The sequence below is a fragment of the Coloeus monedula genome (assembly GCF_965178545.1).
Source record: "Coloeus monedula genome assembly, chromosome: 1".
In the NCBI taxonomy this organism is placed as follows: Eukaryota; Metazoa; Chordata; class Aves; order Passeriformes; family Corvidae; genus Coloeus; species Coloeus monedula.
The window spans coordinates 47,222,337-47,510,694 of record NC_138781.1 but is presented as its reverse complement, the minus strand read 5'-3'; the positions used below and the strand labels follow the sequence as shown (position 1 = coordinate 47,510,694).

At 40.5% G+C, this 288,358-nt stretch overlaps 2 protein-coding genes across 2 annotated transcripts; both read right to left on the bottom strand.

Annotated features, from left to right (window-relative positions):
* Positions 1-2,126: 2,126 nt before the first annotated feature.
* NPSR1 (neuropeptide S receptor 1) lies at positions 2,127-58,125 on the bottom strand (the record flags this gene model as incomplete). The annotated part of the gene is made up of 9 exons (XM_082289200.1): positions 2,127-2,220; positions 2,345-2,525; positions 4,643-4,732; positions 5,413-5,489; positions 13,982-14,183; positions 18,767-18,860; positions 19,185-19,288; positions 45,243-45,375; positions 57,979-58,125. 9 exons carry the CDS (start codon positions 58,123-58,125, stop codon positions 2,127-2,129), a joined length of 1,122 nt encoding a protein of 373 aa, XP_082145326.1.
* An 83,595-nt stretch (positions 58,126-141,720) lies between these two features.
* On the bottom strand, positions 141,721-287,909 carry BMPER (BMP binding endothelial regulator; the record flags this gene model as incomplete). Its single annotated transcript, XM_082286003.1, has 15 exons — positions 287,776-287,909; positions 286,872-286,957; positions 263,632-263,731; positions 252,105-252,187; positions 250,530-250,620; positions 249,299-249,381; positions 212,866-212,965; positions 209,464-209,573; positions 208,697-208,837; positions 206,358-206,462; positions 201,173-201,218; positions 192,374-192,703; positions 185,049-185,385; positions 148,013-148,143; positions 141,721-141,902 (listed from the first exon to the last, which is right to left on the bottom strand). The coding sequence occupies exons 1-15, from the start codon at positions 287,888-287,890 to the stop codon at positions 141,721-141,723; spliced, it is 2,040 nt and encodes a 679-aa protein (XP_082142129.1). The 5' UTR covers positions 287,891-287,909.
* Positions 287,910-288,358: the final 449 nt, after the last annotated feature.

Below are 288,358 nucleotides of genomic sequence, written 5' to 3'. Positions count from 1 at the left end.
ACCACTTGGAAGGGATGCAGACAAAAGCAGTGTGAGGCCATTTAAACTGAAAGATTCTGATATGAGGAAAGGCATCACAATCATGTCCACAGGAAAAATGATAAGAACAACTTGTAAATGGTACATAGTACAATAACAGATGAAACATAAAGCTGTTTCCTTGAAAATAAATGGATGATGACTTTATTTCAGTCCAGAGTCCTACATTAACTCATGCATATGCTTAATTTAGATGGATGGGATAATTCATGTGGTGACCCCAGTGAATATTATGTAAATTTTAGTGGGATTGAGTCATATTACATTTGCAAATCAAAGTGCTGCTCAGAAATGTTCTCTGATTTCCGGGTATTAAGTCTACAAACTCCATTAAATTTTCAAAAGTAGGTAGCCAGTGTGCATGTATCAGATGAGAAAGTTAAAATACACAATCTGTGAAGCTTAAACCAAGGAGTCCAATTTTAGGAAAGTTATTACATGCCCATGGGAAAAAATAGTCTAGTTCTTACATACAGTCTATCCAAGGTCGCTGCTACACAGGCTTCTGCAGATTCATAGTTTTAATTAGTCAGTAGCAAAATTTAGACATGGAGTCTAAATAACAGAACTTCATGGTAATAAAAAGAGATACCTTATTTATTTTCCTGAGAGCATAAAGCCCCATGATTTTATATATCTCCTACTTAGGAAAAAGTATTTTTGTGATTTAGGCAATTATAAATAACTTTTATTCAGTTCTTGCTTTACAGGGAACAAACTCATTGCAAAAGATCATAATAATAAAAGCCCCTTTTTAAACTGAGTCTGCTTAAGTAAGAATAATTTTTTCACCAAGAGGAAACAAACTCACTTGCCCTGCAGCTGGTTAGAGTGCATTTTTAATACAAACACTTCAAGCTCCCTTGTCGTAAAACGAATATTGAAGTTAATGTCACCCCCCCACCTGCATGAGAAATTTTTCCTTACATTTGGGAATAATGTGGCAGGAGGATGCCCAGAGAGCTGGGGAAAGGGGAAGCCCAGCTGCCTGGGCACTCTGCAGCAAAGCTCTACTGGACCTTCGGTGCTCTGTGAAACCTACAATGAAACCTACAAGACTGGACTATCAACAGATTTTTTTTTCTAAATGTAATTTGAGCTCTATGGTTTAATTTCAGTCTTTTTCCAACTCTGAGTTTGTGCAAAGATGTATATGGTTCCCTGCATGATTTAAGTGACAGGGATGATTTACAGGGGGCACAGGATAGGGAAATGCTGCCTTGTGGGTGGTGAGATAGATCTGCACTGGCTCAGGGCCATGCATGGCAGCTCCCCATAGGATCCTGAAGAGATTGCTCAGGGCCTTTGCACAGCAGCATGGAAGAATCTGCACATGGGATGCACCATGGGGTCTGGGAGGGGCTGGTGAACCATTCACTAGTAGCCCAGAAATAAATGGCTGTGTCAAGTGTGAGTCCTGCTGGGACACTGGGGTGCCACTGATGTGCAAAGGCAGAACAGCAGGGAACTATCACACTGGAAAATGAGGAAGAGCTACAGGGACAATGCAGCTGGTGTGAGCTGAGAAGGTGGGCTAGGTGATATGGCAGGCAGTATCCCAGCCCTTCATTCTCCTCTTCTCTGGCTACATCTCTGTAAGTGGCTCTGTATGAAACCCAGATATAATTACATAGAGTGACAATGGTGTCTTCTCATTGGAAAAGTGCCTGTGTTTGCATTTTAACTGGGGTCCTTGCTCTGTAATTACTTGTAAACACTCTATCAGTTATATGAGCCAGATGGTACAGTAGATGGCTTTTAGTGACTCCTGAAAAATAGAAAAGACTCTTACTAGACACCATTTACAATTATTTTTGCTGTTTGGAGCACATAGATTACAGCTTGCTTTAAACAGAGGGTCAAGAGGAAGCCTCGCAACAGAGGCATGCAAACCCCCATGCTGAGCTTGGCACTGGCAGTGTGCAATTGATGAAGCTGCAGTGCCCATCCAAAATATATGTGCTATAGGGTGCACAAGAGCACAAGGTGCAGGCTCTTGCCATTCAGTGCCCATCCACTTCACTTGTTGGGGACCTCTGTTTTCCTCTGTCCAGGTGCCACTGTGGCTTTGCAGAGCATTGTCTGTGCTAGATGTATTCTGGTTTGGACAGGACCTGCATCTCCTGCCTTCCATCACTCCTGTCCTGGAAAGTCCCCCCCCGCCTTTGAGCTCTTCTTTCCCTACAAAAAAAATAAAGAATGGTCAGAATTAAAGGAGTCAAAAATAGTTAATCAGTTTAGGGACTGTGTTTATGTGTTCCCTCCCTTCTTAGGGGTAGTCAGAGTGACAGTAAAGGAGCAATACTTGAAAGGGGGGCAGAGGCTGTTGCTGAAGAAGCAGTAGATGAGGGGGTTGATGGCACTGTTCAAGGCTGGCAGGTTCTGAATAATCACAGATGCGTAGAAGCGCTCTTTGGTCTCAGGGAGTATGTTGAAGTTGTCCAGGATATCAAAAAGAAAGTAAGGGCTCCAACACAGAACAAATGCTGCAGAAGAGACAGAGAGAGGAAGAGCTTGACATTGGAGAGTTTAGAAATTTAGGGAGGTAATTACACACTCTTGGAGAGACTGTCATAACACATAAATATCTGTTCATACAAAAAAAAACCCCTCTCCCCATTCAAGATCTTATTTAAGAGAATAGTTATTAGATTGTGCTTTTATTTGTCTTTATTTTTATTTTAATGCCTATAAAATATATTACGTGTGTTTCTCTAAGTGTTTAGAGTGCTCCCTCTAGACATATTGAGACACTTCTGAACACTACACAACACATAAAGGGTAAATAGGTAGCCAGTTAAAGCATCATCAGTTATAGTGAAGTGCTCTTTTAATGGTCCCTGGAGTGAGCAGCCAATCTAAATGTACACACAGCCAAAATGCCGTTCCGTGACAGCGCTGCCTGTCACAGCCACCTATTAAAATAAGGTTTTCAGACACCCAGGAGCAAGGAATGACACTCTTTCACACTGCATTACTGCAAACCAACATGACATTTGGCATGCTAGCTGAAGGTGCTGTGTACATGGAGTGCGCAGGAAGATTCTCCTAATTTCCTGTACTGCCATTTGAGAGATGAATTTGGGGAAGCGAAAAGATGACTGTACTGCTCATAGCCTCTGCTTTTGTTCAGAGGTGATAGGGAAAAAAGGCCACAGATCTAGCTTTATTTGCAGGCATAGGGAATTAATCCATCCCTCACAAATTTCTATGCCGTCTCTTCTCACAAAGGCTTTTGATTCAGGATTTACATAGAAATGTTGAGACAGGCAGTTCACTCAACTAAGCTATAAATACCTGGGTTGCAAACATATAGGTAATTGTGAAATGAGACACATGATCGCATCCTGACTCAGGTGAGACAGCAGAATGACCTCGCGCCTGCTTTCTTGTCACTTTAATCAGAATTTCTTTGCTGGCAGTTAGCTGAGTGCTCACTGAAAATGCAAGGAAGAGTTAAGCTCCCCTCCTGTTTTCTAAAACAACCAAACAGGAGGTGTCTATGCACAGATATATGCAAAATAGCAATACACAGTGTCAGTGTAGATCATGGCACTGACTACGCAGAACTTTAGGTGGCTTTAAAAAAATCCATAGATGTTAGGTGTCAATCTGTTTGTACATCAAGAGATGCTGGGTGCCTAACATCATCAAGGTCTGCTGAAATACTGAGCATCCATGCCCACTCTCAGCATCTGATGGCCTTGTAATAGTAGCTGTGTCTGGCAAAAGCATTCTCTGACTGCCATGCAGAAAATTTCAGACATGGAGAAGCTGCTCTTGGGCTTATGAGCTGTATGAATCACACTGGCCTCTCTCACATGTGCAGATGCTAGCACTAGACAGTGAGCTAAGCTACTCAAGTGGCTGTTCTCACAATATTCTCCAATCTGAATTTTGCATAGTGTTGGAAAGAGGAGCAATCTCTTTTTCAGTGTCAAGGGATGACTGTCAGCCCTTGGGAGTAAACAGCTTCGGTTCCTTTCCTGCATGTCTCTGGCAGCTAATCACAGGCCCTGTGTGATGCTGCCCTTATTTACTGAGATAGAATATCAGCCTCCTAATTGCATCACAATAATGTCATTTCCCTGGGAGACAAAGAACACCTGCACTAAGTCATCTGCTGCCCAGTTGGGAAAGGAGAGCTCATTCTTTTCATCTTAACAGGCAACACACCTGTGACATCAAATGCAATTGCTGCACATCTGACCTCTTCTCTCCCTTGCACCACCCCAGCAGCTCACATGCCGTACAGTGTCTCTAAGCCTAAAAGACAACTCAGTTGCCAAATCTTTCAGCAGTCTGGATGGGAAAGAGATGACTCCTTCCCTTTTTCCTTTTAGACATTGACTCTTTAATGTCTTTATGCACACAAGGGGCTGTGCACCCAATTTCATTTAAGGCTTATGTCAGATGCCTAAAATAGGAGTGTATCAGCTAGAAGAGAGAGGAAGGACAAGATCAGAAGGCAAGCTAGGTGTCTAAGTAAAGCTCCTTCTCCAAGCCATCTACTTTGTCTGCTGATGATAGAGATTGCTGAGGAAAAGCAGCTTCCTAATGCCAGCATCCTCCCTAGCTACCAGCTGTGGGGCTTTTCACTTACCAAGGATAATTACAATGCTGTATTTGATCGCTTTCACTTTCGCCCTGGATATGAACCCACGCCTGGTGTAGCCAGTGGAGGTTTTGCCACCTGGGAAAAGAACAGTTCAGCTAGTGAAAGAATAGGACTGGTGTGTGGATGTGTCAGTGTACCTTGACAGGCAGGACGGGAATACACAGCCCCATCTTCCCCTGGTGTCAGTCAGGATCTCAGTATTTCCTGAAATTTGGACACTTGCAAGTCTGCTCAAGTTGAACAATCAAAACCTGCGCCACCCAAAATAAAAAGGGGAAATGTAAGCAGAGTAGGTCTTCCTGAAGCATTGAGGCATGTATAGCCCTGGGATGGAACACTCAGATAATTTCAGAGCTTTCTGTGGCCAGGAGTTTCTGATCTTGAGCAAAATTCAAACTTGCAAGGACATGTGAAAACACAGAAAAAGTGTTGCTTAGTATATGCTAGAAAAAAAACTATTCTGGAAGTGGACAAAGTTCTAGGAACAGGAATTCTAACCTCTAGAATAAGTAGTTTTTACTTTTTGTTCGTTTTCTCACAGATGTTTCCTATTGTGTCTCTAAAGAGAATTTAGTGTCAAAGGAAAGAAGGTAAATAATGTAGAAATGAGTTATGAATCAACATATACAGAAACCCCATTCCCAGTGCAGTGGTGGGGGCCCTATGTGACACTGCATGTCCAAGCACCCCCAGATTTGTGAGAATCAGCTGGAATTGAATCGTGAGGCTGGAGTCATGGGTGTGCTGAGACTCACCAGGACAGCTGGATATGATGACAGCCTGAGCTTTGCTCTTCACCCAGATGGTTCGAATCACAATTGAGTAGATGACGCTGCAGAAGGGGAAGAGTTGCTGGTATTAGGCACAATAAATGTAACAGACATCCTGGTCATTTGTGCTCTAAGAGCACACTCATCTATGTGTAAGGAGTTCACAGAGATGATGGGACTGCATAGGAATAATAATAGTAAATGACAATAATAATAGTAATAATAAATATGATATGACTCTCCCACAGTATTTTTCAGAAGCAGATCTGAAGACTTTTCACCATGGAAGTCCTTATGGTTGTCTGGCTTTGTAGATGTCAAATCTGAGGCTCAGAGGAATGCAGTGGTTTGGCCAAAAATCTCGCAGGCAAGAGCTCATTGGTGATTTTGAGCTAGCCAAAGCCAAATCCATCTGAGTGTCAGCCCCGGAACACCAGCTCTGATGAGGGAAGCAAGGGAGGGACCTGGTTTTGCAGTATATGCACTTCTATTTTGCTGCTACATTGTGGGTATGAAGCTTGTGAATAAAATTTCACCCTGGGGAATTTGATGAGGGCAGGATCCATGAGAAATGCAAATAAATTCAGCAGTGCTCAGTTTTGGGTCTCAGGGTCCTGTGGTGGCAATCAAGAGGACAGAAGTGTCAGATAAATGGGAAGAATTAGATGATTCAAAACCAGTTCCACCACAATTTTCCTATTTAGGGAGGTTTATATACTTTCAGTAGGAAAGATAAAAACTGCCCTAGTACACAATGACCTTGAATAGTTATTATCTTTCCCTATGCAGTAACCAGTCTGGTCTTCTATTAATTTAATATAGAATAGGTAAAAATAATTCCTTCAGGCTGAAGAGCTATTGGAACCCATGTTCTTCTTGATGATGTTAATTGCCATAAACCTTAGTGGTCCTTATGTGAAAAAGGTGCAATGAAGGACATAATTTCAGGGTGTTTTATAGAGGCAAAAATGTATCTTACTGTTATGTGGCTTATTTTTGTTATCAGAAGAGGCATTATTCTTATTAGAACTTTCAGACTGATATACGAGTCTTTCCTACAGCACCCTCAACTGTTGACATGCTTGCAAAGGCAGTATTTGTGCTCAAAAAGCTGTGGAGGTTTGGAGGTTTCCTTTCTGTGGAAGTTTGAGCCATCTGGTTTCCAGGCTTAGTAGGTGAGAGCTGTAAATTCAACGTGCAGCCAGGGCTGCGCAGCAGAGCTGTTGCATCCTTGCCCGGTGAGGGGTTCGCATGCATCTGCCGTGGACTACAACTTGCTCTCCTTAATCCCTTCAAAAGTCCAGCTTGGCTCCCAGCTGATTTAAGCGTTTTCCTTTTATTTCCTGGCTTTTCAAGAGCCTGTTTATTTAACAGCTCATACACTTGAGAGTTTCTCTGTATCTTTACAGACAATGGTGGAAAATTTACGTATCATTTCACCTTTGATTATTCCAATGAATCAGAATGTATTATAATGATAATTGTTGTCATCTCAAAAAAAATTCCAGCCAGCTCTTAAAAGCCCTATTTCTATTTTCTTCCTATTCTGCCAGCTCTAGCCTGACCTCTTTATTTGCAATTGAAACAGTGTCCTCTCTGATGCAGATTTTCCTTTGTCCACCAGGACATATTCAGAGTTCCTTAAGCATCAGGATAAAGGAGTCTAACTCTGTAGTCAAAATATTCAGACTCCTTACTTTCAGCCAAATGCCATAAGGATTGAATTATGAAGCCAGGCTTCTCACTTGCTTTCCCTTTGACCCCAGAATTCCTGCCCTCTTGGCTGCAGAGTCTGGTAGGGGCATGTCTTTTGCCAGATACAGTTACAGCATCTGTCTTCTTTGTTGGCATTTCACATATGAGATTACATGCTGATTCATTTGAAACCTTAATTTTTAGAACTCCAGAGGAAAATTGAATTCTTGTTTTCATCCAGCATCTTATAAAGTACCGCCAACATAGTGGATCTGTGTGGGTGTTTTTGCCTCTGTTCACCTTTCGTTTCTGTGTAGCTGAAGCCACTGGAGCCTTCCTTATCAGGAGTGGACCGGAGGTGGTGTAAAGCTGCTCAGGGTGGGTGTCAGGAAAGACGAGTCACTTGTCATGCTTGGTAAACTTCTGAGCAAATCTTGTGCCAGCCACAGTTATTCATTTATGATTTGATCTCTCTGGGACTCCAGTTCATAGTAGTGCCTAAGCTGGTTTTTTTTCCCCCAGCAATGGTGGCATGCAGCAAAGAAACTGGAATTTCCAGAAACGTGTCTCCTAAAGCATGGGATCATAAGAGGCAGCTGCATGTGTGTTTCAAAGCCACAAAAGTAAAAAGAGGGCGCTTATGGAAGAGAAGTATTTTTCTTACAAGGGAAAATAAGCCTTTTTACAGAATATATTTGTAGCTCCTTTCCTTCTTGGGAAAGGCGGCTGGAGGAGGATGAAGAGGTTGGTCAAATCTCAAAGAAATTCTCACTAGAAAAGTAAAGTGGCAGATGAGAAAAGAGTAGCAGAGAACAGATGACAAACCAGTATTCAGAGGAGTGTTTGGCAATACTCTGCACCATTCCAACCATATCCTAATCTCTGTTCCCTTCCTCTGGATGTTGAACTGCTCAGCCTTCACTGTATTATATAATTATATGTAATTATATAATGCCGAGGTGTAAAAGCACGTGGTACACATTGCCACAAACCTCTTTTTCCAACCCATGTAATATGCCTGCATGCTGTTTGCCCTTGTCTCCACTGAAAGCACTGGGAGATGGGATGTGCAGTTCTTTAGGTCCAGATGCTGTCAGGCTTCTTTGTGTCTGTAAGTGAGGTGGAAATGTCAAAGCTGGATGAAAAACTCATCCAAGCCATTCTGAAAAGTAGCTGCTCAGGCTTTGAAGACTGCAGGATAGAAAGGACATGCTTTTGATCTGAAAATGTGATGATTTTTCTAACCCTGATAAAATGCATGTCTCGAGATATGGAAAACACAAAAATATGGCTCACATTATGGATGTATCTCAGAAATTAAACTCTTTGCATCTCCAAAAACATTTAGCTTGATCCAAATTCTAAAGAATTAAGAGGCATGTTCATCATAACCTGATGTTAGTTAATGGTGTTGTTTAATATGCCTCATTGGTAATTACAGCACTTTTTATCCATGTAAATACATAACTCATGGTTAGTCATACAAATGCAACTGCAAATAATCCCACCCCATCTTTAATTTTAATTCATAGATCACTTTTTTTTTTTTTTAATAAACTTTGTTCTGGTAAATCTATGTATTGATATTAACAATCATAAGCATTATTGATCTGCCCACTCTTTATATACCGATTTTTTTTTTAATTAAATAATTGCACTATGACAGCATCCCATGCAGCCTCAGTATTTTCTAGTAAAAGGAGTAACAAAAGTGCACTTAAGCTCCCCATTCTATTTATCATCCTATTGTTCCTTATAAATTATCTGTGCAAAGTGATGCATCTGCTTTGTTTTATGGTAGCTAATTTACAGCACTATTTGTCTAAAGAGAAAAGTAACCTCATCTGAACAAACTATTGCAGGCACATGTAATGGGTAAGTGAAGAGATGGGCAGATATTAGAACATATGTGGAAAATCTAAGGTTTTTATTTAGAAATGGAAATCGCAGGCAAAAATGAACGGGCTCACTGAATCTAGTTCAAAAAATGACCTTTAGTATTTTTATTCATGGTATTTCCAGTCCCTTTATTTGATTTAATTCAGAGAAATACCTTTTATTTAATCTATTTTTTATTTCATTGCAATGCCTTGGGTTTAATTCCATATTTTTCCTTTTAGCTGATTCTGTTTTTTTTCTCGTCTAATTATTTTTCAGCTGCTCCAAAGCAAATGTTCTCTTTGGAGTTTAGATTTTAAACAGCAGATGGATATCTTTTCCCTCTGTGTTTCAAGAGGAGCTTTAGCATTTTTTTTTTTAAAACATGAGTTTACAATTATATTAGGTAAATGTCTATGTATTATATTTATAATGTTAAAATAAAAAATATATATTTAGCAATCATGAATAACAGCTAAAAGACTCTGAATTTCTGGATACTCAAGTGCCAGAAAATAATTATGTTTTGGCACAGAGCAGCAATGCAGAATAGAAACCCAGTAGGTCTTCTGTCTCCCCATCACAGGTTCTGAGGGGCCCAGGTGCAAATATTTACAGGAGAGCAGTGTGTAATCTTGATTTGACCCATATTTAACCTCTGTTCAGCAGTGCCCCAGAGGTTTTCAACCATCACAGATACCATTTGAGCTTTGCTTGGGGTATTTCGGCATAGGAGAAAAGGCTTTGGTTATTGCTGATGACACTTGTCCCAGAAGAGGAGAGAACTAATTACTGCAGGTTCCCTAATTACTTTTTATGAGTTTTCTGGGGTTTAGTCAGTTTATATCAGCTGCAGAAGAAGTGGTAGAATAATGTAAATAAGAGGGAACAGGTCCAATTTTTAAGCACTGTAAAGAAATACTTGACTCAGAATCTGTGGCCCTTCCTGTACTACACTGAGACAGTGGGGACAAGGGAAGTTTTACTATGAAAAGAACAAATATTCTCCACTTTTTTCAGCTCTCAAAGATATCCACACACTTGGATTAAAAATACAAATCATAGCTTTACTTTTTCTTTTCATTATTCGGTTCTTGTTCATTGGTATTATAATCAGATAAAAAAACTTGCTGAAAAACCACAAGCTCTTTGATAACTGATTGCTGATTCTCTAGTTGTGAAGAAGTGGTAGGAATAGGCCTCAGAAGTATTAAAATCTTTCAGGTTTTTGCAGTTTTCTTAATAAATTACCTTTCTATATATACATTTTCTTAAAAAGCGGGGTGGGGAGGTAGAGAATGGTGTTTTCTTCTGGTTCATGTTTTGGCTTGGAATCTATAGAGTTTGCTCACACCACATCTGGGGGTTTAGCTTGTCAGTGGAAGGGTTTTCCAGAGTGAGCATAAGGTTATCAGCTAAATAATTCATTCCATGGGCTGCAGTGTTATGAATAACACAACTCCTGCAAGTTGGTTGAAGGCTGTCAGGAACATGTGAAATCAGCTCCACTGAGAGAGCTGAGGGATGGATGAGAGAAGCTTAAAAGATGATGGTGTCTGGACTGTAACAAGTGAAAACAGCTCAGCCAAAGCAGCATATCTAGTGTGGAATTAAGTCCTGCACCTGAAAAGTAAGATTTTATCCTTTGTACGCACTTCAGATGAGCAGCACCAGAAAAAGTGCTGTCATCAGTGAACTGCTTTGCTCTAGAGGTTAGGTTTTCAGCAGATTCAGGCAGCAGAACTAATTAAGAATTAACTCCGCCAGCCAGTGTCCCACATTGCGTCAGACACCTGCCAGGCAGCTAAATCAGAGTGCTTCAGCAGAGAAAATAAAGTAGCTGCGCAAACAATATGAATTCTTGCAGAAAAGGTTTTATTTTTTTCCCTGTGTGCATCTTGCCTTGCTTCCTCACTAAGTGTGGCATATGCCTTGGCTTCTGCTTATATGTATTCACGGCTTCTTCTACTGATCCTTGGCTTTTCAGTTGCACATTTATGGATCTTCTCTCCATTGTTATGCTGTGGCATTTTTTGAATAACATCTTTGGCTAAAGGTCATTAAATTAAAAAAAAAAAAATCACAAAATGCCTTCCTACATTTATTAAATATTGCCTTTCATTTTTATAAATAATCTCTTGACAGAGTAACCCACAACTGGGATGTACGTGATCTCTCTCACCATCATGAAATAGCATCTCGCTTGTCATCAAACCTCCTGGGCATCTGAAAGTATTGGGTGGAACAAAACTTTTACAGAGAAACTGAGACCCTGGAGATGTTAACAGCCATTCCTGCTGTTCTTGAGCCACAAACTGCTTACCAGAGTATTTGTACGCTGCAGCCACATCAGGTGGATTAGCTTTAAACTCCTGGACTGCCAATAACTTTTAAAGAAACAGATGTCACACCTTCAGGCTGTGTTGACAGATGTTTTACAGATACATCAGCTGGGAAGCTGCAACCTTCACTTTTATGCTTGAGACTTAAAAAAGGTGTTCTAAAAAATAGCCATTTCCTTCCAAATTGCATGGCATTTTTTCATAATGTCTCTGCTGACCTTGCCCTGATGCTAATCCTCTTTTTCTGTGGTTTTAGACAATCCTCCCTGTTCTGAAGAAAATAGTATCACTGACAACTAGAAATAAATCAGCACAAATCCTTCCCTGCACCGCTCCCTTTCCTTCTTTCCAGTGCCAGACACCACTTTGGACCTGTCAAAAATCTGACTTCTTCTGGCAAGGACACAGGAGCATTTGTATTAATAAACAGTGAAACCAGGAAAGTTTCTGGGTAGGTGACAGACACTGTGCTGCTCCTGGCTCCAAAGCCAGTTCCTGTCCTGCCATAAACTTCTTGTGTAAAAGTTGCTTAAGGTTAAAGCCACAAAAATTTTAGGATGTTTTATTCGTGTCTCAGATGTCAGGGCAATCACATGAAATGCCAGTTTCACTGCCTTTCTCTTTCCCCTCATGTCTTCATCACCTTCTTGCTTCTGGGGATCTACTGTGAAGCAAATCACAGAGCTGATCTGGTTTGAATATCTTTCTTTGGCAGGGAGGAGGGGAGCATAATGTCAACAGCTCTGAAATATTTATTGCTATGTAGCTTCCCTTTTCTTGCCAGACAAGTATAGATGGTGTGTAAAAGGAGTGGCTGGTCTGTAATAGAAACCATGCAAATCTGTATGTTTGAGTGTGAAAGAGACGTCTCACACACCTATGGAATGACTGTAACTGGGCAGTCTGTGGGGTTTTATTTCCTAGAACACTTATGATGCTGGCTAGAATTTCCCAACTGCTACCTATTTGAGAAAGCTCATAAAAGAGCCCCTTTCACAGTAACAGCCAGCCTCAAAGTTTTCTAGTGCCATTTTTTTTCACCGTTAAATTGCTTTTTGTCCGTGCAGTGTATGTTTATTGCTTTTGCTGCTACTGCTGGGCTGCAGATCTACCCACATTTTTATTTACGTATTACCAAGAATATTTTTTTTTGTATATAGAAAACTAGGCTGGCTTTCAGAGACAGAGAAATGATCCTACCTAGGAAGAGCCATTGGACAACTTGGGAGTAGTTTTCCCTCTCTTGCCATTGTGCCATCGTGTCCTTTCTTTAAGAAGAACATTCTTGATTTTTTTTTTTTTTTGTCTATGCAATCTAGCACAAAAATGGAAGGTTTAGCAAACTGACATGTTGCGAGCAAAGTGTAAAAATCATCCCTTTTCTCAGGGAGCAACACTGGTCCATTTTGAGTCCATATCAAAAAGTCATCTAGATGAGTTCAAGAACCACATGATTTTGATTCTATCAGAGATTAACTTGTTACCATTAGAAGATGCAGAACTTGATCTCTGTGATAAAACAGTAATAAATTTCCAGGCATTTATTTAGGTTATGTAGTCAGTCCTGTCATCATCTAGAAAAGATCAGCCTCTGCACACCCCACTCTCACCCAGGGTACTAATAAGCAGGAAGCTAAGTGAGACTCCTGGCTCATAACTTGTTGGAAAAGCAGATGGACCAAGAGATAAATCCAAGGGACACTGCAAACTTAGTTCCCCTCTCAGAGTCCAAGCAGCCCGTCACCAAATTATGGGGGGAAAAAGAAGTCCCAGCAAGTCTTTCTTGCTGCTAACAAGAAGAGATGGACACAAAGAAATACAATTGTAACCTTGCTAGTGAAAGAGAAAAAAAGGGAAAGAAAAATAAAGGCTTGAAGAAATGTTATTGCCACTGGCAGCACTTTGAGGCAGTTAAGGAGCCTCACTCCCCTTCCACATCTGATTTTGACTGCTCTTTTGCATTGGTGGCTCCTCGTGGCTAGTTAACTTCTGTTTAATGGAGCTAATGGCAGTGCCCTAGAGGGAGGTGATAAACTTTACTGATCACGAAGCACAGTCTGCAGTATTGGTTGACCTCAGTTTAATACAGATTCTGCAGATTGCCTTTGGGATTAGGGGCAAATCAGGCTCAAATATCTGCAGCTGAGGTTTCCTGTTACAAAACAGGAAGAATTACATTTATTCATATTTTAGGAGTGGTTGGCAGCTTCCATGCTTGGAGATTTCTTTCCAGTCCTGGTGAAGGAACACTTGTCGAGTACTGTGAAGCTTGAGAGCACTTCAAGTTAATTTTAGTTTAATTAGTGCTAAGTGTAGTTTCCTGTTCTTCTATTAAAATTATCTTTTGTAATAATGGATAAATATTCATACTGGGTTTATAAAAATATCTTTCAAGCCTGAAGCTGTGGAGATAAGTGGACACACTTAGAGATTCAGTGAAAGTGTTTCTGGCAGTTAATACCACATGGAGAACACCCAGGGCAAGTACAACGACCCGTGTATTATGTGATAAAAACCAAAGCAGCTATGCAGCAGGTATGGAAATGAAATTGTAATGAATGAGTAGAAATTAAAGCATTAAGCTGACTGCACACTTGACAGCTTTCACCACACACTTGCTGACTGGGGTTCAGGCTTACCTGATAATGATCAGAGGAATGAAATACACCAGGAAAGCCACCACGGTCATGTAGGGGATCCAGTAGGAGTCATCAGGCCAGAGAGCCCAGCACTGCACTTCCCCATTGGAGAGCTGCCGTTTCCCAAAAATAATCAGAGTTGGTATGGAAAACAGGAACGAGAGGCTCCAAGCCACTCCAATAAGCACTTTCGCCTGTCTTTCTGTGTACGAGAGTCAAACAGACAGTGTCAGTGGGGTTGTTGGTGCGAGTGAACCCTTGCAGCACTACTGACAGAAAGGCAAGGAGGAGGAAGAAATTCTGTGAAGAAAGGGAATTTTAGGCTGCGGCTGGCTGATGCTGGAAAGACTTCAAAGGAGAATAGGGATTTCATCGTTTTTTCATGATAAATTGCCACGCCATTATGGGCTTGTATTTTGCAAGTTTTATTTAAGGATGTTTAGGCCCTGTTGAATCTGAAACACTACGAGAAAGGTCAGGGTCAGCAAGTCAGAAACATGAAATGCAAATGGTACCTCTATGCCACCAAGAAAACATCATGAATGGATGTAAAGGTCTGCAGGCCTGCCCTACTTCATGCCTAGTGATGAACCTTGAAGGGAGAAAGATTGCTGAACATTTCCTATGAGGAAAAAGAAAATGCCTCAATTCAGGATCAGAACAAGACTGCATAACCATCTGCTTTTAACTCCAGCTGCAACTTTACTGTCCCAAAGAAATGTGGACCTGAAGAGCCTGGGCATCCCCTGCACTTCTCTTTATCATGATGGGGACCAAACCCAGCTCCTGTTGATAACCCCAAGTCACGCCAAGAGTGGACTGCTAACCATGAGACCAGGCAGATGATGGTGCTCAAGTGCCCAGCCCTGTTTTGTCTGCTGCAAAATACAGGAACTGGGAGATCCTGCTGGACTTCATGGTGAAGAACAGGAGCTGAAGGATCCCAAAACCTCAATCAGGTTTGGGTTACTGCATCCTCTTGATTTCTGGCCACTGCCAAGTGGGGAAAAACAAGTGGGAAACCAAGTGATGCCTAGTGGCACCCATGGGATTTTGTAAATATCAGTGGGTTGGAGCAAAAAGTCCCAAGGCTTTAATATTCAAAAACCTCCACCTTCTTGCTAAAATCCAGTTAGCCCGAGCTGAAAAGTGTGGGGAAAAAGGGCTGATCTGCAGAGTACCTATGATTCTCGGGGACAGTTGTTCCTCCTCAGCCAGACTGTGAGAAGAACAGATGGGAACAGATTTTTTTTGATCTGGGAAGCTTTAGTGTTCAAATACTTTATTGTCCTAAAAAATACCCGAGGTTGTGTGTGAAATAGAAAATCACTTTAAATTATGCATATCAAGAAGTATGTCTTTCCTCCTTGAAGCTCAAAGAGCAATACAAAAGCATGTGGGTGAAACATTCAAAAAGTAATTTTATGCTTTATAAAACATCAGTTGCAAATATTCAGTTATCCTGCTCATTTTTAAATGCTACCCACGTTCAGCAAAGTATGGTCTTGCTAATCTAGGGCTTAAGGGAACTCTGATGACATCTGCGTAAGTGAGAGGGTTAGATTAAGGCTATAAATATTGTACAGGCAAAAGAGAACTGTGAAGTTTCCCAAAGCATAACAGAATAAACTTAGCAAAAGGGATATTAAGAATAAATTTTGAAAAATATTTCCTGACAGAAAGGATGTTTCAAATGTGAACTGACTACTTAAACTACAATCATGCAAGCCTCAGTGGGGCCCACCTGTGTTTTTCTAACTGAAAAAGATCAGAGCTGGAAAAGAAACCATATTTTTTTGTGTTGTGTAGCATGACCTTAATTTGAACAGAACTGGGCAATTTGGGTTGGGCAAGAGTGGTATTGTATCTTTGTGTTTCATACACAAATGAACACTCATTTCCTGCAATGTTCATTTATTCTTATTTTTAAATGTCCCTTGCATTTGGTAGAATATGGCCTTGCTAGTTTAAAGGGCTTTACAGAGCTGATAGGTAAGTAGATTTTTTTTTTATCATAATAATGTTAATCTTCTGCCTCACCAGCAGGGCTTTCTTTTGTGCTGCATTTTTAATAGTTGCTCTAATATGCTCTAAATGCCAGCAAATCACATAACTAGAGCTATATCTGTTATAAATGAAATCAAATAATAACTTTTGAAATACAATATTCTATTCAACCAGTCTGAGCATTTTGGTTTAGAGTTTTCCATGCTGGGGTGGCCACAACCAACTCGCAGGGTTGGGATGGGAATCTCAGTTGTGAGCTCTGGCTCTGACTCTCCTAAAAGATGTTTCCATGTGACTGTCCCCTCTGCTCTGCTCCCACCATCCACACATTCTGACAATGGGTTTGAGCACATCTCTCAACTCCCAGCAACTGGGACAGGGAGTCACCTCATGGGAGGATTTTTGCTTCCTGCCATCCAGAATGTCAATGCTATGCAATCCTTTGATAAATTGAGTGCCACTTTAAAATTAGGTTTTAAATCCAGAGAGAGCAGAGATGTTCCAGAATCTCAGTGATAGCACTGTTTTCAGCCCAAAGCTATGCAAGGATCAGTTTACATATTTTTGGGTTTTGCCTTTTACTTAAGCATTTCTTCTTTCACCTATTGTTTAGTTTACGTGTTGTTGGCACATACCTTTTCAACATGATGAAGTATTTACAAAATATTTTCTGCTATAACTCTTCAGTTTCTTTTCTTTTTTGCTCTTAATTTTACAATTTATTCTTAATACCCTCTTGGTTGTAGAATTAGGTGTCTTATAGTAAAAGCTTTAGGATTAGAAGGCATATTTCCTTCCCATCCTGCAATTTCTGTGGTCATTTATGTACTTGCAAAGTATAAAATATTCAGATGTTGAAGTTTGCTTTCTTAAAAACCATGCAAAGAACAGCTCATTGCAAATGCTTTTTAACAGGACTTGGGACTAGTAACTAAATCACAATTTTAAAAATTGTTTGACATTTTCAAAGTGAAATATTTGATTTTTTTTCCTAAAATTATATTTCAAGGCTACACAGAAACATAATTTTTTAAATCAGTAAGAAGAAAGAACTCTTTTGTTTCGTGATTGAAGGATTTCGGGGGGATGAGGGTTTCATTTTGAAAGAAATTTGCCACAGGTTGAGTCAGAACTGTTCATGAAGTTCCTCTGTGTCATCACCAATGACAAAGATTTGTAAATCTCTTTGTTCTCTATCTGAAGAATAGCTAAGAGGGCATTTCAAAAGCATCCCACATGGCACCTCTGCAAGAAATAGCTGGGTGCAAAAGGTGATTATTTTATGTATGTTCCAGAAAGTTGCTATGATAAATATACCTCTCTAGAGCCTTCTTTTGGATTTGCAGCTGCCTTCTTTTTTCCTTTGAACATGGTCTTTGCTTGTGCAACAGTGTCAGGTGGCAAGAGGCAGGTGAGTTTTGTCAGTTTTGTCATTTCTCTCTGTTTGTGACCTTTTACCCCCGACTAGAGATGCACCCAGCTGATGGCTCTGCTACCCTTGACTGGGGGTAATGTCTGCTCTTATCCAGTCTTAAAAAAAACCCCAAAAAACTTTATGGTATAGGTATAGGAGATGGGATAAAAAAAAAAAAAAAGCTTTTATGAAGATTTGAAATGATTTGTCGTGGGTTTGTTTCAACTCCAAAGTGCTTTTCAAAGATTAATCATCAAATTCTTTACTATGCCCAGGTGGTGATTTAACAAGTGCTGCTTTTCGCGTACCATGCATAAGGAAGAAATGCCAGCAGGTTTGTCCCACAGCTCATCCTGCTCAGCCAGCAGGTTTATGAGCCCCTGCCCCACCTGGTTTATGAGCCCTCCTGCAGGAGCTGTAGAGCAATGCCACCCCTCCTGAAGCCCACTGAAAAAACCTTGATATCCATCTCCCTGTTCTGAAAGAGTTGATCTGCACACTGGGGAATATAAATCTAAATTTCACACAAGTATTTGAAGCTTCCAGACCTTAACATCTGCCAAAGCTGCACCACTGTCTCAGCTGTGATTGACTCACAGGTTTTTAAGGCCAGAAGGACCATTAATCTGATCCCCTGAATAGAGCCGTCTGGCAAAAGCCGTCATTACTCCAAAACAAGAATGATATTTGCATCTGATTAAAGCACATCCTCCAGACCTCATGCTTCTTCTAACTGTTCTTCTTCCTCCCCACCTGCTATTTCTGTTTCTTCACTCAGTGCAACATACTTAACACCCCACTTTGGTTCTGTAGTAAAGAACTAATTTTCTTTAAACTGTACTGCTAAGAGGCCAGGATATACCTGAATGCTGTAAAAAAACCTGAAACTAAACAAACAGAAGAAATTATAAGAAACAATAGGTATCCAAACTTATATGCTATATATTTTGAAGATATATCAAACTATTGTATGAATTAGACTACCCCACCCTCCATCCAAGTTATTTTTTAATGTGAAGAAATAGACGGTACAGATATTTCAGCTCCTACAGTCAGTATAGTGATACAAGGCTTTTCCCCCTAATAACCTTCTGAAAATGCTGGAAGATAATGAAAACCACTATACTTTTAAAAATGTCATTTCATTCTTTGCTAACACAATACTTATAAAAACTGCTGAGGGCTAAGTGGAGTTTAATAAATCTTGAAACCACAGCTCCCTCATCATTTGGAAAACTGTAACAGAGTTCAAATGTAGCCAGAGCAGGAATGAATAATTCATAGCAACAAGGTTAGGAATTTTGGAAACTAAAAAATTATACAGTAGTATCTACAGCAATAACAAGGTACTGAAATTCTCCTACCTCCTTGGAAGAACTTCATGGGGTAAACTATGGCATGATAGCGGTCTATGCTCAGTGACACGAGGACGTAAGTCGAGGCATAGAGAAGGACCACCTGGGGCAGAAAGTATAATGAGAGAGCAGTTGAGATGCATCCATTGCAGAAGGTGATGTCAGCGAGAACTCTGAACTAGGAGCATTTCAAAACTTATGGGAAAAAAAAAAAAGGAAAACCAACCCCCCCCTTGTATATTCACCCAGCTATTTTTCCTTTTTCCTACCCACAAAATTTAAGAGATTTAATATGCTTTAACTAACATGTTTCACCTTTAAATGAACATTTCCAGCATTTAGCTCTTTTGCTGCTAGAAACAAATTCTATACAGCATTTTTGTCAGAGTTTGCTGCTGTGGGGACACAAAGCACGAGGTTTTTATACCTGGAAGTAGCGAACAACCCTGCAAACGATATCAGGGGCCATAAAATCTCCAGTGTAGCGCCAAATGATATCAGTCATTATGTTGATGAGTCCTGTGAATGAATCTACAAGAAATTAAATGAAGAAGCATTAAAAGAAGCAAATACATGATTTCAGGTGAACCACAGAGGCAGGTATGATCATTGGGATGTATCAACTTCCCAGTCCTGAGGGCAGTCAAGCCACGACCAGTCAGCCCAGTATGCCAGAGGAGCTGGGAAAGCCTCAGAAAACATTCCAAAGTTATTGTCTAAGTGTGTCAGCTTGATTCCAGCTGTTACAAATAGCTACTTAACGTCCTTTATTCTTTGTCTTTCAATTAAAAAAGTCTCCTTTGAAAGCACCTGGAGTGGCAAGCAAATGCTGCTAAAGTTAGTGGAAATTTTGTCAGGAGTTAATTTGCAAACTTAATTAATTAATGAGTAACCCTGCCTTGTCAGCTTAAAGTTAACCTACTTATGTCTGTACTTTTATATTTGCCAAATTAAATACACCTCAGGCTATCTTTTCTTTTTTCTTCTTTTTTCTCCCATAAGAAAATCTAAAGAGATATTCCAGCCTTTGTTCTGCTTCTCATTGAACAAATGAGGGCTCACAGAGATGCACATTCTACAAATGAATCACAAGAACTGGTACTCCTGTTTTACACATATGGGTGATACTAAGTTTTGTCTTTAAAACCATTTTTCATTTGGACAAGCTAAATGTTTTCAGAGCAGTCCATGGAAGGAAATGTGTACCAATCCAGTGTCCTGCCACTTCATGTAACATGTCACGTTGCTCTTCTTGCACAGGTTACCACAAAGGGAGAAAACAGGTTAGGATAACTTCTTGTGCAATTTTTCAGGACAAAACCAAGCAATATGAAGAAACAGCTTCAATCTGTGTTAAAAAAAAAAAAAAAATAAAGTGGTGAGGTACAGTGTTTCATTTTGATACCACCATTTTACAATTCAAAACCCATATCTAATGTTTAGTGTGATGAAGATGTTCTAACCCTCAAATCAGAAGATTTTGATTTGAAATGTCTGCCTTTGGAAAGAGGATATTTCAACAATTTCAAAAAAATGTTTTGAGAAATAAACAGTTTGGAACAGTATTTCCAAGCAAACAGGCACATGTTTTGCAAAATAGTTTTCTTCTAAGCCCTTTGAAATTACAGAAATTCCAGATACTTCCAGCTGGAAATTGAGATCTCAGCTTAATGCTTCAGAAAAAGCAACCTGTTTTTCTTCACTGGAAAATCAGGGTTATTTTTTCCTGTATCAGTAATCCTTTATTTCCTCATTTTCTTCTTTCATTTATCTTCTCTTCTTCAAGGCTCAGTTCAAAATTAAATCTGTGTAACTACTTTGCCTCCCTCCTTTTGACTACTGTTCAATTAATATTGGTTTGATCTTTATTCTCTCAGTGTTTCCCAGCCCCATTTTCTCTCTCTTCTCTCTTCCCCTGCCTCCAGAGAGAGGCTGGATCAGAGAAAACCTCCAGAAGGAAGTTTGCGGTTTGAAACATTATGTTAAATGTTGTTCATTGATTAGGGTGATGGGGTAAGGAATGATTGTTCCTGTGATGAGTATAGTGGCTTTAAGACTTTACTGAAAAGACTGTAGGTATATAATCAAGGTGGTCTTTGGAAAAACCACAGAGTTTAAGTGTTTCAAAAAGTGAAATGCATCCCCCAGCAGTGGTTCCAACCTATCCCTTCCCCTTTCCTTACTCCTGAATTATTGATTCATATTCTCTCTCTCTACAGTAATGAAATATACATTGGTTCAAAGTATTACACATCAATAGAGCTTCACCTCAGGGTATCCTCTGTCTTTTGATGGTCTGAGCAACTGCCAAGCAAGTGCTAAATCAGGGTTCAGCTTTCCTCGGGAGGGGCAGGGTGCAGAGGCTGCCCTCCCTCTTGCTAATCTCAGTGCTCTGAAGAAGAAAGGGAGGGAGAAGGGACAGCACCTCAGCTATCTCCTTATTTCCCTCTTCTCACGGCCATTTTCCTGTCCCTTTTCAATGCATTAGGAGAGTGCTTTAGAGGTGCATCCTGCAGCTGTGGTGGGAGATGAGACAGTGTCCTGGTGGTTTCCTTCAGGTAAGCAATCTGGCAGCCCCAGACAACACACTTTCAGCTTATGCCCTCGTCAGCTTTTTTGTTTGCATGAGGAGTGTGATTTTTAACCTGTGGGTGGCCCCTACTTCACTGGCTCATGTGATGGAGATCCACAGGGGAATGAGCCTTCATTCAGCTGATGCTCAGCCCAAAAGTACTCTCCAGGGTTTCCCTCCTTGCATCCCACCGCATGCAGCTGCCCGCCAGTGTTCAGGCTCAGGAACCATGGCAATGTTTATGCAGCAGAAGCAGATCCATCTCCACAAATACTGAATGTGGAGATCAGCTCTGTCTTTTTCCCACTGTGTGTCATTACCTACAAATATATCCATAGCCTTAAGTACTTCAGGAGCTTTAAAGAACACTCAGAATTGTCTTTCCCTTGAGAGCCATTGAGTGAGGTTTTTCAGGTGACTGCAGAGGCTTTTAAATGAGGCTTAAACTTCACAGCTTTTTTTGTGCTGGTAGCCTCAGCTCCTCTCCCCCAGCAGTATGTTTTAAGAGCTCGCTGCACTGAGTTTCAGAATTGCTGTGGAAGGCTCAGCACAAGCGTCCAAGCACGTGCCCCTGAACACAACACACATGCACACCAAAGCCAATGCACCCAGCTGTGTGTGGGGGCTAAATTTAGCCAGATTTCTCAATGCCCTTTAATTATATAAACATTCTCCCACTCAATGTCCCCATGCCCTCCTCAGGTCTTTTTGATCCTAAAAGTACTAGACTAACTTTTCTCAGAGGATCCTTCAGTCCTCTGCTGCCTACTGCAGAAGGTATTTCTTATCCCATCTCTGCAAAGAACCAGGCTTTCTTAGTATGACCCAACCACACACCTCTAGAGGATTTGTCCTGCAGACTTTATATAGGGCCACCAAGTAAATAATGTGCTTTGTGCCAGTGATCAGACAGCAAGAAGGGAAAAATGCAGCAAACCTGAAAATTATGACAAAGAATTGCTATATACTCCCCAGAGCCACAAGTACCAAATGCAAACTTTTATTAGTGATTTAGATACTGAATGTGCTGCTCATTATTCTCTTATGGTCATCACACCCTCAATAACTAGACTTCATGTTCTTCACACCTGTACAACATTTTATCTTACAAGCCCCTTTTTACACAAAGCCCCAACATGCCAGCACTATAAACTTGGTACAGAGATCATGAATTGCCAGCAGACATTTTGCCACTGATAAATGAATCCTCCTCACCCTTGTATCATCTCAGACGCAATTACATCCACGACCACAGCATCCTGAAATCCTCATTTGCCATGTAATTTGAAGTGCTGTTAGAGAGGTCGGCGCATGGAAGTCAGCTGGTTTCAGCAATGAAACCAATGAAATGATCTCAGCAGATCACACATTCCCTGCTTTTGGCAAGCTTGCACCTCAAACTGTGTCACTGGATTGCATCATTGCACACTATGTGGGAAATATCAGGTAGAGAAAGCTAACATAGCCAATACACTGCTCTAAATGCAGTGTCCTCATTACTTCGAGTATCCTCACCACTCCTTACAAAGCTGGTGGTGGCTTGCACGTTAGATACTTGTGTTCCTTCACTGATGAGGGTCCCTGGGCCAAATGGCACCAAGATAATTTCTGAAAACTGTCCTAAACAACCTTCACTCATAGCTGTGTGCAAGCTTGTCATTGACACTGCCTTCTTTACAGTCTTCTAGATTTTTTTACTAAGCAGTGGTGTGTTTACTGTGGTTCTATGTCAGCATTGCGAGGCAACAGTGGGGTTATAGGCTCGTTTAATTACTCAGAAAAATAGGCAGAAATTCAATTAATGAAATATATTCTCTTTTGATACAAAATAAAGATGTCAGCAAGTGATAATTTGTGACTTTTAAGACAAATGTATATTCAAAGAAGGATACAGATGAAGCAATTCCTTGTTGGAGAGAGCACATGGCACCAGTGTGATAGGAATGGAAGAAGTGTGCCCTTGAAGGGAAGTGGATTTTCCCAAAAAAAAATGTAAAGGAAAAATTCCATGAGATTTCAATAATAAGAAAAAGTAGAGGGAGGTAGGGAATAAAGATGACTTCGCCTGGGCAAAGGGAGGGAAGAACGGTGTCGTGGGGTTTATGCGACTAGATGGGTCTGCAAACCTTTGTCTGCCTCCTCCCTGTTGCCACCATGGCCACAACCAGTCCTCAAAGGCAGAACTAGTCTCTGTCTTTACAAACCTGTCAGCATTTCAAAATGCAGCCTTTTTAGACAGCATTTATCAAAAAGGCCAAGAAAATGCCTGAGAAGGAGAAGCACCCTGTTGTTCCCAGAGGAGATTGAAACATGCTGAATATAGGGCTACAGCATCTGTTGTTGGGAAATATGTCAGGTACTGAAACAACCTGTGAAAATCCTGGGCCCTAAAGGCCAACATAACCCAGGTTTCCATCATGCCCAGCAAAATGTCTTTGGATATTTTTATGGCCATGGCTGAGTGCCTCTACACTTTTGAGCCCAGGAACTACTTGGTTCAGGAGGTGATTGCAGTAGCTTGGGTGGTGGGGACTGCCTCATATGACTGATCTCAGAAACGTAAAAGAGAAGTCACTGTCCTTGGAGGGACAAATCTAAATATCAGCTTGCAGTTGCTGTGAGTGAAACAAATTTTTGTGTCAAAAAGCCCTCCACAGAGAAAAAAGTCTATTATAGAAAGCAAATGGAGGTAATTAGTGATCTGGTATGGGAATAGACAGGTTACAACTGTCTCAGATAATATGTTCATAGAAATTCATTGACTTGATGGTATTGCCAAAGGAACGTACCTCATGCAGATTTCAGGGTATTCCTTTCGCTACAACTGAGGAGGTTCAGACAAAAATCTGCAGTAGCAAGTCTGCAAGAAAATATCTCTATCATTTGATTATTAGTACTGACACCACTCTTGCCTCAAGACACTTACCCTGAGGATGAAAGTCTTTTCTGTCAGAAGTGGAGAGCAGATTGCTGGTAAGCTGTGATGGGTTAAAAAGCTCCACACGACAGCTGCAGTTTAATTTTCCTCTGATGAGAACAGTTCTATTAAGTTGGATGTGGTGATCCATGACTTCTTGGTGAAGCTGTGCCTCTTACTAAAATATCCTCTCTCTTTTCATGTCACTTACAGAGTGATTCCATTTTAACAAGGTATATTTTGTTCTGCTTTGTAGATGGCACCAAGATGCATGAGGCAACACAACATTTTGCAAGGCAAGACAAGGGGTGCAAGCTCCTGGTCAGGGCTGAGCATTTCATATGGCGCTTATTTTTTGGACCTCATGATGTGCATTCCCATCACCTACCACTCCCCAAGGAGCATATGCTCTGGTAGAATCAGAAGCAGCAGTTCACTAACACCTGCCTTCAACAGAGTGATAGACCCTTAAAAACAAAAATGGCATCATTGCTCTATGACAAAAATAAGTTCCTGTCCATGATTTTTGAACTGATGAGGCAGCTACTGCTCTCTGCCCTTGGTGCTCTGTATCACACTTGATGTGCTGTCAGCTAATCAGTGTTGTGAACTTGCCTTGCAAGTTAACAAAACCCATATCTGATATTTTTACAGGCCTGAGAATGCAAGCAATTTAAATTAGGTGTTCTTAGGGGTCCTGAAGGTTGCCTTGAGTACAGGCACAGGGCAGAGAGAGCAGGAGAAGCTGCCCTACCTCCTGCAGACACCCCTGCAGCTTGTTTTCTCCCACTCTTCCCATAGTCTGTGCTTTCCACTGAAAATTTCACAGGTGGCTTTGCAAGTATTCACTGCACTAGAAGTAATTTTGTAACCTCATTACCTAAAAAATATACCCAGCCCTCTGCTCTCATTGAGGAGCTGATAGTGAAATAGGCTGCGTCCCTGCTCTGTGCATCTGTAGGAGAAGATGCTTGTAAGATACTTGGAGGATGCATTTTCAAATTATTACATTTCAGCTCTTTAAATGCTGAGGCACAAGAGCCTGGTATGTGGCCTCTCCATGTAGTCTTGGTGCAGTGAGGGGCTGCACATGGAGCAGCGTGGGTACAAGGGGCCTGGGTGCAAGAGTCACCCTCATGCTTTGACTACGTACTCCTACTCTTCACAATCCCCCCAGGTGCATTTGTCTGAGTTTATGGTTGTTTGCAGCCCCTTGCTTCAGCATTGTAAGCATCCGGGTACCATGCTGGAGATGGGGCCAATAGGGAGGATGGCTGGCAACCCCAGGAGCTGCCATGAACCTGCCAACCCTGAATTCAACTATTTTAGAAGTGTCGATGTGAAGCAGGTATGATTGCTCTTACACAGCGCAAGGATCCCAGCTCTCTGCAAAGGGACAGAAAGTGTGAGTCAAAATTTGGAGTGCATTAAGTTTTTGTGGGCAATCAGCAAGCACTTTGTTCCATTGTGGTGCCTGCATTGGAGCACACATGAGGCAGCAGTTTTACCACAGGTACCAGCAATGTGTACTGTGCTGCTATTGGGCATTTTCTCCTTCAAACCTGGCAGCCTGGAACAGAACACCAAATGTAATGGATGAAGCAAAACACACTTGAAAATTGTCAAGAGAAAACCTGTTCAACTGACCTGTTAAAGCTATGTGGATTTTTTTTTTTTTTTTTGTGGCAGAAGTGGTGCTTTCTTTCTCTTTCTGGCTCATAGGAAGTGACAAGAAATTTTGTTGAACTGTGTGAGCATCTAATTTATTTGTTGCATTTCTTATATTTCTGCTCTGAGATCCACTTTCTCATGAGATGAGGCAGGCCCTGTTAGGCTAGATGTAAAGGATGGATGCAGTGAGGCCCCAGCCTCACTCCATAGCTCATCCAGGTTGAAAGATGAAGGGCTGAGAAAAGCATATACTGCACCATACCAACCTCTTAAGAAACAGCACTTACAAGATAGCTGGAGATCAGATCTCTAGGAATTAAAACTCAGCATGCCCTGCCATTGTGAAAGGCACTAAGGTTTTGTCTAATCTGCCTTTATTAATATATCTCTTCCTACCATCACTTCCTACCGTACCATTGCTCTGGGGGTACAGCTGGAGGGGGCTGGACTGATCCAGCAGTTCTGCCAGGAAGGAGCATGACACCCACCAAAACAGGGTGGGATAGCAGGAACAGCAGCAGCACATCAAATACAGAGCAGGAGTGGGCAAAAAAGAGGGCTTGGTCACCACACCAGCAGTGGTCTTATTATTCAGAAAAACTGGTTCCTCCTACAAAGTTGAAGAAATGACTAGAGAATTGTTTTCTTGTAAAATTTATGATTTAGTCAAGAAAGTAAAGGTAAGTAATTTTCACTTAAATGCCCCCTTCTTCAGACCTCTGCAGATACTCTGGTTTGAGATTGGCAGTTGCCCTTCAGGGGAATATGCGGGGGCAGATGAAGTTGATGATAATTCTGAGCCCTAGGACAAAGTTTCCTCTTTCCATCTTGTGTTACTTGCACATAGATGAGACCACTGTCTACTAGATGAAATATTATTTTGTTGCATGCAGTTGCTCAGTGCTTCATTCTGTGCAAAGAGAGAATTTTTTTTAACAGACGGTATAAAATCAGCTGAATGCAGTTTCACACTGGGGTTTGAATAGTGGACAAAGAGTTTCAGCAGCTGCTTGTGCAATAAGTAACAGCAAAACTACAAAAACCATGGTGAAGGTTCTATTGAGTCCTGTGGCTGTAGGTTTTGAAGTAGCAATCAAGCTTCTCTAAGTATATGAAGATGTGACTTAACCATGCCTGAATATGGAAGTCAAATTTAAACAAGAACAAGTGTTTCATCACTGTTATTTACCTGTTGGGAAATTATATTTCAAATGCAGCTCAGTAATTTAAACCTCCCTCTCTCCTTTGGGCAAAGTAGAACAGGTAGAAAGAACAAAAGCAGTGGGGGAAAAAACCCTGCATAGGGGAGTCTCAGTGTAAATGGAGAAGACACACTCCTGTGGATGAATTCTTACTTAAACACATTCTTACTTAAACCTATGTCAAAAGACATAGGAATCACATTGTTTGTAACTCATTGCTGCTCTATATATTTCAAGTGGTGCCTGTACTTTTAAGGTTTTCCAGAAAAAGAATTACCTTCTAAGACACCAAGTACCAAATAAGTCCATCTTAATTCTTTCCTTCCTCAACATTTTGCATATAGATTCTTCAGCTATTTCTTCTGAATCCTCTATACTGATCCTTTTGCCAACTTTTTGCCTCAAGTATTTGAAGGACTGCATGTTCATATCTTGGTCACAACAGCAACTGCATGATTATTCTCATCTACAAAATGTGGCCTATCCTAGGAGTATTTTCGGTTGGTGTATTTCAGGCACCCAGGTCACCGTAGTCATTGATTACCCACACTTCTTACAATGCTACCTTAGTTGGCTCAGATACCATTGATGCAGATACTTTGGTCTAAGTAGGAATGGTAAGGATAAAGCCTTCTTTCTTCCCTCATGGCAAACTGTAAATCAGGTTCTCATGGTGCTCAAGCAGTGATATTGCATGCAGAAGCTCAATTTTTGTTGAAGGTTAGGCTTGCCATTGCAGAATAGCAGAATAATGTTAATTCCATTTTTCTATCTGCTTTGTCTGCCCTGGTGTTTGTTTATAGCATGAACAAAAGCACACTGGTAAGTTTCATTGGCAAATTCCCATATAAAATCATCATGTGGAAAAGGTAGATCAGGCAAACGCACACTGAGCTGTTTTCCATTAAATGTGCTGCAGTGCCAGAACAGGATGAAAATTCATTGCATGTGGTCTGTATCTCAGTCCTATAATTGAGCTGAACATGGCCAAAATGGACTTCTAAGCATTTGTTCCTAATGGAGCAACTAAGTCTCTGTAGTGCCACATGATATCTTTGACCTGAATTCCATAAAGCCTGTTAATCATTTGTAAACATTTGGTAACCAGCTAGGCAATGGAGTTAAAGGAAGCGACTCTCCAGAGAAAACCTGTAAAACACATGAACGTGAGTTGGACATGTTGGCAGGTGATGAAGTACCACATGAAAATGTTGGATATGTCGTCCTACAGCCCTTAGCAAAGATGGGTAAAAGGAAATGTGTCAGTGTTATTGTTAGTGACACAAAGACAATCTAAGTAAATAAATATCACTGCTTTAATATGCAAGAGGGGAATAGAAAACCCCCTATCTTCTTAATGTAGCTTTAGTGCATGCAAAGGTTATTTCCAGAACAAATTTCTGTTCAATTGCAACTAGAAGTGCTGCAGTACAGATGATGGACTAAAAGGTGTTAATGATGTATTTGCACATCTAATGTCAAAAGTTTAAAGTCATGTCTTTTAATGGGAGCTAATGAGATCCTAAGTGATGATTCCAAGTAAAGCACAGTCATTATGGCCACGTTGTTGGCAGCGTTGCACCTATGCAATCCTGTTTCTCAGCATTTTACTGCCAGCATGTGAAGAAGCCACACACCTACCTTCAATTAACAATAGAAGTCAAACTCTCATGTAGACTAACTATAAAATGAATGTCCTCTCTGTCAGATGACAATCCCATCTGGATATCCATCCAGGAATCGAAAAGGAATCCATAAAATTTAGAGATAATATTTTTCAAGTAATTCAGAAAGAAATCCATTTCCCCCCTTAATGCTGAAATGTTGGACCCAAAGGATTATACCATTTATCTGCCAAGCACCTTTTATTAAAAACAAAACCAAATCCAAACATAGTACAACTGTCATTAGGATTTGAATGTCTGAAAAAGGCTGAAGGTAGGAAAACCATAATCAGTCCTTCAGGGCCATAGAACAATTCTGTAGCTGTCAAAACAAGAATTAAGGCTTCCTATAAACTGACATAAATTGGCACAGCAAAAGCTGACTGCTGCTGATGTAGAAAATGCACGGTTTAGTCCCTTGACTGTCAAGTGTATCTACAAAACATATTCAGGGCTACCACCGGGCCACAGGAAAGGCTATCAAAATAACCTTCCTAAGGTTATCAAAATAACCTTCCTAAACCATCCTAATGTCTGCTTTTGCTCTGGAGCCCCATAGAACACCCCGAGTTCACCTCTTGCCCTTCATGTTTCCCTGTGCGTCACTACACATGAGAAGAATAAAACCCCACTTGTTCTTGCACTCTGCCTTGCTCAAAAAATGTGAGGTTTTGAAGAAAGAAATTTATGAAAAGATGCACTAAACAGGACCATTGTTTTTCCAGCCAGACTTAGAGATGCTGCTGCTCTGTTTTCCCAAACAGTGTTGCTAGTATGGATAAAGGCTGTGCCTATGTCCCCCATGCACCACGTTTGGACTATGGCACTGCATGGAGCTGGTGCATCAGATGTTGTCAGTGTGGCCAAGTCAGACCTCTCTGACAGTATTGGATGTAGACACTCTTCCCAAAGGGTTCAACCTGAGACTAACATAAGGGCATGAAAACCCTCCAAGACCTACACAGAGCTTTGCTATAATGGAGTCAAAGTTTCCCACCAGTGTCAAAAGTATTTGGATTTCATCTAAGTTTTAGTTTAAGGGCTAAGCCAGCCAGGCAGCAACTGTGTCAAGGTTGCAGTTGCAACCCAAAATTGAAACCCCAGCATGCTAAAATCATAAAAGACATTAGTTTATTCAAAATGTCTGGCTTCTTTTCCTGACCAAAAATGCATGAACATCTTTGAGATTAATACCAGATATCTGAATTTTCCCTGCAGGTAATTCACTGAGATTGATTGACTATAAAGAGTGTAAACAACAACTCTAATTTGAAAGCTAAAATCAATTGGCTTGTGCCTTTTCCACATCCTCTCAGTCAACGTCCCAGCAAAGTACTTCTGAAATTAGAATGTCTTCCCAAATAATGAATAAATATGAAGTTTTGTGTTTATTTACAATTCACACTGAAAATGTGACTGTGGGAAAAAATTAATGAAGATCCCAGTATGTTTATCTACTTCTGAAGCAATGAATTGTCAAGAAGGGATGTGAGTATTTTTACAAACGTCTTAGAATCATAAAATTATTTAGGTAGGGAACAATCTTTGTGAGGAATAAATAGCATAATCCGCAGGCTTCATAAATTCAGCAATATGAAGAATTTATAACCACTATCATTTCAAGAATATTTTCTGCAAGGCACAAGAAACATATTGTGGAAATATTGTTAGCTTACAACAATGCTAACATACCAAAGCACTCATTTGAAAATGTATTTGGTATACTAATGAGTGGGTGTTTAAGGATTTGGAAATACAGTTGAAAATGCAAAACTCTATCTTGCAGGAGTCCATTCACTTATGACATTTCAGAATCAAATTAGTCTTGAGCAAGAGCAAAATATTTTGTTTGTGATATTATCTGCACACTAAGACATCCAATAGAAGAACTCAAAACCATTCCCTTTTACAGATCCTTTCAAATTCTCATTGACATTATAAACCATGTAAGTGGAGCACAGAGTTATTTAAAAGCATACCTCCAAGGGGCATGGTTTTGGAAGCATGGCTTTGTTTTTCCGACAATCTTGTTGAATCGATTTTTTCCAGTCTATTTGTATTAGCTGGATAGAGCATTCACAGAAATGCAATTGTGTATTGTAATTTGACTTTGATCACAGTAATTTTCTTTCTTGTGTTTCCCAAGCAGTCTTCTAGAAAATACAGCAGTAATGGTATGCAGCAATGGATATTGAACTGCTTGCAAGCCACTCAGGCAGCTCATAAAAACATTATTAAAAGGCAAATGCCCTTTGTGCTCATAACTTCTAAACTACACAAGCTGAAGTGCCTTAATATTTCTAATGCATTGTAATATATTGAGATGTGCTCTCTTGGAGTTGGTGTCATGGCTTTCCAGCTGACAGCTTGTGCTCTCCTGCCAGTCACTGTGGTCTGGTTTGACTCTGAGTCTCCCTCCAGCTCAAGGAGTTAGGAGTCTGAGTGTGGGTTGCTGGGAAGCTCAATGACTGGCAGGTGGCACATACATTCTTTCTGGAGTAAACTCTGATCTCCTACAGAAGGAACCTTTTCAGAACATTCTGAAGCATTCCCCTTCTACTAATGGGTGTTCTCCCAAACCATGGAGTCTCTGAAGATGTCCAGTCCTGCAAAGGTGCTTTGGCTCACCTGTTAATGTGAATCTTCCCCCAAAGTGAGTTCTGGGAGACCTGAGAAGGCCACAGAGGGCAAGAGCATTTTCTGTGCCCATGTGCTGTGTATGCCTTACCAGGTAGAATAATAAAGGAGCCATTTGAAAGATATCCCTGATGTTCACTGAGAAAGTGGCATAGTGCTTTAGTTTCTGGTTGCATTAAAATGCAATCTTCCCATCTCCTAAGGTCATCCCTTGCCTGGCAACATCCATCAATGTTATGTTCAGACATATGAGTTTTCTCCTTTATCTGAAGAGTTGGAAGCACACCTGAGGATGTGCTTTCTCTCAAAATCAGACCCTGTGAAGGTGACCTGGAGCTTTCCCCAGAAAGAGAAGAGCAACAAGACTTGCTGTAGGGTTCAACAGCTGAATAAGTATTGCCAAACCTTGTAGTGTCCTGGGGAATTTTTTCACCAACTTTATTTTCTGTAAATTTTGCTGTAATTATCTTCATCTTTTTTTCTCTCTTGCCTATTTCTTGTGCAAACTAAGCATTAATTTTATGCTGTCTATAGCTTTTGTGGCCTTAAGAAATATTTCCGCAAATTGCACTTATAAAGGATGCAGGATATGTTGGAATATCTAAGACCTTCACACAGACAATAGGCACCACTCTAGTCAGTATCAAGTTGTCAACATAGGATTTACTTTTTCAGTTGGCCTCAAGATCTTTATCCCAAATAACAATTTCTCTATTAGCATACCATTTCCCCTAAAATGGAAATTACTTTCACTTCTGGTGTATTTTAGTGTATTAGGGACTCCACTTTAATAATGAGTGAATTGTACTGCCTTCATTTCCTCCTCTCCACTGCTCCCCTACCCATCCTCCACTTCCAGCTCTAAAAGTAGATATTTGATAATTGGATAACTGGTCTAGTTCCTCCCAATAAGAGCATTTAAAAGTTACTTTCAGTGATGGAGTTCATGCCTCCACCATAACTGAAAGAAGTTAGTAGGCAGAGGGCTGAAATTCAGTTTAAGTATACAAGTTGTTTCATGCTCCATGCCTTTGGCCATGGTATGCACTTACAGTAAGGTATATTCAGGGTGCAAAACATTATTTTAATGCCATTACTGACAGAAAATCCATGTTTGAAGTAATATACAAACACTTTTCCCTGCCCCAGACAAGTGCAAAACAATTCCATGCTGATTTCCATCAACTATCCATTTTCTCCAAGACCTCAGAAGATGGCCAACACTGAACCTTGTCTCACCCATTCTACAACCAGGTCCCAGTAAGCTGAGGTGCTACATGCCCACAGTACTCAAAAACTTTTGGTTTAACAAGCATTTGGTAGACGTGTAAGTGCCTTTGAGAAATACCTGAGGTGCTCTATTTGGAACACACCTAGCTGGTTTATTTACTGCATAGAAGGCAAACTGGGAATTTGGGAGGCACTTGATGAATACCACATTGTGGTATCCCATTGAACTTGGCAAGCTGTAAGTACCAGCATACCCATGCAGCGAGACTTAGAGGCAGTCTTCACTTAGAGCCAGGTTGCAAAGGCACAGGATACATTACTGATTTGTTTGTCTAAGAGCTTCACTGCTTGCAAGAGAAGATTTTACAGCATATTATGAGAGGACACTTCAGAGAAACTAGGTTGATGTGCAACTGATGTGGTTGTCACTTATTAATATTAGATTAGACACCTTGGCAAAGCAAAGATTTCAGGTGGGTCGTTTTATCACGGTGCTGTCTTTTGTGCATTAAAATTTTATTAGAGTTCCTGTCTTAGAGCAGTGAGATTTGCCACTAATAACTCTGTGACACAAAGAAATTTATCTGATATTTGAGTATCACAACACTGTAAAACCTCATCAGAGCAGACCAGAAGAGATTGGAAATGCATGGATTCCATGAGTGGATTGGTGCTGTAGTAGAGTCATCATGGGTCTCATGGACCCAGTACAGTGAGGATTACTTCAAATGGAGTGTGCCATCTAACAAGCTCAGTATTTAAAATATGTCAAGCTTGCTGTGTGCCTGCATGTGCTTCTGACAGGGATGAACAGGAATCCAAATTTAAATTGATTCTCTGAATGAAACATTGAAGAAGTGTTCATGGTATCCTCCTTTTAGAAAGATGGACAAAACACTGAAAGACCCTTACTTTACCAGGGTTATGTACAAAGCTGTCCTCAGGAGTGGTGACTCTGGATTCCATGCTAAGGATGAGGGGAAAAGCCACTCTGTTTTTCAGCCCTTTTACTGGGAAGGCTACTGACTTCCATGAGCAAACAGCTGTGACCTTGCAGTTCTTGAGAAAAGGATTTAAATAACAGAGAATGTCCCCTTGGTTTCTAAAAGCATGTTTCATTAAAACAGAGAAGACTGAGCAGCAAATGACATTTCTTGTATTTCAGCTGACCTATCAGATATCACTGGAGAGACAGTTTCCTAATGAGCACTGAAATTACCATATTTAATATAATCTAAAATTTTTCTCTGGATTTACTAGTAATATAGCAGTAACTCCAGCACTCCCATAACACATTAGAAAACCAGTGATTGATTATACAGTCCCTATCTCTGTAGCATGGGAAAGCCATTTTCTAAGAGGCCTCTCCATCCTTTTCATATGTGGCATCAGCTCCTGGTTTTCTCCCTGCCTATGGGAGCTGGAAACAAAAATATATAGAAATCAGTTCTTCCATTGAAGACTAGAAAATATGCATCAAAAAACCAATACAATCTCAAAATGTATACAGGGTTTGTTTTTTTTTTTTTTATGAGATAAATAAATGTCTCTCTTTTGTCATGCATCTTCAAGTTCCCACAATTTCAAAGTAAACTGTTTCTTCATGCAGAAAACCCCTTATTCCCCTCTTCTAGTGTGCAGGCTTCTGGCATATTTGAATAACATTTTGTCTATTGTTCTCTTTTGCTAGTTTACAATGAAAGTAAAAATGTCTTGAAAGAAAAAATTCCTTTTTGTTTGTTATCAGTAACCTCTAAGAAGCTGGCATAGTCGATCACTTCTGCTTTTCAGTGCTGTTATCCCTATTCCTTAAGAAGTAGCAGAAAAGTCTGACTTGTAAATGAAATGTTTGGAGATTTTTCCAGATGTAATTTCCATCCTATTTTGACTGATCATGTTCTTGTTTAGTAGGTCTTCACTCTTCCTTTCTTGCTACTGCCTGCTAACATAATAGGAGTGGAGAAATATGTGACTTACCTTCAAGCTTCTTTTGGATTTTTGGGGGTTGTGTGTGTGTGTGTATTTCATGCATGCAGAAACAGAATCAGATCCACATTGTAATTCAGTAATTTCAGATGCTTCTTTCCACCAACACAGTGGGCACAGCACTTATACCTACTTAAAAATCTTGAAGTTCTTTTCTAACCTAATCAGCTCTATGATCCTAAAGATTCTCCTTTAAGGCTAATCATGCAGCTGTAGTGCTAATGCACAGGTTTGGAGTAATATTTGTCACTTAAACTACACTTTTATTCCAGATCCCATTTAGATCTCTGCAACTACCTGAAAGGATATTGTAGAAACTTGGGGGGCAGTCTATTCTCCCAAGTATCAAGCAATAGAATGAGAGAAAATGGCCTCAGGTTGTGCCAGGGGAAGTTTAGTTTGGATATTAGGAAATATTTCTTCACAGAAAAGGTGGTCAAGCATTGGAACACACTGTCCAGGGAAGGGGTTAATCACCATACCTAGAAGGATTTAAAAGACACGTAGATGTGATATGCAGGGACATGATTTAATGATGGAGCTGGCAGCATTAGGCTGGACTTGATGACCTTTTCCAATCTAAATGATTCTGTGATTCTATGAACAAATTGTCTTTTGGGCAGTGCCTGTAAAATCTTGGACAAATTCCAGATGGCAATTAAGAAACAAATCTGAGCACAAAAGAAATAATCCTGCACTTTCCATCAGGTAACATTGCTATGCCTTGCTATGCTTAAAAATAAACAAATTGAAAGGTTCTGAGAAACACCTTCTCTGTAAAACTTTGGGGATGGGATTTGAGTCAGAGCCTTCTGAGGTCTGATTGAAATGGAGGAAGATTAGGTTCTTAGTTGTCAAAAAAAAATAGTAATCCTGACGTATTTGGTGATGTACGAACACTGGAGGGATTTATATAGTCAACTTTAGAGAACTAAATTAGGAATTGAATCCTTCTGTACAAGTCAGTGAAACTTAAGCCCAAGTATAGAGCTGCTTGGAGTGTTTTGCTCTATTGGCTATAAATTGAGCATAGGGAGGGTGACTTTGTATCTTACATACCTACAACAAGGCGCCTAAAATAGATGTCATGAATAATACCTAAAATGCATATCAGTGTGCAAGAACGCAGACATGAAATTTAATCCAATTACCTCTATAATTGGACAGTTATGTCCCATTTTTCTTCCCAGGACTGATGTCAAGATGTGCACTTTCTTTAGACTTCTGTACACATGGCGAGAAGCTAACAGGGCATTTGTCCTCCACCTTCCCTGCTATTACACACAATTGCAGAATATTCTAAGTTGGAAGGGACCCTCAAGGATCGTCGAGTCCAAGTCTTAAGTGAATGGTTCTCCATTCAAAGTGACTGTGGAGATCAAACCCACAACCTTGGCATTATTAGCACCAAACTCTCACCAACTGAGCTAATCTCAGTATTAATGATGCTGTATAAAGCAAATGGTGTAATGTTCCAAGTAACAGTAACTTCCTCAGGTGAAGAAGGTCACAGATTAAAATTGCTTTGGCTCAAAGACCTGCAAATGTAAATTGCCACCTAAGTACTCAACCACTCAGCTGTAAGAGAGCAAAGGTGTCTGAAGATACTTGCCTAATCTGCATTTCACTTGGCTGACTAGAAAAGTTACCAGCATTAGAATTTTTTTGTTCTCTTTGCTGTTTCTTCCAAATACCACATGGGTGCTCTAGCATATGAGCCCAGACCATACTGCATTTTTGTCTTACAGCCCTCAAAGTGCTGTAGTTGCCCATAGAAATCTTGATAATCTCCATACAGCCCTACTGGTATCAGCAGAGCTGTGATGGTGCAGTAATTTAGCTGCACAGTGCAAGTCTCAGCACAGGGTTAGAGAAATTATATTGCAGGTGAAAGGAGGAGTAAAAAGATACTGGCAAAAAAACAGCTGAAAGGAAATGCTTTCATTTTAATCACACAGATGTCTAGTCAGGAAAAACATTTGTATGCAAAGATCTGAAGGAATGACAGCTCCTTTTAAAAGAATAGAAGTAGTAAATGTGGACCTCCTATGTGGAAATCTGTGGGTGGGTAAGTGGAATCAAGTTCAGGCTGTGTGTGTCTATTGAAATGAGAAAACGATGCCTTTGATAAAGACAGGGCATATAAGGTCTGTTCATCACTTTTAATGCTTTCAGAAATTACTTATTAGCCAGGAAAACCAAACAGAACAGCGGATTCCATCTTAGTTTAAAATTGCATGATCTGGGGTGAATTTGGGGAGATAGGATTGTCACTAAGATGTCACTTTAATACTTCTTATTTCCTTTCCGAGGATGTCCAGGGGCCCAAACCTGAGGGATGGCATTCAAAAACACTCCTGGATGACTTAGGAACAGAAGTCTGGTGCCTGCTTGTGATTTTAAACATACATATACACTGCAAAGGAATAATCATTGCACACTATTGCATATTTATAGGCATGTTGTAGTTAGTTTTTCCTCTGCTTTGGAAGCAAGAGGATTTATGAACTAAAACCTATTAAGTCCCTAAAGGCTATATAAGGAAATACTCAAATTCTCTGGACAAGAATCAACACATCTAGTGAAAATACTTTGTAACTCCACAAAATACAAACTAAAAAAAAGATATATCTGGCTTCAGAGTGTTAGAGTGATTGAGATGCAGATAAAATGAGGGCATATCATCTTTGTTACTAAATTCTCAGGGTCCCAGGTGGTCCACTGGAATGTGGAAAAAACCACATGACCATATCCTACACTGAAAATGGTACTGAAACTACTGACAAGCAGAGAGAGTGTGTCTGCTGTTTTGCAGTTGCAGAGTGAGATATAGCTTATATCCTTAAGCACACTGAAAATCCCACTCTGAGTCTCTGTGTATGATGAACACACAAACTGGCCCCTTCCAGAACAATTTAGTAGAGCATTTAGGTACTGTACTTTGAGGAAAGAAGAGACCTTTTTCGTGAATTCTCCTTCCCTGTATGAACCTCAGCTCTATACTTGGGCTTATGCTGCAGAGTGGTTTTGCTACCTGAAAGGGATCTGAAGACCACTGTTCACAGAAAACAGACTGAAAAACACTGTTTTAAGGATGTCTACCTAATGGGTTGTGATTGTATTAATTACAAATCATGAATCATGGACATCTTGTTCCTGCATTTGTAAGATTAAACTAGGCTATATAAATAAAAACCACTGCAGGGGTTTTAAGGGAGTGATCATTCTTGCTTCCAGTAGAAAATTTGGAGAGCTCATTACCTTTGTATTGCCACTAATGTGAGGGACATTGCATTCTATCCTTTTAGTTACTGCACATCGGCTGACTCTTTTTTTTTTTTTTTTGTGCTAATGCTGCTGTTTCCTACTGCAGTGAGCTACAATGGATAGAGTCTTAGCAAACACAAATACTGTGTCCAGTTCTGGACTTTCCAGTGAGCTCTTGAGAAAGTATTCAAGTATCTAAAACTACACGAGCATTAAGAAAAATACAGCATAACAAGTTTCCTTTCGTGGGCTGGTTAAAAACACTTAGTATTTGGTTTGGAATTGGATTCTAAAGCAGAAGCTGTTGTCAGCAAACCTGCAGCTCATTTCTGCATTTTCCAAATGTCCCATATCTACAATAGCTCCCAGCCAGCTTTTTGGGGTACCTCATTCTGGCCTAAAACTCTCTGGTTACTGCAGCAAGATTTGCTCCATTGCCATTTCTTTGTTTTAACTCATGTACTTCCTTGACTCCAATCCTTTTGGGCACATACAAGAAAGGCAAAGGCCATCCAACTGCCTTAGACCCTACGATTACTGCCAAGTCTCCAAGGCTACCTTTTTTCTTATAGTCCCAGTCTTGTGGTATCATAACTTTACCTTCTCAAGGAGGTAAATTTTGCACCAAAAAAAATTTCTTTTTCTTTAGACCTCACAGGAAGTAGTGTAACTTCATGGATGTTTGTGCACTAGTCCCAGATTCAACGTTCCTACACCATTAGACTGGACTGGAACAAAGTATTTTCAGGACACCACGTTTTCTATGTCAGACCTCTTGCTTCATGATTTCACCTCTAAAACATGAAATGTACTCTGTTTTCCTTTGGCTGTCTGACCAAACACTGTGAAATAGAGATCCTGATACCCCTAAAGAGAACATGTCTCCTTCACACAAATCTTCTTTCTGTCTCTCAGTTTTGATGATGAAGTTCACTTCTGGTTTCCTTTCCTAACTTCTGAGGATATTCCACTTTTTACCCCGTCTACTTCAGGACTGGTTTGGGAGAAAATACATTTTAAGAGCGATGCATGTATTGGATATTTTCTTTGGGAAAAGAGAAAATATGTTTTGACTAACTGTTTATGCAGAGAGAAATGAATACATACAGACATGCAGAAATACTCATGGCTTTTTACATAGGAAATCTTAGAGTATAGTAGAAGATGATTCATAATATCAAGCTGGAATTGTACAGCACCAGTGTCCAAGTTGCATATTACAAACTAGGGAACTATGACTCATCTTCAAATCTGAGTAAAAGTTCAAAGGAGAATTTGAGTTTCTCCAAGATATTATTAAATTGCCAGGAATGGCAATGGACAGCAAATCTTTTTTGCCTCGTGCTGTCACAGGGTATTGCAGGCTGTGACCACGTTTATCTTTTCCTGTATTATGTCTCAGTTTGTGGGGGCACACTAATACATACCTAATTTAAAGTAAGTCCCGTGTTGCTTTCCTCTTACTGAATTAGTCTTCTTGGCAGAATGAGGATGGAAAATTGATTGCTTCTTTTCCAGGCAAATAATGCAGCCATGCAACAAATTTTCTTATTCACATATTTTCATGGGATGCATTGAATAAGGAATACAAATATTGCTCTGTTTACTCCCAGAGACCATTTATGCTCTTGGTAAATTGAATCACATTTATTCTGTGAATGCAAAATGGAACTTGCACTAAATGCTATGGTTTCCATAGCATACAGAGGAAGGGTGGATATAACCTATTTCTTTCTCTATTTTTCAAGCTGTTTGTACACTGGGGTGATTTGCAGAGTTCATAGACTTCCAGCTAGGTGTGTGGGAACCAAGCTGCTTGCAAAAGTGGGGAATTTGGATGCCATTGGGTACTATGTAAAATGTCAGTGTCTGTGCCTGAGGGAATATTAACAAATTACACTCTTTCTTCCCAGTCTTGACAAACCCTTGTCAGCAGTGACGGGAGCATGCAGTGCAGAACACAGATAATCCATTAGCAGAGACAGTTTCCTTACATTAATTACACTTTCAAGAGGTTTTAGGACATAATGAATATAAGAAATGCACAGGTCCTTCTTTAAATTTTACCTGTGAATTCTGCAGTACAATTGTAACTTCCTCCAAGTCTTCTTTTCTGCAGGTAGGATGATGAAACCTCTCACCTTTCCTCAGCCTTCATATTTTTCCCACAAATTAGCAGACAATTAGTGTGGAAAGAGGAAGAAGACATTTCTGGGAATTCGTTCACTTTTCTGCATTAGGTTTCTGTGTCTTAGGTGGACAATCATGTAAATCATATTGTCAGGTTCCAGCCAAGACCCAGCTGGCAAGATAGGCAAGTTTTCCAGTCTAACTGGGAACTCTGTAGACTTTTTGGCTGCCAACAGTCTACCTCCATTAAGGTGACTTGCTGATTTAGCTGCTAATTGGCTCTGTGCAATTAACTTCCAATGCTCATAATCACTGTGATGTCTAAGGTACTTTTAAAACTGATAAATTTCTATGTATGATTTCTCTGAAGTTCAGAAATATTCCAAGTACCATTTTCCAGATGAAAAGCTGGAACAGAGACCATTATCTGTTAATAATGTTCTACATGTTAATTTGGGTAATGGTGTTATTATATTAAGCTTTTCTACAGATCATGGAGTAACAAGTCATTTTCATTCTGTCAAGTCACATAGAACAATGAAGAAAATTTTTGAAGGAGAGGCACAGTCCATTAAAGTAGTCAGTGCCCTACAGGTTTTGGGGCAGGGGAAAAAAAAGAAGAAGAAAAAGAAGGACAAAATCTGTTAATGTCTAACTCCTGTAGCTGCACAGTTAGATGCACTCATTTAGTGCATTTAACCAGAAAATTAGTTGGTAGTCTCTCCCTTCAGTAATCCAAAGTTATTCTAGAAGTCAGTGATTGAGCCCAGTTGGTTTTAGTGTCACAGTCATGCTCTCTCCAGGTAGAAGCAACACAGAAACAAACACTTTCCTTTAGCAGGGTCCATTTCCACCCATGTGCTTGCATTGCCCTCTTGTAGCAGGTTCTCAGTGTACTGGCTTTTTACCAAACACTGAACAAAATGAGTGCAGCTGATAAGAATCAAGGCCTTCAGCTTTCTGGGTGCAACTGAAGAAGGTGGCAATGATACAAATATCTTTATATCACTTTTTAAATTACCTCCTTTTCTTTTTATTGTCTTTCTCAAGTTATCCCTTAGGATTTGGTATTTATACCATAATATGGACTGTAGCTACATATGTTTACAGAACATCTTTTGTTTTCCTGTTTATATGTAAGCTACCATAGAAGTTAGGTGATGCTCCTTCTATTTTCTTGCTTCATTACAGCCACAGCAATACCTACAAGAGCAAGTATTTCCAAACAAGACTGTCAGACTATAGCTTCAAATTTGGCATGGAGTAAAGTGCCTCCGTGTATTTCTACCCCTAAAAATGAACAAAATGTAACACTGTTCCTAAATTACTGATCTCTGCTAAATGGTGGAAGAAAAAGAGAAACACACTGAGCTAAAGGTCATGACATTTCAAGTTCCAACTTTCCAGATGTTAATGTTGGAGAAAAAGATCTAAATAAACTACCTACTTCTGGTCAATAAAAGGAACATAAATACGTTCCTCTGTCAGTAGTAGTTAAAGTTGAATGGAAAATAATGAGAAGCAAAACTCTTTCAGGAGATTTTTTTAATATCTTGCTTGATTGGTTTTGGAATTGGTCAAATAATAAGTGTTCTACTGAGTTAACTCTTTGGCACATAAATTACATTCCTTATCCACTACTACTCAAATAATTGAGTTTGATATATCCTCATGTCCACTGCTTTTACATTTTGAGAGTAAACTTAAGAAGGCCTTCATTTGGTAGAGCTGAGTAAACTGACCTATACAGATATAAATGCGTGGAAAAACAATCTTTTCTGAAAACAATATTTCCCTTCAATATTTCCAGCTTAATACGGTGCCTGTGAACTCATCCTACTCTTTGATCTTGAAGCACTTGGTGATTTCAGTTGGAGGCAAACATCTTAAAGACACTAAGACTCTGAAGGTATGTGAAGTGGCATCAGGTAGGGGAAGATGTGAGAGGTTTCCTGCCAGGAGAGATAGCTATGCCATGAGCATAACTTGTGCTAAACTCAGAAGAAATCTGTTTGGGGAAAAGTGTTTAGAGCTACCCTCCTCACAGGGTACTCTTCAGAGCTTGCTCTTTCTGAGAAACTAAATTACCTTTGAGATAGAAATCTGTAGGAAACCTAGCTTTAGTTTTAGTCTGCACAGACGAACTTGTTTCTAAGAAAAACATTTTTACAGAAGAGGAGTATGCCCAAAGGCAAACTGAAAACTGAACACAAGGCAAATATGGCAATATTCCTCTTCATTAAATTAGCTGATGCTGAGTGATTAGTACTATTGTTCAGCTCAGCTGTTAACTCTTAGCTGATTTCCTAGTGCTTAATTCCCAGATAATTTCAAAGAGATTTATGCATGAACTGAGAGTTAGACATAGACTTAAATGCAGTACTGAAACAAGCATTGTATAAGTGTATATTGTGAATATTGTGAATCCAGGCTTCAGCAACATCCTTAAGCATTCTGAAGTTGAAGGGATTACTCACATTCCTACGGATTCCTGCAACCTTGAGCACCACGTTGAATTATGATGTAGTAAGGGATCAGTAAGTGTCTTCTCTAGATTTGCCGAGTGGATTGTACCACTGAATTCTGTCAGTGTTGAAAGAAGCCTCAATCAGCTAGTTACTTCTCATCTGCATCTGGCTTGGCAACCAGTCAAGAAGAACAACAGTGCTAATTTCCTATTCATGTATTATCCACAATTTTGCTTTGAACACTTTGTTTATTCTAACAGGCAGGCTGTATTTTAATTTCATTTTGTTACAACATTAGTGGGAAAATGTGAGAATTGAGTGCACTACTCAACTATTGAGTCACAGATCAATAGACAAAAAGTTTTTAAATGGCTTTGAAATGCCTGCATTGATAAAGCTATATCCATTATTCTTCTTTCTGCTACTGGGGCTGAAATAATAAATATTTTAAGAACCTCAAAATAGATGGAAGTAGTAATATTGACTAAGCAGAAACTGTTTTGCCAGGAGATTAGGCTTTAGTTGGTAGGATTTAAATATGCTTGGCATGTCAAAGCAATGTGACAAGTCAGTGTTTTCATAATGTTCTGCGTCTACCTCATAACTTGTTGTGAAAGGATGATGGCTGTTGCCAGCTTGCTTTGTTCTTAATAATATTTCTAAAGATAAGAAGATGAAATGACTCCATTTCAGGAATTAAGTCATTTCCTTGTGCCAAAATACTGACAGGCAGTCTTGGTGCAGGAAGATAAATTAGAGTTCTGACTCCTGCATCGCAAAAAAGAAATCGACATGGCTTGAAAGGAACCTTGCTGTTTAAGCTGGAGTTACTTCTTTTAACCTTGCAGATGTGAATGTCAAGTGAGCTTTCTATGTGAATTTTTATAATAAATGGAACAGACTGTTGAACTCAGGCAATTTTAAAAGTCAGGGATAATTTTAGGGAAGGGGAAGTCAGAAAAATCAGCAAGTGGAGCACATGGACCTCAGTCAAATTATAACGTCAGCTGTATTGCACTATTTGCTGCCCACATCTAATGGTATATTTGCCTTGTGTTTGCCACTGCCACTGATTATCTCAGCTCCCTCAAAAACTGCACTTGCAACACCTTCCTCTCCCTTCATGCAGGCAGTATTTAAACCCCTAGTGAATAGTTCTCCATGCACCTCCATTCTAATACAAAAAGTCCTCTTTCCTACAGGTTCAAAATGGCAAAATTCCCACTAAGACCCTTTTCCAGCACCGCAACAGCAGTAGCCTCCCCAGTACACCTGTCAGTAAGCAGAAAATGGATGGTGTCCATCTGGGGCTTCCTCTGCTCCTCTGCTCTTTGCCTGTACTTCTGCTTGGTTGCCTGAGTACATTCCATTCATCTGGGATTGGGAACTCTTTGAGCAGAGACTGTTTATTTTCAAACTCCTGTGAACACTGTAATGTTTGATCTGTGATTGATGCTTCCAAGCTGGGGGTGAGGCTGTATTGACCTGCCTTACCTGATGGTCAATACCACTGGCACATGAAGGAAGTGTCATAAAGGTCACAACTGAGATAAGAAGTAAAGCCATTTACTACAGATGACTCAGGCAAATAGAAAAACCTTCTGTCAGAAGAGGAGTCACTGCAAACCTTTACCTCCTCACCTTGCAAGAATTCTCATATCACCAGTAGTTACAGGCCTGCCTCTTTGCATCAATTTTTACAGCCTGGTCTATCTGCTTCAGCTGAGAGTAGTTCTTAAAACTGGACATGCTCCTGAGCAGATGTGGTTGAGACCATGAGCAGGAGTTCATTTATTTGCAAAAATGCATGTTGAAAATTTGGCAGTGGAGTAATTTGTTTTTCCAGTTTAAACACAGGTACAACAGACACCAACGGAGGATGCAGTATTGGTGGGAAATCATACATTAAACGTCTCTTTAGTGAAAAATGCTGTAATTCTTACCATAGCTTAGGAAAAAAAAAAAAAATAGAAGGAATATATATATCCTATATACACAAACAGTGTCTTGTAAGCAGTGTTTTGTGTATACACAGATGTCTTGTAAGCAGGGATTAGTAGCAGGACACTGTTATAGAAACAGCACATATTTTCCCTTGGGAAACTTAAACCCTCACAAATGTAGTCCATTCAAGACCACAGAGAAACAATGTGCTGCTTATGCTCATTTTCTTTTCCTCTTGCTGAGGTTGACATTTTACAAACCAGGCTTCTGTACATTTTACATTCTGTTTAAAAACTACAAAGTCCTTGGATCAGCATCCTTTCTTCCATAAAAAAAAATACCTAAATGCATTTCTCTCCCCCTTTATATTGTTATATTTCCCTTACTTTGTTAAACCTGACAACATGAAGTTATTTTCACTCTCCACTGCAGGAGCATAATTGATGGAGTAGTTTTAGTAGAAAAACACAAGAGATTAATCTTAAACTAGTTTAATTTAAGCAGTTCTATGACAACAGCTGGAGACAGGTTCTGGGAAATGCGGATGCAAACTCAGACTGGAAGATAAGATTTAGTGGCATCAATGAGTTGCAGCTGCTGCATACTACTACATCTAGCAACATCTTTTTAGATCAAAGTCAGACTGAGCCCTAAGATAAACAGCCATCCATTTGCTTTATGACAAGCTGCAACTGGTGACAACTGAATTCTTCACCACTCAACTCACATTTTCTTATTGGTCATTTTAATAGTGATTCCTGTGTAGGTCAGGTGCCCCTTCCCCTCCCATACACTACCTGTGATTGCCAGCTGAGTAACAAAGTAGGTCATTCGAGATTTCCGCTTCCTCCTCCAGGTAGAGAAGAGCACAGTGGCGTTTCCAGCAATTGTGACAATAAAGAGAATCCAAAGAGTCACCAGCTGCTCTGTCTGCATTAGAGAGAAGGGAAAAAGCATATAGATGGGTGGGTGGGTACTGACTTGGGTTAAGACAGTCACTTATCCTCAGACAAATGAGATGAGAATGGAAAATAGGAGTGAAATTTGAATTTTGCCAATTGATATCTACTACTTAGTCTAAAAGACATTCTTGTTTTTTCAGAAAATACTTAACATGCATCACTGGTAGTGATGTTCATCCCGGTTTGGTTTGCAGTGGCTGTATACTACTCCTCTCTTCACAAAACCACTAGCAGTGTCTGTATTCCACAGTTAGTGCTAAAATGAGAGTCAGCTCTCAGCTTTCTTGTGCTGCTCCAGCAAGCTGTGAAATAACCAGCTGCCTCACTTCATAAGGAATGTTGATAGATGGGCTCCTTTGGAGAAATGGGGGAAATAAATACTTCTCTCTTTCCCAACTTCAGTGAGTCCGGGTCGTTCACGAGCCTTGTGAAATTCAGACATCCCCTCCATGATCTAGATGTGCACCAAGACGGAAAAGGAAGCATGACCCACTAAGGAAAAGTGTAACTGTGTAGCGACTGAAACGTGATGACAAAACGTCCCCTAGTGGTGTGTATACAAAGAAAGCAAAGTAAGAAAGCTATTCGTGCTCTCAAAGCATCAGGATGCTCTGGCTGCAAGATCAACAGGGTGTGTGTCCACGTTTGCTTGTTTGGTGAGTGCACACCCAATCTTTACATCCTCGCAACTGGGGTGAGTTTTATGTTACGTCAGTGCAGTCATTTGGGATCTTCCAGTTCCAGACAGCAAACCCATAACATGGGATTTAGAGAAAAATGGAGGGGGCAGGCGAGGGATGCAGGTGAGGAGGGGTGCCAGGTGCTGGCCCTACAGATGTGACCCCAAGGACCTGTCCTGGGCAGGTTGGGGGAAGGATGCTGTAAGTGAGACCCCACTTACCTGACTGGGTTAGTAGAAGCAGCCTTCTGGTAGAGCAGAAGAGGATACCCATTAAAAGCATTTGGAAGCCACTGTGGGTGAGCAGAAAACAGAGTTCCTTCTGCTCGCAAATAAAATAGCTCACTGTGAGCGTGGGGAGGGAAGGTGGAATGAAAGTAAGGGAGCAGGGACACGGAGCTTTCTGCTTTGTAACTAGCCTCAGTGCCTCCTCACCTCTTAGCCCCCTCCTGGCCAGGAGTCATGGTCCCTCCTCGTCCCTCCCATCGTCCCCCTGGGCAGCCGCTCCTGGGAACCAGCATCTGCTTTCCTCCAGGTAGGGAGCCACACTACCTTGTGGATTATGTCGTCATGCAGGGCAAGCAAGACCTGATGAGGAGCAATTTGAGGTTGTACTCTGTGCCTGAGCCCAGTGATCATTTTAAGCAAACAATGAAGGCTGTGTTGAAAGGATTTCACTTTTCACAGCATGATGATTTTCACCAGCATAATCTACCATTCATGTCATCTCACCTAACTTCAAAGTTCCAAAGAGACAGAACTATTCTAAATTGTCATAGTATTGTCTAGGTAATAGCAGTGTCTCAGAGATGAGTCACCACTCACCTCACCTACTTTGGGATGGGCTGTCTCCACTGATTATAGAGTGACCTAGATGAGACAACTTGTGTGAGCTAGATACTTTTAGATTAAAAAATAAAATCCACCTTTTTGGGGTATCTGCAAATCTCTTGAATTTCTTGGAAACAAATTTCCTTCAAAATGTGTGACAGAGATAGGCGAAGCTATTTTTATGGGGGTGCTGTTCTTAGTACAGGAATTGGAAGGAAATATCTTTTTGGAAGACAATAAAATCATAAAAGGTAAGATTTCACATAATTTTTTTCCTTGAAATCAGTGATTTCTCCTCAGGGTTTGTTTTGTTTTTTCCATTTCAGAAAACCTGAAGAAAACAAGGGACTAGACTTGTTCCCATTTTCTTTGGTGTAAAATCAGAAGAGCATTTTCTTGAAAGGAATTCAATATTCATGTGTTATACTGATATGGATAGGAACAGAACAAGGATCTGACATTCAAACCTTCTTATGATTCCCACAAAAGAAATAGCTATAGAGTAACAGAGATCTTGTTAGAAAGATGTTTCCCCACCACGGGAGCACAGCACAAATGTTTAAATCCCTTCTACCAATTTAAAAGCAATGCTTTTTAAGCAATTTTAGACTCCAGAAATTAAACCAGACTGCAAAGATAACTTAAAAGATGCAAACGCTGAAAATAGAGGTAAGTCTGAAAGGCTGTAGACAAAGAAATAAAGCCAAAATTTCTATTAATCTATTTGTGGGAGCTGCCATTCAGACAAAAGGGAAAAATATCTCATTCCTGGGGATTAAGGAGCCATAAAAATAGACAACTTAAATCACTGCAGCCTCTCTCAGTCTATGTTAACTTGCAAAATGAAAAATTCCATGGTTATTAATGGGATGCCCACTGTGATAAAGGCCTTTGCAGAGGCTAGGATTAGAATTCAAAATTATCTTCATGAATTGGAAACACGTACTGGGAAAAAAGCAAGATACTGTCCAACAAAGTAGAAGTGCACGACTACAGTGTAGTGAGTGTAATCACACTTGGTTGGACCAGCCTTCAAAATGTCAACCCTCACACACAGCGCACATGCAAAGTGCCCCAGAACATCATGACATCACCCTACCATGACAGCAACAGCCACCACCACTTTGGCATCAACACCACGCTCATGTGCCTCTGCTCTAATCCTTCCACTGGGCCATTCCCACTCCTGGGCACAGTGCTTCAAGAGGGACACACAGCAATGAGTTGACATAAAGGATATAGTCAGGCAAAATGACTGAATGAATCAAGTTGCTAAATCCAGGAAAAGCCATCTGCAGGAAAAGATGAACATAGCCTTGAGGACACAAAAAGACTGATGTAGAAAAGGAAAGGACTAATCTTTTCTTTAGATCCACTGCAGACCGGACAAAAATCAAAACTACAGCACAGAATTCAGGATGAAAATTTAAGAAGAAAAAAAAAGACTTAGAAAGATATCATAGAGAGATTGATTGAGCCAGTAAAACTTCCATCTGTGAAGGTCTTAAAAATAGTTATTAGATTAGAGAGATAGCTGATGTATCCTTGAATTTCACTTCAGCTGAATTTTCTCTAGTTTTATTTATCATATTCAGGTTGCTTAGACATAGAAGTGTTTAATTTCATGTCTTGTTCATTCATCAAACAAAAGTAATTTCTTAGTAACAGTCCTGGACAAGGTAATCTACAGACAACATTTTTCAATAGCATGTTGTGCAACCATCAGAAGCATTCTGATAGAAAGCAAGATAATAATATCTCCCAAACCTCTGTGGACAAGGGTTTCTTTTGCAATGGGCATTGATAACTACACTACACGAGAATACCATGAGAGACTAGTGTCATACAGCAGTTATTTCAGGTTAGAGATGTTGTTGACATTATTAAGGTCACCAACAGATGAAAGTCAAGAGGATTTCCTTGACTTGACCAGAGCCATTGCACATGCTGCTGTCCCACAAGGCTGCTGTGTTTGGAGCATGGAGGTGCTTGACATCCAGAGTGCATATTTGTGCTTTGCTAAGTTGCTCTATGATTAAAACCAGGTTAAGTCAATGAAGAAAATGCCTCTTCATGGGTGAAAGGTAAGCCTGATAACTTGTCTGAAGTGTGTGCATTTTCCTTTGGCTATAAAAGAGGCTTGTCATTTTGTTTCTCTGATAAAATTTCTGAATCCAGAGGCTGGGGTAAGTCTAGCAAGAGGTGTACTCTGCTTTTTATTTGAGGCAAAGATCACCCTTGCAAACCCCTTTAATCAAGACCATAGTTAAATCATTTTGGAGATGTTGGGTGGCATTTTGGTACCACAATGCCATCCCTCCTTCCAGTTCTTCGCAATCGACTTCCTTGCTTTGTAATCTCTCAGGATTTGTATCCCTTCTGGTGGGGAGCACCAGCTGTGACTGGAACGGTGATATACCTGATAGCCCATTCCAGTGGAGGTGCTGCTCCTTATGTCTTGAGGTGCAAAAGTCTTTGATATTAGAGAAGTTGCCTAATAGAAGAAGAGGTTCAACTATCAATGGACAAAACTTATTTGTACTTGAACAGGGACCCAATCCTAAAACAGTTTAGCTCTAGCTGCTGAGGCTGCTTGGGAAACAACCTGGAAAAAGTAGGTTTCCAGGTAAGAAATGAACAAATAGAAAAAGAGAGGGAGAAATACTCCATGCATGGAATGGCTGACTGGCCTCTTAATATGAGGACAGCACGTCTGTGGTAAATTCATGGCCCTGCTGACCTGGTGTCTTCCTGCACAATGTTATTGGTCTCGGGTGAAGAAGAGGCATTGATCCCTCATATCACAAGCCAGTAGCAGCTTAAGTCTCTGAACAGGTTTTTCTTGATGGCTGATAAACTCTGGGAATATACAAATGATCTTGCCTTTGGTATGTTTTAAAAATTATGGGGTTAGCATAGCAGCAATTGAGATTGTAAGAGAGCTACAATCATGGAGCAAGCCAAAAATTTTGTAAGAGTGTTCTTAACACACAAGAAGAATATATAAGTCCCTTTGTTAAACTGGGTAACTATCATACTCATGGTCAGGTTCACCACCAGTAGATTGCATTTCACTTTCTTGAAGAAGGGAAAAACAAATAGAAAAATCTTTTCTCGCTCTCTAAAATAATCACATTAATTGCAGACCATGTAGAAAAATGGAGTAGTCTAGATTAGCTTTTTTTTTTTTGATGCTGCTGTAGAAGATCTGGAGTTTTGAACATTGACAACTGAAAATGTTCAGGACAGATTTGCTATTTTAACATCCCCCATTTAGGATGGGAACTTAAAACCCTTAGAAAAAAAAAACCTCAAACAACAACCAAAAAAAAACCCAAACCAACCAAACAAACAAACAAAAAAAACACCAACAAAAATCCAACACCACGAACAAAAACCCAAAATCCACCCAAACCAGGAAGATTAATTTTCCAGAGGCAGACAGGTGCTATGCAGTTTGACTGATTTCCATCAGGGATTTTTAATCAGCTTATCTCTAAGGCAAATTGCACTTTGGAGTGCAACACTGAAAGGAATCATAGAAATACACTCATTAACCCAATTACGGAGTTTTAAAGGCACTGGCTAAACCTCTGATTTAATTCATAGAATTTTTAAATAAATGAACAAAAAATAATGAAACACCTCTTTTCCATACTGCCAGATTCCTCCACAGCAGAAACCCTAGAGGAGCTGTCTGGGGCCTAAGAGCTACCTACAATTATCTAGCAGGAGGGTGCAGAGAAGATGGAGCCAGAATCTTCTCAGATGTGCACTAAGAAAGGGCAAGAGTCCACAAACAAAGGTTTCAACATGGGACAACTTGATAAGACATTAGGAAAAAAGTGTTCTTCATGAGGGTGGTCAAGCACTGGGATGGAAACTCAGAGAGGCTGTGGGATTTCCATCCCCGGAGATATTTGAATAGACACTGCCCTGAGAAATCTGGCGCAGTTTGAATTTGCTTTCAAGTGGTTGGTTCAGGTGACCTCGAGAAGTTCTTCTCTACTTGAACTATTATGCACACACACAAGTATGCATAAGACCTATTTTTTTAAGGAATATTCTTAAAACTGAAAGGTACGCACACACACATAATCAGATTAATAGTTTGCACACATTGCATATTATTTATTTTATCACAGAAGCATGAACAGCTCAGATCTTTCTGGGAATCTTTACGTAAATTAAAATTTACTCTGCAAGTAAAGAGTATGGGTGTAAAGGCTACTGGCATAGAAATGGCACAAACATACAAGTCTTAGGGAAAAGGACTTTAAAAGCATAAGATGGCATTTTTCTTTAAGAAGGCATTTTTCTTACACTTATTTGGAGTCCTGAGATGAAGAATTTCTGTCAAGTGTGACCAGCTTAAATTGTGGGCTTTCAGAAATGAAGTGTGATGCCGCTGAAAGGGTCATGACTATGGTTATGCTTACCACCTACAAAATAGAGGTTCTTTAATACACAAAAAGAGAACAAACTTGACTAAACTGCCAAGGAAACATCCATATTTCTTCTTGTGTTGAAACTTTCTATGGAAGTTGGGTTGTGAAAAAACCCCACAACCTAACAGCAATCTGCTTGAAGAAAAGCTGCAGGTGCATTGCATATACTTTAGTTGTAGACAGTAATTCTGACTTTCAAGAAGGAAAAAAACTAAGGGGCACCAAATATCTTACAAGAACAGGCACAACAAACAGAATACTTGGGCTAGAATCAAGCTTCACACAGCAAATGCTAATCACCTGAATGTGAAGATTCAGATGAGTAATTCAAGTCATCTCTTAATGCTCAAGGGAAGAAAAGCTGAAAAAAAAGGCTGAAATATTCTTGATTCATTTCCTGGTAGGCCTTGTCTCAATAGGAAAGAAACATGCTCAAAACACTGTGAAGGTCACTGAAATCTTCTGCCTTAGCTGTCACAAGCAGGGGGAACCTGTACTGTCCACCCCTGTAATACAAATATGTTTCAAAAGAAGGTTCTCCATCCAGCAAGGCAAAACTGAGAAGATGTTTCTACACAGAGTTCACACAAGATGTTCCTGAAAATTTTGGGAAGATAATTTGATTGACACCTAAAAACCCAGGGAAAACTCATGTGAAGGTAAGAAAGGTAAAAAAGAAAGTTCAAAGCTAAGTTTTGTATTTTGTCTTTGAAAGTGCTTCCATTATGATTGAATTTGAGAAAAACACCTTTGGGCAGGCAACAAGACCTCTAGGAGTTCTTTTTTTTTTTTTTTTTTTTAATTAGCATGGCCTGGGATGGAGCCTGATTCAAAGTGCATAAACACTAGTTCAGCCCCAGGTTTGACTCTGGGACTGCTGCTTTCTCATTTAAACACTACTGGTTGTGCTTGATAGCCCTCCTATCCCCTGTGCAGAGGCTGCCTCACTGAGCTGCTTTCTAATTGACTACCTGGGTTATGCTCCCAGCACAAGGTTATGGGACATTCTGGCAATGCTGGGATGCATTGCCACAAGAAACCTTCACAACATATCAAAGGTGCTGGCAACAGTCACTTCCCAAGGAGTCCTTATCGTTGGAAAAAACACAGAGCTGGAAGGAACACGAGTTGATTTTTTCTGTTCTGTCGAACTTGAGAGGCAGTTTTTCATGAGTTTGTGTCGATTTGGTATTCCACTCATAGTGTGGAATGTTCATGCATTATGTAGAGGAAAGATCTATAACATTTTCTTCCTTGTAGACTTATGGAAACAGACAAGCTGAGAAAGTCTATTCACTAAATCAGGACACTTTCTCATGGAAAGGGTTAATTTTGTTATTAAGATTACTTTCTCATCTTTTTGAAATCTAGCAAAGCTGTATATATATATTATTATTATCATTATTATTTTGTGAATGTCTGCTTTTTAAAAAAACCTATTTCTTAGCTCTGACATCACCACTATGGATGAGCAGGGTTCCTTCAGTGCACACAATCTAATGCATGCTAATTGCAGTGATCTTTCCAACCTCAACAGCTGAACAAGCCCCCACCCTGCCCCAAAATTCTCCATAGGTGTGACGGTGACAGTCAGTAACAAATGTGACTAATTCAATTCTATTACCAAATAGTTCTTATTTGCCATTCTGCTGTGATTTGGTACAAGACAGATAATAAATGCGGGCAGTACTCTTCAGTTACTGCAGGATGTTTTACTCTAGGAAACTTTCACAGAATTAGACAGAAATTCCTGATTTAAATGTCATCAGGAAACATAAATTTTTAATGGTGTATCTATCTGTTTATTTCGTAGAGTATTTTCAAAGTCTAAAGATATTAGGTCACTCAAAGGTCCATCCATAATTGTACGATTTTGACAGCTCTATTTAAAACTGTAAAGTGCTGTTTTTCTTAATCACTTAAAATGATTTTAAGTATGCCTAATCTATAAAATTAAAATATCTCAAAAAATGTAAAAAAATTATACTTTCTAGGCATATTTATATAGGAGAGGCAGACAGGTGCAAACCTTGTGCCTGTGTGGAGCACAGGGACAGTAGTAAGAGGGTTGCTAGTGTAGAACAGCCCAAATCTGTTGGCTCAGAGCTGCTCCCAGTTGGGCTGTCATACTGCCAGATCACTTCTGTGTTGCATTTAAGCTGCTGGATGAGGCCAGCCTGGCCAACAGCACTGCAGTAGCAGTTTCCCCAGGAGATCATTCTCAGCACAGCATCTCAGGAATAGCAACAGTCATTACAGCATATTGCAGAGGCTGTGTTCAGGAGTCCCTGACACCTTATTTGTGTAAACTTAATCCTCCTCCTCTCCCCCCACTGAAAGATTGCAAAGTTACCTCTGAATTATTTGATATGTCTATTTTCTAAAATGTGTGATTGCGTTTGCAGAGATTACTCCAGAAATTTGACAGCACCCATTATTATTTTCCTATTATGTATTCAATGATTGGATGCTCTGTGATATTTGCTTGAAAATCAGAATGAGCAATAGCATAAGCAAATGCTTTTCAGGAGATAAAGCAACTCCTACATTTGGATGAAAGGATAGGGACATCAGACTGTGACTTCAGCAGTCTCTGAGAACACCTGGAGTCAAATCCATGCAACAGGATACTCCTACAAAACCTCTCGACATGTTGGTCTCCTCAGCTCTTTGCTGGAGGTGGTAAACCCCAACCTTTGTAAAGAGAATTAGCTCCATGGATAAGGAGCCCAAGTTTTTAAAGTTGTGCTTAATTGAGCTAGGCTGTGCTGTCCTGTTTAATATCTGAACTATAGGGGCTAAAACACACAGATACAGGGAATGCTACGATGTGGGGGGAGGACAGTCAAAGACACATACACACGTTTAAAATAATTTGTGATGGTTTTGACAGGCACGCAGTTCCTAGTGAGAGCTGTAACATTTCAGTGTCACTGCTGTGCTAATGCTGCATGGCACAGGGGCCAGGGCTTATGGGGCCAGAGGCAGGGTCCTGCCAACATTTGGACAAGTGGTTGGGGTTCCCAACTGGCAGGGGAGATATTGGTGTTCCCAGCAACTTTGGGTGTAAACAACAAAACCTTTGTGTCCTGCTCAACAGGTGAGGACTCAACTCTACACAGCAGGAAACAAAAAGTACCTCTGCTCTGCTGGGAGGTAGGAAATTATGGTGGGAACGCAGTCCCCCTGAGAAAGGAACAGCAACTGGAGTTTTGAGCACTCCAACCTTTATTTTCCTGAATAAAACTAGGGCATCTCCTTTCTCAGCAGTGCTCTTAAAATAAAGATGATCCCTACCCAATCTTTCTGAGGACAAGCACATGCTCCTGCCATTGTGGAAGCTTCTGGGCTGTTGAGTGCCTGAGGAAATGCTTCCTCCAGCCCTGACAGAGCCCCCCAAACCTTACTGAAAAGAGGCCAAACCTATTCTGAGATTCCAGCTCTTCTCCAGGCAAGTTTCTGGTTTGTACCTTGTCAGGTTTGCAGAGTTAAGAAGGTTCTAAAGTGGAGGAAGGCCACAGGTGTTCAGATGACTTCTGCTCTTTCTGGACTACTGTATTTGGCAGGTGCAGTTGATGCTCACTTAGAGCCCTTTTACACATGGATTAAGCACATATGGAGGAGATTGTTAAGGGATGTAAGGAACTCTCCTTTGGCCTGGGAAGTTGGAGCTGTAATTAATACCAATTTGCACATCTGTTCTGAATTAGGTGCTGAAATAGCCAGCAGAATTCCTTGTAGTTTAAGACAGTAACCTACCTGGATACCTCATAGAAAGGCACCCAAGAAGAAAGATTGTCTGGGTTTTCAGAGACAATTTGCCATAACACAGCAGCAAGACCTAAATATCTGTGGGAATGAGGCCGTGCCTTTGCCATGGGAAGCACCAGCTCCTCTTGCGTGCTGAATGGCGCATGGATACAATGGATACACCCAGTCCTGCCCCAAAAGTTGCCATTCTGTATGCCAAGAGTCACTTTAGTTAGCTCACACGGCCCCAAATCAGACTTCATTAGCAAAGCTTTGGTAAGCAGCTGGCACTTCTGTAGTAATGACTACCAGAAGAGAATCTGCATTCCTCTAAGTGGAGGAAATGCTCCATTTTTGAGCTAAAATAAATCAACCAAACACTCTCCCCTCCCTCCCCAAAAAAATCAACAAAAACCTGAACTGGCAAAAAACTTTCTAATCTGAAACTGTGCAGGGTTTAGTTGTTAAGCAGAGGAACAGACAGAAGCTCAAATTTTTCTGAAAGAGAAGCACTCACAACTCAGCCTGTAACAGGACTTTCTGGCACTGAAATGCTCTACAGCATGTTATTTTACTTTTGTCACATTGCCACCACAGTATAACACAGACACTACCTGCAGTGGGTACTGGCTGTCCTTCTGCAGTTTGGGAGGGAAAGAAGACACCAGTGCATGCTCATGTAGTTTGAGCAGCATGTGAGACACCCTACACAGCTGTCAATAGGTAAAATCATTAAAAAGCCATTAACACAGATGTCACTCCCTAGTCTTCGTTTATCAGTTTAGATCATGTTTTCCTAAGACTGCCTTGATAAGATAGGTTACAGCTGCATTTTCCAAGCAGAAATAGCTTGTGTGCTCTGTCTGCACCCTAGCACACAGGCTCTGGGGTCAATCTGTGTAGTGGCCACTCACCCACCCTGCCTTCACAGTCAGCCACAGGCTACAGTGTGTTTGAAAATCCCAATAAAAGGCCCAAACCCTATTTGTAAGCTACATTTTGAGCACTGAACTCTATTTTTCAAATTCATTCAACCTGTTCCAAACTGAAACTTATATTGTTTTAGCTGCTTGACTACAACCTTGTAAAGAGAGAGGTGATGCATCTTGGCTTTCTGAAGTGGGCAAGGACACAGCCACAACACAGGCAGAGCTGGTGGAGGACAGCCAGATAAGTCAACAGGTATCAGCAGTACCTTCCACATGTGAGTTTTACAGAGTGCTGAAACTGCTGGCAGGGACCCCTGTCTTCCCTGCACTGTAGTCATCAGAGCAGGTGCTTTCTCCTTCCTTTCCTACAGCTGCACCAGCTATCACTCATCTCTAGAGTAAAAATACTTCCATGCCTATCAACAGCTAGTAATTGATGTGGAATCTGTGTGTCTCCTTGTGAAGTTCATGCTATATGTGCCAGAGCTAGGCATCCGGCAGAGACTCAAGTGCAAGTCTAATGAGAAGCTCTCGGCTACAGAACCATTTCCTTTAGTAATGGATGAGCATGCATGACTATCCTTGGTTTCCTAATTATTGTAATTTACTCAATCTTTCCTATTAACAAGCATTCTTCTGCCTGGAGACTTTCTAATAATGGAATTAATTGTCACTTTTACCATTATAAAATACTGCTCCCATTACATTGTTCAGATTTACAGCCCTAACTATGAAAAGAAGACAGGAGATAAAGTTGTTAAAAGTATTTTGCTAGTCCCTTCTGATTTTTTTTTCAAGAGCATTTTAGGAGTCTAACGTGGAGAGAGGAAAAAAAGGAATAAAAAATAATTTTCACCCTTGAAATCCTAAGTAGGAAGTAGTATCTTAGTGATTATCAGCAGCATGTTAAAAGAGACCCTCATTAATTACAACTGGCACTATGGATCACCTCTTTCTTTATCGGGGTGGGAACCTGCTGTAATCCCACTGATTCCACCAGGATTGTGTCAGAGCACTGCCAATCTCACAGATACAAAAATTGCTTCTGAATATATCCCTTTTTACCTCACATATTGTCAAACGATATAAGTGCCTGTATCTTTCCAGCTGAAATTGATCTCTTTGGTCCCCAGGCTCCAGAAGGAATGGCAGGGTACTCCTAGTCAGACTTTTTAATAACTTGAACTTGTACAACATGCCATAACAGTAAAGAAGCACATGGCATTCAGAATGAAATTAAGTAATAGCAACAGGCATAGAAATCTGAAGGAAATATTAACTTCAGAACTTCTCTAATCTTTTTCCTACATTCACCTATTGCTAGGGTGATGTTCAGTTTTGGAGATGACTAAATACACTTCTCATTCAATTCAACAGCATTCACTACTGAATGACTCATCCAGTGCATTCTTAACAGCCGCTTTCAAAAGATACTGCAACCCCCACTCAGCTAACAAACAAGCAAACAAACTAATTAGAACCAGTCCCTCATGATTAAAAAAACCCCAAACAACAAAAAGCCCCTCTCACTTGTGTACAATGTTTGTTGCAGCTGGAAAATTGAAAAGAAATCCCTTATGTCAAGATGATGCCTCTAAGAAATTACATTAAAAAAAATGTGCTAAAAATAAGACGAGCTTTTGACTAAAGATGCATGTACAATTACAATACCTCTACAGAAAAACAATACAGTCCTCTCTTGGAAGGGGATAGAGTTAGCTAAGACATGTAAATCTGAAGTCCAATTTCTGCAAGTGTTTTGCTTTTCAGTTAATGCCTCACACATGCTGTCAGCTGTCTTTGCAGGGAAAAAAACCTACCAATATCTGGTAAAAAAAAAGTTTGATAATCTTAGTTGCCTCCCCACATCTGTGCTGAAAATGCTCCAAAGCTGCAAGGATGTGAGAAAAGTAATGCACACCTTAAAAGAATACCTTAAAGGAATAGTAAAAGGATCCCCACTCCTCTTCTGCCACCACTTCTGTGAAAGCCACCGTTTCAGTGCAGGTGACAAGGGTGAGATCCAGCCAGCCGGTGCCTCCCTGGGAGCTGCTGCTGGCTTCTGTGGAGTTGACCTCCATCACTGGATTTTGCTTAAGTTCTCTAGGTGCTTGTTTTAGTAAGAGTTAATGCAGCCAGGCTTCTCCTGTAAAAGCGCAGCACAAAACCAGCTTCTCACTGCTCCACCACTGGCTACCAGAGGCGTCGGGCTTCAGTGCAGCTGAGTGATAGAAAAAAACAAAAAAAGCCAAGCTGGCATCACTTTGAGCATTCTTTTGGTACAACTCTGGATTGCCTTGCACCCCAAGTTGTTGCCTCTGGAGTCAGGCACACCTGTAAAAGCGTGGGCCTCCTCCCTGCACTAAGCCCAGGAGCCTGGGTATTCCACTCAGCAGCTTTACTTACTTACCTTAGCTGAGCTCACTGTGATTTTGATTACCTGCAGTCTTATGGTACATCCATATACAAGCACCAACACTCTCTCCTGTGTTAGCAAAACCCTATTAAGTTTTTAGGCTTAAGCTTTCACAATTTCCCTGTCAATACCTGACTTCAGAAACAGACCTCTCTCTCACCTTTGCAAAGAGCTGGAGTGTGCTGCACACCCAGGAAGGCAGTGCTTTCTTCACTGTATGGAAAACCTGTCTGGAAAGGCACAGCTCCTACAGACTTAGAGGCTCAAGACTCTCCAGAACAAGGTAATCCATTATCTCTCTATTCACGGATTTTCTGGGCACTGATCCCACATACCCTCTGTTTATTCAGATGTTTTTACCCATCTCCAGAGGCATTACCCCAGCTTTACCCCAAGGTGACAGATGAGACTACAGTCACCCTCCCCAACCAGAGCTCAAAGTCACTTCTAAATCCAGCACTTGCTCAGCTTTGCAAAGGTGCTCTGCCTCAATGAGAATGCAATGGTAAGCAGAACGTGATGCATTTCACATTCACACCCCACCAATTCAATCTTCCCTTACCTGCTCATGGCAAAACCCAGTCTTGTGTTTAAGTAGGCACAGATGGCCATGGGGGAGCTCAGGAGTCTTTAAACTCCTCTCTCTTGCCAGCACAGCACTGTCTCCCGAGCTGCTGGAGCAGGGGTCTCCACAACCTGCCCACATTGTCCTTGTCCCTGATCCATGTGGGACTGTGCCCACCCCTGCCTACAAAAGCAGCAAGAGAGGGGTCACTAAATGGTCCTCCAGCTCCCAGGGCCTGTAATAGCAGGGGAAATTCAGGTCCAAGTTTTGACTCTGAACCCTCACAAGTTAGGACATGTCTGATCTAAGGCTTCGGACCAGGCTGTTCTAGAGACTGCAGAAACCTCTGAGTGTCTGAGCAATATTAAGACTCTCCAGAAGATGCTGGAGTCTTCAGAGCCATTCAGTGGAGTCATTTAGAGGAGGGAATCAGTCTAGACCAATACAGATAATCAGCACCAGTCACAAAATAATCAACTCTGACTAATATGCACCAGTGATCAGTATTTAACAGTGGCAAATGATTCATAGGTTGGAATGTGATCAGATAAAAAGAAATACTGTGTTTTGCTGAAAACCACTGGCGAAATGGTCAAATATATTTTATATAAAAGAGAGGGGAAATATTTTTGAAGTTTTTCTGGCTGATTGTACAGGTTGACTTTGAAATTCTGCTAAGAAATATTTAGGTAGCATCCAAGCTTCTTGAAAATACTTTACCTTTTTTTTTCCTCTTCTTCCTTCTTCTTACTTTTCTTTCTTATATTTACAGAATTCTCTTTGCTAGAGTTAAAATTCATTACACCGAGCTTTTGGGTTTTTGCTCTTTCATTCCTACAGAGCTGTTAAGCTCGAGCATACTACAAGCACTAAGAGGCTTTTCGGTATCTACACCACACGCCAGATCACGTGCAGCTCCCAGGGCTAACCTAGAGTGACTTGTCTTGTGGCTCTGACAGCTACTTTCTCTAACTAGTGCTTATGGAGTTGCAAAAGGTTATCCCGTGCCCTGCTCCAGCACTCTCCAGTCTCCACTGGAGAGTGCTGGAGGGCTAATTCAGGTTTTCCATCACTATCAGCTTTTCTGCCAGTGAGTATTTCTCAATTACAGTCACTGCCATGTTTTGTTGAGCATTTTCTCAAAATGCTGTTTAGCCATAGAATTTGAAGCCATGGGCTGTCTATGGTACCACATCTAGAATTAAGCTAATTCCCTAGAATAAAATACTTTATTTTTAAACCACTACAAGTCATTACAACACTTTGAAATTTGGTGTTCAGAATTTGTTCCCCACCCGACTCTCCATGCTGAGATTAAGCAAACTCTGAAATGAATGGCAAAATAAAATACTTTTATGATTGAATATCAAAAGCTTACAAAAGGCAAGATCAAATCCTAGCAACACCTCTGTGCTGAAGAAATAGCTGATTGATTCCTGTAAGCGACTTTGTTGTTCTCCTCAGTTGGGACCTTGAAAAGTCTCTGAGAACTTTCAATGGTTTAAGAGATTGAGACAGTTTTAAAGGGAGAGAAATTGAGTCTTTTCTCTGCTTTAATATAAAATTCTCTCCAATTATTATTGTAAGATAGTTTTTTATCTAATATATAATAAAATATGCTTCTTCCTTCTTAACTATTTTAAAGACCCTGTACCGTAGAACTGCACCACAGCATGCTTCATGAGTTGGAAAGATATTGAAAAAATCCTTAAGCAGTAAGAATGGATTATTTGGAAGAATAATAGAGAGAACTGGCTTTAGAGGCCCCTTCATTTGCCATTCCCTTTATCTTGGTTTCAGAAGACACACACATTTAGTTTGCTTAAATAAAGCCCTGCACCAAAGGACCAGAATACCTAAGAGCATGAATGGTTCTGCTGAAAGGTGAAGAGAGTATTCTGTGGTTATTGTGTGCAACGAAATTGATAACCTCCATGCACAGAAACATGGGGAGAGAATCTCCCCACAGTGGCATGGCACTCCTGACTGGAAAGAAGAGTGCAACTGCAGAAAGTGAAAACAGGAGATTGATGTGATGTGATGATGTGATGTGATGTGATGTGATGTGATGATGCGTGATAAATGAAGGTAGGTAACTCTGGAAAGAAAAGGTAAAATAAAAGGGAAAAAAAAAGAAGCAATAAATCAAAGTTTTTAAATATCAGGTACAAATTAGTGATTTTGATTATTTAAGCCTGAAATTCCTTGGGCAAAAACTCTGGTCTTTCCTGCACAACAGCTGTGAGATGCAGTAGGTGGAGATGGGTCATTTTGCACACCACATTGTGGATGCTCCATGGCAGGCAGAGGTGCACTCAGCAGCAGTAGGAGGAGGGACTATGCAGGAATACCTGGTTCCTCCTATGCTATCCATTTCTGTATCTTGACTTCCCTGACAGAAACTATTGTGTGGCAGTATTTTTATGCATGATGCTGATAATCTGCCAAAAGTCAGCCAGTGTAAATATGTGTCTAATGGTTAAAAAGATTAGGCACATCTGAAATGGGCAGAAAAAAGTTCTGCTCAAGTCTATATTATTTTTTACTGAGACTTTATGGTAGATTTCTCTTGCTGTATTTAGGCATCGTTTGGAGTAAATTGAAAAAAATATTTGGTTTTTTGCTCTTTGGAGCTCTGCACCCTGGAGTAGTTGGGCACAATCATATTAAATGCAAAGAACAAATAATGCTGTCAGACTGTAGGAAGGAAGAGAAGTGGGTATTTCTTACTTCTAAAAGAGCAGCAAGCTAATTATTTTTCTGTAAAAACCATGCTTACGCAAATCTTTATATGCCAGCTTGGAAGAGGAAGTTTAGCCTGCTCTTCTCAAAACACAGCTCTTCTCCCCAAAAGCTGAACTTTTGGGGCAATTCAGAGGGATTTAGCTGCCGGCTTTGGGAGCATAGCACCACTCTACACTTGTGTTCCCCCATCCCCGTTGCACAGGAGAGCAGAACTGGCACATTAGTGACACAATTCCTGTTGTCTGTCAGAAATTCATTCTCCTTTAACTTACAAGCTGCTCAGTACGTGCATTGGTTTCCTTTGGCGCTGTGCCTCCAGAGGGATGCAGACCTGGGCATCACAGGTAGGGAATACCCAAACAGGCTGGATTGATTCCCTCAAACCTGGAACCAAAAAAGTCTTCATGTGGTCCCAGTGCCTGGGATGTGGCTGGGAAGGGAAGCCCCTGTTTCTGGACTCTTGTAGGTCACCGCTGTGTGTGAAACAGAGGGCTCCATATGTGCCTTACTTAGGGTGCAAGTATTCTGCCACACATTTGCACTCATATCTATACATTGTTTACAGTCCCTCCAGGTGGGGATGACATCAAGTTTCTAAGTCTTCAATGACTTGAACTAGCAATGATCGTTTATAGGCTAAATATACAGTTACTGAATTTTCTTGACAGAAACCCCCAACACCCATTCTCTACCCTCCACAGTGAAGTGGCTGTAACTTAGGATTTTAAAATTCAGGAGTCAAAGCAAGATCTCAGAAGCTGGTTTTAACCTCCTCCCAAGCATTTTATTTCAGGATCTGTATCCCAAATTGGGACCTGGCAGCATCATGTTGACACTGCCAAACTTAGCCATTCCCAGGCTGCTCTTTGTGAGGTGTGAATTTCAGCTACTCTCTGCAGAGACTTCGGGGTTGTGACTCTGTCCCATATGTGCCACATGGATCACCCTGGGCTACAGGGCCAACTAACAGCACACTAAGTTCAGTCCATCCCCAAATTTCTTGGTTCTGGAGTTATAGGCTAGCAAATACAGCTGAAGAGCCCTTCTCTTTGATGGAAAAAAACTGAGTTTGATTTTCATCCAGAATCTGAACTAACTTAATTTTGAAATATTAAAAGCATCACAGAATGAGATAACTATTCTGTGCTGGGCTCCAGGCTGATCTCTCACCTGTCAAGTCTCTATGCAGCTTTGAATCAGATACCCAAACTGACAGCAAGTTGAATTTTCCTCTTAGTGTTTGTTTTGAAACAGATCTTTTGCAAACGCCTAGATTTTACTCATAGTAAAATACTGGAGTTGTAGAAGTCACAGAACCTTTTATATAATAAATGATAAAATGCAAGCTGGTTGTTTCTCTTAAATGTTTTTTTTTTTAAGAGGAGATTTTTCCTCATCTTTATTACTTTGTTTGTCGTCTTATTCCAGATTGGTTCATTTTGCAAAAGGGATACACAGCCATTTCTCATCTCCTGTTAAGAAACTTTTGCAGAAGAATGAGCAATCCTTAAGGAATTATCTTTGAAAAGAAGCAAGCAGATAAAAAAAACACGGAAAGGAATGCCATTAAATATGAATATTGTGTTAGCGGAACTGTCAGGCACCCTGAGATTTCAAATCCCTTCACTCTGTTCCCCTCAATATAACCATCAAGGAAATCATATATTTTGCAAGGGCCTGATTCTCCATTCATTTAGCATGTTGCAGAGCAGAATTTCTTCCTGTTCTGTGACTAGAATGGCAAGTAGCTTCCACAAAAAAGAGCCAAGCCCTGTGAACTGAAACAGATGCCTGATGAATGTGCATTCCTGTAAAATACTGAAGCAGTCAACATAGTCACTTGGAGTGTTCTAACTTTTAAGGAGCCGAGCAGGTGGCCAAAATGTATGGCATCCATCAGGTGCTGGCATGTAGTTATGTGTGCAGATGCCAGTAAGTAGGTAGAATAAATTCACAGTCCGCATCACCACCAGAAAGATTGTTCCTTCAAAATCTTCTGCTTCCAATTGCCAAGGCACTGTCTGCCCTTCTCAAAGAACTGCAGCTGGAAAGGGAAAAGAGCACAGAAATAAAACCAAGCTGCCAAAAGGGAAAGGTGGCTTCAGGTGAGCCCTGGCCGGCTGCCAGCACAGCCGGCAGGAATGCAGCCAGCCTGCTCGACTGCATCACCTGGCACACCGTATGCTCATTAACAAGGCAACTGCGGGGAACAAAACACCAACCATATGCTTGCCCTGCCCCGCTCCTCCCTCTGCTTAAGGTCCCATTTAACTACAATGAGCACCAATGTATCTTGAGGGGGGGCCAAGAGGCTGTGCAGACACAGGCACTGGTTCCCATTTTGTCTACAGCTGGCATCAGCAGCTTGTTGCACAATCTTCTGAGCCACAAGCCAGACCCTCAGCAGTTCAGAGCTCTGTTTTCCACAGTACAGGAAGGCCCTCAGAGGAAAATTGGGTTCAGGATTTCCACAAGCCAACTTCTTAGCCACTACTGACACATAATGCATTTAACGTATATAAATAGGAATCCTTTTCAATTCTCTTTCCACATTGTTGCTTAGAAACATTTTTCTTTCATTTTCCCATGTTTAATTAAACCAAAACCAATTTAACAGGCTGTTGGACTAGATGATCATTGTAGGTCCCTTCCAACTGAAAACAGTCTAGTCTAGTCTCTTCTACACCAATTCTTATTTCATCTTAATCTACAGAGTATGGATATTCACATCATATCTGCTCTGGGAGAGAAATACTCCTCTCCTCCCGCTCTTTATCTTTCTGTCTGCTACCTCTGGTGGGTGCACACAAGAGGTAATTTCCAGTATTCCCATTCAAGCCTGCACTGATAGGAATGACTCCCCTGTTAGATTTCAGAGGATGCCTGGATCTGATAAACCTCTCTCTTCTTCTGCAGGGCATGATCCAATGGGTAAGCCTCAGGCTTGGAATTCAGGGAAGATAGTAAGCACCTTGCTCTTCTGCACATTCCCATTCTGACCCTGGCCAAGAGATCTCCTCTCCCATAAGGAAGTGTTGTGGTGGCTAAGTCCACTTCACACCTCCCAAGCTGCCCTAAAAGTGGTCTCTCTCTACAGCACTGTGCTACAAAGTTCTCCCTTTGTCTAGATTCTGCTGGTCACTGGCTCTCTCCCCCTCCCATCCCTTTTCCCATTGGCCCCTGTTACATCACTCAACCTTGCCTCTGCCCCCTAGCCCTCAGACTATTGCTTTTGGATGCTCTGCCCACCTTTGGGATCTCTCGGGACAAAACCGGCGCAGGCGTTCGGTTTTGGGTTCTTCATGCCTCTGTTCCCTTCGGGCTGTTGCCATCAAACGCCTCGGAATTGCAGGCAGAGAGCCCCTCTCGCCTCTCTGTCTCCGGTTCGTGCACAGCCTGGGGGTGTGAGCGGCTGCTCGCGACCACCTGCGAAGCTGAGATCGTGAGCACGCGTGGGTGCTGCGAGAGCGCTGCCTGAGCGTGTCCACGAGGGACCCTGTGGGATAAACGTGGCATTGATCCGCCATCAACCATCGATCTCCACAAGGAAGAGCTTTGGAAAGTGAGCCTGTGACAGAAACTCAGACTCTTCTGGATGTCATTCCTCATTCACCTGGATGCTGCTGCCTGCTCCCCAGCTCTGGTCACACAGAGCACTTGCAGCATCCAGCTGGGTGTTTGACTATAATTTTTGACAGACCCTCTATATACAGGGACCTGATTCTCTGTTTAAGGAGACCACACCATTGGTCCTCAAGTGCCAAATTGGAACAACTGAAATCAGCAGTGAGCTAAAACTGTGCCGACCCTCCTTTGCAAAGAAGGGATAGGTAAACTCACAATAAATGAGCTGTTCATTTCACAGCAAACTGAACTTTTGCTATGAATTTCTGTTGGGCAGAAGGTTTTAAAAACCTGCAATTTTAGGTAAAGTTTAAAATTAAAGTTCAAAACATAGCAAAAAGAGGGTAGTTAGTGCATAAGAACGTTTTCAGCCTATGTTGCCAGCTTTAATCTCTGATCAAATAGTACTACAGATGATAGCAAGAGAGAAGAGGGCAACAGAGGGAATTAGTCTAACCCATCAACACTAAAAGCTTCAGAAAAGACCAGCACAAACCACAATGTAGGTCAGAAAATGTGCCCGTCGAGAGGTAGTGGGAAGAAAAGAAAGTGTGGGAAGAAAAAATTTTAAATGCCTGCATCCCTGCTCTCCTTTCTATGGAAGAAGTTGTACCTGAAGTAATGAACACACTCTGTCTTGTGGCGATGAGCAAAAGAGTGGAATTACAGATTTACAACAGAGGTAGAAAGCCATTAGATGAATTGCAGGACTTTTTATTACCAATTGCAATTTCATGGCAGAGATATTATTTATTAAATGTAGAAGCAGCCAGTTGAATTCTAACTGCTCTTTGGTTTAATTCCACTTATAAAAAGGCTGAAGACATTACACAGAGCAGACTAAAAGTGCTCTGCAGTAGCAAGTTTCTTTCTCACTGCCTTCACATGGATACACACACACAGAGAAATAAAAAAGTCAGTGTATGGAAGGGGAACAAGTTGCACCCAATTTCCCTTTAAAAAAGCCTAAGGTAGAGTAAAATAAATGTACTGTAGTGTTATCATTACTGCACTTGAAGAGCAGTTTGGACAATGTAACATCCTCAAGTACTGAAGCTCAGTTTTTTGCCATCTCCAGGAAAAGATAGACTTTACTCCCTCTCTCTCATAGAAAACCAGTGTGCAGACAGAAAACAAACCTGTGAAATGACATGTCCTGGGTCAGAACTAGTTGGGGTGGGCAGGGAGGAAGAAGACAGTGTTGGCCATAATATGCCATTGCCTCTCAGGTCATCTCCATGAAGCAGGATTATGTATATTTTCAGGCAGAAAAAGGGATGAGTTATTCAAACCCCAGCGGCTTCGTGCCAGCACTTACTTTGAATTCACTGAACTGCAGAGCAGTAAAAAGCAAGAACCAGAGAGAAGTGAAGAAATACCCAGAAACTGTCCGAGCTTGTGTGGCTCAGATCTCTAAGGCTTTGTTCATGCTTATCTGTCACTGTACATTGGCATGAGCAGGGTGTTTAACAACTTACATTGGCCAGAAGACCGAATGCCATAAAACAAATTTTGTTTTTTTAATTTTTTTTGTGTGTTGGGCAAATAATAAAAAAAAAGGTCCGGCAGGAGCAAAAAAAAATACATAAAATTTTTATAAATATGTTTTGTATATAAAAGAGTAGTCTTCTGCAAGGCAGTTCTTTTTAGACTATAATACAGATATAAATTAGTCTGGTGTGATACAAACCTTCATTTCCAAAATACCATAGTCTTTTGCTAATATATTTTTCAGGCATACTCCTTTGGATATTATCTGGAATTCTTTAGCAGTACATTGATGTTCCTGATCACACTATGAAATATATTTTCATTAAAAATGTGGAAATGAACTGCTATCATTTCCATTTCTGCACAAATAAAACCATTCCATTAGGGTTCCAATTCAATGGAGAAGTGAAACAGCACTGCCTCACATGCTGACTCGAACACAGAAAGCATAGCTCAAAGAAACAAGATTGCCTAAATAAAAATACAAAACGTAGCAACCAGTTTAAGGTTGTGGATATAGCTGGGGTAAGTATTCACATCCCCCGTGAACATGCAGCAAATTCTAACCAGGCAAATAAACTCAGTCCAGTATTTTTATGCCCACACATTTTAACGCACTATTGTGTCTCTTTGTGTTTCAATGAGGCGACAATGATGCGGATGTCTCATGCTAATGATTCTCTGCTCACCACTGTAAACGTGAGTAAATGTAAATGTGATTATGATACAAATGCTCAGAGAAATGCGAGTGTTGTTTTCAGAATGGGTATGGTTACCCTCATGATGGCATTGCACACAGGCAGCCCTCACCAGCTAGCTGAGGACAGCTGCTCTATGTGCAGTAAGTTGTGGACTGGCATTGCCAGATCTTCATGCAAATAAATGGGCTCGGCTCTTTTCAGCTCGCAGCTTGTGCCCAAGCATGTGAGCAGCTGATCTGGCTTGCTGACTACATTTGGGAGGTAAGCTGTGGATTTTTTTTCACATTAGCACTGGTATGTGTATATGTATAAGCAGAAATGATTTACTGTCTATACAGAAAAAACAACATCTCCTGTAGTTAGCTGAGAAATTTCCAGTCCTTGTCCAAACATACCTCTGAAACAGGTAATATTGTTCTTGAAATAAAGCAGTACAGGATAAAATAATAAGTATCATCAAGGAAGCAGGAGTGCGAGAAGTTTCGAGTGCATAACAATGGTGTGGGAGGAATATATGAAATAGCAAATACAATACCTAATTTGCTAAAGTCATTAGAAAGAAACCAGAAATCAGTGTGGGAGACTTTCGTTGCACCTGCTGCTCAGAGCTAAGTTTTCATAAGTTTTAAAATGACCAAAATTGTTGAAGAGTTCCTTAGGTTTAATCTTTGGAACAGAAAGAAAATTGGAAGGGAAAAAAAATTATTGTTATGCATCCACATGTATCAAGCCAGTGAGAGATTAAATGAAGGAAAAGGAAAATGTCTCTAAGCTCAAAGCATTCAAAGCTTTTGTAGCAAAATTTGCTTCAGGAGAAAATAATGTTTTCTGTGGTTATGAACATGCAAAAAGATTCCAGACTTTATATGAACTGCTGCTTGGGGATTAGATGAGGGTTTAATATCTTTCTCAGAAAAAGGATTAATTAAAATCTGTCTTCTTTGGGAAGGTGATGAGCAAAAAAATTTCATATGCATATAGAGCTTTTGAATTATTTCTCTACAGAAACGAAATGTATTTGATGACTTCTCATTTCATATCTTTTTCTTCAAAAAAAGGAATAATTTTATATTTTTATTCATAGGACTTACTGAAGGGATTTTAACATGCTTTTTTAAAATGTCAAAAAAAAATTAAATCATGGGAGTCTCCTTTAGAAAACTGTGAAAATCTGCTGTTAGGAGCTGAGGAAATACTGCTTGAACATCACTAAGAATCTGTTCTTTTGTTACATATTTTACCATGCTTAACAGTGAAATTGGTTGAAAGTCTACTGGCTAGTGATAGATCTAATTGCAGTTTTCATTTCATGATCATATTGTGAAAAGTTTTACTTCTCTTTCTACAAAAGACCTTGATTGTCATCAAAAAGCGGAAGCATGCACACACACGATTGGTTTTTGTTTATTTCCAGACCTTAGCACCTTAGCACCTTAGCAGCTGGTGTTTTAGAGAACTTGGATGAAAATCCAAGTAATCTGGCCCTGCCTCAGGGTGTGAAAGTCTGGAAATGTCTTTCACCACCTTGTGAAAGAAATGACACAAATTAGAGCAAGTCATAGGATACCTGCTGGTGCCTGGCCCCCACCATTCTCTTTCTCTCTATAAAGCAGCAATCCATGACAGTTGCAGTGAAAAAAAAAAAAAAAAAAAATCCATTATTTGTTTCATGATAGAAATGCCTGTGAACATGTCTGAATTCCCTTCAGCACTGATATAAAAGAAATAGGTATTTTACTGAACAAATGTAATTTTAAAAATGGCTAAAAATATTCATTTTGAGCTATCAAGACAAAAAAAGCTATGATTTTTAACTTTTTTGTCAAAACTAACCTTCCCTTTTATGAGGAGTTTGACACCAGCAATCCTTAAACTGTACCATTTTTGAAAATGAAATATGTGACAAATTTACATAAATTTATACATACATGTGTTTTTATATATATATAAATTTAAATTACTCAGACTAAATTTCAGAGCTTCGTGTTCTGAAAATCATTGACACACAATGAATGGATAGCTAGTTTGAAAAGAAAAAATAAAAAAAGAACCAAGAAAACAAACAAAAAAAAACCAAAACCAAAATAAAACAAACAAAAAAAAAACCAACCCAAACACACAAAAATCTGTATAATCAATGCATAATCCATACTGGAAGGGTAGGAAAGTAAGAAGCAATGAGTGACAAACTGAAAGTAAGATCTAAAGAAGCAAACGAAAACAAAGGAGAACTTTGCAAACATTCTTGTACAGCTTCTGTCCTTAAAAACCTGGGACCTCAACTGGATTTTTTTGCCTTCCATCTGTCTCATTTCTTCAGTCCCAACAGGCATGAAGTCTAAGGCCAAGGCCTGTCAGCTTCTGCTGCCCTGTTTGATGAGCATCAGTGTCCCTTGCTCAGGTGGTCAGGATCTCTGCTCTGCAGTACAGCATCGGTAAGGCCAAAAACATCAGGTGTGCTCCTGATGAGCACACTTGAGTAATTACCAAATAGTATAGCAGGGAACAGCATCTCTTGGATGGAGTAGAGAACAGAATTGGATGATCTGGTCTACTAATTTAAACATGGCTCAACTTCAGCAAGTATTTGCCTGAACTTTATAAGGCAATCTTAGCCCATATGCTTATCATGGATTCAAGGAGCTCCAGAAAGGATTGATGGCCTGCAATTTTACAGTCACTGCATGGTCCTGTAAGATGAATATGGATTAACTGTCCTAGCATTAAATATTTAGTGTAATAAAATGGTTTTTTAAAGGTATGGAAGTGTGACTTGGTCCTGCATTTTAATTATGCTTAAAAAAATTAATGTCAACATGTAATTTGTTCTTTTCAAATCCTAACATGCTCCAAAGATAAATCTCTTCTGTTTGAAGAAGGTTGAGAGAGTCAAAGGAGAAGATCAAATAATTAGGCATAGGTGAATTTAAAATCACCGTTCCACACTATCAAATAGATTAGACTTCAAAGACAGAACAGTAAATTATACATATGTAAAATATATATGTACAATTTCTCGTTCCACTTTTGTAATTGAAGAAAAAAGAAGAAGAATATATGTTTTATTAATTCATCCCAGACTCTCTAGATGCTCAGTATTAGGTCAGCAATTACGTTAAATAAGTTATAGTGAAATCTTTGTGGTACCTGCCCAAAATTAACCTGAGCCTGTTCCACATCATAGCATATCTATGGCTCTGTCTAGCTGAGACTGGGTATGCATTTCACCTTCTGTACGTTTTCTCCTACACTACTTTTTGGAACTGTGCTAGCGAACTATGAGGACAGGAGGTACAAGCTCACCCTGGTAGTGAAATGAAAATAGAAAATTTCAGCTGTGTTGCTTTAGGTCAGGTAGCTGGTTTGTTTTGGTTTGTTTTTTAGTTTAACTACAAGTAGATGTTTTAAAACTTCCACAATGAAGAAAATTAAATATTCCACAGGGAAGGTGCTGAAGTTGTAATTTCTCTGACCTTTTATTTTAGCTGAAACTCTTTGCTAAGTTGAACACTACTTGTGAAAGCCAAAAGCCATTAAGATTTTATCACATTGGCCTCTTACTGGTTCTTAGTGGTTTGCCTGCAGATGAGCCCAGATCTTATCTTCGTGTCGTCACTTAAGGGCAACACTGTTCAGTTCAGGTCAGAGGCAGAATATTTTTCCTCCTCTCCTCTGTTCCTGGTATCAACAAAGCTGGTGGGTGAGAAGAGCTGGATAAGAGAGGGAGAATCCTCCTGCCTTTCTCACCTGGGCTCAGCCCCTTTGCTCACAGTGTAACACAGCTCACCTCCAGTTCCAGGTGTCCCCCACTGGGCTCAAATTTCCCAGCTTAGGGAACACAGCCATGCAAGGTTAGGGATATAGTTCCAATGGCAGGAAGGTTAAGGTTTTTGGCCACCATCTGCAGCATCAACGTAATGCCTGGGGTTTTAAATGGTTTTTTATAGCAGAAACCATTAAACCACTAGAATATGCCTCCTGAGCACTATAAAGTGGATAAGTAACGAGTTCAGCTATCAGTGGTTTCTGCACCTTCACTCATGCCTTTCAAATGGTAGCGTGACCCCAGCAATTTGACACCAGCAATTCAAAAGAAAGAGGTGAGCAGCAGTTAATTTTACAGCATGGAGCACCCTGAAATCCACCCAAGGTAATACCTGCTAGTGGAGCCAGGTTATGAAGTGACCACACTGCCCGAGTGGCCACATCCTGGTGATAAACTTAACTCCATAAAGACACCTCAATAATTAACACATTTGTTTTTGATTGCTGATGGCAGGGTTTCAGCTGCAGCTGGGCAGACTCTCTGGGGACATGGAACTTGCTTGTAGGAATGAGCAAACAAAATCCACTCATGGAGGTGAATTGTCAAGCTTGCCCTGGTGTATCGCCTACATCTGTGCAGTGGGGAAAAGGCTGCATGTGACTAGTGTGACTTTAAAATGAAGCATTGCACCTCTTGACACCTGCCTTTCTTCTGGAGACCAAAGTAAGTGTGATTTTTTTCCCCATCTCGCAGTGAAAACTCAGTTTGATCTCCAACCTGAAAAGATGAAATTTTATTTGCGCACAATTATTGTCCCATAATTATATTTAAAAAATCAATAGCCACAGATGTTCTGTGGCCTGCCTTTATTGTAAAGGACATTGATGCTCCCAAACCAACTTTTCCAGAAGCCCACTGCTGCAATCAAGTATAAGAAGCCTTGGATACGGCAGCTTGCAGGTGGCTGATCAGATCATTTTGCAGTATTGTGACAATTCTTCCCGCCAAATGGGTTTCCAAAGACCATTTTAACTCCATGCATTTTCTGAAAATAAATCCCACAGTACAGGGTCTGCACTTTAAAAGGCAGAAATCAGCTACTCCCTATGTGTGAGGCATCATGCTCGTTTCCAAACCCAGGTAAAATTTTGAAGACAAATCCAGTATATAAAAACTAGCTAAACTTTGATGGGTTGCCTTGAAAAGTTAAAAGAGGCTTGACAGAGCATCAGCAACAGCAGGAAGAGCAAGTACTCCATGAGTTTTACCTGTGAAAAAGATAAAAGGAAACTGTCTCTGCTGGCGTTTAAAAATAAGCAACAGCACACATCCTCAGTATCTCCAGCAGGAGCCTTGCATGCTGCACATTAGAACCAGAAGAAAATACCCTAGAGATGCAGAAGGCAGCAGGGTGGGTTTCTCAAGGTGATTACAGGTTACTGACACGCCGATCCTGCCCACATGGTTCCAGTAAAAAGTTGGAGGAAGGACACAGCTGACAAATTACATAAAGCTCACCGCAGTGTTAGTCACACAACTGCACAGCTAGTTCTACCATATCGTTGAATTTTCCACTGTCTTATATCCATTGGCATACCTACACCTTCAAGTATTCCCTGCTGCTGCAAAGACATATTTCATTATCCTAGCTTGAAATGGAGGAAGATAAAAAGCAGGATTTCTAGCTCATGGAGACTTTCTTCCCTTCACTGCCCAAGTCCCTATTCTTCCACTTCATGTTTCCAAACTTTTGTACAAATTGACGAGCTGAAGGTCTGTCAGGGCTCTTCACTGAGCAGCTGTCTGTTGAGAACCAAAAGTTAATGAGCTTTCGATTTCCTAAACTCAAACAGAGACACTGCAAGCTCTGGCATGGTTCCGCTGAAACTGCCTGGGATTCAGAAAACACACACTAAGCCTGATGTGTGTGAGACCCAGTACTTTGAATAAATCACTGCCTTTTAATAAAAGAGAATCCTGCCTCCTACTTTACCAGCAGCTGTTTTGTCAAGTTCTGCCTGTCAGTCAGTAATGATCCTTTTTACCGTCCATAAGATGTCAATGTCATAAAAGGCAGTGTCTCCTAAATCAGGGGTTTTCTGGAAATGTCTTCTCATCTATAGATCCTACTCAGTGCAGTAATAAACCAGCTTTGTCAGAGCAATTATCAACTCACAAGAGGGCTTTGCACTGCTGTTCTCCATCAACCCATATGACACTAGCTAGGTGTCATATCAGCTAGGACAGCAGATAGCACTGATTTCAACAGGTAAGATCCACATATATTGTGACAGAAGACAGAGGTGCTTAGAGAAAAAGTCTTAAAAGTCAACAAACAAAATGATAGAACACTTGAGTCACCTGAGAGGAAAGAGTGTTGCTTAAACCTCAGCTACATTTATGTATTCTCATCTGCAAGAAATTTAAAATTTGAAGCCCCTCCTTTAGGTGTAAGTAAGCATCAGAGCATTAGCACATAGCAAAATGAGTTCTCCATCCAGAAAATCTGTGTAATGGACAGGAGCAAAGCAAGACAAGCTCATCATCTCTTCAGTAAATGGTCCAAACTTTAAAGGTCTGAATCACTTGCAGCTATAAAACAACAGTTCACTGTTTTCAAATAGGTACTGTAACCATCATTATTCAATAACACATCTTCCCATAGCAAAAGAGGAAAAAATAATGCCAGCACATAGAAGATATATGATATATAATGTGAACATTATTAAGTACCTTATTTAAGCATTAATCTTTAACCTTCACAAACTTTGTGACAGCATACAATGATAGTTGCTGGAGGCAACTCTTTTTCCATACTTGCACAACAGCATTATTTATAGTAGCAGTGCACATCTGAATAACAAAGGAGCAGGAAAGGTAGTGATGAAAGATGCATTGTAACAAGCAATAAATCATACAGCACTGAATCATTGAATGCTAAAGAAAATGAAACTACCTGAGAATAACAGTGATTTAGCAAAAGTCCTTTAAGATGTGCTTAATGCTAAGTACATATTTGTTTCTTACTGAAGTATTGAAAATGAAGCTTTTATTCAGAATTAAGTATGTTCTTAACTGTTCTGCAGAATCAGGATCTAGAAGAGGATGACATTTATGGTGATTTCCATCCAAGTCTACAGGATAAGCAATGTTTTCAGGGAAATTCATAAAGCCATCAAACACATAAGCACATCTCAGTCAATAACAACAAGTATCACTGACAAAATAAACTCTATTAGCATTCCTTTCAGATTGCATAAGTGGTATTCCTGTAAGCATTCATTTTTCACCTTCCACTAAAGTACTTTTGCTCATGAAAAACTGCTTTAGGAGACTTAAATATATCTAAGAGCTGTTACAGATAAGCCGTTCTTCTTTACCCATAATTTTCATGCCTTTCTAGGGACACAATTCAAGACAGTCAGGAATGAAATACTGAATTTATATATTTGGTCTCTATCTTTGCAGACTGCCTGTGATTTTCATACGTGTGGAATTCCTTGTGTGTATTTGTGTGTGTGCATTTGTATTGCCTTAAATAACTTTTAAGCACCTATCTAAAGAATTTTCTAGAATCATCACTTTCATTAAAAAGGTCCTTACAATATTTAGCACAATTATTTTATACAAATAATTATTTTTCACTGGTTATAGATAAAAACCTGTAATAATAACAATGATCAAAACCTTAGGGCATGTGGCCTATGCAAAGACACGAAAGCAGAGTTTAATCAGGAGACAAAGTGAATGAAGAAAGACACAGAGAAAAGACACTTCAAATTCATCAGCATGGGAACGGACATGACATGATGGACACAAATTGCAGCAAGGATTTTAAGGTGGATATTAGGGGCAAAAAAAGTCTCTAGTTATAAGGCAATGGATATCTCTGAGACAGATAGCCTGTGGATGTAATGTAAGCCCATCCCAGGGGTTTTTCTAGTTCGGTTAGTGAAATATCCATTAGGAAGGGTTTATGCATAAATTTGTCTTGCCATGAGGATAGGAGACAGGTCTCTTGATGTGGTTCATCCATTTTTTGTAGGGTTTTTTTTCTAATTCCAGGGTAAAATTCAAATAGAAAGTGTTAGAGAAAGGAAAATGGAGGAGAAATCATTCTAGTTTTTTATGCCAGACTGAAGAGACATATGCTGCTTTGTTCTTGGAGAGTTGTGGCTCTTCAGAGTACCCCTTAATGATGCACATATTTTTATCCCTCAGCAGTAGGAATCAGCTGCCTACCTGTCCTGAAAGCTGCAAAACACCCCACAGGGCTGGCACAGGCTGAGATATTTCCCACAGATAACTTGACAGATGTCTACAGCCACTAGGTAATTTCCATTTATTAAGATAAATGCAAATGCACCTCCTGTGTGTTACTGGAAGCTTGCTCTCTGCTCAAGAAGGACCACAGGATTCCTTGCCATTTTCACATACATACATGCCTTAGCTTAGCAAAACTAGTGCCTGCTGCTAGTCTTTGGTGATGTAAGGTAATATATCTGACCGTGGGAAGCAATCTTTGATACAGAGAGCAGCCTCATTCATTAAATTAGTTTCAGCCTGAGTCTATAATACTGTGACAGCATCTTCGCAATGAAAGCCTTTTGACTCATACTCCCTCTTCAGATGCTGAGAATCCAAGCAGCTGCAGAGGTCAGCATCAAAGTGTGAGTCATAAAATGAGTTTCAGACTTGGTTATATAATGAATCTGAGTATACAGCCTCCTTTGCACAGAAATAAAGCAGAACTCTATGAATCAAATGAGAAATGGCCAGAAGGAGAAAATGTTTTCTGGTCTTTGACGTAAGTCACTGGTATTTTTCAGTTTGAAGAGCCCACAAAAGTTTTCCAGTGAAGCTGTGTACTGTCTTTAGTGAATTTCAGCCTCTGCTGATAGCTTTGCTTTGCTTAGTACTCCCACTGATTCCTTAGAAGTTGAAGAACACAGGTATATGTGAATTCCTTGAACTAAGTGAAGTTAAAAAGGGAACAAAAATTATGTTCTTCACAAGCCTGCCTGAAAATGTTTGCAATTACCTTGCTGTTCTGGTTGCAATTAAGGAAAGCTCATCCTGCTCTGTGTAAGTAATATAAAATGAACAATCTTTTCCCCTCAAAGACACAACACCTAAGGGTATAAGAACAGGAGTATTTCAGAGCAGAATTAAGCTCCAAGTAAGGTTTCTGTTGGCAGCTTTTCCTATGCTTTCATATTAAATTGATTTCAGAAGGCTTTTAGTCTACAATTCCAATATCAGCTGAAGTTAGTGATATTGATATTAATGAAGAATAAAGACCAAGTAGTAGCAGGCTTAGCATGTTTTCAGTTTTCTGTGAATGATTAGCTAAAGACCAATACATTCAGGGCCATTTTGCACATCTGCTCTATGCTAGGTACTTCTGTAGTTAACTTATTCCAGCTGCAATTACAACTAGCCCAATTTTAAGTTTTTTTCAGCAAAATTTGCTTAATTCAGTGTGCGGATCTGTAAGACTTCGGCCACCAAAGCCTGCAACCTTGTCTGCAACCCTGGAAAGAATCCAATGCAGCATTCTGAAGAGCTTTTGCAATGAACAGAAAGGTTCACACTTCAACTATCAGACATTACCTCTCCACCAGTTGGTGCTTTGATCAGTTCATTACACCGATGCGACAGAAGTGATGTACAACACAACCAGGATGGCATGGTAGCTATTTTTACATGCTCTGAACAGCTGCACAAAACACCACACTGCAAAGAGAAAACAATGAGATTTGCTGTGCCCTCATCTAGGGCTTTTTACCACCCATTTATTATTTATACCAGGCTGTAAAAATGGTCTATCCTTGGCAGTCCTTACAGGATTGAAATTATCTAGATGAAGTGAACTGTTCTCAGAAGTTGACCTTCCTGCAAGTAGGACATACCTCACGCATCTGATTTTAATCTAATAAATAGTGCTTTATTTTCCAATAGGAAAAATATTATTGTAATTTTCTTCAGCTATACCTCAGGATACATTTTAAATATGGTGCCATTTTATTTAAATGTCACAACCTATGTATGTATTTGGCAGTTTTCACCCAGAAGCAGTGCAGGAGTATTAGAGATCATTATAGAACTGTTTAATTTCTGGAGGGAATGTTGCTGATAGCAAAAATATGACAGACTAGTAATCCTTATTGATTGGATTTCTCTGTCTTGCACTGAAAGGGACATGCTTTCCTAATTCCTCTTCATTCTTTAGCAATTCACTTCAAATTTACTCAGTTTAGAGCTTTTCCATTCACATACTGGATCAAAATCTAAAGAGAGCAAAATTCCAGGTTAATATCCAAGCTGTAAATTCCATTTGAAAATCCTCCATCATTCAACATGTGTTTTATGCTACCAAAAATCACTTTCACAACCGCTCCCTTTCCTCCTTTCAAAAAAAACCAAAACTATTTTAATCCATGACTACCTAGGTCTTCTCTCTTTATGGAAACTGCCTCATCCTTCTTCTGGATCTTTTAATGGGAAGAGATCTGGATATTTTAATTTTTTTTTTTTTTTTAATCTGCATCTCATAGGAGATCTAGAATTAAAATATTAATTATCTTCCAACAACAAAAAAAAAGATAAAGGGCCTTCTGAAATATATGGAAAATTTCCCGACAAGTTCAGTAGGGTGACCATTCCATCCTGCAAAAACCAGGATATTTTCTAGTGCTGGGTCCATGGATATGGTTTTAGATACACATGGATATGTTTTTTTCACTAGGTTTTAGATATATATATTCTTCTTAACGTCTCTGTGTACATACCATTTGAATTTAAAACAGTAATAGGCACTGATAGAAAGAGATTAATTTACCATCCAAGAAATCAAACAAAACCCACCATTAAAATATTTGGAATCACTGTCTAATACCACTTAATGTACTGTTAACAGATAAAACTGCATAGATTCCCTCCTCTACCTCCACCCAGTCCAGTTATTGCACATTACTGACACAACACTTTCTCTGATGAGGCAGGGAATCCTTTCTGTACTTGGACAGCTGTGAAGCTGTGAAGCATCTCAGCAAGGACATCAGAGAGTCCTATCTCTTAACCCTTGCCCTGCTGCAATGCCACTGTTACACAGTTGCTAGTGGCCAAAGAGAGTTTTCCACAAGAGCACTGCAAGCAGGCAGGTACAGGTTTTTGAGCAGGGAAAGACAACTTCAGTATTATTTTGCTTCCCCAGAACTCACACCCATTGTATAAGCTGCAGAGCTCTTCATCAAAGACCTTTTATTTGCCCTGAAACACAAGAGTAGTTACATCACCAGCACATTGTGTTGCTTTCTGTTGGTGCCCCATTGTCAGCATTATAAATAATCTTCCATAATAAATAATCTTCCAAATACAAACTATTACCTTGCAGAAATTTAAATAAAAACCAAAAAGATAAAAAGCTTGATCAATTTTATAACATTTCTTAAATTGTTTTTATTTTGCAATAGATGCTTTCACATTCCTGACAATTCTTGTCTGCCTGTCTTTGTAGCTAGTGTTTGTGTTTGTTCACTTATCTTTCCCAAAGAACAAGATGTACTGTTATTCAGCTTCCATTCTCCTATTCAGTTCTCTTTTCCTTTCTGAGAAGTCAGCCAGAGAGTAAGAAAGAGCCCAGTGAAGAAACAGTATTGTCAGAAAAAGGCACTGTATTTTAAAAATAGATTGGCATTTTTTCCATTAATTTAAAAGCTATCTAGTCATAACTTCAAAATTTAACCTAACTAACATCATGAAGCATCACCTTTCCAGTAGTTTTCCTAACCAGTCTTTTTCTTTAGAAGTTTCCAACTGGAGGTTATTTTAAGGTAAGGTAAACCTGTCTAGCAGTACCCTTCTGCAGCAAAGAAGCACAAAACACCCACATGGATTCTGTCTAATCACATCATATTTCCAATATTTTTTCAAACAGAGGTTTTTTCCACCAGCTGTGTTAGCTTAAGAACATATTCAAGAAGCGCATTTTCCTATCAGGTTTTTACTATTATTTGTTTCTGGGGCATTTTATTTTCCCCTTATTTTCTTTTTCTCACTGTATTCTTGGTTAAATTGAGGCGGGAATGCTTTTTTAACGAGTTTGTCACAGCAATTGTCTTGTTCCTATTATTTTATTTACCGACCATCTTCATAAACTCAAACATCCAGAATTTAACCACAAATATTTACTCTCTGTTTGAAAAAATAAAATAAAATAAAATAAAATAAAATAAAATAAAATAAAATAAAATAAAACAAAATAAAATTGAGTTGATTTTCTAAATTAAACTGACACACTTAACTTTTCTTGAGATAATGCACCAAAGCTCAGGAAATTCTGATTCCTTGGTCCCTCAGATTGAACCATTGGATTTCTGGTTTCTTAAGAGCTTTGCTCAATCCTGTTTCTAATGAAAGGCAATGTTCTTTAATGAATGAGTAATAGGAATGACATTCAGAAAGCTTCAACTGAGTAGCCTTGGCAATGTAACTATGGCCCACTGTAACTGTAGAGCTTTAGACCTTAGCTGATTAAAAGTTGATCTTCCCATGAAATCTTTAGGATATATGCAGAGCATTCAAGTTGCACTCTATTCTAATGCAAATGTAGCTTAGTTAATTATAATGGAAACTATGTGTTATTAAACTGCTGCATAGTTTTCTCATTTTGCAAAGCAAATGCAAAATAAATGTTTTGTCATGATTCTTTCCTTTTCCGTTTCCTCTAAATCCACTGCTATAAGCCAAGCTGTCAGAATGTAGTTTATTTATGTTTGTTCAAGCAATGGCACAAGAGAGAAATGCTAATGCTCTGCACTCCTTGCTTCATTTCAACTGCAGTTCTCCTCCTCTTTTAGCTTACAACTCTACTAAATAGTTTTCAGATGTTTTCAAATGAGGTTTGTTTGAGAGGCAAGATATCCCTTCTCTTCCACATGTGGAAGTTTTTTGGGTGTTTATTTTGTCTGCCCACTCATTTTAAATCTCTGACATGGATACCCTCAGCTGCTGCAACTGTCACTGCAACTGCTTAAAGGTCCTGAATTTTATCTCCTCTTCTGTTCAAGTGGGCATGTTTTGCATTAGCCCTAAATGCCACACTGAACCAATCTGAAGTGTCAGATGCAACTTACTTGTCCTTCCAGGCAGCTCTTTCCCACCAATGGCAGAGAGACAGAGGGCACATCATTGCAACACCTTTCCCAGGACTGTTTCTAAATACTCTGCTCAGAGACCATTCTGGCAGGACCTGTGGCCCATAGGGGACCCACAACAGTGCAGCAGTCCATTCCCAAAGAACAGGACATCTAGAAAGGATCCAGGCTAGAGAACTTGAAGCACTGCAGCCCATGGGAAGAACCCATGGTGATGAAGGTCTGTCTCCTATAGGCGGAACCCTATACAAAATAGGGACAAGATGAAAGGAGAAGGAAAAGCAGAGAGAATTGTCAACAGACCACAATCCCCATTCCCATGTGACACTTGGGGAGTGAAGGGGAGGTGGAAGGGTCTGGAGTGAAGTTGAGCCTGGGAAGAATCAGGTGGGGAGTCGGGAGAAGGTGATTATGTTTAATTTCTCATTATACTCCTTTTTTATTAACTGGCAATAAAATAAATTACAATCCCCAAGCTGAGTCACCCATGAGAGTGATTGGTAAATGACATCCTTGTCCTTATCTCAACCCAGGAGTTTTTCGTCTTATTTTCTTCTTCTACTGAGGATGGGGAACAAGTGAGCAGCTTGGTGGGCAAATGACAGCCAGCCAAGGTCAACCCATCACCGGCAGAGAGAGGAGTGGAGGGTTGGTGGAGGGATCCTGCTCTACCTGCTTTCATCTAGAGATGCATGGGACTCCTTTTCTCCTTTTTGCTCTGAGCCATACCTGCTAACAGTGGGTCTTTTAAAGCTTAGTTTGCTGGTTGTTTGTTACTTTAGGCAACAAATTTAAAAATATAGGACCCAAGCAAACTGGTCCAATGTAAAAATGAAACAAATTGGTAAATATTAGCTATTCATAATCAGTGTTCTTTATTTTTCTTTTTTTGTGTATGACTTTCTTTATACATCTATAAATGTCCCTTAGCACTATAGGAAACATTTCCCTCCTCACTTGCACTAGGAAGGAATTTTCCTGTAAGGTGGCAAAAGCACATCAAAGGTCAGCTCCATCCTGAGTGTTTGTGTAACTCAGGGCCTTGTGCCCTGAAGAGAGACAGTACAAGTTCAGACGTTCTAAGCATTTCACGTCCTTGAAAGAAAATCAAGGGTCCTCCCTGTGTTATGACAAGTATTTTTGGAAAAGAAATATAGTTAAAATAACCTTTAATTTTGTGAGAGGCATCTGCACTTAAATTTTACAAGGAATTTGGCAGAAGCCACAGATCCAATCTGTCTCACATGCTGGTGTGCATGATTGAAGGGATGCAGGCTGGCCCAGCCAGGAGGTGTGCTGCATTCCTACTTAATGTGTGTTACGTTGCCAAGTAACATAAATTCAGTGCCACAGTCAAATACTGCCATAAGTCAAGAGCTGCCCTCCAGCTAGGCATCAATCTTGAAATGAGTTGCTAAGATGCAAACATAACCTTTTCATCATTTCTCTGCAATGGAATATTGGTTTATGCCTCCTATTTTCCTCTATTTCTTTCTCCTCCCACCAATGTATGGGCAAAAGAATGTGATAAAAATATTTGCTGTCTGTCACCATTTCTTTAACATTAAGTGGTCTGTCATCGTTTCTTTAACACAACAGCTATTACACTCAGTCCAAAGTCTTGGAAAGTTGCTTCCTAATCAGCTGGTTGAACCTGGAGTCAGGAATTCCAAGAATTTCCTTCCTTCTCTGGTCTACCAAACCAGCTGGGCTTCCATGAGATGAGGCTGTGCAAGTTTTGAGTCTCAGATGTCCAGTGAGAAAAAAATCTCTAGGGTTCCCAATGTACAATGAAGCTGAAGGGAAGAGGACAGAATGTCTTCCTTTCAACTGAAGGGTCAGATTAAAAATTTTTAAGAAAGAAGATAAGGGAAAACCAAACCCCTTTCACACTGGGCTGGTTTTGGCTGGGGTAGAGTTAATTTTCTTCACAGTGGCTGGTGTAGGGCTGTGTTTTGGATTTGTGCTGAACACAGGGTTGATAATATAGAGAGGTTTTGTTATTGCTGTTATTGCAGGGCTTACACAGAGCCTTTTCTGCTTTTCATACTGCCATGCTGGTCGGGAATTTGGGGGTGCATGGGAGGTTGGGAGGACACACAGCCAGGACAGGTGACCCAAACTGACCAAAGGGACATTCCAGACCATGGGACATTATGCTGAGTGCATAAAGTAGGGGGAAGAAGGAGGAAGGGGGGACATTTGGAGTGATGGCATTTGTCAAGTCACCATTGTGTGTGATGGGGCCCTGCTCTGCTGGAGATGGCTGAATATCTACTTGCCTATGGCAAGCACTGAATTCATCCCTTGATTTGGTTTGCTTGTGTGCACAGCTTTTGCTTTCTGTATTAAACTGCCTTTATCTCAACCCACGACATTTCTGGCTCCTACCCTTAGGATTCTCTCCCCAATCCCACTGGCGGGGGAGTGAGCAACCAGCTGTGTGGGGCTTGGCTGCTGGCTGGGGTGAAACCACAACACACACAACACACCCAACACACCCTTTTGGATATGATCAAGCAAAGGACTTAGATGTATGGAATCTCAAAATGCATAAAGTTAATTTGGCTTCAATTAAAAGGTAGAGACATGTTTATGCACCTTGACAGGGCAAGGCCTCTGTGAAAGTTATGCAAGGTTTGTTAAATGCTCTGAGAGCCTTGCATGGTGGCACTACATAAGTGCAGGCCACAGGAGCCATCTTACTTCTACTGCAGTCAAGGATGCAAACAGTTTCCACTGGAGAGCAATAGACGCCAGGATGTCTTGAGCCAGGATATCCAAAGGCTGGGATTATAAATAAGGGTGGAAAAAGTTCAGGTTTAGGTTTATTTAGGTTTAACACAGACTTTAGTTAATTCGTATTTAATGGATTCAGGTTCAGTCCCGTTCAACTATCAGGTGGAACTTAAAATGGAAATATTACAGGTCTTTTGACTGTTTTTAAACTTCAGTAGTTACAAGACTTTTGCAACTGAAAATGTACTTGAGAAATTCACAGACAAATTAAGGAGCCTGATACAACCTATTTTTTGTTTGCTCAGTTGTTTTATCCCTCAAAAAGACTGATAATACTAATTGCCAACAACTTGTACTTACATAGCTGGACTAGACAGAATAATTTCTGCTAGTTGATACAGGCAAGTTGCAGCCTTTCAGCAGTGGCTTCAGAGACTTAGTTTACCTTCTTGCTTATTGAGACTTGGTTCATCTGCAGTGCATTGGCTGGATTCTTTTTCGGAGCATCCAGGTCTCTGTATAAAGCTCATGAAATATTAAAATTGGAAGAAAGAAATTTCAGTTCTTTAACTGTACTTTCAAGGTCAGCTATGTTTAATGCTGATTCTGCGATGTCATTATTTTTGTTTTCTAAGAAAAGGATGTCTCTCTTAATTTATGTGTGAGTTAGAAAAAACTCTGTGCTACCCTTGCCCAAGTTTGAGAGTAGGATTTCTTTCTGTAACCACTATACACATCTGATGAAATGCATATGTTCATACAGTTTTTGCTCTTTATCTTTTTTTCAATGACATTTATAAAGCTTCAGGAGAAGGAACAGCCTGATGGTTACAGCTGACCTTTTAATAAAACTCCATGAGGCTCCTCATAGCACTGTTCACATCAAAGTCTTTGTTGTTGTCTTAGCAGGCTTCATCACTTATTCCTTCAGTGGTATCCCATGCTCATTTCTGTTTCAGGATGAGTACTTCAGGTCACTTTATGTTGCAGTCATGTATTTTATAAGATGTCAGGAATCCATGGGCTCAAAATGTTGCTTAAAAATACTTTAATTTGAATGTTTTTTGCAGGACAAACTAAGAGGGCTTTTACCTTGTTTTTCTAAATCAACCAAAACCTATAATCACACTGTACATCTTTCCAGTTCTTAACTTTTGACTCCACTGGCAACTTACAGTCACAGAGTACTGGATGTGTCCAAGACATAAAGATCCTACAACTTCATGAACACCAGCTATGGAAAGTACTGGTGTCTTTACAGAGGACCTACAAAGGAGAATGCTTTTTTTTCTGCTGGGATGATTTTCCTTTTTCCTGAGCAGCAAGAGGTGGCCCAACATAAGCCAATGAATACACACAGAAGCTACCAAAATGTATGGTACAGCCACCAACTGCATGAACGATTTATTGCACATGGTGGCTTCTCCCCAGCCAAAGACAGAAGGGAATATAGGAGAACAGCGTAGTGAATGCAGTGTGGTATTTAGGGAGACATACATATCATGCCTTAAGATTGTATGAGAGATTGCATTAATTTTAACTTTGAAAAATAAAGGGAAAACACCTCCCTCTTATTTAAAATGCATCATTTCTAATGCCCAGAGAACATTCTGTCCTGCAACAGCGCACTTATTTCTTTAGCCTTGAGGCAAAATGATCAATCAGTAAAATGTCTTCGCTTTATTTTTGTTGATGGTAATGACCACTGTCACTATTCTTATACATCTCAAGTGCTCATAAGTTCAGTATTTGTTCAAAGTTTCAAGTCCTAACAGCACTGAGGTAATTATTCTGCAGGATAATGATTTGTAAACACTTAGAGTGACTGAATCAAGGAGAGGACACAGGAAGCAATTTGCTGCACTTTTTGTAGTAGTGACTATGAAATACAAAGAAGTGACCATGAAATACAAAGCTTGTGTTGCAGTATCCTTCTTGTATATGGATTTAACTGAGAATATCTTGCTGAAGGAAGAAGGTACTTAGGATTTGAAAGAAAGTGCAGCAGTTTTCTCAGGATGATGTATTTGAGCGAGTATCCACAGACCGGTTCCCGCACTTAACTACTGATTTTGCTCCTTTAGTTAATCACTGTTATGCCTCTGAGAACATTCTTGGGAAATTGGTCCTTTTGCCACTCTCTCCCTTACTGCAGCTCAGCTGCTGCTGTAACTTTCACTGCAAGCATAATTTTGTGAATTAACCTGGGGCTGGAGAGGTGTCTGCTTACATTTGCATGGAATGGAATTAACGATAGCAATGGGATTTTTAATAACAAAAGGGGTCTAAGATGCTGAAGAGTGGTCTTGATCCATACACGGTCCTTCCATTTCAAACCCCAGTCCTGTACACAAGATTTCTCCTACTCTTGCATGGCCAAGGGAGTGGATTGAGTAAAGAATGTTCTCCCCACTGCACCTCAAATGGCAAACAGGTGGCCATGTGCTTTTCTGTATCACCTCTCTTGCATCTGGCACTCCTAGCATAGCTGAAGAAAGCAGCTTTTACTAGATGGTACTAAGGGGGGAAAAACCCCAACTACCAAACAAACAAAAACAAACAAAATCCCTAACAAATAAACAAACAAACAAAAAAAACCAACCAAAAAACCAAACAAAGAAAAAAACCCCACAAACCAAACTACAAAAACCACCACCAAACTGGCTTTCAAGCATAAGATAGTTTTGAGGTCACTGGTTTCTTTTAATGCATCTGAGGGGTTATTCCCTATACACACACACACGCACACTTTCTTTCTGTTTTGGACTTAGTAGATCTACTGTGGTCCAAAAAAAAGCATGCATCTCCTTTGATTTTCTGCTTTAACTCCTTGATGGACTGTAAGCTTAAGAGTATTTGATAACAACTTCAAAAGCTGTGACTCACTGAATCCTGGATAAAGGATTGGTTTTTGATCTCAGCAGCCTTACCAACGTTATCTCAGGTGAGCAACAGCCCCTTCCCCAGCAAGCAGCTTGTTCAGCATCACGTTAAACTGCAGCCCTCCAAATTCACCTCTTAATGAGCTAGGTAGCATCATACTAGCAGCTATGCTGCTAGTATATATATCCAGGTTTGCTGCCTAAATAACCCTTGTTTTCACTTTCCTCAGAGGACAGTCTAGACTCACTCACAGACGGCTCACAGCACAGTAATTCCCCAAAGGGACCCCAAGAGGCACCGCAAAGGATGGAATGAGAGGGACGACTTCACTTTTGCTCTGATGAAAACCCACAAACACTCATCTGTTCCCCCATCCTTGGCAAGCCTGCATGCCCTCTATGGTTGTGGCTTCTTGCAGAAGCCTCCTCAGGCAATTCACTTGACAGCTCTGCTACAGTATAGGGTGGTACTGGATGGGGCTTTGGTATAGTGAAAGGTGTCCCTGCCCATGGCAGGGGGCTTGGAACTAGATGGACTTTAAAGTCCCTTTGAACCCAAACCATTCTATGATTCTATGAATATTCCTCCTGGCCCAGAGGATCTTGGCACAGATCCACATATTCTTAGTTGAATTCTTCTCCAGCTGCTCTCTCCTGACTCTGGCTCCTCCAGCAACCTTCTGGGAGCACCCTCCCTCAGGGAACTTGTGCCCCTGTGCCTCAGGGAACAAGACACAAGACCACTGCTATATAATAATAATAATACTGTTAAACTTCAACAGCTGCATTGCCCCTACTGGGACAGCACTGCCACGTTCAAACTTGTATCTGTTGAGGTGCTGCACTATTCTCATCTGAAGCCAATACTGGACAAAACCTTTGCATCTTTTCATTTACTTTTTACAAGCCGTGCTACCTGTTAAGATTTCCGCATGACCACTTTACTGAGCAATTTTAATCAAAGGAGTGTTTTTATTAGCAAGTTTGATGAGTTGATTTGAGTTGGGCTTTAATCATTAGAATCCTATTTGTGTGCAATGTAACATGCTCGACATGAATTTCCTCTAGTGTCAGAGGTAAGGGTTATTATCCTACTTTAAATATTTGGTTTTTAACTCTTTCCACAGTACCGATCATGGAAAGACCTCTTCAATATAGATTGATATTGTACAACCTTCTCTGAGCTCTATGTGTGTTTTGAGCTTCAAGACACCAAGAGTGAACTGCAAGTATCTTGAGAGACAACAAAAGCCATCTTCTACAGCAATCTACTAGCATTAAATGAAATGTGCATCAAGGTCTACTTTTTGAGAGCTATGCCACTTCCACCGTGTCTCTTGGTGCTCAGCTGTGTAACAGTGGTTTTTCCACAAGTGCATACCTGTTGGGGTCCCTCCCCCACCGTGTAGCCCTGGCAGAGGGGCCCTGAGGGCACAGGCACGGGGTTTCCCTGCCCCTGCTCAGCCTCGTTCCCATGGGTTGGTTTGTGTTCCCTGCGCGGGCAGAAGGACCCTTGGTCCCGTGACTGGAACAGTTCCTGGGCAGAGCTCCGGCCATGCGGCTGGAGAAATAAACATCTCTGAAACAGCTAGCAAGAATCTGTCTGTCCATATATATTTCCTTTCCACGGGACTCCTGGTTTGATACATGCATGTTGCAGTATCCCCACGGCAACACATACCCACTAGCCACAAGTAGATTAATTATCTGTCTCTCTCTCACTGACAAGAGATAGATCCTACATCCTCAGTCCCATTTAACCACGGTCTTCCCTCAAGACCACCTGCACCTGAAAGGCTTGGTCTGTTCAACATCTAGCATGTGACCAGCAGGTCATGGGAGTTGTTTCTGCCCCTCTGCCCTAGTGAAACTCAACCTGGAGTGATGCATCCAGCTCTAGAACCCCAAACCTAGGAAGGATGTGGACCTGTAGGAGCGAGTCCAGAGGAGGGCCAGGAACATGAGCAGAGGTCTGGAGCACCTCTCCTATGAGGACTGTCTGAGAGAGTTGGGATTGCTCCGTCTGGAGAAGAGACATTATGGCATCTTTCCAGTACCTAAAGGGGGCCTTCAATAGAGCTAGAGAGAGACTTTTTACATGTAGTGATAGGACAAGGGAGAATGGCTTCAAACTGACAGAGGGCAGGTTTAGCTTAGATATTAGGAAAAAATTCTTTACTGTGAGGGGGATGAGGCACTGGAGTAGGCTGTCCAGAGAAGTTGTGGATGCCCCATCCCCGGCAGTGCCGAAAGCCAGGCTGGATGGGGCTTTGAGCTATCTGATCTGGAGTAATTTGTCCCTGCCCATGAAAAGGATGTTGGAAATAAATAATCTTTAAGGTTCCTTTCAACCCCAACCACTCTATGACTCTGTGATTCTGTTTGCTTTATCGAACAGCATATAGGAGGGTTCAGATGTGGCTAGCCAAGAAAGCAGCCACATCACAGCTCCTGTCTGCATATATTGGATCACAGCTTCAAACACTGCATCCTGGACTTTCCCATTAGTTAAAATGCTTCATTTCATTAAGCACACAGTTGAACCTCAGTCATCACCAGCAGTATGTGTTCAACTTAAACCATGTGTCCTCAACTGCTGTGTTTGGCTGCTTCCAGCCTCCACATCCCCAGTGCACAATACTGCAGGCATCTCGCACAGAACTCTCATTTTTCTGACAAAGCCATTAGCCTGTTATCTGCCTGCTCACCAGTTGCACTCCTGACAGTCACGCTCCATTACCTCATCCATATTGCTGTAATAATTAGCCTTCCTGTTTACAGGCACGCGCAGCATTGCTACAACATGTACACATCTCAAGAAAAATTCCAGGCAAGTAAAACCAGAACACATCCAAACCTAATGCACAAGCAGGAATACAATAACCATTTGACCTCTTGTATTGGATAATGCACTTCTATCAGTAAAGATAACAACACTGTCTTTACTTTGATTGTGTTTCACATTCACAACATGATCCTAAGGAAACACATTTATTGACTTGTTTATTTATAAAAATATCTGGTTTTACATGAGTTGAATTTTCCCTTTGTTTTCTTCAGTGTGTTCTAACAGCTTTATATCAGAACACAGAAATTGAAAGAGCATCCTGAGGGGTCATTGTGTCTGGTCCCCTCCTCTTGCAGGCACAGCCTCATCCTATTCCTTTTGCAAAGTCATCCAGCTCAGTCTTAGACATGGGTGTTTGCCCCCACTACTGTCAGAAACCTGGTTCAGAACCTCACGCTTGTGATGGTTGAGAATCCAGTTTGCATCTTCACATTATTTATGGCTTTCTAATAACCATTTGTTCACATGCCTCTGTTGTCACTTCTCTCAGATTTGTCCTTCTGGCTGGGAAGTTAGCACTTTTGAGTATTCACATGCTAATGTTCCACCATGTTTTTATTTTGTTTGGCTAAAGAAACCATGCTCTACATTGACAACAGTCTTCCTGTTCCAGTCATCACCCTGTCTGTGACTGTCCCAGTCTGAATCTTTCCGGAGGAAAGAATGCAAGTTTACACATTTCCCCCAATAATATCTTAAAATGTCTTGTCACATGATCCAAACTCCTTTCCTGTCTTTGTTGAAAAGCAACCCCTGAAACTGGATTAATTATCTCAGTTCCTTTTTTTTTTCCCCAGCTAACTTCACCTTTTTCAAGCCAAAATACCATGGCTGAACATCTAAATACTCTGCGTGAGATCCTGGCTTTCAGAGGTCATTATCAAAACTGTAACTTCAGCAGGGAAAGGATTTCGCATTCAGAATTCTGATCTGTGGCTTCAGCTTCCTCCCACCACCCAGACCATGATACACAAAGAATAACCTTCTGTAATCATGCACAAAACTCCAGCAAGTTCAGCACATAAACATTAATTCATCCTTGCACCCCATTCACCTCCCTCAGCTCTTACGTGTTTGAAAGACTTCTTCAAATCTGTTCACCTTCAGTTGGTGAAAGAAACCTGCAGTATAAAATAGACGAAAGCTTCAGTCAAGAAACACTGGCGGGAATTTGAGCTTGTGCTTCTGCTCCACAGGAAAACACAATTAAAGCTGATCCATTTGCTTCTGGATTACAGTTCCATAAGGACTCCCTTGGAAATTTCATTGCAGAAACAGTGCCACAGAAAACATAAACCAGAATTTTCTTCCTCTTGCAAACTGCATTTAATGCAGATTCTCTACTCCCTGTGTCTTAAGAAATTCCTTCAGTTTTCACATGCCCTTAATGATACTCGAATAAAACCAGTAATTTGGCTTTCAAGCAAATAGTCTGTGTGGGCTGCTAGACTGCAGCAAATTGGCCTTTCTAAAAACCCCAACACACACAGTGGCTTTTATCACCAATTAAATAAAGTACTTGAGCCGTAACTGGACATTTAGCTTGGAAAAAATACTACCTTTGCCAGCATTCTGATAAGAAATAAATGTGAGACCTCTTTCAGATTTGTGTGGCAGTTTCCTATGCTACTTACTAGAAATCGTGACAGACAGGGAAAGATTATAGGTCCATCAGTGTTAGCCTTTTAGTTCAGATCAAGAGTGCCCTTTTGAAGTGAACCTCCCAATTTTTCCCACTTACCACATTTTGGTTCACATGGTTGAACATTCCTGGAGAACACAATCTGTGCATCTTTCAAATAAAACTTTCCTCAACTGCTTGTAGGGCACTCCAGGCACTGACAGATGTGGACCCTACAGGACAAGACTAATCCAAAGTATATCCTCCTGAAATGTGTGTATCTTGCCTGCTGAGTCTGAAATGCCAAAAAAACAGGAGTAAAAGTACTGTATGCATTTACCCACTTACCAGAAATGTGGCATTTCTGCTGGAAGTATATAAAGCAGACTCTTCTGAAGTTTGAGCAATACTCCTTCCACACCTGGAAAACGAATAAACACAAAGCAGTAAACCAGAAATAAATAACAACCCTCAATCAACTAAAATGTGATTGTTTGGTTAGAAAGAATCATAACAGACAGTGAATTTGGAGATGCATAAGCCTGCTCATCTTCTGGCCCCAGCTGAAAAATAAATGGCTGTGCAGTGCTTAAGATCAGCCTAAAGCCTTCAAGTGCTGAGAAGACCGTGTGTATTTAAGTCAGCTGATTCCCTTACGGACATCTCTGAGCGCCCATTTGGCTTGTGCTGTGTTACCTCTTTTATCACAAGGCTCAGATGGATGGATGTACATTCTGGTGGGTGTAACACCACAGCAGGGACACTTCTATCAGAGATCAGTGAGCAGCAGTTTCTGGGGTGAAGCACTGCAGCAGCTTAGAAGTGTACAGCAACAAGCAACAGCTGGGCACAAGCCACACATCCTGATAATTCTTAAAAGAAAGACTCAGAAAGGCAGCATTATAAGGCACTTTTAACACCACCAATATGCCAAACTCAGAGCAGAAGGGCTTATTCATTTAAACCAGGGAACACAAATATAACCACGTATAAACAGCTCACCACTATTATTTCATCCCATCCTGTCACACACACAGAAACTAGAGCTACATGCATTTATCCCCTGCCAAGAACAGTCTCCAAGGAGAGATTACCATGTGCTATCATCCTGAAATGCATTAATTTGATCAAGGAAAGTTATTAATAGTGGCCATCTTCTTTAGCAAATTTCAACCTCATTTACTGCCAGCATATTATCTACAAACATCTATAAATCCCAAACTACTGATGGCTCTGTAACTCTCAATAACATTAGAGCTGCAGACAGGGTCTTGAGGGTATGAACGGCCCTTTTTGTCCCATTCTGACCTCTTCTTCTCCTGTGGCCCAGGACCCCATTTTACCCCATGTCCTAATGTGTGGCAATGTCAGTCTTCATCTCCCCACAGCCCCAAAATGCCTGGCCACGGGACCTGCTGATCCTGTCCCCCACATGTGGTGTGGGCTGATGTCCCAGACTGGGCTCAGCCCATCCCCATTCCCATGGAGGTGTCCAATGCCCCCTACTGAAGCCCCCATGATGCCCCAGTCCCAGTGAGCAGCTGCCCTGGCAGCACATTGGGACTGCTGCATCCAGCACTCATCACTCACAGCCAGGGACTTGCTCCAGACGGTTCATACAGATGACTTTTGCTCTCTCTCAGGGCCCTCCATGAACACCACTGGTATAAATGCATCTGCTAGTACATCTTTGCAAGATTACTCACACAGCAGGGCCGTGAGTCCCTTTGTGCAGCACGTGACGAACTTTCTTAAAATAGCTCCATTAAGAATAAATGAACAAATTTATTTACAAAACATTGAAAATGCAAAGGAAAACATGACAAGTAAAATTCAGGGCACTGGTCCAAATCAAATATCATCCAGCTGGAAATAAGTATCTAAAAAATGAAAAAATAAAAATGCCTCCCATCTCAGAAGCCACTGTGTAAGGTCAAGGGAGAGAGGAAAGCTTTCCACCAATAAAATTTGGATGTCAGTCTGGGAAACGAGTAGGGAACTGGTTTGTTCTGTTTCCCCTGTTCAGCCTGAGCAACCCAGGAACAGTGTTACTGTCTAAGAAGATCTGCCAAACACTGAGAATTAATTCCTTTTGAATTGTCATTGTGAATTCAACTCACCTAATTTAGAAAACACCCATCTGTTCTGAAAATCTTGGTTTTCATCTGAGAACTTAACAACACTAACACATAGGGGACACAAGCAAAGTTAACATCTGGGTGGCAGAACCATTAATTTAGTGATTTTTTTGTAGATGCTTAACCCTTTTACTACTAATAAGACGAGGGTGGCCATGTGCAATTCCAGGACTTGGTGAGACACAGGCAGGGATACCAAGTAACATTACTAAAAAGGTGGCTCAGTAAAGGTTGTCAATTTGTATTTATTTGGAATAAAAGGCAGGTTGTCTGCCAGAATGCTGCACATGAGCTTTGTGAAAAATCAAAGCATTCTACAAAGTCTGCAGTAGGATGAACTCCAAGAAAACACATAGTTTAGGATAAAATTATCAAGTACAGTAAGTAGTGAAACAGATGAACACATTAAAAGACTTTTTGGGAATCTAAGCTCAGCTGGGAGCTGTACTTAATTCCCTTCCATAATTTATATTTAGCCAATGTTCTTCACAATTCTGCTGCTGTAATTAGTGCATGCAATCAGGGAACAAAATATTGTAGGTAGGTCTTCATGTCTTCATGAAAAGACACTTCTAAACTTCTGAGTATCAAAGCAACATGAAAGAAACGAGGGGACTGTTCCCATGCCAAGTCTGCAGCCTCAGAGCAGAGGTAGCCAAGTGCCCAGGAACAGCTAGGATTTATTGGGAGACACCATCTTCAATGTGTAATTTGGCTTTGTTTTCCACTACCATCCCTCCCCTCTCGTTTTTCTCAGGTTGTTCCTTTCAGTAACCCAAAGGATATATCTGTCAGCCTGCTCAGAAGGCGAGAAAATAAGCTCTCCTTTGAACTGCCAGCCAGCAGGATTACAGTAGCCGGAAAGGAGTCTTTAAATGGAAAGAGGAGAAACATTCCATGAAAGAGATGTCTCCAAATTAATAATGTCTGCACTAAAAAGCATACAAGAAAAAAAGTTAGCTTAAACCAGAACTGCATCCAGGGGAGAGTAACAGTCTCTGTTTTAACAATTTCGTGCAATCACAGAATTATGGAATATTCTGAGCTGGAAGGCACCCGTAAGGATCATCACATTCTGAGCTGGAAGGGACCTGTCAGGACCATCAATATCCAGCTTCTGACCCTGCGCAGAACAGCTAAAAAAACCATACAGTGTGCCTGAGAGCATTGTCCAAACACTTCTTGAACTCTGTCAGGCTTGGTGCTGTGACCACTTCCCCGGGGAGCCTGTTCCTGGGTGAAGAACCTTTTCCTGCTATCCAACCTAAACCTGCACTGACTGAGCTTCATGCCGTTCCCTCAAGTCCTGTTACTGGTCCTGAGAGTGAAGAGATCAGTACCGGCCCCTCCACATCCCCTCATGGGGAAGCTGCTGACTGCGATGAGGTCTCCCCTCAGTCTCCTCTTCTCCAGGCTGAACAGACCAAGTTCCTTGTATGGCTTCCCCTCAAGGCCCTTCACCCTTCACTGCAGCTTCTGTGAAACCATTCCCAACTAGATAATGACCAGGCAAAGTTGACTGGAGAAAAATTTCTTTTCCTACATCCCTTTTCCCCTCCTTGTCCAACCTCAAAGCCAATCCACAGGAGTGCAGAGACACACAGAGCCCCACCAGCCTAGCCCCCTTCTGTCCTGGGGATCAGGAGAGAAAAGGTACACACCAGTGCCCTCTTCCTTTGCCTTCTCTTTGCAAGTGAGAGAGTAGTGATGCTCTTACAGTGTTATTAACAACAAAATGAAATCTACAAAGATTTAGTGTTCCAAACACAACATACTCTGAGAAAAGAGTTGTATAAAAGTCTAAAAATTTAAACATGATGTTACCTTGGGCAACACTCATAACTAAGATATTTCATAGAGAGCCATGCTTATGTTCTCTGCATTCAAGAATAAATTACTTTAGCAGAGGTTACATGAACAAGTGTATACATGGAGGTATACAACTTACTTGTTCATATCCTCCATAATCACTCATTCCTTTTCATAACCAAGTCCATAAACTTAATAAACTAAAAGAAAAAAGGCCTGATAATACAATTTTGCAGTCAACCAACAAAGTACTGCACTTAGGGTTCATTTCCATTGGAAGTGGCGGTCATTCCACAATGAAGCTATATTAAATGAAGTATAAAATATTGTTGCTTCAGGCTTGTCTTCACTGTTGCATCAACACCAGGAACAATCCTGTCATTACTGCCACAGGAATACCAACTCCTGCCCACACACAGAGATCTCAAATCTCCATTTAAACCGTATCACAAATCCTTCAGACAGGCAGAGGAAAAGCAAACTGATAAAATTGCAGGACTAGAGCCACAGGCCATGGCTTGTCTTAAACTAATTAATCAGCTGTTAATACAAGTATTCTGTCTTTCAAACACTCCTTCAGCATGTAACCCTTCTTTCTCAAGTCAGAGTACATTAATGCAGAACCAGGTCCTGAGCACTGCAGTCAGACAAGCCCTGTTCTGCATCTCGCCAAATGTGGGGACTGCAAGAACAGCTCACCTTGAATGAGACAGAAAACCATCATAAAGTACCTTTTCTTATTCCATGCTCTGGTAAATGCTCCTGACTAGAACACAGATAACCAGTTTGTTATTCTTTCAGCTAAAAGACAGTGTTTTAAAGCTAATAAGGAAGACTTAAAGGCAAATCTTTATGCTTTCAGCACCAAAAGTCAGTATATGCAAATGCAGGGTTTAAATCTGTCATATTACCTCAAGCCTTTAAATATTAATCTACCTCAGTGTTTTAGTAGCACAATTGTCTTCTTTATCTCCAAATTGCTATTTATGAGTCAGTATGTTACCACGGGATACCATCCAAAGGCATCTGTTTCAAGGAGGTGAATGTGTTGCTGGATCGATCCTAACCTTGATTACCAGTGATGTGCTTCTGTGAGACTGCATTCATGCATGGGAGGAATAGTTGGTTGCACTCCTCTGGCAGTTTCATCTGCTTGCCTAAAGGTAGGATAAGCCCTGTAGCAGATTAAAAGTGATAAATATTGATACAAAGATGTTATAACGGCAAAGGAAAACTTCATGCGGGTATGGTCTACTTATACCACCCGTCACAGAGCCAGGAAACAGGGGCAGATGGCTGAGCCTATGTCTGCAATAGCAAGGAGCATGACCCGTGGGGGTGGGCCTGTAGAGTGAAACATTTGGTGTTGAGGACCTGATTTCCCTACTCTACTGTGCTTGGTTTTATTTTCAGACTATTTCTGGTCTGGCCTCCTGGCCAGGATGCCAATTTGTGGCTGAAGTGCCTCACTCCATCACATATTCAACCTTCATTTCCTCTTGAAACAACACAGCTCATGAGCTCTAAGGCCACCCCACAGTACAAAATTAGGTCTGGGAACCCAGGAGGTTCACTTAAACCTTCACTCTGATACAAACAAAAACATTAATCTAAGTGGACCCTTAGTGCTTAATAGATGCTACCAAAATGCAGCTTTAGTCCATGATATGCAGTGTGCCAGGAAGAAAGTGTACAGGAGAGAGAGGCTGAAATAGAGGAATCCACTCAGAAGTCTGGCCAATTTGAAAATCTTTCTGCCAAGAACTGAAGAACTAATCAAACAGGTCATAATGGCACCATATATCTTTTCTTCTACTGAGCTGCCCAACTTTTTTTTCTTGTCATTTATTGCATTGACTACTGGTTGTGCTTTTTATAGAAAAATCACACCCAATATCAAGCATTTGAAGACTGTTGGGATACGGCTGGGAGGGAATAAGATTACTTTCAATAATCACACTAGAGGAAAGGGGCATCTAATTCTCCACCAGAAAGAAGAGCTTTTAAATTAAAAGATGGCGTTGGAACTAGAGCAAAAGGACACAAAATGGCAATGAGTAAACAGTCTGGAAAAAACAAGAGATTTATAACCATCAGAGAACTGGAAATGTGGAACTAGTTTCCAGCAGAATCCAGGACACATTTTTCAGGTGAAATTCAATAATTTGCTAGAGGAAACTGCTGACATCATTGCCTACAGCGCCGGACTACCACCGTAAAGTCCCTTCTAGTTCCATAAGGACTGCATCAAAGCCCAAAATCTGTAAAGGGCATGATGGACAATTCACCCCCACACGTAAGGAAGTGAGCATTCTGCTCTCAAAGTGGAAGAGTGGTGGGTTTGCATCTTGGATGAGTGCTTTGGACACTCAAAGCACAGCATTAGACAGAATCTTCACATCTCAAAAGTCATTGCCTAACCCCTTCTTTGGCATACAGATAGATGTTCATGGGCTTAGCTCCAGTTTTGGATATACATCTCTTGCTACAGAGTTTATTGCTCCAGCTTGCCAAGCAGCAGATTACTGTCTTTGGGAATAACATTACTATCTTGGGAACATGCAAATGCCTTTTCTTATAAACTGTAAACTGCCACATATCTGTTAAGATTTAGACCAGACTCCCAGTAATGTCAGTACCTACCAGATCAGTGATCTGCACTGTCTCACAGGGCTTTCAAGCAATACTGCCTGGAGATTAACTCGACTCCACTGTCCTACTTCTTTTCAAATGCCCACATTCTCAGATTTTACCTGTACAGAAAACTACCAACTACTGCTTATGGATATATAAAAATCCCCAGCCTTTCACTAATGATTTGTTGCAGTGTTCCTATGGAAATGGAAAGAAATCTGTCCCTGTGCTTGGAATTAAAGAGATGCACTGGACTGTTGTTATGGAAATGTTTTGCATTTTTTGTAAATTCCAATTATGCCAATATGATAACAAAAACCAGGCTGAAAAAGAATAAAATTATTTTCAGCACTGTGGCATTTCAAAGGGATCTATTGACAGTCCTTCTGAGATAATAGACAAAAAAAAAGCAAATCAGGAATAGCTAATTGCTAGGTTTGGTCTGAAGTAAATGTCAAAAAGGAATCAAAACACAAAAGGTATCAGCTAAACCATCATAAGCTTCTACTCTTGCTATCTTCCTTTTCTTCCTTTCCTTTCTTTATTAACTTGGTTTAAATTAGTTGTTGCATACACACACACTCTGGCACACAGAACCATGATTTCTTTGCTTTGTTCAAGACAGAAAATTGTAAACAATATGTTAATATTACTCATATTCTTTTTCATACAAAATCAAAATCTTTCTCTAATGACAGGAGGGTCTTGCACTGTTTTCCAGGGGCACACTAGAGCAAGCTTTGACAAACGCAATTTTGACACATCGTATAGCAATGCTCTTATTTAAAATGAACCATAGTTCTTCTGCTTTAATTTTTATCTTTGCTTATAGATAAAACTACTCACTGACTTCTGCACAAATTCTTTCAGCTAGTCTGAAAGCACACATCTTTTAAATCTAAAAGGCTATTTGATCCAAATTTTCACCGAACTTCATATAGGCACATGCAGTGCTAATATACCAGTACCACAGCCCTTGCCACCTCTTTGTGAGAACATCTTGCACCCATGGCAACCTAGTGACTAAGTAGTTAACTAGAGTAATACAACATTACAGTCACTATTTTAGGGAAAAATATTTTTTTTAGTTCAAAATGTGGCAGGCAGAGTCCCATCAAAATTAACTAAGTAATGAAAAAAATCATCACCATCACAATTATGATCTCATCAATTACCATTACCAACATGATCTTTGTAACGCTTTCTGTTATTATTCAGCTGCATATTGATGTTTGTCTCAGTTTTGGATTTCATTACTTTCTTTTTTCAGTGTCCCCTTCTTCTGAAAGAATTAGAATCAAATCAATGCACACATTTCCTGTGTATGCTCATGCTTTAATATTCTGCCAGTACCAGTTTGCTTTTAACCACCTTTGCTCCCCACCTCCATCACTGCTTTTCATTTATCATTTGAAAAAACTTGCTTTTGAGAAGCCATAGCATTTAATGGCATCATTATCAGCACAGCTTTTTTCTAGTATTAAGATTCATATTTACACTGGTAAATATGCAAGGGAGTGAGGAAAGGATGTGTGCATATCTGTGTGTGACTGTAAAATAAACCCATGGGGGAGCACAGGCAAACTTCTCACAGTCCTTGCTTGTGGGGACATCCAGTCCTTTCTGACCTGTTTTGCTGATGATGTGCCTATTCCATGGACTATTTTTGCCACAGGAAGGTGGCTCTCTGCAAGTAGCTTCATTCACAAGGAGATCTCAAAACTGCTTCCAAGAGCGGTGATGTTGGACCAGCAAGAAAGAGTACCTGTGATCAGAGCCTCATTCTCCTGGGGCCAAGTCCATGTCTCATGTGTGTGACCACATTACCAAGTGTTACCTTCAGGTCACTGAAAGGAGATTCTTCGTACCTGAGGTCCACTTCTCCTCAGACAGCAGCACAAAAGTTCTGTGGCTCCCTGCAGTGCTCACAGAACAAACTCTCATGTTGTATGATACACATGCCCCTTCCTCCTCCCTCACATTTTGCAGTTGCATAGTTTCAGACCATAACCATAACATACAATTATTCTTCTGAGGAGCTGGAAAACACCATTTTTTCCAGTTTGGCTACTCAGTGTTGGATGCCGCAAGCCCGCTAAAGAGTTAAAGGTGTCAATACAATCTACAGATAATTTTAATGGCAAATCAGTCTTGTAATGCTTAAATAATGAAGTCTCATTTTCAATAGTGACATTCTAGCAGATTTGTAAAGGCTCTCCAGTGCTTTAGCCCTCACACATGTTCCTATCAGACATCTTTGAAATAAGGAGGCACAATAGTCTCATTAAAAATAATTGGAGTTGAGCATATAGCTACTTTGGAAAAATCTTCCAAGTACCTACCTGTATCTTTAAGCATCTAAATACCTTTAAAATCTGGGCTGAAGGGAATACAAGTCATTAGCATTTCCTGCCAAGCACCAGTTTTATTTTTTAATTAAAGTGATGCTATTTCTGTTGATCCCGTTGGTCCTTTCAGTGACCAAGTGCCAGAAAAAGCAAATTCTAAATTAGTGCTCTGATGGGGCAATGGAGCAGCACCAAAAACTTGCTTAATGAAACCTTGCCCCCTCCCAATGCCCTTGGGACATGCAGCAATCAGGAAAGAAGGCAGAGAGGTCAGACTTTTCCTCCTATCTAATTTACCCTGCCTGCCACAGCCCTGCAATATTCTGGGGTGTCATTTAAACCCTTAGGTATGGCTCAAAGTTTTATAATCTGCTGGTGGTCTGCTTGCGATGTCTGAAGTGGGAAAGACTGCCTGGACTCCACTGGTGTCTTAATAATTGTACCCATGTATGTAATTATCAGCACTGACACAAGCCTTCAGGTTTTTAGATCAAATCACAGATGACTTGGTAGAGAAAGGTCGTTTACTTCTTATTTGCCCAAGGTCAATTACACCAACATATACAGCCTTGACAAAGGAAAAAGAAAATCTTTTTCAGTGGGCAGAATTGCATTTATTTCTGATAAACAACAAACACCATGCTGCCAGAAAGTTTCAGTGGGGTTGCTTGTAACACCTCGGTGTTGGTAACACATCCCCAGGACTATACCCATTTCTGGAGGCCCATTTTGCTAGGTTGACCCAGAAGTATGCAAATAATGCACAATGCTCATATTACTTTATTTTAAAAGACCCTGAGTACATATTCACCAAGAGAAAGAAATGCTAATAAGCTGTTTGATGCTAATAGGTGAATCACATCACTTAGAAAGGGAAATTTAATTTTTCTTTAAGAAGGAGCTGAGAACTCAGTTGGCAGCTTTGCTGCCCATGGTAGCTACTGTCCTGCGAGTGCAATGCACAGCCTCTCACAGTACTTCCAGCTATACCATAATGACCTATAGGCACTGTAAATTTTTAGGGAGCTGGTATTGGAAGAACATCAGCTTAGCTTCCCTCGCTAGTGCCAAAGAGCCATCCCTCTCCTCCCTGTCCCTGACATCAATAAACACTACCACTTTTCATGACCAAATAGTTCAGCATCAAATGCTTCCATGTGGCTCAAAAACTCAGCAAATGCAAGTACAGCTGACATAAGTGGCCACACTATTTTTTCTTCAGAACAGTAACCAACAACATGCTGCTGTGGTGTCTCGGTGCACATATCCAGATTAAGCTTTGCCACTGCAGAATTGTTGATTATCTGGTTGGTAAAGAAGCAGTCCACTGAGTTCTGCCAAGGAGGATTAAGTGCCTCCAATATTTGCACAGCTCTACAGCCTCAACAAAAAGCTTTGAGACTGAACTCTTAAAATTCACCTCAGCCTTTTGAAATAGATTTGCTAGTAAGTAGGCTCAGATATTTTCTCTAAACTTCCCAATCAACTCAATCTTGCAGTGAGACGTATTTAAAGCTAACTTGGATATCTATTCTTTCATTCCAGTTTTCTTGCTTTTGCTGTAAATAGCCTTTCCTCTGTTAGGTAATGAATTTTGCAGGCTCAAATTGCTGTAATCAGTAAAGGATATGCCACAGTGTAAGCTGCAATACAAAACAAAGCCTGAATTCAATATATCCAGGGAAGAAAACAGATACATAAAATGAACATATGTTTCCTTTCAGGGACTTAGCAGCTTACTTGAGTACTTCTGCATTTACCTTGGCTTTTAAAAACAATCCACCCAAGACATTCCAGTGCAGGTAGCTCATGGCCTTCAGAGAGTCCAAATTCACACCTCGGGGAGCAATGTATAAACTAAACTATCTCCCATTTACAAGTGGGGGACCAACATATAGGCAGATTGAGTATTCTTGTGCTGCACACTTGGGATCTGTGGCATATCGGGGAACTGGGAGCACTATGCAACTACTCCTTACTCATCTGCACTTCTGCTTGGACAGATTTCCTGCTGATCTATAGGTAAAAAGTCTGAGTGTCTTCTTTTACCTCACTGGTCTCCTGACTTGACCCCTTCCTGCTTTTACCAGTGCCAGGTATGTCTGCAGTGCTCCTGACACAAGCAAATTATTCCCAAAGCAACTTTTTCTATAATAGTTTAGATTGAAATTTGTGGCCTCATCAAGTGGAGATCTGCTAATTTGACTCTACTTTTTGTGTCTTCATAGTCAAGGCATTTGTGATGCAATTACCTCCAGAGATCTGTAAAACAGCCTATCAGATTTACTATTTTTGTCTTTTATGCTTCATTGTTTAGTATTTTCTCAGCCTCAAACAATATATCTCCTTTCTTGCAGGCATCCCAGCAAGGAACTCCAATCCCTACACTGTATTAAAGTAGCACTTTAACATATCATTATCACCTGGAATTGTTTTTATTGTACAATAAGAAAACTTCTGGAAAAACTAAAATCTTGCCCAGCTGATTTATCATCTCTAGCAGTCTGTGTTTGAAACTACAAGCATTGTTGAAGTGCATCAATGTCAAAATGTGGTGATAAAAATTAAATACTGTTATCTCCATTTAGATAAGAAGAGGGCAAGACTAAAGAGCTCTGATGTGCAGGGATTTTGGTGATGCTGTTACTGATGAGTTCATACAGATTGCTATATTGATTGCACTGATGAAGGCGGGAGTACAAGTTCAGGGGAAACCTGAACTGAAAATCCTAAGCATTATTTTGTTCTATCACTCTGATGTCGGCCTTATTTTTCCACAAGTGAGGTAAACAAAATAGTTTCCCTTGTTCCTCTTTTGCTTTCAGCTATGACAAGTCTAGCCTAACAAGGTTTCCTTTAGGGACTGAAGGAACTGAACATCTCCATTTCCAGGAGATGTTGGCTGCTGAGCAGAACAAACATTCATCCTGCTTAATGCTACCCTGATAGGAAATTAAATCTCCGGACTAAAATAACCCAGGTTATCAGGAAAGAGAAAGTTTTATAGAAAATTTTCCCCCCTCTTCTTGGATGTGTTGGATTTCTCTGCCTAGCCAAGGGAGAGAGTCTAAATGAAAACTCAGTCTGGACACCCAGCTTTTAAATGCTAAATTGAAGAGTATTAGTCTGTTCCTTGGACTCACAACAACTCATTCCTGCCAGGACAGATAAAGAAAGGAATAGCTACTGGGCTACTCACAGCTGCAGGGCTGGTAAAACCAGGAGCAGATCTATGTACTAGAAGGAAGGCCACTTGATAGCTTGGTTGTTAACTGTTTATTCTGTGGCAATACAGAGAGGGGAAAGAAAACAAAATGTGGTGATCTTCTAAGCTGGACAAAGAGCAGGTATTTTACTGTTGTCAAAAGGGGAGCATGAAGTAAGGACAGTGCTGAAATGAAGACAGGAATCTTGTAACAGACAACATGCAAGCAGGGCTCATAAAAAATACCCATTTAAAAACTTTAAATCTAAACATTAAATATGTGCACATTTCTGTTGATCTTTTCTTTCATATGCAATAAGGCAGATCTTTCACTGAAGCAAATCACCTGCCAAAGGAAACAGGTTGTGGAAACCCTCTCTCAAAAGGCAGGTTTAAAATCAGAAAAAAAGAGCAGATGTCTAGCTGAAGTCTCTGATTATAGGCATGCTTCCTAGTTTGAAGCAGCCAAGGAAATCCATGTGCTAAGCCCAGACACAAAGGCTGCCAGGATCCCTGAACTGCTCTGACAGGACAACCCCTTTTCCCCCCATGCATACAGCAAGAACAAGTGCCACCAGAGAAGAGCTCCACTGAAAAAAGGTACTGAATTGACTGCCTCACTTACCTCCTCCTGTGATTTTAATCTCACATTTTCACAAATTAAGCAGAATCCTCTTGTTTTCAGCAGGGACCAGATGAACCCCATCCATGAGAGCAGTATCTGAGTGTTAAACATCTGCCTTTCCCAAGTCAGCCTGATAAAATATCAAAGAGTATACAGACCATTTATTCAAGTAAAGAGTGTTTCTTTGGTTATAGATATTGCAGCTGCCTCGAGACTACCTAGAAATTAACTGTTCAGAATTTGGATGACTTTAATTAGCCCTCCAGAAAGGAAATGTGTAATCTACCACCATGACCATGAATGGGAGACTTCAAGAAACAGCAATTTGCACAGGGTTGCAGCTGCAGACATAAAAGAATGAGTGTATGTACAACACGTGTATTCCTACAACAAACAAACACTTGGGCTTCATCTTTTAAGCCTTTAAACTTCGTGAAGACACAGAAGAAGCTGAGAGTGATGTCAAAACACCTTAGCTCAAATTGCTGCAGCTACTTAAATTGATTTAGTCTGTTAAGTTTGTTCTCAAATTACCTAATAATACATTGCATACTTAAAAATCACAGCTGAAAATGGGACATCTCTTTCTCCTGATGCACATGGAACCACTCCAGGGCACTGAGCTGTGTTCAAAATCTCCCGTGAATTTTCAGAAGAGCCTTGTAGCAGGAAGAGACAGGGAAGGGCAGGACAAGAGTTCCCAGGGACCATGTCACAGCTGGGCCATGGACAGGTTTGTTCCACAGTTTTGTTTCCTTTTGGAGGTTCAGTGTTTCTGAGGTTTTTGGCAGGTGGACATTTTAGTGAAATTATCTTTGTGCCACAACAAAAAAAGGCAGGGGTGGGGAACATAACCCCACATATGTTCAGGAGCAAGAACTCTGCCAACTGTGATTTGGTTGAGATGAAATTGGTAGTACTGCTGAGCTCTCTCTTTTTTATCTTGATTTTTTTTGTAAAATTTTGCAGAGCTCTGGAAAGTGTGAACATTTTAAAATGGTAAAATCTAGAAAAGAAGTGCATTTGTTAGTCTCTGGTTCAAGTAATGATTTTAGGTTTCATTTTCAGATTTCAAATTTTATCATAATTTTTAAAATAGGCATTTTGTTTCTTCTTTGCTTCTTATGTGACTGTGATTTTCACATAATAACATGAATTCAGCTGCTAGAACTGAAGAATAACACCAAGAAATACTACACCAAATACCCCAAGACTAAAGATTTTTAAAAAGAGACCACTACAGAATACACTGGTTAGGTTCCTGACACAGTACTGCTACTTTAGCAGGAGACCCCTCTGCCCTTCAGTCCCCAATCCCAGCTGAGTGGAGAATTTTCTGGGTAAGAATATGCCAGATGAAATTTCCTCTTCAAAAGAAACATTTCCACTGGATATTAGCAACCTTTCCATGCCTGATCCAGTGGGAAAAACTGTTTAATTAAGTTCCTGTGCCCACCTCTGAATAGTTATCTAGTCCAAGAAGGATACTAAGACTGCATTATAATCAGATGACACAAAATTCTTCTTCCTGAAACCAAAACCTCACAGCAGTTCTAGATCTTAACATTAGTTTTACAGAAGAGTTTTAGAACACCCATATTTGAGTTAGACTGTTCAACACACAAAACTGGCTCGTCAAATGAATTTAATGTAAAAATTAATGAAATGTGGCACCTTTATCTTTTTCACATAGAAGCCAAGCCAAGGAAGGTATTTAAAACCAGCCTGAATATAAGGCAGTTTGGGACTGATCTTTCCCCTAATAATAATTAGGTTACTATTGCACCTATGCAAACTGTTGGACTTCAGTAGAGTTAAATTAGTCTACGACTTGACAATGTAAATTCCTTTCCAGAATTTCCTAACACAAAATTCTGCCTTCCTGTTGTCTACAGGTCTTGGTCATTCCTAATCAGGGACTACTACCTGAATTTCTTTCCTGCAAGGATTCAAGGTCCAAAGCACTAATGCTGAATACAGGCAGGTATGCAAAACATGTAAAATCCACCTGGGAGCTGAGCATTTGGCTCTTGTTAGCTCTTTTGCTTCCTTAGACATTCAGGGTTGCATTTCCTTCTTTTCAGAGTTCAAGGCAGAAGTTAATTTAGTAAGAAATCGAGGCATTACATTGCCTACCTGCTACAAGCTAGGGTAGTCCCAGGCTGATCTGCCTTGCTCTGGGGTAAGCATTGACCACCACGCCAAGCATCAGGAAGCTTGTTGGATGTGTAAAGAGCCTCTTCTGTGTTGCTGCTCATCACAGGCAACTTGTGCATGCTGGTGTGTCTCCATCACACTCCCTGGGTGATCCTACAGTGATTATTGCTCACCCAGGGGCTGAAGTTCCTCTTACCATGTTTTCAGTTGAAGGTGATTCAAGAGGAGGGAGCCTTGTTCCTGCAATGGATTGCCCTGTGAAGTAGCAAAGGCTGTTTTCACTTTCATGTCATCTGGAAAAAGGAGGCAGAGTACAACCTCATGCATTAACGATGGTTTGTACTAATACTGAACTGTGAAGTGTAAAAATCAAATACACATGCACCCAAAACCATGCCTGCACCTCAGGCTTCAAAAAGATGGAGAGGACTTAGTCATTAATAGAGGAAGCTTCTGAGATTAAACTGCATTTTTTTAAGAATTATCAAAAGAAGGAAATTACAGATAATAAACAGTTAAATGTTTCCAACTGTCTGATTGGTCTCCAGCATCCCCTCTTTGCACAACATTGTACAGCTCAGGATTTGCAAACCCTTCCAAAAACCTGGAGACACACTTTCTGGCATTGAACCTGGAAACAGTAACAAACTCTGTCAACTTCTCATTTTCCCCCTGCTTCATTTTTCTGATTACCAAAGCCTCATTTTGCATTGATGCATTTTGCATGCACAGAAAGCCTCACTGGAGATGGAAGCATGTTCACTTAGTTGAATCTGCCTGACAGATGTGACACAGCGAGATACTGAATATGCAGTTGACAGTTATCTATGCTATGTACATACACATATAAGGAAGCAGGGACACAGATTTCCTCTGATGGAAAACAGAGAGAGCTGCTCATTGGAGCTGAGCTCAGAGTTGTTGCAGATCTGTTTCATTTAAGATAATGACATAGTTGGAGCCTAGGGAGAATTTGGGGTAAGTTCAAGACCACCAGCTGAATGAATTGAGACTGATACTTCTTGCTGCTGGAAAGGGCCTTTCCTTCCCACTTGGGCCACACAACCCTCCTATCTGCCTTGCAAGGGTTTGGGCACTCACTGCATCCCCCCAGGCCAGGTCTCAACAGGCAGCAGAGCCATGGCAGGGGCTCCCTGCTGCCAAAAGAGAACAATGCTGCATAGACATTTTTTGGTTCATCATTTCCTGTTCCTGCCCATATGGTTCTGCTCCCTCCCCACCTTCCGTTCTGCCATTCCTCAGGTCCTTCCAGGGACAAATCTATCTCTTCAAAATGGCATAGCTTTGCAATGCTATGGCACAGGGAACATGCTGGTCTGCCTGCAAAGAGTGGTGATCTTTTTATTTGCTTATTCTGTGCCAGTGAGCACTGGTGGGGTGTTCTGTGATTGACACCAGAGACAACAGAACAGCAAGGAGAGGCTGACAGGGAGCATCATTACAGGTGATGCTGGCTATGGCATTTTGACTGGCAAGTGTCAAACCCAGCATTCCAGTCCCATATGCCATTGTGTAAAATCAAATGCTGTAGAAAACAGGCTCAGGCATGGACTGCAGATGAAGGTAGCATTTTAAACATCACCAGCAATGTGGTAAGGTCACTGCTAAATTCATCCTGATTTAAAAGCTTTCATGAAAACCACCAAAGAGAGTGTGATTTATCACAGTATCTGTTAATGACTTCCCCACATGATTTTCTAACAGTGGTGTTTTGATACTTTCTGTGCAAAAATTAGGTCCACAGACTGGCAGTCCCTACATCCTTTGGCTGCATGTCAGCCTAGAATTTCCTCTAGAACTCTTCACAGGATTCAGAGCCTATGCCAATTTATTGTGCCAATGCCAAAGGCATGAGAAACTTGGAGCTTCTCCTGAAGCACTGATTTTCAATGAAAATTGGAAAGTAGCATGAAATTCAAAGTGAAAAAAAATCAGATCTGTGTCTGTAGCAATCACAGCTGAAGGTTACGTGAACAGAGCTGTGATGGGTTGGTCTCTTTCCCATGCACTTCATGAAGTGTCAGCCATTTCTCAGTGCTCCCAAGTGCTCACAGCTTCCATCAGCCTCAGGAGCAGGAGAAGGTGGTCAGCACCTTGCAGGACTGCACAGCCCCTGTTAGAGAAGACAGGGAGCAGATGGGTGGCAGGTTTTCCTTCATCCCAGATGGGATGCTTTTCATGTGCCTTGCCATGCAGAAAGCCACATAAAAAACACAGGAAGTTCTGGGGCCATTTGCTATGTAGTTGGAAGTCCCTCAGCAGTGAAGGCAGTGAGGTGTGTGTGCTGCAGTTATGGAAGAGCAAAACAGGGACTTCAGGGACTTCTCCAGAATCATATAACTAACTCTTCCGCATGCAGGAGGTAGCTGTTTGTTTCTCAAATAATTAAAACCAGGCACATAATTCCTTAAGGATATAAAATTCCCCCTAAACCAAATAAATAATAAAAGAGCAAAGGAAATCTTGTTGTTCTTCTTATTCCAATTGATAAACTGTAGAAGAAAGGTATTAGACCTGAACTAGGCCTTTCTGTCTTCAAAACTACACTGATATCTCAGCCTCCTGCACAATGCAAGTCTTCCTCACACCTGTCTGTTTTGGAAGCAATGAATCCCAAAGAAAAGCAACATTGACCTAAGGAGAGAGCTGTTGGTGGGTGAGCAAGAGGTATAGCAGGAGTGCATGGATTTTACTGCTTTCCCCATCTGGACTGCAAATGGCTATTACAGGGCCCCATGAGAGGCAGGTGAGAAAAGCAGCCTGTCCTTGATAACCTTGCTTCCACCTGGTGTCTTTCTGTCCTACTGGGATTATGATTTTAGAAGATCCCTCTCTGTGAGATATTCCTGTGGGACACCATGTTGTCTGAAGTATTCACACTAAGCAGGTATGGAAGAGGAGATACTTAGCTCACAGCACCATAGGAGGACACAAGAATAAGCATCAGGAAAAGGTACTGGGATACTGGCATTTGTATCCACGCTTACAGGTTTAATACCTTCACAGATAGATGTATTTCTATAACAAATTTGCCTAAACCCACAATACTTGTAAATTAATCCTGAGTGTCCATCATAATCTCAATCATAGATCATCAGTTATTTGGTCATTAAAACCCTGCCATCTTTTTTTCTAGGTTTTTCTAGTTGTAGCTACTACAAAAAAGTATATAAAAGATTGATCAAAGTTTACTTGTGTTTGACCAAAAAAGTGGTTCTGTGTCAAGTTCAAGTTTTGTCAAACTTACTGCAAGACATAGATCCAGTGCAAGTTTCCACCCAGAATGTTTTACCGGACCACTTAGGCAATTAAAATAGTGTAACTGCATAAAATGGAACAGAAGGTCAAGCAAATGGCACATTCAGACAAATCAAATCAAAGAGATGCTGACTTACACAAGCCCAGATTTATCTACCAGCTGGCTGCACAGCGTCACTTTGTGTTGTTTAATGGCAGCATCACAGAGCAGTTGCATGAAGATCAAGGACTTTCCTCATCCATTCCCCAAAATCTCAGTTTAGCGTTTCGGGCACTTTAACACTGTAAATGTGAGTAAGGCAATGATGACAGTAAAATGCACAGCAGACTGTAGCAGTTAATCAACATTTGCATACATTACTGTAATCTAAAATGTTTTTGGATGTGTTCTAAGATTAGTAGAATGGAAAGATATAAACTTGTACTTTGTGTAATTGTTTTCAAAGCTTGGTAGCATCAGAAATCAACATTCTGCAAAAGTGCATGTTATGAAAAGCTTCTCAAATCAAAATTTTATGATAAAACAATACTATATGTTAAAATGTAGATGTCATAATAAAACACACAGGGGCTTTCCCTGTTGCATTTCCAGGAGGGACTTCAATCATATTGTCATATTTGCACGGTGTAATAGCTTTTCCTTTAATTTGACAAGGATCATTAGAATTCTTTCTGTGACCAAGGGATTTGCACTAAAACAGTTCTAATTAAATGCTTGGTGAATGTGTGCACTGTTACAATAGTCGCTGAGTATCAAAAGCCTTATAATTAGTATTTTGCAGGTGATAAGCAGACATGCCTTGGGGCTTTCTGGAAAAGTCAAATGATAGCGAAGCATAGACAGATGACATTTTCTCTCTCAGAACTGTCCCATTCTGACAAGAACCTGAGTCTTAAAAAGGCTTAGCTTAACTCAACTCCCATTTGACGGGAAATAGGCAATCAAGACACCACCACAGAGAAGAAAAGAAGTGAAGTTGGCAGTAGTCAGACTTAAAACCAGCAAGATGCCACCCAGAAGTTGGCTATACTGGCTAGCAGAAAATAATGAGTGGGCTCAAAGACACTTGTTTCCAAAAGCACATGTCCCCATCTGGTTTTGCACATGCAGCACTGTAACAGCAGGTACCTTCCAGCTGTATTTCTTGGCAACCATTCAACTTGTCAACTGGAGGCTATGCACCTGGTGCTAGAAGATAAATTTAAAATGCCAGAGTGCTATCAACTGGCAAATTTCTGTTGTCAATTTTGGGGAAAAAGTCCACCCAATACAATTGTTTTTTCTATTTAAAATTACATTCAATAAATCCAAAGACTACAATAGCCATGAATGGAAGTGAAGGAAATGTAGTTCAACAGCTACAGCATCTTTCCTCCTCTCTCAATGCCTGTGTCTCCACTAGACACAGACTTTCTACAGTTTGGGGTTTCTTATATTTCAGATTAAATATCCAGTTACAGAAATTACAGATCTACGAAAGCAATAATTGTAGTTACAGTTTTTCTCCTCAGACTATATGTTTATGTGTGTTGATCACTCACTTCATAGGTAATAATATAAAACACTCAAGTAGATGATTAAATGATACCACTTCTATGTAAGCCAGATGCTGCTGGGTTTACTGCTCCCACAGCCCGGGAGATGCTCTAAGGCAGCTGCTTATTCCATCTACACAGAATGGACTCCTGTATTTGTGGACACGCAGGAAAATGACCCCGCCCATCACCTTTGGCATGGAACCCTTTCAGTGCCATGGGTTATACCCTTAGCATGTTGCACTAGAGGTATGACAGGGATCCCATTTCTAACCAACAGAAGAATATGCACTTTTTTGTGATGGCAAAAGTGTTTAGCTGAGATTATGGATGTGAGGAAAAGTCAGGAATAGGAATTTTATCATAAGCTCTCACAATAAGGAGAGCTGTAGGTAAAAATTCTCTTGCTGTAAAAAGTCAGATATGCAGTATTTTCCCACCTAAAAAGATGCATTCAACACATGTATTCTTTTTGCCTGGATATTGTAATTACTTCTTTCTGTCTCTGAGAAAACTTTCAGGTTGCATGAAAGTGAAAAGACACGGAAACTAGGTAGAAAACATTACACCATACATTGTTTCAAGGTTCATCAATCAGGTGTACAGTCTGGACAGATTACAAGTTACCACCTCCTTAACTGCCAATTAATAATAATCTGTAGGATTTCTTCATCATGAAGGGATTCTAAAATCCATTTAATACTCACAAATACCAGAAAAAGATGAAACAAACAAACAAACAAATTGCTTGAGGAGTAAGGAAATGGCTGGAAAAATGAAGAATTCACTGAGAAGTCAAAAGGAAATCCAAGCAGAGTTTCCTATATGTGCCTTCTATTAAATTGATTTCTGGATGTGAAAAGTTGGTACATTACAGAGAGTTGGCTACTGAAAGTTTAACAAAACACACAATCTTTTAACAGCTAGAGAACCAAGAAATGCTTATACTGATCAGTGTTTCAGAACATGTAGATTTCGTCTTTCAATCAATCTTTTACCTGCTGACTGAAAACCAGGGAAAAAAAAAAGAAGCAGCATATACTACAGTGATTCAAAAGTATACAGAAAGGGCACATCAATGACATCTCTTGTCAGCAGAAGCACTGAATGCAGCCTTGACACCAAAGTCATGAAAAAAACCACTGAGAAAGATCAAGGGCAAAAGTAGTCAGTCTTCACTTCAGGGTTTTTATGTTTCAAATCACATTCACAATCTCTGTTACAAATAAAAAATTCAACATTTATTCATGCAGAGAAATGTTACTGCTTAACCCTGTGAAACCAGCTGTCAGGGTATGGCACAACAAGTAACCCACTGGCAGCAAAACTATTTCCTGATAAGTGTATTTTTTTAACCAAATACTGCAATATTTTGCACCACAATGCTGCATTTCAATAAGCTGCTTGAGGGGAGGATGTAATTCCCTAAAGAGTGCAGTGCAGGTGTAATGTCAGAACAAAGAAATGAGCAAATGAACACAGTCTAGTTTGTGGTTAGAAATAGCATTTCTTGAAGCATTTCTTGTGTGTATGAGAGAAAATGGATGAATTATAATGTAATGGAAATTTACATTATAGTTTATTCATACTGCTTAATAATATTTATAATACTATTTATAATAACAGTAGTAATAACAGCGGCAGCAGCAGTAGGTATTTAGTTTTAGTATTAGTACTAATATTATCCAAGATAAAAGTGAACATACAGTTGGCTCCAACATCTTCTAAGGAGAGACACTTGTCTCTTCCCACAAGGTCTGCAAAGTCCAGTGGAGCCTGTGGTGTTGCACAAGGAAAGTTGGCAGAAAGTTTTAAAATACTATTAGATAAGCTGGTTTTAAAATACTGTTAGACCAAATGTGCAGAGGAGCACCTGCATTTGTACTCTTGACCTCTCCCACCTTTAAAAGCAAGACAGCCCCATCCAAACTGTCTATTGAGAGTGGCCCCTGCCCAGGAATTGTTTGGGAGAGCTCTACTTGCCACTTAAAAGTTGTCAAAGGCCTTCCTATGAATTCAACACTACCGCAGCCCATCTACAGTGCCCAGGACTAATCCCTGGCACTAAGCACTGGCAACCACCCTCCCTCCTGTGTAATCAGTGTCTGATTATGAAATTCATGTGCAGCTTCCAGGTTATGAGAAGCTTCTTCCAGCAGTTCTAGAAGTATTAGTACAGACTCTGCCACAGCTTACACTCCAGGTCTCTTTCAATTAAGTTATGCATCCAAAATTCTCATTCATGATGCCTTTGAATACAGGGCAAAAAGTGTTCTATAAGCATTTTGTCAATGTTGTATAAAATAGACTTGTCCTTGTTTTATTTTTTCCAGTAAGATTTGATTATGGAGATCAAGTTTCAGCCCCTCTCCTTAGAGCAGGTTTCCAAATTTGTTTTGTTGATAAGGAATCAACTAAGCTGACAGGAAACTGATTCTCTGCTCTGGAGAGAGGTTCTCCTATGGTTTGATGGCTACATTGAGTTAACTATTCAAGTGGTGAAGGGGGCCATCCAACCCATAAATGCTGTTAAAAGTCCCACCAAAATATTAGCAATCCTTCCTAATAGAAATCGCAGATGTTAGGAGCTATAAAGCCCTTGGATAGGAAAAGGCTCTCATACTGAAAACTTTTCTTCCATACCCAGCAGATCTCCCTGACTCTCATTCAATTTTCTACATGGGGAGCAAACAGCTGTGTTCCCATACAGCAGAACACAACAGCTGTCCCACATGATATTTAACAGACATCTTATTGGAACCCCAACATCACAGGGGAGAGGGAAGTAAGTCTGGGGCATGTCTTCACTTTATATGAAAGGAGGTATGTCACTCCTTTAATTGCGAAAAAGGACCATATTAAAATAAATCATCCCCTGATCTACCTATTAACATCTTTCCCACCTCAAATGTGTCTAACTAAGAATAGGACATGTAGTACTGTAATCTTTTTTTCCCCTTCTTTAATAGTGTTTCATTTATACAAGACACTGTTATGGGAAGATGACAATAATGGATGACTTTAGTGAACACAGACAAGATTTTTATGTTTCCAATCAGTACATGGCAATACCCCAGTTAAACTCTAGGTAGTCTATTAAGTCTCTGGAAAGCCACTTAGTTTTTTGGACAGACTCCAGAATTCCTCTACACCTAACATTTAAAACTACACAAATCAAAAGCCTTTATTTTCCATCCCCTCTTAGTCTGAGCTCATTAACAGCCCTGTAGGATTCATCTCTCCCTTCTCCCATGATGAGCAAGGGAAGTCCAAAGAACAATAAAATACACACCCTCCACATCCGGCTCAAACTGATCTAGCCCTGTGTACCACCAGCAAACTCCTCCTAGGTAATGGAATTTGGTGTTGCAGCCATGTTATCCATCATAAACTAAATGTTTGAATGAGCTGGGGGCAGTGAGGTGCTGCACAACTCAATTGTGCTTTCGTATGCTGTCAGTGCTAATTGTACCTTGAGTCCTCACAAGGGGTGATTGTGAGTCAGACATCCTGGTGCCTTGGACAAACTCATTTCCAAGTGCAGTGCAGAAAGCCAGACAGTCTGCTTCCATTTCTACTTGCGCACAATTTTATATCACTAGATCACAGAAATCTTGAGTGAGAGCTGTAGTATTAGCTATCCTTTAATTAACACTCACATGTATCAAAGGTAACTACCAAAATCCCTTAAGTTGAACATGACAAACTCTGCATTCTATAAAAGCTGTGTTCTTGTTCAGCTTTTGAGGGTGTACAGAGACATCAGCTTGTGAATAACGTGGCCTGCAACATCCTGTGTTAAAATCCTATTTGTACACTTAAAAAACTCAGGGACTTTTTTCCTTTAGGTATGGTTTTTTATACTGCCTTTCAGGGGCTTTGCCAGCCTATTACTCTCCCCAAAAGAAATAAAAATTCAACAAACATCTAGACCTGGTCAGATATATATCCTGCTTATAAGGCACTGCCTCTATTCTGATTAGTGTTCTATGAAGCAGCAGGAACTGAGCCATAGCCAGTAAGCACAGAGGAAAACTGCATGTCTACCTTATGTTATGAATTATTACTTGCTGCAAGAGGATCAGGCAGAAAAGAAAGACTGTAGGACACTTACTTCTCATTTCATTGGTAGTACATATACATAAGTAAAGAAAAAAAATCAGAATTGCAAATGACATCACAATTACTTTACCTTTTGAGATTGGGAGTTTGAGAATACAACTGCACGATCATTAAAGCCTTTCTGGTAGAAAATCCATTCTTCTGCATGAACATTTTCTTTGTACTAGGGCTGAGAGATGAGACAGTATTTTTTCTCTCAATACTCTTTTTCTCTCAATACCCTTTTTCTCTCAACCCTTCTCAGTGTTACTCAGATCATGTCACTCATCTGTGGAAGCTGGAGTATTGTACAAGGCTTATAAACCCAGCACAGACATCCCTGCCATCACCCTCTTCCTCCACAAGGAGCAAGGAAAGCTGCTTGAAAAACAGAACTGGGAGAAGTGCTCCTTCAGCATACCTGTTCATATCCTTCTATCTTCTTAGAGGTTTCTTCTTTCAGTATGAAAGGCAATGGCAATTTGACAGATCTGTAGATATTTTTAGTACTTCTCTGGGAAAAATCTTTTTTTAACACCTTTTTACCATTATTTAAAGTTCTGTTGCAGACAAAGAGAGATAGAGAAAAAGATCCAACACATAGCTAACATACATTTACCACCCATCTCATCAACACACACATCAGTTTATGTTTTTCACTACTGCCTATGGGGTATTTTACTAAGTCTTAACTTAAGAATAGGCCTTAAAATGGCCTATTCTTATATTAAAATAGCTGATACATGTCATCTAGTATTTAGAAGAATTTTACTGGTGTGCTCTATAAATCAAAACTCTATTCTCATGGCATAACAAACAGATATCAGGGGCCTTAAAGGCTTATTTTAAACCTGTTAGCTCATATGAGGTGAGAAGCAGGCCCCCTGATGTTCCTCTAAAAATAAAATGCAGTGTAATGGAGAACATATTTCTGTGAAAAAGACAAAACATGTTAACACATTTCCAAGCAGAGAAGCCACAGTGCATCTGTGCTGCATAGGTCCTCTGTCTGGGCAGAAGGCTGCCCTGGAAGGAACACTTTGTGAAGTCTTTACAATGATCCAGCCAATGTAGAGAAGCATTCTGAAGAGCTGCAGAGAAATCTGGGGCAGAAAAAAGAGCAGTCACTTGTTTGCCTATGAGGGTGAATGGAAAAAAATTTGCAAGCTGTGGGATTGTTTGAGCAATCACTAATAACACCCAATAATTGAGACTGTTTTTTCTCTATCAAAATTATTACATTTAGCAGGAGTTTTTAATCTCATACCAGCTTCAAACCCACTTTTATCCAAAGGCATTCAAAACTTCAAGGAGACCATGACTAACAATTATTGTTAGAAGAGCAAGTCTCTTAAAGCAACCAAAAACTTTTATAACATTTGTCCATAAGGAGAAGGGGAAAACAGCAGTGAAATCTACTGGGGAAGAAGAAAGCAACAACAGCAGGAATTTTTAGTTTAAGCACAAAGCACCAGTGCTAAACATTTGATAAGTCTCATGGTTTTGTTCTGAAAATAGATGAGAGGGAGTGTTTTCGTGCATGACTAGTCCCACAGCAAATAAATTCATGATAAAAATATAGCTTATGCACAGATGGCTGCAGAACAATTACTATGTATTAGTGTTTCTCATTCCATATTAAACTTGTGATGTACTAGAAACTCCCTCTTCTCCCACTCTGAAGATTTCTCAGAGAGATTTTATTGCACCATTAGTTCAATAGTTCTGACATGGCCATATTGCATTTAACCTCGTTTTATTCCACCAAATACATAATAATTCTCTTCCTTTTTTAACCAGTTTCTTTCACCTAAAAAAGTTACAGTCTTCTTGTAGTGATAAGAAAGTAGGCAGGCAGATGCCATCTGGCAATACAACAGCCTCCTTGCTGTCCACACTCATCATCCAGAGTTAAAAACAAAACAAAACAAAACAAAACAAAACAAAAAAAAAAAAAAGAGAGAGAAAAGAGAATAGCCAGGCTATCTATCTGCAATTTGAACAGTACATATCTCAGGATGGCATGCATTAACTAGAGCCTGTGGGTTCAGTACAGGTATCATTCATTCAGCTGGACACTCAGCCTGGAATGAAGACATACCAGATACACTCCAAGGATTCCAAAAACAGATACAGCAATTCTGACAAAATGCAGACCTGATGCTCAGATTACAGTTCTTTCAGATCAGATTGAATTTACAACAAGGAAACAATTAGTGACACAAGCAGGATTGATTATATAGACTCATTTTCTCTTGTTTTCTTCTAGAAGAATGTGAAAAGTAACACCTCTAACGCTATTATTCCTATTATGCTATTAACTCTAGAATGCTTCACATTTTGTGCAAAGATTTAGATTTCGTTGCAAAATCATATGCTTGGTTATGGGATTCTTTTTTTTTTAATTCAGTTTTCACTTATTTGGTCTATTCTGGGCACACAATCTATTCTTATCAGTGACTTTTTTTCATGTCTTCAAATTATAACTTGCCCAAGTGGTGTTTTCTCCATCTATCATGTTCTCTCTCTCCTTTTATGATTAGAAGTCTTTGACAGCAGATTGATGTTATGTACATTTAAAAAGGCAGCTGAAAAATTGCATGTATTCTTAGTTTTTTGAAAGCTACAGTAATATAGTTTATTCTCCAGGACAGCACTATCAAACAATATTTTGGTCTTGTAAAATGGAGCCACTTTATATCAGATTTGAAAATAAAAGCATATTTGGCTATTTTTGCTCTTATCAAAATTCCTTCTCCCAATTCTCAGGGAAGTTGAACATTAAACTCACACATTATACAGTTCTGGCCTAACTGGCTATTGACTGTCTACTCAGACAACTGAACCTTTACCTGTGAGCATCCCTGAGACCATCCTGCCAGGGTACATGTTCATATACCACAAAGTGCACAAATGATACCACACTGGGAGGGGAGGCAGATCTGCTGGAGGAAAGAGCCACTTCATAGAGACACCTTGACAGTCTGGAACAGCAGCAGGCCAACAAGGCCTGCATGAAGTTTAACAAAGATAAATGCTAAATGCTGCACCTGGGATGCAGCAATCCCACACAGCAGTTGAAGGGATGCCTGGCACAGCTTGGGTGGTCCTGATGGATGGCAACCTGGATGTATTCCAGCAGGGTGCCCTCGCAGCAGTGGAAGCAAACCTTGTCACAGGTTGCATCAACAGGAGGACAGAGAGCTAATCAAAGGCTCTGATTGTTCCAGTTCATTTGGCACTTGTTAGGGCACATCTGTAACAATAGGTCAAGGTTTGGACTCCTCAGTTCAAGGGAGACCCTAAAAAATTGGTGAGGGAAGGGCCACCAATATGATGAGAAGGCAGTAGAATTTGACAGATGAAATAAAATTGAAGGGACTGGGTATGGTCAACCTAGAGAAGTCTTCAGTGAATCTAATCACATCTTCCCCAATACCTAAAATGTAATTACAGAGGAGAGACAGAAATTCCTTCCACAAGGATGCATAGGGACAAAAACTAAGCAATGGATGCAAATTACTTTAGAAGAAATGCCATACGATAAGGAAAAAATGTGCAGCATGAGAAAAAAACCACATTAGAATGGGTTGTCCTATAGGATCTCCCTTTCTGGAAATGGCAAGATTTGACAGGAACCTGCATAACTCAATTTAAGGCCTTGCTTTCAACAAAAGTTTGGTCTGTACAATCTCCAGAGGTTCCTGCCGACCTCAGCTTTTACTTGGCTCTGCTATGCTATGTAGATCTGTTGACTGGTCCATGTTCAAAGGTGACAGATGGAAACTCGAGAGACTAAAACTCTGCAAAGAAACAAGAGTCAAAAGCAAGAAGATGCTATTCCCATCTCTAACAAGGAAGATGAAGCTTTTTGGCATGAAGAAAGACTTATTGCTATTATCTACAGAATTCCATACTGGTAACTTTTGATACAGGGTCAAAAATAGAGCAGTAACTATGTGTAGTGTGTTGAACCTGAGTTGATGGACAGTCTTTTAGACTAATGACGCTTCTCACAATTTATGTATTTAAACCACAGGAACTGAAAGGCAGGAATTGCCTTTGGTCCGAGCTCGCCTGCTGGAAGGTGGGAGGCCTCCAAGCCTCTGGGCCCCGCCGGGCTGGGCTGGGGCCCCTGGCCCTCCCCCCTTTTTCCCAACGTTGCTGCATGGTTGTTGGGCGGGGGGACTGTCCCAGAGCCGCAGGCAGCTCAAACTTGCCATGGACTGCCACACAGCTCAAACCAGCCATGGACTGCTCACAGCTAAACCCATCCAGCGCGGCTTCTGGGGACCGGCGGGTCCCTCTCCTCTCCATGCGGAGCCGGCGGAGTCAACGGGAGCCGGCAGAGCCTCCTGTCTGCAGCCAGCACACTTCGTGCTGAACTGAAGAAGACACCACGCAGCCAGCAGCACAAAGGGAGCGAGGCTTTCCCCACCGTAAAGGCTGAACAAGAACACCCTTCAACATGGCGGCGTCAGAGTCAGAGAGAAAGAGAAGTGAGTCCCGTGGGACGGAGCTGGAAATGGCGACGGGAGAAAAGAGGGCGGTGCCGCGATTCTGGCGCGCAGCTTAAAAGAAACCTTCTTGCATGCCGTGGTAAGAAAGTGTAATACCACAAACTGTTTGTCTCTTTAATCCATTTGAAGAACATGGGGGGATGGAGAATTCATGTGTGGCCCGTGAAGATTGTGAAGAGTGCCTATGCCAGGTTATATAGAAGCATTGAGAGGCTTTTTTAGAGACTTGTAGCGAAAAAAGAGCCTTTGTGTTCAGGCCAAAGTAACTCATTCTTAAAAAGATTAATAACCCCATGTGATAGCCTATGTTTGGCAGTGTGAAGGAACTGTGAGATTTTTCATGGAAGAGATGTTTTACACCACAGCAGATTGTTTCTTTCCGGGTGGGTTTGCTGTTGGTGGCAGTTTGGGAAACACGTGCAACTGAAGAAAACCCTTATTTTCCTTAAGCATATGAAAGAGACTTATTAAGAACTGCAACACTGACTAACATCCCACGTTCTGTTACCCTTTGTCTCAGCTGGGTAAAAGGAGGAAAGTGCTGGAAAGGGGGAGGGGGTTTGCTTTAATTTTTTGTTATTTCTCTTTACTTCTAATTCTGTTAGTAATAAAACTCTTTCTTTGTACTGCAACTGTTTAAGGTTTGTGCCTGCTTTGCTTTCTCCTAATTCTTATCTCACAGAAGGAAAATAAATAAGTAATGGTTATTTTGAACCAAACCACTACACTAAGTATAAGTTGGTCCATATCTCGGAATAAAACATTTTATGAATTTAAATATTAAAAATGTCAGGACAAGCACTTTATTATTTTCCATCTTTCACTGCCTGTGAAAATCTGTGTCACTCTTACTTCTAGTTTCCTGACTGCTGTCTTCAAATTTCAGGGGGTTGGGACTGTTCTGAACCTAGTGTGTGGTAAGGTGCTTGGGGTCCCCTCTCCAACTGTGACAGAATGCCTACCTTGTCTGCCAGGCCGAGCACAGCACAAGCAGCACCACATCCCTTTCTCCCTGCCTGCACACTGCCAGGGACAGAAATTCTGAGAGGAAGAGAACCTGGGAGGAGGGGAAGGGAGATCAAACAGGTTAAAGGGATAGTTCCATAGTAGTAAATCACTGCTTACACTGTTCCCCCTGTCTGCTAGCTGTAGAAGAGTGTCCAAAAAAATACAGAAGTCTGTCTTGTGAAATAATCTATCACTATCACACTTATTGCTCAGCATTATACCACGAAAATTGTATTTCATACAATTTGGCTGGGATTATAAAAGAAGAGAAAAAGAAAGAAGGCACTCAAATAGGTATTACAGCTAGGGGTATTTAGGCCACATTTCACACAAGCACCAAAGGATGGACGGATGGGAAAGAAGTGCAGAAGTGAAATGAAAATTGATTCACATAAGTAACTCTTCCCAAAGATATAAAAGGTTTTCAACCAAGCGAAAATGAATTATTGTGACAGCTACTCCTGTACACTAGCACTGAGCAGATGACAACCTGTGCTAACTGGTTCCTACTCACTGCCCAAATTTTTACAGGTCCTGTTTGAATGCATCACTTCTTCCCCTATCTGTATGCAGAGTGTTGGTATCCCACACTGGATTGTCAGCTTTACCACTGGGGGTTGGATGCACACATAACAAACATGGACACTCAGGCATTGCAGTCCCTAAGTCCCCTCAGCAGTCTAGACACTGTTCAGAAGCTGCCTTAATTTTTCATCCACAGCATAATAATATTAAGCTGTTTGCCTAAAAAAAAATCAATTCAAAAGAAAAGAAAATAAAGATTTCATCTATTTTCTCTCTTTCAGCTGGAAATTATTTCAACCCTGGAGAGAAAAACCCCCAAACATCTAACTCCCAACATAATTTTAAATTCTAAGTTCAGCTTTACAAAATTGCTTCTGGAGGTCAGAAACGTAACACTTTGACATAAAAACCTCAACCATGAAGAAAAAAGCCTTTATATTCCATCCCTAAGTCATTCCTGATGGCAGTTAAAGCTCATTTTGTCACTGGAAATGCTCTTCAGTTCAGTCTTTCAAGAATGCAGTTATGTGAGTTAGAAAGGAAACATCAGCCTTGCTTCAAAACAATTTTATCCAGAGCGTTTCCAGAGCACTGAGAAACGCTTTGATTCCTGATTTAGTATGTAATAGGGCTTTCAAGAGAGTCAGGAACCCAAATCTTTACTTAGTGCCCCAGGTTCACATGAATGCTACTAATGCAACTTAAATGTCTTCAACGTTAAAACATTATCAGTACTCCCTCTAGTGGGTGTCCTGAATGAAGCAAATATTCCCTGCTGACTTCCAAGGAAAATATTTTATTAACTATAAAGTTTCTCTGAAATTAAACATCAGAATTGCAGCTGTCAGAAAACAGGGTGTTACCAACTATCTTGGGGCTTTTTGTTTCCTTAGAAGTTGCAGGGGGCTGGCAACAACCAGCACTACACTTTTCATGGAACTGGTAGGAGCAAGGCAGATACAGAAGAAACCTGGTTCTAGAGAAGCAGAACTCGAAGACCCCGGTTTCCTTTGGATGTGCATCCTGCATCCCCACACAGCCCTTCACAAATCCGTCAGTGCTCCACATCCTCACACATACACACACACACTCTCTCTTGGCCCTGCCTTGGTTCCTCCCAAACACTGGCACCTGGGCCAGAGGGAGCATGTGCCTTGCCTTGCCTTTTTGGTTTATTTTCTGTTCCACTGGCTGAACAGAGAAAACAGAGAGAAGGGTGGAAAATGTTATAAGGCCCCCATTGCCAAAACTGGAAGGGGGAAGATTTTAGGGAAAAAAATATTCCTTCTCTCAGCCCCCCCAGATCATTTTACCTACCAGATTTACTGTCCCTGCATGAAATTCTGACTGGTTTAAATGACCAAAGTAAGTAACTAAACTCATGCTTTTTCATTAAGAGCAAATTATGAGAAAAGTGATGCAAAATTAGAAACACTAATTGGAACCACAATATTGATTTGTGTGATCATTTTATATACTTTCTGAGTCAAAATTTAGCTTCTTTTTCCTTCTCTAATAGAAAAAGAATTAGAAAAGCACACCATGAACAGAAAAGAAACCTTCTGCATGTAAATCAGTACCAGATTAAGCAATGGCAGCAAGTTATTTATGAATACATTGCACTGTTCCTGTGTTTTAAACCATAAGTTCCGTTGAAAACAACTTTCCAGCTGATTGAATAGTTTAAAATGTCATCTTAAAAGATGTTCAGTTTTCAAGGGTTTAATACATGCTTTTAGAATAGGAAAAAATTATCTGCTACTTTATAAAAATAGCTGTATCAAGAGCATATTCATGTTCTACATTTCAGAGCTAGCACACCATTATCTCATCATAGAGAAGCTACTTAAGACTAAAGCAGCATGTTTAAGAAGCTTAGATGTTTGTGTGATCCCTTTCAAAATTTTTTGGAAAAAAAAAGATATCTCTAAATATACTGATCAGGAAACAGTCTTGTTTTCTCTGGGCTGCTACTAGTCCCTTTTTTTTGTACCTTGCACCCATCTCCTCACCTTTAAGGGCTCTGTATTTTATGTTATTGTGATAGACCCACCATAGATCAGCCTTTAGGAAGGCATTGGTACTGGAACCTCCCTCACACTTCTTTTTTCTAAATACGATATGGCAATAATACTCCAATTATAAATATTATCCTTATTCCAGGTGAGTTGCTGATGTGGCTGTCTCAGACATAATTTCAAGTAAAAATGCAATCTTCTCTTCCAGTTATCTGTAAGGGAAGAAACAGCACAGTTTATTTGATCATGTAAAATTAAAATGTGAAACCAAAAAACATTGCTTTAGAAACCTGATGAGCCTACACAGCAAATAGGCATACAAGAGGAAGGGAAGATCTACCATTAATTGTTGCAGAAAATTGCTGTATGTTTTTTATATTTTATATAGTCTGTGGGCAAAGGGGCACAACAGGAGTTTGTAACAAGAGAAACAGAGTAAGTAAACAGAAGGAAAAAATCACGGGAATGAGGGATCTTGAATGTGAAAGATTTCTAAAATCCAATCCAGATTCTTTCACTCTTTCATTATCCTAATTAAGCATTTATCCTTCATTAGTCATCAGACATCAGACCATAACCATAATACCTAGACCTTTTTTTTTAAGAATTACAATTTGATGCTGAAAGACACAAAAACTGTTACATTTCTGTACTCGCACTTCTCAAATTCTGTTATGAAAGCATCTGCACTGGCAACTAGGACCAAGAAAACCAAGGGGTTTGAAAACTGTGTTTTAAGTTCTGTTGTGGTTCTCTGTGTCCAGAGGCTACAGGGTCTTATGCACCTCTCACCTGCAAGAGGAAGGCACTGCTGTGCCCATGTCCAAAACTGGGGAGAACTGGTCTGATTTCTGTCACAGATTTCCAGCAATTCTGACACCAGAAGAAGGATGCACTTAAACTTACTGTCAAAGTGACTAAAAAACTCCCAGTAATCAGATAACAAAGAAAATGTGATAGACCACAGAGAATCTTTTTCTAAGCTACATTTATCCAATCTATGAAAAGGTATTTGCCATTTAGCCTGCCCAGTTGAGATGCTGTGTTAGCTGTAAAACAAGACGTTGTAAAACACACGTCAGCATGCTAACAAATCTGAATGTCAAGAATCAAGTAAAAATAGAACTGTTTCATGAGCAAAGTGGTGACATTTACAGCATCTCTCATTAATTACAGGCCGTGGGGCTCTTTCATGAAGATAAGTGTGGGAAATGTTTAGATGACTATGAATTCTTCAGTCACAGAAAACAAACTAAACAATCAAAAAGATGTAAAGAAAAGTGATACAGCCTTAAATGGAGCATTTCACCTTTCCAAATGGGCATTCTTTTGACCTTTTAAAGACATCCATGCAGTTAAGAGATTCAAATCTGAAAAAAAAAAAAAAAAAAGGGACAAAAGAAAAGCAGGGCACAGTCCCCACAAGGTTTTTGAAATTCTTTTTCTAATTCTTCTTCCAGATCCAGAAACCCACAGCAGGGTACTAGCTGACCATGTGCTGAAATCTTAAAAAACATGAACCTGGAGTGTTTCCATACAAACAGGACAAAAAGATTTCTGGATATCAGGAAATGTGAAACAATTATGGAATCACCGAACTGTTAAGTTTGGAAAAGACCTCCAAGACCATTGAGTCCAACCGTTAATGTAGCACTGCCATGTTACCATCAAACCGTGTCCCAGGTGACACATTCACACGGGGGTTTTTTGAACTATTTCAGAGATGGTGATTCCACCACTTCCCTGTGCAGCCTGTTTTAATGCCTAAACACCCTTTCAGTGATGAAATTCTTCCTGTTATCCAATCTAAACCTCCTCTGGTGCAACCTGAGGCCGTTTCCTCTTGTCCTACCATCTGTTACTTGGGAGAAGAGACCAACTCCCACCTGGCTACAACCTCCTTTCAGATGCAACCGAGCAAAACTCTCAGTGAAATCAGCAGGAATTTGTCCTAAAGAGTCTGAGTAGCAAACTCAGGATTGAAAATCAGATTTCCTAACGGAAACAATAACATGATCTGCCACTTACACAGAATAAGTAGAAAATACATATGTGTTCATATGGATACACACTTATATAGATACTCTCAATAACACTCCAGTGCAACCAGCATATATGCATACATCGTGAAGGAATTATCACGTTTAACAACAGGCAAAACAAATCCTTTTGAAATTGGTATTCCTAGATGCTTTGTGCATTTTGCTGTAAAATCTAGATTTCTGTGGTTAAAAAAAAAAAAAGTTTAGGGATTTTTATTAAAACAAAAGATAATTCTCTTTCTCAAAATGGAGCATTTAATTTTGAAGAGAACTGCTTTTGGATAGAGTATGCTGTTACAATGCTTTGCATATATTAATGCAAGTCACAGATGCTAGAGAGAATTAAAAAACCTATTCCCAGAGAGATTAATCCAAAATTAAAATTTATTCTGCACCAAGTTAAATAGGCCATACTGGGTCCTTCTTTGCTGATCACAAATAAAATGTAATTTCAGACTATGAATTTCTTGCATTGTAACCGTGAATGGTTTAATATTTAGGTGCTGTAGTATTTTTATGGAACCCTTGTTATGTGCTCCTACATGCTACATATGAACCCACCAGCAGTACATATTCCAGCAACTTTATATCAAATGGGGACAGTTTATAAGAAATGTTCTGTTTGCAGTGGTGAACCATTTCATGCTGGAAACCATTTTTTCCTTTCACTTCAGACATTTTGCTGTTCATAGCAGTCCATCCTGCTGGAGGCTGTTGACTAATAAAATGAGTCACATTGAAATGCTGTAATATCCCTTCACCTTTACCAAAGCACTTACGCAAAACTTGTCCTTCGGTATCCCACAATCTTTTCTTTTCCCCCTTAAGGAGGAGAGCCTCATGATACATATTCACAGTGACCCTGAGCTGAAAGAGAGTGAACATGTGCTGTAGCTGGCAGTTTTACAACTGTTGGTCAAAACACTCCAAACTAAAATTGCAATAATATTCTCTAGAAAGAGGCTCTTCCCTCTGAGACATCCACTCAAGCTCCAAATTTCAACCATTACCAGCAGCAGAAACCCACAGAGACAGATGGAAAAGTTGACCAAGAGGCCTCTGAATACACAGGGAAATAAAAGAGAAAAAATCTTCAGAGAGAAGACTGAGTTTTATTCAGCATGATCAGAATTTTTTAAATATTCACTCCAGCTGAAAACTTGAGTAAAGGAGGCTTCATTAATTTCTTGCCAGGGCCCTTAAATAAAAGCAGTTAAACTCCACAGGACAGAGGAATCCTCAACATGCTGGGAGAAACCACTCGTATTTTCAGACCAGCAGAAAATGAGCCTGGTAATTCTTTTCCACACCCTGATGGAGATCACAGCAAAACAGAGGGCAATAATCAAGAGAGAAGATGAATTTTAACTCTGAGGGCAGGTGGGGAGAAAAAAGGGAAGCCTTGGCACAGCAGGGAGAAGCCGTTCTGTGTGAAGAGACAGTGGAAACACAAACTGCTTTGTAGGAAGCCACTGGCAATACGTGCCCCTGTTGTTCCTGCGGGTGGATGTTTCTGGACACGCAGCTGGACATCGCCACTGGTGACATCTAACAGAGGGAAGTGTGCACACGCATCTGACTCACACACCCACTCAGGCAGCTCTGCTGACAGCTCCTACCTTGAGAGCCTTTCTGATTTGCTGTGCTGCCTGTAGCATCCTGTTATGTGCTGAAAGAATCCCTGAAGTGAAACGCTTACCAGGCTGGGAGCTGCTGCTCCTTGAGATGCAGCCATCCAGGCCCAACAGTCCTCAAAGAAAAACACACACCCGATGTACAGCTGAAGATAGAGACTTCAAAGTAGATTACCTCAGCTTACTGTCTTCAAGGCAAAATCTCTTTATGTATTTATCTCTTGTGAATTAAGACATTCACCAAAAAAACCCACAAGAGTTAAACCTAAATCTGTTATTATAATTTTTCCCCCTTGACTGTTACCACTTACTGAGAACTAATTGGTTTATGACCAACTTAAACTGCCTTCTATTATTCAGAGCAAAACATTTGATCCTTTACATCTAATAAAGGCAGTTTGTATAGATAAAATCTTCAAAATTATCCATCTAAAATTTTATTTCTGTTGCTACTTCTATGCAGTGAGTAAAGGAAACCTTAAAACCAACTTCATGGAGGAACTGTATTCTAGAAATGCATTTTAACCCATTCTAATCAAATTTTCTGTACAGCATGACTATGAAATTCTTGTTTACAGCTAATGAAAACAATTTGCAAAGAATAATTTACAAAGCTACTTGTCTTCAAAATAATGAAAAAAATAATTGAATTTTTATTTTAAATGCTATAAATGATGTATGTAGCTTTTCAGTAACACATGATCAGTGGCTTATGGTTCATCTGAAAATTGGTCTGGTTTATTTCCTCTTAGTATAGGTAATTTATCAATAGAACATAGTTACAAATTCCTACCAAAAAACGTAGCTGCTGTGTAGAGCTTCAGTTAAGCTTGTCCATACAATTACAGGAGGAAATACATTCTCAAGGTGTTTGTAGTCAATATTTCATATCACTCTAAGATTTTTCATTCCTCTATGGAGATGAACATTTGGCATTGTCCTAGATTTTAGACTTTGCTTGTAATAAATTTCAGGAATCTCTTCTCTTGGAATTACCCTCAATTTTGAAAGCTTATGTCCCCTTCTTCACTGAGCTCTCTAGACTTTTTGGACTATCTGGAAGAGGCTCGGGAGTTAAAATAGGTGAGTATGGCTGCTGAGAAGCACTGCAATACAAGAATGAACAAACCTGATATAGAATAGTATATATATTTTTATGGCTAGTAGGTCAACATTTTTAGTCAAGAGCTCAGGTTTGAGAATAATCTGAGGTTTGCACTTTGCACATGTGTGGTATAGCAACAGGGGCATGTAAAGAGAGCAGCTTTGGAACAGGACCTAAACTTCCTGATTCTGATTCTGATTCTGATTTAGAGCTGCCTATAGAGCCTCCATGGAGTCAGTCCCACAGCACCACAAGACGGATTTTCCAATTAAGTTCTCGTCAGGCCGGTGTCCAGATACAGCTTGGTTGTTTGGGCTGCTTTAAAGAGAGATTTGTATCTGTTTTCATTCCAAATGGAAAGCAGCTTCTTAAGCCAGGAAATGTCAGGAGGAGTCAATATTACTGATTTATGCAAATATATTATTTGACTAATAACTCTGACTTTTCTAAAAACTGGAGGCCTTTCTTTTTGGAAAGTAATCTTAAAGACATCTGTTTATATCCTGTTCATGATCCTGCTTATAGATAACCACAAAGGAAGGGTCCAGACAAATTTCTTCAGGGTCTTTCCAAAGAGTACTGACACAAAGCCGTCATGTCTAACTCACAGTGGACACTACCCAGCATTGATCTGAGTGAGCTACTCTTCCATCTTCCTCCTGTGAAACTGAATCACAGACACTAAACCCCAAACACACTCACAGCAGTCAATGAGGGATGGGAGTTGATGAGAGACCATGCCAAAAGAAAAAAGGATAAGTTTTCCTTTCCTTGTGAAAGGAAGACCTGTTCTTGGGAGGGTTCTAGAAGACACGTGAAATATCAGAGCCCTCAATCTATTGTTCTTCTGGTGATTCCTGATCATAATGCACGCCTTGCAGGGAGAAGACCATTGTTTTGACAGGTCAGGTGCATTTATGAGATGTAGATGGGGCCCTAGATGGTTTACTGCTTAACAATGAAAGGAGTCGAAGGAATGTGTCAGCTGATACAGGCTGGTAGAGTTGCTAGTGTGTCACTGGAGTTGTGCAAGAAACACATTATGTGAACTTATGCTACTAAACATCTAGTCTGAACACCTGCTTTCATAAGCACTAGTCCATAAGCAGTTAACCACAACAGGAATCTTCTTAGAAATTGCTTATGTAGCACATGTTCTTCTGGCTGGAGTAAGGAGTTGCTGTGTTCAATTCTGCGCTCTTGTTTACAAATACAGACAGCAGAAAGCAGTTATTTTAAACACAATTCAGTCAAGATTTCTCTTCAGTCTTGCTCTCACATTGCCTTTGCTTGTTGTTCCCTCACTTTCAGATTCCTGTCACACACAATCACAACGAAGCCAGTGCCCCAGTCCCTTTCCTTGCTGCCAAGTTTGAAAGGACCCACTGCAAAGTTCCTGCTCAGACCTTAATCATTCCTCTCTGTGCCTTGGGACAGGGATTTCTGTTGATCCAAGTGAAATTAAGCAAAGATGTGTATCTGCTTTTCTCTTTTTTCTCTGTATAAAAAGTATGTGGCATACCTGCTAGTACCAGTGAGAGCTGAACTTGAATGTAGATTGAATGGCAGCTACCTACAGCCTTACAGGACACCCCAGGAGGCAATTCAGTGTTCAAAGTAAGATGTAAGAATTTATTCCTATCATATCTCCAAGTCTTTTGGAGTTTACACTTACTTACCTTCACTGATGTAAGTCGCTTTCTTTCTGTTTGCTTGGTGCAGTTCACAGTGGTAGAGTGAAATCCAAAGACAAGAAACAGAAGCTCTTAAGTCTTTCAATCATATGGCACAATACCTTCTACTCTTGAGAACACCCGTATTATACTCAACTCCACATTACCATTTCCACTTTTGAGAAAATAGGACAAACTTGAGAAATCTAGCTACATTTAGGAAAGCATTAGAGAGACCAATCTTCTAAATAACAGGACACCTTTTGTACCTTTCTAAATTTCACCTGCAGCCAAGCACTTTCCCCTCTCACAGTGTCTGAACATACTCTTCCCTGGCTAAGGAGACAAGTTTTAGACTAGAAGTGATGCTGAAAACAAGCTTGGTTTCATTTTCAATTTTTCTTTTTTTTTTTTTTTTTCAACTGGAAAGTGTGGTGCTGAATATACCTCCCTTTAGATGGATGGCAGCTTTGAAATTTCCTAAATATGACATTTTAGAGTACAATTTCTGATCTGGTACTAGTAGATACAGCAGTAAAATTTGTTCCTTTTAGCTCCCTCAGGAATTTGCTTAGTGGTTTTTTTAATGCTATTTTAGTATTAACCATCCCTTGAAGGTTTGTGGAGAGCCAAATCTACATCTCTGTTCAGCTGTCAGTAAGACATTACTGACTGTGGTAGGGACAGAAGTAGCCAGGAGGATTTTGGCTCAAGTACTCACAGTAGGGAAATATTGTAATTCTCCATATCAAAAAGGAATATTCTAATTTGAGGAGGAAAGAGAAAATGCCTTCACCATTAAAATGGGCAATGCATCCTGCATCATATGATACAGTCATAGTGATCCTGGTTCTCTGCCTTCCCCCATACAACTGAATGTACACATGCAACACACATGTGCACACACACTTGGACTGACCTGACTCACTCCATGCCTGAGAGCACACCCTTTTTAGGACTGGGTAAATAGTTTCTTACTGAAGCCCATAAAAGATTTCTTTTACAGTCTGCTTTGGCATTTACCCAGTACTCTACAAAATGGGACTGATGAAAGGGGAGTAGATGCTGTAAATTTGTGACAGATTAATATATCAATTAACCTTTTTCCTACAGCTTTATCATTGTAATGAAGTAGCAACTTAAACAATGCAGTCTGTTGCCCAAGTTTGTTTTGAGAAACTTCAATATTAGACTTGGCTTTCTCAGTGGCAAGCAAGTTAAAATGACAGCAGTATTGATTATTGCCTCAGCAGCACCACGATCTGCTCGCAGCAGCCTGTGGAGAATAGAAATCTAAACAAAAGGAGAAGGTGGGCCAACAGCTGCAGATGGTGCTTAAACAGACACTCAGTTGCACACAGGCTCCCAGCAATCCTGGCTGTAATCGCTTACTCCTCGAAATATTCTTAGGACCAGGAAAGAGAGGCTCCTTTAATTGTCTGGTATTATAAAGGTTTTCAGAGAGAATTTGGTCATTTCTGTTTGGCAACACCTCAGATAAATTCACATCATTTCCCATTGCCCATAAAGAATCATGCCATCATATGCCAGAGAGATGCATTCTCATTCCCTCCTCAGCTCTGGAGCAAGGAACAAGGGCCCCTTCACAGGGCTTGCACATGTAAGGTCATGGTAGATCTTCAGCCTCTTTGCTGAACTGATGGCAGAGTTTCCACTCAGGTCTCAGGGGTTCTAAGTCATTAATGGACCACTCACCTTTGTGCTAAAATCTGGATTCTGGCTTGGTTTAAACAGCAAAGCTGATGGTTTTTCTTCCCCATATGGACTAGTAGGTATGATTCATAACGTCTCATGGCACCACATATTTTGCAAAGTTAATCTGATCAGGTCTGTATTTAAAATCACTGTGGGTTTGAGTCCTAGTAAATCTGCTGCAGATGTGAGCCTTCTACATCCAAGTCCAGCTGGCAGGTCATCATGTGCATCCCTATGCAGATGTGTTGGAAAAGCACCCAACTCATATGCTTAAGCTCTTAAAGGAGTCTTAGCACCAGCACTTGGCCTCCAGCTGCACTAACATGACTTAAAGGCTGGCTTGCCTTAAAACTGCTGTAGGCAAGGATAAGGATTGCGTCCCCCACAGCTGCCTATAAGATCTATTGTTTTCCTATGGACAGCCAGTTGTCTCAGTTCTAGTAGGGAATCGAGTTTTGACTCTATAGAGAAACTGGGGCAGCGCTGTGGCATGACTGCCTATTTAGCAGACAAGCAGGGCACCTGAAAGTCAGAGTAACACCAGAGATTTTAGGCTGATTATGTGAGCATGAAATATCTTCCAGTGGGTTTTGTGTGGCTGGCTGGCTGTCACTACAACCCACAGTCTGCAGCCAAGTACCCTTCAGGCTTCGAAAGACACCCAAGAAGGTTGGGGTTGATACACCACTTCTATAGACTGGTGTAAATGTTTGTATTCCTGCTGTTCATACCTTATCAATGTTTGTGCAGGAGGAATTTCCCTTTCTGAGATGTTCATTGTGAGCCCTTTAATAAAAAAATGCACATTGAAAAACAAATTATATTTTTGGAAGAAAAAACAAGCCTAAAAATAATAAAGATTAGTTAAAACTTTACTAAGCATGTCAGTAAATTCTCTATAGCTTTCTGACTCATTGCCCTCCTTCATATTATTCCCTTGGCTCATGGTAGTTTGTGTTTCTTTATAATGACAGTTCCCTTATTAGAGATAAATCTTGAGGTTTTGACAGTGCAGAATGTAAGTGGCACCTCAGAGTTGCAGCACCTACCTTATCTTGCTAATAAGATACCAAGAAGGGAAACGGTGATGCAAGCTCTTGCTTAGTCCTGAGACAGGTGCCACCCACACTAGGAAAGGGTTACCAAGAACCACAGCACAGGCTCATCTGTTGGTGCCAGAAGAACAGGTGTGCAATTGAGAGTTCAGGGACATCAGACTAGGTCTCATCACACCATTTTCTTCATATCCTTTTGTCCATGTGGATAGCAGTACTTGGGGCTTGGATACTTCCCATTAGTTAAGTGAACTACAATGAGACTGGAGGAAAAGGGCAACGACCAAGAGTGAAATAATCCTGCTAATGCCTAACTCCTTTCCAAGTGTATAGTTCCTTATGGCACACGAGAGACGTTTTTTGAAGAACTGTTGTTGTATCCCCATCATTCAAACATTGAGCACATTTTGTACGTTGATGTAAGTCAATCCTGTTGGGGGCCTTCCATTCAAACTGCTTCTTTGAAAAGACTGGGAAGCATCATTAAAATTCAAGTTGCCAGGCTTAGCTGTTTTGAGACACTGGTTGTAAAGCATATTTGTTAAGCACCATCTGCTGTACATTTAGAAAATAGCAACCAAAATTGCTATTCCCTTTCCAGCTTTTAAAAAAATATAAATGAAATAAATTTTGTCAACTGTCTAATAAATTATTTCACCTCTGGAATGTAGCAACAACAGTATATATATAGTCCTAAAAATGCATTATCTATCTATGTAAAGTTATATGTAGACCACAGACTGGGATAGACAATTGGAGGAGAAACTGCATTACAAAACACTATGTCCTATAACAGAACACTGGAAGGAGATGAGGAAATAACAGCGATGTTGAGCCTGATTTCCAGATGTACTAAATAAAACAGGATGAATACAACTGAAGACAAAGCATTGTCTTTCTAGGGCAAATTTAACATGTGCTAACCACATCACACAACCATAAACCAGAAATTATTCAGCAGTTAAAAATCCTAAATGAGGATTATTAGTTTGTCAATATGGTTTAATTAGAAAAACAATTATTACCAATACTCTAAAACATTAAAATTCTATTGGTGGTGAACTGTAAATGATGAAGAAAAGTACTCCAATTATTAGCCTGAATTAGGCAAATAGCCTGAAATATGTAAATAAATACGGAGACTGTTTAAATGAAAACCAGACACCACTTTTTTCTCATTCTCCATGTAAGCTCTTTCTTTCATACTTTTCCTAAATAAGATTTTTCTCTTTGTGCATTTTTATGAAAAAAATGAGTGTCACAAGCTATTCAGCTCAGAAAAGGTCACACAGGAGGGAGGGAAGGATTACTGCTGTGATGTGCAAGGAACAGGCTGCCCAAATGAACAAGACAGCAGAAGTGGAGGAGCCCACCAAGTGCTCTGCTAGAGGTGCCCATGGCACCTATATTTTGCCTCCACAAGCAGTGCAAGTGCTCTGCAAAAGGTCAGTCTGTAAAGCTCTTACACTGGGCAGAGACAAAATGTTGATTGTTCATATGCTTGATCTCACCAAGAGCCAAGTGAAGCCTGGCAAGGGAGAAATGGGGGTAAAATCCATAAATGCACACTGCTTTGAAGGAGAATTAATAATGCAGCATTCTTGGTGAAGAGGCTGCATCCAAAATGGGTGGGGAAAATAATATGTAATAACTGTGACCACTAGGTGGTTATTCTGGGGTAGAAGTTAATGTGTTACCAGGAAAGTCGTCACCAGGAACAAGCAGCATGCAGGGCATGATCACGCAGCCTTTGAAGTACAGCCCTTGCCACGTCCGCATTGCCCTCACACCCCAGTAATGGAAGAAAGTCTGAAGGGACAAGCCTGCACACCCCAAAATGAACATTCAATGTCTCATGATATTGAAGCAGCTTGTCACTGAGGGCTTCTCATGAATTTAGTTAGTACAGACCAAGCAAGGAGTCCCACAGCTACAGGGGATGCAGCACCAGTAGTCCTGTGAATTTCAGGGAAAGTGCCAAATCTCTTACCTTCTGTGCTCTCCTCATCCCCTCATCGCCTCCTTCCAGGAGGAAGAAACCCATCAAAGAAGGTCTTCTTGCTCAGGGTAGAGCAAGGCTTGCTCTCAGTCCTGGCCATTTAGGTTCATGACTTACTTAAAATTTCAGAAGCAGAACAGGCTGCTCCTGGCAAAGAAAAAAATATAAAAATACTTGACAATTTTAAGGACTGATCTGGAGCCTAATGGACATTAACAGGAGCCTTGCCCAAACACAGACCAATGGGTTTCTAACAAATACATTGTTTCTCAAGTTTCTGTGATTTTTGTAAAGCATCATCATTTCTGTTTCACCAGTGAGAAAATGAAGGCAAACAGCAGTGAAATAACTTGGCCAAGCAGATGGGTCACCACCTGAAGCAAGGGTCCCAAAATTCCATCTCCCTAATCACAGATAAAAGTAAAGGAAAAGAGTTTACATGGCTCCTTTCTCCCATTCCAAGAAATAGCAGTATTTAAACTTTTAGAACACAGTATCAACCATTGTGTGGGAGACGCTGTTTTTCTGAGTCAGACCTTGCAAATCATAACAACAGTTTTGCTGACAGCTATGAAATAATAAGGCATCAATATTTATCTGCATAAAGATAATAAATATCAGTTTATAGGGGAAGAAATAATGTCTGTACAAACATACTCATCACAATCCTACTTTTACAAAATTGTATTAATACAATATTCATACAAAAACTGAATGGACACTGAAAGACAAGCCATGGCAGCTGCACAGTTTGCAGTTTTGTAAGAGACTACATAATAAATTTAAATTCAGCAATGGTATAAACTGAGACATACTGAAGAAGACAGAAATTAAGTAAAATTTTAAATAGGTATAATTTTATATTAATGCACCTCAGGTGAAATCTATTAAAATTTAGCATGAGTAAGCAAAGCAATTCTAAACACTAAAATGTAAACATTCTGCAGTAATGCTCTTGACACTACAGAGCATTCTTCACAAATTGCATATAAAATATTTAGTGTAACCCACCCACACATTAATGGCTTCAAACACCTAATATATGTGATACACACTGCAATTCTCCCTGCAGCTTCTCTTCCCCTTAATAATTTGTTAATTGAAATGAACAAATAAAAAGCCCCAAAATGTCTTTTGACATAGATATTATTCTATGGGTCCCTCTAAAGCTATTCTTGAGGCACACTAATATGAAGAAAGTCAGGGTTGTATATCCAACATGGTGGGGTCCAAAGACCTGCATAGTTACACCCCAAACTAGAAAACAAACACCAGATGCCTAAGATGGGATAAGTTATTTCCTCCAAACTCTACTCATTTATTTCACTCCATTCAAGACACAGTAAAATTTTAACTGTGTAGAAATTTTAACTGTGTAGAACTGCATCAGCACATATCCACTTCTGAGTTTTGATTCATATTCTGTACAGCCCAATCAAGTTTTTTCTTTGGGTTTTGAAAGCCATTCAGTGATACTTGTTAAAGAAGCTGAATACTTGCTTTAATACTAAATATTTTTTTTAAAAAATAATTTTCTTAGTTATCTTTTCTTCATCAGCCTCTATAGTCATAATTTTCCTTATTAATACAATTTATAAAAATTATTGTGAAAATAAGAGAAATAATTTTCTCCCATCATTTAAAAACTGATCTCTTGTAGCAAATTATTTATACTGATTTGGGCTGCAGATGTTTTTATTCTAATATAGTGTTATCAGAGTTTTGTAATGAACTACAGCTAAAGGCAATTGGGAGTCTAACAACTGAGGGCAGCCACACCAGGATTGTGGATTACCTCCACAGTTATAAAGTCAAGACAGTGTTAGTATGAACTCAACCTAGTTTAAAACCAGTATAGCTAGAAACAGTTAATTCACTGAAATTGTTCCCTACTTTTACCAGTGCAAAAGAAAAAAAATCAAGTCCACTATGTCCCTTTGTTTTAACAATAACAACATATAAAATAGAGTAGGAAATTACAATATGATGGAAGAAATTATTATGTTGACATAGGAAACCAATAGAAAAAAAAATCTCCAATCTTCTGAAGTCTCAAAAGGCTTCAAAAAGCCTTAACTTGTATGATTTTCTAGCAGAAGATATCAGCATGATCATAAAATACATCTATGCATGGAAATCATGAAGAAATACAAAAAATCACAAGGTTTAATATTTGATCCTGCCAGATGCCGAACTCTCTGGCCCTGGCCCAGCAAACCATTTAAGCATGTGGTTAGAAGTCAGCATGCATGTTGCCCCATTGAAGCAAAGGAGGTTATTCAAAGTTTGAGCACAGTTAAGTGCTTTGAATGATTGGGTCATTAAAGTACCAACCACTTACTGCCAGAGCATAAGGCTAAATTGCTGCTATGAGCAGGTTGTTGCAGAGCTGTCAATTATGGGCCTTACAAACGCTCTCTGAAGTGTGCTTTGAAGCATTTCTTCACCACTGGATAAGGGGAAAAAAAAGGTGGGTCTGTCTGGGCAGGAATTTCCTACATTCCCATCAATTCACTTTCATGTGCAAGACCAAACTATATTGATGCCCAGGTATAAGCATCACTTAGGGAAATAGAAAGTACTATCAATGATAATGATAATTATATAATGCCACTGCTCTCCCACCACACATATGCACCCCATTAGAGCCAGCTTCCTCCTGTGTGCAGGGCTGGCATTAACTCAACTTGCCATGAAAAGGGTGAAGTCATGCTGATGCCTCTAGGAGAGGCCTCCTAGACACAGAGGCTAGACAGGAGTAAGGGAATAAAGGTAGGTATTTATTTGAAAGGCCTTTAAAGGTACCTCTGGGGAGCCAGAGGCTACTGCCAAGATGGACCCCGAGATGGACGACAGGTCACGAGTTCTTCACACTTTCATAGGCTTGGTTCATTTGCATAGCAGGGTTAATTCTCCAATTAAAGCTTCAGTTTAATGGTGTAATTTCCCCTCCGCTTGCCCCCCTTAGAGGCTCTTTGGTTTATACTTTTTGGGCCTAGGATGGTCTGGCTGTCCTTGAAGAGCAGGCCCAGAGAGGCTTTGTTATGTCTACCTAGCACGAGAGAGCAGAAGTTAACAGGCTACAAGAAAGTTCAGAGTTACACACTAAGCAGTACAGAATCTGAAAAATATAAAAGTTAAAACCTTAGGCATCAATGCAAATAGCAAATGCTACATCACTTGAAGTTTCTAAAATCATGCTTGATGCCAAGTAATGTTGCTGCCTGGTAAAACTGGTGTTGCAAAAAAAGTGACTTGTGCTCTCTCAGAAGGAAAACTTGCAATTTTATCTCAAAGCCAGGAACAAGACTAGCTATAAAAGTGCATTTGTAGCTTTTGTTCTGACAGTTGTGGTGATGTGTGTTCACTAAAATGTTTATCCTGGAGGAAACCAAGGCAGGTTTGCTGTGCTAGTGGAAGCATGAGAAACTAATTTCTCATCTCAGCCCTGGAAACAAAATCCCTTTCCTTAACTTTGGTGAATCCTTCAAAGGTGATGTAACAGTTGAGAGAAAAGTAGGAATAGACTCATAATCTTATTTTAATTATGGATTTCTACACCTAACAATATAGCTATTCCAATCAGATCTCAACACATGATTACACTGCCATTGGATTGGGGTTTTGAGTGTTTGGTGGGGTGGTTTTCTTTCCATGGCCATGTGAGGGATCAAGAGCTACCTTGTGTTCACAGGAGGAGAACCCTATTTTATTGTTAGAAATTCTGGTGCTGGGGTATCACAGTTATTTTGCATAGAAATATCGATCTGTGCAACAACTTTTAACACAGAGAAAAGGCAGCATGGTGTCATGAAACATTTGCATTTCTAGTAGACTAGAAATGGTTCCGTAAGGGAGCAGAAACATCTCTCTTGCCACAGGACTTTCTAAAAATGGTAAAATCAGGGACAGAAGAATGAGTATTTGATCAGTGTTATGTAACGTGAAGTTCCCATTTGTCAAATACTGAGACCTTGGCATAATATCCTTTAGCTGGGACTGTTCTGAAATAGCTGAACACCTCACCACTTCAGTACTAAATGCTGTTGACTGACTCTCTTTCCAGTCTGTCCAGCTGAAAATGCATGGGTTGTTATTGTCATATGTTAGCTCTGATACCACCTGGTCCACTTTTGATGAAGGCAAAAAAAAGCAAACCACCGTACCCCTACACAGCTGTTCAAGATCAGTCCAGCTATTGCAACTGTCAGGTTCTGTCAGTGAGAAGCCAGGCAGTGGCAAACTATATTTGAATCCTGTGTTCAGAAAAAGCAGAAAATACGAGAACTTATTTCTTTTAGGTTATCTGCTGGAAACTACTTACGTGATACAAGGATGGATTTGCATTTAGGACAGATATTAAGAATATTTTCTTTTTTGTTGTTGTTTTTTGGTTTTTGTCCAAGTGCAACCAACCTTACTCTATAGAAGAAAAGTGTTGGCAGATGTGGGACTCTTGGGCTACAAGTCAAATTGCTCTGTTTGGCTATGGCTTGTCTCCATGGTTTATAAAACACAATATACATGACAAAAATAGACATAACTGAAAGTTCATGAGGAGGAAGTAAATACATTTGACCTCCACATACACCAAGTAAAAGCTGATTTCCCAGTGATGATGATATGGGAGAGATGGGGCAACCTGATGCAAAGCAGACCTGAGCAGATCAGTAAAATATCAGCTGACATTACCCTGGCATGGCATTTTAGAACATTTTCCATCTTTAAACTTTAAAAAGATGCAAAAATCCAAAGCCTTGTTTCCCCAATGAAGTTCAGAATATTAAATTACTTGCCAGAGAACACACAGCAGGTTAATGGTGAAACTACTGATCCAGGTCTCTACTTGACTCAGCCGGTTGGATTACAGAGGTGTTTCTCAGACTTCCCTTTTGGATCATTCTTTGACTGGAACCTCTGCTCCTTCAAATATATTTCACGTTACAAATCTGCACAAATATGCACAGATTGACATAAGCACTATCAAGATCAAAATTTACACAATCATCAGTTTTCCATGGTGAATACACCATGTGCCATATGAATTATCAATGTTATGTTATTATTAGAAACATTATTGCATATTAAACACATTTAGCATACTAAAATTGGATTACCAGTGAATTTCATAAAAAATAAATCTCCAGTGATATACAGGAAACTTCCAGCTCTAAGCATCCTAGGGGCAATATTCCATGAGCAAAGTCAAACTCTGTGAGGCCAGTAGTAATGATGTTATTGATGGTATTGGGCTAGACTTTCAACTTTTGAATGGTCTTGAAGGAGAGAGACAAAGAGAAGAGTGGAGTGCAACAGGCCCACCTGGGCCTGATCTGGTCTCAATAGCTCAGTTAGGCACACGGTAACCACAGATACAGATATAAAACCTCTGCCAAGTTGAAATTTGGGGGCAATTTCTAGAAAAGCAGAACACCCTAATCTTAGATGGTACATGTGAACTGAGCAGACAGACTATAGCACTTACTCTTCCCTTGAAAACGGTGGAGTTTGGAAGAAAAAGCTCTACAGCACCATAAGGGTACAATCACGTCACTTAGAGGTAAAACCACTTTCTTCCTCAGTCTACATCACTAAAGCAAAAAGCATGGGTCTACTCTTAATTAGGCAGATATGAAAAAGTTAAACCAAGGAATGAGTCCTCATTTTGAGATGACCTGGGTCAGGTTTCAAACTGAACCATTTTAAGATCTAAAAACAGAGTTCATCCTACAGAAAGACTGAGTCACCTCTTCACCTAGACTCAATTAAGCATTGCTTAAATGTGATCAGTGGACTGAGAGAGCTGGAGGGCTCTCCCTTCATCTTTCACTCACCTTTATAAGTCAGCAGAAAAGAAAAAGACAGATGTATACACTGTTCATGTATGCAATTCATGTTGCCTGTATTTTTATTTTAGAAGCACTGAGCAGTAAGTAATTAAAATCTGTCCTAAACTAAAGGTAGGCAAATATTCTTTTTAGTGGTTTAGACCACGCATCTCAGCATTGAAAGCTCACAGGCTGAAATGCTCTTTGGTCTAACTGATGCTTTAAATCATTTTAATGACTACCATTTTATATTTTAACTCTTTCAGCCAACTGCAATTGTTCTAAATTTCAGCTTTGCCATTCCATTAGCACATGAGCCACATAAAACTGCTTCCCAGTGCACTTGTGTGAGTCTTCAAAACCCTCTCTGCCAGTAAAACGGAATTATTTGATTTTTCCGAGAAAACGAACACAAAAGGGACATAAAAAGATCAAGCTGAGTTTATTTAAAATTTGGATGAACATCCATGGAACACTCTTGGCTTTATATGCCCAGCTCTTTTTAACACTGTGGTGGTACAGCATTTTGGATAGTGTGGTGTCTAAGTTAACCAGGTTCACTCAGCATCTTCCTCCAGGGTAGGATTACAGACAGGTTGTATAACTCAAGTGTTTACCCACTCACTTACTGTAAACTCAGGCCCTGCTTAAATTCCCGGAGAGAAAAGAATTAAAGGAGAAAGTTGTTCAAAGCATTACAATGTGCAATTTCAATGCAAGGCATGATGGAAGTAGCTGTGTGGGAGGATATTACTTCATTATAAACCTAAATCAGATGTACAAAGATTTCTATCATCTCCAGAGACCATTCCATCAGGCTCTACAAGAGGCTTTAAAGTGAAGAAAAATAGCCCCCTGTCCCTTCAGGCTTGAGAAAGTTGTATGGCTTTTTAACAGTTTCTAATGAAATCGCATATTATTGCTGCTCCCCTGGGAGACTTCAAAAGTCACGCAAACTTCACAGAGCCCACATGTTCTTAAACGTCAACCAAAAGACCACTACGGAAATAAATTGCAGTTCTCCAACTGGCATTTGACATTCTCTACTGTTTTTCAGTGGGGTGAAATTGTCTTTCTTCTAAACCATGCCGATAAATTAAATGAGTTACTAAGCCTGGCATTATTTTATGTTTTAACGCACACTGAAATCAAACATTTCAGAGTGGGATTTGCTTTCTGCGTAATATTTGGGGGAGACATGAAACAAACCTAGGCGTTTCAAACATGTTTAAGGGGCTAATATGTACATGAATATTTTCTTCAAGCTCTTCATTGTGTATTCATGGCTACTGCCAAACACAATAACAGACATGGGGCATTAGGATATGAAATGGGAAGTGGTCACATTTTCAAAGGGAGCTGTTGGGTGCCAAACACTTCTGAAAATCTGGCCCCTGACTCTTTGGTGCCATTCCAGAAAGAAATATCTCTATCCTGGCCATTGTCCAACCAGCTTTGGAAATAATTTTGCACAGTTATTTCAGTAAAGCATAAAAACCAATCCCCAGCTTTCTCTGCCTGATTAAGCACTGTCACCAATCACTATGCAGCTCTAAGGTACGCATGAAATATTCCTAGATAAATCCTCCATCTCCAGAGAAATGTGTTTCCTGTACAACTGTAAATCCAGGTTCTGTGTTGAAACTAATCCAGCCTGGCATTGCTATGGCCCTAGAAAAGTCTCCTTGGAAACAACAAACTTATACAATGGCAAAGTCATCAAATCTTTTCATGCCACAATATTATATTAAAAACACCTGGTTTATTTATACAATGACTTACAGATCAGGGTCCTAGAAATAATAATACATAAACTTTATAGCAAAAAATATACATATTATAATTCATCCTTCTATGGTATATAGAAATTATGTATATTTGTGTGTGGACATATATATAAATATATGGGTTGTACTTAAGTTTAGGGCACTTGTGTATGGACACGTGTGTCTACATACACACAGTATACATTTATATATCTTTCTAGGTGCCGTGTGTGTGTACTTAGAGACACACAAGCACACACAGAGGAGCATATTTACACTCTGTGAGTAGATGTGTACCTTGCAGAATCTGCACACAAACAGCTGGAGTCCTTCACTGGCTGTGAGCGTCAAAGAGGTAAGTGACCACCCACATCAGTGTCCACGGAAAGAGAACGAATGTCACCGCTGTGGGCACAGGACTGGTTTGATGCATCTTCCTCTGTGAAGAACTAAATTTGCTGGGCAGTGACACCCTGCAACGCAGGGCTTGTTGCATGGTCCAATTTCATTCCAGTTGTCACATGTTTTGACACATCCCGGACCACAGGTATCGTAAACTGCGCCATGTTTACACTGGGTTGCTGAAAGGAGTTAAAAGGAACAAAATATGCATATTACACAGAGCCCCACAAGGAAATTTACTTATCTGTTTGCTTAGTTTCTACTCCAAATATCAAAAAGCACATTTTGGCATTACAATTATCTAGAGGAAAAAATTACTTGTAAAACCATTCCACTCTATTACATCATAAATATAAAAGCAGCAAAATTCCTTATCAAAAGCTATCAAGTCCACAGCAGTATTAACTTTTTTAGAATTTTAACACAGTTAAAGGTATATAACGCTTTGGCAAGATTTCTATCTATATGCAGATCTATGCTTTATATTAAAGGATTAACACATTTATTTATTACAATGCCTTTTATCAAAGATTTCTGAAACATTTACAAGGACAGACAGTTATTATCAGTTCCACTCCCACAGAAAGAAGAGAATCACCAGATTAGAATTTCTGATCCTAAGATTATACTTTCTATATTTCATATTGCAGCAAACCAAATCAATGCTGTTAATCTAGCAGCACCATTTCTAAAACAAACAAACAAACAAACAAAAATTTAAAATTTATTGTATCCATGTTTTGTCTTGTTTTACCAAGGTATCACTGACAGTGAGGATTCTTGTAGTTAAGGATTCCAGTATCCATTCATTAATTTATGTAGCTGACAGTTCAATGCATTTTCAACATAAAGGACTACTGAAGGCTCAGCTAAAAACCCTATAACCCCTCCAGATCAATATTTAAACGCTCAACATTTTATATCCTGCCTTTTTAGTATGGAGAATAATACACAGTTCAATGGCAAATAAAAGTCTGTTATACTTTTTAACAGCTGTGCTGATGGCAAAAACAAGGACTGATAAAACCCTCCATAGATGGTAAGGGACTCTGAAGCATCCAGAATCATCTCATGCCATTTTCAAAGAACCGGTTGTACTAGGGAGGTTTCTTCAACTTTGAGAGGGATTGAAGGTCAAGATTTTTTAAGTAACAGTTTTGTTATGGACAGAAAACACTGTTTTGTTGTGAGGATTGACCTACCGTGTCATTACAGTACTACTATTATTCATAAAGAGGAAACAGACAGATATAAATTGATTAAATATATATGACTTTATCAAAGAGGATAGAAGTCTTATTGCTGAGGCATCATAAATTTAAGGTATTCCTTTTCACCACTAAGGGATCTTCAAAACAGCATCAGCTTCTTGCAAGTTTTACTTCTTGCCCATTTTATGGAATTTATGCATATCTGAAAAGCAGTCCTGAAGAAGGAATTATAACAAGAATGCGTACACAATTCTTAGGACACAGATATTAATAAAGAAACACAAAAATGTAAAAAATGGGTAGTACAGAGGAAAATTACCCTGGAGTTACAGAGAATCAAATGCTGAACATTAGATGGATATTAGATATCAGGGGAGAAAAAAACCCAACTTTTTATCTTTAAGCATAAGAAAGCACCAAGAGCAACCTACCTAGAAACTCTGTGAGACATCTTTAATTGAACATTGTTTTAGAACAGGCTGGAAACAAACATCTATCTGTCAGCTATGTTCAAGATAGGCTTACTCAGTTTTTGGCATAGATCTTTTGAGAATATTTTTCCAACTTTACATTTCTGTCTTGCTCTGCATGGTAACTTCCTTGCATACTAAATAAGGAATAAACAAAATTTATTCTAAAATATTTAGAAAAGAAAATTTAAATGAAACAGGAAATTTAGAAGGTGGGAAAAACACAGAAGCAATATTAAGCATAGAATAAAATGTTAGATTACCAGGAAACTCTACACTTACATAGTGTGTTAAGAATAGAGATTGAATCTCTGTAAAAGGGGAAACAAAAAAGTGCAGATCTCCCAGGAGCTTTGCAAACAATATATTAACAGTCTAGAAAAGTAGAGCAAGACATTCAAGGATGGTTAGTGATTGTCTGCACACAGCGTGAATTATCTTACGGGAGCCTTTTATTAGAAGCTTTTGTCCTTCCTCTCTGAAAATGAGCTTCCCTTTGTAGGATCTCTAATTGACCAACCAAAAACAAACATTAGACTTCAGCACATGTGGTTTCCATATAGAAAGGAATACAAGCTTCAATTTGAAGGCTGCACAGGTTTCATCCCACAAAGGTTTACTGCAGTAATAGCTGGCCTGTTCTTTCCACCTGAGCTGTGTTTGGTTCCTCAGCTGGTAGGTTTGAGGAAAGTTGGCTAAGGCCTCCTTTCCACTTCCTCATCTCTACCCCAGAGCAAATGAGAACATATTACAGCCTGCCCTCGGCAGCCGTGGCATCTGTAAGTACTCCCAATCTCTGCTTTACCACACGTGGACGTGGGATGTCAAAACACCTCCTTATCCTTCAGACGATGCCATGTAGAAGATATGATGACTATTTTCTGCTGTAGGCAGCCTATAATGGCATTATTAACATGCTGTCAAGGGAAAAATCAGAAAAGTACAATGGCTGCTGTTTAAGTTCCCTGGATGGCTTTTATTGTTGAGTGATTCAGTTGTTAACATGTGGTGCGATTGATCCAGAACATTCCACTTCATCAACAGTTTAAAATATAAAAATAAAGACATTCTGCAGAAGGCTTCCCAGGATCTGCTGAAGTGATTCACTACCATGTAAACATGGAAAACAGAAGTGGTGTCTTTGCACCCGTCTTTTAAGACAAATTCCTCTCTTAAAGAACTGAGTTCTGTTACTAATAACTTCTTCCTCAGTACACTAGCAAAAAAAAAAAAAAAAAAAAAAAAATCAAAAACCCAGCCCCAACGTACAAAAGTTACTAATAATACTGTATTTTGAAACATTACCAGTCCCAACAGGATTTTTCCACTCTTCTTCTAGAACATGTGTTTGTCATGACAGATGTGAGCTTCCTCAGACCGCTTTCTGAGCTGGCGGGATAATAGCCAGCTCCAGTCCAGAAGCCATATAGTCACATAAATACAGCACTGTGCCTGGGCTAATAAACCCTGCCTAATAAGGCTACAGTTTGCAGACTAGACCTGGTTTAGTTCAGCCACTTTGGCAGTTTCACAGAGGAGGCTTGTATCTGTCCGTGCCTGTCTTTGCAGACATGGACGTAATTATTTAGGAGGAACTCTTATTCCCCAACACAAAAGCCAAAATATGTAACATAACTGCTGAAGGATTCCCTTGATTGATGATATCTGGTAAATCTGATTTCACAGAAAATTCTGAACTAATATTTGAGCATCAATGAATTTTCTGGGTTCTTCTGCTAGTGTTACACAGTTGGGAGGTCTTCTGTAGGACTTTTAAATGGAATGTCACTCATAGTGCTTGCAATTCACAACATCTCCTTCTAAGAGAGTTAAAGCCCATGGATCTGGGCACTGACCTTCCCATGATACACTCATGTCAATATTTTCAACTTTCAGTTTTCAGTAGGCTTCCACCAAAAAGCCAGAATAGCCCTCCTGATACATTTACATACAGAATAAAGCAGTTAAAGGAAAGCAACATACAGCAGCAAAAAAGAGTGACACTAGCTAGAAATTACAGCAGAAAAGGGAGTCAAAGCAGAAGAGTCAAAATCAGATATACACTCATCTTCTCCCACTTCAACTGATCACAGAGGAAAAGAGAGAATGGTTCAGATTTTATGAAATTGTTGTAGCATGTCAGCACATCAGTGCATTTTGCACTACATTATAGCCTTATCTGATCGTTTTCTTGCAGGTGTAGTCATGCCCATGGCAGGGAGTTACTGCCTTCTACCATCCTTGAGTCTTCTTCCTCTCGGTGTCCTCAGAAATGCAGTGTTAAATTACTATGTCTCAAGGCCTTTCACCACTTCAGTTTACTTAATTGTACTTTATAAACTTCTTGTTTAACCTTTCTTGGGTTAAAAAAAATATATATATCTTTTTTTCTTTCTCCTTTCCTTTTCAAACCTCTTCCTTCTATTTCTATACTTTATTTTCCCTCTTCCATGTATCACTTTTTCTTATTTCTTATTTCCCTCATGCTGGCTCTCCTGGTTTTTTAACTTTTCCTTGAAAAATCATATTTTTTCCTATGCCCATCCTAACACATCTCACTCCCCACTATTCTCCATGGCAACCCATATCCTTTTCCTAACCCTCTCAGTTCCCATGTGGATCTCACCAAACTTTTCCAACCCTAACCAATTTCCTTACTCATTCTCTTCTATTTTTCACTCCTCCAGTTAAATGACAGCTGACATTCCCTTTAACGAGTCAACCTCATAGGACAGTAAACCTTGAGCAGCAGTATTCTGCAGAATAACGTAGAGGAGGATAAGCTGTTGCACTGGGGGAGAGAGAAGAGCATGTAGGGAACAGGACATGCAATTCAGCCTCCTGAGCATCCTATTTGGCTGGCCCTCCAGACAACACAAGTTTCCTGAAGATTATAAAAATGAGCTAAGCTTACAGCAGTTAGGGTAGAGCAACTGGCAACCACACAAGATCTGGTTTTAAAACACACAAAAGTATAATTAAAACCTGACTTTACTAATAAGTATACTCCATATTCTTCAGAACACAACTCTCGCAAGTATCCCACCAGCTATGAAATTTCAAGCAGGAAATGAAAGTCACAGAAAGTTGAAGTTTTATTATAGATATGTTGTTTCCCACCTAAGAACTTTCATCTGCAATTGGGACACAATATTTGCAACTATTCGTTTTGGAGAGAAAAAAGGCAAGTTAAAGATTAAAATCTTGATGCTGGCCACTGGACCATATGGAAAGCAGTGGATACACTTTAATGCTTACTGTATGATTTACTGTAGAAAATGGTGCTATTTATCTGACATTGGATACTTAAATAACTGTTTTGAGGGTACTTAGACTTATAGAGCTTATCTATATTTTCTGCTTAACAAGATTACCCCTTTCCCTGTAGAAGAGATTAAAAAACTCATGTTGATTTAAAAACATCTTTCATTAGCTTTAATGGAGGCTGTGTGTTTAAATTCTTTCATAATGTTCTCTCAAGGACTGTTTTTGCCTCAGAAAATTTTCTTGTCTTTGGTAAGATGCCAGAAAAAAAATTGTGAAATGAAGCCTCAATTAGTTAAGTCGTGATAAGTCAACACTTGTATAAACTCCTTAAGGCAGGGGCTGCTAGCAAAGAGTTTTTATTCTTTTTACAGCATCTGCCACAGTGAGGTCTCAGTCTGAAGTGCTTTGGAAAAAAAATCAGGATGCTTGCTTCAGGTTCTGCATGGATCTGCTACCAGATCAACAGATTAAAATGATGTACACTACTAGTGCTGTCTAAGACCACATCCTTGAATAGGGTTTTCACTCAACAACACCCTGTTTGGAATGACCTGTTCCTTTGAAAGAAAAAAAAAATGAACTTTTGTAAGAAAAAAACGAACCTCTTAGGAACAGTAAATCAAACGTAATTTGCTCTGTCACTCACCCATCCCTGCTAAAATGCCTTCAACAGAAAAGGAAATTGAAGTTGAGAGAGTAGACCCTGTGCTACACACAATCACCAAAACAGACCACAGAGTAATAGCTCTTTGACCAGCACTGAGTATCCTCCTCTCATTTTTTGTTGGTTTTTTTTTCAACTACTGTTAATTGCTTTACATAAATCTGAATACATTCCCAGGCAAACCAATGCCATTACAGAGTGTCCTAAATTAATGAGACCATCATCAGGGGAAATACTCATCTGCAATATTGCATTTTAGTTCAAGTGCCCATAACCACAGGCCACTGCTTCTCATGGAAACAATCAGTCACAATTACTTGCAATTAATGCAGTCCTAAGCACACAGCGAATACGAACCAAATGCAATAATTAATGCAGGTTTGCATTTTAATATTCCAACTAAATACATTTGCTCCTCTTTCCTTGTTGAACCTATTGCAATTGTATGTGCATGTTGTCTCCAGAAATATAACTATGTTATGACAGGAGGTCAAAGGAGTTTAAACATTTTCTGTAATCAACAGTTTACATATCCTGAAAGAAAAACTTCCAAAAACTTCCAAGCTGGTACAATTCCTGTATGATTTTTGATCCTACTTCACCAGTAAAAGGGTAGGAGGATAGTAGCCTATTAGCATATGCAATGGCTTCCCAAGCAGCAGTCCCAAAATGCTTACCTGCACAGTTCTGCTCCGGCACCCACTGGACTTTCAGCCCTTCCCTCTGGCAGGCTCGGGCATATGCCAGGAATGACTCACAGTAGCAGTTTTTATGGATCGGACACTCACACATGTCTGTCACACAGGACCTGCAGAACAAAGCCCCAAAACAAATAAGAAAGGAATGCTTTGGCAGATATCTGCCCGAGGCTTGGAGTTTTTACTTTCCAGTCACATGACATTCAATGCCACAGGAACTTGTGCTAAATAGCAAGAAAGTTAAACGCATCCCTGTGGTTACATCCCAAGGGCTCATCTCTTTTTTGGTGTGCTATTCTGATGCAGAGAAGTCTCCAGAGCACCAGGGGACCCTAAAGAAACAGGGAGTTGAGAAGACCCAAGAAATGTCAGGTAGAAAGAACTGAGACCACAATGGGAGGAGGCAAACTCCATTTTTGCAATGATTTTGTGTCAATATAAGATAAAAACTTTTTTTATTCTTAGAAAGTAATAATTTAATAATTTTATCAATAGCAATAGTGTTAAGTATATGAATTCTGTAGGCAATGAGTACATGTCCCTCCATGCAAGGGATGATGCCTTCTCTCCAGGTTACCTCCGGACTCTTCCTGCTTTGAAGGCATGAAAATAGTTATATGCCTGTTTTTTCAGCAGCATCACTACTAAGTACCAGACTTTAAGATACTCCAAAGGAACAGGGGTGATGCAGCATAACTGAGCAGTTTCATGCTAGGAAATCCCTCAAGCATGGTTCACACCACCCAGTCTCTTCTTCCATTGCATTATGATGTGGAATCACCACAATGACAGGGAGCAAAGCTGCTAACACAGCCCTACGTGAAACTGCTACTGTGGATGTCACCACTATATTTCAAGTTAGCTCATTCAGAACATGTGCCCATTTGGCACAGACCTAAAATATAGCTGGCAAGAGCCAAGAGATTTGCAGTCAGTGGTTTCTGCATAGGCAAAATACTTAGATGTTTCTGCATGTGTAGCAATGTGAATTCAGAAATGCTGAGTATCTACTGCTTTCAGCAGAATCATTAAAAGGCAGGGACAAGGTATAGGGAATGCATACTCTGAAAATCATGCCCTCAGTTCCTCTGCTTTCCACTGAAGGTGCTCTGTGCATGAACCTTGGGTGTCAGTGGTCAAGAGCCCCCTGCTTCCTGCATGTTCAGGGGCTTTCCTGTTTCTGAAAGGACAAAGGCACAAATCCTCTTGCAAAGATGAAGGGTTGAAATAAAAAATGAGCTCTTCATGTTAATTGCTCTTCCTGTGGACCATAATATGAATTGTTTATAGGAAAAGGATATAGGCTTAGTTTCCCAAAAACTTTCTCTACAGCAGAAGAGGTAATAGCTTGGAAAAGGTGCAAGCACCTCAGTCAAAGTAATCAGGAGCCCTAATGCCCATACAATGCTCTAGAGTAATTGAGAACCCTTTATTCAAAACTAAGAGAAATGATTAGTGATCCTTTGAACACAGACAAGCCTGTTTCTCTAAGTCCAACAGTGCCCCTTAAAGAGGAGTATTTCCCCTTGCCAAAGTCACCAGCTACTTTAGTGACCATTCATATGGTTAAACCTGACAGTTCTGCTTGACATTTTCATGAGTTCAATAAATTTACTCTCAGTGGATCCTCAATATAAAATTACCTAAAAAACCACTGTGACAAATAATTAACAAAAAGTGCTAACGTAAGAAGGTTACTTGTCCTTGATCCACTTGTCCTGATATATACGCACTGTGAATAAACAAAATTGTTTTAGATCAAATATATAACATGCTCATATTTACAGACCAGTTGTTTTCACTTGCAATAACTTTACTTTCTAGGGACAATGTAATGTTATTTCACTTTAGACCTGCGGTAGGTCCCTTTACATCTTTTCCAGTAACAGATGTTGCTGTATGCACATCACAGCTGATAGGCAAGGAATAGATTAGCACAACATCCTTGGCATGGTTTGATGTTGTCAGCTGATAAAAGACCTTGTATAAGCACAAAGGGTCACCTTTTTACGTGACACACTCAATAACATCACACTGTTTCCTTTGGCCACAACATGTCTTTGTGATCTCTTCCTAGTATCCCCGCAGCAGGCACTGTTCCATATACCCCATGCAATTTAAGAGGTGCATGTCTCATTTTACAGTGAAGTAGAAGCTTGCTTGCTACTGAAAGAAATCATTATCACAAACAAAGTCTGTATATAATTTCCATAAATAGTTGATGATCAAGGTACCATTTTATCATAGTTTTGTTTCTGTGCTAGCCCCTTTTATGAAACACATTTCAGTGCTCACCACTCAGATTTAGTTATTATTGATGTCCATGTTGTTTAGGGATGCTTGCCTGTATCAACTTGGCTATATGTTCACCAACTTATTTGACTTAGAAATTATAAGACCCTAAATCTTAGATACTGCCTCTGCTTTTTAGAGCATAATTTTTTTTTTTTTTTTTGCCATTACCCGGAGAGGGATGCCACCTCTTGCACTGAGTCAACGAACCTACAGCTACCTCAGGTGCTTGCATCAGGAAAAGATGAAAGATCAGGAAAACTCCAGGTTCACCATGAATCACCCAAGCTTTTTAATAGTTAACATGTTCATGGCAAGGCTAGCACAGACCCCAGCAAAGCCTAGGCATAGTCTGAGGGATCAGGGAAGGGAGGGCACTGTTCCCAGTCTGCAGGAGGGCAGCTATGCTCCTTGAGAGTGCAGAGCTTAGCTCCTATATACATGTGAGCAATACTATCCATTAACCCTTGGCACTGAAATGGCCATGGACATCCAGACAGGCTCCAGAGAGAAACATCTAAGCTTTGGCTCAGCACTATTTGCTACAGTGTTCAGCACGAGTGTCCACTGAGGAAGGTAGCACACCCTGTGCAACACAAACCATTGATTCATTACATACCTAATTGCCGCTGTAATTTTTATTTTCATTAAGTTTTTAATCCTGGTTACAGCTGCTGGGCTCAAGCCTTAGGCTTAGATGAGGAGGCATCGTCAGATTGTGGCAGTTTTATTAATGAATCACAATTTCTAATTATTTTTATGGTTAATTAAATGAATTAATTAATGTTAAATCAAAAATGAGAGTAAAAAACCTATGTCCACAGCTGCCAAGCCTAGTGAATGAAAATAAAATCTTCTTTTATTTCCTAATGAAAGGGCAGTTGTGAGCAAGGACATGGAAGTAAAAGATGTCCATTCTCTGTGGGCTGGCTCTGAGGGTGACCTGCTGACGGCCCATGGCGAAGCTTCGATTTTGGGTCTGTATTTTTATCAAAAGGTGTTTACTTCTTGCACTTAATTACATTTCTCACATTTACTATTGCTACAGTTGTGTTAAAGAGCTACTATGGGATGGTTTACCAAGTAAATTGAAAAACTGATTCTTGTGTGCTAACCTAATCATTTCCCTTTGCAAAAAACTTCGGTATGCCCATAGTTTTTAATTTTTTATCCTCTCCAGAGATATATTTCAAAAAATATTCTCTGCTCCCCCAGATTCTGCCTTCTCATCATTATTCCTTTGAATCTGATAAAGAGATTTGGTGACACTAACTGCATGTATGTGCATCTTATCTGTATTGTAATCTGACTGGACTGTTCAAACAACAAAAAAAAGTATTTTAGTAAAACTTTGGAATTATGCCAATAATGAAGCTCTACTGACAATTTACTGTACTGCACAGTAATGGAGACTTTGAGTCTTCTGGGGTACTGTGGCTCTTTACCAAGAACAAAGCATTTGCGTAAATGAAGTAAAAACATATTAGAAACTTAACCATCAAAACATTGCAGTCAGACAGAAATAATCCTACAAGAAGACTGCAGTGCAAGTTACTTATAAAATGAAGCTATTTTACTAGTTATGGAAACACAAACAAGATACTTCAGGCAGCCTTAGTTCTGCCCTCAATGAAATCATACAGAGATGCAATGATGCTGTGGTCCAAAAGAAAATTACATTTATTTTAAGGACATATTTACATTTACAAAAAGAAAAACACTTGGATGTGACCGTGCACTTTATCTGGCATCCCTGCTCCAAATAAGCACCAGAGCACAGCCAGCCCCTGAGTCCTCGGCTGGTACCAAGTGTGAACCCTTTTGATGCTGTCTGTGCTGCCTGCAGGGTATGTGTCAGAGATGGCGTTAATTGGGTGTGTATAATCACAAACTGTTGCAAGGGGAAATCCATGAAAGTGAAGGCATCCGGCAGCTGCGGGACACACCCTTGAAGGAGACAAACACACTCTCTGCTGCCACATCTTCAAAGAAAACTAGATGAGTACACTCCTTCAGCAACAGCCCTTTTTCATATTAAACCATGGAAAGTCTCCAAGTCCCACAAAGGGCAAAGAACAGAGTCCTGTGCTACATGCAGTATTTAAAAAAAGAAAAAGAAAAGATCACAACAATGAAGCCTACAGCCTTACTCTGTGCCACACAGGATTGAAATTGCAGATGTTCACTTGCTGAACATCAGCAGTTAATTTTCCTCTGCAATACACATGAATCCAAACCCAGAATCAACCATTTCAGGAGGCCCTTATTTTTTCCCCCATGTTTCACAACAGGAGTATGATGCAGTGCATTTTTCAAAGATTTTGGTACCTTCGAGTTGCTCCACACAGATGGAAAACAATAACATCTTCCTCTTTCCATCAGAAGATCTCAAGGGATTTTTAAAAAGCAATTAGAGATAGTGCATCGCTACATATCTTTTATGTATATGAAGAAGCATCAGGTGGTGATGGGTTTTGTCCTCTACAGCTGGAATAAACTGTACACTTGCAAACTTCAAAGCCTGAAGAGTCATCTGCCTAGAGAGGAAGATTAATTTCCAGCCCCATCATCCTGTGAGACATGACTTCCTGGGATAACTTTTTCTTGGGTATGCCAAATCAGAGTTTTAGTACAAGCTTGGCCTAATTTTTTAGGAAAAATTAAAGCCTCTGCCAGTAGTTAAGTTGCTATGAGAAAATTTGTTTGGGCTGTTTTTTCTACAAAGTTCAATAAGTTGCCATTATTTATGGCCCCAGATAGAAAAGACATTTCACAAGGTAAGAAGATAAGAAGATGAGCCATTTTCCAATACATAATGGAAAGTCTCGTGCTGTTGCTATCGCAAACTGTCTCATCTGCCTGTGCATGATTAGCCTTACTGAAGTACTGAAATATAGTATGTAGAGCTGGAGACTTTTTATGGCTTTGAGGGTTGAGATCAAAGGCCTGAGATCATTCTTTCTTTCTCCAGAGTTTACTAATATTAATGCAAAACCAGCAAATAACTCAAAGAGAGTAGTTTTGGAGGCTGCTGAAAACACAGATCTATTGAGTATTCATTCAAAGCACTTGCCTGGGGAGCAGATTGTTTTATGCAGCAAAGTCATTTTCAAGGATCATTTCTTCCAAGACCAGGTAACCATGTCTGTGCTCCCTCTGTGCCTTTCCCACACATCTTAACATTGGTAACACTGTCTTAAATTGGGAATCTGGTAAAGGCATCCATAACAAAATTAAATCATCAGTGCCCTGACCCTTTTTTCTGGTAAGTGTGAAAATAAGAGTCCACAAAAACTGGCAAGCAGATTATGTGTGCTTTGTACTGGAGACTGCCCCATTCTGAAGAACTCCCACACTGCTGAACAGGCTCCAAAAAATCCCTACAAGTGTGGGAGCAGAAAGGGAACTCACAGCTCATCTTCGGTGAGCTGTGCATAGCAAATGTACTGCAGGCACATCCGCTCCATTGGGGAAATCTCATTCCTATAAAGAAAGCATTGGCCATAATGCTTGAGAATATGACTGTTGTTTTTGGCAGAATGCAGAGGAGGAGTTTGCAGTAGTAGGCATTTGAATCACGCATTCAAATTTCATCCTGATTCCTGATTTTTGTGCAACTTTGATTGAACCATGGACTGTACTGCCACAATGAGCTAAGCAGAGAGAATTATAAAATACACAATTCCATCAAAGGGCAAGAGCTGTATGTGATCTAAGATTTTTGGGGCACAGCAGTCATGTTACACACACACTGAGGAGTCCTAATTAAACTGTGATTGTCATTGTTCCTGGTCCAGATATAGACTTGGCACTCAGATAATTAAACAGAATCACACAAGATACCCATATCCATCCCTGCCTTGCCAAGGAACCCTTCCAAAGCAGTTATTTAGAGTCAACATGGGAAAAGGATGCTTTCAATGCAAGTGGTAATTACTGCTGGTTATTTCCAACATAGCAAAGACAGACAGCAATTCAATTTTTATTTCTTTGCGTATACATCTTCTTAAAAAAAAAATCAGAATCCATATTTCCCTCACAAAGGATAAGCAAAAATGGTATTTTCCAAACTGAATAAATGAATGTCCATGTAGACCTCTGAAAAAAAACATATTGTGCTGCACAATATCACCACAAGCCTACACTATGTGCTGCTAAAAATATTGTCCGAAAGCCTTTGGATAAAGCCAGAAAGAGTGTTCTGCATGTATTTTTAAACTTTATATAAAGAGCATGCTGTGCCAGAATTGTGTTTCATTGCCTTAACCAACATTATCCACAAGAAAATGGCAAAATTAATAATGAAACATTCTGGAACATTTTTTAAAACCTCATGAAATAGAAGTTGTCAAGACAGCACTACCCTGACACCTATTTATGATCTCTCACAATATGTAGTACCAGTGGTAAATGCACTTAAAAGGAAGGAAGGAAGAAGAACCGAATAAAGAATGAAATGGCACAGCAACCATACCTACTTCTTTCTTCATAATTGTCGTACTAATGTGTCAAGTAGGCTTTTTGCATCTTGTGCTTGGATCCTTACAGGCATCTGTGGCTTTAATTGTACTTTCTGTCCTGAGAATGGAAAGGCTGGCTAAAATCCCTCCGTGGGGAAATAGCTGAACAATGACTAAGGAAGACAATGTAGTCCCATGCTGGACTCCAAGAAGCATCTGGTATGACTCAGAATATTTCCTAGAGCTGAAGGTTACAGTACAGCTGAGCAGCTGACTTGCCACCTTTAGAAAGGATTTTTGCCCAAAAAACTCCCAACAGAATATGGAAATGCCACCCACAGCTGTGGAAGAGCTGACCCCTTGCACTCCTACAAACTTTCAGAAAATGGGAGAGTTTTCACCTCCTCTTCCTATGTTTCAGTTGTGTAGAGTTTCACCTTTATTGTACAGCCATGGCATTTGAAACAAATAGTCCTGGCATTTGAAATAAATATCTGTATGCAGGAGAACTCAAGTGGCTTGAGTTCATATGTAGTGTATACCTTGAAGTGAAACAATTAAAAAACACTTCTCTGTGCACATTACATATGACTCTGTAATTGGAATTATCGGAATAAAGAGAAAATACAGCACAAGATTTTTAACCCATTTCAAACAACTGCCCAAGATCAGACTGAAAAGTACCCATCAAAAATATTCTCATTTTACTTGCATACTGGAGTAGTATAAATACAATTTGTTCCACCCTCTTTGAAGAGACTACTGCAAAAAGGACTAGGCTGCCTGTACATTGTATGATCTGTGGATTGCATGTCTAGCTGGAAAATGCCAGGACCATAATAATGCTGCACTAGAGCAGAATTTCCAAACCCCTTATAAAGAGCTAATTTGCAATAAAATACTTGGATCAACAATAAGATAAGAGAACCAAATTTAGGAGTATGACCTGGAATCTGACACTGAAGGTTCAAAAGCCAGAACCTGCTTTCTGAAGATACGTATTTCTTCAGTTAATTAATATCTGTAGTCATCCACTTGCAAACATCCATCACAAAACTCGCAAAGGTAACAGTAGCTGTATATCTAAAGCTATATGATAAGGCTTATCATACATATATGCAATGTTTTGGAAAAAAACACTATAGATGCTCTATGAGTTTAATATTCAGAAGCAAAGTCAACTCCTAAAGGATTTTCTACCAAAAATCCCACCTTTCATAGGTCCAGGGGCCTGAGGTGTACAGCCTATGTGCTCATCACTGATTTCCTATGGCCAAATTGACCTACTTTGTGTTTCCAGTACCCCATCATTTATCATAGAATGTCTTGGGTTGGAAGGGACTTTAAAGATCATCTAGTTCCACCTGCCATGGGTGCTCAAAGGTTGCTCAACCTTCGCAACCAGGTTGCTCAAAACCCCATCCAACCTGGCCTTGAGCACTGCCTGGGATGGGGCATCCACAGCTTCTATGGGCAATATGTTCCAGTGCCTCATCACTCTCACAGTAAAGACTTTTGTCCTACTATCCAAGCTAAACCTACTCTCTTAGATTGAATCTATTCCCCCTTGTCCTATCACTCCAAGTCCTTGTAAAAAGTCCCTCTCCATCCTTCTTGTAGGCTCCCTTTAGGTAGGTACTGGAAGGCCACAACTAGGTCATGCTGAAGCCTTCTTTTTTCCAGACTTGAACAATCCCAATTCTCTCAGCCTTTCCTTGTACGAGAGGTGCTCCATCCCTCTAATCATCTTGGTGGCCCTGCTCTGGACTTGCTCAAAAAAGTTTATGTCCTTTGTATGCTGGGGACTCAAAACTGGATGCAGCACTCTAGGTGGAGTCTCACGAGAGAGTAGTGGAGGGGCAGAATCACCTCTCTCCCAAGCCACAAGAAAAATTCCTAAATTTCATTATGTTTTGGATTTCTTAAGCCAGTAAGATTCCTTATTACAGATCCTGTTCTGACATAACATTGCAGTATTCAAGTTATTCGACTGACCACATCATATGCGTACATCAAGTCTTTCTTAAGAGAGGAAAAGAAATGGAGAATGTGTTAGTGGACCTTTTCAATATCCATATTACTATTCTACATTTCCATTCACTGCATGCAATGCTTAGCTTAGCACTTACACTGCTGAAGTGAATTTGCCTTATGACAGAGACACTCCATCATAATGGAATTTTCAGTGTCCTCTGGCACAGCTACCAAGGAAAATCCATCATCGTTATGATCTTTTACATTATGTAACTGACATAAAATTTTATCTTTTTTTTTCCATGTCTAGACTTGATTTTTAGAGAATACATCCCCCAGCTCTCTAGTTCTTTAGGCACAAGTGGAGACTGAACTGCCATATCCTATCTAGAAAAGGAAAAAGCCTAGTAATTTTAATTCCATTTCAAAAAGACAGACACATTTTAATATCCAACTTTATACATTAAAGTACTTTCAGTCAACAGTTAAACTTTTTTATTCTGTTTCACACAGTGCAAATGAACATGGCATGGACTAAATGGTTCTAATATGACTGCATCAACTTTCACTCTGGTAGACAGAGAGCCCATTAGTGTATTCTGTGTGACAGCCCTCAACTGAGAAAAGCCAGAGGTTTTGCAAGACCTTATAAACATCCTAGCTAGAACCTCAAAAATTATTGGGAGGTTTTGAAGTCATGGCCCTACAGAAACATAAACTATGTAGATATACCAAAAGCATATTGTCATAGTCATCAGATAAACATATAAAATGATACAGGTTTTAAATCTTCAAAATAAAAATTCAAATCAGATCATCTCCTTCTGTCTACTGACAAAATGTATTGTGGCCCTGCTATACTATCTTTCATAAAAATATGTAATATCTAATAACAAGCACAATGAGAACATGAAGCAGGAAATATTTCTGAACTATAAACATAAACTGAAGTTATCTTCAGCTTTTGATGATGATTCACTGTATATATTTCCAAGGAGGTCTTGTGATATAATAATAAACAGGCTGGCTAGTTTAGAAACTCACATTCTTAAACTCTGCAAAGCCCACTCCTTGGCTTAATCCATATAAAATTAACTTCAATCAAGTAGGTTTTTTCCTCTAGGTGGCTGCAGAGCATTTAAAAAGTTGTTGTCTCCAGACAGAAAAAGAAAGAAAGAGAGCAGGGGAAAGACCTGATAGGACTGCTATATAGAAAACAGCTTTCTCCTTCATCTTGTTCTCTTTAGAAAACAAGAGCCAAACTCTCATCTCAGCAAAGTCAGACTCATGGAGAATGTCACCTTCCAGCCAATTGCATCCTCACAGTGCATTTCACCTCTGAGGTCTCCCTCTTTGCTCTTCATCAAAGTAGTTGCTAAAAATAGGACTTGGATGAAGTGGCACAACAGTCAGTTTACCTGAATTGAAAAATAAAAAAAACCCACTCTGTTTCTGGGTTTTATGGCTTCCTGTGTGGTCCTGGCCCAGACCCATACAAAGACATAGGCACATAAAGCATGATTGAGACAGGATTCAAACACATGAATGCAAAACTGCAGTCCTGGCAGGGTTACCCTGACTCCTGCAAGGCTGACCTTTTCATGATGAATATTTAGTTCCTGCCTCTACATTTCCTCAGGCACCTTTGCTTTTGCTCTGCATGTTCTCAAGACCACGTGGGCATTGGCAGGCATAAAGCCTGACTGGCACCCCAACAGTGAGGTGCCAGTCAGGCAACATCAAGGACAGCTGTCATAAAACAGCAGCAGTGCTGCCATGTCCCATTCAGGATTCAATAGACCAAAGGCAGAGGGTGAGCAGAGTGACAGGGATTCAGCCAGGAGGCAGAGACCTGGTTTCTGCTCTCTGGTCAGTTTGACGTAGCCTGCTACTTCACATGCAGAGAGCTTTGCATACTGCCACAGTTCTTTAACCTTCCTGACTGCAAGGTCTCAAGTACAAAACACCATACAGAGCATGAAAACACAGTGGATGAAAAGCTGGCTTCAGTGAAGTGGATGGGGATTTTCCTGCTGACAACACAGGAGTCAAGAGTCAGAATTGTCATCAGCCTTTTTTTTTTCAGTTCTGTATTTCAAGGCTTTGAAGGACCTAGACTCTTTCAGGACACCACTGAACATTAAATTCAAGCTTTCTGAATTTAAACGCTATGAATTAAAATTTCCTGTACTAGACATAGTACTCCAAGACATATCAGCCTGTCCTGGGAACCACAGAAATGTGGTTCAATGTTATAAAGCCAGAATGACCTAATTCTGGGTGAAGTGGGATGATATGAGCAGACAGAGCCAAGGTTTCTTCTCAAAACTTACCTTCCAGTGAGTTGGTTTGGGCATGGTCATTTACTTGGCTAGATACAAAGGCGGCTTGGATGCAAATCGGCAGATTTTAATGCAAAATTACAGCCACAGGAGCAAACGTTCCCTAGCACAGAATAATGGTTGTTTTTCCTGTTCATCTGGGAGGCATGTCCAATGGCAAAGATGCTAAGATAAATTCTGGGCTTAGTCTTGTATACAAAGTACTAAACATCTAAATATGGTTTTGCCTCTTTTTGTTGGCTGGGCAGAGACTATGGAACAGATCAGTGCTCGATGCTGGCTACCTTGAACATGCTGCCTGATGGAGTCACAATTCAAGGCAATTCATTCTCTCTCCATCATTTTTCACCCTATAAAATCTTCCCTGGCCTCCCTGCAGAAACAGCAGAGAGATCTCAGAGCTGTACCAGTTTGTTATGAAGCTTGCTGTCAAACTTGGCAGGGGCTGCAAGCTACTATATCCTTTCTCACCAGCAAGGTTTGCGGGTGGAAATTGTCAGCCCCGAGTGTGCCTTTCAGGCTTTGGGAAAAGGGAGGCAGCGCAACTGCAGCAAAGCAGCCCATACAGCACGTCTCCTGAAGAAGCCCAGCTGATAGATGGAGAGAGAAATCCCAAAAGGCAATGAAGAAGGAAAATCTATTGCTGGAAATTGTGTGGGAGATTGTGTTCATATTCTCCATGGGTCCTTGGGAACCACAACGTTTACAGTCCATACCTTTGTGAGGCCACTGATTTCTTCCCTTTGAGGTGAGCATGTGGAACTCACTCAGTAGTTTTTCTGCTCCCATGGATCTTTCCACAGGTGGGGAGCCTGAGGGCCCATATGAAAGCATGAGCGGATTAGCTCTGTCAAAACAAAGATCCTGGTTTTGTGCCAGTAAGGAAAAAAAAGGAGGGACTGGGGAAAGCATAAAATAGTGTATGATATATAGGAGGAAAATTGTTTTTAATAGAATATTTTCAACGTTTTCCATTAAACTTTGGTCACTTGCAGTGCAAGTTTTGGAATGCAACTCTCTCATCCCCTTAGGATGGTCTGTGTTTTATTACATTAGTAAGGAAGCCCAGCTTGGTCCTAGCAGAGCTACTGTATGAAACACTTCAAACTCAAGCCAAAGTGGTGAGAGTAAAAGCCCCTCCTCACTGATTTTCAGCCTCCATTCTGGGGACAGTGATTTAATACAATTTTTATCATATGCAAAACAATCTTTTGTTATCAAGCAATAGTAAGTCACAAATGATCACATCATAATGAACGAGATTACGTGAATTCAAATGTTACCCATATGGTGACTTGTTTTCAGCCGGAATTCCTAACCAGAACGAGCAAAGGAATATATTAGAAGAGGGGAAGAGGTATTGGTCATGAAACAGGGGAGATGAACTGAGTAATGAGAGAACATTAGAAGCTCTTTTCCCCCTTCCCACTCTACTCCCTCCGCCCTTCCAGTGATACTGGGTACATCAATATTAGAAATAGGTGCACCAAAAGAATAGGAACAACTGCAGTGCCAGCAGTCAAGCATGAAAAAATATGGGAATCTGGACAAGTAGCAACACCATAAGCCTATCCTCTTGGAGCAGCAATGGTGGGGAAGTTAGGTGGAGTAAATCCTGTTATATATGTGTGTAGCAATTTTTATAGTTCAGAGACACGAGAGAGGCAGAATGAAAGTTACGCTTACCAAGATGAACCCAGAGAAAGAATAAGACACTTCAGTAGGGTCAGAAGGTATTTATCTGCATAAGGTCTATCAGTTCTGTGTATTAGAGGTAGCCATGGTCTCCATAGATATAATTTAGAATATTTCATGAGCACTGACAAATTGTTACACATTTAAAGATCAGGGGAAAGGAGAAAATCTTTAAGGTGCAATTCACCTCACAATACAGCCAGGGTCTTGCATTCTCAAGCTTTCTTCCAGATCTAATTTTTACAGGTAAAGACTGAGCCTTTTGATTTATGCTGAATTCTGCCTAAAAAGTAGAAGGATATCTCTTTCTGAAGTTATTTGTCTAGATGAAGTCAGCTTTACGCGTCTGCTTTCTCACAAAGATCAAGACACCTTCCTCTAAGCCTCAAGGCTGTGGCTCTTTAATATGTTGTCCAGAGAGCTCAGTTCTTTAATACTTATCAGAACAAACAGTCCAGTATATTGTACCAAATCCTCTCTGTCTGCCATGTGAATCTTGTAAATAAAGTCTATGTTAACCAGAACCAGTATCATTCTGCTGTACTTTCCTCTTTCTGTGTGCAGTGTGTGGGTATGGGTTTGGTCCTTTTCTACTCTTAGGTCAGTAATGCAATAGGCTATGCACTGCACTTCAGGTTTGACAAAAATCTTTTTTACTCAGTTGCCCTTATATTGGACTGGATATCCTTCCATTTGCTGGAAATACAGCAAAGCAAGAGAAAGATAAATTTTAGCATTAGTTCTCTCACCAAATAGGTCAATGAAATCATACAGCTGTGGAAATTTGCACACGTTTAGCACATTCCATGTGGATGTCAGCTGAAGTCATACCTTAACTCTCTCCACTTGTAAGAAAGACTAGCACAGAACATGAAGAAATTAGAAGTTCATCTTATCTTCAAATCTTTTCAGAGAGATTGTGAATGGCAAGCCCAGAAATTCTTAGAGATCCATTTATGTAACAGTGGCAGCAGCCAAGGAAAGAAAGAATCAAGATGCAATGAAGTTCTTGATCCCATCTGGGCAAAGAGTACAAAGGGAATCATCACGTCTGCATGAAGAGAGTGATGGTGATAGAGTACTAACAGAAGAGTCAGAATCCCCAGAGTCAAACACTGTGGGAACGAGTAAAAGCCACAGAAGGAAATGGAGGCTAAAGAGAAAGGCCCACAGTAAATATCTGCAGATGCTGTTGTTCGCAGTGGAAGCTGAACCAAGAGGGATGTAGTCATACACACACGTAGCACCTCACCAGTGGAAGAATATTCTTTTCAAGATCAAAAGTCAAGCAGCAATAAAATCTGTGTCAAAAAACATCGGCAGAGGAGGCTGTGCATGCTCACTCATGAACATCTGCACTAAGAAGCCACTTAAGTAACCATGCAACAGCATGGAAGAAACATCTGCAGCATGTAGACCACCAGCTGTGCAGTAATAATACTTTGAATATCCAGAGTGCCTTTTATCTGAATACTGCAAAGCATTTCCCAAACAAATTAAGCTTCACAACACCACTGTGAGCTTCTTATTTAATGCTAGGATTATTTCATCCTGCACTAAATGCCATTGCTGCCAGAATGAAAAGTAACACCTGTTTATCATCTCACAGAAACATACAATTTCCATGATGGGAAGTGACGAAAAGCATGTAGTTAAGTTAAAGTAGAGGAAGACTTGAGGTGGTCAGAATTAAATGTTTAAAAAGAAACTCAGAAGAACATAGTATTAACACTCCCTCCCCCCGCTTACTTTTTATACAAACTGTCACATTAATTTTTATCCTCACATGTGGTTAGTCTTTGGTCTTTATTTCTCATTGGGAAAAGAGAACTTCCTCCGGTGTATACTTATAGGGGTGTCTACAGATGTGCTCAGAAGTACAGAAAAATACCTTTCTTGGTTGTGCATGCTCAATAAAATGTATTGCTGTGCATTGCAAATAGCTTTCCTTTGTACTCCTTCAGATCTGTTTTTATAAGGCATCTTGATCATTATATTACAGCACTGCCTTCCAAGGCAGCATGCTATCTAGTAAGTTCTAAAACAAACTTCTTGCTGTGTGTGCTTTCAATCCCACAGGGTACTCCATGTAAGCAGCATTCTAACCTGATTCTGCTGAGTTAGTGAGATCTGACTATGTTTCTTAAGAACAAGAAGAAAAGCTGGAGAACATGACCTATATCCAATGAAGATAGGAAATATTACAGACACTCCATTACAATTCCCTCTTTCTGCTTCTCAATACACCCACTTTTCAATCCTGTTGAAATGTTGGTGGAGGAAGCACTTAGATGGGGAAGTTATTGCAGTGAAGCAGGCTCGTTCTTTATCAAATGAAGTTCAGTACTGGCAGAACAATGCCAGGACAGGCTGTCCTGACAGCTAGACAAACACATCTTTAAAACTTAAACTTTTTGAGGGCAGCAATGAGATTGTAATATGTGCTTGACAGTAGCACCCTAGGATCTTAACCTTTGAGTAACCTTTTTGATGTTACAGATAAATAATAATATTATCTAGGACTTGGACATGACTAATTGTGTTTCTAAGCATTGTTAGGGGTGTTTGGATATTTGGCAAATAGCACTAGCATTGGCTAAGGATTATATTTTAAGCATGTCTACATTCACCATCTCTGAGTTGGTCCCAGCTGGGCATGTGGTGGTTAACCTCAAGCCAACTTCTCCCTTCTCTTGAAAAGCTGGTTACAGGAGGACACAGCCCGGCTTGAGAAAAGAAGGCTCTTTCATGGTTAACATTTTCCAGAAACACTTGGTGTTGGTATAACTCCATGCCTGTTGAAGCTCAGGGTAAAATTCTGTTTGTCTGCAATGCCAGGTATGGTTGGCCAGCACCACCTGCTTTTGACATCTCATCCTACACGACCAGCTCTGAAAAAGTTCTCTCATGCTCACAAACTGACTTTTCTCCAGAAAGAGCTGTTTCTTTTCTCCGTGGATGCAACCGAACATATGTGCCAAGTAGCTCACTATCCCGCCAGGACTGACTACTTCATTTCAAATAAACCATAAAATGGCATGAATTACTTGGGGAGAATAAAATGTTCCCTTTCAGTATGTACATTCATTAGTTTTTCTCTTGTATGCCAGTTTTGTCCATTTGACTCACACAGGATTTTCCTTAGCCATATTTCAAAATGGTGAATAGAAGGATTAGGTCTTTAAAAATCCTTCATTTTCAATTCTATCACACATAAGACAAGCAGTTAATCTACTTTTTGATATATGATATTAAGCTGCCCACACATTCTGACCCATTTAGAAGAACAGCAGTAAGGTGCAAGGGACCTTGAAAGGTTCCTCTCCATAGAAGTAACAATGTTTCTTCCCAACATGTATTTCCATTTTGGTTTTTCAAGATCCTAACATTTGAATTTTATTTTGCTTTTCAATTCAGACAAACCTCAGAGCTCAGAGGATAACAAAGCTGAGACCTAAGCTGCACACCAGCTCCAACTCACCAGTTGAAATGATAGCACTGCATTGTTTCCACAAGACAAGGAGAAGAACTGAAATCTCCAATCCCAGATCCGACATCTGTTCCAACTTAGTAACAAACTAAACTCATTCTCCATCCCCCATATGCATATCTGCACATATGCCCAATGGAACACTCAGTTTTAAGAACATTTGCCTCTGTATCCATGTTGGGCCACTTCTAGTTTCTAGACACAACCATAAATCAGTTCAGTTTCACTAGAAAGAGCGAAGATTCACAGAGAGCCCAAGGCGAGAATCTCTACCCAACTTTCCTAACCCCAAACCTGACTCTGCAGCAATACATTATATTTGTTTTCAGCAGTGGAATACTATCACATTCGATCACAGTCTCAGCAGCAACAATTTATGAGTCTGTTCCCCCTAACCCTTCTACATCTGGTCCTTCACAGAGCTAGTATCCATGTTCAGAAATCATATGAAAACCACATCTTTTCTCAACTCTGCTTTGAACCCTGGTTGTTTTAGAAATATGGTAGCAAGAGGAATAAGAGCTGTGAAAGACAGAAAAGTTGAGCCTCTGCTCTGGGGACGCTAGAGCCCATGACTGTGTGGCTGGAGTCAGCTCCTTGCCATCCAGTTGTGGAGCAGCCTGGCCAAGCAGCACCAAGGAGCCAGGGTCGAAGCATCTTCCAGCTAGGCAGCCAGACAGTTTGGGATGCTCACCAGGGAGCCGTGGTGGTCTCACAGTTAACTAACCTCAGGCCTCAACTCAACTGCTTTCATGGTGATGCCAGATAAAGGAGTCCTTCCATCCCCTCCCTGCTCCTCCTCTTCTCAGAAAGTGGTCTTCTATTTACATTCAAACAGAATTTCTTTACATTCAAATAGAATCCAAAAGATGAGGAAATTTGAAATACATTGCTGACATGCTCCAGAGACTGCAAATTGCAAGGCAGGGAGGGAATTGGTCACACACAAATGGGTTGTGGTTTTGCCCCATGAACTTCATGAGGGCAATAGCCATTGTACCACCAGGTGGGTTTTATGCCATTCAGAAGCTGCAATGATAGCAAGCAGCTCTGAATGCTTGAGATCAGCAGGTAAAGCCTCAGAAGCATTTCATTGTTCCATGTCCTGTTTCCATATTTCGTTTTACACACACGTAAGTGGGCAATCTGGAGCCTCAAACCTTCATTCATATGCTACTACAGTAAATATTTTTAAAGTCAGAGTAGCTTGAAATGCCACTTTCCCCCATCTGTTTTCTGTTAATCTTGTGTACCTTGTGTACTTATTAACTTGGGAAAAATCCTAAATTCTGTGCTTACAAAACACAGGCAAGATCAGAGCCCTAGCATTCAAATCTCCTATTTAACAAGAAATGAAGGGAAGCAATATATTTTCATAGCATTAACAATGATCCAGCTGTACAGGTGGGGAAAGACTCCAGCATCTTTACATAGCTTCTTCTGAGGATACCACTAATTATTTATATAAATGTCCAATAACAGAGGGAAGTCACCATCTCATTTAATGCAATTTGAGCACCGCTTGCTGAATGCAAACAGCTTTTAGCCCCAGGCTCAATTCAAACCAGAGGCAGTGGCTAAATTATTTGCATTGACAGTCAGATCTCACATCTGTGGGATGCAAGAAAGAAATTATGCCAAGTGTTAAGTTTGTTCTTTCAAAGTTCAAGGCAGTGAGCAGACCCAACCAAGGAACCTGTACCTTCCCCTCTGGGACTCAGTTATGGGGAGGAAGAGGAATGGTGACAATTTGGGAAGTGATTCATTCCAGATATTCATGAAACACGTCTTCAGCAGCGGGGGAATGGCAGAGTGAGCTTTTACCCCACCTCCTGACTTCCCCATTGCTCTGCCTTGCAAGGTGTTTCATTGCTATCAAGTCTTTGCTTCAGACCATCTGAGTGAAGAAAAGCCTCTCTCTCATTTTTTATTTCTACTTCCAGTGCATTCATGAGGATGAAAAAAATGCACAGATCATACTTTGTGACCACAGAGTGATATGTAAATCATGTTTCTGGGGTACACATGGTTCCTAGGGCTTCTTCTGATACTGCCTGAAGCACTGCAGACGTGCTAACTGGCTTTCCAAATCCCAGCCCTTTGCAGGGGGAAGCACAGCACACAGTCTGCTGCATCTGACTTCCAAAAGCAAAGGGGAATACGCACAGAAGTGGAAGATGCCCATGCCTCAGCACTGTTATCATATTACTTGTCTAGTATTTACCAGACTTCACAGACATACACTCTCCTGGCCCAAGGTCTTGGAGGCATCATTTTAGATTAATCAGGCCTGAGCTATCCAGGTCAAAAAGGGGGTCATGAGGGGCGAAATTCAAAACATAGAGTTTCTCTTGACAACAGAAGCAGCAAGTGCTATCCCATATTATAATCTGAAATAAAACAGTGCCAGTTTTCCAGCAACTTTGTGAAAAATCTGTAAACTGACTAGACTTCATCAACTGTGATGACAATACCAGCACCTATTTTCTTTTTCCTTCTTTCTGTGCAATAAAGTGACCCAGAGATGTTTTTCCATTCAGGAGACAAAATAGGGAAATGTCAGGTTAAAGGCTAAGTAGAAGAATTTGGCTAAGAGCAACATTTCTTCCCTGTTACAACTATTTATAATTATTGTTAATACTATTGTATTACCAATCAAAATACCTCTATTGTTTTATGCAGCAGAAGTCACAGGCTTCTACTGCACACAGTTGCACAGCAGTCTAGGGTAGGCTTAAAACACACTTCCTTATTAATCCTGAATAGATGTGATTTTCTGGGGTGGCCTCAAGCAAATCATCTCACCTGCAATGAGACAGATGAAAAATGTGCCATTAAGGTCTGACCCACAGCTGATGTAAGATGGAAGAGACCTGCAGAAAGTGCCCTGACACAGGCTTGTACTGAGAGTACCCCCTGGAGCTGGTGAAACTGGCAACACGCAGTCCTATCTCTCTGCATATTCTGCCCTGCAAAGGGGCAGTCCCTGTAAAAATATCCATTTACACAGCAACAGTCAAAATAAATTTCTCCACTTAGCTATCCCCTTGGCATTGTCAGTCACACTCATGGTCTTATCTCCAGGGAACTTCCAACAGCTTCATATTCTGGTTGGAGTGCAAATTCCTACAACATGAAGTAAACACCTCTGGCCCCTGGAGCAGCCCTTTTCCCAGAAACCTACATAGGAAAACCCATGGTACTCTAAAAGACCACATGGCGTGGAACTTTTTCATTCTAAATCCACTTTTATTGCTGTTTCCAACCATCACAGGAATCACACAGCATGCAAGTCAGGAAATGCAGACACCAGAGATCAGCTAAGTGGCAAATACTTCTCACTCGTGAGCACAAGCAAGATCAAGCTGCCAGCTGCTGCCCTCAGCATAGGACTCCCCTCGTGCCCCCAGCTCACGACGACTCTGAAATCTGATGCTAACCTCACCGCTCCAGTCATCAAACTGAAAAAGGTGGCAAATCTAAACTCTATAGTCAGCTCCTCCAACTTGTCTTCCATGAAACACACTCTCCAGCAACACTCCTGTAAGCTCAGCAGAGAACACTGACATTAGCAAAGCTGTTGGGTTGGTTCATTGGAGACCTACACCCAGCAGAGCAAGCCACTCCAGAAGCACATTCCTGGTCTCTGCCCACTAACTGGGCGATGAAGACAAAGTGAAAACTGCAGTGTTGAGCCAATGGATAAGACGCCAGGAAATTGCAAACTGCACCAAGCATGACGGCAAATGGAAACCATGACACGAAGTTCAGACGAAGGTCACTGCTTCAAATTTTTTTTCTAAAGAGAGATTTTATTATGTTTTTTCTTTTGCAAGCATGCATCAATAAAGCTAGAGTACCAGAGACAGAGAAGAAGTGGGTTTACAAAAGAGAATAAAAATAAATTTTGAAGTACTTTTTGCCTGGGTGGTTCAGGCACACACTTTCAGCCTTTGGTGCAATGTGTGCATCTGCAAAACTCTGCAATTATGGGCACGGTAGTGGTTTAAATGGCAGCTCACGTTCTGCACAGCTGACAATCCACCTGCACCAAAAGGTCAGTGGAGATGGACAGACTCTACAATAGCACCTAACAAACAATTCTCTCTGATTTTGGAGGCTTTATCTTGCACACTCAAATACTGAGACTTTGACTGATGTATCCCTGAGCTGGTTCATATATGTCACAGGACAGAGCTGGGACCAAGCCTCATGCTTCCTATTCACTCACCCCCAAAACACCAGCCACCTCTTGAAGATTTAAAAAAAAAAAAATGCTTCCTTAAAAGCTTTGGAGATTCAAAATGAAAGACCAAGGCCACCTGAAGAAAAGGGATTACTTTCTTACAGTGGGATTCTAGTCTTCTGTGCCTAACTAGGCTACAGCTGAGAGTATCAACATAGTGCTTACAGGTTTTCTATTTAATATCATAACAGAAAAACATTACATTACAGTGACTGCTCTCCACTAGGATTGAATCACCTTTGTATTAAACAAGCGAAAAAAACCCTCAAACAACAAAAAGCTCTGGGTTTTCTGACAAAAGCTGTGTGCTCTGCTTTGACAAAGGTCCTCTAGGAGCTCTGCTCAAGCTAAGACAACTAATTTAAGGTATTTTATCTTGTGCAATTTGGATATAGTCTTAGGTTTTTCAGAAGTAAAACAGAAACATGACACCAGTTCAGCACCAGGTGTTTTCCTCTTTCCTCATGTTGTGTTTCATGGCAACTTTCCACATTTAAAAGCTATCCTAGATGGAAACCCATCTCGTAACAATCCACAATCACTTACGTGACTCCCTAGATCAAGCCAACATAAGACTCAGAGTCAGAAAGCAGGTTCAGAGACGATCCAAACAACAAGCATGGCTACACTGCTGAGAGAGCTGTCAGTCAAGGCCACTTCTAATCCCACTTGTTGTAAATACAAAACCTGCTAACTGGCTGCTGAAGAGGTCTTGCTGAGCTGTTAAAATATTTGCCTATAACTTGTTGTGCAGTCCTTAGTAGGGTCCACTTCTCACAAGGTGATCACTTGAAGCTTCTATTAAATACAGAGGAAAAAAAATGCCACTTAACTTAAGCGTTTTCAGAAAAATCAACTCAAAGTGGAAACCCAGGAGAGACCAGCAGATCTTCTCTCCCTCACGTCCACTACATGTGCACCTCCAACGTTGAGTCCTCTGATGAAAAATTAAATGACTTGTGGGGTAGGAAATGACAAAGCACTATTAAAATTACATAAAACTTTCTCATGGTTTTTCTCTGGTGTTTTCTGCAACATGTCAGAAGATTAATTTGTTTACTGTCCACAGATGCAACAATAACCACAATTACTTCCCGAGGAACATTCAGTACAGCAACACTCCATGTTCCTCTCTGCCACAACAGTGTTTTTCCACAGCATCTACTGGGGACTGCCACTACTGAGAATGGTCCTGAAAGCTCGAGGTGAGCTCAGGGAGCCAGGCTCACAGCTGGCAGGGGAGGAGAAAAACAATGCAATCTGCTAGGGATAGACCAAAGAGAGACATGCAACCATGGGCAACAGTGCACCCTATGCCACGAAGGGCAAAACTCTTGCTTCTAAATAAGTATTAAACTCATGACACTACTCCTGACTTTAAAATATCATCAATGAAAGAAGAAGCACGTTAACAAGATTAACCATAAAGGTGTTGCCACATGCTGAACTACATGACTGCATCCTTCCATGCATGCATAAAAACTCACACAAAGGTTTTCACTGAAGACCACCAGCAATGAGTCACCCAAGCAGCTGCCTGTTGCTGCAGATAAAATGCTTATCACATCACAGACTGGCCCACCAGCATATTCAAGAAAGAAGGTGAGTGATTCGTTTGGACTACTTCCATTTCTGGGACATAACTTAGACCTCAGTCATTTGTCTGAGTTGTTCCCATTATGCTTCCCTTTTCTGAGTGACTATTAAAGTAGTCAGAATAGCAGGACAAAGCTCTCCTCCTGGGCATCGCAGGAGTTTAGGATATGTCAGATAAATATATCAAAGAGGAGATTATTCCTGAACACTAAAAACCCACTGGAAATATATATGACAGCCCCAAGGCAGTCTGACACTAGCATCCCTCACCTGGGGCTGTTATACAAACAGCTCATATTTTACTCAGAGTGAAAAAATCACACACATTATGGTTCTCTGACACTCTTTAATCTTAACACAGCTGCGAGCTTCTTTCAGCAGAGAAACCTTTTGGGTGAATGTGACCTTTGGATAAATCCTTGCATGTTCTCTGTCATGGTATTTATTGTTACAGTCAGGATAATGATTCATTTTGTGAACAGCCACGGAAGGGGTCTTTTTTCCAGCAGTACCACAGACCTGTAAATGTGTTCTTCCATCATTGTCATACCTGTACTGTGAGAGGAAAACATAGGGTCAACCAAAAAAAAAAAATATATATATATATATATTCTTTCACACTTTCATTTGGATTACTGCACAGAAAGACAGCATTCGTATTTACAAGATATGTAAAGGAACACAAAAAAATTTTATCATTGAGGCAACCAGTTTCTGGTAAACTCTGTCAGAAGTTATAACTGTTTTCTAGAAACACTAGCTACCTGAACACAATGCATTTTCCTAGAATAAGTAAGGCATCACTTTTCCATTCAAAGCAGACAGTGGACACTACAGGAGAGGAGGACAAAACCAATACAAGACTTGAAAACCAATCCCTGTGTCTCTGCCAGCTTTCAGAAATACCACTAACCTTAAGATAAAGCTGGTTTTCCTGCAGCTGACACTCAGTATTACAAAAATTGTTTCTGTTCCTATTGCACATAAGCACAGTAACCCTCTCTTGGTCATTCCCCACTCAGCTCATAACAAATCCTTTTGCTGAGCCACCAAGAAGCCTAAATGCAGTCTGGACATGTAATCTGATGGCCTCCAAGCTGCCCAGGAAGGGAGATGTCAAAAGCTGCTGGATAAATTACTTTGCTGGATCTAACATTTGAGTGGGTTATTGGGCTACTTCATGAAATACCATCCTGTCTAGAACCCTGAGACATGAGGGTCCACTCTCACTACGAACAAAAAATGAATCAAAGACTTGGTTCATGTCAATCTGGAAGACTTTCTCACATCTGAATGGAAAGCAGACTTAAGAATTTTATTAGTACCTTAAGCCTGAAAATGAAGGATGCTGCCAGCCACAAGTCAGCATCTGCAAGAGATTAATTGCTGTGTTCAGCTCTTTAGCAATGCATATAATTCAGGCAACAGTTAGGAGCAGGCAAAAATACATATGTTGTGTATGTAGGAGTGATAGTCACGTAATATGTTGGTTTATGAGATCAGTCTCTGATCTCTGACTTTCCTAGCTCAAGCTCTCAGGCATCTGATGTTTTCAAATGATAAAAGTTTTAACACAAAAGTGTAAGTAGCGGTGACCTGGAATGAGTTCACGTGCATTTTCATGCTTCTCAGGAAGGAGCAGTTCATGTCACAAAAGTCATCATTTGTTTGCAGTAATTCAGAGACAGTCAAGGACTGGATAGATACAGGGAAGATTCTGTGGACTTCAGCAAGCTGTGCTGTCACACCCTGAGCTGGAAACATAACAGTAGGACACCACAAGAAACTTCTGTTGCTGTTGTTCATATCGTACCCACTCAACACTCTACCAACTTAAGACACAAAACTCTCTCCCTAAGGCTGCCCATCCAGCGTTTTCATGCACTCCACATAACTCCAACAATTGTATGTCAAAAGGGCATTTCCACAAATAAAAGGCACTTTTAAAAGCATTACTGCAATACTAATTTTCCTAAAGCATTGTAAAAAAACATTAGAAGAAACTTTGGACTTTTTCAGAAAGTCAAAGAAGTTCTTATCCTTGGAATAGGTTGCTATTGGATGTCTAAACCATGCAACCTTCTGTTTTCAGTCACCATCCAGATTTAGTAGGTCTTAAGAGAAAGATCAGGCCTAGTTTCCCCCAAGTCAGTATTGGTCCTCAAGTCAATAAATCTTAATATTGACCACAACATAGAAACCAGTAAATGTTTAATATCTTCTTCTGGGTTTTAATTATAAACACTGAGGAAATTTGTCAACTCTTGACTTCCTAGTCATATGGAAAAGCTTTTAAACATTCTGCACAGACCACTGTCGATCAGGCCCATCACAGCTACGGAACTAAAACATATTTCACCAACAATTCTCTGAGCATTTACATTTTAAACCCTGACATGACTTTGAACGTAGGCTGCATCTGCTGCAAGGGCAGAAGAAAATAAATAGCATCTTCTAACATTATTACTTCCAGTGCCACAGTTAAATATCCTCTGCCCATATAAAATTTGAACTTCCATAGACGGAGAATGTTGACAAAAATCCCTGTGGTATTCCATAACCAAAAAGTGTTCCTGGCCAAGTACTTTATCATTTGTAGAGAAATATGAACAGCACTGAGAGACAAAGAAATAAATGAGGCAGGTGAAGAAAATTCTTGGGGCTACAGTGCACAGTTTGGATGCAGCTGACAAAAAGAACCATGCAGTGTGAATTCCTTGCCTCAAAAACCAGATGGGAATGCTGGCCAGGGATATCACTGGCTACCACGTAATACAGGCTATGGCTATGGAATAGATTATGTCAAGTCAGGCAGCAGTCTAGACGTCTTGGGACAAAGCACAGGCTCATGAGAGAACACCCTGCCAAAGAAATTTGTTCCTTCAGTGTCTCTCTGCCACCATGTTTGGTGTGATCTCACCCAGCTGTGCAGAGTACTCATTTCACATATGCCTGTTAATTGCATTCTTCATCTGCAGGGTATGGGTGGACAACAGTTTGAAATGACTGTATAGAGATCAAACTAACCAGAGAGACAAAATATCTGGAAATCAGAGCAGGTGAGTTAAAGGAGAGCTGGAATACGAAGCAATATCCCTTACAAATGGGCTGAAATGCCCATGTAGTGTATTTCAGTTTTGGGCTAGTGGGTATTTTGAAGTCAGATCTTCACTGCTAATGGTTGCAGTGAAGATTGGGGCCTCCTGTAAAGTGAGGAATCATGATGCAAATAGTCGGAACTACATTTTTCAGATGCTGACAAAACACAGCCTAATATATAGAACCCGAGATCATGTTAACAAGCTCAATGGCAGATAAAATAGGCACTTTCTTGTGGGATCTGTTTACGTTCTTCTCTGATTACAGAACAACATTCAACCCCTTCTAGTGATATATTGGTGATCTTTCTCTATATTGTCAGCAAATCATCTTTGCCTTCAGACACAAAACCAAGGGTATTCCTCATGCCAACCAGTCCATAAGACATTTTTGAAAACGTTTTCTACAACCACAGAAAATCTTAAAATTATTGAAAGTTTATGTCATCCTTTGAGGACAACAAGAACATCTATAATCTATGTCATCACCTTGTCATACTCCAGGGAGTAAGGAAATTTTTTTCATGAACAATGGGATGAAAAATTAATACAACAGAGAAAAACCATTTAGACAGACTGATGAGCAGAACAACAAAAATGGGCTTTCAAATCTCAGCCAAATCTTTGATATCTGAACATAGAGTTCAGTGGGGGTTTTCTTGCATACTGTCTCCTCCTGCTCCAAAAGCAAGTGTTTTATAGCCCATGCCTCAATTCATTACTAGGTTTTGACTTATTTTAAGGTTCTTACTTGCCAAAGACACATTGCTGCATGGAATATTAATGAGGTTGTCATCTCTACTGGGCCTTAAAGGAGCAGACAAGATTTAGTGCCTTCTTAAAAAAACTAGCAATGCTTTCTTCTGAAAGTTTGAGAATTTGTGCTTTGACAAGAATAAGACAATACACTTTTTGTGCATGTGAAACCTCTTAAATCCCATCAGAAGGACTTGAGTTTGGGGCCAGGGATCAGGCATTTTCACATTTTAATCTCAACTTTGCTCTTGGCTTCCTGCACAGCAAAGAAGTCTTTCTTCATTTCAACAACTTCAAACCAGGGTACAGTGAGAACTAAATGTTTACACTGCAATTTGAAAATGTAAAGTGCTAAAAAGAAGTACTTAGGAAAGGAACTTTATAATCTTTTTCTTTGCTGCTATGGTATCCACCATCCTCAACAAGCTCTAACTTCATGTACTCAGAGACTACATAACCTTAAGCACTCACTCTCTGTAAACTACATACCTCATTTGAGAGCTGATGTACAAAAATCAGCTGTCTGAATACCTTAACACTTACAACAGCTTCCTCTGGACTTATCATAAGAGAAATCACTTGTTATTAATTTTCACATGCTAGATTTATTTTAGCTTTTATGTTTCAGGAATATTATGGAAACAGAATGTTAGTTGAAGAAGTACCCAGGAATGCAAGAAAACATATGGCTTCAACTCCCTTCAGTATTCCCAGCACATTCACCAACAATTTTAATTTCAACTGGCTTAAGTGGAGGAGTCAGAGAGAGACTTAAATGCTCTAATCCTCTGTATATCATGATGAAGGGTTGAAATCACGGCACCTGCTCTCACATATGCAGATCCTTCCATTTGGGGTGAAAATATAAACCTGCTGCTCCCTTTGGGCGAGGAAGAACTCTTTATAGTGTTCTGGGATCCAGTGGCATTTTAGTTCTACCCATGCTCCAGGATGACACTGGCAATCTCCATAAGTCTGTGTCTGCTCTGATGAATCCCCCAGAGACAAAGTCAATTATGGGAGCACAACTACACATGTGTTTCCAATGAGCATCTCAACAGTTTAAAGAGTGGGTGAACCTGACACACATACCCATACCCCACCCAAGATTAGGGATTGTGATAGTAAATATTTAAGATGGATAAATACATACTACTGGATAAGCACAAGTACCTGTGCCACCATTCTTGCCTGCTCCCACTGAGTCTGCTCTTTGCTTTTGTGCTGTGATGCCTGAGGTTACAATAATCCTCAGGTGCTAAAACTTGCCATGGGGGGTCATGACCTTTTGTTGTCATGCCCCAAGCCCTCACCAGCACTTGCCCTGCCACATATGTAGGACCTGTGTGCTCACAGTTAATCAAGGGCTGCATCTGTCTCTCATCTCACTGCTGGCGCCTGGTGCTCGATCTGCTCTTGCTCTCAGAGCTTCAATGCCCAGGGTGTGAACATTTTGTAGGTTGAATAGCAACAGAAGACACCCCCAAAATGGATTGTGCTGCATTTGTTTGAGAGACTGTGTAAATCACCAGTCCTGTGAAGTGCTGATTCCTTCATGTGCTGTGAAGAACAACAGAAAAATGAGGATTGAATAATTAAAAGTTAATTGCTTTACACACTAGCAGTTTGTACACTTGAGAGAGCAAGTGTGGAGTAAGGGACCTTCACACACCTCTCAGTGCAGTGAGCCCTTATGGGGACAGACAGGAAAGAAGGAGATTTGCCTATATCCCGGATTGCTGCTTTATACCACAGACAGCTACTTAATAGCTGACATAATGCAGAGGTCCACAGAGATCTCAAAGCCTGGGAATACCCCAGATTTTTTGGATGCCCCATGAGACTGAGAAAAAAAAGACAGCAAAATGGAAGGAAAAATCTCCAACTATTAAAAATACCCACAAGAAAGCTTTCAGTTAAATGCAACCCATATAAGGTCTCTAGAATGGACCCCTCACATGCAGCAAGTCAGCTGTCCAAAATACAGGGAGAACAATCTTGATAAGCTCCCTGGAGCTGTCACAACCTTCCTAAGGCAAACTTTCTACAGAAACTCTTTTTTTGTGCTGGTCACAGCTCATGTCCTGCTTTGTCTGGTTATCCTGCCAGAAGCATAAATGAACTCATAAGAATAACAGGAGGATTAGGTTAAGCTTATTTTTAAAACATTTCCCACAAATTCATCTCATTTGCCTGCTTATAAACACCCTTGCTCATCTTCTCTGTGTGTCCAATTAGGTAGGATATACTGCAGGTGGCTTAAAATAGAAACTGAAATATAGTAGCTTGACAGTTATGCATGCTAAAGGAAAGGTAATTAAAATTTCATGTTATGAGATGTGAACTGATCATCTCAGGGGCCTGAATGGATTTCTCCTCCCTATATTACATGGCACAGTTGGCCAGCTATCATATGTGTGGGTTTCCTCTTCTTTGCGATACTTACTGACCTCTGCCTAAGGCAGAATATGAGAGCTGATGGGTCGGTTTCTTGAATTATTTATTTACAGAAATAGACATATTGCCATCAGCTGAGCATCCCCGGATTTTATTTAAAGTCAATACTGCAATAAAGCCTATAACATAAAAAGCTAAAATTAAATTAAAACAAATTCGCAAAGAAAGCCCTGCTGAGAACCTGTGGTGGAGGTTAATTAAAATGAGATCGAACAGAGGTCTTGGATTTTGTAGCAGCTGTAGTTAAAAATCTGTGGTACCTGACAGAGATACATGGTGGTTTCCTCTGATGATGCTTACAACTTTTCCAAACAGTATCTTTCCAAAAATAGGATTTATTTTTGCAGCTAAAAAGAATACTTCAACATAACAGGTATTTTTTCTTTGGCAATGGATTAAGTTGCACCAAACTGCAGGTGGCATCTTTTTAAATATTTCCACAAGGAAGGCTATCATTCTGCTTTTCTACCAGTTTCTCTCCACACCTTCTCTCCTCTTTTGAAAAACCGTGCATTTTATTATAATACTGAAACATCAGTGGTGCTTTCCAGAATGGGAAAGAGCTCTTTCAAAAGCTATTTATTAGTGTATGCAACAGGGATGTGCTTGAATTTCACCATGTCAGTTCTACTCCATGTTCATGCTCACTGTGAAGCAGTGGCATTTCAATATTGCAGCTTTAATATGGATATTTATGATGGTGAAGTCTATATTAAAGAAATTATGCCTAAAGCATGTTTTAAAGCCTATCAGACAAGCTTTGAAAAACGTGAAGGACAGCAGACCTATCATTGCAGGTTTCTTCTACAAGCTCCTTACAGACAAGAAAAAAGAACCACAAGTGAATTCTAGTCAGCGAAACACAGAAAGGATCTCTCAGTTGCCTGTGGCCAGACAAATTAGGCCTTCTGCCTTTGGAAAGTCACCCTTTAGTTTTCCCCTGGGAAAAAAGGGGCAAGCAAACAGAATATTGGTGTCCAGATTTGAATGTGTTTTCTTTTGTCTACTCCAGTAAAGAATGAAACAAGGAGCTGAAGCTTTCTGAAATTATCTGTGGTACAGCAAATGGTGGGAAGACAAAACAAGGATTACTAACTGATGCAAAGATTACTGTAATACAGCTGCCATGGACACAAAAAGTCACAATGATGAAAACCTGTCACCCAAATACAGCAAAATTCCTGCTGACTTCAGTGAATCAGAATTTTACCTCATGACTTCAAGGCACCGTAGAAAAACGAACAAAATCAACCTACCAAAACTCTATTAAAAGTAATCCAGGAAAAACAACTTCTGAGAATGCAGTCCATATGGACAAATGATAAGGGCACTAGGGGTACCCTGCTTTTCTGTTAGATGTCTCCCCCCTCCTCCCTACTCCACAGTGCCTACCATCCTTCAGGATCCTTTTTGTCTCAGTCAAACTGACCTTACAGTTTAACATGCAGAGTCTCACATCTGTCATACAACGGACAGTGAGGAAGACAGCAATTGGTTATGAAACACCTGACTTGAATTTCATTGAGCCATGTAATAAACCAGAAAGAAATGGAGTTTTACTAGGCAGAAGCAGGTTTTCATCATAAGTCTCTATACACCTCCATTCATGATAATGACAAATGAAGTTCTTTCCTGAAGAGTGAGAAATGAAGCCTCATAATGCACTTACAGCCAGTAGGAAATAACATCTCATTCAGTGTAAAAGGACAGGTAGGGTTGTGATCATGTAATTAGGTAAGCAAAACAAATACATTCCAGACATGCCATCCTTTGAAGGAAAGGAAACTTCCACGGGTTTAATCACATGCTGCTTCATCTGGTTTTCCTATAACAGATCTCTGCTTGTTTAAAAAAAAAAAGTTAACTTTCCATATAGGGAAGTACAAAGTGGGTCATTGGGGAAGCATGCGCTCCTCAGCTGGAAGCAAGCTATGGACGGTCCCAGGTGAATGGTGTCTATCCAACACCACTGTTTTGTCAGATTTTGGAGTCCTCTCCACCCTAATCCCTCCCCCCACCTCAACAGGAAAGGAGACATCTGTGAATCCTCTGGCACTGCTTCGATGTATTACAGCTGTAATAACCACTGATACAAAGAGAAGAATGTTTTCTAGCCCTAAATTCCTGAGGTACTTTTCTGAACAGACACAAGTGGATGGGACTTGGTTACATGAAAAATACCCCGCCAGGCCCAGGGGTGTGGGGAAAGACAAAGAGGAATCATGATCTGCAGACAATTGAGCTCAGCTTGGCTTTACATTTATCTTTTCTGACCACTCAACCCATTTTTCCAAATCCAAACTTCTAATCTTTAAATATAAACACTATTTTTCTGGCAGCTTGTACTCACTCACTCTTGGCTATATCAGATGAAAAATACTTCAAGGAGGGAGCTTAAAACAGTAGTGATCTATGGACTTACATATATGCAGCAGTTTTGCAGTACTCCTTACCATTACCATGTAGGCAGAACAGTTTGATGCTCTCTGCTAGAAATCCCAAAATGCATCAGACACCACAAAGTCCATTTTCTCTTATTGTTAGCTATGTCAGCCACCAGCAGTCTAAATCATGGTGCCTCTTACCTGTATTTCAGTCATTTCATGGCAGTAGGTAGTCCGGACAGGTATGCATGGAGAACTGGCTCCCAAGCACCAGAGCTCTTGCAAGGGTTGGGAACACACTGGCTCTCCCAGTGCCTCTACTGCCATAGTGCTGTGCAGTCCCTCAAAAGGACCACAACAGGTTGGAGAGATGGGCAGAGAGGAATTGTCTGAAGTTCAACGAAGGCAAATGCAGGGTCTTGCACCTGGGGAGGAATAACCCCATGCACCAGTACAGGCTGGGGGCCAAACTGCTGGGAAGCAGCTCTAAGCAGCTCTACAAAGAAGGACCTGGTGGTGTGCCCCTGTGGCCTGGAAGGCCAATGGTATCCTGGGGGCATGAGGAAGAGCATTGCCAGCAGGTCAAGGGAGGTGGTCCTGCCCCTCAGCCCTGGTGAGGCCACATCTGGAGTGCTGTTTCCAGTTCTGGGCTCCTGCATACAAGGGAGACATGGGGCTCCTGGAGCAGGTCCAAGGGAAGGCAACAAGGATTGGGGAACTGGAGCATCTTTTTTATGAGGGAGTTGGGCCTGTTCAGCCTTAAGAAGAGACAACTCAAAGAGGACCTCATTAAGGTGTATAAATATTTAAAGATGGGGTGCCAAGAGGATGTTTCCAGGCTCTTCTTGGTGGAAATCAATAGGGAAAGAGGCAATGGACAGAAATGGGTGCACAGGAAGTTCCACCTGAACATGAGGAAGAACTCCTTTACCGCGCAGGTGACCAGGCACTGGAACAGATTGCCCAGAGAGGTTGTGGACTCTTCCTCACTGGAGATATTGAGGAACCATCTGGACACAATCCTGTGCAATGTGCTCTAGGATGATCCTGCTTGAGCAGGGAGGTTGGAACAGATGACCCCACTGCTGTCCCCTCCAACCTTACCCATTTTGTGATTCTGTGATTCATAGAATAATCATATCCTGGTGCAGATTTGCTTAAAAATAAAAAAAGAAACAATAATTGTTTCAAATGTTTTTAAATTCCTTTCTAACCAGAAGTTCCCTGGGTCGTACAGCTGCTCAGTGACAATTTGCCCAAGAAGTTGAGTAAATTGTTTCATCCTGAGCTCCTCTCTGTTGTGGTTACATTGCTGCTAGTACCCAAACTCAGGGCCAGCTTTGGGCAGGCAGTCTGACAGGCACAGAAACATCCATTCTTCAGCACAAGGCCAGTGGAAGCAAGAGCCAACCCCTGCTCTGTGCCAGGTCTGCAAGGGGACCAGTCACAGTTTCATGTCATCAGTCCTTTTCTTGAGCCAACACCACTGGCTTTGTCTTGAAGGGGGACACAGGCCAGCTCTGCCCTGGGGTGGGTGGAAAGACACATGTGGAGGCTGGTTCAGGAGCAGGAGCCAGGACAGGAGTCACCCTGGTGAGCACTAAGAGCTACAGCTGCCCTGCACTTACACCACAGAGGAGCCCTAGAGCAGCCTGGCTTCAGCCAGAGCAACTGCTGTGCTCTAATTCACAGCCAGGACCTGAAAACCTTGTGGGGAGAATTTTGCAATATGCACCTTGGCAGTAAACTGAGGGTTCCAGAGATCTCAGTTCTATCCAATCCTTAAACACTTGAAACAGGATTTTCTGGTCATTCTTCAGCCTACCTTTCTTTTGTACCATCCTGCAAGAGTGAACATAGGGGCATACCCACATGAATTTCACAGCTGTAGGACATCATTATTAACAGAGAAAAAACCTTCAAACCTTCTGCTTCAAAGCCACAAGCCCTTGGTCTCCATCTTTCTAATAGAGTTTGTAATTATCTTTGCAATGCAGTGGCTCACATGCTCTCTGCAGCCATTTACAGCATCACTCCCAATCTTAATAACAGAGATCTGATGGGCTACACAACACTGCAATTTATGCTTTAACTCCAAGCAGTAATATTTGCTCTAGTTAAGTGGAAATTTTTAGAAAAACTGAAAGACTGCAGCAGTTAACTGCATAAATTTAATAGGTTAACTGAAATAAAAACTCATTAACTGATTAACTGAGAACTATGGATGGAGTAGTGTCACCACATCACAGGGAACATTTAAGTCAAGAATTGCAATAAAATAGATTAGCAATTCTTGAATGCATGTGATTAACAGATTCAAACAAATGATGCTTTACTATGTCAGTTATTGCTTGCCCTAAAATACTGATGATTAAATTCAAGTGTTTAAGAGAAAAATGCATCCAAGGACAATTACAAAAGAGAAAAAGAGTAATTAATTATTCAGTGTGCTATTGCCAGTTTAAAATATAATAATAACAACAATAGCAAAAATATATATGAATAATAGGAAGAGTAATAATCATAAAGAGAGTTATCTTAAGAGTTAGGAACACAAATTTTCCAATGTGAAATAGAAAAATCTACTGCATGGCTAAACCAAGATACTGAATTTTTTCCAAATTATGGCAGTAGTGAGAGACTCAAACACTGTCTAATTAGTCATTTATGAACTCAGCTGCTGTGTAGGTGTATTAGAGATGGGTGATACACTGATACCATATTGATGTCACATACCAAATCTGTTGATGCAATTGTTTAAAAAAAAAAAGACCCCACCAACCTACTAGAAAGCCATGGATGCTAATGAGGGCAGGTGTTCTAGGAGTATGAGTCCTGTGTCTTCCTCTACAGTGTCTCCTGTGTCTTAGGCTTGGTGAGCACAGAAAGTCCTCTTCTTCCTCACGTTCCCCAAGATCCCCAAATCCTCATCCATGAGCTTAAATTATTTCCCGATAACATGACAGGGGTTTTTCTGGTAACAGCGGCACAAGATACTGAGATAGTATCACCTATTTTTAATTCTGCTTACACTCGATCAGTTTCAGGAGTTTGAGTGACAGCCTTATTGCAATATCTTGTCTAAAACTTGCTACTGAGTAACCTTGGTAACTTTTTGTGTTACTTTTTTTTTCAAGGACCACTCAAGGATTCTTATCCACATTGAAACACCAAAATAGACAAGTGGCAATGGTGACGACACTAACTGCTAATCTCTTCTTCACACAGAGTTTACCAAAATCTCCTGGAAATTCAAAATCATTTCCCTGCTCAATGAACTTGCCTCCAAGAAGTTCAACCCTAGGGGTTATTTTTAGAGTATTACTCATGAGTACTGAACAACTAGCAGTGCATTAAAGACAAACAAAAAATACCAGCCCAAAACTAAAAGCAAACCACAATTTAAAAACCATAAAACCTGTCTAGTTACAAAACAAAGAACTAAAAAAGTGGTATAAAATTAGATGCTAGGTTTGTTAGTTTGCAGTCAGGACTACTTCAAAATCCTTTCTCACACACTTACATTGTACTTTCTTTTGCCATATGCTTTGCAGGGAAACACAAGTCACCAAAGTCACAACTTCAAAAAGAAAAAGGGTTAAGGGCAAGGTGCAAAACCTAAGGTGTTACAGATCTCTCAAGGTCAAGCTCAGGAGTTAACATGCAGCTAGGTCTCTACTCTGTAAAACATTAACTATATCCTTTTCACTTAACAACCACAACAATCAGGCTGTATGGTTTTTGGATGGCTAACAAAAGGAGAAACTACAGCTGTAAAAAGAATGAGACTTAAAATGAATTTGAGATATCTTCACAGAAATCTCCTCAGTAACACAATGTCAAGATAAATGTTTGCAATGCATTGTTCGCTGCCTTTTTTGGTATTTGGAGAAAACACACCCTAATTCCTAATATTCCTGCTGAGTTTATTTCTATTTCTGAGAATTGTTATTAACAGCAGGTGACTACCCGAGCAGCAGAACGAAAATGAAGCAATGTCAGTAATATCAGCAAAAATGACCAAGAAAGGTTAACTCTTGAAAATGTAGTATTTCAAAAGGAAAAATTCCATAATATGCAATGTTGGAGGGTAAAAACTGAGAAGCTATTCAAGTCAATGAGGACATTAGGAGAAAATAAAAGAATCTGACCGTATCATTCTGCCTCCTCACTTTTCTTACTTCTAGGAGCCTGTTCAGAATTTAAAAACCAGAATTTTTAAAATTTTAGTTAAACGTACCCTGAAATTAGAGAACATTGACTAAATACGCCTTTCTAAAAAAAAACCTCAGTGAAACGCTATGTTAATTAGAATTTCTTTTAATGGAAATTTAAATCTCCTGTAAAAGCACATCACCAGTAATAAGTTCTTTGAAAAGAAATTAATGAAAAATGTAAATCTCTCAAATACTTGTATTTTTACTTATACACACACACATATATTTATATCTGCAAAGATTTATTTCAGAAGGGTTTCCAGGACTTTCTTGAATGCATGTCCCATAATCATTACCTCCTTGCAGAAACTTCCTGCTATGAAAAATGGCCATGGTCATTGACTAAATTCCTTGCTACAACTTTATCAGTTTCTAACAAGACGCAGCATTCTATTACGTACCATTATTTAGCTATAAATTATAGTTTATCTTTATTCCTGTGTTGGAAGCTGAGCATTCTAACAGCTAGCAACATCTAAACAGAAACAAATGAACAGCTACTTCTGATGGAATATGATGGTCATTTCAACATAACATTTCCTTAGGGAAAAATACACTTTTCTACAAAAGGACACAATCAAATTAAATACTTGCTTGATTTCATTGTCTTTCCAGGACAAACATTAGACATCATTTTAAAAGAACAGAAAAGCTCTACGGTAATTCTTGAGTGCAAGCATGTAGACTTTTTTTGACCATTGTAGCCAAAATATAAATCACTTTCTGCTGTGGTGTCAGGAAGTGTATTGCACTAAATTAATCATGAGCTACTTTAAAAAAGGAACAAAAAATCCACTGCAAAATTAAACAAATCTCTCTGTGTCCATTTTCCATTTGCATTGTCATCACCTACCTTTAAAGGACAATGGAAGTGAGATGGGAATGTTGCTGAAATGCATTCAACAGACCCTGTATGTGTGTTAGCTTCTCTAGTGCTCTCTGTTGTGCCTTCAGCCATTGGAAAAGATAAAGTATTATAACCTGCACACAATATAATCCTTACTCTTTGCCAGGCTCCTAGCACAGGGATACACCATAGCAAAGTAAGTGCAGAGGCACACAGACTACAAGCCAAGCTGTATGTCTTCTTCTAGCATTTCCCAGTCCCAGATGTACTCTGCTGCAGCAGATAAAAGTCTTTCTGTCTCATTATAAAAAAGAAGAAAGGCAATGCATAAGGGAAATCGAGTCATTCTAGAAAGCTTTTGCTAATAAATCAAAGAGTTCAGTGGATGTGCCCAAATGGAGAAAGCTGGGAGCACAGAGATCAGGCAGCTCCATCCACCACATAACGGTGACTCGGCTTGCTCTTACCTTTTATGTCAGGCATGAAAGGAAAGAGAATTGTATTTACTGAGTGAGGAGTAAATAAACTCATGCCAATTAAAGAACAGAAAATACGTCTCTTTGTTTTAGACTTTAAGCATTTTAAAGATAAAAAATTGTAAATCATTAGCTCAGACAAGGATTCTAGATCCTCGTCTGTCTTTGTTTTCTCCCAGGGCAGGACGGGCCATACATGGAATTTTTCTTAACTCACCCCTTTCAAACTCTCAACCCACAAACCCCACCATCCAAGAGGCACCAGTCATATTTAATATCCCTGCTTTAATAAGGTAATTTTCAAAATGTTTCTGGGAAGGCACACTTCTCTGGACCACAAGAAATAGCAATTAAAGTCAGCCTCAACTTTACAACCAACTTTGAAGCCAGAGGGAGTTTACGAAAATGTTTTGAAGTCTCTTCCTCCTCTTTCCTCAGTCTCCAAAAGTACTTTTTCTCTAGGTTATCACAAGCCTGCCTGCCTTTCTCACTGTTGGCTGCTCAGGTCTATTAGCTCAGGACCATCTTCTTCTGAATCTGGATTCAGAAAACTATAAGTCTGTATATTAATTCTTAGCAAAAACATCTCAACACATGTTTAAATGCTGTTGAACCTGGGCCTACTTCGTGGTTTTTCTCCTCACACAGTAACTTAGTATCTCCCTCCACAGTAAGCCACACTTACCGGTAAAATGTGGTATAATCCACCGTTGAATGACAGCTCTGGAACTCCCACGCTTTGAGTTTCTGGCATTCCCGGTGAGCTCGGAGTTTCACCCTGACTGTCCCATGACAGAGCTCGGGTACAGGTTTTCTCTGCGGGCGGCTGCAGAACTCATTGGACTCCACACGCCAGGATTCAGCAAAGTCATCCACATCAAACTTAAAATTCCCATCCCCCCCAATCAGGTCATCTCGCTTGTGCCCATTGTAATTGCCACACAGACCACAGAGTTTGCCTTTCAGATGAGGTGCAGCCATGACTTCCACAAAACTGTCTCCATCCCATGATATTTCCAAGCCTAATAAAAAGATAAGACAAAAATGCACATAGAAAAAGAAAGAGAAGAAGAAATTGAGAATAACAAACTGCACCTTATGTTTGTGAAACAGCTTTCATGGGAACCTGAACAAAGCCATTGGCTTCATTCTCATAGTGCCGTTAGATTTCTATATAGTTCCCATAGCTCCCAGTAAGTGCCTCTGGCAAGTGCAGTGTTTCTTAAATTACAGTCAATTACAATACATTCATGCCTATCTCTTCTTATTTTTGTTCCTTCTTGCTAATGAATGGGGTCATCCTAAAAAATATGAAGCCAAGGCAGGACTACTCCCAACATCAAAGGAGAGCCCTTGCAAAATTCTGCAAATTGAATTTGCTATGGTAAACTTCTAGCTGACTTTGAAGGGGGCCCAGAATTTCAACCATTGCAACCCATTGCACAGGTCATGATCATACAAAGATGTCCATGTCCTATGAGACTCCAGCAGTGACCACCTTATGGGAAACATCCTACTTTTGCCTACAGAGCTGACAGTGATGGCTCATTGGGGTGAATACAACTGTTCCAATACAAGTACCTTATTTTGTGGGAGTAGAAAGAGTTGTAAGGATTAAAGATATATCAGATGGGTAAAACTGTTATAAGAAAACATTCTGAATTGGATTCAAACTGTTCATTCAAAAGGCATTAATTACCAACCTTTTGAAGTAGTCTGCATAAGTTAGCAACACTGAGAAGTGACGGTAACATCTAACCTTTATCTAATGGCTGGGATGTAATCTGCTACAATTTGATTTACAGGAAGGTTTGGCACTTCCAGAACATCAAAATCAAAGTCACTTTTGGTGAGTGAAATCCATTTTATCTGTCTGTGCCCATCTAAAAGCTGGTGTCTACCTTAAGTGAGCTGTCTAGGCCCTTTGATGGAGTAAAATAGGCAGCTCTGGATCGCAACAGGATTGTCTAATACAGAGGGAATAAACTACTTTCTGAATCTGAACTACTTTCTGTTCCCAGCAATACTCTAGAGGGACCAGAGATCAGGTGTAGACTAAACTTCTAGTTTTTACCTGAGTGACTGTAAATTAAATGAATCCCATTCTTTGAGGAGTAAATAGGCAGCTCATAAGGGAAAACACTTTTGATATCATTTGGGATAAAAACAACAAGAAACATTGCTGCTTAACTTCTACCCAAAAATGGTCTTTCTTGTAATTATTTCCATGTCTCATGAATCATTCTATGTCACATCTGCAGTAACCCTGCACCTGAAGATCACAAATCATTTTGCTGATGTTAATTTGTTCTCATAAAATACCTGTGAGTAGCAATTAATTAAGAATAAACACAGGATCCCGCTTTTAAACAGGATAATCCAGATTTTACCCTGTTCTCCCTGCTTAGCCAAGAATACCAAGGAGCATCACTCTGTGGTGCAGGACCAGGGCTTCTCTCCAGCTTTCTTCATTTGCTGTGTGGGCTGGCTTAGCACCACCCTTTCCTCCTGTAAATCAGTGCTTGTCACTGTGTGATCCAAATCCTGCCCTATCCTCATGTAAGTAATTAACATACCAGTGACTCAGTTCAAAGCTGGAACCCTTCCTTCAGCAACACATCCCATTGTCTCCTATGACAATTCCTACCCGCATTGCAGAGGAACAGGGTGAGGTTCAAGCAGCAATTATGGCTACAGAAGGGGTGTGTTGCCATCTTAACATCCTGCCCCAGTGCTTGTGTAGGTTGCACCATGTCACCAAGAGTTTTGGGAATGATTTACTAGTCAAGGCTGTGAAGGTAATTCTGCATCACCTGTCACTACAGTATATTACACTGTTTTCTTACCACCATAGGTTAGCAATGATAGCACAAATATATCCTGAGCTAACTATGCCTGAAATCAGTTTCAAATTACCTCCTAAACCCAGCATGGGTGGGGACACCGTCTCCTCCTCCAAAGGCACTTTACACCCAGCCAACTGAGAAATTGTGCAAGACTACAACTGTTAATGAGGCCAGCACAGTGGCAAGGGGGAGAGCTGCCTTTTAAGCTGCTTCATACATTATCAGTGCTGGACAAATTCAAAATCCAGCTGTCTTTGCTTCTGACAACACTGAACAAAACAAAACACAGCTTGATTTGCAGACACAAGATTAATACTGCCGTGCTGACATTTAGAAAATACTTGCCATTAAATTATAAACCAAGATTTCTTCAGACTTGAGAATCACATAAACTTTCTCAAAGTTTAAAGCATCTACCAAATTCTCAAACAGTTCTTTTCAGAAAATAACTATAGTTTTTAAGGCTGTGTCCAAGTTCTTCCCACAGAGAAGCTCCCTCAGAAGCTCCCTACTTTAAACAAAGTCCGAAAAGACTGGCAAAGGATTCTATCAATTTTCCTTTTAGGACTATTTTTTTCCTCAAGAGAAAACTTACTGATCTTCAGTGAAAATGCATTAATTATGAAAGGTTAACTTGAAAATTTTCCTGAATATTTATGTCCTTTTCACCTGAGTTAATTTACTTGTTACATTTTGCTTTTGTAGACCTGCAAAAGGCATGCAGGTATGCAGAAGAATAACGTCAAATTATGGCTTTTCTTCTCAGCATATAAAAATGCACATTTTAAAATCTAGAGGTTCCTGCTTTGATTCCTGGATTTCATTCAAGAGACTCACTATCTAACAACCACATGGACGTACTTTCCTCTAGCTGCTATGGCTTAATTACACTTTATTCTGCTGTAATTGTTCAGATAGAAGGGTAATTTCTAGCTTTGATGAACAGCGTAAAGGTTTCTGTCCATAACAGAGCTTTCTCCTTTCTGGAGTAACAAGGAAGAGTATTTACCCCTACATGCACGATAATTTTGTTGGAGCCTGATCACACTGTGCAGTGTGTGCCTTTTGTTTGCTCACAAGCAGAAAATCCAGTTAGTTTCTGTAAACCAACAAGAGCTGTGACAGATGGGATTATGCTACAGAGCAGTGCTTGAAATGGTCTCCTTGGCAGACAGAAACTGTTTGGAAGAGTTTCTTGGTGCCTATACCCCCCCTTTCTTCCCCCCGCCCAAAATGGATGAGTTTCCCATTCACTTGGACAAGAATCAGAATCCGAGAGATGTGAAACCAAAGGATGCAACATCTGTCCCATCTGGGGATGTGCAAAAAAGAAATATTCTCTGAGTTACTTTTTCATTTTTTCCAATTATCCTCTCTTTGAAGGATGCCTAACCAACTTGTTACTCGATTTCTTAACTTGGCACATTATGTACTCTACTGCATTTTAAAAAAAAATCCTTCTAGATTTATGTACATCACACACTGAGTTACTCATGCTGGGAGCTCTCATCAATTGTTCTGCATGATTTTCCTGGCATCCTTGGGATTTAAAGGAATCCTCAAGAACCAGCCAACAACTCTTCCATAAAGATTTAATGTCAAAGTGGTACAGAAAAAGTGCAGCAAAGTGGCTTTGTGCAAAAGATAGCAAAGAAAAAACAACAAAATGCTCATGCAATAGAGGAATAGATAAGCACCACCACCCCTGTGAAAGTCTTTTGTCTTTCCAACACACAAATTTTGGATAAGGACTCAACATATCCCAAGCAGACCCATAGCTGCCAGTGCAGAGTGCAAGGACTTCTGCTGCATGGCATCCAGGGCTACAGCTGGTGAGGAATTTAGTAACAACACAGGTTTTCACTGGAAAATGCCAATTCATCAGAACTGAAATGCCTCAGGGAGACATATCGTATTCAATGAACTTCCAAAACAGCACAGGCAAGGCTCCAAGCTGGTTTCCCGCCAGCTCGCCTGGTGGGCTGCCTGGAAGCATGAACGATCAGGATATGAAACTCCAGGACTACCCTGCCATGCACATTGCCCTGTAGCCAGGGACCACAAGACTTCCTGAAGCTTTGGGCTTCCCTGTTTTATCCAAGGCTCAACTCCCAGCTCTGCAAAAGGAAAACCAAAATCCGTGGGAATGCTGGCTGAGCTGTAAGCACCAGACCCTGCATTTCCCAGCCCAATTTTACTTTGAATTCTACTTCTAGTGCAGCAGTTTTGCTTATTTTTCATTACTTCCTCCCTTCCTCTCTTTTTTCACTGTACACTGGGAAAGCATATATTTTTTAAAAATCCATGTTTCCTTCTGAAACAGAAATTTCTCCATTTTTTTTCTCCTGGTACTCAGAACTTCCTGTGGAACAAAATGTTTGTCTTTAAACCAGTTCTACTCAGCACATTCTTCTTCTCTACAGCCTCTCTGCTGCTTGTCCTCTCCCAGCAAAATGGAGCCAGGCCATTCTGCTTCTTTCCAGGCCTTATGTGCTGAGGAAAGGAGGACCTGGCCCATCATGCTGTATTCAGCGAGAGAAACCTGATCCTGCTCCATTAAGGGGAGGAATTATTTAGGCTATAATTTGCAGTGATTACACACTGTTTGGTATGTTGTCATATGCCATGTTTGCACTTCCTCTGCCAACACATGGACAAGGATGTGTGTAGTCATTTATTAGGCTTGCACCAGAGACAAATGGAATAGCAGCAGGATTAGCTGTCATTCATCTTCAGTTGAAAACCCTTCCTTGGCCTGTGGTTGGCTAATGAAATCCACATCGCCTGAATTCATGGTGTTCAGCTGGCTGCAAAGAAAAACCCTCAAGATGCTTCTAATTAGAAGTTGTGAATAATGGTCAACTTGTGTGCATTTTACAGACAGCCACAAAAATCTGCATTGCCACTTTGAGGAATGAGCCCAGAGCTGGGATCCACATTATGCAGATTCACATTTCCAGAGGCTAAATGAACAGGTGTCTAAACTCTCAGCTCAACAGTGGGTGCTAGTGTCCCCCTTGAAAAAAAAATTATGCTAGATAATGAGTATGACTATGCGTCACGCCTGCGACCGTATCACTCCATAAGAAAGACTGGTTTCACTGCTTCCACATGGCATTTAATTGAATTAACAGTAAATAGTATTCTCACTGAAACAGTACTTCACTGTGTAAGTGAAATCTCTCAGGACTATAGTAGTAGCTAACACATGCTAATGAGAAAGTTTTAAACTTCTCCTCAGTATTTATCTACGCAAGGATACTATAGTTTCAAAACAGTTTATCAAAGCAAAAGTAAATCCTCTGGTTTAGCATTTTGACAATTAATGTATTTTCTAAGACTCAAAAGACATGAGAGAATGCTATCTCCCTTCCCTGTTTCTAGAAATAAGGTAGCATACTATAAAGTTTCGAATTTCCTTTTGCTTGTGGTGCTGTAGACTGTTCCTTGCAGACAACTTCTTACTTGAACACAAAGCAAGCCCAGTAAGATGGCACTGAATAGTAAATTAGGCCTTCCTTTTCAAACCAGGGCCTCCATTTTGCTGGGTAGCCCCAGTGAAATATTTCCATAATTTTAAAACATAAACTCATTCCAGCCACTATAACCATGAATTTATATAATTTCTCACTTAAAATGCAAGATATGTTCCTGGAACTTTGAAAAACCTGAATTTTATGTTTAAGAACTGATCTCTTCTCTGTTCTTATCTGTAAGTAACAAATGATATAGTGTACTAAGTTTGTATGGCAAGATTCTGGAAGCAGAGAGCTACAGGGGTGGCTTCTGTGAGAAGCTGCCAGAAACTTCCCCCATGTCCAATGGAGCCAATTGCAGCTGGCTCCAAGATGGACCAATTCCAGCTGGCTCCAAGATGGGCTTGGCCTTGGCAACAATGGTAGCATCTCTGGGATAACATATTTAAGAAGGGGGAGAAAAGACCTGTGCAACTGCAGTCAGAAGGAGGAGGGAGAGTGTAAGATAAACAACCCTGCAGTCAGTGGAGAAGGAGGGAGAGGAGGTACTGGAGCAGATATTCCCCTGCAGCCCATGGTGAAGACCATGGTGAGGCAAGGCTGCCCCACTGAAGCCCACAGAGTTCCATGCTGGAGTAGAGATCCACCTGCAGCTCCTGGATAACCCCACACTGGAGCAGATGGATGCCTACAGGAGACTGTGACCCTGTGGGAAGTCCATCTGGAGCCATGAAGAGAGGAGCCCACACTAGAGGACATTTACTGGCAAGACTTGTGACCTCGTGGGGAATCCATGTTGGACTCTGTTCCGAAGGGCTGAGCCCTGTGGAAGGCACCCACATTTTTGAAGTTTGTGAAGAAATGCAGACCATGAGAGGGACTCACACTGGAGAACTTTGCAGAGAACTGTCTCCCATGGAAGGGACCCGATGCTGGAGCAAGGAATGAGTATGAGGAGTCCTTCCCCTGAGGAGGAAGACCTGGTAGATACAATATGTGATGGACTCACTGCAAATCCCATTCCCAACCCCCCCAACACCACTCAGGGAAGGAGGAGGTAGAGACAATCAGGAGTAAAGCTCAGCTTATGAAGAAGGAAACTGGAAGTGTGGAGGCTTTTTTAATATTTTACTTCATTTCTCATTATCCTACCCACATCTGATTGGCAATAAATTAAACTAATTTCCCCAAATTGAGTCTATTTTGCCCATGATGGTAATTGCTGAGTGATCTCTACCAGTCCTTATCTTGGACCACGAGTCTTCCATCATATTTTCTCTTCCCTGTCCAGGTGAGGAGGGAAGTGATAAAGTGGCTTTGGTGGGCATGTTTGGTTGATGTCCAGCCAGGGTCAATCCACCATACTTTGCATAAGACACTTTTAAGTTACTGTAAGTAAAAGTCATGGCAATTTGTCTATTTGGGCAGTTAATTGTCAGCCACAGAATGAAACACAGCTTAAGCAATATCCTGCAGACTTCAAACTCATGGCTGGGATTTCTGTCTGCTTGTGGGCTGAAGAAATTTTGAAAGCGCTGTGCGTTTCTCTAAACTCTAAGGAGTTATAACAATATTTATTATTGCTGCCATGCTTTTTTACTGACTACAGTTCATGTTGAACTTGGGAAGTTCCTCAGAGAAAGACACACACACAAACATACACAGACACACACATACACTTGTCCTACCTGCTTTGGTTGTCACTTTCAGCAAATAACCATCCAAATCGATCTGAAATTGCGGTGTCTCGCAAGGTAGTGAAATTCGGGTCCCATTCCACTTCACTGTGAGGTGCTGCTGGAGGCTGATTGTGCTTCTGCCCAACACAAGGTCCACTGACTTTGTCCAGGAGAAAGAACGGGTCCGACGAGCATCGTTTTTTACCAGCACCTGAAAGGGCGAGGCAGAGGAGGAGCAGTCTTTCGTCAAAACGTACTGACATGTTCCCTGAAAGTTAAATGTCCGTCCATCAAAAGTGTTGTAGTGAGGATCTCCAAATACAGTGCAAACTCCAGGCTCTGCAGGTGAGTGAGAAACAAAAGCGCCATATCAGGATCAATTGAAGTTTGAAAAAAGCAGTTGATAAGAACTTAGAGATGCTGCTCTCATCTAATCTATCTGCTCTATGGGGTAGATTTTGACTGGCACCCACTAGGAATAAATATGTCTTTGGAAAACAAAAGCTTCATTGCTTTAGTAGAAGTCTTTCCCAAAGTAGGTAGTAACCAAAGGCCAGTTCATCCCTGGGGCAGCATAGGAAGGCTAACCTGTAGCTTTGTCCCTTAAATATAATGTATAGTTCAGGTTATTACAATTTTTTTCAAATTTCAGTGACTCCCTGAAATTAAAAGCCATCAGATCACTTTAGCAGGAGCTGGTTCTGTCCATATTTTACATATACACACTTATAAATATTGTACATTTATAAACTAGGTGTGTTTACATTTTTTTCCCCAAAATACCTGTAGAACCAACATCTTGATTCAGTATAGTATATATACTATATAATATACAAGCTATTGTATATGTTGTTTATACACAACTGACTTGTAGTAGTTACAGATATTACACTACCAACTGAAAGTCAGTATTACATGACTAACATGATGCAATGACTGCCAAAGAGCATGGTGTCTCTACTGATCATCTGCATCATTACAAATGGATGGAGATTTCTTATGGATGTTTGTAGCCATACGCTGATTAGAGAAGTCACAGCCCAAAACAGAACATTTCCACATTCATGTAAATGATGCTGAGTTACCCTGCAGCTACCCAGCAACTGACTGAATTGCCTCACAACCAAAGATAGCAGCAAATGCATTCACCTTGTAGCCTTCTGGTATAACAACAGGTTCTAACCACACTGCTGCCGTTTCTGGAAGAAGGAGTCTCAAGGCAGAGAAATACACACTGCTATTGCCAGCTGTATACCCATGGGCTAAGGCTGCTTTGAAAGACAATGCCTGGTTAACTAATAATGACTTGCCTGAAAAATCAGCTTAAAAAAGGCAAATTCAAATCTACAAAAAAGAAGGAGACATGAACGTTATGGAGAAGGGGAAGAGAATTCCTCCTGTGGAGTGCAATACAGTTCTAACTACACAATACACCTTTCTCAGCAGTGTTTTTCAGCCTAGGCAGAGTGCTATGATAAAGCAACTGTAAACTTTCTGGTGTTTTTCTAGCTGTAAAAAGCACCCAAGCAAACCTACATGGAGACACAGAAAATGGGGCAGAAGGAGGCCCCAGGAGACATTATCTTTTTCTTCTCCAGCTGCAATGAAGAATCACCTGTACCTATATTATAGCTGACAGATGTTTATCTAACCTGCCCATGAAGAGCAGTAGTAACAGCAACTCCATTGCCACCTCTGGAAAACTGTTGCAGTGTTGGGCTGTCCCTACTGTGAGAAAGGTCTTTCTAACGCCTAATTTCACTCTCCTCTCACCGCATGGGTCAAAGCTATCACAGAACTAGTACCTGGGTGATTTGTACTTTACACCTAATTAGCCACATGCATGCTTCTTTAGCTAAGCCAGTAACTCATCTTGGCATCATTATTACCCCTCTTTACTGTGTCTGGCAGCTAGGGACAAAAAGTTTCAATTTCTCAAGGACATCATGTTGACAGCTCCATCAGAAGTCAAAATGACCCATATTTGATCAGCATCTCTGGAAAACAGGCCTGACAGACTTTACGCAGAGCCTGAAAATCAAGACATTTAGGCAAGAGAGTGCTTTTAAAAATGTGCACTTCTGTGAGTTTTCCTCACCGATACCAATGAGAATGTTAATAACTGCTTTCCAAAGTTCATTATATTAATTGATTCTCCATAAATTGGCAGGAATCATATGGCTTTTAATTACCAACGTAATTTTTACCAATAGGAAAAATAATCTATACATTTTGTATGAAGACCATCTGACCTTAGCTGTTACTAAATCATACTAACATGTTTCTGGTTTCCTTATGTATATATCTAAGTATCTGCATGATGAGTATTAAGATACATGTTATTACAGCTCAGATTGTACTTCAGCTTTTCCAGCTTTAATTTTTCCTTAAGTTTAATGACAACTTTCATGAAAACAAGGAAATTACCAACAAAAAAACCAAAATCAGCCAAACATCAGTGAAGATCCCAGAGGAAAGATCTGATTTTTCTCTGTATTTCTAAGGCCAAGAACATGTTATACATGTTTTTAACCAACCTGTTGGGAGGGGGAGGCTGATTCTTCACCTAAGCAAGTGACTAAGAGGCAAGACATGAGAGGAGCAAACATAATTTAGAGATGTGCAAGTAAAATTGATAGTACCAATGGGATCCAAAGGAAATATTTGTTTTTAATTTCTAATGTGTTATGCAGAGTAATGTTGTTTTATGTTATGTTACATCGTGTCACGTCATATGTCAACTTGGTGCCATGCAGCTAAAAATGTATTTTGGACTGGATAGCTAAAGGTCTGATCCAAATTTCACTGTTTTCCTTAATAACCAAGGAAATGGAGGAGGGAAAATCCACCTAAAAACAGGCTGAATAATTGATTCTCTGATACCACTGTGTAAAACATTCTTGAAAGGTTTGCTAAAATTGTGGGGTTTAAAAATAAATCCACACCCTGTGTGTGTGATAACTCAGGCACTGCGAGTAAGAAAAACTTGTTGGCTTAGAAATAAACCTTAAATACCGGGTGTAACAAGACTGCAAAAGACAGTCAACATGAAAAGAATTCCTGCCATTTTTAGCTTTTGGGTTGTCATTTATGTCCTTTTGGGAGAGTTTCAATCACATGATATTTTATGGTTTTCTTTCACTTTTTCCTTTTTTCTTCTTTTTTTTCTCTTTTTTCTTTTCTTTTTCCCTTCTGAAACAAACCAGTCTTTCTACTTAGCAGTTTTTGAAATCTATTGGAAGCACTGATCTCTAGTTAGGATTATGTGTGACTTGCTTTTCTGTTGGGACATAACAGATGAAGAGGTGCTGCTGCGTCACCAAAGTTATGTTCCCCAACCCTGGAGTATGAATTTTGCTAGTTTATGATAACAAGGCATAGCATCACAGGTGTAAATCTTTCCCTTTTTTCCCTACAGTAAATTGTTCCCAGCTTATTGCCAACACTCCTTTTATCAGCTGTCTAAGGTAGAGCTAGAAAAGGGCAATTCTATACAATACTTCCCCCTGAGATTCTCCCAACCTCCAACTACTTTCAGATGGCAAGACTTGTGACCTCGTGGGGAATCCATGTTGGACTCTGTTCCGAAGGGCTGAGCCCTGTGGAAGGCACCCACATTTTTGAAGTTTGTGAAGAAATGCAGACCATGAGAGGGACTCACACTGGAGAACTTTGCAGAGAACTGTCTCCCATGGAAGGGACCCGATGCTGGAGCAAGGAATGAGTATGAGGAGTCCTTCCCCTGAGGAGGAAGACCTGGTAGATACAATATGTGATGGACTCACTGCAAATGGTTTCTTTTAATTTAGTAACCTTTGATAGGAATATTTTCTGTGAATTTTTCCAGTCCAACAATGTTTTGGACATCTACAACATCCTTGGGCAAAGGAAATGAAGAATCATTGCCACTTCCTTGTTTTGAACCTGGCACTCATAATCTTTGGTGTCTTCTTTTGCTCATCTAGACATGCGCATGAACACAATTTACCCATTTCCTCTATCCTTGAAAAACACTGATTTTTCATAGGAGGGCCCCAGAGCTATGTTCAGGAGGCTGTGATTTTCAAAACACCTCAGGCACTCAACTTTGATTAAACATCATTGAGAGCTGGATGCAAACACCACTAAACTTCTTTTGGAAATCCTGCATGTTTCTCCCAAATCAATATTCAAACCTTCTGGCATTCATAAAACCTTTGGAAGCTTGGCAGTTTTCACATTTGTTTTTTAAGCAACTAAATACAGACTTCACACTTTTACATTTGACTAAAATATTAAACTACATATGTGATTAATGTAGTTTTCTCAGCTCCCACCTAAGGCTCTACAGCTTACTTGCAAGCTAATAATAGTATTTAGGTGCTAAAAGTGAATACTATAGAACTATTAGCATGTTTTCCTTGACTTTTCAAATCATGCTCCCAATTCAGATGAAATAGTGACTTTCATTAGAAAAGGAAATGTTTTTGAAAACACATGTAGCTGTACAAAAAAGGAAGCTAAAAAAGCAACAGCATGGAAAAGAACACATTAGCATTTCCTAAGTTTTAACATACTCTCATAAAGAAAAAAAAAATCACAAGCTGTTTGGCCAATGTGGAGGGATAAAAGTCTGAAAGACCACTCATTTCTAGTAAGTAGTATGCTGAGCACAGGTAAGAACCACTTATTAAACTAGGTGGCTGCCAAAAAGTACCTTTCTGCCTTCTACCCAGTGCCTCCATTCCCCCAGACGGTATTTAGCCTTTTTAGAAAGACAAAATATATATACTGCGTGGTGGAGGCCAGACAGACAGTCAGCACACACATCCTGACCAGCTGAGAGTACGAGCATATTGGCTGGGCAATTAGCACACTTGTAGCTCCAGACCAGCCACAGGATATATTGTCTCTAGCTGGGTTTATTATTTGTTGGGATATAAAGGAAATGGGACACAAATCCATAGGAAACCAGGCTCTGTTAGCTCTGGTGCTCATGGAATAGCTTGTTTTGTTTTTTCAGGAGATCAGAGCAGTCAATTGAAGTCCAAGATGTCCAGATGTCTGGTCACACTCTGCTGGGTTTGTAGGTAGTTAACAGTGGCCAAGAAAAATATACTTTAAATTATAACTAAAATTGGTTTGGATACTTTCTAAGTAAGGAGAGGGAGGAAAAAACACAAGTTTACCAGTGAAGGGTGTTCTGGTTGCACATCTATAATTCAAAAATATCTCAGCTTTTTAAAAATAAAATGAAACTTTGAATATAATTAGCCCATATGCTGAATTAAGCCCTAAATCAAAAAGAACACATTATTAACTTTTAAAAACTAGCTATAGAACATGCATAATAGAATTTCATTAGGTTTTCTGTAAAAAATGTATAGCCATAGAGGACTTTCCTCATAACTTCTGCATAGTGCAGCTTGATATAATACACATTACAAGGTGTGGTGTCAAAAACTCCACAGGAGTCTTTATGGTCTATTTCATAAATAAAATAGCTATTCCAATTTGTCCAAATACATATTTATACAGTAGACCATCACAGCTGAAATGGGAGGTAAATCATGAACAGTATTCCAGTATGAATAAACAATTGCAGTCTTTTTGTTGATGTATTTCTTCATGGAAAACAAATAACAGAAAAAACACGGATCTATGTGGTCCTTCAGTCCCACTTCCTGCTCTCACAGATACCTACAATGCATAACCTCACTTTGTTTCTTTTCCTTTTTTTTCTTTTATTTGAAAGTCAGTGCTTTTTTCAGTAATTCTACAAAAACACATAAAAAGGAAGCAGGACCAAGTGCAAGCACCAACCTTTTATTCCTAAGGTGGGTCCAAATGCCCCTGAATTTGGTTTAGCTCTGTTGATCATTTTGTCAATTTAAAAAGCTGCAGAATGATTTGTGATTAACAAAATTTTTTGTCCCAAAAGCAGCCTTTACTGCAAGATTACTGTACAGGTAAACCTAGACGATTGCAGTCCACTTTGAAAAAACTTCATCCACAAAATCTCACAATGACCAGTGTAAGATTGTTCTAGGATTATTGATAATGATTAAAGTATATCTACATGGTTTTAGTAGGAGGTTTTCATCCTGTGGATGGTAATTTCAGCAAGGCCTATGAATTCTCCTTTGTCAAGTACAAAGATTTAATTTCCACTGCAAGTTCCGATCTTTGTCTGAAGTTGAGAGCAGTCTGTTAATGTTATTTGAACTCCGGTTTAGGTTTTTTTACTTTTAATATGAAAATGACCTTGGTCTAACATAGGATTACTAATTTATGAATTGACGTCAGTGGTGATTTTTCTAAATCAAGCCCAAAAGAGTACATTTCATTACATTTTTTACAGCAGCATAAACTAAACTGTTGAATTTTCCACTGCTATGACCACTGTGTTTAATTAGTGATAACTGTACGCCAGCCATGGAGCTTAAAAAGCAACATGCCAAAACTAACTATAGTTAACTTCAGCAACAGTAGACAAAAGAGACTCTCCAGCCCTTTAGGAGACGAGGTACTTTTTCTCTTTGCAACAAACTGCTTTGAAAATAACCCTTTGATTATTTTCTTTTTTTTCAGTTTAAAGTGTATCCTTTCACAACGTGACTGGTTTTGACCCACTTCATAGAAATTGGCTGCACTTAAACGGTACTCAAAGCTCTCCTGTGTACAGTATGTTCTTGTACCTCCCTATGTTGCTTTTAATTTGGAAAATTAATATCTGCTGGAGCACCAGAAAGGTTTGGTGTGATAATATGTGGAGAGAGGATCAGGATCAACATGAGTGAGTGGGTGAGGGAAGGGGCTGTGTGTACATCTTACCAGAAACTGGCTGAATTAGCAAAGTTTCCAATTACTATTGGATGATAGTCGTGACAAGACTTACAGCACTTCTCGTGCAAAGGTGGAATTAATTCTTCGCAAATGGCAAATGTTAAAATACCAATGTTAAAACAGCTAGTGGTAGCCACCACTGCTGTATGACACTGGGTATTTAAGCTCCTTGATTACATTATCTGTAAAAGCCAAGAATGCCCTGTTAATCAAAAAAGTTTGGAATCAGCTCTTCTCCAAATACTAAATGGGTCCATGGTGAGACAACTCTGTAAGAAAAGGACCCCTCTGTTTCACTGCACTGGTGGAGCACGGGACTGTGAGACAGGACAACGAGCCTCTTCGGCTCAAGTACCGGCAGTGCAATGCAGGTAGGACCCTTAAGACCCTTGGTCCCTTCCCATAAGGGAACAAGGTTGTTTATCCTTTGGGGAGAAATAATAGCAGTCTGCCAGTACCTGGAGGTCCCTGGGAAATTGGAGCCAGGTTCTTTACAGACCTGCGTGGCAGGAGGAGAAGCAACAATGATCTGACCTTCATTTCACATGTTTGTAGTCATGATCATTCCCTTCTTGTATCATCAAGAAGTTTTGAGTTTTTAGGTGACCTGGTTCCCAGATAAGTTATTTTAACTTTGAAGAACTTTATTTTTTTGCCTCCTTCTCCCATGAAACAATTATCTCAAGTCATCACTCTCTGGCAGCATTTCTGAAGGAGTCACTGTGCTGTCTTCTTTTAAACCTCTTACAGCAGAGTCTCCTGTGCTTTGAGGGAATGGCTGGCCCCACTATTTTACTCCTCTCTCATGTTAGAGAAGAGCACAGGAAGAACACATGAGAAAGGTTCATGAGATGGAAACATAAGAAAAGAGGTGAGATAGAGATTGATAAATTCATGACACTAATGGTATGTCATCTCTGAACAAAGCTCTATGAAAATTTCTTCTCCCTTGAAACTGAGCTAACATGAAACCAACTGCTAGTCAGTTGAATCCTCTTTCCTTTCTTCCTCTGCTCAGTATCATTTCAAGTGTTTCTGAGGTTGTCGCTTGTACTTACTTTCATTTTGATAATGAAGATTATCAAAAGCTAGATTTATTTTATCCCAAGTTACACATTTCAAAATAATTGAGCCGCAGAGTGAAAAAACAGGTATTTAGCATATGGGATTTCTGCAATTCAAGAGAACCCAGAACTGAGTTGAACAGCAAAACCATTTGATTTTAGACAAAAGAATAGGAACACTTTCTTCTTTCAAAAGCCTTCTTACAGATCATAAAACTCCATTTTAGCAGTCTGTCCCTATTTGATAAAACACTTAAATATGTACTGAAGGACATACATAATGGTATCCTCTTAACTTCAGGTCTCCTTGTTGACTTAAATAGAGCAAGCTTAAAGATAAGTGTTTGTGTAAGTACTTTGCTGACTAGGAGGATGATATTGTAATTTAATGATCATTTCTGAAATGAGGAGTAAAGGGATAAGAAGGTAAGGGTTGAACTAAACATCATAAACAAAGAAGGATAGTTGTCTATTCTACTTTGCACTGCTGCCCCAGACTGTGTCTCAGATTTCTGCACACCTATTTTTAACTCTCACAAATCATCTGCAAAGATGTGATTATATATGCACGTAGCTGGACTGTTAGTTACAGGTGTAAAAGGTACCCAAGTCCTAAAAGTTACAACTTTATTAATTTTCTTGTTTTATTGCCTACAAATTTCACAGCCCAACTATATCTTTCAAAATGCACCTCAGATTTGACAAAAATAGTGTCATTTTGAAAAATAAAAGAAAAACAAATAAACCAGCATTTTATTTTAAATTTACAGATTTATAGGAGGCAAAATCCATGGCCAAAAATAATCACCTGCCCTTTAGCTGCCTCTAAAAAGAAGGCAGAAAAGGAAGTATACTTCTATATACTTATTTTCTCAGAAAAAATAAAAAAGAATTTAAAGAATGTGAAGAAAGAACTTACTTTCAGTGCAAATCGGACAGCATCCTTTTCTGTTCAGGATTTTACCCTAATTGAGAGAAAGACAGGCTGATTTAATGAAAGAATTCTTGGAGCAATGACTGTGTCATGTTGTAAGACTGGATAAGCCTTTGAAAATAGTTCAAGTTGTGTTTGAACTCAGTGGCCTGGTTACAACTTCAAATATCAGGTGCTAAAAACAGACAGAACTATTCAACGAGCTTCCTGGTGGTCTTATAAGAAATTAAATACTAAAAGAGTTCTGTTACCACTTTTCTCTTTAGAGTGTGAGAGAATTTTGGACTCACATGCACAGATAGCTAAAGCAGACTAGTCACTGAGTTAACAAGATCACTTCATTACCTTTTCCCCCGCCTTCCCAAAATAGATACATCTCCTATGCATTCCCTGTGCAGATGCAACCTGCTCCACCCCCACACTCCTCCCAAAACAGAAAGAAGGCAGGCAGGCAGGCAGGCAGGAAGGAAGGAAGGTTGGTTCATGTATTTCTGGTTCTGTCTTATACAAGGCTGACTAGGAGCAGAAGGCATGCCTCTGTGTATGTACACTCATGTTCCTTTTCAGTCTTCATCAGCTTAAGAGATGCTTTATCTGCTTTTCTTAAATTACCTAAATTTAAGCTAGCAGATAAGCCTGGAAAATTTCAGACTGAACAATGTGTTTTTCCAAGCAAGAACTGGTGGTGGTTATAACAGAACTTACAGTGATACTGGAGTTCACCCATATTCCCACAAAGGGAAAGAAGATCTATATGGAGCTGTGCTGCTCCCCAGCACTGACCCTTTGCTCCAACAGCAGCTGAACACAGAGGAAGTCCCCACTGTGTGACTACTGCTCCTGTTCCCCACCAAGTAGGTGAGGACAGCAAGAGCGAGCAAATGTAGCTGTGCTATCCTGCCCACTAAACAGTACAGAAAGGCTGTGAAAATAGACAACAAATTGGTGACAGGTCTATGCAAAGAGTGGGGAAGTGAGCACAGGCAGTCCTATTGCTGTCTGCCTTGCTTTCTGCCTAAAGTGCTGCCAAGTTTTGACGATGTGCATGGGGAGACATGAACTCCAAGTATCTGCTAGCAAACTGGAGTGGAGCATGTTCCATCCTGCTCTTGCTTGATGTACACAGATGGCGTGAATGAATCCTTGGTCATGATTCCATTTGGGCACATCATCCACAGGGCTCAGTTTAGTGTAATCTTGTCTTTGAACATGCAACTGCATGTGAACAGACTTGAGACACATCTGGACTTAAGAAAAGGGCTGGATCAGAGTTGCACTGGCAGAGTGAACAGCACTTAAATGTTTTCGTGACTCCCAGGTCCCTGGGCAAAGGGAATAGCTGAGGACCAGGCTACAATGGGGAGGCCTACCAAGCACCTGCTAGAACAAAACCCCTTAAAGAAGGAACCCTTAAAACCACACAGAAATAGGGAGCTTGGCAACACATATTTGTAGGAATGGAGACATGCAACGGAATGCCACACACTGCACTGCACAGCCTTACCTCTGTGTTTCAATAAAAGAGTTGAAATCATCAGCCAAGCTGGAAGTGGCAAGAATTCAAGTGAAATTGGAATCTCCAAGGCAGCCTTCTGAGGCTGGTTATTTGAGCCACCATGTTGGCCCAAGATCCTGTTTTTGTCTTGTAGAATAAGGAAACCCATTATTGCTAACATGTGCTGCAAGAGTTCGTTAGCATTGAGGGTTCCCTTAGGAGTGGGCTAAGTGATGTGATCCCATTTTTCTCTATGAATATTTATAAGCAGACCACATTTGAGTCTATTTATTTTCTGGGATTTTTCTTCCTTTTTATGGGGTTTTCAATTTTGTGTCTGAGGTTTTTATTCTCTATTTTTTTTAAGGCAAGACTAATTGCTGGGGGGAAGGGGGTTGTTTGGTTGTGCAATAGCAACAGCTGTTGTTTTTTTGTGCCTCATTTGGCACTAGAGTAAAAACAGCAACTTTTTGTTAGTAATAATAACAGATGTGTATAACATTATATGCAGTCTGTGCTAGAGATGGGAGAACGTGTTCTGAATAAATTGTCAGCTCACTTGAAGTTCACGGGTTCAAAATTTACCCACAGAATCGAACTCTGCAAATGTCTTCACCTGCCGTGAATTTAATTCTATTAACTTTTGCACAGCCTTGGAGCTCAGAAAAGGTTATGTGCTGTAAAATTCACCAAGCTCTCTCCTAGCAGTACAAAAAGAGACATGTTCATAACCACTGATCATTACCACAGACTTAAGATGTTAGTGAGGAATGCAAAGGCATAAGGAGAGGGGGCAAAGTGAAAATTTACAAGGATGGGTAATCAGAAAGGAGATAGCACAAGGCAAGGAACAGAGTAGAGCAGAGCTAGGGCAAGTAAACAGCGAATTCAATAAGAAGAAGTCTAAAGGATCTCTGAAACTCAGTCTTGCCAAATGTTGAGATTGTTCCCTTTCTATAAAGCATGTGTTGAAGTTTAAGCACACATGGAGGGCCTACTAACTTCAGCAGAACTGGACACATGCTTAACAGCTTTGCTGAATGAGGGCCGGTATCTACTGCACCTTGCAAGCTGACACCAGGTAACTTGAAAGAGGGAATATCTGTGTGGAGTCAGTGGTCAGAAAGTAAAAAACAGAAACCACAAGCCACAAGGCTCACTAGAACACCAAGGAGGACCAATCTTAATATAAATGTGACAGGAGGGACTGAATTTGAAAAATGTGTTTCCTCCACAGCAGATGAAAAGAATCTAAGAAAGACATTTCCTGTAATTACTGATACGGGACTAAATGCTCCAAAAAGGAAAGAACAAAAGAAACAGAAATTTGTGTGTAGCTCTATGAAGAAAATTAAAGAAATAGCAGAAACAGTCTTAAAAAAATAAGTCAGCCTGTAACCAACAGATTGAATAATACAAATGGTTGTGCAGTATTGGAAATTTCTGCAGAATTACCGCTTTGAAACCCATACTTTCAAGAAATAATTGGCCAAAAGTTATGATGCTAAATAAAATAAGATTCCATAACCAAAAAAACCCACCCACAATATCATGCAAAGACTATTAAGACTGCATGGTAAAGCATTTAAGTCAAGGAATAATATTCTAAATTCTTTGTGAATCTTCAATCCTTTCACACTCAGTTGTCTGTATAACAATACAGGTTTAATGAGATAACTTTATGTTGCCTGACACCTAAGGGACACTAAACCACATTTTATTCCACAGCAGTCTTCAGTAGTCAGTGAAGACTGCTTACTGTCAAAAATATTGTGAAGAGAGAAAAGGAATGGAGTGCACACATCTACAGTTTGCAGAGACAGCTGCATAACTATGCACGATATTCAGATTGTCAGTATCAGAACCACTAATATATCTTTATCTCAAATAATGTGGTGTGTTTAATTGATGTTTATAGATTTGTGACAGAAAGTCTCATCAAAGATAGTGGAGCAGAGATGAAAAGATTCAAATCAATTAGCATATATTATTTGCATTAAAACTACTTGGTACCCACTTGGAATAGGAAAATAACTCTTAATCTAGAGTTTACATTCTTTCTCCTATTTGGCCTTCAAATTTAGCTTGGAAGAGCAGAAATGTAATTGTGTACCCATGGAGGAGGGTGGGTTTGCTTGCAGCTTGCATTTTACAGTGGGGAGCTGGCTGACTACTTATATACTGGGGGGAATGGTGCTGCAGGGTAACAAGGCTGGTCTTTCCAACCCTAAGGAATCAGAGTTTGTTTGAGGACTCACCTCAGAGGTTAAGGGCAGTTCAGGACTTCACATTAACCTTGGAGCAGGTTCTATAGCAGCACTGAATGAGTTTGTCCGTCAGTCTCACTTATACACTGCAGCACTGTCAGTGGTGAATTTTTACCCACCACTATTTTCATTTTAGAATCCAGTTCAACTGGTCATCTCAATGCTCAAATTTGTGCATGGATACAGCTGAAGCAATGTACTTCACTGAAGATCTCTATTAAGTTATATTAGCTGCTTGATCTCAGAAGTACCCTAAACATTTAAAATGCATCAGCACAAGGAAAATATAAATACAACACAGCGTGTGCAAGGTTCTTGGCCAACAAAGAATTTGAAGAGACCTGAAGAACCCAAGGTCTCACTTCCTACTTATACTGTGAATGACATGAAGGTAGCAAACCTGACTGCCATGAGCAATATAACATTCCCAGAAGAACAGCTCCATTTGTTCACACTTCCTGATGTGTATGCAGCATCTTGTGTGAGGCCCATTAAGATGAGAACTGCCCTCTCCAGTGAGTGCCAGAGTGACAGGAAAAGGATGTTCCCTCTTCTGAGGATCTTCTGTCAAAAGTTTACATGTATAAAATTTTACAAACAAAGAGTTTGTCATTTAAAAATTTTATATCTAGGTGTCTGTGACTCACATTTTCCCCACTGGCTTCCAAGGTCGAGAAGGAAACACTGAGAAGGTGTAATGCTAACACCTTGGCTCTCTCTTCTGCAGTTTTGCTCAAAGGTCTGCTCCTGCATGAGGTGCTATTTAGAGCTCCATCTTGTGAAAATTTGAGCCATAAGACAAAAATAATTTGTCAGTGTCAGAAATCCAAGAAACAAAGGATGATTTTAGCTCGAGGTTTCAATTTTTGACACCTTTAAGTTACAATTACACCACTCTTTGGTTCACTCCAGATTTTCAAATAAAAAATAGCCAGCCCACAACCTTAGAGAAAGCAGCATGGCTTGGTTGAACTAATTTTCTTTGATCTGTCTAATTTAAATTTTCAACCAAGTATTAAGCCTCATATACACTGGGAAATGCAAGTACAACAACCTCCTGTGGCTTGCCCTAACAATATCCACGCTACTGAAATATTAACATAGTCACCTCACCACTCTAAAAAACTATTAAATAAAAGCCAAAAAAGAACTGTTCCAATGCAGATACTTGGGACAGAGAAAGAAGGAGAGGAGGAGCAGAGTCTTCAGAGCAAGGACAGAGGCAGGAAGACCATATTCAGGATAACAGTAGCACATTTGAGGAATGCCAACCTAAATTAACATGCCAGAGGATCCCTTCCTTCCAATCAGCATGCCCCACTGTCACACACACACTTCCAAGAAACACTGGCAAAGATAATGGTGGAGCAGAAAAGAGAAGAAAGCTTGGTTCTGTTAAAAAACTCACATGAGGACAGCTGCTGACTGGAATGCATTGCTTCTTGCGACACTCTGTCTTGCCTTTCACACAAGCACAGATGGTGCAGTTCACAGAGGACCACATCTCTCCATCCTGCAAGAGGGAACATGATATAGTATCAGCTAGGGTGGCAACAAGAAGCTATTTCAGCAATGTGTCATTGCACAAGAAAGGATGAATTTTCCTGTTGGCTTTGTGTCATTGTTTAGTCTAAATTATTTTGAGGTGTCTGTCCATGGCCAGTTGGATTCAAGACAGAGATCAAATTCAGCCAGGTTTTCTTCCCTTTGGCCTTTTTGGTAAGAAATTCATTTTTCCAAAGCTAACCAAATCACATTTTCATTTTTCAACAGTGTCCTGATTATTTGCATTGTTTTATCTCCAATAAGCATCTGATTTGTGATCACACCTACCACAAATTTTCATTTAAGTTCACATAATTAGAAAAACCTGATTCACTGGGTTGAGTGACATCTTAAAGCTGTTGCACATGAAAATATTTGATTAAGATGTCAGCATATAGCAAATTTATTCCCATATGTAGCATCATTTCAACTTAGGGCAGGAATGGTCAAATAATGAATTCTAATTTAGATTACTACAGCACTTTCACGGATATTTGATCTGCTAAACATCTGAAAATATTTAGAAGAGATACAGTGCTGAATCTCTCAAAAGCAGAGCAGGTAAGACAGCCTATGTATAGCTCTGAAAATATGAAGTGCAGAGCATAATATGCCTCGTCGTCTTGTCCACTTGGGATGAATTGCTTGTGGAACTGCCCTGGCTCCTTTTCACATGGTGTTGCATTTGCCAAGTGTGGTTCCTAAAACATTCTGTCTCACCCACTTACAGTCTTGTGCTAGTCTGCTTAGAGCCAAACTGTGCATGTTTTCTGTTTACAGGGCTGCTGGGAAGGAAGGGTGAGGATAGACCTGACAGGAACAGGCAGTTCAACCAGACAGCTGTGAATAATTATGTGCCCACCTCAACATGATGTTCTGACCAGAAACAGAAACAGACTATATCTGAAATGCCAAGGAGTCTGACTTATTCAGCTCAGCTTGCTTCATCAAAGGCTGTCTGTCTCCTACTTTTTGTTTCTAGGGCATGTTTCTACTGCCTGGTGTTTCTGATGTTCTTGGTCTCTAATGACCACTCACCGGGCATCTGCCAAGGTACCAGAATACATCACAGCTGACTGCATGCAGCTGCCCTGAATTTTTGTCGTACAGCTGGTTTGCACAGGAGTGTAAAAACACATTTGCTGTGCCCATTCTACCTGTGTTAGACCATTGACTTCAACCGAGCAACACCGAATTTACTTTTTTGCACACAAGGCCAGAAATGGATGTACTGTCTCGTTATTTTTTCACACTCCATATAATACTAGTAATATAATAAAATCTTCACAAGAACCAGAATATTTTAGTTGGGTGCCTAAGAAGTAGGCATTTGTTCCTGAAGCACAATGGCGCCAGTGTGAAAGTGCCAATCACATGGAGCATAGTCTCAGCATACAGTAGGTTCACATGTAATTTCCAGAATAAACACTTCTGCTATGTACACAAAAGATGGAATAAATGGGAAGCAATTCTGGCTGAGCAAACCAAGTATTCACAAAGGACTTAACATTTGATCTGATTCAAGGGTCTCTTAATTCACAGATGGCCCATGAGGTGACAGAATCTTTTTCTGACACAGTGTGAAAAAAAGCTGCACCACTTGGAAAAACAAACGGGGTCTGAGGAACAGCAGAAGTGTTCTGCAGGGAATCCCTTGTGTCTTGAATACATTGGGTGAGAGTGCAGTAGGTAACAGTTATTACATGGCTGTCCCAGTATAAGATGTCAAGGGTGCTGTCCTTAGCAGAGATGTGAAATGTAGTAAACCAAGTAACTTTCCGCCAAAATGAACCTCACAAAGCTCCTGTTGGCTCAGTTATGGAAAAGACTCTTTCGCTCAGCCAATAAAGCCTACATACCATTCAGAATATCTCCTCCATGAGTATCAATGTTTGTTTGGAAAAGGAAAGTATCAGTATCTCTTACTAAAAATGCATCGTCATGAAACAGCAGCTTGAACATCTACATATGGAGGGGAAGACAAAATGTAACATTCAAGGAGGAACTAATCTTTAATGGTGACTATCAGCAGAATTTATACAAACTCAGGAAAAAAAATAAAAACAGATGGCAAATGTTCCATTGTGGACCAGGATGGTGAGGATTCTGCTAAAAACAAGCTACAGTACTAATTTACAGCAAACTCATGCCATTTTGGCTGTTACAATGGCACCTACTCTTGAGCCACACCTGAAACCTTACCTGGAAGATCTTACTGCCAAACTTGCACACTTTCATGTCCTCAGGAGAGATATATGAGACACACTCCTTGCAGCAGTGGTCTTTGTTTTTATTGCATTCACCAGGAAGTAAGCACCTCTTCTTACATATCACTGTTGAATCCTAGGAACAAGGGTGAAAGGAAAGCACAAAATCATCACCAAGATGTTTGTGTTCCTGTGTGTCCTTACATACTTCTGTTTGCTCAATCATTGTATCCACCCAAGACACAGCCCAACTGCTTTGAATAGGTCAGCTCAGAGAAAATAAATACTATTTATAGATAAAGGGAATCTTTCACAGTCTATGAAGCTAAAGCCCAGCTTGTACTTCTGTTGTCCTGCAAAATCTCACTGATTTGGTGGCACTTTTATTTTTTTGCCTTGGTAAAAATGTGCAAGTGGTTGCAGTCATGTTAGGGAAATAAATAAAAATCACTGACCTTCAGCAGAGATGCAGTAATTCATCATTTAGAAACTCCTCTTCCATTCTAATGCAGTCTTAAAAAGGACCACATAATCTGAGCAACTTTATTTTGCATCATACAAGGTCAGGCATTATGTCTCAGCTGAGGCAGTCAGTAACTTTTTAAACTTTCCTAGCACAACTGCAAGTGCTCTTCAGATCAGATTCTTTGAGACCACATAAGATGCCAAAGAACAGTATTAGGCTTACAATTCCACAGCCCTACAAATTACTGCTAAGCCAGACAACCATCAGCACACAGTATCAAAGCACTATGGACTTACCTTGCATGTACACACTGTGCAGTTGTCATACATAAATGAGGAACCATTATCATACACGTTGCTGTGAAAGAGGCAGCTTCCAAATGGGAGGTCAAACACTTTCCTCTGTCCTGAATATATAAATAAACATTAATAGAAACAAAATGTGGTTGAAAATATACCACATTGTCAACAAAAATAGTAGGGCTTATTGTCACCAGACCAAATTCACATGCAATGTATCATTTGCTATGTGTTTCCACTTCAGTGTGAAAAAATATGTACTTTAACAGTTCACTATTCTTTTAGTACACATTCATCTCTACAAATTCTACTGTGGGAGGGAATATAAATAATTTATGATATGTTTGTATAGGAAAAATCTTTCTTCTCCCTCTCTTCATAAAGTGCACACTGCAGCTAAAGGAATAAAAAGTAAGTACTGCAAACTCTTAAGGTAGGTACACTTAAACTAGTTTAAACAGTCTTTAACTTAAAGCAGTAACTTATCAAATAAAGCAGTCTTAACTTCTTTTAGCATATCTGCCTCAGGGATTCACAGCAGCCAAGCTAAATCAACTCAGTAACACTGATCCAAAAAAAAAAAACATAGGTGTAGTCCAGTCTCATTAAGATAGCTTGGTGCACTATGTGTTCACACAAGGCTGCAAGATATACAGGAATTTGCATTGTTTATGAACAGAATGAAGGCAACACAAGATATTTAGTTTCCATAATCTGCAAAATATTTGGGTTTACTGGGAGTGAGGCACGGATTTGGGGCACTACACAGGGAAGGCAGCACCAAAATCAAATCTTTCCTGAGTCGTGCAATCCTGCAAGCACTTTCAGACCCAAGTTACAATGCAGCTTGCACTCCTGTAAGCTTCTCTTATGCCTCAGCTTCTTTCCCAGTAAGTTATTTTAAACAAGTGACCATTATAATACATACACATGAGCTCTTCACAAAAACACTATACTTACCTTCCTAATTTTGAATTGCCCTGTTTTACTTTTGGAGGCAGCCAACTAATAAGTTTTTTTATGAGTGACTGTCACTCTCCTACCTCATAATTTCTGAGATCTAAATGTTTAATAGGCATCAAATCCAAGGTATGGAATGCCCACTCTAAGTACATACTGGAAGTACTAAGTATTGGCCAATATTTTAGCTTTCAAACCATCAGGTCTTGGCACACTCTAATTCCTTCCTTTCTCAATAATTCTTATAAATGTAGAGTATCTTAAAAGAAAAAGGTTCCATTTTTCTCTGAGATGTAAGTGAATAAAAGGATAAGTACACAGCAAAATCCATTGGATTTGCCTTCAGTTTTTACAAATTGAATGTTTACCAAAAGTTAAGAAATAATTGCTCTTTCTCAGTTAGATACAATTTAAACCTCCCTCTCCTGCAAACTAGATACTTGGAATTCACCTGTGCTTGTGTAGCCAGCCTTCCTTTCACTGGATGTGCATCTTTCTCAAAAGATTTAACTTCTCTTGCAGGACTGACATAAGGAATCAGTTGAGGATGCTCAGTAGCCATAAAAGGAACTGCTCTACATCCATGCACCTCTTAGGGGCAAAGCCACGCCATAGTCCTGCCTGCAACAACGCTTCTACTGCTCTCTGTGGGGCCAGGACTTCAATTGCATAGCTTGTGTCAGCAAGTGAACAAAGGTCCAGCTCTCTCCCACACCCTCTTGCCATGCCTTGCAAACTACTCAGTGCAATTCCAGGTGGCCAACCCAGTTCAAATAGTTGGTTAAAAACCACTGTCAAAGGAGGCACCACTTTAAAAGATGTGGTGATGAAGATATTCACTTAATGGTTGTCTTTGCTGGCTCATAACCACTAGTTAAGCTAATAATTCAAGTCCCAGTAGAGTCCACAGCATTCTTCTAAGCTATGTACACAGAGTATCAGGAATTCAATTGCAGGGAGGTCTTCCACATGATACTTTAAAAACTATGCCTCAGCATCCCTGGAAACTTTTCTCTTTCCCAACTGCCATGCAGTGCATTACTCATCCCTTGGCTTTACCTCCCCTCCAAAACTTTTAACAGTTCCCTGTAAATAGACATAATCTATTCACAGGTATATGAAATGCTTTTGAATAAAAACCACATAAAATGAAATTAATTATTATTAGTGAATTTGTTTACATTCTAAGAAGGGGAAAAAGCATTTATAGAAAGATCCCCTTGAAGCAGTCAAAAATTAAAGCTGCATTTTGAATGTCTAGTTCATGGAGGGGAAAGTTCAGTCAGGAAAAGCATGGGGAGGAGAGGACAATGGGAGGGGAGTTTACAGAAGGAAAGGAAAAATGTCCTCAGCCAAAACAGAAGCTCAGCATTTGGACTGTTCTCCTCTCCATTTCATTCCTCTACTGCATTACTCTCTGGCACTGTGGTTAAATGTTCCAGGCAGACATTTATCTGTAGCACCTCTCTATTAGCAAATAAATAAATTCATGTTTGTTTCATGCAATCAAAAATGTTAAGTATTATGAGAACTTAGAATTCTATATGGCTTTGCTGCCTCTAAGGCCAGACTTCTCTATAACCTAGACCTGGAAAGAGATTTCAGATGAAAATATAGTCAAAATTACAAAAAGTTTCCATTGAAGAACTGGGAGTAATTGGCTCTGAAATTTTTCCAAACCTAGTTATAACCCCATAGACCAAACTAAAGTTAATTTACTTGGTAGGATGTAAGTGCTCTTTGTTTACGAAATAGATGGAATGTTAAACTGTGGGATCTGTGGACACAGTAAGGGCAAAACAAGGCAGTGCCTTATTTTTGTCACTGCCTTACTTATCATGACCTGGACAAACTAGCCCTTCTTGGAGGCCTATGACTTAGAACTTTAAAATGTTTTGGAAAGATGTCATTGAAAATATTCATGGATGACAGTGTGATTCCACCTTAAGAAGGCAATCATGAGATGGACTCCTGGATCTGTGGCCTCTCTGACAATACTTTCTAAAAATGCAATGTAAGTTCAGAAGTTACCGCTGACCTGCATTTCCTCAAAATCAAGAATGCAAATGCTCACTCAAGTAATGATATGAGCAGGTGAGGCCTTTTTCTTGTGGCAAACTCCAAAGGAACATTTCCTCCCGCCTCAACCTCCTTTGTAAAATACATAATGAAGGTGGGAAGCATCTCTGTATTTGTCCTTCTAAGCAAGGCAACTGGTCTATATTCAAATGCTCTTCTGCAGCCGCTTGCTTAGTACCACCCATCACAACCTTAACACTGACCCGGAGTACGTGTTCAAAATCTGTGGATTATAAATGCTGAGCAGTAGTCTCTTTCACCTCCTGGAATTTACCAGTATTGTGAAATACTGGTCTAAAAGATGTTATGCACAAACATGTTGTATTAATTACAAAATTCCTCGGGGAAGAAACCACTCACCTAAGCATTTGGGGCAACACTGTCCAGCAGGAATGTGACTGAGGTGCTGGGGACATGAGAGAATGGGGCAAACTTCTTGGATACACTGTGTCCTGCCACCCTGAAGGAAAATAGGCTCCATTAGAAAAAAAAATTAAGGCAAAATATCAAGTATAAGTGTGTGCACACACACACACACAATAGACACACACAGGCAACAAGGTCTTGAAAAGCATTAGTCAAAGCAGCATTTGCCAACAGAAATCTCTGCTTGCATCCAGTGTACAGGACATGTACAACTGTCCTTCAAGACTTTCTATATTGCTTGCAGAGACCTTGGATTATCTGTATTTTTTTCAATCTCTCAAACAATGAATGGAATAATTGAAGAAACAGTGTCTTTCTATCTTATTTCTTGGTGTGGATATGATAAAACCAGGGAAAATAAAACCATTATCCATGAACCTTTCCGGATGTTCCAAAAAGTTATTGAGCAATTTTTTGTATTATTCTTCATCTCCTGTGTCGTGCCCTTCTAGGCTTGTCTGGGACAGGGATTAAGTGCTGAAGCAAGATGAGAGCAGGTGTTCTTCCACTATGTCTGTGAACTCAGAAGCCAAATAAGCCGAAATCACTTAAGAAAGCACATTCTTGTTAGCCTCCAAAGCCAACTATGCAAACCCAGAAGGTCTGCTTTCTTCAGAGGACTGAAAACCAAGTGGGTATATGAAATGTTGAGAATGAGTGAGGAGAAAAAAAAATGAGAAGAAAAGGGAAAGGGAAGGGAAGAGAAGGGGAAGGGGAAAGAGAAAGGAAAAGGGAAAGGGAACTAGACTGGATGTATCCTGGTATATCAATGAATACCAGAAACAAAGACAAAAGCACAGAAAATATGTCTAAGAGTGAGTCAGTCAAAAGTGATCTTATTTCTCATTCCGCTCTGTTGCCTGATCACTTCATCATGCCTTCAGAATACTGTGTTTAGCTCTAGACCCTTTACCAACGTGTGCTCCATATGCTTATGAGTGGTCCAGGTTGCCAAATTTTAAAAATCAGTCCACCTTTATCTCAGCAAGGAAAGTCAGTACTTTTGATCTAGCTGATCTAGCTGTCTTGCCTTATTTATCACTCAGACCTGCAGGCTCATCCCAGCAACAAGCCTTGTGTTCCTGATGCTGTGATTGAAGGCTTATGAACAGTCTCCTCCAACCTACATGCTGAATGGCTTTCAGGGCTCCCTGGAAAAAGATGGAAAAAGCCGTTCATTTCGAAGGGCTCTGTGCCTGAAATGATGGTATACCACTCCACTCCTAATGGCCTCAGTGAATCATGTAAAAGCTTTTACATATAGGCAGACCCACTGTTGCACAGAAAATAACATACTGACTGTACCCCCATTCTATAATAAGTTTTCAGGCACTGAAGTCTGCCTGTCCCATGGGGCTACCAAAGCATCCTGAATGCACATGGCTGAGGACTGCTCGTAATTCTTTCACTGCAGCATGCAGAAACACAGAGCTTATTGTAGACAGAAATGACTGCTCTAAATTAAGGGTCAGACCAGAAACTTGACAAAACTAAATTAATTCTTTAGTGATGTTCCTTAGTATGCTTAGGGAATAGCTCTGTGAGAAGAGACACAGGTGCAGAATGAAAGAAAAAAACAAGGGCTCTCTGAAGTAGTGCCGTCATTCACCCCAGGGAAAAAGGCTACAAGAAGCCAAAGTTCAAACTTCGGTGACAATTCAGCAAAAGGGAAAGCAGGGCATGGATGTCTCAGCCAGACTGGTGACAGGATCAGGAATATATCCATGGAAGAAAATGAGGAAAGGCTGAGGGAACTTGGACTGTTCAGCCTGGAAAAGAGAAGAATTAGAGGTGACCTAATTGCACCCTTCAAGTACCAGAAGGGAGCCTACAAGAAAGATGGAGAGAAACTTTACAAGAGCATCTAGCAACAGGAGAAGGAGAAATGGCTTTAAACTGAGAGTAGGCTTAGATTGGGTATTAGGAAGAAATTCTTTATTGTGAGGGTGGCGAGACACCAGAACAGGCTGCCAGGAGAAGTGGTGGGTACCCCATTCCTGAGAGTGTTCAAGGCCAGGTTGGATGGGGCACTGAGCAACCTGGTCTAGTGAAAGGTATCCCTGCACATAGCCGGGGGATGGGTGATTGTACCTAGATAATCTTTAACGTCCCTTTCAACCCAAACTATTCTGTGATTCTGTAACGATAAAGCAATACTCCAATACATGGTGAGGACAGGTCCTTTCTTGCAATCTTGCTGCTGCATTTCATACTCACATAACCTGTGGCTCTGCAGAACTGTCATGGAGTTTTGCTTCTCTGATAGATTGAATCAAAGCTCAGGCTTAGCACACTATTGAGATGTTTCCTTTGCAGCCTCTTGCATAGGTATTTTTTAAATACAAAATGCCATGGACAACGTAAAATATTTTCTCATTTCGGCCTTTTGTTTATAGCTCCTTCTTTACTTTTTGTACTGGCCCCTCTACACAAACTAAGACTAGTTCCACCCGTCTGTTCACCTCACTGCTACCCCTGCTTCCAGCTGGAATGCTGCTTTTTAACACCCAAACTATTTTCTAACTTGCTGCTCTCCCAGATAGGCTCTCCAAGGCTTGAATGTCATGCTAGTGCAAGTTCAAAACAGTCTGAAACAAATCAACCTGTACCATTTAAATTAAGAATAATTATACCTGCCCTACAGAACTTAGAGAGAAAATTCATTGGGCACTCATTGAATGTCAAAACACACACAATATTTCTATTTTCTTAAAAGCCTCAGCCATCATAATTCAAGACTCACAAAGCATTCAGAATACCCGTTTTCAAAGCAGCTAGTGCAGCCAGTGCTTTAAATTGCATGGAATAGAGCTGTGTAGGAAAAAAAAAAAGAGTGCAACAAAAGTTCAACAGAAAAACCCAAAATCAATGGAAAAAATAATTCTGGAGAGGAAGAAGATTGGCTTTGGATGACCTAAGCTAGGGTGGGAACTGCACAGTGAACATCTTGCCTCTTCCACCTCTCAATTACATCTACAGCTTTTAGTTCACATTTCCATGTATGATATCTCCCATGTAGCTAGAATGCTCCAGGTCAGAAGCAACACCCTCCAGTTGTTCAGTAAAACCTGAATTGGAAGCCAGCAGAGACCAATAAAGCACAAGTGACATCTGCTTCCTGTGCGAAAAGCTATTCAAGAGCTAGTCAAATAAATCCTTGAGCAACAGTTAACAAGAACTTTAACCAGAGGAGGCTGCTGCAGCGCACAGTCTTCTGGAGGTAACAGATTTTGTAAGAGATCTAATGTCTACAAAGAAAAGATTCACTTTCCACCTTGTAGACAAATAAAAACACTGTAAGTCCTGCTGCCACCTCGTATCTGCAAGACAAACCAAAAGGCTTCGAAGCATCAGTTCAGCAGGTGGTGTGGACTGAGGTTTTGTCTTGTCTCAGCAGCTTTCTCAAGAGACAGAAGAGAGGGGGAGAAGAAATAGCACTTTCTTATGCTCCCACAAGAGGTCCATCTTTGAGAAAGACAGATAACGAATCCTTCTTTAAATGAAAGCATGGAGCTGGTCCATCTAGTTATGCATTCACTTTGGCTCAGCTCCTGCCTCGATTATGATATTTTGCTGTTCAATAAGGACACAAGTAACTTGGCAGAGTTGAGAGACACACCCATCTAGGCTATGACCGACTGCTGGACACACTGGATGAAGGACAGAGTGCAGTTTCTAGGTAAGCTACCCACATGCCTGGTGCACAGCATGTGTGCAGCCTGTGTGCTGCGACAGACGGAGAGAAAAATGCCTGCAGGTTCTGTAATTAATCCCCAAGAACCTTGGGCTTCATCTATCATGAAGGCAAGAAAGTGACCACCACCAACAGCTTGTCTTTAGCAGATTTTTAAAGCACTCATGAAATCCCAGTAGGACAGAGATTTCTACATTCCCAATTTGTTTGCTACTGATAATGAGCATGTCTAAACTTAATAATATTTTACATACTTGTTATTTAAGGTTAAAGGTTAACACAAGTATTATCAAGAACCAAGTTTCTTGTGGGTATCTCATTTTCTATTTCACTTTCAGGTTTCATCTCTGTGCTTTAGTGAAGCTATAAATCATCTAAAAAAGATTCCTCCTTAGTTTTGCCCTATGTTCACCTTGTACTTGAAAGACTGCTCATCCTCTAAAAGAAGTATAATTTCCATTGATTTTGCAGAATATTTTGTCTAAGTGCTGGCTGGCATTAGGATTCAGTGGATTGTAGACATTTATTTTTAACTTTCATTCTAGAAGAAGTGTAAAAGGTTTCATTTGCTACCAGTGAGCCTATCCTTACAAAAAAATAATAATAATAAAAGGAAATATCAAAATAACATTTCTCTCAACCCTGGAATACATATTCCAGATATTAAGAGCAAGGTCAGACACACACTGTAGACTCAGCAGGGTTGTTGTAAGAACTAAGACATATGTTCAAGGTTGTCTCCAGCTATGAAGAAAGATTTTACGCCACCAGCATGAAAAAAAAATTTTGAAAGTTCAACAGGTCACTATTGAGCAAGTCTGCCCCATGCCAGTGGCAAAAAAAAGCCAAATAAACACACAACTGTGTGACTGTTTGTCTTCAACTACTCTACCCCAGTGCAAGTAACTACAGTCACCATGAACATATTATGAAATATTATCATTTCTGTGACAGCAAAGGCAAAAAGGCAATAAATAGACATATATCAATGAAGAGATAGACATATGATTTAAGATTCAGATAACAATGAGTATTACCATTCTGGAATTAAAAAATTATTAAGGCATTCCAGGACTCGTTTCATTACACCACATTGGCTGATGTGTATAGGGCTTCCTACGTGAACTGGATGCTGTATTGGCTTGCATACACTTGGTGGACTCCAGGAGCTCTGTCTGACTTATTAACTACTCTGTGATAATAAAGGCTTTCACTACCTCCCAAACATGAAAACATAAACCAAGTCAGCAACAAGTACTATGCAAGCATCTCCAAAATGCCCCTAGAATCGCATACCCTGAAAACCCATACCTTGAGCTTACAATCAGATTACAGTCCCTGATGTGCCATGCAAGTAGACTTCAGGTACAAAAGGGAGAGGATACTGTGCTTAAAGTGTGGGTTTAATCTGGAAATTTAATCTGGAAAGGTGTTCTCTCCCAAATCAGATGAAAGACACTCCAGTTCTTGTAAGAATGATGGTGCAGCGTGTGGTGGACAGCCTCTGGAAATAACTTCACCCCTACACAGTATTTCAGGGCCCCTGAAACAGCCATGTCATGCACAGTGAGAGTTCCCTGGAAGGGTCACAGGAGGAAGAAGATTTTTAGGAAATGTATAAAGTAGCAATACAGTTCTCAGCATAAAAGCAATCAGCACATCAATCAGGCAGACAAGCCAGAGCTTCCCACATCCCTTGCAGTCTGATCTATTGTCTAGATTGGGATTTTTAAAATTACTATTTAGAAAGTATTGGATAAAATTCAGAATAGGGAGATCTTGGGCTTCAGTTCAAAACAGCAGGTATTTATACTGTCTTGTATGTGCCAGATTTTTCAACTTTAGATCTAGATCTCAAACTCTATTTTCTGCAATATCACTGCTATGGAAAGGCTTTAGAAAGTGGCCCTAGTGACAGTCTGAAGTGGTGTCCTAAGAACTGCATGTGCAATTCTCACATTGCATGTGAGGTCTACAGAGCTTACATACATTTTAACACCAGGTCATACAAATTATTGTGGATATAAATAAATCTTCTTAAATGTCTTAAAAATTACCTATAAATCTATACAGACTAGAAATGGTAAGATGCAAGATTCTTGTAAACAAATTACTAAACCAACTCTAGGGCAAAGCAAAGGCACAATTCTTGAAATTATTTCAATTTTTAATCTCAGTCTGATGCAAAGCCATTCCCTGACACAGCAAAAGAAGCATAAAAATCTCTGTCAATTTCTAGGAGGTTAAAGTTTGACTTCCACCACCTCTCCTTCTATATGCATGCTTATGACACAATTTCTTAGGTGTACAGTCTGTGTCATCAACAAGCTGCAGTAACAGGAAAGTCTAACTAGTTTTCTCCAACTAATGTAAATTCATGACCCTGAGTTCCTAGCAAATTGCAAGTGGAGTTGCAAAATGTCACAGAGTTAAAACATCTTGACCTAAAACCAAGAAACAAAAAGTCTCCCTCTTTTGGAAGTTACTGTGTATATGGTTGTATCCATCTGCTGAAGGATTAACTACATTAATTCATTAATTCGTAATTTAGGATAGAATTAAGGCTCTAAATACTGTTATGTGTTCCATTAACAAAATATGGTGTGTACAAAGTGACATGTAGGTGCCAGGTCTATCCAAGTCTTGCCATCCATTCCAGTTCACAGGAGCCACATTTCCTGGGATTGGTTAGATTAAGAAAATAAATTTTCCCTTCTGTAGAGGAAGTGGGTTGCTGTTTGTTTGCTGAAATATCACAGCATCCTCCCAGAGACTGAAGTACATCCTTCTGGGACATAGGTCTACACTTTGAAATCAGACTGTTGGGGAGCTGCTGGTCCTGCTTCTCTCAGGTTCCACAAAAACATGAGCTGCACTGAGTGTCCTATGGGAGGAAGTGGAAGACCAGGGTATTTACTGCCTTGGGTGAAAGGGACCATTCTGGAACATGAAATTATGGGTTGCAGTAACTTTCTTTAAGGTATACACAGGCAGAGACACCAGTCTAAAATCTCACAGTTGCTGGAACTGCAGAAGGGCTCCTTGGGGGAGGTCAGAGCATTCTGCTTTCAGCTGGGGGACAGTGCAAACAGCACTTGGCCACATTTCTCCAGTCTAATAGCATTATGTAGAAGTGTCACTGGGATGATATTGCATCTGGCTTCACAATCCAGCTGAAATCAAATCGTTTGCTGACCCAATAGCCTACTTGCAAAGTCACACAGCTGAACAGCCAGCAGCCCTCTCCCCTCCAGGGCTTACACACTGAGCTCTTGGCTCTGTTAAAAATGATGTTGTAAATAGCCCCTCTTCTCTCAGAAGCCCTGAAAGGTTTAATTGTGGTGTGTACTTTGTCCCTTTCAGGATGATTTCCTAAGGAAAGTAGGCTTATGCAGGCAGAAACTAGGGACACCTGTAGTTTGTGAATCACAGACCAGCTCCAGCCACAAATAATCAAGGGACTACTCTGAAAAAGGTACATAGAGATAAAATAGCAAAAATCAAAATGACCGCAAGGATATTTAAGTTCCTAGAAGTCTTTTTCAAAGCCAGACTGCTGCAGAGAGCAGAGAGCCCCCGATTTCTTTCTCAGAAAGAACACCGGAAAGCATCCTACAATGTTAGGCAGCAGCTGGCCTTCCAGCCAGCATCTCCCAGACCTTGTGCCTTTCATTCAGTGCTTGTGTCATGGAGGCGCTGGAAAAAAACCCAGATTTTTGCAGATAGGACAGATCAAGTGCCACACATCTATAGAAATAAAGCTTTGCTGCTTCTGCTGTTCTGGGAACATAATCTCTATTCCTAGGTTAGCAGGGACAGTGGTACATAAAACAGGTCTGCATCCCATACCTAATGCACTTTTCCCATGAGATGAGGCATTTTTCTTCATGTCTTTCCTGTGTTGTTTTTTTCACTCCCAGTACCTACAAGGATTCATGATACCTGTGTTCCAGACTGGCCATCAACTATCCTAAATGCAGGATGCTTTCAGATGCAGCTCATGTATTTGTTCTGCTGTGAGAGCTGTTATTTTATTGATTCTTCTCCCAGACAGTTCAACAGCTGAGGCTTTTTCCAGGGTTAGATCTGTTTCTCTCAACAAATCTCTCCTGCAAGCAGAAGTAATGTGTCCCACAAAATATTCTGCCTTTCATTAGGTAGTTTTTAAGGTCTCTGAATTAAGAAGTGCCTATTCCTTCTTCTGCTAGTTGATAGGGAGTTAAGAAAAAAAAAAACCAGAAACAGTATCTCTTGAAAACTCAAGAGATGGCTGGATTCACACTGCACCACAAGCACCTTTGTGGACAGTGTAATTATCCCAGGCACTATTTCCAGAAACAGATCATCACTTCTCATAATTTTTTGCCCAGTGAGAGACTATCTAAAAAGTTACCTTAATTTTCTCAACTTTACCAACTACACTTAATGCCTTAATGCTACGCAGCAGGTTAGTTCTTGTTTTCAGCATGCAGGTGACTGACCAGCATCTCAAATTCAGCTTTTCCTCTAATCTGAATCCTTTCACATCATCTTCATCCCTTGCTGCTATTTCATTCACTTACTAATCAAACTCTTCCTTGCTGCAGGTCTTGTTAGACTGATTGCTGTCACTGTGCCTTATAAAGTCCATGCTGGGTAGTAGTATCAAAAGGCTTTAGACTTCTGAAATTAAAAATAGCTCATTATTAATAGGCAGCTACATAACAGAAATGCCACAACCACAGGTACCCCTGCCCCTATCCTCCACATATCTTGGTGTTTTCTATGAACCAGACATCTTTATACAGGCTATGCTTCCCCCTCTTATCTCCCTGCCGGTTGCTGCGTAGGGCACACTCCAACAGAGCCAAGGTTGGAGGTTAGAACGTATACACCAGGTGGAAGAGGTGGATTTTAAGGCAGGATGTAGGCAAAGACTGCCCCAAAGGTCATACACTCCAGTGGGAGTCTTTCCACTGGTTTTCAGTCCACTTTGGATAACAGCACTTTGAACAAAAGTCCTAGAAGTTGCACAGGCAAGGGCGAAAAATGAACCAAGATAACCACTTAAGCAGGAATGGGCCAGGAGGGCAGCTGCACGCTGCAGAAAAGGGGCTCTCCACCACCTTGGGGGTAAAGAGCTGCAGCTTTGTGGGGACAGCAGATGGGAAGCAAAGACATTGGCAAGGAAACAATTCTGACACACCACTGCAGAAGGGAGTTCAGCTATTCATTATTCATTTAGCCGTTGCACCAGAGGTCTCCAGTGACTATGGAAGCTTTGCTGTGAGCCACATGATTATTTATTTCTCTTCTAAAAAGAACTGCTTCTATGAAAAATTGCAATAAAACATGCTAAGCTGGAAACTGTCTGTGGCCAGAAAAACTATTAAAAACCACTAACAAGCTTCTTCAGCTTATTCATGTTCTATTCCAGATAATAAGAAAGTTAGGGTTAAATCCAAGGGACTTTCCTAACTTCAGTTATTAGAAGCAGAGCAGTAGCTCTGTAAAACAGGTCCTGGCTTCTTGCAGCCATGACTTTTCCCCTGAATCAGTTGGAGCCTGCTTTGTTTTCATTGGCATCAAGAACACATGAAGAACAGTCCAGTGGGTGTACAGTTGTGTATACACCACCAGTGCATTTGCATAACGTTTCAAAGTCCTAACTCAATGCCTGCAAAATTATAGCCACTGCCACAATGTATTTATATAAAGATCATTTGCTTTTCATAAGATAAACCTGCACAAAGGCTTTTTTTCCTTTTTTTTCGCTTCTTTTTCTACAGCATAAGCTTTGTGATAGTACCTCACAAGCTTTTCTTCCTACATCCTACAGCAAATGGTACTCCTGTAAACCCCACACTTTGGCAACTATCGACGACACCCTTCACCCCCACTTCCAACTCCCACATTATGATGCAGTACTGGCCTCCCTTCTGAGAACAGCTTTTCCATCTGAACAGTTTGTTCAGAGATACAGTTATTAAATCCCTCCAGTGTCCCCAGTGTGTTTCTTGCACACACAGAATACTAGTACCATTGTGGCCCTGAGAAAGGTGACAATTCTGACTCTCACTTCATCATCATTCTTTAAAATACTTCATCACAACCAGAAACTCTACAGATGTATCCACACAGCTTTGCCTTAGAGCATTAGTTTTAAATAATTCCCCTTAAGTTATCTGCAGGAATAAATTGCAAGACTTGAGTGAATTAAATCTCCAAATGCCCAAATTCTGACATCTGGCATTTAGATGCAAAATAAAGGCTTTCTATTCAGCAGGTACTTTCTTATAGACAATATGAACTTCATTTCATTGCATGGCTTTGGGATGCAAATGTGTAAAAAAGGTCATTAATAAAACCAATTAGGGTTGTTCTTGGAAGAGCAAAAAAAGTACACAATTTAGAAGCAGGTACCTACACACCTTAACTTGGAAAAGTTGTTACTAGGTCAAAATCTACCAGAACAGTTCACGTCAAATCATTGTTCCATTCACAAGCAAAGAGAACAAATCTCCTTCTGTGGTTCACGGCAGTGAGGTATTGGAGAGGTTGAGACTTAATCCTTCACCAGTTATTTCCACAATTTATGGATGACCTTGCCTCAAGGTCTGATGATAAAGCACACTGATATCTGAAGAACATCCATGGTAAAATAAATCATACCATAGTAGTAGTAGTAGGACACTACTTCTAGCTTTTTACAAGACCTTTATACATGCATGCATACTCCTTAAATGTTATGCTCCATGTATACTGGTGATGTAACCTCAGGAAATATAGGATTACATACACACTGCTTCCTTAATGCATCCATCAAAGGTTTTCATTAATAGGAGATCCTGTTTGTCCTAAGCACTTAGCAAAGTGAGTTAAAAATACACTTTAAAATGTTATGTGACAAAGAGGTGAACTGCAAGAGAAAGTGGTAAACTGCAGCTCATTCAGAGGATTTCTTGGAAAATAAAGTTTTAGGAAAACTAGGCTACCTTTATGAAACCAGCAGGTTATGAAACTGTTCCTACAGCGAAGTAGTCACAGCAGTAGCTTCAATACACCTGAAGTGGTATAGGATTAGACTCCCTGTCAGCTAGTGGTACTATCTATAGTAAAATCCGTAATACCACAGTGCATAATTCCACTGCTTTGTAAGACATAGAGCTGTCCATCTCCAGAGATGGGACTTGGCTCTACTCCAGGGTAGGGCACACTCTGGCTTGTGATCAAGGTAAAGTAACATGTTTTAGTCTTAAACACAAGCCTGAGCAAGGGGTGCTTAGGAATCTGCAGTTCTCCACAAATAGCCTTGGGAAGCATTTTGATTAGGAATCATTTACAAGTCAGAGTTCCTCTGCCACTTCCTCCTTCCTCCAGGGGTAATGACTTACAGAAGCATCAGCATCAAATGCTAACATTTCCCAGTCCTGGCTAGCAAGACTGCTAGAAGAATAACAGGGTTTTTTTTCTCTCATTCCTAGTTTGCAAACAATCTGCACATGCATGGGGAGAGCATGGATGAAACCCTAAGAAATCCATTCCTCCTTTACACCCCTGCATGGACCATGACACACATTCAGACATTCCAAATCTTTGCTTCCATTTTTTTCACAATAAAGTTCATATCTAGCTCTTGCTGTTACTTTATGGATGGGATCCTGTTGCTAATTAATGGTTTCTCATTGGCAGCAAAGCATCTGTAAAGGCTGATGCCCAGATTGTAATTTTCTCAGGGACAGCTTAGGCATGGTAAAGCCTCTACAGCAATATGGTGCCAGTTAGGCATTTCTAGCACACCAGGCCTGGCTATATTTTGTGCAGACCAGCTCTTTTGGCACATGCCTAAAGGCCTGCTGCTCTTCTTGGTCTGGGTCAGACCCATTACAGCAAGCCAACCAGCTTGGAACTTACCTCCACACTAAGATCACGTGACATTCCCAAAATCAACAGCCATACCCAAATTCTTGGCAAGACCATATATATAGGCCAACTTCATTCAAGAAGATGGACAGAAGAGGTGGAAACACTTGTATCTACCTTTCCAACTACGTCCTGCAAAGCACTTCAAAATAGAAGTATAGAGCAGTCAAAACTGAAAAGAACTGTATGAACCATGAGGTTGTCTAGAAAGAAGGAGTATATTTCTAGAACCCAGTGAAAGGGGCCTATATCCCAAGAAGAAATTTTCACATCTGAGACTTCTCACACAGGAAGATATTTCTGCATTTTACCTTTCAGAAAATACTTACATTAACACTAATAATGGGGGTCACACCACATGCAATTGGAAATGCAAATTACAGTGCAATCTTATACTTGGCTTACTGCCTCACCATCAAAAACCATTATTAAAAACCATTATTAGTCCCTCAAAGAGACAATAAGCAAGCAAATAAAATCCGGGTTTGATTGCGAGTGTAGGTGTCTCCTTGGCCCTGTTAAGTCTCCTTTGTACCTGTCTAATGATGTAAAATGGTCTTAAAATCAGTGTAAAGTGACTCATTAAAGACCCTCATAGGAAACAGAAACATACATTTTTAAGTGTAGGATTTGTTGAAGTACTAGAAAAAGGTATGTTAATTAGCCAAGCAAAGACGTTTGAAAAAATGTGAATTATTTATATTGCAACCCTCACCCATAAGCAGAGAACTTTAATAATTTATTTCTCCAAAAGCTCTTGTCTTTTTTTCTCTACTCTTAATTTTATTTAACATGCTCCTGAGATTACAACCCAGAACTCTCTTCTCAGCAAGTTTTCAGCATTTGCAGTGTTCTCAGCTGCACGCACTTTCAGTTATTAACCTTCCCTCTACTCATGCAGGGTGGTTCTCTGATAATGTGCGAAAGTGTCGTCTGAAATTATTCTAAAGCAGAGAATAGCTACACACACCAAACTATTATTGTAAGTTAACATTAATGGCTGCTATACCTTTCAAAATGATACAATATTTTTTTACTATTTAAAAAACAGACCCATCATATAAAACAGCTGCCATGTTTATTTAGATAAGTGCTCCTCTACTCTTATAAAGTGGAGGCTGATGACAGATGTGTCTTTAAGGCAAAAATATTAATTCTAGAAATGTCAGCATCTGCTTCTTTTCAGCCTAGCCTTACCGATTCACACATCATTTTTCATCCACAACAAGAGTTTCTTTTTTTTGTACAGAGAATCTGAAAACACGGGTGTAAATTACTGGTCCTGAGGCCTGACACTTTTATTAGCACGTCACTGGTGCTACACGTGTTAGGTCTGATTAGATATAGAGAGCATTTTCCACTGCCCACTCCCCATGCAATGAGGAAGGCTTGCACTTCCCTGACAGGAATTTCCCACCCGACTGTTCCATTTCTGTAAATCAGTATTTGCTAAAGTTACGAGATGCAGTACAAAAATACTGTATGCAGTTCCTGGGGTTCCTGGACATTAAAAGATATTTAAAAAAACAAAGCTAACAAAAGACCCAAAGACTAACAAAAAACCCAAAAATGAAACAAACAAAAAACCCCACAAAGCTAAATCTCCTACTGAATTTAAGGAGTCCAGCCTCCTGGCCCACCCAGCTACCATTCTATAACTCATTTGCATGCATTTAGTACAGTTATTGCTGTCTTTTTAATCATTTACATAGTACTGTTAGCAGATACTGCAGATGAAGCTCTATACCTTACTCACTACAAACATACAAAGAAAACTTCCTACATCTTTGCACCACATCACAGAAGAGCTCTGCAGTACTCACACTGCCTCCCAGAGAAATGCATGCCAATAGAAAACATCACTCAAGGATAATTCTGTACAATCAAACCATGAACAGACATACAAGCAAACAGCAATTAGAAGGTGTCTGCTAACCATCAGCAATTCAAGATAAACCATCTTTCAATTAGTGACCAGTTAGAACAAATTACAGCTGCTGCAAGAATGGACCACACTAAAAAGTCCCTCTGGGCAAAATCCATATACATGCCACATCATCCCCAGTGACTATCCAAGACATTCCCATAGCACTGGCAGCCATACTAAAGGATTTACCACTGGAGTTGGATTTACCTTCCCGGCACAACAGCAAGCAGCCAGGTGTTCTATTCAACAGCACAAAAATGACTGTGTTGAATAACCAAAAGCTGTCCTACACCAACTGGTAGCTGCTCTCCACAGCCAGCTATTTTTTATTCAGACGATGCTCAGGTTGTTATCCTAAACATTTCAGTGACAGTAAAACCTCTCCAGCATGGCTGCAGAGGAAGGTGCTGACAAATCTCTATATTTCAACAATTTGAGCTGGCCAGAGATGAGACCACTTCTGGCTTGCCTGCAGGCCACACTGACCTCTCAGCATGGCAGTGTGCCGAGGCAATATGTCTCAGAAAGAGCAGACCATGAGCTGAGAACTTGAGGCTGCCCACGTCCATTATAGGGACTTGTACAAAGTGCTATCACAAAATAACTTAACAAAATTTTCCCAGTTTTCCTTGGAGTGGGCAGTACAGATCTTCTCCTGTAAATCATTTATTTACATAGGTAATAACGATGTGCTGCAGGTTTTAAGCATAAACAAAGAAGCTGAAAGACCAAGTTCTTGCCTGGGCAGCCTTATAATCAAAATAGGTAACACAAAGCCAGGGAACAAATGGGAAACAGCTTAACAAAACTGCAACTGTGACTGTCCTGTAAGCTTTGTGATCTCTTTGTTTGCTTACATGCTTTCTCCAATTTATCCTGCCTTTGCTCCTTGGCAAAAACATATTTTTACAGATGGGGCTAAAAATAGCAATGATAGAAACAGAGGACTGAAGAAACTAAGAGTTGCCAAGGGAGGTCTGCATGAGGTCTCTGCAATTCTGTGTCCAAATTAAACTGATACTAGAGCAGCCTTTGCTAAGGGCTTTCTATTTTATTATTTTCTGTGGGTGACAAGTACTTTTTCTATTGGCTCTGCTTAATATTCCTGAACTCTTAATTATTAGGACTGATCATGCATATAATGTAAAAGAAAAGTTATTCTGACTGACATTAAGCTTGTACTTTTTCAGTAACACCAGGGGAGTCTGACTGACAACACCATTTTGTTTGTAGTTCAAAGACTCTGCAGGGACTTTATTTTCAAAATATTTTTATGATTTCTTTAGGAGAAAATGTTTTCTCTCTCATGCATTTTCAGACTGCAGAAAAAGGTCGGTTTGAATTTTTTGCAAGCGTGAGCACAACTCTGCCAAATCCTGTACACTTGCAAGTCCTAGTTAGTACTGGGAAAACGGGATTAGACAAAAAGGTCATTTTCAACTTTGAGACTTAACTTTCTCCCAAGGCCTCTGTAAAAATCATGCAATAAGGTTGTTTAGATGGTAACCTGCAAGCACAGACTGTCTTCCCCAGCACTAATTAAGACCTATGCAAAGAGAAAAACAACCCAAAATCTATTTAGAAATCTACTCTGTTTTTCAAGTAAGGATGCTCGCTGTGTCCCAGGTGAGAGGTAGCAAGAGAGGTATCCTAGGAGATGCAGTATAGGGCTCTTGATTTGGTACAGGCATGACACAGCTCATTCCTTAGACATAAGTGAAGTAGAAACAGGAAAATAAGGATGAAGGGAAATTCCTACTGGGAGCATCCCTCAAAATACTGTCCATTCTTTCCATGTCATTTAAGTAAGTGCATGTACCAGAAGCAAGAGAATTGTCATTCAAGTGAAGACACAGAAGAAAATGCATCGCTCTAGATAACAGCACTACAATTTCTGCGTGAGACCTTCCCCCTCAGCTCATGTCTGTTTTAAACAATTGGGAGCAACCAAAATAAATGTAAAGAGAAAGGGATTAGTTAGCAATTTCATCCTCTTCCCAAATGTGAAACACTTGCTTAGGAAGGGCTCCTCTTCAAAGCTAAATGAAATCTTCTATGTATTATCCCTCCTATCTGTAGCCCTCTCAAACTTTCTCAATTAATTTTACTGCTGTTTCAAAGAGCACTCCAAGTTGGCTCAAATCCCTTTGGATTGTATATCAGCATTAGAAACAGGAGATGTATTACTATTCTCTCTTTTTTTTTTTCCTCCCCTCTTTCTAAGAGGAAGCAAGGAAGGAGAATCAGTCACGTTATCACTCTAGAGAATGAGGCCACTACTGCATCTGAGGTAAACTCTGGACTCCTTGTGTAATTTTTACACACACTTCTAACTTGAGAGATGGTAACTGTGCTTTTTCTTTTTCCTTTTTATTTTCTTTACTTTTATTCTGGCCAATTCTAACAGACTCAGTCTATCTATTCCATAATAATCTCATTAAATCAAGACAGGTCTGAATTATGCTTCTTTTTTCTTCCTTTTTTCCTGCTTTACTACAAAACTAAAAAAAAAAGCACCAGAACTCTGACATATATACAATGGACTCTGTGTAAGTGAGGCAATGGACAGGATATTTCCTAGCTCAAGGATTTTTCAAGAAAGATCCAGGAGCTTCCCAGAGTAGACAGGCAGGATTTTACAGCCAAATTTACACACAACATAAGGTGATGCCATTCTATTAAAGGCAATTTAAACACAGTGAAAGAGCAGCTCCTTATACTATATCAAAGCTGAATTTGACAGAAATTATTTTATTAGATTATTTTTCTGAAGTTATTATTCACTCTTTGTTTCTAAAAGAGTGAAAAGAGAGAGGGAGAAAAAACCTGTACAGATGTCAGACACTCATCAAGAGGGATTCTTCTATTTTGGTGTAAATTCTTTGCAGATTGCACCATGCATTTGTCCCATTTGCAAGTTCATTAAAAGAGAGAGAGAGAGAGAGAGAGAGAGAGAGAGAAAGCACTGTTTTTTCCCCCAGAGTGAAACTTTTTAATTGCAAGCAGGGTTTCAGAGTGGATTTAAAGTGAAATAGAATGAAACAGATATCCAGTATTTGTAGCTATTTTTAAATGTAACAAAACAAGAAAAAATCTCTGCCTTCAGTATATGTTGAAGGAAATTAGTGAAGTCTCTCTCCATCAAAAATTAGAAGAACCAAGAGCATCATAAAATCAACAGTTAATATATTTTTTAAATATTTCACTTGTGAAATTTCAAAGGAAAACCAGTTGTTCCTTCCTTTTCTTCTTGCCACTAGTAATGCTCAAAAGCAAATATGTAACTTCTCCATGTTTCTAATCCACAAATACTGTTTAAAAAAGAATTCTTTTCTATGGAGCATTTCATCAGACGGAAGTGAAACAAGTGGAATGGAAAGGATGGAAAAGCCTGAGTAAACTCTTCTCTAAATAATGTTTATCTGGACTTGAAATTTAAAAACAAAGATAGTTGAATTGAGACAGTGTGTGGCACTTCCTCATTAGGAATCTTTGGCACCAGCAAAAAAATCCTCTCTGATTCATCCTCACTGCTGAACCTTTCAGTTTATCATATCCCTCTTGGAAATCCAAAGGCCAGAAAGATCCCTCACCACTGCAAACCTGGGAAGGGAAGTTCTGTCGCCCACACACAGTGCTGACAAAATGGCTTACAGAAACACGGGAGCAACACAAAGCTCACACAGGTCATGTCTGCTGGTAAAGAACAGCCACACAAGCAGGAACTCAAGGCTGAACAAGCACTGCGTGGACACTTGAAAGCTGAGATTCATCAAGATGACATGACTTCAGCACCAATGCCAATGCCATGACGCTCTCCTCTTCCCTCTCTGTGCTCGAGCCAGCCCCAGCTGAGCCCTCTCTCCCTGATGCCACAACAGACCTTGTTTTCTTTCAGTCAGCTGCCTGTTTCCCAGGAATCAAGTTAGGCAAGATGGCTAGACAGCTTCACAGAGGTGGCCAGAATCTGTAAGTTTAGTTAGAAAAAGGCTTTCCCTGTACGCAGGAGAATTCTGTTGAGAACCTCCAAATGCCTACAGTGATGAACCAGAACCTGGCAACCTTCTGCCAACTCTTTTCCAGGAGGCACCTATCCACTCTGCTGGAGGGGAGGCTGAGTGTAGGTGAGTTTGGACCATGCTTTGCTCAGGTAAGAATTCACGACATCAAATACTGCAAGCAAAATCAGCCTCCCCAAGGCCCCATCACTACAAGGTCCTCCATACTCAGTGCTGGGCCAGCTTAGGATTCTCATTCCAGTTTTGCTTTGAGTGATGGAAGGAACAAGAACTGAATTCTAATCTTACAGAGAGACCTAAATATAGGAAATAAATTAGAGAAGCCCTGAGTGAGATTCATTACCTGAACAAAGCTTCCACCAATCCAAAAATGTAAGGCCCACGAAGATGGTTTAAAACATTTACCTCATTCCTGACCAACACAAGAGAAGGGATAAGCAAGAATAAGGGTTGTAGTTGTGATTCTAAGACCACCAGCTGATGGTTGCCTTCCAGATCTTAATGTTGCCAGCTGGAGTCTATCCCATACTCAGAGGTTTGCCAAGTCTATGAGCTGCAGAAAAAGGTGGTCAGGTTATCTCAAGCCACCTATACCAGCTGCTTGAGCTTATGCAGCTGATTTTGCCCGGAGCCCATTTAGCAAGTGCTTTTTGGCTCCCTTCCACTGTCAGAGCTCAGGAGACAGGAACATACAAAAGATGGGAATATTGAGCATCTGGGGATGGTAGCATGTTAACCAGCTCAGCTGCCAGCAAAGTGAAGATCTGTCTGTTGCCCAGGTCTCCTTTCACAAAGAAAAATGCTCTCTCCCACAGGCTCATCTGCATACTATACAAGTATCTGCTCCCTCACTAAGTGGCCATAGTTAAGTTTGTCCACAGTGTAAATTAGCCCACGCAATGGTTTGTGTTACCATGGCTAGATTCCTTTGGATATCAACAGCTAACTTGAGTATACTGCAGCATCAAGCAAACTTTTTTTATTGCAAGTTTCGTGTAAATGAGCCACAAAAAATCCTGAGAGGAAACAACACCAAGGAGGATATTCTGTATAACTTTTCAGCATGAACAGTACTGCATATATGTTGGATAATAACAATGTGATTACCTCAAACTACTTCTTTCCTAAAGAACATAACACCTGGTTTGGTTCTTAAAGCTTAAAGTTGTTTTCCACCCAGTAATTAAGTAAGTTGTCAAGCAGCTGTCCCATACACAGCCAAAGCCATTGTTTACAAACTGTCTGGGGCCCACTCTGAAGCACTGTGGAAGATTTGGAAGCCTCTTAGGCCCAGCTAACTGTGTCATTTACACCCTACATCATGCAGAGGGAAGCACTACGACAATTGAAGCATGTTTGTTAAGACACAGAGAATCCCAGAATTTGGAAATTCAAAGCCCTAGAGGACATCTTGAGTGTCATGCAAATCCCACCTGAGAATGCAAACCATGTTACAGCATTGCTACCAAAAGAGCAGTGTCAGATGGGAGGGAAACACCACCCAGCACTTATTGTGAATCTTTCTGGAAATATCCTATTCTCATGCCTCCCAGGCACTGCTGGCTTCACCCAGCATGAAATCACCACTAACACTGCCTGTATCTCATAGTAGTTTATTTCACTCCAAGGTGCAATCAATTCTTATTTTACCCCAACTCACACATTCCTACTGGTGATGTCTTTAGGCTCTCCTACTCTCATGACATCCATGAGAGACTGTCTTGCTCTCATTAGCCAACAAAGTTTTCAAACAACTGTGTCTAGGGAGGGAATTCCTGCCTGAGAACATAAGAAGCCACTTCTCCCTCTGGCTGCTTCACTACGACTTCTATCAAATCCCGTTCAGCTTCCCAAGTAAATGCACTTCTGCTGGCTCACCTCCTGCCTCCCTTCAAGCTCAGTGCAGCACAGCTCAGGGCATCTCTCAATTCTCCTTCCACCACTGCAAATTACACAGAAATTATGTGCTTTCTACTGGCAGAGGAAGATGAACACATTCATGCTCTGTTTTTTCCATGCTTTACTAAATACACCTCTGCCATTGTTCCTAATGGTCTGAACTGCAGGAGGAGCAGCGGGGAAGAAAAGTAACCATTCTTTTACCGAATTCTTCAGTATAATGATTCGTTCTTCTAATACATTTCCTGTGTTTTGAGAATTTTCCATGTTTCAGGGGAAGGTAAATAAATCCTGCAACTCACATGAGTGTTCTATTCTTGACAGTTCTCAAGGATATCAGATTAATGGACAACGTTCAGTATCATGAAAATACTGTGCAAGAAAAGGGAAAAGCCACGCTTCCCGGGAAAATGCATAGAGATTAAGTGTTCCAGCTTGAAATGTATTTTTCTGCTCTCCTGCTGGCTCTTTGCCTACCTTCATATGAGGAGAAAGGATAAGGTGTGAAGCCAGATCAAGCTTCCTCTTTTGTCTCCAACAGGACAAGCCACAACCAAGGAAAGAGCACTGTGAATAAGTCCTGCACACAGATGCTTTTCAAGAAAATAGGACAGGCAGTCCCAGTGGAAGGTGAGTTCATTGCTAAGCTTGGCTGGCCAAATGCCCATTTTCTCTAGAAGTGTTACCAGTCCAGGGATATAGCTGTAGTTGAGTCAAATGGACCTTCCCCTACTTCCCAAAATTTTTCATCATTAGAGCTATCACAAAATCATTTATCCCATTTGTAAAAGCTACAAATAATGTGTTCCATCACCCACAGTTAAACTCAAAATTCATATATAACTTTTAATCCTGCTCCTTCAACATGAGGCAATGCTCTGCTCACAGGATGTAAGCTTCCAGAACTTGTCATGTTTGTCCAGTTTTCATTTGTAGCTATTTAATGCTAGTCCAACATCTGTATGTCACATTCTCTCTTTAAAAGCATAAGTGCTTTTCAAAGCATGCCATATGCCAGAGTTTTCTCAGTTATTGCTGGTCTCTAGAAGACACTTCTTCCTCTCCTTTTTCTTGGAATGTCACCTCTCTGGGTGATCCCAGAAGTGCTCCCCACCATGCTCTGGCTACACTGCAGTAGCTCATTGGAAAGCTGGTAATTATTAAGAGCATCCTAATATCCCAGTTAAAGGGACACCACTGTACAGTAAATATGTGCCACATCAGTCGGAACAAACCTTACCAGCCAGAGAAAGCAAGGGTTAAGAGAGTGTGTCTACTGAAAGAACAGGCTATAGCAGTAGTGGAGCAAAAAACAAAAAAAACCAAATGCATGATTAAATATTTAGTAAATAACAAATTACCTCCTTCATCTGCTCCAACATTTCAGGCACCTTTTCTACTTCTCCTAAATCAAGCCAGTCCCCCTCTGCCTCCTGAAGACAGCCTGTAGCTACTGCTGCCTGAGACAGCACTGGCCTCCCCCTCTCTATTTTCCACTGTGCTCTCTCAGTGGAGTGGGAAGGCCTAGAGCCAAACCCATGGCATTTCTTCTAATTACATCCAATCCTAAAACGCCTTTGACCCTCTGACATCTGCTTCCTGGATGATGGGGCTCTATGTAATGCTGCAGGGATGAAGTCAACCTGGCCTACCAACAGTTTTGTAATTGATAGTTTTACTAGCTTTTTAATTACCAAATTCCTGGCCTCAGCATCTCTTACAATCAAGTGAAGAAACTGTGATAAAACTATATATTGTATTAGGAGGAATATTAAATTAACACCTCCTTATAGGAACTGCTGGAAACAAGAGACCTGCCCAGATGAACCATTTTTCTGCCTTGATTTCTGGATCCTTATGTCTGAAAAAGCAAACAGAGGATTCAGATATACAAAGCACCTAAACAGGTTACTGTAGCAACAGGCACAATGGAAAGATGTCCATAAGAGTCCTGGTGAACAAAAAGACACTGGTTAAGCAGCCAAGATATTTCTTTTTAAATAGTCAATTGTGAGTGAATTGGTGATGACTCAAAGAAAATAACCTTCTTGTCTCCCTTTGAAAAGTCAAGCACGAGGCAGCCAGAGTTGCCCCTAGAGAAATTCACGTGGGTGCTTGTTCCCAGGATTAGCAAGGCATTCTCTGCTAGAGTGAAAAGGAGGGAAAAGAAAGTGAAAAAGGAAAAAAAGTCTACATTTTTTTCTACATGTCTACTACACCATCCCCAGCCCTTCACTTCAGAGACGAGGGAAATAAAATGTGAACGGGAATTACTAGGACACAGATTACTTCTCCTTCTAAAATATACCAGTACTTTGCACAGGCACTCCCAATTACTTACTTCAGGGGGTGGATCTTCCTGCTAACTAGCCTGAAAGAACAAGAGGAGTAAGTACCTTCTGGCACTGCTGTCCCTGAGGTCTAAAAGAGGAACGCCCATCACCAAGAAACCATTTTCTGTGTTCCAGGTGGTTACTAATGCCTCCAGTCCCTTACATTCTTCCTAGCCTTGCAAAACTGGAAGTATTATTGAGCTAAAAGTCCCCTACATGGTGACTTCAGTGGCGATGTGAACGCTGACCAGCTAACCCACCCGCTGACCAGCCACCACCTCCTAAATCAAGCCCTCTGCTCAGTAACCCACTCATCCCATGCTGTTGTTAACTTGCTTGCCTGCACGGGCACACCTTACACATCAAATCAGCCCAAGAGAAGGTATGTCAAGTGTGGATAACCCTGCAGCAAAGCTGTTGCATCCTGTTAACTGCTGCAAGGAGGCAGAGAGGCTGCAGATGCCCCTTGGGCGTCTGCATGTGTGGAAAGGCATTTTAGAGCTCTTTACACATTGTGAGCTAATGACTGGTGATTTCATTTATCTTCATTCTGATAATAAATAACAACTCCAACTTAGCACTTAACAGCTGACCAGACTCCAATTCAATACTGCCTTTTTTAAGTCCCCAGCAGAGCACAACTGTTCAAGTTTCATTCCTTTGTGTTCTCCTGTAATTTTAATTAGGCTGGAAACCAAAAGCCAAATGTTAATGCCTGATATTTCAGTACTGACAGTTTTTAATCAATCTGTATATGCAAAAATTTCTTTCAAAAATTGCACTGTCACCAGAAATTAAATCCAACAATTTTACCCTGCTGACCTAAGTTTCCTTACCAGAGAAATGAGGATGGGGAGAGGCAAAAGCAGAGAACAGAAGCACTCGTAAAAGGCCTCACTAGCACAAATACACACACAGGAACACCACCAGCTGGGAAGTCAGTCCATACAGAAAAAAAAGGTCAAGTACTTTCAGGTTCTAGGAAATTATACTGAAATTACAGTTTCACTGCGTGCAGAAACAGAGCTGCTGGAATATCTGAATATGGCTCCTATTAAACGTCTGTTATTAATTGCCCAGTTAGTCATAGCTGGCCATTTCTCAGCTTAGGAGCTGCTGAACTCAGGGACAGTCCATCAGGCTACTGCAGCGTTTCACAGCACCTTGTGTTAACATCACAAGGGGTAACTACTCCTTCTTTATCACTCTGCATTAAATATCCCCTTCTGCAGCTTCCTGTGCTGCTGGGAAAGGCAAGCGCCCCTCGGCCAGGCTGGGTGGCAGGCCAGACTCACCCTCTCCACACGGACAGCCCAGGGCCCTCCCCCGAGTGGCTCCACCAGGCCCAGGAGGATACTTTGGTTTCTGTTTTCCCTGCCTCCTGTCCACCTGCTGTTTGGTAATGGATCTCGGGTGCACCTCGATGCGATGTGTGCCCTGGCTCGGGCTGAGCCACCAAGGCGCGGCTGAGATGACTCTGCCAAGTCCGGCAGGATCACCGTCACCCATCGTAACAGGTCTCTCCTCACCCAATAAGCTGCACCTCTCTGACTGCCTTCTCACTTTATGGCTCCTGGTCTTTCTCACAAAATCTGCCCCCACAAACAGGTTTCCGTGTTGTTTTTTGAGGGGAAACGCGCCGTGACTGCGGAGCGGGGCTCTATCCCCCACCACAGGCCGCCTGCCCCCGCGGCCGCCAGGTGGCGCTGCGCAACAGCGCCGAAACCCCGCGCGCCCGGCGGGGCAGCGCCCGGCAGCGCCCCCTGGCGGCGGGGCGGGGACCCACGGGGACACGGGGATCCCACGGGACACGGGGATCCAGGGACGTGGGGATCCCACGGGACACGGGGATCCAGGGACGTGGGGACCCCTGGGGACACGGGGATCCAGGGACGTGGGGATCCCACGGGACACGGGGATCCAGGGACGTGGGGATCCCACGGGACACGGGGATCCAGGGACGTGGGGACCCCTGGGGACACGGGGATCCAGGGACGTGGGGATCCCACGGGACACGGGGATCCAGGGACGTGGGGACCCCTGGGGACACGCGGCCAGGGGCACCGAGGGCCATGCGCGCAAGTGCGTGCCCTCGCACAAACACGCTCACACGTGGGCACACAGCAGGAGCACGTGTGCGAGACACAGATACACACACGTGTGCGCAGACAGAGGCACCCACGCACACCCCGCTTTTTCCAGGCCACTGGGGGTGTTCCAAGAAAGAACGAGAGAACAAAAGAATGAGAAAAAGAACAAGAAAGAATGAAAGAAAGAATAAAGAGAAAAAGTCATCTCTCCCCACGACCACCACTCCTCTTCCCCCCATTCATATCCCTTAATATCTCAATATGGCAAAACAATCCATTTAGACAAAATTTGCCATTTGGCCTTCAAGCCTTTATGCAAGATGTTAAGGTAAAGCTTGCCAGTATTTGCTCTTGAGTATCAAAACAGCAAGTTACAAATACAGGACTCAATCTGTCTCTGAGTTAGCACCGCTGAAATGACCCTAATTAAACCAGGGAATCGTGGGACGTGTGGGATTATACAAAAAACAGCTCGTTTTTCAAAATTCAGAGATAGCACATAGTCATCTCCAAAGACAGCAGTCTGCTGTTTTGACAGCACACTAGCAATAGGTGATAAAATCATGTGGTGGACATAATTAGTTCCTCATTTTTATCCCACCCAACCAAGCTCCCAGATTCCATTTTTATGAATAAAGTTATCTCAATTTTATCAGAGAAAACCACATTCTTTTAAATATTTGTAACTTTTTAAGTTCAGCGTTGTTTAATTCAGATAAAAGGAGGAGACATCAAGTCTAAATGAAATTTGGTTTAAAAGGACTAGAAGAAATTTCTTCTCTAAGGGCCAGCATTTCAAAGCCACTGCTGTTGAGGCTTTTTCACTTGAGAATGAGGTGGTGGAATTCAGCACTGTCTTATTTGAAGACATGTAGATTTTGGAGTCAAAAGTCAAAACTAAGAGCACGACCATAAGTTATCATGTTTGAAAATTTCCATCCTGTTTCTTTTCACTGCTTTCCTTTCTGCACTGAAATGCTGAAACCCTGAATGCTAAAAAAACTCCAGCAACTTCATTTCTGTCAACAGACTGTGAAGAAACATCTTGATAATATTTCATAGGGCTGACACATCCTCATTCTGGTATTATGGCTGTTGAAGACAAATTGTCAAACTCCTACACATTTTCAACGTATTGGTTCTGATTTATTAAACCAGTAATTTGGAAAGCTATTATAGAAGACTAAATTTTATCCAAATTACTGTTCAGTACCAGGGGAAGCAGAGGAAAAGAAATGGGGAAGAAGAGTTTAATACACCTCATATTATACACTACCCAGAGATTGTGTGCTTAAATAATTTTTAATTAATAATATTAAATTGTTATTTATTCTGTAGTTGAACCACAAATATGCTTGTTGGCATTCCAGATATGAATATTTCAGGCTATCCTGAAGAGGCATGTGTGGTATGCTATGCTTTATTTTAGTTTTCTTTCTGTGGGCAAGTGTCATCCCTAGGAGAAAGTCTTCTATCTGATCAAAGCTGATATGAACTTCAAATGAGATTTTCAATTATTTTTATGATACTGACTTAAAGCTCCTACTCCCATCATGACGGGTTTACTTTGTTTGCAAGAGCACAAATACCTTCTAGATCCTGTACATCAGAAATTATTAATTGCTTTTTTTTGCCTTTGCTTTCATCTGCCCACTTCCAGGATACATCTTATGCATGCTTCCCCACTTTAATAAACATAAGTATTTAGAAAAAGATAGAGTTCAAAATGAAGGAGAAATGAAGGATTTTGTGGGGAGCTGGAAATTACAGATTTTAATCTCTGTACTGTCTGGATACCCCTAGGTTTTCATAGACAAGCTAGCATCTTTGCTTTCTGTAGCAGTTCCAGGGTGCCAGCCAATTTGAGCCCTGCTTGCTCCCTTAGAGCACTGCGTGCTTCACACATTATTTTACAACCACTCTATCAACAACGAAAAAATGAATCCCCTAGGCATGACTTGGCTCCCCTCTGCCAAACCCTGTTACATACTGAGAAGGGAACATCTTCTCTGTTTGGAACCCATTGCCCTACAAGAAAAATCAGACAAGGAATCAAAAATTTACTATAATCAGAGTATGCCAGGCTATATACTGAAGTCTGAAGAGCAGTATCAGGGAACAAGCAAGTCAAATCCAAGCCTACTTGGGGAACTTTGCCACCTTTCCATAAGTTTGAAGAAAGTCTGAGATAAAGGATTTCCCAGGGACTGTCAGCAATGAGAGGCAGACGGGTAAGATATTTAGAAATACAAATAGGCACTCACTATGACTACTGCAAAAAGTACCTTTGGTCATTAGGTATATTAATAGTATCCTCATTAGCTTCTTATCTGACTGAGAGAAACACTGCAAAATACTGTTCTCGGGAGAGTGACAGCAAATGTGTTACATGAGTTGATGATATTTCTGTTGTACAATCGTGTTTCTCCTCTCTCCATCCCCCTCAGTCCTCAAACTAGCCTGTAACTTACTCCTCATTTTATATAATCACTTGCTGTTACCTCTGCTGCACTGAATACTCAGGAAGCCAAAATGTGTCCTCCAAATACCACAAATGCTAAAGCTTCAAGTGATGGCAATTTGAACATGAAGTAAAACCCCACAGCCCATACTTCAGGAGGCAGAGCTATTACTGCAGACCACAAGGAATGTAACACCACCACGGGGAAAGAAAATGCCTCCCTGGCTTGGTTTCCACCAGGTGTCAACTTTTATGGGTCCTATTCCCACTTAGCTACTTTATAAAATGCTCACTAAGTTAGAATCAGGCTCACAGTCAAAAAGACAACATCACAGTAGTAGATGCTGTGCAAGTACTGCTGATAAGAGATTTTACATGTGCCTGTCAACTACAAAAAGCAGTGGATGGTAGAAGATACAATAAACATAGGATTTTCCCTCCCTGCATCATCCCAGACTTACCCACACTTGCTTAAGTGCAGCACTAAAATCTTAGATGGGTGGGGGGGGGGAGATGGAGGATGGTAATTGCAGGAACCTTTGGGAATTTAAAAAACTGACCTCAAAAGACAGGGAGCAGGGCAGCTCAGCTGGCTGCTGAAAGAATAAATAGTACATCAGCAACTGAGACTGCTAGGAAGCATTGCTATTCAGCTGCATCCAGGAGAAGGAAAGTTATGCTGCCCCTTGGAGAGAGGGCAGAGAACAGCCTGAGCAATGAAAAGCAGAAAATCCTTACACTTCTTGCAGTTAATCATTTTCACATGCATTAACTAATTCTCAAATTTTTGTTGAGTATATTGAATATCTGGGTGCAAGGCAAGTGGTAGTAAAAGGAACAAGACTCTCCTCATTGTTATGCTCTCAGAGTTGAGACTGGCTCTGTTTTTTTCCTGTGAAGAAGGATTCTATTGGCAAAGGCACATTAGCTTCTGTCCTACTCTCAGAAAATTCCTGGTGCTGTGTTCTGGAGAAGAAAAAGAAAAAAGGGAAAAGAAACCATACAAAGCACGCAAGCTACTCAAGTGCTCCAATGCCTCAAACATGAGATCTGAGTGCTGGAAATCTGGTCTTTCAATTGCATCAACTCTGACACCCAAGTACGGGCAATAAAGAAATTTCCATACCAATGATTTTAGCACAAAATAACAAGTAATGCCAGTAGGAAAAAGAAAAAAAAACAGCAGCACATGCACACACACATCTGCTTTCTGTAGAAAATCTCGATGCTTCATTACAAAGCTTCTGGCAGAGAGCTGGAAACTTCTTCGGTTTTCAATGAACCTTGGAGTTGTTAAGTTTAATAGTGTTCTAGTCATGTTTAGGACAGAAGTTTAGGTACCGTGGGAGCAGAACTTCCTGGAAGAAAGCTGAGACATTCAGGCAATTTCTATCGCTAGAGTTAGAAAGCATTTTTAAGGAGTCACCTTTCATATTCAGGCACCCACACTGGAAGCTGGGTGTTTACGTCCCACTCTTGACCCAAGCCCTTTGCTGCCTGCAAGGATTTCTGCAACTTTGCTTCACATTGCTGTACCCACAGCAGAGTGCCAAGGATGTTACGATAGTTTGGCACCTAGTCACATTCTATTTCTGACAGGTTAAACCAGAGTAAGTAAATCACTGTCATGTCTCAAAGCACTTTTTTTTCCCTTTTCTGTTTCCCATGTCTATTTTGACAGCCAATTAATTATTCTGCCTATTCTGCTCTCAGCCTAACAGGATGAATTGTATAAAAAAGTTACAGCCTGTCACAATCCTGAAAATAATTTGCTGGGTATAATTTTCCTCCCCTTGACTATCCAATGTGTTTGTCTCCAGTCATTAAATAAGGCAAAAGCAGTAAGTATTTTTGCTAACATTTAAAACGATGGTGGAATCCAAGGAGCTTTAGCTATCCTTTCAATACGACTGGTTTGTTTCAAGAAATGTTAGTTTATCACATGTCCCAGCTGGAGACTAGTTTATCAGTTAGAGCTGGAAACTTACTCCCTTATCAACACAAAATGCTTCAAGGACAGAAAACAAAAACAATGCTGTAGGATGCAGTAGAAAGAGTAAGGAGAATTTAGGCAGAGTGATAGTAAGTCAAAATGGAATTTGGCAACCACACTAGAGCTCAACAGCAATTCAGATTTATTGATCCCAAATTTCACTTTACATCTTCTACAAAACACATTAAATATGAAAAATGTCAACAAAAGTAACACATGACTAACTAAAATAATTCAATACCCAAAGTGATATGAGGTCAGACTTAAGAAAGAGGGGTAGAAAATCACAGAATCACAGAATATTTTGAGTTGGAAGGGGCACACAAGGATCATTGAGTCCAGCTCTTATGTGAATGGCCCATACAGGGACCAAACCCACAACCTTGGTGTTATTAGCAGCATGCTCCAGCCAACTGAGCTAATATTTATTTTCATTCAAAACCAGGTTGCGTAAGGGCTTGAGCAACCTGGTCTAGTGGGAGGGGAGGTGGGACTAGATGACCTTTGAGGTCTATTCCAAACTCTTAACATTTTATGATTCTATGATAAAACCTAAAGACCCAAATGTAACAACATACTGTCTCCAGTATTTTATTTTTATTTTATTTTTTGCTTTTGAAAATTTGAGAGAGGAAAACAAGTAGGTATTATGTAGTTAATTAAGCTCTCATGTAAATTCATTTACCAGGACTGTGTTTACTAAACCATCTAGTCTAAGGACACAGGAGGCTGTGTGCAAGTTTAAAATCATTAACTATTGTTACCTGATAACAAGCCCCAAAACTGCAACATCCAAGTTTATTTAAACCGAAAGGATGACAAACATGAAAGCCAAGCACTCTACTCTTTTCAGCCTTTCCTTCATTGTACCACCAGCCAAAAGGGTCTTGGACTCTCCATAAAATGTTTGGCAAACAAAGGCCCTGTTAATTGACAAGCTATTGCTTTTACTGCTTCCTACCACAATTTGTGGGAATCTTTTAAACCCAAATCAATTCTGCACACAAGCGTTCCCATGAGATGCCACACGCATTCCCATTTGAAGCCTCTCTCATAAAACCTTTGTCTTCACTGGGCACTTCTGGAACCACGTGCAACCCTTTCATCCCCTGATGGACAGCAGGTTCTTTTTTTGCTTGTTTGTTTGCTTAGTTTAACCAGGTTCTTTGTTTTCTGCCATCTTACTGCTTTGTTTTTTTCTCTAAGATAGATCCTTGCCTTTGCAAGGAGTGAGTTATAGCAGAGATGTTTGCAGTCCTCATTGCACCCCAATGCCAATAAAAAATAGTCCCCTCATCAGAAGATGCCTGTTAACAGCTCTCCTTTTATTGCTAAAGCTCTGTGTACTTAATTCTTCTTTGTCAGTAAGAATAATCAATCTCAGCCTGTTAATTAGGAAAAGTTTAACAAAACAGGGGACAGACACCTGACAGCATAAGCTCTGTTCCTTTTCTCTCAGGAACAACAGCAGCCTGCACTCATGATATAAGCCCTTATTATCACCATTTAAAAGTGGTCAGCCTGCATTATTGTTTTCCTTACATGCTTTAGGAAGGCAAAATCCACCCTGCTTTGTGTATACATTGCCTTTAAATGACAAGAAGACCTGGACACTTTTTCTCTGTACTGCAATGCCCAGTTCGGGAGTGCTGTTAATCAGCATTCATTTGGGCCATTCGGGTACCCAAGAAGCTTTAAGTGTTTCATGGCTTCTAGTATCACCTAATTTATTCATTATCACAATACCACCTTTTATCATAAAACTGGAAAGACAGCCTCTATCTAAACAAGTGCCTTATTATGTCAGAGCACCTTCCTCCAATGCCTCAGCATTTCCACCCTCCTCTTCTGACAGGAAAAATTCCCCACAGAAATCTGCCAAATCATGCTTTCATCTTCCTTCACATTCTTTTTCCACATTTTTTTTCTCTCAGGGACAGAAATGCATGTCCTTAGGATATAAAGCACAACAGGCACTCATCTTTTACTGCTGCCCATACATGCCATCTCAGAAATAATAACTGATAGGGCTACCTATATGAAACGATGGACAAGGAAGAACAGCTGGAGGCCGGCCCCTCTGACTGCACAGCCAGAGGAACAGGGACCATGCTGAACCATAGAAGGAAAATTTGACCTGAAGCCTGAAGAGTAGGGAGGGCGCAAGGAAAAAGGCTCCAAGGAAGGAGGGGTTTTGAGAAAGAGGCTGTGTGTTCTGAGCCCATGATCCTTAAAGAGTAATCTAGACCTTCAGGGAGCTGCTCAATACCTCTATTCCCCTGGAAATGCACCCAAACAGGGCACAGTCTCTCACTGAACAGGAACACTCATCCTCACCAAAATTAGAAGTATGGTGAAGGGTTTCTGCAGCCTAAGCTGGGAACACACTCTGACTAGGTGAGCTAGGAAGCTCTGCAGGTAGGAGAGTAGGATGAAAGTCAAATATTCACAGAGGGAGGAAATGAGACCTTGACACAGAAAAATGCTTCCCAAGTCTAAAATTTGAAGTGCTTATGATTAAAAATTATTTACACTGAATAACTCCACTGAATTATGCCCACTTGCACTGCTATGCCAGTTTACTTGTTTTTCAGAAAAATTGTGAATAGTTTTTATTTTTAACTTTGCTTCTTGAGTTTTATTAAATAATTTTTAACTTTTACTCAGAGACATTTTTTGAGAGAAATCAAAAGAAGATTGAAAATGGCTATGCATGTTGATAAGCGAAAAAAACTCACACTGTTTTTAATCTTTTCTTTTAAGATGTCTAAATTATTTTTTTAACGCTGATATTTCCAAAATTAAAGGAATTTAATATTTCAGACATGACCCAGGTAGTGTACAATCCCCATGAAGGTAAGTATACTTTTGGAAGCCTGAAGAAAATCAGATAAAGAAAAAACAAATAACAGGAGAATGCCTATGTCTCCATGCTGCATTATTTTTCTTGCTGAAGCTCAGCACATACCAAGTCCTTGCTCTTCCACACCTATCTCCGCAACCACACTTCACCTACCTGGAAGACTGGTTTATTAGGCTACTGGGAAAGCCAAACTGTCTAGCCTTGCAAAAAATCTGCAGAAAAAATTATGGGGTGTTCCCAGAGAGACACGGTGACCAACCCTCCACATCCCATTTCTGAGCTCCTCCTAGTCTCCTTTTGCATCCATCCATAAATCAAACTCTTTAATAATGTCACTAACTGAGGATGTGCACACTGCTCCTACCAAAAGACCAACTCTTTGCTTTTCCACGCCTCACTACAACTACTTGTCTCTGTTTCTTAGCCCCAGAGTAAGGGCAGACAGTGTCTGCTGCAGTTTGGAGCTGAATCAAAGCAGCTGAAGTACATGGAAATTTGGGAAGATCATAATTTGGCACTGCACTAAGGATGGAAATTTGAATTTGAATTATCCTCAGCCTTCACTGAGGATACATTTAATTGCATGTTCCCCTGAGTTTCCCAGTAGACTGGCGTACCTCCCCCACTGTCTTTTGTGGTGGGAATCTATTCCAGCAGCTCCCAATACTGGTTAAAGCCAAGCCTTTAAAGCACTATCAAGATGCTTAATCACCCAGCTGACTGCAGAGGCAGGATCGGTCTTGGCTATCTTCAGCCATTCCTAAGGCCAGGAGCTGGGTAGGCTCCCCCTCTAGTTAGTGAAGGAAGATAAGCATCTGCAGAGAGTAATCCATCCCACCTCTCTCTCTTTCCATTAACTGAAGAGGAGCCCAGATAAGTAGTTCAGATCAGACACATTACTTCTGAATAGCTGGAGCTAGACAAGATTAATCCACCCTCAGCATCCAAAACATTTACATACGTAGTTTCTCATTACTTATCACAATTGAAATGCCTGTTATTCGATTTAGAAACAGATATTGCCGCCGTTATTTCCTTTTCTTTGAGCAAAACTTTTATTATTCAGTATTTGCATCTGAGCACTCAGGAATATAAGTGACAAGACATTTCCTGCATGCACACACTCACAAGTGCACTTGCAGACCAGTGGCTGGGCACATCTTGAACCCCTCTAAGCAGTGGTTTAAAAGCCCCCGATGATGCAAAGGAGATTGACCAGAGGCTCCTTTTTGATTCAGCTCTCCAAGAGCCTCAAATCCCTGTGCTCTGCTTTCAGCTATTTGGGTTTTATTTGTTCCAAATCATTTTGGAAGAACAGCTAAGAGAACAGAGTTGCTTTTGTGAAACTATGCTGTTTGGGGACCAAACACACATAACCACCCTGCTATCAGTCGTCCCCAGGACATGCCTCTCTGCAGGACAGACAGACAGTGCAACCTTTCCCACTTCCAGCTCTCAACCATCCCAGCAATGCTATAACCCAGCCTCCATTTCCCAAGCAGGTCCACTTCCCTTCTCCCCGCAGGGGTGTGGAGAAGGGCCGGCCCTGAGCTGCGGCGTCTCCGTGGGGCTGCGCGCTCCCAGCGTGGCGGTGCCTCGCACGGCCGCATGCCTCGCATGCCGGAACGCGCAGCGCCCACGGTCTGGGTAACAGCGCTCAAAGGAGTCAAAAGGGGCTGGTTATGAGTGTGGATACTACCACCTAAAGATAAGCTTCTCCATGGTTACCGCTCTCACGCAAGGTCACTTTCCTGCCAAACCTCCTCTCCTCCCTCCCTGGCTCTCTCTCCTTCCCTCTCCACTACTTTTTTTTCCCAAACGTGCTACATCAAAGGAGAAAATGAAAACATTTACGATAATCACAGTCTGACTATTTTAATGCAGGCTGTAGGAAAGGAAACATGTAAGCCAAGTGCTCTTACTGTGCAAGCAGAAACACACTCTCGACCTCATAAAAGTAGTATCTGAGAAATAACACTTGATTAAAGAAGCCAGTCCTTCATGTAAGTAGGTGCTTACGGTAGGGAAAATAGCCAAGGTTTCTCTAGAACAGGCCACTGGCCTATCACGAAAAGCAGGAATAGGCCAGACAGATGAATTATTGCAAGACAGCTGGGTTTCAGCTGGGGTGCGAGGAGATCCTATTATCCCATCCACCTTTCCTACACAATTGCCTCTCCCCAGAGAAACTGAGTCATTAGAAGTCAGCTCGTTCACTCCTGACAGGCAATATGCATTGAGTGAGAGGTGATACATTCTCATTTTCAGCAAGAAATCTTAGTCGCCCCAAGGAGCAGCTCACTTAGGAGAGCGGTAATGGAATACAGGGCCTTTCATCTCTGCCTCACCGCTGCGAGCACAGCCTGGCTTGGTAACAACCCAAAAGTTATTAGTTAATGGCTTGTTTTGCTGGCCTCCATGAAATGAATTTGGTGGCTTAGGTCTGGTTTTCAGTAGACAGTACCTAGGACCACAAGCGGTGTTAAACAGGAACCATATTGGTGAGTTAAGCACCCAGTGGGTAAGGACCGAGTGAATCACCCAGGTGTAGGCATGCCATTGCTTTCTCTGCCCTTCAGGGCCATGGAACACATAGGAAGCCTTCCAACTGGCCAGCCTGTTCCACCAAGATGGGGACCTCTAGCTCCTAAAATCCCAGTTTTATCCTCATTTGCACAAACAACAAATAAACAAATAAACAAAAAATCCCAACAACTTAACAGCCATTTCACATTCTTTGGGAGCTCAATAGTATCTAGTAGGCACCATTTTGAGCTGAAAATATCATGAACCTGAACTACCAAAGTGCTTTCCCAAGATGCATCCCCACTGCCCAGACTTGCAGATGTGTACTGACCTTTGGGTGCATCATTTTGCAACAAAAAATTCCTTTTTTTTAAGTAATTCCTCATTTTAATACATTTAGCGAGTGCTGATCAACCCTTCATCTCTCTGGGAAAACAAACCACAGACATCCTTCTTTACTTTCTTCCTGTCCAATGGTGTCTGCAGTCCCAAGTTTGAGCTACCCCTGGAACAGTGATGGCCTGTGGAGTCCAGAATCATCCATTGTTTGAAAAGCTTGCTCCCAAGTAAAATGCAGAATACACCCTGAAGTGAGAGTAGCTGGAATCCTTATACACACATCCCCAAAATAGCTTAGCAATAATTTGTGCTACCTCCTATGCCATGTTTCCACAAAAGACTCACTAGTTACAATCTGAAATCCCAGAAGTCTAATTTGGGGTGAGGAGCTTCCCTCCATCTGTTAAAGCCTGCACAAATTACAGCACATCACACACAAGCCTGTTCCCATCACTTTGCATGACTAGATAGGTATCTTCAAATAAGACATCCATCCACCAACTGCTTAGATAAGAGATTCACTGAGCACCCATTCTCAAAAGGGAATGGATGCAAAGCAGGTACCAAACTGCTATCACAGCCCTGAGGATGCCCCCTTTATTTACTTCAAATTTAAATCACATAGGAATTAGCATAGGATCAAATTCTGGAGGAAACTAGCAAGAGGGTAAAAAAAGGCTGTGCAGAGAGAGGGAAGGGAGATCTGGTGTGGCTTACACGTAGATGGCACTTCTTTAACTGTCAGAAAGATTCAGAATGAGAGCTGGACATTTTATACAGAAGTCATTAACACACAAAACAATCATGTTGTCTTTCTTGGAACGGATGGTTAAGTGCCTTTAAACTTCTTACTCTCAATAGTTGATGCATTTCCTTCTCTAACACAGCTGACTAACTCTCCAGGTCAGACCTTCAGGTGTGACCCTTTATTCCTTTATTTCTTTACACTGCTCTCCCCAGGTATCTCCCACCTCCAATGCTCTTCTCAGCACAGAAGCTTTTGATATTCAGAGAACAAAGGAAAGTTGATCAAGGAGATGTTGGCACACCAATAACTGGGCAATAGGCAATATCTGTACAGTACTTATGAAAGAGCAAAACAGAGCCCAAAAACTCAAGCATGTTTCCACAAACTTCTCAATCATTCCTACCTGCCTTCCCCTGAGGAACATAACTAAGGAAAGCTGGAGTGTAAAGCTACTGCTTTACAGCTGAAGCTGAAGTGAGAGGGGGACCAAGTACAGAGGGAGTTCTCAGCCTGGGACTGAAGGCATTCAGCAGAGCAGGAGCCCAGGGGATATATCCCTGTGACATGTGTGATGGCATGTTTTCATTATTACAGGATTAAAACTTTAAAAAAAAAAATTACCTGAGCACCCTGATCTCCACAGGAGCAGTGATGACTTAGTGTAAATTAATTTTGCAGATTACCAGGGTTTTTTCCCCACAGAACAGTTCAAGTACTCTGCAGCAGCTACATTAAAGGCATGTATGGGTGTAGAGATATATTCATTTTTGAAGTCTATCTTTCTCTCTTCCTTTTTTTATTTTATTTTCATGATGCAGGAGAACTGTGTCTGGTACTGACAAATTTCTTGGCATTCTACTGAAATGTAAAGCCTTACATATTCTGCTGATAACCAGCCCACAAATTGCAACAAAAGCAGTGATTTGAACTTTACATTTTACTCATTTCACAGATTACAGCAAGGAAGCCAAAGTTATCTGCCCCAACTCATATAGCATTATCTTTTAACTTAATGGAAGTGAAAAAGAAGCCTGTACTCATTACCCAAAGGATGCAATTATTACTTCCTCTCTATATTGTTGCTAGTCAAGAATAAAAAAATCCAGGATATGACCTTTTCATCAAGCATCAAGCCAAAAATCCACCTGGGACAGCCTCAGGAGGCTACCCTCATTCTTTCTCTAAGTAATTCAGAGAAAAAGCCTTTGTTGCATACAGCAGAAAGGAATCCTTGGAAAAATTTGGCTTAAGGAAGCATCTAATAAATGCTGATCAATAGATGAAGGCCAAAAAGATTTCTGTCTCCTCCTGCATGATCCTATCACAAAAAATGCACCACTTATTCAACACCTGCTCCACCTGCATACAGTGTAAGGTCACAAAAAAGATTATATATTCAAAATGTGAGTGATACAGTGTATTAATGCCACAAATTCTTCAACAGAGACCTGAATTCCAAGAGAAGAATGCATAATAGTGTTGAATTACTTATATTTTTGCTTTGTTATGGCAATAAAAATGTGCCTTTTGAAGTTCATACAGGGAGATACAATGCCAAAAGGCAAATACTTACAATACAAGAGCACTTAGTACATTTATTTCCTTCAGGCTTAAATTCTTCTCCTTCATTGTAAAGTCTCCCTTCAAATACACAACCTGGAAAACAGCATTTGAGTAAGTTTAGCTCAAGATAGAATGCTGCCTTTTCTCTCTAACACACCCCACTGTACAACAATATGAAAAGTAAATTGTACCATCCTGATACAGAATCATGGAATTGTTTCAGTGGGAAAAGACCTCCAAGATATCAAGTCCAACCTTTGAGTGATTACCATCTAAACAAGTAGACCATTGCACTAAGTGCCACATGTAGTCATTTCTTGAACCACTTCAGGGATACTGACTTCAACACCCTGGGCAGTCCATTACAAGGTTTAACAATCTTTTCATGCTGAAATTCCTCCTGTTGTCCTCAGAGGAGGCCAAACCTCCCCTTGAGCAGCTGGCAACTGTTCTCTTGTCCTGTGACTGGTTGCCTGGGAGAAGAAACTAATCCCCACCTTGCTACAACCTCCTTTCAGGCAGTTGTAGAGAGAGGATCACTTTAGAAGAAAACAAATCACTTCATAATCCTTAACAAATCCTTGAAAAACCCTAAATATCTTTTTTTGCAGGGGAAAGAAAACATCCTTCTACAAAAAGTGAAGTCAAGGCTATGCTAAGTCTCCCATTAGGAGTGTCTTTAAAACACTTTTTTAGTCTATTTTTAATATTCATTCTTACTCCCTGAGTTTATATTATATATTAATAGATATTATAGCTAATCAAAATATAATAAATCCATTATATCACAGCTGGAGCAGTGCTTACCTACAAAACCTCTGATGAAATCAAATTAACCTAAGAAACCTGGTAATTTGCCACTCTGCTTCACAAAGGCAACCCATTCTCACTCCCCTTCAAAAAGCGAATCTCTTTTTTTTACAATTACTCTTATCCTTCCCCTCTTAACAAAATCATGGTCGTCAGTCATGCAAACCCACCTTGCAGACCCTCTGAAAAATGACATAAACACACCTATGGATATTGGCATAGGATATTGCCTATGCATCCCCTGGTCTGCATGTACTCTACTAAAACATTAAATGTATCTTGTGTGACTTTGTGCATTGTGAGTCACCAGCCCACATTTTCATAACTTGTTAAGTATAACAGAGAAGTTAGAGGCAGCCTCCCAGGTGATGATGGGTATCAGTAGAAATACATTGGATTTGTAGAACAGCATCTTAACCATGAAATCTCACCTGGACACACAGGACAACACATTCCCCTGAGTTTAGAAGGGTTTTTGCAATGAACAACACACTGTACTTCTGACTCTACTATCACTCCTTCCTGAAAAAGAAGCAGATCAGACACATGCATTGTTAGCATTGTGGTTGCTTTAACATGCAAAGATTCACAATTACTGACAGTAGAATTAAAGCCCAGCACATGCTGCAAAGCACTGGGTTTCAAAACTTCTTTTCTTTCCGTACCGCTGCCTGGTATCAGGATTCAGATTAATCCACAGTCAAAAGATCCACTTGTCTGGAGTCTCCCTGACTCCAGACATGGGATTTGCCTTAAAATGCATCAGGTAAAAAACCAAGCATCCTCTTAGGAAAAGGAATCCTGCTTTATCAGGAATCCTTTACCTCGGTAATCTGCCATGCAGCTCTGGTGAAAACAGGCCAGACACAGGGCATTCTCCTCCCTCTCCTATTGGAGGAAAATAGACTTAGAAAGCAGATAAAAGCATCTTGTTCTGCAGAGGGGAGACGCTTATCTTTGATATTTTGCCTGATAAGTATTAGTAAATTAACATTTCCTGTACTTATTCAAGAAGTCAAGAGTCCTCCTGAACAAACCCGGGTGTGAGGCTCTATGCTTTTTTTCTCCTTGCAGCTGTTTGAGGCAAGGCAAAATTGTTTTTAAATTAGTGGATCTAGGGTAAACAGGATCACCCAGTTTTACATTTAGACACTGAAACAGGCAATAAAGAACTGATAATTTCACGCAGTGTATCTAAATTCATATAGTGAGTTTCTTTTCATTAAGTGCAAGGATACAGAATACTGCTCCAGCTTCAGTCTTCTCAGTGTACTTTTTCTCAAAAATGAGTTGGTTTCACAGAGCAGAAGTATTATAGAAAAAGAGAAAAAAAACCCTTAAAACTCTCTTCTTTTAGTAGAAGCTCTTCATACTCACTAATCTCCTCTTCCAAACTGCCATTCTGAGTAGCTGCCTGAGTGCTACTATTAAAACCAGATCAAATTGTCAGCAAAAATGGCAGACCTATTTATAGACATAAGCTAAAATCGCCTACATAATTACTTGGTTTGAGCCTGACAAGCGACAATCTTGAAAATGTTATGGTTGCAGATAGCCAAGCTACCAAAAATACCACTGTGTTAACAGTGCAGGAGCCCAGAAAAAAGATTTGGCTGTGGGGTTTTCTTAAAGAAAGGTAAAACCTATGGACACATACACACAGAAGTGTCCAATTACTAAAATAATTTGTATCTCACAAAAGGCTTAGAAGGCTGAAGAAAAGAGGACTTACTTCAAGGTCAAGACAGCAGGAAATGGCATGGCTGTGTACCTCTCCTTCAGCAAAGTTTGGGTATCGGGGTACTCAAGTCATTTAAAACCTGTACTTTGGAATGTTTGGTTATAGCTGGCTGCATCTGAGTGGATTTAAATTACTTTAAATGCAAAGTCCATATTGTGCTTTGGGCATAAAATATTTCAAGTTATTTGGATTGGATAAATGAAGGCTCGGGATTTCCTGGGAAAAGCTTACAACTCAATTAGCACGATTTTTATGACATCCTTACCTGGCACTGGTATGTAACACAGGGATTGCTGGGGAGGTGCCATTTCATGGAGCTGTTGTATGTATTTCCTCCAAAACTGCAATCTAGAGGACGAGAGAGAAGCACATCAGTTCAGCTGAACATAATGTTGTGGGATGCTGCTGATGAGGATCACAAGGCAGCATCCAAAATGCAACCCACCCTGTCCCCTGGGTTAACAGAAGAGGTAGAGCTGAGAGCTGGGATGAACAAGGAGGATAGTGTCCTGAGAGGACTGTCAGCACTGCCCTGGACAACTGCTGCTGATGCACAGCTGGCCAAACTCCTTACTAACTCTGAGTGGTCAAGACAAACCAAAATCAGTGATAGCTCGCTTAAAAATGGATGTCAGTGCTTATTCCGCAGCCCATTCAGGAACTACTCAGTTACTCAAGCACTGGAATGGGGAGAGGGAGGAGAGAGGGTAAAAGAAGAGCTGGAAGCATTCATCATCTAGCTTGGCCATGCTATCTTCGTCCATTAACCAAAGCCCTCGGGAGAGCTCTTCAGCAAGCACCGCTCAGCATGGATGAGTTGAGACTGGCAGAGCTACCTCTCCCTTTATGCCTTTTCACATTCATGACAGGAGGGATCACCATCCACATAAACTAAAAGCCATCAAGTTCCTTTGTGTGTGTGGTGAATCTCCATGGGGAGACATTTTGGACTCTCATAGAGTTTGGCTTTATTAGTCTTTGTGTGCTGTATGACAACTTTGTTAACAGAAAACAGGTTTGTTTGCCTGTGCACTGGATCAACCCACATTTATTTTGTGCAAAATGAATTTTCATAGAGCCATCTGGAAAAAAGCAAACACCAAAACAAACATTAATTTTCACTTTTTTGATTACATGTTCCTACTAGTTTCCCTTCCTTTTTGGTTTTCTCTTTTGCCATTTTCTGGTATTTGCAAAAAAAGTAAACCAAAAAAGAAAATAATAAAATACTCCCCTGAGAAGCAAAACCAGAAAATACTCATAAAGTAGAAATATAATATTTGTCTTAAAAGAGTTAGTTTATTAATGCAAAATTGTTTCAACTAAAAAATAATTCTTTGGAGACCTGGAGTGGTTCTGAGAAAAATTTTGGAAATAACACATACCCTATTTTCTGTGGGAAAAATGCCCATTTTCCATTTATTGCTTTTACGTTGTTTTCCTAGTATATTTTATTCAAAATTAGCTTGATCAAAGAGCCCATGAAACCAACAGGAGTCTTGCTAAAGACTTTGAAACACAGACATGTACTTAGAGCTACAGAATTGCAAAACTATAATCAGTCAAACAATGCCCATGGCACCATTGTCTTTCCACACCCTACCTCAGCAACTACTCTAAGTCTGTCTCTGCTGTGTAGGGTGCACTGTCCTGCTTTGGGATACGTTTTATGTCCTTCTGAAAATAAAGGCAATTTATCAGCCCTACACCAGTAAATCTTTAAGCCCACAGTAAAAGAAAACTCAAGAGTCACAGCTCTGAAATGCAGAGGAACTTAAAATCTCCATAAAATCGTTGTGAATTCAACACAAAATTTAAAGGAATCGTGATCTATAAAGATCATTTGTAAATGTGTTAACTGCCTCTATTTAAGTTCTTCAACAACAGAAGACTTGTACTTCAGGATTTGCAGTAATCAGAAATTCTTTTTCCAGGCTAAATACAGAGCAACATGAGAGAAACTTGTAGATGCTGTGGCTATTTCACTTACCTAAGCAGAAACAGATATATTTTGGAAAGAGATGATCAGTAGTCTCAGAGTTGACTGTGATAATTTCATCTTTGACAAACATTGAAAGGTATAAACCATGTATCTGAATCTCGTATTTTTAAGTAGCAAAGTCTCTATGAAATTATTTTGAATAATAAATGTTCAGATTCTCAGTGCATTAAATACAGTTCTCTGTGACCTCTCATACATGCAGGACAACATGTCAAGAGAGAAGAGTGAAGCCCAATACTCGTCTGATGCATTTTGAAGTTCCATTCTGAAAAACACTGAGTTAATCTTGCAGCACAGTCCCACTTACTGCTCACCGAAAACCCTGATGAATGCAGAGCCTATTTAATGTCTTTAACATCCCCAAGTTGCTGAAGCCCAGGTCATACTGGTCTCAATCCGAGAAACAGTTTACAAGTGTGCAAGATACTGAACATGGAATGAGCTGCGTTGTTAAATATCTGTGTGTATGTTTTAACAGAATCAAGAATCAAAAGCTAGGTTGGAAAATAGCAACTGCAAAATACCTTGCATATCTGCTCAGCAATTATGTTCTTTAATGTAAAATGTTTCCTCTATAAGAAAGCTAATGACCCTGGGCTAATCTGCATGCACAGATGTGCATATTAAACTGAAATTTTCAGCTCAAGGATTAGCCTGGTCAACAAAGCATGAACGTGGTGCACTCACACAGCCAGCACTTCTCTTGCTTGAAGTGCACATCCAAGCTATGCTACAAAATCCTCTTCCCTGCAGCACCAGCCATTGTCCCTGTGGAAAGCAGCAATGGGATGGCACACCAGAAGCAACCATGGTAAGGAGAGTCTGCAGGCACCAAAAGGGAAATTTAAAAATAGATACCAGAATGGAAAAGACTGCAGAAGCATTGGAGGTACTAAGACTGCTCTCGAGCTTTGGCATGGGCCAGCAGGTTGAGTGAGGGAGACAGAGCAGCACCTGTCCAACACCAATGGTAGGAGCTGGATTTCAGCAGATGCTCGGCAGAAGGTGCAGCATGAAGGAAGGGGAGAGTTAGCCAGTAAAACAAGCAGGCTTGGGGAGAGATGGGGGAAGGCTGAATGTCAAGCAAAACTGAAAAGGGTAAGAAAGGAGTGTTTTACAATCTCTGGGTGATGCTTTAACCTGTCTCTGACCAGAGGTGTGCCCTGACACTCTGCCCTTTGGACCCCCCAGAGCTGCACCCACTAACTTTTCAAAAGGAAAAAGAAACAAAGCCCCACATACCACCTAGTTTTTCTGAACCTTCCTTTCAACGTACAAATCTCTCACCTGACACCTGCAAACATATAGCCAGACTTTCCTAGTCCCCCTACTCATAGAATGGAAATTTCTGAGCCTCACCTAAATTCATCTGAGTGTAACCTGCCTCATTCTGTGTGCCAACTCAGTCAAGCCATTCTGGCTCATCTATGGTTAAAAGTCCACCATATTTGGCCTGGAAAGTAGAAGTCACTGAATATTTTGTGTTCAAAGGCATCAGCAAAGACCCTGATGTCAATTTCCACAACAGAATATGATACTTGAAGTTCCTAGAAGCCATTTTAAAGCTTTTTTTTCTACCCAAAAGCCCTTGGGAAATATTAGTACATTAACTTACTTTTTCCATCCACCATCTGAAAGGAAGAGCAGGAGAAAATAATAAATCAAGATCATAGCTTAGGACTATCACTTAAATGCTATCTACTTACTTCTGCCTGAATACCTACTTAAAAGAAAACTTTAAAAGGGCTACATAGGAAGTTTTCAAGAAGGGACCCCAAAAAGTTGAGAACACCCTGAGGAGCATGTGAAAGATTTGACATTAACAAGTAAATTTGATCCTGACTCACATACCCCATAACGAAAACCTTTAGGATTCCACATATGGAAGGAAGTTAAATATTAGTGGTCTACATCAATTTTAAAAATGCTAAAGTGATTCATATCAGTCAAGGAGTGTGTCCTAATTTTTCAGTCTTTCCTGCTCCTTTCTTTAAAAATAGTTGGTGTTTTATTAACGTAAAATATTAACTTTCAGTTAGTTGTAGGTTTTGTTGCCATTACCTCCTTCAACCCAAATAGTTCAGATAAGTCCTGGATAAACATGCAAGCCTAAAGTTGCTTATCTGAATCTAACCAAACCACTGAATACTTTGAAGTTGGTCAATTGTTGCATATGCAGTAGAAACTAATGCTAATTACCTTCTAGTCACCTCTTAAATGCAAAATGATCCTCCAGATTGAGTCCTTCTGGCACCAAAAAAAAAAAAAAAAAAAAAAAAAAAAAGCTAAATAATTCTTAATATACTTATTTAGCTACTTTGTTTCAATGCTGTGCATGCCATACTTGGCACCTTTGTTTCAATTATAATAAACCAACTCTTGGCCAATTTAATTTGAAAGAACAATTTCATTCTAAAACAAGCACCCTTGCAGAGAACTGGACTGGAATAACAAAAGAGGTAAATTATAGCAGATTTTGCTATTGGCATGTGGACAAGTTGATGATCAGGAAGCCATTTGTCTTTCCAAATCCTACAACTTTGATAAATGACCCTTTTTTCTTCTTCCCCAGATACCCAACCATATAATAGTACCATGAAGATAGGGAAATTGACTCTAAGAGACAGTTTAGCAGTGCTAAAGCTCAGCCAGTGTCCTCAGGAGTTCATTAAAAAACAACCCTTTATTACTCAATTTGACATTGCCTAATTAGATTCCAGAAGAAACTTGTGCTTATTTTAGTCTAATGAGAATTTTATAGACAAGTCATTTCCTTATTCTCCCAAGAGAAACAGACAGATTGGTGCACAATAGACTGGCTCCTCATCCCTCATTTCTTCAGCATCTTTCTTCTCCTATTAAGTCTCTTTTTTTGCTTTCCCTCCACTTTCTATTTAAAAAATGTAACCTCTCTACTGGCATGGAAAATAAACATTAGGAAAAAGAAAACAGTCAGAAGACATGTTTTATTTAGTGTTTGATAAATTAATCCTCAGGGAGGTATCCAGGCATGCTAACACTAAATACCAATTCTAGCCAAAAAAAAAAGAAAAAAGCCAACCCCAAAACCCTAAACAACAAAAAAACCCCACGAATAACTTGCACATTCTGCAGTATTCCCCTGGCACGAAATCAGATAGCCAAAATAAAAGAACTGTGAATCACACATACACCTATTATGAAATATATTTTCACATGTCTTAGTGATGGTAGAGCCATTGACAGCTACCAGAAAATTAAACTTCCTGTTGAATAACCCTGGTCTTCATTTGTCAACACAGAAGCATGAAAATGTATACAAAACCTCCCATGCTTATCAAGTCTAGCTCTAAACAGTGAAAATCCAACTCTTTCCTCTGTAACCAAGTACAAGCAAACCTATTTGCAGCTGAGCCATGGCTATTACAATACCCAAGGGATGCACAGGGGCCATATAAAGGCCGCCCAACAGAGCAGAGTGAAGAAGCCATGGGGCTGAGCTGTGCTAGGACCGCACAGTTCACACATGTAGGATGCGAGGCAGCCCATATTCACTGAGCAAATAGCAGCAGAAACAAAGACTTCAACTCCTCCCAGGGCTCTTTTTGCCCCTTGCACACAACTGGAACTGAATTTTACCTTCCCAAATGTCTTGTGTTCCACGTATAGGGTGGAAAAATGTTGCCCTGCAGGGTCCCTAGGCACCTTGCCATCCAAAATGGCATAGTTAGAGCTGCCATTGAATCTTGAGCTGATACTTGATGTGTTCACCAAGCCTGGCAGCTGGAGAATTGTCACCTCTCATGGGCATGAAGGCTGTCATGAATGATGTTGCTCAGTGACACAACTACTTGCTCCTGTACCCAATTTTCTCACACCAGCAAAATCATCCATGATCTGTACAGCTTACACCTTCAAAATTAAACAGTAAAAAAATTCTTATTCCAGTACTACACATCCTAAGGTGTTTATCATTTTGTTCCAGAGAAGCATTACACGTAAAATTATCAATGTGAAAATCTGGATAACTGATATTTGACTGAAAAAATGTTTATGACAACATGACAGGACTGCTCATTAAATGTTTCTTACATAAATGGAAAATTATATTCACCAAGGTAATACGAGCATCTGAAATTTGAGGCACTACTGAACTCAGCAGCATACACCAGACATTCAAGAGATGTCAAATGTATGTGCTAAGACCTTTGTAAGAAGAGTCAACTCAAAGTAAGGATGGAGAGATAGAGATCTGTTCTTAGGCACAACCAGAAGTAATTAAAACTGTCACTGTGATGGTACTGAATGGTACTGTCCCTAGTGGCTATTTGTCACTGCTTCAAAACCTCTGCCTTTTCTTGAAATACAAAGCTAAAATCTGAATGAATACTGAGATGAACGCGTACTTCCAGCCTCAAGAAACAGACCTTCGGATTCAGAGCTGGACCACTCTACCAAGAGACTCAGAAGCAGTGAGAAGGGTCAGTAGAAAAGTTTAGGCTTGATTGTGTCCTCAAACCATGTCTTTCCATAACCAGTCCATGACAGAAGCCAGGACTAGATTATTCAGGTGAAGGTGAAAGAGATTTCTGTAGGAAAATACATATATTACCTTCACATCCCATCCCCCTCCATCCATGTATTATCCTTTGTCTCAGACAGCTTGCCTTAAAGCATGCAAGGGTGGGCTGCAGTGCTCCACTGGGGCCCCACAAAAAGGTCCCCCCAGTCAGCCTTGCAGTAGGACACCAAAGTGGTGTCAGGCACTTCATGCACCTCATACTAGGGGAGTCCGAAGGCAAACAAAGTGCCAGAGGTACATATGGATCCTGCAGGGTGTTAGTAGAGCAGCCAGAACACTGATAATCTCATAACCTCCCTCTAACTTCCTTTGCAAGCCCTAATAGTTGAAATTGGCTGCAATCCTCAACCAAAGTATTTGATATACTTTCCATGAAATGCACAATTAACGATGATATCTTTGGATATTCAATATTCAGTAGACTGTTGTTGCCTGGGCTGGGATTCCATTTTCTGACAGATTCCATATCAATGGAGCATAGCACAAGAATTTCTAGGATCAATAATTAATTACAAAAAGAAAACCAAAAAACCAACCACAACAAAAAAACCTCAGTAATTCTCAAAAGTTAACAAGGACAAAAAATGCAAAAGTGCACACGGGAAGTGAAAGAAAATTCTGAACAAGTTTTCTTTGTTGAAAAAACAATTCCCACCAACTTTGTCTTTGCACATCCATAGAAGATTCAGATTCTTAGGATAAGACAGCAGAATATGGTGCACAATTTTAGAAATGAAAACTTTATGCAGTCCTGAGCCAGTAATACCACTTCAGAGTGCAAATAACTTATTATTTGATGTGTAGAGAGCTCTATATCTAAGTGACAGGTCTCCATCCAACTAAATAAGATAATGCTGCCAAATCTATTTCTGTAATCTCAATGACCTCATAGGTTTTCATTAAATATATTTTAAAAAACCCCAAAAAATGAAAAGTGGCCTACTTATCCTATGCAAAAGTAATAAGAGGGCTTAATTTTTTAGTGTTTTCAAAATGAATAGCATGCTAGAGGTATATGGTATATTTTATAAACTATAGTAAATATCTGTGAAAATAATAATGTTTAAAGGTCCCTCCCAAACCAAACTATCCTATGATTATATCTGAAAACTCTTCCTATTAGACTGAGTCACCTGCATTCTCCTTGCAGTAGGGAGCCATAAGCATGGACCCACATTTCTCTGTTTCAGACTTTTCCAAACACACAACCAAAGTGAGCTTTGCCCCACCGACTTAACAATCGACGTCCTATGGGCCTAAAGTCAAGAACATTGTTAAAACACATGGCTAGTCTGGAGGATTTAAACCTTAAATCTTAATTTAAATCTTAGCCATCATTGCAGTCTACAACTTCCTCACAAGGGAAAGTGGAGGGGTAGGGAGGGCAGGCACAGATCTCTTCTCTGTGGTGACCAGTGACAGGACCCGAGGGAATGAAGCTGTGTCAGGGGAGGTTTAGGTTGGATATTAGGAAAAGATTCTTCACCCAGAGGGTGGTTGGGCACTGGAACAGCTCCCCAGGGAAGTGGTAACAGCACAAAGCCTGACAGAGTTCAAGCAGCACATGGACAATATTCTCAGGCACATTCTTATCCTGTGCAGGGCCTGGAGTCAGAATTTGATGATCCTTGTGGGATCCTTCTAGCTCAGGATATTCTGTGATTCTGTGACAAAGTAAAGCCAAATCTTTTCATATGCTACTTTCCACCAGTGAATTTTCTGATTGCAAAAGTTGTACTAGCTGCTCTTCCTTTCTTTTTCTGTTTATTAAGAAATATGAAAAAAAGAAGTGCTAGAAATTATCTAAGTAGCATACAAATACCTGAATGAAAGCAAGGGATTTATGTTCAGCACACAACCATTTTCAGGAAAAGTTCTCTACCAGCAATTCAGTTTCTCCTGTATGCAAAGCTCTAAATAGGAGAGTTCAGCTGTGTGCACTGCTGCAGATATAATCATAGAATAGTTTGGGTTGGGAGGGACCTTTAAAGGTCATCTAGTCCAACCCCCCTGCAATGAGCAAGGAATGACCTTGTGCTCCTCATGATAGAATAAAATGCACTAGCAGAGATGTCACAAATGACTCATGAGTTGTGGTTTCCTTCCTACACAAGCCCGTTCTGGAACATGCCCTTTGGTCTTAATGTTATCCTCCTGATGCTGTGCTCAGATGACAGCAGCCACTCATTCATTCACTCACTCATTCATACATTTCTTCACAAGGTAGGAAGACGTGAAGCTATCAAAGAGAGCTGGCAAGAGCCTGTAAGGCCTGATTAAGCTCTCCCAGGCTTTGGGAACAAAGCCAAGAAAAAAGCCATCAAGTTCTGATGTCTTTCCTTGGTAACATTTTGTTCATGTTTAGATGAAATGCAGCTAGTAAAAAGAAGAAAAAAAAAAAAAAAATCCCTGTTTCCCTTTTCCTGCTTGCATTCCCCATGGGCATTCTGGCAGCTTGACAAAATAGTAACTGAGAACAAGTGCTGCAGGGCCAAGTCCCGGCTGCAGCTGAACTTCATGTGGGGAGTGCTGGGGAGCTGCTGCGACACCAAAGGGAGTAGCTGAAGTGTTACTCTGCCAGGCTGGTATTTGCAGCTTTGATTCTCCAGTTACTCCCCATGGGACACTCATTTTAGATGTTACACAGAGCAGGAGCTTCAGCAGGTGCTCAGAGCAGTGGGAGAGCAAGCAGCCTCCCCCGGAACAACCTGGTGACAGTGTGTGGTGTCAAGACTGTGGGAGTTAAATGGGTGCATATTTTGCTTTACCTTCAAGAAAGCACAGAAAAACCTACTCAGAAATTTCACATATACTTTGAAAACTCAGTCCTTGAGAGCTTTTTTTGTTTAAATGGAGAAACTTAATGTTCTTCTTGCATTTTAAGCACATAGGAACTGCCATCTTAAATCAGACTAAGAATCCTTCTAGTCAATAGTCTTCTGTCTGATAGCAGCTACTAAGAGACACCTCAGGAAGTGTGAAAAATACACAGCAAGGTCCATAGCTCTACTTTAGCCTCCAGAAGGGCAGGAAGAAGCAGCCTGTCTGATTCAGAGGGAAAACAGGGCATTTTGGTTTGTACTTTGCTCCTTTCCTAACAAACTCAGCATTCAATTTTTCCTTTAGAGAACTGCTGAGGGTTGAGTTGATCACACCACAGAAGTATCTTTTATAACACTAGGAAACGATTGCCATTCAGTTATTGTCAACTCAGAGCCCAGTATTGTATTTGTAAAGTTAGGACTGTTTTGTCCTGTGTGCACTCATTTATTCCCATCCACCTTAACTTCCTTTGCTGCTTTGTCATCAGTTGTTCAGTGCCTTGAGCACCTTCTGCAGCTCCTCACAGGCCATCCTCTTGCTTTACTGTGCTACAGAGATCAGGTCACGAGCAGCAAACCTCCTGTCCCTTTTCACCCCTTTTCTAGATAATTTCTGAGCACTTTAACAAGTTGAGATCTTTGCAAGGATATGTTCACAACATTTTTTTACTACGAAAGCAATCATACACTTGTTATTTATTTGCTGATGAGAAGAATACCTCTACAAACTCAGGGCTGCTTAGTTTCTTCAGCAGTTTCCTTGTGAGGGATCTTGTTGGATGCCTATTAGTGGGATCTCTCTGTCCATTGATACATTGAAAAGATCGTAGCTAATTCATCCCTCTTCTAGCTCAAGTATCCATGTGCCTCCTGATTCTATTTTTGAATAGAGATGTCAAGCATACCAATCTGCAGATGCCAGGCTCAAGCCTACCAATAATGTTCTGTAGGTACCCACCCCAATTCAGGATAAACAGAAAATCTTAAAAAGGAGTCTGAATTAAAATATTGCTTGTATCCTCAGCTTTGAAACATTCATTTTTTTAATTTTGCATGCATGCAGGCACATATGCATATGCACGTATATAGAATTTTCAGAAAATGAAAACTCAAACTCCATCCTTATCAAACTGACACTTAGCAACCTCTTCCTACAAAGCTGACAGTAAACACAATTTGACAAAAGAAGTAAATTACATGTAATTTGTGTAAAATCTGTAATTTCAAATTCTTATTGTTTCAGTAACGCTTTAATTTTTTTCCACTTCATTTCCTCCTCTTTTAAGCATCATGTTTCCAGACAAATCCTCAAACTGGGGCTTGCCAAAACTATTCCAAAGCTGCAGCACAGAAGCAAATCATAAGCACAGCATCTAACACACCCCTGCAACCTTCCAGGAAAAATACACATCCATCATGTCTCTTCCATCTGAATTTCAGAGTAATCTGTTTTCCTGCATTTCCTCTGGGAAGGCAAGAAATGCTTTTATTTCCCAACCATTTATCCTACCCTATCTCCCTCTCAATACCACACAATCACCAGTGGAGAATTAAAAAGACAGAGGAGAAATAAAGTAAAGCTGTCTGAATCTGACATTCTCCACCTCATTGATTGTGTCAGCAGTCCCTCAGCAAAATCAGTGGTTTAGCACATATTACTTACTGCATCAATATAAAAAAAAAAAGACTACTTTTCAACTTCATCTACTTGCATATTTTTCATGTTGTTAAACATAGCAGATACATGCCATGCATGCTTACACATTTTTTTTTTTTAATTTGATAATTATATTGTTTTAAACATCCTGGAATATACACTATTGGTCAATAAATAAATGTATAATGTTCAGACTGTTGCTTATTTGGCTTTCATAAAAATGTCCACAATACTATTGTTTGAATCAGGACATGTTTAATAAAATGAATCAAATTTGCTTGGTTTGTTTCCAGTATGAGGAGAAATGGGAATAGCCATGGATAATTACCCTGCTCTTTACTACTCTAAAGTATTATTCCTATTCTGTCTAACCACATAAAAAGTTAAAGAGATTCTTACTTACTGACCAGTGACTACTAGCAGATTGATGTTGACCTAAAATACTTCTGATAAAATTAGAATGGGGGTAACTCTTTAAAAACTGACAACATGGCAACGAAGAATAAAGATGTATTTCTAAAGGATTGTTGCTGTGCAAGAACTAATAATTGCAGGACAAATATGTGAATTTATGTATTTCCCTCAGTGTTGTAACCATATATATTTCAGTTATGGTTACTGCCCTCTTCTAGCCTCTGGTGACAGCCAAGTCCCAGCTGAGAAGCTACGAATTTTGTCCTATCTTTGGCAACCTAAATGTGCACTGGTAACATTTTAAAAAGAGGGAAAACAACAGGAAGGGAACAGCACCTTTGCAACGCTCACAGCAGGCTCCTCTCTGCTTAATGACGAGAGCACAGTCCTTGGAGAGCACTGGACACTTCTCCCTTTTGCACGTCACTTCCTTATTCTGGAAAAAAAAAATTAAAAGACAAAAGGTATTGCAAGCAAACCAAACCCAAGGCTACCATTTCTTGCAATTCAGAAGATAAAATGTGGGGCCAGCAGTCTGCTCTTTTGCTTCAGGAGAGGTCCTTGTGATTCAATACATCCTTTTTCCCTTGAAGGAACACAGTAGAAAACAGTCTTTGAATAATCCAGAAGCCCAAGTAAATGGTGTTTAAACCCCACTTAGACAGTAATTCATGACTGCTATCCAGTCTCGTACAGAAAATGTGCTGCACCGAAGAAATCCATGTTAATTAAATGAACAACAACCTACATGATGTGCTTGTTAAAATATCCTCGGGGTCTTGAGGAGCTGCCCCATGAACTGCACAGCTCAGGAATCACTTCTCATGGTGACAGAAGGACAAATGGCAGAGAAAGAGGTGGTAACCTCAGAGAAGACAAAATTCTGCCACTGCAGAAAATCAATTTTGCCTACAGGTTCTCTAAAAGATGCTACTATGTACTATACCAAGCAAGATGATTAGTCTAATTCATCTTTCACCCCAAAATGTTGAGAATCAATGAAACACCATGAGCAGACAGAATCACTGTACCTTATAGGGTGATCTTGCTATGGCAAAAAGGCAGTGATTTCCCAAGGCCAAGGAGCACATTAAGGAATGTCAATAGAGGATGTGCGACAGCAGGCAGCAAAAATATTCCATTTATTGCCTACCTTATCCCAGTGGTGTCAACCCTTCTGGTTATCCCTGCCATTAAATAGGTGCAGAAAACAAATACTTTGGGTGTTTCTTTTAGTAAAATTTTGCTACTTCAAATTCCTTACTTAAAGTAGCCCTCTGAAGTCAGCTCCACCTATAATTAGTAGCTCAGTTCATTAGGTGACACAGGTGGCCGTCTAGTACATGCAAGTACCCACCTCACCCAATCTTATGACTTAATTAGAGACCAAAAAATCAAAGGGTTAGAAAAATGTAAATCATAAAACTAAAGAAAAAGAAGCTGTGCTTTCCAGTCTTTTTATTTTACTCCCTGTGGCCTTATTCAAGGTGCCTGTGAAGAATAACATGCAGCTTTTATTACACGCCAGCCTTTTGTCTAAAATCAGAGGTTTATTTACTTCAAAGTCTCTGCCTGATCTGATGGGAGCTATAAAGGCACTTCAGTCTTATCAGTATAAATGAGGACTCACTCTCACCAAGACAGTGTGAAATCAGCAAATGAGAATCAGGCCCTAAAGTGCAGCTGCAGCAACACATACAATTACTGTAAAAACCCAGGTCACTGCTACATGCTGGCTGCTCTGCATCACTCCAGCACTGCAGAGCAACCATAAATGCAATTTAACCAGCAGGTTAAGCCAAATTTATGGCAGGTCTGTAGCTCTGGACTGGCACAAAGCAGCCACGACACAGAATTGCAACTGGTTCAACATCTCTTTTAAAGTGCTCAGTGAAATCTTGATTCCCTTTACAGGAACATGGTGCCCCTGTAAAGTCTGTTGAAGGGCAGCAGAATCAAGCTTACCAACTCAACTACAATTTGTATTTTAAAGGGTTCTGCTAAGATCTGATTCTCTTTCATGAGTTTGCTTAAGGACAGATTTAATAAGTCTATCAGCCCCATTACCTTTTATCTGTGGGAAAATCTTCTGCCTGGTGAAAGTGGGTGTGAAGGAAGGCCAAAACCCAGTTTACAGTTTGTTCCTGTGGAGAACATGATTTACCCAGCTGCAGCATACATCGTGGACCTCTGAGAGAAGCGAGATGCACAGTGCCCTTCAGAACCAACCTAGCTGGGCCAGTAAGGGGGGCCAGTGGGCAGCTACCCACTGGGCTCTCTCCTTGAACGATGACATTATTGTTGCAGATGGCAGCAAGAGGGACCAGAAGAATAACACAGCTCTGTATTTGTTTTAATTCCCTTGTTCCCAGAGGACTACTGGGGTAAATGCCTCATGCAGCCCAGCTTCCTAGGCAATTTCTCCCCTGAGTGCTGTCTGCCTCCTTCTGCCCTCAGGTACATCCTGGTTTCTTCTTCTTGGCAATGCAAGAAGTTCCTAAGGATGACCCCAATGCACATATTTCAAACAGGAAATACTTGCTAGTTACTGTTCCTAAGCAGAAGCCTCCTGTTTCTCCCACATTGCTAAAATCAGGAAAATTCTCTCCAGTGATGAGCTTGGTGCCACTGAGCCACCCCACAGGGGCAGCCAAATTTGGGTCTTGCTCATCTTTCCTTATCACCAGCCAAGCTGCTGGTTTAGCAGGTTTTCTGGGAGGGAAGATTTTGCAATTAATGTGCTGATGCCAAGGGCTGTTTTGGATTCAGCAGCTGTTCCACATGAAGAATATTAGTGGCCCACAGCACAGCGACAGGAACTGAAGGGTCCTTCTGTCTAGGAGGGTGTCTTAAGCTGTAAGCTACAGATTCACATTTCCTTTCTCTAACTCAGTAGACTTTGAACTATTTGCTGTTCAGTGGCCTCGCTTCAGCAGAAAGGGGCTTGTTCTTTGTGCTCCCACAAGTCACTGGTCCTCACAGCACGGATACTTGTGGGGAAAGCAGGAGATGAACCATTGAATTGTCCCTGGATGTAGAGGGCAGCAAATCTGGATCACTGTCTCAAAGCTCAGTTATCACAGCATGGTGCTAAAAGGTGGGCAGGAGGTGCCACACTTACCATCCATCCACTGCACCTCTGGGGTTTTTGTCTTTTCTCTTGTTTGGTTGGAGTTTTTTGTTGGTTTGGTTTTGTTTTGTTTTGCTTTTCCCAAATAAAAGAGGAAGCTGTCCCTTGGAGGAGAAGCTGCATCCTCCTGCCTTAAAGGACAGCTCCGTGTGTCCCAGGTAAATAGAGCCAATCTTTGCCAGCACAGGAAGAGCAGCTAAGCATTTAAACAGGGTGGGATTTGCAAAGATGATGTTCATCCTCTCTAGCTTGTTACAGGCAAGGCCCAGATGGCTCCAAAACAGGCTGTTTCAGATGTCAACCCCAGCTGCCTAACTCCCTACCATCAGGGCTGGGCTGCTCTTCCAGGGTGTGAGGTATTGCATCACTCAAGGCTGCAGCCCCACCACTCCTTCTGGGGCCTTTTGCTGAAAAAATATAAAATAGAGCCACAATTGCAACATACTGCTGCCCTAGCATAGTCCTCATGGCAAAATCCCTCTTGAACTAAGAAGAGGTGAGTGTAGCTCCCCTACTGCTTCAGTTACTATTATTACTATTATCCCAAAATTCTTTTTAAAAAGTCCTGCTGTTTTATCTCAGTGCTGTATCTTGTGGAAAACAAGGCCAGCAGATGTGGAGGAAAGGGTTAATGTACCATGCTGATCCATCACAGGCCTGCAGCAGATAAAGCAGGGCTGGTAAATCATTGTTTAGTCTATTGCAGTCAGGCATTATCCAGTGCAGATCTCCTGGGTCCACTGGGTGTAAAAGTACAAAAATAAAACAAAGAGTAATTGTCATCTGGAGGCTGGGTTTTTCGCTTCACCCAGTTGCCCAAAACACTACTGTCTACTGTCCATCTGCTTGTTTCAATTTTGCTGCCTCCTTCCCTCACATTTCACAAGGGCAAAGTGGAGGCTGAGAGCAAATGGGACTTAAGCAACAAATCCTTTCCTTCCAGTTATGTCCCCTCCTGCCCCCAGTAATCATAACATTTCATTACTTGTCCCAGACATACATTTGGAAAGTCACTAAGTAGCTGCATGCAGGAGAGCTGTATTACCAAGCCTCCATCTGTGCTGTCAACAGCGTCTCTGAATCTGTTGAAAGCTCTCAGATACTTTGAATTTTGCTGTTCTTAAGAGAAAACTTCTTAGACGGCAACAATCAGAAGCCAACAGTTATGGGAGGGTAGGGGATTTTTTTCCCTTTTGTTTAAAGGACATGCACTCTGGCACCAAGAAGTGCGGAAGAGACACATGGCTCATAAATACACAAACCGTTTGCTAAGTCAGAAACCTGGGAGTCAGTCAAATCCATAATAGGATCCCAAGATTCATAATAAATAACTTTTAATTATAGTCCTGCACAATAGTTATTTTAAACAGATGGTTTATAGATTCACATCTGGGATTATTTTTTTCTTTTAATTTAGTGCTCAGGCGCGCACACAGAAAGGGAGAGAACCTCGGCTAAGGTTACTATTAGTGTTGGAAAAATACGTATTTTTTTAAAAGAGGTCAGGCTGATCCAGAACAATGCTGCCGCATCTGACGCAGCTCCCCAGTTAGTGCTCAGCTCAGCAAAGGGCTCACTCTAGAATCCCAGACTCCCCTGGAAAGGAACATTTAGGGAAGTGCTGGAGGATCACCCTGGACTCCTCACGGCACTCACCAAGCCCAGCTGCTGGAGAACTCGTGTTTAATGCATTTCAGGACAGACCAGAAATTTTGTTGGGTGTCCATGCTCCTCCCCTCTCCCACACTTTGCCACTGAGAACCAAGGGTCTCCTTAACTTGGCATGCAAAAGTGATGTCAAATTCCCACACAGGAGAGATACACTAACCAGACCCAATATCACTGTTACTGCTTCATGTTACCTTTACTACAACCTCCTCTCAACGCAATTTGTTCACCTTCTACATACACCTCATATTTTTACCTTCCATCAAAGAACCCCACACAAAACAGCCCATTCTGGCGACAAATTATATCAAACTAACAGCCTTAAACTCATATGGTACAGTTAAATAAAATGCCAACATGAAAAGAAGAAAAAAAAAACACTAAAAAGGAGTCTGAATATTTGGCAGAGATCTTGGAGAGGATATGTGCCAAACCACAGCTTGGAAGCCACAGCCAACTTTCTACAGGGTTCCCCACTGGACTCCTGCCGGCTAACAGCAGCCACCAGGAGCATGGCTCTTTTCAACCTGGATTTGGATTCAAGAGAGAAAAAAAAAAGAAAAATAGGAGTCTGCTTCGTTTATCCAGGACTGTACCAAGGAGTACCTCCATCAATGGTACCCCAGGCCCACTCTTGTGCTGTCACAGCTAGCTGCAGAAGACATTGCAGATGTGGTTTCTCAGGGGGCCAGGTGTCCACAGTGATGGTCTGGGGATGGTTGTTTTTTCCTTTCTTTTTATGTATTGAAAGTGCTTTTCGGAAGCTTGTGCTGCATTTCTGATACCCTGAGGTTATTAATTATTTATACTGAATGGGAAAAATGTTGCTTAAACTTTCATTTAACCAAAAAAATGCTGTGGAGAGAAAAATAATGAAAGCAAGAGAGACAGATTAGGTAGAAAAACTGACTCCCATTAATGACTAATCATGAAAACATTCATTTTTTACCATAATTCATCACAGTTCTGCTGGTAATTCTGATAGGACTCCTCACCAAGAAGCTCAGGGTGTCCCCAAGTTTCTGCTAGAGAAGCCTGTGGGATCACTCATGAAAACAATAACAATTTTCAAACAACGGCAAAAGTTATCCCCTGAGGAATTTGGGATGGAGCTTTCGAATACGCACATGTGACCTTAGGAGAAGAAAGAGCCATTTAAAATTAAGGAAACAAGTGTATTCAATTCACATAGACAACCTCTCCACCACAAAGCAAAGGGCAGGCTCAAACGCAGGCTCCCGCCACGTGCCGTGATCCCCATGTTCTCAGGCCATGCTGCTGGAATCTCTGCCAGGTGTTGCACACGGCCAGAGCATCCTCTCAAGTGCACAGGAAGCCACACTCACACCACAGGCCACAGGAGCAAAGGTTTGGGCCAGCACTGGTCACAGGCTCTGTCCCTCAGCAAAGCTTGGGAGCACCATGCTCCCAAGCCTGTGCCTGCACCTATGTTTACGTGCAAACAACCCCGATGCTGGGCCAACTTGAACTCAAGAACAGGCTCAGACACATGCTTGGCTCACGGTCTAGACAAATCCTGAGGCTCTTTCTGAAAATAGTACCCTTGCCTCTTTGGCGCTCCTGCCTGGAACTCGCTGTCTCAGGTCCGATTTACAAACCTCCCTTCAACAGCAGAGTTGATGCAAGCAAGAGATCCCTGCTAAAACTGTGGGACTGCTGTCTTCCATGAGCATTTCTCTACCTGAGGAAGAGCCACATGATTTGGCTTCAGGGAGGAGATACCACTCCCCAAGGAGAGATGTTTGCAGATACTTTCAACCACTGTCAAGGGAGATGAGGATAAGGTCTCATTTCTCTTGTTCCCCTCCAATTATCTGCTGGGGTGTTTTTTCTTTGCAAAACAAATTTTGTGGGTACAGTAACAAAAACGGTTTAGCACACTAGATGCATTTCTAAATTCAAGGTGGAAAAAATATTTCCCTATGAAACAATGTCTGTTCTCTGCAAAATGGTAGAGTTCTCTCCATTTGCCCACATAAACCTACAAACACCAAGCCATATGCTTCACCAAGAGAGAGAAAGGTCCTGTTATTTTAAGCATGTAAAATTTTAATGGGACAACTCACAGGAGTAAAGTCAAACATATGCTTCAGTACCTTCAGCATTAGGTCGTTGCCCATGGCACAACATGACCGTGATTTCAGCATGAATTGCATTAGATACAAATGACAGTATTTTAGTTCAGCTCACAGTCTCTCTTTCCTTTCTTGAGCAGAGCACTCAGTAGCTTCCAATTTTCCCCCTCATCCCTGTAATCTGTTTATCTTACCTGGCCTCTCAGGGTGAGCAGGGAGGAGGCCACAGCTCTCCCTGTGGTGATGCTCAGCCAGCATCAACCATCCCCCTTCATACTTCGAGCTCTCCCTGCTCCGTAAGAAAGATGACTAAAACAAAGGCCCTGCTGAAAGATGACACCAAATTTCACTTCAAATGGGTATTCCCCACTGCTGTGAGGAAGACACGAGTATGTGCAAGTGATTCAGGACAAATCACTCACAACCCCTCACAGACTGGACAGATTTTTTTTATTTTTTTGCTGTGCTTAATGATGTTCACCAGCACGAGGGAAGTGACCTCAGTCGCCTGCTGCAATCCCAACACTCCAACAGCAGCCGTCTGCACCAGCATTTGGTGAAAAGAAAGCACTGTCTCTTCCTCCTACTTTTGCTGGCTTCAATGCTAAGGCTGCAGCTGGGGTCAGGGTCCCAGAACATCAGACATTGCAGCAGCACATCCCTGCTCCAGTGAGCTTAGGGACACGGTGGACATGGCCAGACACAATTACTGTAACTGAAGATTGAGTCAGTGAGAAAGGCAGGGCAGGATCCAGATCGTGTAGCTCTCAGTCTCCCTGTCTCCACCTCACCCTCCAAGTGCTGCTTCAGATTAGAGTTTTTCAGCTGCACAGCTATAGGCAACACTCTTTACCTCTCAGCAAAATAGCATGGCAGTCTTCTAGCAATAAGAGACAGGGTTTTCACAAATTCCCAGCAGTTCGTACTGTTGCAAAAATTACCCATAATAATCCAGGAGCCAGATTTCAAGGAAGGGTTATGCACTGGGATTCTTGCGAGAGACACCAGCTTCACATTTCATGAGATACACACTTTTAAAATTCACATGTTTTTTCAGTGAATTTTAATTGATAGGATGATATTTCTACTTTGCCAATAAAGAATTTGCATTAATTATCAGTTACCTAAATCTGATGACAGCACCTAAAAAAAAAGTAGTCACAGGCAATACCTGTGAATTTGAAGCTCTGGGTGCAAACTTGTACCCATGCTGCTGTAAAAGGTTACATCTCACTGACCCAGCCCTGTGATTTTATGATCTACTCCTTGCTGGATGTTCTCAGCTACTCAGATCAGTCAACAAAACATTTTGGATGATCACTGCCCAACTTATTTTGAGCTAAATAAGTGATGTCAAAGACCTGGTTCAGCCCAGCCTGGTTTACCCTGATTGAAGCTGGTGGAGAATTCATTCTCCCAGAGAAGTGACGGGCAGTTGAGAGCCATAAAAGCTTCCACTGCCTGAGCTTGATCAACCAAACACAGCTGAAGTCAGTAGATGTGGGTCAGCATTGCTGCCCTGAGTGTATTAGCTCCTGGAACATGGTGGTGCCCCTCAAGTGCCATAGGATGGCTTGGAGGAGAAGTCTGCCAAGACAAATTGGTCTGAAAACACCCTAAGTAAATTCTAGTCCTAAAAATTGTTGAAGACGACACTCATGAATTATCAAGATGATTTCACAGAGGGCAAAGCAGATTACACCAAAGGTTTAAAATAAATTCTTAAATACTTTGAATTCAGCAAATTTTAGATCAAGCCATGGTGGCATGTTCTGGCTCATCTCAGAAATGAACCCAGCTCGTTAAAAGAGTGCCCTAACAGTATTCTGCTTCTGTTTCTTAACTAATTTCATCCCAATACTATACACTGCTGTTTATTTTCCAGCAGATATTGTCAATGAGAGAGAAACAAAGCCATTAAAACAATTAGAAAGTACATAAAAATCAAAGTATATCAAAAGCAAAGTACATCAGTTCTGAATCCTATTTTTGATAACTATATTTTCTGTTAGAGACTGAATACTGACCAGTAGTAATTTTTCTCCTAATGTTGTGAATTACAACTTCTTTTGACATTTATTAAAGAGAGATTCATTGCCTGCCTTTTAAAAAAGTATCACTTCATCACATTTTGATAGGCTAGATTTACAAATATATTATCCAAACAATAGTTACCTGTCATTGCATCTTTATTGCCTTCTTTGTCTGAAGCCCGCTTACTCAGTCTTTACACTGGAGATTTCAGCAGTGGCAAATGCCCTAGTTTCGGGCTTCAGTCTGTTCTAAAAACTTTGAACAAAGCAGCCCTTGAGGCCTTGTACTTCTTAAAGACTTTAAAAAGCCCAATGGGCCTCCTAACTTACTCTGCAACAAGTCATATCCCATGAAGAAACTCACTTCTGTACAACACAAAAACAGGGCTAGATTAAAGAAAAGGAAAGAAAAAGAGCAGGGTCCCCTGCTGCTCTGTCTGGCCAGAATCATGTCTTTTACTGCCCATATCCTCTAAAGAAACGATGCTCTCATGATATATTACCCTAATACATCACCAAGTGACAGTTTTCTCATGATACTGTATCCTCAAAGATGTGATGCATGCCAGAAGCAGCAACAGGAGATCTCAGCTGGGGGAGAGAAAGGGGAGGGGTTTTTTATTTTCTTTCAAATGTTTAAGCTACATGTTGGGGTTTTTTAATGTTATTTTGAGAGGAAGATCCCTGTCAATTGTAGCTTCATAATCTAGAAGACTCCTAGAAGTTTTGCAGTACAAAGCTGGAAAGCACCAAAAAAACAGTCTCTTCATTTAGTTGAAGCAAGTTTTGAAGTAGGACCAAAACGCTTGAGGAACAACAACCAAATAAAAATAGTAGCCCAAAAGAAAGAAGCAACGAGAGTCTGTTTTCTATTATGAAATTATTTAGGCAAAAGGCCTCCAGACACTGCTGTTTTAATGAACTTGCAAGAAAACTGAGCACTGACCCTGAATTTGTTTTCTTATGTGATTTTGCCTGTGCTACTCGGTGGTATTAGAAAATAAAAAAAGGTTATTCACAGCAGTCTGCGGAGAGAAGGCACAGCCCCCAACTTGTGAGTCAGTATAGAGAAGAGCGGGAAGAGACAAGGAAAAGGAGCATTTCGGGCAGGACTCCTTGGAGCTTTCAGGGTCTTTTAGTGCTGCTTTCAACTCACAAAGGCTCACTCATTTTTGCTGCAACTGCTGCTTGGCTGCTAGTAAAATCTTGTAGGGGCCATGGTAATCCTGGATCATGGGCAACTCACAGCAAGTGTCATCCTCAAGCCGTCTTCATCCAGCTGCTGCCAGCAAAGGAAGGCTCAAGGTCCCAGGAGAATTAGTCAGAGAAGCTTATGACACCATAATGTTTAATTTGACACATCTCACTTCTGTGTGTTCCTACTTCATATCTACTCAAACTTCTTTGCTTCCATCAGAGACAAAGAAAGGTGGAATAAGCTTTCCTTTGTTGTGATTAATCACACTGCCAAATTAAGTAAGATTGTGACTTTCAAAACTTCAGCCAACGCTGTAGCTAATAGGAGGAAAAGCATATTCTGACTTGTGGACTAAGCAAAAGAGATACGGAAGTCATTGAGAAGAAATTAAAAGCCAAAGCTGTCAATGTCACTTTCACAGTCCTTGAGCTGACTTTGACCATATTTTGTGGCCTGGCCATGGCTTCTTTTGGGTGAGATATAACAGCCCTCAATCACAGCAGCAATCACTTAGCCACATAACAATACCACTGCAGTCAATGAAACCACCCATGAGAGCTCAGAGGTTTGAGTCAAGCTCTTCAGTGCAGACACATGCACAATGCCCTATGCTCTGGGCAGACCGTGTTAATTAAACACTTATTTTTAAATGCTGCTCTGGAAAAAATTTGCTGTCCAAAATAAGAAACTCATCTTGCACAACCACTTTCTTCTTGAAAAATCCAGTGGTTAAAACATGTTTTTGCATAATAGTAGCCCTGCAGTGTCAGTTCTCACTTCTGAAAAGCAAATTCCCTTCTTTCTGTTTTGCACATGTACAAACAAACAGATTCTGGTATGTCCAAAGCTTGCAAATCTCAACTATAATAATACATTGAATAGAAGCCATACAAGCAGTTTTTTTCCTCAGCCTGTGTTCCCTTCACTCCTTCCTTTCCCACTTGCGCTGTGGGAAGTAAAAAAAATACCTGTTTCTGACAAGTAAATGGAGCTGACATTAGAGCGAAGCTTGAAGGTGAATGGGGTATGCACAAGTCATTTGTCATCTTGACAAAGTGAGATTTGGTCACCAGTGGGACACTTGAAAGACATCTGAACAGTTGGCCTTGACCACCAGCATTTCTTACAGCTTATAAAGGGACCCACGGGACCAAGAACACAACCTGCTTTTGGAAGTGACTCCTGCAGTGGTACCTCTTGATAGATGTAAAGGCAGTGTGATATATCAGGTGCCATTAAGATCTTTGCTAGCAGGCTCTATTTACTTAAGTATGGAGTGCAGATAGCATCTTGTTAACCCAATTAATGAGACTCAAATGTCAGAGAAACAGATTATGCCTGGCTCGAAGTCCACAGTGCTCTGGAGGCAGACAAAGATGATTTCATTGTGTGGGACAGCACTGTTATCTTTGAGCAAGAACTCAGGCAGCAATCATTCTACCTGAACAGCTAGGGGAGGCAGAAAGATGATCTGAAATCCAAAAGTTTCACACTTTTAGCACAAGAAGAGCTCTTCACGATGAAAGGCGCAAGCGACGTGTAAAATGGAGAACCTGCGGTTGAACCAAGTAAAAGTAAAAAAGTCTCCACTTGAGGTCTTGGAAACTTAATTTTTTATTAACTGTACCTTCTTCTGCAATTAGACAAAGTCCTTGTTGCCAAGAAACATCCTGGTCTGGGTTGGAAGAGAAACACTGTTTCATCCAGCCGGTCCACATGGGCAGCCTGTTTTACATGGGCAATTGAAACGCAGTTCTCTACCCTAGAGAAGAGAGGGAAATTTCCTGACCAAGATGAGATCACTAATCTCTTCATCAGTGACTCTCGACATACTGTTTTATACAATAAACTGCTGTTCTCCCTCAGCCTCCAGCTACTCAGCTCTGTGATATAGAAGCAGATGCTCCTGTCACCCAGGTCAGAGCAGTGAACCCTGAATGGCACAGCATGAGGTGCTTGGCCCCAAAACAGAGACGGGGGTTAAGGGAAAGGCCTTGTACTCAGCAACGGCTGTCAGCTCTTTGCTCAGCATGACGGCTCTAAGAAATTCCTCTTTGGAGCTGTCTTCTCAATGGAGGAGACAAGACAGTAAGCATGGGCTGCCTGGGCCAACAGCCCAAACTCAGCGCCACTCAGTGGGTTAACCTAAACCCTCTAATGGGAGCATTACCTTGTGGCCACAATCACAAGTTGGCTACAAACACAGAGGAGTCATATTAATTCTCCAGAAGACACTTCAAATCCTTCTAAACCTCTGGTTCCAGAGCCATGCCTAGCTTTCCTGAAGTCGCATCATATCCCCATCCTCTTCCACCAGCGGTTTTTGTGCCCACTGAACAGGCTGGAGCTGCCTACTCACCTCTCCAGATGGCTGTCTTCCAGGAAACTCCCTTTCCTGGTACATGATTTGCTTCCTTTTCCCCTTTTTTGGCTCCTTCCTTTGTATGTTTCTGTACGTGGACTGGCTTAATTATTTCAAAAAAACCCCAATGATATCAAAGATACTCCTTTTATACTAAAATGATTATACACAGTTCTAGGCAGCATATATGTACCCTTCACGTAACAACAAGTGCATTAAACCATTCAAATTTCTTACTACCATTGCCTCAAGCTCTAGATATTTTATAAATTTCATCTTCAGATTGATTTTTGGGTCAAATGATTTTTGCTTGAGGATTGAAAACCTTGCCAAGATAAACTGAACATATACAGACATTTTCCCAGAAGCCATACAAATTGCAGACTTCTTCAGTTTCCTCTGCATTTTCATGTTAAACGAGTTCTGGTTCAGTATCAGTGCACTCTGCTGCATCTTAAATGTCCCCATCAACAATTTCCTCCAGAAATGCTTCATGTCCATAGATCATGGACAGATTATGCCTCAAATATGCATCTGTTAAAAAGGTTTCTTACACTACCAGACCCTCAACATTTTAAGGTGTAGCAATTTTAATTTTCCAGCATTTTTTATCCACTGCACTTACAAACAACCCAAACACCTACCCTTGGTTTACAGGCTAAAGACTTTGCATGCTTTGCATTCTACCTGCCAAAATAACTTTATTCATTTATTTGAATCAAAAGGATTTTCCAGATTGAATCACCAGTCTAGCTGTCCCCAGGACTGTTTGGGTAGAAGGGTTAAGTGCTACATATAAAAATTATCATCTGTGCAGTGTCATATACAGAAAAAAGAATGTTCTCTGTCACAAGCAAATGATCAACAGCCTCCCTGTAGCAGGAAAGCCTTCTGCTCTTATCAGTATTTTAGGTCTTACAGGCAATCCTTCAGCTAATAGCCTTATCTCAAAGCCAGCCAGCCACCCTGCCTGGCTCCTTCCTGCCCCAATGGTTTCTAGGTGACACAACCTCGAGATGTTTCACTAACTGGCACAATCAGATCATAATCACTATGCAGCCCTAGAGTAGTCATTAATCAGCTCTTCTCCATCTCTCCCAAACCATGCCTCAACTGGTCATCTAGACATAAAAAAGAACAAGGAGACCACCTCAGGACAACCAAGGTTTGTTACTCTTCATCCACTAATAAATCCTAAGACAAAACAGAAAAACAAATGCAAATGTATGACTCTAGCTGGCCATCAGAATACATTCTGAGGATTCCAAGCCTTGGGGAAACTCCCATTTCCTATTGAAGCCACTTAATATAACTGAATATAAACATGTCAGGAGCAGTTAAAAAACAAACAACAAACAAACAAACAAACACACACACACCCAAAAAAAAAAAAAAAAAAAAAAACAACAAAACTAAAAAATCCACCCCACACCCAAACAAGAAAACACAATCCAAAATACATAGACTTCTAGCCTATGAGCTGTCAGAAATCTGATTTTCCTGGCCAGGGCTGTACAACACATTTGCTTGCATCGCCCTGGTTATGGAGGAGTGCAAGGTGCTGCTGCCATGCCTCAAGCAAGATCTTTAGCCATGAAAGAGGAAATGAGCCACACCATGAATGTCTGGGGAAAGGGGACAGCTGATCCTGCAGTCAGCAGAGGAGCCTGGGGTTACACTTAGCACACTTGAGCTGCCCAGGGCTGAGCTATACCTGGTTTTCAGTGTGAAGTAGAAATGGCAGTCTTCGACTTCTCAAGTCTTACAGGAAGTTTCAATACTGCATGCTGAGGCTTACACATACTTTAGGCTGCATTGCTACCAGGTGACTCACTGTAGATGCATGGTGTGAACTAGATCGACTCCGGAGCAAAATGCAGTGCAACCAGGTCAGCAGAGATCTGAGGCAGAGTTAAAGAGGGCCTCATTCAACCTCTAATACTGAAGCTTCATGCAAAGGTTTACTTAAAACAGGGACTCAAAAAAACTGGGACCACAATTTGTCGGGGAAAACATCAGGTCTTTGGCACCATTTTTTCTACATGGCATTTTATCACGTCCCCATCCTTAGTGCTCACAAGAACAAATCTATCCCGACTCTAATGCTGTTTCACACTACTGCCATTTCCCATAGCACTTCACAGCACACCTGTACAATGCTTCCACCTCTGAAAAATCTGGGATACAATACAGAAAATGAAAATTATAGCCAAGAGGTTGATGTGTAGAACAGACGACAAAACAAGTAAAAAGGATGAAAATCATAGACAATGCATGAATATCCATTGTTTTCCCAGTGAGGTGGTGGTACACAGTCCTACTTTATCATCCAATTATGGACAACTACCTAGAGCAAGTGGATTCTAGACAGAGGGGAAATGTAAAAAACAAAAAAAAACAGGAAAAAAGTCTAATAAATAAATGGGAGAGACAGACAAAAAGTATATGAAATTCAGGTGTCAGCAGACAAGGTCAGCTTTTGTGGATGATAAGGGATGAGATCGACGCTGTACTTGGACCCAGAGCTCAGCACTTGATTCACTGCTGCACAAAAGCAAAATGCTGCACAGAGCTCGATCAGCCAAACAATCGGACTAGGAATTTTTTAGCTGCAGCTTAATGCATAAGATGAAGAGGCCAAGAGGCCTCAGAGGAAGCAATCACAGCAGTTATTAGGTACACTGTGAGCAAGTACCATTATGATAGTCATTTTAATAGTAGTAATACAGGTAAAAGCTTTTATGTAGTAACTGGGTTTTTTTCTTCACAATGGCCTTTTATTTGACCATGAGCTCAATATAAAAAGGTTGCATTTTCATTTGATTTTTTGGTTGTTTTTTAATATTTTTCTTCCCTCAAAATTTTCTATTAAAACATGATGGGGAAATAAAACCAGATATTTGGTGGGGAAAAAAAATTCTATTTTTATACAGCGGCACAAACCAGAACAGCAGAAGTACTGACACTGTGAGCCATTCACTTACAGAACCATAATTTTTAAAAAGACCATTAACAACTCAATGGAAGAAACTTGAAAGCTAATAAAAACTATATACAGGTAACCGTATGCTTTTAAAATGCCATTTTGATACTGGACCAGCTCTTTAATAATGTTTTTCTTATTGGCAATATAAAAGTGTCCTAACTTAGACTGATCCATTTTGCACTTATTGTAGACGCATTCCAAAGGCATTTGCAAGTTATATTACATTTTTCCATTTATTTTATGGCACTTTTGTGCCCTTCATACTTTTCCATGTATTATTTATACATATTCTTTTGTATTTGAGTTATCTGATCCTTTAATTACACAAAAGAGAATCTCTTTTTCAACCTTGATGGATTGGATCTTCATCATCGTTACAGTGACATATCACCAGCTCTCTTCCAGGAGGGTTTTGCCAAGACCTATAATCAGTTCAGCACTGTGTGCATATGTGTATTTGCTCAGTGTAGCTGACTATGTTAGAAATGTGCAAGTAGTGAACTCTTCACTATCCCATGTGGTCTGAGAACAACATGAAATAGCTTCTTCCAGCCTGCAGATTTCCAGAAAGGCTTCATCATAAGCTGTTACACATGACTGTGTACCACATCCCCAAACTAATTGTCACGACAAAGCAGAGTGATCTGAAGGCCAACATACCTGTGCAGGGATGTGCCACAGTTGGAGGCAGCCCTTGGATATGAAGTGCAGAAAGTGGACATCAAAAGGTGCACGGATGGTATAGACACAACAAAGAGCTATACAATCCATGCTCATTCCCCAGAGGAGGAAATCACATGACATGACGCATGTGGTACTAGCTGACCAGGGTGGGCACACCTGTATATGGGACTAAACTGACTCAAACATTCCTCAAAATTGCTGATGGAAACCTTGAGGATCAAGCCAGAGCAACCATCCCCTACCACAGAGAGTTTGTGTTTCAGTCTCAGGCAGGTCAAAGTCTTGTCTTACAGGTGTTTTGCATGAATTAAGAGCAAGTACAGCTGAACCTACCAGAATCATCATTCAGAAGAGCCTACCAAAGCAATCACAAACCACCTCTGGGTCTTGATCCAAGTCACTTCTCTCCTGCAAGACCTCCTTCATATATACATATTCATAGATACATTTCTTTAGTTTATATGACAAAGCACATATGAGACACCCTGCTGCACCAGACATGGCGTTATGTCTGGTTTTTGTTCTCAGGGTTTGTTTTTTGGGGTGGGGGGTGTTGGGTTTTTTCATTTAAGAGATGGCATATACATCTGTAATTGGGAAAAAAAATAATAAAACTTTCATCATGTTGGAGCATGTTTGCATTTCAGGAGCCCTTCATGCACCGATCAAAAAAACATTTTCTTTTGGAGTAATATGGGGGTGAAAACTATCAGTACACTACTGTATCATAGGCTTTTTTGTCTCTCTGTTTATTATTTCTGTGGGTAAAGAGAAAGCTGATTGTATTATACAGTAATAAAGACCAAGAATATTTAAATTGAAAGAAGATGCAGTCTTGGTAGACTCTGTAGCCGATGTATGCAAACTACTGAAATTGAATTAAATAAAATAGGTATGAAAGAATTGTTTGATGATTTTTTTTGTTGTTTTTTAATATGCACTACTCCACTAAAAGTCATCTGGGCCACATTATACCTTGATGCAACAACAATTGAATCCTCATGTACTAAAACACTGCCATCTTCACTGAACATGTGTCAAACACTTGCTCTCAGGCTAGCTACGTGCTTTTAACTTGTGCACTGTGCCACAGAAATCAGCTATGCTAGAGGTAAAGAACCCCAGCACATCAAGTAGCTGTTTTGCTTTAGTCTGCAATGAGGACATGTTTTTTTAGGATTGGGCTTCTTTTTGATTGGGGGTGTGTGTGTGCAGGGGGAACAAACGTAATATTCCTTCTGTTTTTTGGTTTGCTTGCACTTGGTTTCACCAATTTATTAGTTCAAGCTAGGCAGAACACTATGTCTTATAATGACAAATTTAACATAATTTTTTATGAGCAAAGGTCAAATTCTACACTGCTCATTTGGATTTAAAAGCGGAAATTTAAACTACAGAATTATGTTTCATGCTGAATAAAACTTACGGCAGTCAAAGCTCTGATTTTTAGTTTCCTGAGCTCCTGTCTCCAAACTTTTCTCAGATTTCCAACACTTAGTTATCCTTTCTGGCTCACATTTATTTCCTTCTGTACTGGATTTAGGTGATAAAGGGTTGAGACATATGATTACCACTCCTCAGGTGCAATTGACAAGTTTGAGGCACAAGCATGAGGGAAGGGGGGAGGAAAAAAGGTGGGGGAAATGGCTCTGGTTTAGATGTGGTTTGTCAAGATCACTACTATCTTTTATCAGCTGTTTCTTGACGCAACTCACTTTGTTCTAAACTATGTTGGGGGAAAAAAGATAATAAAAGAACTTTTCTCCCCACAAAACCATACAAAAACGAAAATCATTCATTCTCTTCAAAAACATTCTGAAAGCCCTTGCAATGTCAAGGCCATCGTTAGCTGAGGTGCACTTATCTATTTCCTTGCACTTCCTCACTTCTACCCTGTTCCTTTCAGCTGGCATTTTTGGTACGTTCCTTTTGAAACTACATACAGCACTGGCCAATGGATACATTATTCTTGGATCTCTGCTTGCTTCTGGCGAGGTGTTCAGGGTCCATGGAGATGGTGACAAATGAGCATGAAATGACATGGCTCTCCACACCACCACTGGCACCACCACCTGTCATCGTTGTCACTGCTGAGCTCATCTCACCTTCAAAAAACTCAGCACTCAGAACTTTAACTCAGGCTAAGTTAATTCTGTGGTTTTTTTACATTCTCGCCCCATAACTATGCACAGGTTCTCATTTCACCTATTTCCGATGGACTGCAGCATTTTTATGTCTTTTCCACGTGTATGTTGAAGCATGTATTTTCTTGAAAGCAAATGCCATAATATCAGTTGTGAGCCTACTTCTATTTTGAGTGTTAGATACCTTCCAGCCAAAAAGCTGTACCAACAAAAACTCTGCTGCATTTGATCATTTACTGTACTTATACCAGAGCTGAACTTAAATATTCCATGCCTGTTTTAAATGCTGACACTCATATAAAAGAAATCTAATCAAAAATTCCCTCAAAAGTCTGTTAATAGCATTTTCCCCCTAACATTTCAAAATCCTCACTATAAAGAAAGTCCCAAACTTACCAATATGTGCTTATGAAGTCTTGTTTGATGCTACTGACAGAAATTTCCTTATGCCTCCACTACTTTCAGCCCAAAACTTTCACATATAAAAGAGAAAGATCTGAAATTGCCATACACAGTATGTTTGGGCTCCTCAAACTGCACAAGATGTGCAAAGTGCTCCTATGAATTAGAAAAAAAAAAATCATTTTTCCACAGATGTGGGAAGATAATTTTAGAAGATAATTTTTGTATTAGGTAATGTAGCTATAATTGCTTGCAGTCTTAAAGCATTTAATAATTGGAATAAATTTCTCAAATTGAATCAATACAACTCCATTATTAATACCATCAAGATTATGTATTTTTACCTATAATCATCATTACCAATTCAGACTAGTTTTTTAAAACACAAGTACTTTTCAGTCAGCTTCATAATCCACAGTTTCACTACTTTGATTTTCAGAAGCCAACAAGACTTAAGACATTTTTACCATTGACCATTAAGCATGGCATAATGTTACAATCATATGGTTTCTAAATTTTTTTTTCTACTATCAGGGGCCACACCATTACCTGAAATAATAGGTTCCCTTTTTTTGACAACAATTTTTCTTCATAGGGTTGGTTAACTTACTGCCCATCACAGTCCACATTTCCTTTCAGTGCTTACCTTCATCTGATACAGAACTTGCTGCAGCTCAGAGCATTTCCCATCCTTTCATCAGAAAAGTCTTTAGCTATAAACACAGTTGCAATGGGATGCTCAGCCATGGCACGATCAGAATAACAATTTTCCAGTGCAACTTCTGTTTTACCCATCAGCTCTAAGTACTTTCTCCAGTGTCTGTGTTTAACAGCACGTAAGGTGAATGCATCTGAAAGCAGGTGCTTTCAGTTGCCTTCAGCCTTCTTAGCCCTTTTCCAGTATCTCAAATCCTATGGAAAGCAAGGTAGGATGTTAGCTTTCCAGAGACAGTGCATCTCCTCGGAGATGCAGAGCCACAAGACATTCAGAGTGGAAGTGGGCAGAACACCAGAGCACTCTGGCTCTAACAGCATTTTGCAGATAGAAACAGCAAGTCATAAAGCATACTTCCCTGAGGATGCAACACTTCCCCAAAGCTCTGGATCATGAAGACAGCTTTAATTTGCCTTTTGCCCATCCACACCTCAGAAGAAGCTCAGCAGAGCAGACACACCAAAAACTTGATATCTGTGCAGCCTGCCAGTTGTCAGAGAAAAGAAAATGAGTATGTTCAATTGTGACTGTATCACCCACATCCACGTATAGAGTGGAAGTGCGTGAAGTGAAAAGGGATGTCTTTGTAGTCAAACCATTAGACCGGGAGTTAGGAGACCTGAGCTTTCATCACAGTCCTACAAAAAATTCCTTGTGGATAAACCACATTCTCTTCTTTGACTTTGATGTTTTTCTCTAAAAGGACAAAAACAAAATGGTCATTTGTTGCAGTCAGCTGTAATTACTGGCAAGTTCTTTGGAGATCAAATACACTCATGTTTATGCCATTGCTAAAGTGTGGTAATTGCAAAAGCTCACATTGAAACTATTGTCTTAGAGATATTAAAAATTACCATTTCTTATGGCATTATTAAGACCATTAAGAGAGACATATAAATTATGTATTTGGGACCTTGAGATTTTACCCATAGTGGCTTATTCAGCTGGTAGTTCTTGCATGCAGAGCACTACAGTGTTTATGTTCACACACACCTACATGCCCTTAGTCTTACCCATTTCCTTTTATTAATATAAGGCAAGCATCAGAGCTGTTCCATGCACAAACACATTTCATTTTGACAGGGACATCCAAGGCAGAGCTATCCCAGTGTGGGTGCAGTGCCTTTTTATTAGAAAGCATTACCAATAGTTCAGAAGTGAATGGCTTACTACGCACCATATATGAAACCTCCAGCACATGACCCTCTGTGTGAACTCCTGTATCACCACAACTTCTCTTTCCACACGTTGGAGCTAGTGCTCAAGCATGAGCAAATCTGGTTCGGTAGCTAAAGTTGACTATCTCTAGGAGATCCCCACCAATGCCCCTCTTGTATTCAAGGTTCAAGGGTTTGTGCTCCCAAAAACTCTAAAACAAGAGCTAGAAGCTTCCACCAAAGCACTGTCCACACACAGGAGTCTGCGCTCCATCTGCATTGTTTCTGCTCACATTCCAACCATGAAGATCAGTCTACCCTGTCTCTGCTAACCAATGAGAAAAGACAACTTTTGGTTTTGGTCTTCCTACCAAGACCTTCCAGTGGTGTAAAAGGAATTGATTTTGTAATTGCCCTTTGAAGTCTTCATTTCATTATTGCAATTTACTCATAATCCATGAGCTTCCAATGTTTACCACATTTGCTCCTACAGTACTACCTGCAGCTTTACCCTCCAAAATCATTCAGCCTGTTAAGAGAAAGCCAGAGACCATTTTGCTTATGCTGCCTCTCTCTTTCCCCCTTGCTAGGATGCATCTGCATGCTCCACAGGACAGTCTGCAAAGTTCTGTCAAACACTTGATGATTCAGTTCTGTGTCCTCTCATTTGTGAGATGGGCAAAGTCCTGGAAGGGAGCTAATGGAATCATAGAATGGTTTGGATTAGGAGGACCCGGAAGATCACCTAGTTTCAAACACCCCACCATGGACAGGGATGCCACTCACTAGACCAGGTTGTTCAGGACCCCATCAAACCTGGCCTTAGACTGTGTCAGGGGTGAGGCATCCAGAGTTATTTAGATATTCCTCTTCATCCCAGAGCTTCAGATTTCGACAGCTTGTGTTGTTATTTATGGCAGCCTGTGTTCATGGAAATGCATCACCACTAAGGAAGACATGCCATAATCCAATCTGCAATTTCAGCGACTCACTTGACTGGTGTTTTTAATACAGGTGCCCTCTGTTGAATTTTCTGTCCTCTCTTAAACAGCAGTTGCTTCCTTTCTGTAACAGCTGACCAAGCTCTCTTTTTAATTGCTCACTTCTTACAGTATGAACATCAACCAGCAGGTTTGCCCTTGAAGAGAATGATGATACTTCCAGAGAAAGTTCCTCACTGAATTGTTACTAAACAATCAATGTTTCTAGTTGAATGTAAGGCAATCTGATTTTCTCTCTCCTCCTGGTCACAAATCACCCCATTGTTTCTTTTGTTTCTGCTCTCCCCAGACGTCTTAAAATTGATCTTTTCCCTTGTGGCAGATCTAAACAAAGATTTCAGCAACAGGCTCTCCAATAAGTCAAATGCTTTGGGTGTAGCATAGTGTTAAAGCCAGTATCTCGAGACTGGTTTCCTTCTCATCTACCAAGCCTCCCAGCTTCCAACTCAAGAAACAGAGATTGCATTTATCCTTTAGCAGAAATAAAAGAGTGTAGCCAGGGCAGGTAACTGCAGTAACTCACTAGGCATCTGTGAGCTTAATAAAATGTAGTGTTCTCCTGGCACAGAAAGGAGCCAAATGCCCTCAGTTGCCATTTCACTAAAGTAAGCCCTGCAAACCACAGGGATTTAGAGTTCCTACATCCAAAGCTTTTTGCAGTTCTTCATGCTTGCACACTAAAAGGGTGCTCATTGATTTAATAAAGCAAGGTCTAGGGAGATCTATAAATACAAGTGTTTTACCCTCATGCATTATTGCCCTGATGCCCAAGACTGAACTTCTGCTCCTTCACAGATAAATTGCTTCCTCGCTGGTTAACACCAGCTTCCATTAGCAAAAGTGGTGGCAGACATATTTGGGAAGGTGATCCATGATAAAACACAGCTTCATCTCTTTTTTTGTTTTCCCTCATCCCATGCTCCTCTTTTTCCCATCCAATCCTACTCAGAAGAAATCAATAATGTATTCTTTATCAGTTTTACCTAAAAAGTTATCAATGAGTCTCACTTAAAACCTACTGAACTCAGTGCAGCAACAGGTATAAACCTCGAGAGGCTCAGGATGATCTTGGTCCTACGGATGCCAAAATTGCCTTCTAAAAGGTAGTCTGAAAAAATTTTTTACATCTTTTATAGACTTATAATAATAATAGCAATAATAATAGGGGGAGAGGGTGTGTTGATATTTCAATCCTAAAGCAGAACACATTCTGTACATTCAGCTACTCTGTAAATTCCAAAATGTAAAACATAGAGCTTTCTAGCCTATATTTTTCTTTGCATTCAACAGCAAATTAAGGTTTATGGCTTTCTTTTAATAATATCATAGGAAGTTTTATTTAGAATGACTGTTTTACAATAACTCCTAAGCCTTGGCTTGTCCAACTGAACTGCTCCCAAAAATGCTTAACTCCGAAGCAGAACAACAAGGAAGCAGAATGTTTCTCCCCAAAATGTGTATCAGGAGCAACACCGTTAACCACTGAACTCCCAGCACAGCAGGCAAAGCACTCTGATGAAAGCATCCCTTGTGCTTTCACTGTCATGTTATTACAGCACACACGGTCACGTTGCTGCCTTCACCTTGCACCCTTGTGGAGTTCCTCTCTCATTGGGATTGTGACAGGGAGCACGTGGGAGCTCAAAGCAGCAGCGTTTCCAAACCTTACCTTTCCTTCCCTTTGCTGAGCTACAACCAAAGACTTCTGGGTGCACCCCCAACTCTGTGAAAGCAGTTCTCCCCCCAAATTTACATGGTAAACACGGTTTTACAGTGCCTGAAATAGTCATGTACAACTTTGTGCCCAGGCTTTAAAGTCAAAGAAATGATTGCCAGATCATGTATTGGGTTACTTTCCATTAGCTCAGCTCTGAGATAACCTTGTGTTACATAAAGGCAATAGAGTCACCCAAGATTTGATTATGTGAAACATTCCCCGCTCTGTGCAGTCACATTTAGTACACGTCTGAGTGTTCTTACTAGCTGAAATATGCACTTACCAGGCAAATACACATTATACAAGGGTTGTCTGTGATAAAAGGTATCTGCAGAATTTCCCCTTCATTTTCACATTTTGCAACCGATCCTGAAATAGAAATCAAAATTTTAAAATACTAGCATATTTCATTTCACCCTGACAGCTTTGGAAACTGTCCTCGCCACACTCACGTTTAACCCTTGCTCCATTCCTAACTCTCGATTTTGAATCCTGCCTTAATTTGCCCAGTTTAATCAGGCAAGGATGTTCAGTGCTTCTGCAAGATTCTAAAGAGAACAGGAAAATGAGTGGCCTTTTATTGCTGCACAAACCTAGACTTTCTTTGTGCCCCAGTTATAGCAAAGAAGGACGCTTTTTCTTCTCTCAGATGACGTGTGGAGAATAACGAGTACTCCATGCAAAGCAGGATACATCTATAACGATAGATCCAGAGCTCACTGGAATCAGCAGAAAGCTGTCCATTGCCCTCTGAGGACTTGGACCAGGAGCACAGCACAAGACCTAAACCAAGCATCCTTTCAGTGCACGGCAACCACTTGGTAAATGAGTCAAAATTAGCAGGCTGACTGTCAAACGGAATCAAATTAGGAAACCCTTTACGGCGCTAGTGCTGATTAGCCGGTATTCTGTCATGTTGGAAACACTCCTCAAAGTCTAATGGCTCCTCGCTTGCGCTAGAATTTGATTCAGCGTTTCCCTCCACGCCCCAGATTTCAGGAAAATAAAACCCCCGAGGGGAAACAGGCAGAATGGGGAGGGGGGAGAGAAGGAACAAGAAAACCTTTTCTGGAGGGAGAGAGGCACGGTTCCTGTGCTCACCCGCCCCAAACCACGCGGTTACACCTCGGGCCGCCCTTCCCGCGCAATGCCACCCGGCGCAGGTGGGCCCCGCGCCCCCGCCGTACCTGTGAGCAGGGAGGAGGCCGGCGCCCCGGGCAGGCACAGGACGCCCAGCAGGACGGCGGCGGAGGCCGGGGAGAGGCGCGGGGCCGTCGGCCAGCCCCTACCGAGCCGCGGCATCGTCCCGGGGGTGCCGCTGCCCACCCGCCGGCTGCGGGGCAGCGTCCGGGACGCGCCGTCGGGTGGCGGAGCCCGCCCACCCCCGGCACGCCCGCCCCAGCACCGACCCCCGGCGCCGGGCAGCGGCGGGGGGGTGGGGAGCAGGACGGGAGACCGCGGCCCGCCGGGGAGTCCCACCCCACGGCGGCACCGGGGGAGGGGACTGTGGGTGCGGGGAAAGCAGCTGTCAGCGCCTGCCCCTCGGCCCCGCACCCCCTCTTTCCATCACCCCCCTCCCCTGCCCGCATCCCTTCTTATACCTTCCTCTCCCCATAGTCCCTCCTCCGGCACCCCCCGGCCCCCATGCCTCCCTCCCCCCCGGCGCACACACGCACAGACAGGCTGCCAGCCCCAGACCCCGTTTCCCTGCCGGGAGATGCCCGGCCACTCCCTCCCTGGCCCCTCCGAGCACCGCCCGGCCCGGCAGCG